This window comes from Hirundo rustica, chromosome 15 (assembly GCF_015227805.2).
Source record: "Hirundo rustica isolate bHirRus1 chromosome 15, bHirRus1.pri.v3, whole genome shotgun sequence".
Taxonomy (NCBI): Eukaryota; Metazoa; Chordata; class Aves; order Passeriformes; family Hirundinidae; genus Hirundo; species Hirundo rustica.
In genome coordinates, this window is record NC_053464.1 from 181160 (window position 1) to 451059 (window position 269900).

At 45.6% G+C, this 269900-nt stretch overlaps 8 protein-coding genes across 22 annotated transcripts; 2 read left to right on the forward strand and 6 right to left on the reverse strand.

Moving 5' to 3' along the window:
• Positions 1 to 5779: 5779 nt before the first annotated feature.
• CRAMP1 (cramped chromatin regulator homolog 1) lies at positions 5780 to 51331 on the reverse strand. 3 transcript variants are annotated; one of them, XM_058422572.1, is made up of 21 exons: positions 51273 to 51331; positions 48951 to 49300; positions 39835 to 40028; positions 38239 to 38392; positions 35041 to 35124; positions 32496 to 32544; positions 25121 to 25206; positions 24321 to 24444; positions 23297 to 23378; positions 20983 to 22236; positions 18602 to 18776; positions 16425 to 16606; positions 15682 to 15756; positions 14381 to 14462; positions 13785 to 13889; positions 12969 to 13147; positions 12358 to 12420; positions 10804 to 11038; positions 10318 to 10482; positions 9519 to 9668; positions 5780 to 7197 (listed from the first exon to the last, which is right to left on the reverse strand). In XM_058422572.1, the coding sequence occupies exons 2-21, from the start codon at positions 49297 to 49299 to the stop codon at positions 7037 to 7039; spliced, it is 3948 nt and encodes a 1315-aa protein (XP_058278555.1). In that variant the 5' UTR covers position 49300; positions 51273 to 51331; the 3' UTR covers positions 5780 to 7036. The 3 variants fall into 3 exon arrangements, with proteins under 3 accessions (XP_058278555.1, XP_058278554.1, XP_058278553.1); XM_058422571.1 differs by lacking the exon at positions 51273 to 51331 and adding an exon at positions 49789 to 49858 and having other exon boundaries at positions 39835 to 40025; XM_058422570.1 differs by lacking the exon at positions 51273 to 51331 and adding an exon at positions 49789 to 49858.
• A 4426-nt stretch (positions 51332 to 55757) lies between these two features.
• Positions 55758 to 153349, forward strand: IFT140 (intraflagellar transport 140). 5 transcript variants are annotated; one of them, XM_040079184.1, is made up of 31 exons: positions 55822 to 55869; positions 56539 to 56701; positions 61996 to 62171; positions 63292 to 63513; positions 72818 to 72939; positions 73610 to 73752; positions 83575 to 83750; positions 88308 to 88399; positions 89532 to 89638; positions 90823 to 90971; positions 96706 to 96909; positions 97299 to 97371; positions 98742 to 98833; positions 99621 to 99748; positions 101235 to 101352; positions 101779 to 101906; positions 104856 to 105003; positions 106697 to 106828; positions 109067 to 109263; positions 144486 to 144663; positions 146897 to 147087; positions 148126 to 148221; positions 148614 to 148746; positions 148836 to 148979; positions 149358 to 149486; positions 149699 to 149881; positions 150554 to 150760; positions 150901 to 151113; positions 151193 to 151359; positions 152317 to 152458; positions 153012 to 153349. In XM_040079184.1, the coding sequence occupies exons 3-31, from the start codon at positions 62025 to 62027 to the stop codon at positions 153210 to 153212; spliced, it is 4362 nt and encodes a 1453-aa protein (XP_039935118.1). In that variant the 5' UTR covers positions 55822 to 55869; positions 56539 to 56701; positions 61996 to 62024; the 3' UTR covers positions 153213 to 153349. The 5 variants fall into 5 exon arrangements, with proteins under 5 accessions (XP_039935120.1, XP_039935118.1, XP_039935121.1 ...); XM_040079186.1 differs by lacking the exon at positions 56539 to 56701 and having other exon boundaries at positions 55758 to 55869; XM_040079187.2 differs by lacking the exons at positions 55822 to 55869; positions 56539 to 56701 and adding an exon at positions 56338 to 56426.
• Positions 109295 to 137868, reverse strand: TMEM204 (transmembrane protein 204). Its single transcript, XM_040079195.2, has 4 exons — positions 137801 to 137868; positions 136504 to 137533; positions 123518 to 123673; positions 109295 to 111699 (listed from the first exon to the last, which is right to left on the reverse strand). The coding sequence occupies exons 2-4, from the start codon at positions 136781 to 136783 to the stop codon at positions 111455 to 111457; spliced, it is 681 nt and encodes a 226-aa protein (XP_039935129.1). The 5' UTR covers positions 136784 to 137533; positions 137801 to 137868; the 3' UTR covers positions 109295 to 111454.
• TELO2 (telomere maintenance 2) lies at positions 143013 to 172734 on the reverse strand. Of its 3 annotated transcripts, none has more exons than XM_040079192.2 (19): positions 172675 to 172734; positions 171393 to 171540; positions 170927 to 171029; positions 170146 to 170214; positions 169157 to 169298; positions 167767 to 167903; positions 166958 to 167046; positions 165486 to 165596; positions 164669 to 164754; positions 164325 to 164422; positions 163299 to 163415; positions 162292 to 162363; positions 161581 to 161751; positions 160798 to 160889; positions 159866 to 159965; positions 159304 to 159368; positions 158602 to 158717; positions 154789 to 154898; positions 143013 to 143081 (listed from the first exon to the last, which is right to left on the reverse strand). In XM_040079192.2, the coding sequence occupies exons 2-18, from the start codon at positions 171431 to 171433 to the stop codon at positions 154795 to 154797; spliced, it is 1713 nt and encodes a 570-aa protein (XP_039935126.1). In that variant the 5' UTR covers positions 171434 to 171540; positions 172675 to 172734; the 3' UTR covers positions 143013 to 143081; positions 154789 to 154794. The 3 variants fall into 3 exon arrangements, with proteins under 3 accessions (XP_039935126.1, XP_039935125.1, XP_058278562.1); XM_040079191.2 differs by lacking the exon at positions 143013 to 143081 and adding an exon at positions 152454 to 152617; XM_058422579.1 differs by lacking the exon at positions 143013 to 143081 and adding an exon at positions 152723 to 152755.
• Positions 172735 to 174540: 1806 nt separating this feature from the next.
• On the reverse strand, positions 174541 to 184083 carry RNPS1 (RNA binding protein with serine rich domain 1). Of its 2 annotated transcripts, none has more exons than XM_040079027.2 (7): positions 184016 to 184083; positions 179777 to 179932; positions 179382 to 179573; positions 178085 to 178187; positions 177412 to 177565; positions 176830 to 176971; positions 174541 to 175628 (listed from the first exon to the last, which is right to left on the reverse strand). In XM_040079027.2, the coding sequence occupies exons 1-7, from the start codon at positions 184051 to 184053 to the stop codon at positions 175523 to 175525; spliced, it is 891 nt and encodes a 296-aa protein (XP_039934961.1). In that variant the 5' UTR covers positions 184054 to 184083; the 3' UTR covers positions 174541 to 175522. The 2 variants fall into 2 exon arrangements, with proteins under 2 accessions (XP_039934961.1, XP_039934962.1); XM_040079028.2 differs by lacking the exon at positions 184016 to 184083 and adding an exon at positions 183847 to 183917.
• A 1941-nt stretch (positions 184084 to 186024) lies between these two features.
• Positions 186025 to 200507, forward strand: LOC120759594 (uncharacterized). 2 transcript variants are annotated; one of them, XM_040079024.2, is made up of 4 exons: positions 186025 to 186196; positions 194865 to 195889; positions 196021 to 196190; positions 198410 to 200507. In XM_040079024.2, exons 2-4 carry the CDS (start codon positions 195481 to 195483, stop codon positions 198785 to 198787), a joined length of 957 nt encoding a protein of 318 aa, XP_039934958.1. In that variant the 5' UTR covers positions 186025 to 186196; positions 194865 to 195480; the 3' UTR covers positions 198788 to 200507. The 2 variants fall into 2 exon arrangements, with proteins under 2 accessions (XP_039934958.1, XP_039934959.1); XM_040079025.2 differs by lacking the exon at positions 186025 to 186196 and adding an exon at positions 186245 to 186527.
• A 47671-nt stretch (positions 200508 to 248178) lies between these two features.
• C15H8orf33 (chromosome 15 C8orf33 homolog) lies at positions 248179 to 255843 on the reverse strand. Of its 5 annotated transcripts, XM_040078990.2 has the most exons (7): positions 255116 to 255173; positions 254353 to 254419; positions 252054 to 252188; positions 251182 to 251864; positions 249618 to 249708; positions 249359 to 249505; positions 248179 to 249232 (listed from the first exon to the last, which is right to left on the reverse strand). In XM_040078990.2, the coding sequence occupies exons 3-7, from the start codon at positions 252115 to 252117 to the stop codon at positions 249039 to 249041; spliced, it is 1179 nt and encodes a 392-aa protein (XP_039934924.1). In that variant the 5' UTR covers positions 252118 to 252188; positions 254353 to 254419; positions 255116 to 255173; the 3' UTR covers positions 248179 to 249038. The 5 variants fall into 5 exon arrangements, with proteins under 5 accessions (XP_039934924.1, XP_039934926.1, XP_039934923.1 ...); XM_040078992.1 differs by lacking the exons at positions 254353 to 254419; positions 255116 to 255173 and adding an exon at positions 255708 to 255843; XM_040078989.1 differs by lacking the exon at positions 254353 to 254419 and having other exon boundaries at positions 255116 to 255205.
• Positions 255659 to 264326, reverse strand: AMDHD2 (amidohydrolase domain containing 2). Its single transcript, XM_040078987.2, has 11 exons — positions 264165 to 264326; positions 263440 to 263576; positions 262627 to 262766; positions 262226 to 262280; positions 261596 to 261808; positions 260421 to 260509; positions 259395 to 259539; positions 259037 to 259144; positions 258261 to 258329; positions 257714 to 257815; positions 255659 to 257315 (listed from the first exon to the last, which is right to left on the reverse strand). Exons 1-11 carry the CDS (start codon positions 264245 to 264247, stop codon positions 257227 to 257229), a joined length of 1230 nt encoding a protein of 409 aa, XP_039934921.1. The 5' UTR covers positions 264248 to 264326; the 3' UTR covers positions 255659 to 257226.
• Positions 264327 to 269900: the final 5574 nt, after the last annotated feature.

Below are 269900 nucleotides of genomic sequence, written 5' to 3' on the forward strand. Positions count from 1 at the left end.
GCTGGGAGCTGACCTGCTGGGCAGCAGTGCTGCAGAGTAGGACCTGGGTGTCCTGGTGCACAGCTATCTGTCCTGACCAGCTGTGAGCCTTGGGGCCAAGAAGGGCAAGGCTGTCTGGGCTTTAGAAAGAGTATTGCCAGCAGGTCGAGGGAGATGATCCTGCTCCTCAACTCAGCCCTAGTGAAGCCATATTTGGAGCATTGTGTATACATCTGGGCCCCACAGTACAAGAGAGACATGGAGCTCCTGGAACAGTTCTATCAGAGTGCTACTAAATTGATCAAGGGTCTGGGGAATCTCTCTCTTACAAGGAAAGGCTGAGGGAGCTGGACCTGTTTCAACCTCAAGAAGAGATGGCTGAGAGGGGACCTCATTAATGTGTATAAATATCTAAGGGATGAGTATCAAGAGGACGGACCAAGCCCTTCTCTCTGGCGTCAGCCAGTAGAACAAGAGGCAAAGGCAGCAACTGATGCCCAGAAAGTTTCACCCAAACATGAGGAAGAACTTCTTCACTGTGCAGTGACTGAGCACAGAACAGGCTGCTCAGAGACGGTGGGGAGTCTCCCTCAGTGGAGATGTTCCAGAACCATCTGGATGTAGCCCCATGCCAAGTGTTCTGGGATGACCCTGCTTGAGCAGGAAAATGGGATCAGATGACCCACTGTGATCCCTTCCAATCTGATCAATTCTGTGATTGCTGTGTGTCAGGCCCCTAAGCCTCACCTGGCCTTGTCAATGTGCACAGGGGTTGGCAGCACAGTGTTGAGCAGAATGTGGCTGCTGTGATCCACCCTGCTCCCTGGCAAGTGTCCATCATTTGCTCCCAGCTCTGCGGCTGAAGCATGGGATGACTGCCACGTGAAAGCTCTGGGCTGCCTGGAGAATCTACACTGGGAGGAGATGGTATTGCTGCACCTGCCAAGCCAGCATTTGCATGGCCTTTCTAACCATTTTTCATTGACTGTAACATCACAAGCTAACATTTTCAGCTGAAGGCTTTATTTCACAGCTCTACAGCTTTCCATATGTCAAGAAGTAAACTTAGAAGCATAAATATAGCAGCATGTTGCTGCTTTTGTTTTGAAGGACTAGTAAAACCAAATCAAATAAAAACCACATTAAAAATATGTACTATCACTGCAGTATCTTGTTTTGCTAATAATTTTTCAGACTCATTCCATTTTTATAGTCTTAAATTTTGGTCATTAAGGGCAAAATTAGCTAGTTTGTGAGAGAAGATTCAGTAGGAGCTTTGACAGGTGGAAAAGATTTAAAGGTCTTTTGCTGACAGGGTCACAGCCAGTGGAAGGGAGAAGCTGCACAGAAAGAGCTCAAACTTAGTCATAGCCCAATTTTTTCAGTAAACAGGTGGGAGAGATGAGCATGCACTTTTTGGACAGGAAGGAAGTATCAAAATATTACTAATAAAACTTATGTTGAGCTTTTTAGAACATTCTTCATTTCTAACCAATTACACACTTGCTCTTTCTCAGTGCAACAATAAAGTTGCCTTTTTGTATGACATAGAGACCAAAATCCTGAAAGTTTACAAAAAGGAGTTAGTTACTGACTTAGATCACAGGAACTTCAGGTCTTGAGTCCAACTTGCCCAAAGCAGGGTGTGCTGGGTCAGCCCACCTTTCTCTCAGCTTTATTTAGTTTTTATCTTGGAAAGCTCTGAAGAAAGGCTATGCAACTGTAACTGGCCAGCAGGAGCAAGGTCATTCTTCCCCGCTACTTGGCACTGGTCAGGCCACACCTTGAGTATTGTATCCATTTCTGAGCCCCTCAGTTTAGGAAGGACGTTGAGACGCTTGAGCGTGTCCAGAGGAGAACAAGGCTGGTGAGGGGCTTGGAACACAAGCCATGTGAAGAATGACTGAGGGAGCTGGGGTTGTTCAGCCTGGAGAAAAGGAGATTCAGAGGTGACCTTATCACTCTCTACAACTTCCTGAAGGGTGACTGTAGACAGCTGGGGGCTGGTCTCTTTCTCCAGACAACAACTGACAGAATGAGAGGACACAGTCTCAGGCTGCGTCAAGGGAAATATAGGATGGATATTAGGAAAAAGTTTTTCATGGAAAAAGTGATAAGGTACTGGAATGGCTTGCCCAGGGAGGTGGTGGAGTCACCATCCCTGGATGTGTTTAAAAAAAGACTGGATGTGGCACTCGACGCCATGATCTAGTTGAGGTGTTAGGGCATGGGTTGGTCTCAATGATCTTGAAGGTCTCTTCCAACCTACACATCCTGTGATTCTGGGCTTCCTGTTCTTGAGTGTCTTGGGGTGAAATGGTATTTCTGGTAGTGGCTGTATAAAATATGATGGCCTGAATACAACCTCCACAGCCAAGTTTCTGCTTATCTGAAGCTGAGAATGGAAAAAAAAAAAACCAAACCCAAACCCTCAAGATAGACACTATCATTTTTACTGTACCTTCTTGGTGGTAGTAGCTGGGATTTTTTTTTGGTGGTTTTCTTGTTTATTATTCTCTTTCTCCCCCTTGTTACTGGTGCCCGTGGCCCCAGACAGGCCATTCATGACAGCCAGCCCTCTGGTTTGTCACATTTCTGAAACTCACCATGAGCAGACTCTACTGAGAATGGAAGCTATAAAGCAAAAACCACTCTACCAAAAATTTCTCTGATCATGGTGAGACTCATAAAAATTCTGGGATGGGAGATGCCAATGGGAGTTAGACGACTGATTTCATTGCAACCAAACACCTTGAAAGGCTTGGCCTTATGGATGAATTTTTAGCCCCAGCCCCACAAGGCCATGATCATGTAAATAAAGCTTAAATGAAAAAATCTGAGAGGACATGAACAGCAAGGAACACTTGATGCAAGTTAGACCAAGTATTAGTATGTATTTATGCACAAGAATAAAAACAGCTTTACAAGTTGAATCGGAAATTTAAACAGAAGAAGTTTAACAGCTTTTGTATATTATATTAAATAACCAAAACACCTTTTTCCAAAATTGGTAAAGAATAAATAATATAATTTACAGTATGGTACAAAAAATAATCAGTAAGGACAGGCATTTTGCTTTATACATACACTATATAGGTATATTTATAATCTATAAAACAAATTCACATCTCAAACAAGCCAGAAACCTCAGATGATATGGCTTAACTATTATTAAAAGAAACAGCATTAAATTTTGCTGCCAGAACCATAAGCTCTAAAGCAGTTATCATGTTTCAACAATTAATGATAACTTATTGCTGTAGTGCTTGCCAAGGTTTCACTTGGTTAACATTTACAAATTGCTGTGAAATTAACAGATTCAAAGGTTTGAAAAGGTTAAGAAAAAGTGCAGTACTTTCCTTATAAATGCATCTGAAGTCTGAGTGTGGAAAACAAAATGCAACTGAATTTCCACTCTGGGATCTGCTGTCAGTAAATAAGATGTCTTTATAGGTTAGATTTGAATCAAGCCATTTAATTCAATTTAGAAATATAGAGGGTGTAAAAAAAAAAAAGGCTTAACAATGCTGTATGAAAAACAATTACTATTCCTATGCTTAGTACATTTAGTGATACAGGATAAAGTGGATTGTGTGAGTGATCAGGATGCAACACTTTGTCAGTGTATGCACACCCCTGGATGGATCCAGCCTTGGGCTCTGGTACTGCTCTGGTATAGCAAAGCCAGCCCATGGTGATGAGACACTGAATCTTCTGCCATTTACCTTGTCAGCTAATCAGAACTGCCTTATGATCACTGAGAGGGAAAAGCCTAGAGCAGTTAATCCTACCCCTGGAGGCTGTTAGTGCCCCTTAGACCTCTCCAACACCTCACAGTGCCCCAGGAAGGTCCTAATGAGCTCACTTCTGCCTCAGAAATGATACTGTGCATTTCAGCGTCACTTGCTTGGATGTCTGCTTAGGCTGACATTGTTGCTCATATAGATTTTGTTACTGCTGTTGGGGAAGCTCAAATAATGAAAACTGAAGAAGTTTTTAGTATTACTACCCCCCTGCCATAATCTGCACATGCACGTGTGTGTGCAAGTGTGTATACACCACCTCCTCAGCAGTCTCAGGCACAAACTGATGACCGCTACTATTGTAAAGCACGTTCACCTAAACTCTAGAGCTGGTCCGATCAGAGATGTGTTTAAATGGCCTTTCAGATAGTAAGGGTAACAAATACTGCATCAATTCAGAATTACCACAATGATCTTAATAATTAAGTTCTTCCCTTGTACTCAAAGGGCTTTATTCTTAAAAAGCAGTTTGCAATGCATTTTTGAAATCAAATTCTGCTTCATAATACCTGCTTTTAAGGGGCTGATGCCAAACACATTCCTAACACCAACATTCTGAGTGCTGAATTTATTTCTGTAATTTATAATCTGTTATTACTGAGTGGTTCAAGCCCACTTGCAAATGTTCAGGGTATTAGAAGTTTTCTGATGTAATGCCATCATCAAAAATAGCCACTTGTGCTGCCTTCATTCTGCAGTTGTTTCGTTCCTCCTCTGGGTGAGCTGAGGCAGGGCAGCTGACAGCTCTTTGTATTGCAGGCAAAAAGCCTTCATGGATCAGGATGAAGTGCTCTGCTCTCCACTCCTGCAGCAGGTGCAGCAACACTGGCCTTTATTCTAGGCAACTTCAGAGCCAAACCCACTGTCATATCCACTGCGTTACCAGCATCGATAGGGAAGATGAAAAGTTTGTCAGATACACTGGAGACCCTCATATTACTCTTGCAATATTTAGAAGTTTAAGAATGAGAGTTCAGATTTCTTTTTAGACAGCACTTGATTAGGATGTAACACATATGCTCCTGCACGTCCTGTAATCCACAGCCATAGTAGGTACCTTCTACTTTTGTCCTGCAAATCGGAAGGATTTCTGGAGACATAGCATATAGAATAATCTGCATTAGTAATGGTGGAACCCAAAACCGAGAGGGAACAATCTGGGAAAGTCCAAACCAAAACACAGCTAAATTCTAAGTGAAACTGAAAAGTTTTAGTGGGCATGACTCTTGATATCAAGAGGTGTCTTCTCCATACCAAGGGGGAATGCTCAGAACAAAACAGGCCCCAGAATTAATTTCTGTGACAGCCTTCAGCTTTTCCTATTCCAGGTTCATGTGATTTCCTGACAATTCTGCCAGAATTCTCAAACAAGGCTCTGTGTGTATCAGAAAACTTGTTCAAATTTCTCCTAATGACAGAAAACACAAAGCCAACTCCACAGAAGCTAAAAATCGTCTGCCTAAAGCAGGGTGAAGGGAGACTGGGTGAACAGCAAAAAGTGCATTGTGAGCAAGTTACAAGAGACTCCCAGTCAAAGAAATGCCTTGTACAAGTAGCTAAAGGCAGGCAGAACTACATCCACCAGGTATAGTGCAAGTTGGGAAATGAACCCATGATAACAGCCTAAGGGATGGAGAAGGTTTATTTATTATTAATTCAAAGGTGAGGTTTATATAGGAACAGCCTCTCAGAAAAGTTCAGAGCTACTCACACCAGCCAAGGGACATCCTCTAACTGGACAAGCAGACGTGTGTTTACAAAAGGGGCACAACATGGGTATTCTGGGATGGAAGGAGAGGAGAGGAGAGGAGAGGAGAGAGGGAGAGAAGTATAGGAGAGGCGAGATATTATATGAGGGAAGTAGGGATTCACTTCGTTTCTTCTCTTCTCTTCTCTTCTCTTTCTCTTCTTCTTCTTCTTCTCCTTCGCTCTTGCTTCTCTTCCTTCTCTTCTCTTCTCTTCTCTCTCTCTTCTCTTTCTCTCTTCTGTTTAGATGAGAGGAGAGAACTCTCCTGAGTTACAAAGTTAGAACTGATGGACAACCAGCTCCCCAGAAATTAACTTGCTATACGGTTGAACCCACTGGAATCAGGATCTGGGTTTTTCCTAGGGTAAAACACATTAAATGGACAGGGATTTCAGAGGGAGTGCCAGACCCACTCATGCCTGGGAGTGACTGTAATGAAGAATGATGCTGAAGTACTACAGAGCACCTGGAGTTCACAGAAGAAAGAGGAAGTAGGGAAGGACTAAGGGATTAAACTAGGACTTGACAGTTCTCTTCATGACACAAAACTGATCTCAACTGCTTTAGCGTTAACCTAGTATTTGTTCCTACACATTACAATATTCTTTCCTATTTCCTCTCCCAGGTAAATCCTCAGTTTTTGTGAGGATGACAATATTTACATATTTCCAGCAAAGCCAAGACTAATTATGACACAGCTTTCCTAGTGTAAGCTCTTTTGCCATGTTTCCAGACCTAAAAAGCAACTGTTCTTCAGGGAGACCAAGAAAGCACTCTCCCACTCACAGGGTGAACTGTGCAATGTGCTGAAGAATCTCAAACATTAAGAATATGAGTGCAGTCAGGGTGATGATGACTGTGATATGATGGGGTCTAAGAGTAGGGGATCCAAGCAGCACGGGAAGAGGGCAGATTAGAGCTCCCCTACCAAACAAGCAAGCAGGTGTGAGCCCCGCTGGAATGGTCAAAGAGCCAAAGGAACACAGTGGTCTGTAAGAACACAGCATTGAGGAGTGGCAGTGCCCTGGACAGAGTGCAAGAACTTCAGTTTGACTGAATGGTAATAAGATACACAATGGTTCCCCTACTCACCCCTACCCTTCATCCTCCACAACTTTCATGTGGATCCAAAAGCATCGCATTCTGATCACTATGCAAACAATAATGCATATACAGGAGCTCGTGGCAATCCCATCCCTACTTGAGCTGCTTGCTTAGGCCATTTTGAAGTACAAGTCCATGACTGTCCCACAAACCTGCAATCTTACATCGCTGATGCAGGGACACACTATCTCCTGGAATGTTATTCTATGTTCTGTTGTTGCCAGCATATTGCACTTTCCAGGACTTGCAAGTACTTCTTGAGACCTTTGAAACCAATGCTTCTCTGCTACAAAGAAGCACACGGGACAGGGATAACTCAGCCTCAGCTGCTGCCCTCGTCAAGTTCCAGCTCTGCAAGCTCCAACTTAGCCGAACAGTCTGCACCAGCCTGCTGGTCATTCCCTTACTGCGAGAGATCCCCTATGGGGGGACCACCACCTCCTCCATCAAACAGGATCTCCCTGCGAGTTGGCTCAGGTATTGACAGTTCCTGGGCAAGGTCATTAAACCGAGATATGTAATCTATGCTGTTCTCATTCATCATGCAAGCCAGCTGGGAATCCACTACCTGGAAGAGACAAGGAGAGAAGAGATGAGCTACGTGTTAGTGGCAATTTTCATGGAATAACTGAGGTTGGAAGGGACATCTTGAGAGCATTTTATCCAACCACCTCACTTGAGCAAGGTCAGCCTAGAACAGGACCTGCTACCCTGGACCTTGTTGGGCAGGTGCTGAATTATCCCCGTGCACAGATGTTCCAAAACTCTCTGGGTACCCTGTTTCCATGCCTGATTACCTCAAAATAGATCTCTTGTCTTCAGGTAGAATTTAATGTGTTTCAAAATTTGCTTGCAGCCTCTGGTCCTGAGAAGAGTCTGGCTCCCTCAGCTTCATTCCCAGCCTCTCCTCATATGAAAGAGACACTTTATCTTACTTGACAAGAGTTAGAGAACAGCTCTTCTCATCCACAACTAAATGAAAGCTTCTAAAAAAACCCTAACCACTTATAGTCTCAATGGGCCTTACCTGCTCCAATTTAGCATTAAGATGCACAGGTAGATGATCTAAAGATATTACCTCTGCCACAAGAGCTGCTCTCCTGTGCATAACATGGAGGGTTAGCCCACTCCCCATTTTCTTCTAAAGAGAGTTGGTAATATTGAGGGCTGCAATGTCACTTCAATCCATGCAAATAAGTTATCACATATTTCTTTAATTAGAACACACCTTGACAGTTATTCACCACCAAGCAAACAGAATCTTTATATTTATGCCAAAAGTGGATCTGTGTTTCAGGTCTGAAGCTGCCAACGTCACATTAAATCAGCATGAGCTTGCTGCAGCTCCTGGTTACATGGTCTGTACAGAACCTCCTTATCCAAATACAAAGGGCAATAGAGAAGTGACACCTTCCTTCCATAAGGGCAAGACCCCAAGAAATTATAAGTTATGTGATGTTGTACTGAGTTAATAACTAAACTGTGGGTTAACAGACTGCAGGGGACCTGAAGAGGTCTCTAATTCAACTTCCGGCTCAAAGCAGGTTTACCTAATGAGGACAGACCAGCTCACTCAGAGCTTTATTGATGTGAGCCCTGGAAAGCTCTGAAGATAGCCACTGCATAACATCTCTAGGCATCTCTCTGTTTCCCTGTTTCCTTGCCTGCCTTTCCTCAATGTGAAGGAAGTTTTTCTATAAATGTAGCAGAACCTTTGTCAGTTCAGCTTTTGCTTGTTCCTCCCGCCTCCCATCACCATTCTGTAAAGGGCTTAGCTGTATCTTCTCAATGACCCTACTGCCGGGAGCAGGGTCCCTCCCACCCTGAAGCCTTTTCTAGGCTGAACAAGCTTAGGCATCACCCTTTCTTCACTGCCTGATCCTCCTGGTAACTTGCTCCTGTTAATCTCTCTCGCCTATATATTGAGTGCTCAAAACTGGTGACAGTATTCTAGACATGGTCTCACAGCAGGTGGACTCTACTACTCTACAGAGTAGAGCACGTTAATCATAGTTTTGTTCAATATCCTGGCCATGCTCCTGTTAAAACCAGCTCATGACATCATTGGTCACCTTTGGTTCCACACTTTTGGATCTGCCCTGGATCGCATTCAGCTCGTGTCTATTGGCATATCCAGGTACAGCAGAGCTGTTCCCAGACAACCAGTCCCCAGCTGATAGCGCTGTGGGGTTATTCCTTAATCCCTTCCTAGGGCAAGACTTCGCATTTTCCTTGCTAAGCTGCATAACGTTCCTGCAGCTCATTCTTCCTGTCTGTCCCTCTGAAAGGGAGCTCTGTCCTTAAGTGTGTCACAGCCTTTAAAACCGCTGGGCTTCATTCTACCCCTTCAAAAGAGGTCAAAACAAAGAGATAGCTCTGCCCACAGAGATAGTAATTCTGCAGCACAGAACCTTCTGCCATCCTCTCATGTGATTTGGTATTAGCTATGTTCTGCTTCTTCCTTCTGGAGCTATTTGTTTTTTCCTGTCAGGCTTCCAACTGTACGGTAGCTGCATCACTATTAATCTTTCTCTTATCTTTAGCACTTTCAATTCTTGCTCTACAAAGCAGGACACACACAACAGAACAACCAAATTGTTCTCTGTCAAAAGAAAGGTATATCCAACAGGTGAATACGACCTCCCTCAGCAAAAAGAACCTGGGTTGAGGGCACTCAGAGCAGCTTCTCCCACCAGCTCTGGTGTTGAGCAATTACCCTCAGATAATTTTACATCTTTATGTTATGACTGTAATCTTCTACTGAACTAAAGTGCAGATGTCAAAGCACCTCTGCCTTCGAAGTATCTCAGGAGGGTCTGAGGGACAGCACCCAGTAACTTCCAGCACTGCAAGAGGAAGCACAAGACAGAGTGTAATTTGCTGACCTACCTCTGCCACGTCTGCCAGGGACCGTGACACAAAGGAATCCCGCGAGTTTCCATCCAGCAGGCTGGGTCCCAGTAAGGAGGTGCCACTGGTGTTCCCAACTGGAGTTGGTAACATTTTTCGTCCCTTCTCAGGGGAGATGAAACTTGCTACAAAGAAAAGGCACATCAGTAAGTCGGTGCACGGAGTGTTTTTAACTGGGAGGATAAAGAGAAGGATCAGGAAATTCAAAATGGAGGACAGGTATCAATTTCTTCCATCTTTTAAAAATTATGTGTTACCAGCATCGATACCATCACCACACTGCTAAGAGTAAGGAGACTCATTACACTGGCCCCATGAATTATTAATTTAAAAAAACTCTCAACAACTAAACCTCAACCAAACCCAGTTGAGTGACCTCATTGTCTTTGAGACAGTACCTGTCAAGGACACAACAAAGTCTATTTTTCCACCAGCAGTGCCAAAGACATCTGTTCATTTTGGCACAACACTCCAAACGTCTCACCCTAACTGATGAGTCAGGCTCCAAACAGACTACAAGGAACTGCCCAAGGAATTACTTGTCCCAAGCTACAAACCCCAATCTAGCAACGGGATCTTTTCAGGAATAGACTTGTAAAGAGAGAAAAAATGTACTCAAAGTAACACTGTGGAAATGAAAGCAAGAAGTATTTGGAATAATTCTACTGGGTTTATAACTTTTCAAAGGATTCACTACTGATAAACAATGTTTTGGTCTCTTTTTTTAACAGGAAAGCACTTTTTGGTTGCACTTCTTTGCATCTGGATGCTTACAGAACAAACTGCTGAGGGAGGAGTCTGTGGAGTCATTGGGGTACCACTGGGGATCATGGGTGGGAGACGCAATCCAGTTCTGCTGAGGACTACTGGATGGGGACGGAAGACTTTTAGAGCTGTCACTGCCATTCAGCTTTGCAGGAGAGAGAGAAACTCCTTCACCTGTAAGGAAATGTCAGGGATCATGAATTCAGTCAATATGCTTAGGTTACAGGACGCTGCAGCAATTTTTGTTTAGAAAGGAAAAAAACCCCAAACAACAACAATAACGCCTCACCCCATATTTACTGGAAAATAAAGGCCAGGCACTGAATTTTATTTCCAACAGATATTTGGAAACAAACAAACAAAAACAAACCCACAAAAACCTCATAACCCAAGAACTGCTTCCTGGAAAAGTTCCTGCCGCTATGTAAGATGTCAGGGATATTTTTTTTTTTTTTTTTAAGTGGATAGGCAGACTTTAGCTAATCTTAGACTTACTGTATTGGCCAGAGCTGATGGCAATTTCAATGATGGAATCACTGATCTGAGTGGCAGGTTCCCCTTGGGAAAGCACATCTTCAGGTGGTCCAGGTAGGGAAATATCCAAGAGAGCAGAAACATTGGGAGGAGAGAGCCGAGTACTAGAAGCTTCTGATGAGGGGAGTGGAGGGGTTGACAGACCATTCTGGAGAGAAGTCTTGCCCAGTTCTGGCAGAGAAAGGACTGATGTACCCTATTACAAGAAACAGAATTAATTGTTTATAAATTTATTAAGAACTCAGAAAACTAAAAAGCAACGTTTTGGCTCTTGAGTATCAGATTAAAACCAGACTTTTAAGGGAAAAAACACAGTCGATAATATGCCTAAATTAGAGGAATATACTATTTATATAATAAATCTGTATTATTTTAATGAAAAGTACCTGTAAGCATAAACAAATATGCTTCAGCCCATATCCTGCCAAATCATCTGAAAAAATATGAGTCTGTAACATTCCAAAGAATATTTAAAACAGCCTACATAACAGAACAAGCATAATCTTAAAATTAACACCATTTTGATAAATCTACAAGATAGATCCAAATAGATATGTATTAATTTGCCTTTGTATAGGCAAAAACCCTTTAACTGATGGAAGAGTATACAGATATTTTAAACTGGTAACTCATATTTATTCACTTTTTACAGCCAGACTTCCCAAATTTCAACTGATCTTTATGGAGTCTCATTACCAGCACCCCGTTGTAGAATTGTAACATTATTTTTTGATGTAGTATATACACAGATGTCGTAAGAGCAACAACCAGAATCCAAGACCCCAATTACCTCAATAAATGCCTCACAGGTTCACGTCCTAACATCTGCCCCACAAAAACATCTTAATCTCCCTTATGTTCTCCAATCAAACTGATTTGACCTTTTGCACAGGTAGGCATCACAAGGGAGCATGGTAAGTGCTTCCACTGAAGAATAGAAGAGCCTGTATTATGAGGCTTAAAAATCCAGTCCCAGGTCCTGGATCCCACCGGGGAAAGAGTCTGGGGGCAGGATGATAACACCCCTACAATTTAAGTGTCATCACAGTTACTCTGAAGTAGCTCTGTCTTACTGGATCCAGTACAATGAACAGTGAATCTCTGGAAAGGATGCTGACATTACAATCATACTTTCAGTCCTAATACTCCTCCTTTAGTGACATGGAGGCAGCAGGACTGCAAACTGCTGAAATGTCTCCTTGTGATGTCTAAAACACACACATAGATATAGCAGAGTGATTATAAACTCATCCACTCTATTAGGAGATATGTAAAGTTTGTTTGTTCTTCACAGGTCAGCTTCACTTTGATTTTAGAGAATGGCACACACACATTATTTAAGCAGCTTTCCTAAATTTCTTTAAATTTCTTCACACACTAGGGATTTCATTTCCACCAGACAGTACCAGTGGTGCACAATTACCTGGGAGTACAGAGTTTTAACTAGCAATACCAGTGGTATTTTCACAGAACATTACCCATTCCAGAGCTCTGCTCCTTCAGCACACACTGTACCTGGAAGCCATCCTGCTCGGGCCGAGTCGGCAGGCTGATGTACGGCACCCGGCACCCTGCGCCCTGCAACCACAACAGAAACCGTGTGAGTGAGCAGCTGGGCAGGCAAGGCATAAGGGCCTAGCAGCATTTATCTGTGCTTTTCATACATCTCATGTCTTGCAAAATTGCCCATCAACTCCCCGAAAACATAACACGGACTGACATGGACTAACAGGTATCTGAGTCTCAGTGAAAGAAACAGCAAGGAGAAATTACAGTTTCCATTCCAAATACAATCCCAAAAAGTCCATGTTTTGCCCCAGATCCACTCCTGAATTTTTGAAATGCCATAATTTCTTTTCAAACCAGATTTCTGGATGGCCAAGTTCAATGCTCTACCAGCTGCAAACCGTTTCACAGGATGGAAATTCATTCAATGAGATGATGACTTGATCCCTCAACCCCAAATACACACTACACAACACAGATTGGGTCTGCCATGACAGCAGTGTCTAACAGCGAGCTCCAGGAGAAAGCTCACTGAGGAGTCATAATAATACAGCTTTTTTATATGATGAAAGAGCAAGACAGTTAAGCACTTGAAAAAAGCTCATTTAAGAGCCTCTGACCTCCACAGTGGTGATGGAGCCTCCGTTCTGATGTGCTACTGCTGGCTCCTGCCCTGCCACCACCGTGGGCACTGCATCTGGTGACAATGGAGACACACCTGGCAAACCATCTGCATCCAGGACAGGCATGGGACTACCAGGGATAATGCCAGCACTTTTAGCTGCCAAGTCAATAGCACCTTGGGTGAAACAAAAAAAGCAAAAAACGTATTACAAGCTTCTTCTTCACTTTGTTATGATTCTCTAAAGCATGATTCTTTAAAACTTATCCAGAGTCAAAACTCAACCCACATAAAAAAGCAGCAAGAGTAATGACCCGATGATCTGGGTCAGCGGCTTTTCTGCACCGTGGGTAACACTGCTTTTAGCTAAAATGTTCAACTTTTCTGCCCTGTTCCAACCTGTTACTAGGTATATCAAAATAGCTGAGAAACATCCCAGTTCCCCTCCCACACTTTTCTTCTATTTTTTCTTTTTCGTCCTCCAAATTGGTAAGGATTTCATTTTGCAATTTCCAGAAATTTCCTATGGGTTATGAGAGGAACTCTAGAAACAATAGAGCCTTATTTTGTTATCTTGCCTCTCTCAGCCACGTAGACTCAATGTAAAAAATCTAAGTTGTTGTAAGGGTCAACCTCACCCAGATCTTTTAAAATCCACTTCAAACATCTGAACGTCTTCTCATCTCAAAAGAATCCTCTAGTCACTGTTTTCACTTCGTTAACTGTTCTAATTGTGGAACCCACTCTCTGCTGCGAGACAGTGTCTGCCTGGAGGACCAGCATGGCTTTTATTGCAGAATTCAGAATGACTTACTAGAGAGATGGTTGGTGGCCTGTGCTGGAAGAACTTTGGGCACAATTGGACGAGAAACAGCAGCTTTAGTCAGTGAGGACTGGATTGGTCGAAATGAACCTCTTCCTGGGGAGAAGCATTAATACCTTTCAGGTAAATAAAATCTAACACCTTTAAAGCAGAACACAACACAGTTCAATGGAAGCAAATAAATTCCAAACAGCAGCAAGCTGCAGGAATCAAAGTAGTGGAGATGACGGGATAAATTGATGATGGAATTGAAGCTAAACAGTGATGTGAGCTAAGCAGTGTCTTTCCACAGACACACAACAGCAAGTGCTGCTGTGCTACTGGAGCTGCTGTCATACTGTCAGTGAAGACAACCTTCAGGTGTCATGCTGGCTTTCATGGGGAATCACCTGTACTACCACTGTACTCAAGAGTGAACCAGCAGAAAAGGACATATGGGCAGTGGATTGTTTCTGCTGTATAAAATTTAGACAGTATCCCAGGTACTAGGGAAAGTCCAATACAAAATCTAGACTTTTCTTTTTAGAAATTACTTCTTTATGCAGTTTTAATGGACACTTTCCCATTTTTAGAAGGGCTATACTCACCTGTAATGGATGAGTTGGATAAGATAGAAAAGGAACAGACATGCTGGGATGGATTTCCAGATGGCCTTGGGAGCAGTGTTCTCTATGTAAGAGAAACAGTAAACCAGAACAGATTTAAACACAGACAGAGGGTAACACTCATTGTATAAGTTGCAGGAGTTCATGAGACCTTCCAGAACAAGTAGAGCATTTCCCTGCCATTACTATCATGCACCAGACACAGCAATGGGATCAGTGTGCTCTTGAGAAGAAAGCTATAGAAAGAAATGATGTGTTTTCTCTGTAAACTACTAAAAGAAAGTATTTCCACATGGAAAATTCTCAGAGAAATGCTGATTAGAATGATAATCCTCTCTGATTATACCTGCAGTGGTTTTCAAATCTCTCTCAAAACTACAGCTGTGATCTTAAGCATGGGACCTAGTGTGTGCAAAAACTGATCTGCCCTCAAAATTCAGCAAGTACGGATGTATGAGATAGTTGTGTGTACTTGGGAGCTCTTAAAACACATGGAATTGCCCAGATCTGAAGATCTCAGGGATCCAGAGGTAATTTCTGCATCCCGTACTCTTATACAAAATAGAAGAGAAAAAAATGGACACTTGGGAACTTTGTTTTCCCCAGTAGGTTACTATTATTTAGGTTTCAGATTCCTTTTTTCTCACCTGCCTCCGGTGTCCCAGTGATACGTGCCTATTTCCAGGGTTATCAGAGCAGTCTGAAGGAGGGTAATGCCTGTCTATCACCAAAGGACCACAACAACAGGCCACTCCTTCCATACATCTCTTTCCAAGCCCCATTTTTTCCCAGGAATCATTGTTCTTATGAAGCATGTTATGGCTCATTTCACTTATTTCACAGAGGCTTATATCCACCACAGTTCAACATCCACTACCGAGCAGGAAGCAGGAAAAGGGTGTAAAGGAAGACTTTATTGTTAAGAGGGCTGCCAGCTCCAACACTGCCAGTGCAGGACAGCACAGGGTCACACTGCCTATGCCTCAGTGCCAGAAGGCCCAGGCAGCAGAATTTGCTTCCAGGTTCCAGAAGCCTCTTCCAGAGGCTTTTTTATTTTTCCAAACTACCTTAGGCACTGGACTTCCACTGTTGTTGATATTCTTCATACAGGGATGTAACATAGCTAGTTACACTAGAGACCAAAGTGCTTTTCCTTCATAATTTCAGCTTCACATTTCCAGTGGATGCATGAGGGAAATTCAGTTTTTTATTTAACATGTGCAAATCACTACAGCCTTACTGATAGCCAGTGAGTAAAAGAGGCATTTACACTTTGCTCTGACCTGTACTACCAGTGGCTTCCTCAAGTGCCTGTTCCGTAACTTCCTGGGCTTCGGCAGGAAGAAGTCCGACTGCATCTGGACAACAACAGGAAATGCATTACAAGTATTTTAAGCATCCAGACACAGAATAAATTATATCCTCCAAATTCTTATTTTCAATAAAGATGAATTAAGAGTTAACTAAAATACTGTGTTTTGTTTCAGATAGCACAATATCCTTTTGGCTAGTGCCACAATATTTTGCACCAAGAATGCATTTTTTCTTGGTTTTTTTAGGAGATAAAGCTTTGTCGCAAAAAGCCATTTCATTACCAACTACTTTAGCTTCCTACCAAATTCTTACTGAGATTGTGTACATAAAGAATTAGAATTTGACTTAAATACAGCAATGAGGCTGTGTTAAAAATAGCTACACATCAGAAGGGGATCAGTTTTTGCTAAATCTGGCACATATATTTGCTGGAGCAATTTAATTAGACAGCAAATCAGTGTCATCAGGCTGTATGATGGCATTCCGATTTGAATTACCTGAATCACCTGAACAGGTAACATCAGTTAAAACACAGTTACATAGCCAAAATATGACGTATCTCAGTTAATACAATATTAAACTCGGACATGATAAGAAGCGCTGCTTCACAAGGCAGCCCATACTTTCTGATGCATACAGAATGCCTGTGACACCTCCTGGAAGCTGGCTCATGAACAGCACGCTGCCTTTTCTGTTCACTCATGTCACTTACACTGATGGTATCCAGGTGCTGCCGGAAGGTCAGTTCTGCGTCCTTGCTGGGGAGGAACAGCTTCCCATGGCGGCTGTTGGGGGGCAGGGTTGTAGGGACTGCAAACAGTCCACTGTCGGCCTCAGTGCTCCCAGAACTTGAAGGACTAGCCACCAAGAGAGGTCTCGGGAGGTTTCTCAAACCTAGGAGATTTTAACAACAATTTAAATGAAATAAAGTGGAAAAAAAACCCCAAAACCAAAACTCTTTTAGTAACTGAAGGATCATAGAAAGCTGGGACATAAGGATTCTGGCTCTATCACCAGCTGTTTCAAAATCAGTAATCTCTCCATATTTCAGTTGTCCCACCTGCAAACTGACAGAATTTACCTGCTATGGACACCACTGATATTCACTTGCTTTGAAATTCTTGGAAGTAGGGGATTAAATGTAATTTTTTGCCACTTAAGAAACTAGAATTGAAGCCCTGTTTTCAGCCTCACACGGACCATGATAATCAGTTTATCTGTCCAGCTTGTAGGAATATCTGAGGGCCTATCCCTGTAAACAAACTATATTCACCATTTCTTATGTAGGGGAAGATAATAGAAACACAGAGCCATTTTACAGTGTTTATGATTTATTTACACTCCCCACCGCTGCTTTCCCTATAGTAATTTGAAGTGCTACAGTGTCAGCCTGTCACTCTGAGGTACCCAAGATGTGTCCTTCTCCACACAGGTGCTTTACAACACCAGTGCTCCTCGGTTCACTGCTTCTCAGAGCAGGGGTGTGAAAAGGACTGCCTAAGAATCACAACTGGTCCCAGTAACCCCAACACCATCACAAACTTTCCTGAAGTCATAAACATTTGGTGGCAAATGCAACTGGGCTGAAGCACAGAACTGAAATTCTTGGCCTGCATGGCTGGGGCTCAGGTTACAGCAATTGCACCTCCTATTAAAGAGAAGGCAATTCATAATTGTTCTCTAACTTAGAATCATAGAATCACATGACTGGTTTGGGTTGGAAGGAACCTTCAAGCTCATCTCATTCCACCTCCTGCCTTGGGCAGGGACACCTTCCACTATCCCAGGTTGCTCCAAGACCCATCCAACCTGGCCTTGAACACTGCCAGGGATCCAGGGGCAGACACAACTTCTCAGGGCACCCTGTGCCAGGGCCCGACCGCCCTCACAGAGAATTTCTTCCAAATATCTAATTTAAACCTATAGTAGCAGGATGGCACGGAACATTTTCAGTAATTATTTATCAATAGGTTTATCAACATCAGGCATTTACTTGCCTGTTTTTTAAGCTGATACTCTCTTGACATCTTTCACCCTGTGCCAGTCAGCATGTGCTGGTTCAGGCTGGGAAGGGGTTAATTTTCTTCAGTGGCAGTTTTGGATTTATGTTGCAAACTCTGTTCATAACTCAGGGATGCTTTAGTTAGTCCTGAGCAGGACTTACACCAGTCAAGGCCTTTGCTGCTCCTCACCCCACACTGCCAGTGAGAGGGCTGGGGATGCGCGAGGAGCTGGGAGGGAGCACAGCCAGGACAGCTGACCCCAGCTGACCACAGTGATAATCTCACACCATGGGGGGTCATGCTTAGTGTACAGAGCTGGGGGAAGAAGAAGGAAGGGGTGGACATTCAGGGTGAGGGCGTTTGCTTTCCCAAGTTATTGCTACATAGGATGGGGCCCTGCTGTCTTGGGGATGGTTGAACACCTGCCTGCCCAAGGGAAGCAGGGAATGAATTCCTTGTTCTGCTTTGCATACATGGCATTTGCTTTCCCCCATAAACTCTTTTTATTTCACACCATGAGTTCTCTCGCTTTTATTCTTCCAGTTGTCCCCCTTCCAACCAGAGGAGAGTGACTGAGCAGCTGCATAGGGCTGAGTTGCTGCCTGGGGTTAAAGCTCCCAAAAAACCCCAAGCATCTTCTCTAAGGGCGAGTGAGGAGAGTTCTTCTGGACTGTGAACTGCATTATTGATGTGCATTGTTATTCAAGATTCAAAGCAGCGCGACTTAGGACAATTCTAAAGCAAATTAACACCAATGTTCTCAGACAGTGAAGTTGCTAAGAGTAAGAGCACTCGTCCTTCCAGTGTTCCATCATTGGGAAGTTCTTGTCATGGTGTGAGGTATTACTAAGTTGATTTTGTCAAGTAGATTTTTAGGAATACTCACCTGAGGAGCTGGAAGCAGCACCAGGAGAAAAAGTCTTGTTGCGAAGGGCAGACTGATTCCGTGTGCAGCCTGGACTCCTGGTGTTGATGGCAATCACTTTTCCTGGGGGAGTCAGGGACTGCTCCTCCTGAGCAGGCTTGATAGGTGACGTGGCAATGGAGCTCATCTCGGGTGTCTGAAAATGCACATCAAATGAACACTGTGTGCTGGTATAACAAATGTATTGTGAAACTCACTGTACTCAGGAAGCCTTAAAATTAAAATCTGACATACTACAATGCCTTAAAGTACTCTAAGCGACACCTCCTAGTGGCAGGAGAGGCAGCTGAAATTACCTTCCTGCCCATTTAGCAGTGTTGGATGTCACCAATTCAATATATTAATTTATGTTGCAATTGGATTAACACTCAACAAGCTTCGCACGATGTGCTGGATCACCATGGAATTGAATGTAAGAGAAAAAAAAAAAGGTTCATTTTAATTCAGTGCAAAACTATTTTTCATGAACTCTACCCAGAGGGCTGCTCTGGTGAGAAATACACCTGGAAAAAAACATTTTAATTCTCTTTTAACTCTAATCAAGTTGTTCTGAATTTTTTCCCTTCCCTTCTCTTTCACACTGTAACACAACACTAACAAGAGACACATGGGCTTCAGTAATTTTCCAGGCCTATCCAGTTGTTTCATTAAGTTGTTTAAACTGTATTCTAGAAAATCCTCCCTTTTTAAGGAATCCTTGTGCAATCACAGGCTTAAAATTACACCCCTTGCTCAACTGCAATGCCACTTCACAGTTTGTTTTATGCTGATGATTTTCATTCAAGGAATGAACCACAGCACAGCTGGCTACTGTGGCTGTTACAGATTAACTGGAGAAAACAGCAGGCATGCACACAATCAATCTTCCCTCTTAAAATACCCTGTGGAAAAAATATCATGGTTCCTGTCATTATTGATGAAATGCAACTTTCAAGACATCTACAGTGCTTTCAGTGAGGCAGGAAATAACTTCCTGGCCTTCGCACATCAGTGCCACAATGCTCATGCTGCAAGGAGAGTATGGTTTTCTGAGGAACAGTGAGAATTAAGTGGTATTTGACAAATCAAAGACTGTGTTCCTTCTTTTTGCTGGAATGTACAATATGGTACATATGCTTAAAGAGCTCCTTTATTGTTCAGTAGTACTATGCTACTTTGATTAAGACAGCAAGAGTGTGAAAGTGACAGGGAAACACATGTAAATCCTAACTGCTGGTTTCTCTCCCTCTTCAATTCCTCTCCCCCCAAAGTCTCAGGGATGTCGTTCTTTATGGTTTGTGATTGTTTCATCATGTCATGCCAAGTTATCACCTGTGTCACCAGAAGCAGAAGTAGATGCCAAAGGGGAGAAAGTATCCCAGATCTGTGAGATGTCAGACCAAAAGCCTTCACAGTTTAAACAGAGTCTATATCTGGAGCTGCATCTGAACAAAGATGGGTTTAAATTTATAAAATCCTTCATTCCATATCTGTAGTATCAGAATCGAAAGGAACTTTGAGGAGGGCTAAATCACCAATAAACAAGGATCAAAGGACTCCGTGTTTGGGGACAGTGATACATTTGCATCCTGGGTGGAAGAGAATCTTTAGCTCATCTACCACAGGCATTCCAGCAGACCTGCTGAACTATGTGTCTTTTCAAAAGATATTTTACCAAGTTTCAATTGGCTGCCCAGGTATCACTGGGGCAAATCTTAAATACAGGTAACAAAACACAAGAAGGAAAGCAAGTTCATGCCCTAACATCTGCCTAATGAGAGAAGTATTTTTCTGGGCCTGTTAAACAGCTATTCTGGAGTCTGGGAACTTCTACAAAATCAGCTGTGGCCAGTGCAGTTCTATTGACTCTGCTATTCTGAAAAAACACATTCTTTTTACTCTCACACTGTGTAATTTGAACTACATAAACATTGAAGATCAATGCAATTTTCACATGGAATATTAATCTCATCCAGGCTCCATTTCCCACAAAAGACTGGATTAGATGATCTTCCAAGGCCCCTTCCAGCCTGGGCTGTTCTAAGGTTCCATGAATTTGAGAGAGAACAGAAGGCACTTCACCTCACAACTGATCTTTTGAGTAGTCACATTAAATGTTCACTGGAACACCAATGACACTCACGGCAAACCAGAAGCTAAAAGGCAGTGTAAAAAGCATATTGAAACAAAGTCCACTCTGTAGCCAGCTGTCTTGTGTTGTGGTTTTTGTATAATTTAAACACAGGAATCTCCAAAGTTCTTGACATGGCTAGTTATTGATTTATTTGAATTGCACAATTGGGCAATTATTCCCCAAATGAAACTAGAATTTAGTATCTGGAGCATGAACAAGAACTACTTACTGGTTTGGGATTGACTTCAGTAGAGATGAGTTTCAGAAGGCAATTCAAGAGTCTCTGCTTGTGAAAGGTAGGACATGCAGGGACAACACTTGACTCAGACGTTTGCTCTCTAGCATCCTGGGTTTCTGGCTCCAAGACAGCCAACCAGTCATATTCCAGCTGCAGCTTGTTGGGTTTGCCCATCATGAGGTAGACTTCAGCCAGCGTAAGGCTCTCCGAGGTTCGCAGACTCCATCCTTCTTCTCTGACTTGCTGGGACAGCCGACTTGGGTCATCCTTGAGAGACTTTGTACTGGATTGTCCCTGAGGAGGAAACAAGGAGCCCAGCTTCTCTTGAGAATCCTCCATTACTACATCTGTGATATCCTTGGTACAAGCATCAAGCTGCTGGGCCTGGCTGTGGCTGGCCTGAGTTTCACATCTGCCGCTGCCAGGGGAAGCCACACCACCTCTCAGTAGCTGGGAACAGGAGTCAGAGGTCTCTGCGCTCCTCCTGCTTGGAAAAGCCACTGGAGCAGCAGAACCAGCTGCTGAAGCAGAGTCTTTCCCATGTAGTTTGTCTGCGCAAGAACATTTCTCTGGGACAATTAGGTCCTGGCAGGACTTCATGTACCGTGGGAATGGATCGAGCAGAGAGAGCTCCTCCACATCAGGGATCTTGCTGCAAGTGCACACTGTGCTGCACGAGGGTAGCACAGCTGCCTGGTCACTAGCGAGGGCCTCCCTGCCCTCCACACAGGGGGCCACTGAGCTCAGCTTTTCCTGGTGCCCTCCTGAATCCTGAAGTCCAGAAGGTGCTTTCTGCAGGGAATTAGTGATGCCAAGATTTGAGGCTGGTCCTTCCACCAGGACAGGCTCTGGGGCACCGTTTTCAGTGCTTGCAGAAACTTCAGCTGTAGGCTGTAAGGTTCTGCTGGGCTCTGTAGTGTTCTCTGCCCTTCCAACACCCTTACCTTCCACTCCCCGCAGGTATTTCAGCTGTCCCCTTGCTGTCCCCTGACCGCTCTGTATGCCGAGGATTTGGGCGGGGGGCAGTAAGTGAGAGTCTTTTGTGTTCTGTTTGCATTTGCCCGTTTCCTGCCAATGCACGGTACAGAAGGCCTTGGAGTGGACCACTCGGGCTACCCCAGGCAGTGGAGTGAGGGTACAGTTCTCCCCTGGAAAGAGATGGAGCATCACTTTCTCCTCTGAGAAGCTGCCTCTTGTTTCTGAGTCTCTAGAGTCTTGAAGTTGGTGTTCTTCAAGTGTTTTACGCTAAAAAATGTGTGTCAAAGAATGTAACAGTTGTCTGCCCCTTCCAAAAAAGCACCGGGGAGCCTATTTCACAACTATTAAAAAAAAAAAAAAAGTATAATAAAACCTAGCTGATTGAGGACATGTTCTCTGCTAAGCACAGATTATAGTGAAGACATGATCATCAGAAATTAGGTTCTTTGTGGTGACAAAGACTGCAGTGAAGACCTGCTACAAGCCCAAAATAAATATCCATTCCAAACAAAATTACTTCTCTCTGTTTCATGCACCACTGTAATTGTAAAAAAATTCCTAATCAACAAACCCCAACAACACCAGCCAAAACCTCTAACACTGCAGAGTAAAGCAGCCTCTCATGAGTGGTAGCAAACTCCACCTTACACATTCTGACATCCTTCAGAGTTTCAAGTGCTATGCTGCTGCTTCCTGCAGCCTCACAAATTAAAGAGAAAAGCCTGAATGAAAGGCCCAAGAAGAGGATAAAACCTACAAGTCAGAAGGACCAGATTCAGAACAGAGTCACTGTTAACTTACAAATTCTTCCATTGCATGGATCAAAGTTTAGAGGCAGGGACACCACGCTGTATGGCTTAGACAGTGCAGAGATACATTGCAGGTAGCAGCAGCTACCTCAACAAGAAGCTTAAGCCTTCATTGGTGAAACTACACAAAGTGCAAAGATCTGTCCTTAATCTCTCTGCTGAAACTGGAAACAGAATTGTCAGTTATTATCCAGGCTGTATGGGGGTCACCCACTGATAATGAACCAGACTAAGACCACCGTTTGAGGAAATGAAATGAAGGCAGGAACGTAATTTTTTTTTAAACTAGCTTTCATGAGATCATAATAGAGAAGAGTTGAGGTAAAAGCAGAACACTATGGGATCTCCCACAAAAGCTTCCATTAATGATACTGAGACTTTACCTCTGTCTTTACTAAGCAGGGAACTGGTACATTTATGAAGTAATTAATTTTTTTGATGCAAAACTGAACTTGGAATAGGAAGGGAATTGCTCTCAGGACACAGCACATGGAACAGACTGAGTAGGAAAAGGATACAACCCGCACTTCATGGAGAGCCCACTTCTGCTTCAGGAATTCAAGGAGGCTGGAGACCTTCCGATGTAACTCCACGATCATCCTGTATGCAAGAGAAGCAAAGCAGGGGAACAAAGAACAACCGTCAGCAGGAGCTCCAAGTCCTAACCTTGATGCTGGAAGGGGAATTAAGGAATAAACTGGCATTCTATAATGCCAGCACAAAGAATACTCTCAAGCACTAAGAAAAAAACCCACAACAAAATTAAAAACATAAGTTATCCCACAACTTTAAAATCTAGGTTAACTCACAACTATGACAATTCACACATTCTAAAAGCCTGTCAGATAAACCTGGCTGCCGTGATTCAAGAAACTATTTTTTTCCAGATGGAAGAAGAGAGGAAAAGATGACAGGACTTAGCTGAACTGCAAAAGTGCAGGCAAGGCATGAAGCTACTACATAAAGAATAAAGAGAAAAGAGGGCACAAAAGAATCTCAAACATTTACTATTTGAAAGCATTTTACTAAATAAATCTAATGCAGAGAAGAGAATAGATATTTTTATCATGATCTTTGGTCACTACACTGAAGTGCTGCATTTGAAACAACACAACATCATAGAAGCCTCATGTTTGCTGCCCCAAGTTAAGTACCAGGCACCTCTGACCACTGTATGTGTTCCCTTCTCTCTGTCTATAGTACATTCAATACAAATTTCAGTAGAACCAAGGCTACTATCTCCATTTTACCTGCCCTCTGCTCTGGCATTAAGTGGCACAAACTATACTTATCTCCAAAGCTAGTAGCTCCTTCATGACTCAAATTAGAAGATATAAAGAACAATGGTAATCTAATTTTCCCACACGGTAACTCATGGTTACAAACCATGCACTCGGTTGGACAAAGGCTTCAGACTAGGCCAACTGCATTATCAAAGGTGAACTGCCCAACTGACAAAGAGTACCATGAAGAAAAAGGAAGGGGCTAGGATGCTGCTCATCTATTTCCCTATTCTGAGCACCAAAATCAGTTCTCCATTACCTAAGCCGTGGGTTCTGGGCAAGACTCTGCACTCGAGCCCATGCGTGGTTATTCCGTGGCTGCAGCTCCACAGGGACCTTGAGAGGAAGTCGTACTGGCTTTTGGTCTTCTTCATCGCTCACACCTGAATGGAGATGAAGCACAAAGGGCAAAAGCAAGGACAACTCAGTCACAACACTACTCTCAGTTACACAATACAAAAGATCAGACACCACCATCACCTCGGGCAGCTCAGCTTCACCAGTGGAGCCTGCGTCCTTAATTACCTTTTGTTCCAAATATGTTCTTAACCTTGGACACTGCAGTGATACTGGGGACTCCAGCTGAGCAAGCAGTGTCAAAAATCAGATGTCTAGAAACTTTCAGCAAGTACAGTATTTCAGATCTTTGAAGAGCCTGATTCTACTTATTTGAGAACGAGGAAGAAAAAAAACCAAACATCCAAAATGAAATCACGCATAGCTAAATAGGAGAAGGTAAGAAATTGGAAAATGCTAAACACTATACTGCTGCTGATTCACTGGCACCTTCACATATAGTGAAAGCACAGTGTGTAAAGCAGCAGTGAACTGGTTTGCTGTGGGTATTTCCTTTTCATCTTAGCTGGTAAGAAAACTGGGTGAATCCTGAAGTTACTTGGGTTATACAAGACAGGCCAAGACAGAATACTGTGCCCAGGACAAACATGCAACAGCTCAAATTTCCCTGCCAGTGATGGACGCACCAGAGCAAGCCTGCTCTTTTTCTGTGCTTCCAGCTATCTTCTAGAACACCCTCATGTTTCAGCATCTTCTACTCACCATCTGGATCACAGAGTTTCTTCAAAGCCCTGCACATGGGAGCTTTGATACGCAGGTTTCTGCCTTTGTAACGAACAGTTGTAGCCCTGAATATACGGAAAGAGAAGTACTTAGAGGAACCAGTAACAACAGTGTGTGAATACAGACCTGTTAGGCCCTGTGCTTTTCACCATCTTCATATATGACTTGGACACAGGACTGGAAAGGATACAAAGCAAGTTTGCAGACGACACAAAATTAGGAGCTGTGGACTCCCTTGAAGTTAGGAAGGCCCTGCAGAGAATGCCCAACAAATGAGAGGGCTGGGCAATCACCAATCATGTGAAGTTCAACAAGGGAAAGTTCTGGATTCTGGACCTGGGATGGGGCAACTTTGGATGTATGGACAGGCTGGGGAATGAGATGCTGGAGAGCAGTGCTGCATAAAGGACCTGGGGGTCCTGGTCAAGGGCCAGTTGGATCTGAGGCACCAGTGCTCTGGAGCCAGGAGGGAAATCAGTTCTGGGGCCACCAGAGCCAGCATCACCAGCCGGGCCAGGGTTGTCCCATTCTACTTTGCACTGGAGTAGCCTCACCTTGAGTACTGTGTGCAGTTTTGGTCACCACAATATAATAAAGATTTTAAACTATTAGAGTATCCAAAGGAGGGCAACAAAAATGGTGAAGAGGGAAGCTGTATGAGGACGGGCTGAGGGCACGTGGTCTGTTCAGCCTGGAGAAAAGGAAATTGAGTGGAGACCTCCTTGCAGTTACAACTTCTTCATGAGGGGGAGAGAAGGGGCAAACACCAATTGGTGACCAGTGACAGGACCCAAGGAAATGGTCTGAAGTTGTGTCAGGGCAGGTTTAGGTTGGATATTAGAAAAAGCCTCTTTCCCTGGAGTGCTTGGACACTGAACAGGCTCCCCAGAGCAGTGGGTCCAGCACCAAACCTGACAGAGATCAAGATGCACCAGGACAATGCTCAGGCACAGTATGACTCTTGGGGATCATGCTATGCAGGGCTGGGAGTTGGACTTGATGATCCTTCTCCCATCCAACTCAGTTTATTCTGTGATCAAGGACACAGAGCAAGACACCATCATGGCTACAGGAATGAATATAGAAGTGTAAGGGTCTGCAGTGCAAGTCCACAGAGCATTCAGTCTTCCATACCACCTCACTTTTCATTGTGGAAGTGCTATTCTTGTGACACTTCTCTTCTAGACTTTCATGAAACACTTGGTTGTCCACTCAGGGAGAGATTTCTGTTTCATAAGTAGACCAGGATTATGTTACTTTGGTTCAAGAGTACCCTCACAGGCAGCTGCTTCATAAAAGACAAGTAGTTGTGATTTAGTCTTCCCTTTATACTCATGAATGTTAATTATAAGAAGAAAGAGTCTGAAGTTTTTGCAGTCTTTCATTTGGAAATATGATCACCATATCTAGTGCAGACATGAGGTCTAAGAGCTTGTGCAGAAACCTGAACAAAGTAACTTTTTACAGTATGATTTCACTGGTTTCACTTCAGTACCACCTTAGCAGTTTCAAAGACCCTTAAAGTCAGAGGTAATTTTTGTTTTCACACTGTGAAACTACTTGATTTCTTCACTCCATCAGTCCTGTTCTCTTTTTAGGCACTAAAAGGCAGGCACTGAGTCCAATCAAATTACGAGTGGCAGTATTACTACCTAATACTTGAAGCATTAAGGATCAGCTGGCACAGAAGCAGCAGGATTGAACACAAGTCCTTGCAGTAAAATGAAATAAATTATAGAGAATATTCCTATGCTGTAAGTAGAACACCATCATACAGGAAGAGCAGTTGTCTACAGTGCTAAGAGGAAAATTTGCAAAAGGGAAGCAGAAGTGAAGATGGAGGTGATGCGGTGAGCAACTCAAAAGTTTCAGTTACTGAACTGTGAACTTCTATAGATTTGGACTATCCCTGGGCTGGAAGGGCAGACTTCCTTTCAGCTCAATTCTTGGAAACAAGAATTGCTTGAAGACAGCTGGTCTCCACCAAGTCCAACAGTGGAAAGTCTCTGTCAGTGTCTTCCAGTGTAAAGACTCTTAGGGAGGGACACAGAAACCCTTGTGGATATCCAATCAGTAAGTTAACATAAGGACGAAAGGTAAAACCTCCTCTTGGGCACTTCAACCTTAGCATGAGACTCCATATCCTCTTGTATTTATCCTGATATTAAAGTGTAGATATGATTTTATCATAAAATCATCATTTAGTACAATGACCCTCTTCCCTATTTGTAATCTGTTTTAATACAGCAAATTCTTTTGATTACCTGTGCAAGTGGAGACTCTCCTCCTTGACTTTAGCTAATGCAATTCTTTTTTATCAAATGTGCCCTTGAAGCATGTGAGTGAAGAGTCAGAAATAGCATCATTATCATCATTATTATCATCATCATAATTATTACCTTGACAGTATAACAGTACAAGTAAGAAGGGATTTGGGGAGAGAAGCATTTTTTCTATTAACTTATATGACTATATAAACTTGTCAAGTTTTTTGGAAATTGTTTCATCACATGAGTGGAACGTGACTGAAACAAGGGCCTGGATGCTCAGAAGGCCCAGGAAAGTTTGATCTGCCTAAAACAGCTGAGCTAATTGGTCTAAGAAAAAGAAGAAAAGTGCTGTTGTTCAGTTTTCGTATTTCCTATTTCTGTTCAAGAATCCAGCTAGTTGGTCATAAAGCATTTATTGTTGAGTCAGGCTTCCTAGTAGTTGTTAGTGCTCAATTTGTCTGCCACCTGTGCAGCTGGACCTTGGGCTGCAGGTATCCACCATCTGTTACCATAGGGCAGCTTATAAATGAACATGGATCAGCATCACAAACGCCTGACTGCATCTCTATCTGTGCTTCAAAGGGCAGAGAGATGAGAAAAAAACAACCAACCCAACCAACACCCAAGAGAAAAGCCAGAAAATAAGTGTGAAAAATATAAGTATATTATGGAAAAGATAATATTTGGGAAAACAACAACAACAAAACCAACAAACTAAACAAAACAATGAAACACTAGGAGGAAAACCACATTGGAGGAAACCAAACAACTGCAAACTTGCTTATATGTATATGGAGAAACAGGAACTACTGCCTTCCCTGAGTGTAAGGGAAAATGGCACACTTCAGAAGTCAGCAAGCAAAGCAGACCATTCAGTAAATGAAGAAACACAGAGCACATGTAAATGTGACAAAACATTAAAGACTTCCCATGCAAGTTTTCACCCTGCCACTACAGCACTCTTCCACAACTACAGCAATCAATGCTATTTTCATGGCTCCCTCACACATGCTTTAGAATATCCCAGCTCCCCATGTTCAGGTGTTCTGCTTCCCCTAATTTCCTTTCCCATTAAGTATGATTAACTTCAGGCAATCTAGGACAGAGTCTAAAGAATAACCTATTATCAAACTAATATAAAAGCAGATATATTTAGACACTATAATTTTCTAACTGAAATCCGTAGCTGGGAGGCTGGAAAAAGTCTATTTCTACAAATTAAGGGAAAAGCACAGTAAAGGAATCAGTCTGCAACAGAACTACTCTTAGTTTCAAAACACTTATTTTCTTCTGTTACCTAGATCCTGGATGTCTCCAAATGCAGAAAAGGGTAAGTCTTAAAAACAGTCACTCTACTGACTATGCATTCAGAATTAGTAGTCTGACTTGATACCAAGAGCATAACCTGCCTACTTAAAATGGTTTGGTTTATATATTATTTTTAAATATTTATTTATTTGCTTTTTTCAGTATGAACTGATATTTTATAATCAAGATTTTTACAGATTTCCCCACAGCATGCCAAAGAGCTTTCCCAGGGAGCTGGAAGACAGTGAAGAATCACTCCTATTTCACATAAAGTACGTTCAGAATCTGAACCAGACAGAGAAATTAATGCCTGTTAATGGTTTCTTTCTTTCTTACCTTATGATATAAAGAGCCTCTCAGGTTGGGGGGTAAAACCACATACACTACCAGACGCTGAAGAGTGCTCTGTTTAACTGGTGCACAATTACAGTATTTTTTTAACTCAGTGTTTCTTGTGGTTTATTTTTTTTTCAATTCACCCCAAATTCCTACATATTTACAAAGAGATCAAGAAAATACTTGTATTCATTCATATGTTTTTTTATTAAATGTAAAGAGTGTTGCAAAACCTAAGTTAAATAAAAATGTTTCCCTTCAAAAAATGAAACAAAACAACTTCAGTTTATTTATATTAGTTACTGAGCATTTGTGCTATACTACTATAAACCCTTCTTTTTGTCTGATTATACATCCTAATCAACAACATAACAACTGTGTAGTAAAATTAAAATGCTGTAATAAAAATCTTAGTACAAAGGACTGGACAGACATTGGTCCTGTCTTTCAGCAGCTGGAACAGGCCAGTGTTTACCTGAGTATGCTGAACTTCTCAGAACAGTTACAGAAGCTGATAGAGTAATTCTTAGCTCCCTCTTGCATTTATAGAGATGCAAACTCAGATCTATTTTCTGCAAGATTCCCCATTTATTCAACAACTCCACTGGCTGTTGACTAGCCTCATTTGCCTGTTACTGACATTCTGAAGACAAGTAGAGAGATGTATAACAGCAAATAGCCTTAACTCTAACAGCCAAACAGGGATATGTTACACAGAGACTTTGCTAGGACTTACTGCAGTCAGCTGATTGGAGTTGTCAGGCACTCCTTACTATCCATGAACCGGGTTATAAGCTCAACTACAAAGCTTTTAAGCATGGTTTTCTTATGAGTTCCTCACAGGGTCATTTGTTTTTCCATACTCCATGAAATTAGTACAGAAATCAGAGATGCAAAACAAGCACTGAATTAGAGCACGTAACTCCAGGGTCTGGAGTTGAGCTGCAAATAAATTACCAGGCAGCTCCTCAAAACCTTATCCTTTCTCAACTTTTCTTACCAATTAAATGAAGAGAACGTTTACCTACTTGAGGAGCAGATCATAAGAATAATGCATGTTCACATTCCCCATTTTTAATCACTATGGATTCAGTTCTTTCATGGCTTTCCTCAGTGACAAGCCTTACAAAGTGCATTGCATTCAGAAGAGGAGTGTCACACTTAAAAGAAACATGTTAGGAAACGGAGAAAGAACTGATTACAAATAGGGAAGACTGTCATAGAATTGGACCATCACTGAGCAAGATGGGAAGCTGAGGTAATATGCAACCTGTTTGCTTCTGGGAGCTTTGAGGCTGTACTGCACATGCAGGTGGTGCAGACATCCAGGTGGGAATGAAGACACCATTTTCTCTTCTTCAATTTCATGAGGTTCACCACCAAATGAGGTAAGGGATGCAGAAGAAAAAGAGAAGCAAATATGGTCTCCCATATGTAGACAAAAAGCCTACGCAAAAGCAACTGATTCTGAACTGGTTAATGTTATATACACTCTAATTTTGGCTTAGAAGATTAGCATTAATACTTTCAAATGCAAAGACTCCTGTTCCCAAAATAATTTGTTACAAGACTGGCTTTCACGAAATAAACACCTAGACTTCACAGAAATCACTAGCCCTCATTAACAACTAATTAGAAGAACTAGGGCCTGAATCATGCAAAGTGATAGACTGATACTACAGCTCACTAAATGACATCAGGCTCATTTGTTATGCTTCAGTTTGTTTGGATGTCCCAGTATAAGAAAGGCACTCTAGAATAGCACAGTGACTAAACCAACTGCTGATATTCTGAACCATAGAGATATCCAGGAAACTACACAGGAAGGCTCGTCCCAGGCTCACTTAAACTGGTAACTCCAATTTAAAGAAATAATCCGCTTTAAGAATAAGGCAGTGAAACATACTGTTCATATTTTCCTAACTGTACAAAACCCAGACCAAATGGGAATTTCTCTTCCAATTTAAAACCTTGCAGTTAACAGAATGAACAAGTGATTCAAGTATCACATTGAAGACCATCAACACAAGCACACTGTACAAAGAGCATATCCCAGGAGAGGAAAGGTTGTTCAGCTCCTAAGAAAGTTATGTGGAAACTCCATTTGAGAACACAAGAAAGGTACAATACCAAGTATCCATGTTATGCAAGGTAAAGTCAAAAGACTGCAGCTGCTGAGGGGGCAAACTCCTGTTTCTGTTTACAGTCAAGTTCACTTCATCAATAACTTAGGTCTGCTACACTGAACACCCTAAAAGCAAGAATGTAAAAGGTAAAAGCAGACCTGTAACAGACAGAAAATAATGATTTTTCAAATCACTTTTAGAGATGGGATTAAGGACACAACAATGCCTCCTAAGCAATCGCATGCCTTGTCCTTTTAAAGAGATTTCACTTTAAAATACAAATTCTGAAAGCTGAACTACTTTGGAAAAATTTATGCAAAAATACATCAAGTATGCCCTCATTTCTAACATTTGCAACTTCTAACCCATTCTGCCTTCTAGGAGGACATTGACTCATTGACTGCACCCCCAAATCCCACAATACTCTCTAGAAGTGAAAGAAAATATTCGTTCCTAATGTCAAGGAGATGCAAAAGTCACTGGAGGGCTGAAGCCTCCAGTGTGCCGAAGGGACATTTCGAGTCTGAAAGTCAGGACTTGTTAGCCCTGCTGAGGCAGAACGGTTTGGAGATGAACCCTCACTGCAAGGACATTAAGGGGCTGGAGTGTGTGCAGAGGTGGGAATGCAGCTGCAAGGGTCCAGTGTGCAGGGGAAGGCTCTGGAGCTCAGGTCTGATGAGGAGTGGCTAAGGGAGCTGTGGGTGCTCAGCCTGGAGAAAAGGAGGCTCAGGTGGGACCTTCTGGCCCTGCACAACTCCCTGACAGGAGGGGGCAGCTGGGGGGTGTCAGGTTCTGCTCCCAGGGAACAGGGACAGGACAAGAGGAAACAGCCTAAAGTTGTGCCGGGGAGGAGGTTTAGCTGGGATATTGGGAAAATTTCTGCACTGAAAGTGTGGTCAGGCAGTGGAACAGGCTGTCCAGGGCAGTGGTGGAGTGACCTTCCGGGAAGAGATTGAAAAGACCAATGGATGTGGCAGATGGGGACAGGAGTTAGCGGTGGCAGGACTGAAGTAATGGTTGGACTTGATGATCTTGGAGTCCAACCTAAACAATTCTATGATTTCTCTGAATGAATCCACATGGTTAAGTGCTGTAGCTCCTGTAAAGAATGCTCATTTAATTATTTTATTAAACTTAACCCATCATTTCTTATTATTAACAATTAATGACGTTATGGAAAAGGGGAAAAATACAATGGAAAACATCAAACTTCAGCTCTTAAAAATTAAGAAATGCCCCAAACTTTGGCTGATCAATACAACAGTCAAGTTGCTGAACAACGCATTTTTATGAGTTTCAGAAGTTCTTACTTACCCAGACTGAATAAGCTCATTGAGTTTAGCTGCGTTCTTGTCATCCATACCTTTTCAGTAAATAAGACAACACAGTGAATTAGGATTTATACTGTTAAACCCGTGGCCTTCTCTGTGTTTCGTTGGGTTTTCAAAGCTGCTTCATTTTATTCTCACATAGGATTAACATGCATAAATGTCCTGTAACACAGGTCTTCTGGAAAGTTTGTATTTTCACAACATGCAAACTTTACATAATCCTTGCCACAAAAATTACTTTTTACACATTGATTAAATGACTCTAGTTTAGGTACTACAGCCATCTTTGAACACTGGGCTTTAATCTGACACTGGGGTATTAAAAAGCAAAGCTTCCTCCTGCTCAATCTCTGATATTAAGGCAGCAAGGCAGAATGAAACAGCATCCTAGTGCTTAACACAACAAAAAAGTAAATAAAAAAAATAAAATGCACATGCAACTCTCATTTTTTTGTACGCATTGTAGAGCATGTTTTTAAATGGACATTTTTGTAAATTGATTTATATGACAGTTAGGCCCAGGTCTATTTATTGAACAATTAACCCCCCTCTGGCAATACTAAAAGTATTTCTGGAGAACTCTTGTGTCTCAATAGCTCTCAGTAAGTCTTCTCCATTTCTGTGACTGTGAATATGACAAGAGAAAAAAAAAGGGGGGGGGGAGGAAAGGAAGAAATTGCTTTCCACAGCTACCGAGTAGACCTGTCATAAATGGGTGTAGAGTCTTGCAGCTTTGAGTATATTTGGTCTTGGAGATAAGAATTATCCAAGTGACAGTGGGTAAAGTATGTAACCAAGTGACAAAGTTCTAAAAAGACAGAAGCACAGAGGCTGCAGGCATTGCCATGGTGACTGTGTGAAATCTTACTCCCAGTCATAGCAAGAAGAGTCTGCTTGTAAAACAAGATGTGGGTACAAGGAAAGAAACACTAACACTCATTTCTGCTGACAGTGCAATGTGACTTGCTTCTGCACCTGCTTTGTCATCAAACAGTTCAAAATTGCTTCTCCAAGCTGAGCACTGCTTCTCTAATTAACACACTGGAGATCTTTAAACAAACAGAATAAAGTCAGGATGAACATTCACAATGGTCTCATTGTTATGACAGGAGTCCCAGGTAAGGGAATAATATAGCAAAAAACCATTACACCTTCCCAAAATCCCACAATCTTTTCAGGAATTGTACATGTTCACGCATGAACGCTTTCGTGTCTATTTCACTTTACAACTACTACAACTTCACAAAGAAGTGAAGGTATTTCAATGGTTTTCCATGTCTCACAAATTAAACTTAGCAGGTAGAAGATGCACTATGATGTAACACTGACTACAAAAAGCCTGGCGACAAATGCATGAATACATGGATAAAAAGGTGTATGCATACAGACTGGCACATACAGGGCATTTTCCTCTACCCACTCTTCAAGCCAGTCAGGTCAGAGCTCTCTCTGGTCTGGAAGCCATGAAAACCCTAGGTACCATGTCCTGGGGTTCATCCCCTCAGTGTGGACAGTAGGGTAAGGTAGGGATCCTCTGTTCTACTCAGGTGAGATTCCACCTGCAGCTCTGGGGGTCCTAGCATATGAAGTACTTAAAGAAGGCTTAAAAGAAAGACAAGAACAGGCTTTTCAGCAGGACCTGGAGGGACAAGACAAGGGTCAAGGGTTTTAAATCACAGGAAGGGAAATTTAAACTACATAGAATGAAAACATTTTTTATTACAGCGTGGGGATGCTCTGGCACAGGTTGCCCAAAGAAGCTGTGGCTGCCCCATTCCTGGAAATGTTCAAGGCAAGGTTGGATGGGGGTTGGAGCAACCTGGTCTAGTGGAAAGTGCCCCTGCCCATGGCAAGGGGGTTATGACAAGATTGTCTTTCAGGTCCCTTCCAATCCAAATCATTTTGTAGTTCTGTGAGCCTAAGATCAGGTATGTTCCTAACGCAATTAATCAACTGCCAGCAAACAGTGGAGCACTGTTATGGCACATACTCTTCCATCTCCACTCATCAATATGGACAAAACTGGACTCTGGGACTGACAAGGTCAGAACCCATCTTGCTTAGCCAGTAAAGTTACATCCAATTATGATTTGTGCCTTTTCATCTTCAGGATACAGTGAGCAAACGTTCAGACAAAAACTTAGAAAAAGACACCATCCTAGATTTTGACTGTATAGGCACAAATAATTCTGGGTGTAAATGGTATCATTTACACACTTAATTGCTTAGATTTTAATAGTAACAGAATAGATCATCTAAGCTTTGTGTATGTTTTCCTATCACCTGTGGGGAATACATGCACTGTATTCTGTAGACAGATAAAACTAAAGAAATCTTTCAAAGTGGACTAATGCAACAGATGAAGTAGGTATGTAAAAATAAAAATACCTTTAATGAAAAAAATAACACCACAGATTACAGCAATAGTTGAGAACTCAAAAGCAGAACTGAACTAGACACTGCCAACCTCAAGGGTAGTAACTTCTGATTCTATCATGTAAAAATAACCTGAAATCATTCATACTCACATCCCCCGATCTTTTTCCTCAGTTCCCCATAGCAGATTAGGCCATACAGCTCCAGGGAAGATTTTTTCAGCCCTTGAGAAAACACTAGAAAGCAGAAAAGGTGTCAGTGAGATGCAGGTTGCAGATACACACAGCTACATTACAGATACTCATTTCAACACTAAAAACAAGAGGATTTGTATTTTCAGTGATGAGACAGATCAAAGGCAAAACTAAGTTCTGGTTGAAGAAACACTATAATGGGATTGGTTCACCAACTTCCTTTTAATGGCATTTTTTGGATTACAGAAAAACAAAGCAGCTTCCATTGAATTTAAACAAATATGCAACTGCTCAATATGCAAAATAAAGCTAATTCATAATAAAGCTAGGTCTAGTATCAACTGTTTACAAATTCTAAAGGAAATGTCCAGATGCCCCCAAGCAAATGCATACAGAACTCTTTTACATGAAAATTCAGAGGTAGCTCTGGATTTTCCAGAAGACAGAGAACATTTTTTGTGCACAGAAGCCCACCATAAGAGATTTGACACAATTTCTAGATTCTAAATTTTTACACAAGAATTCGCTGACATTTTATTAAACTTTGCAAGGGTTTTTTCTGTCCTTTCTCTTCAACACACAAGATGCGGACATTACTGCTAATAGATCTAAAGATCTATGACAGCAAGGACAGTCTTGTGGTTTACAAATCAGGAGAAAATATTTATTCTTGTCTATTCTTTGTCTAAAGCATCAAAACTTTATTTCTCATTGATCTTAAAATCCAAGCACACATATTTCTACCAATACTAAACCTAATCAAACTACTGCATTGATGGTTAAATTCCTACAGACAATGAGATTCTAGATCCCACAGATACAGACACATAACTTTTTGTCATCCAGAAAACGCATTAACTTCTTCTCTGACATCTTTTTATTTTAAAAAATCTTCCATAGTGTGTTTGCTGCAACACTGGCTTTTAAATAAAATACTAATGGCTTCATCTTAAAGTGTTGCTTTGTTTTTAAAAAAGGAACTCACAAATACATCCTGCTCCAGGTGTTTTAGATACTCAAGTCTTCCTTTAGGTAACCTTCAGGAACACCAAAGTTCATAAAGAGACTATATACTTGTAGTGGAGTATGTACTACTGTACATAGTACAAAACTAAGTGTATCGTACACTAGCTTTGCATTCCCTCAGCTTCTTTCTAGCCATATCCATTTCTGTTTAATGAGTTACTTTTAATAACTCATTATTTTTAATTTTTAATGAGGTTTAACAAGACTAAGTGCTGGGTCCTGCACTTTGATAGAAGCCCTTGCAACACTAGTGGCTGGGGACAGAGTGGCTGGACAGCAGCCAGGCAGAAAGGGACCTGGGGGTGCTGATTGACAACCGAGTGAACACGAGCCAGCAGTGTGCCCTGGTGGCCAAGAAGATCAATGGCACCTGGCCTGGATCAGGAATGCTGCGGCCAGCAGGAGCAGGGCAGTGATTCACCTCTTGTATTTGGCACTGGTTGGGCCACACCTTGAGTGCTGTGCATCAGCTCTGGGCCCCTCAACTCAGGAAGGATGCTGAGATGCTCAAATGCGTTCAGAGAAGAACAACAAGGCTGGTGAAAGGTCTGGAAAACAAGTCCTGGGAGGAGTGGCTGAGGGAGCTGGGGTTGTTTAGCCTGGAGAAAAGGAGGCTCAGGGGAAATCCCATCACTCTATGACTTCCTGAAAGGAGGGTGTAGCCAGGTGGAGGTCAATCTCTTAGGTAATCAGTCACAGAATGAGAGGACAGCCTTAAGCTGCATTAGGGGAGGTCTAGGATGGACAGTAAGAGGAAGTTCTTCACAGAAAGAGTGAAATATTGAAATGGACTGCCCAGGGAGGCGGTGGAGTCACTGCCTCTGCAGGTGTTTAAGAAAAGACTGGATGTGGCACTTGGTGCTATGGTCTACTTGACAAGGTGGTCAGAGATTGCACTTGATGATTTCAAAAGTTCTTTTACATCCTAGTTGATTCTGTGATAAAGAGATTGTATTGTACACTAGCTTTGCATTCCTTTAACTTCCTTCCATCCATATCCATTTCTCCCTGATGAGCTATTTTTAACTTGAGAGGCTCTGCCCACAAACTGTAGATGAATGTACTATCCAAACTTTTGCTGATATTTAGGAGTTGTTCAAAGACCAAAAAATTCAACCACCACAAACGGCTATCATTTATGCATCTTAGAATATGCCCTCAGAAGGACCAAAAACTCTGAAGGCTATTACTTAATCAACAAGCTAATGGGAGAGCAGACATTTTTGACACCTTAAAGTCAGAAGAACTGAATCTTAGTAAAATCTACTCACTCTGAAATACATTTCTTTAGCCTGTTATACAGTTTAGGCCACCCACAGACTAACTTGGATCCTCTCTGCCCATTCCTAAGTAGTATGGATTTGATAAAAATCCATTCTCAATTATCATGTCACTATTACTGCTATAAAACACCACCAGCAGTTTATCTGACTTTGCAATTTCATTTTTATTAAACCAGTTGCAGAAGGAGGGAAAAGAATGGGAAAGGGAATATGGCACTGAGAATCCTAAGTTATTGAAGCCATGGTGCAATTTCAAACTTCTTTAAAGTGGGAGCAAATATGTCACCATTTACACTTGTATCGGACTGTTATTTGTTTCTACCTTCCCCCAAGAATTGCAAAGTGGTGCTGGGTCAGTTTGCTTGATGAAGCCATGCCTGATTAATGTTTAGGCAGTTCTCCTTGAAGGTGTGCTCCTGAGAATAGAAAAACATTTCCTCGGACCTGGTTCTTCCCCAGTATTAACAGCAGGATCTGCATTTACTGCGGTGTAGTAAATTCACAGAATAGTAGTGATAGGAAGGTTTTGAAAAGTATTTTTCACAAAACACAAACCTTGATAGGGCCCTCCTAACAAAAATAGGAGGCGAGACACTGTGGACTCCCCATTCCTGAAGGTCTCCACGACCAGGCTGGACAGAGCACTGAACCTGGACTAGTGGAAGGTGTCCTTGCCCATAGCAGGGGATGGAATGGGATGGTCTTTGAGGTCCCCTGTAAGCCAAACCATCCTGTGGTTCTACAACTCTATGTTCAGTATTTATTTCCTCCTCAGTATTTATTTCCTCACCTCTAAAAGGCAGGACTCCAACCATTGCACCAAGCCCATTTTGGTGGGCATACTAACCATTGTCAAAGTCAATGTACTTGGAGATCTTGTGCCAGGTGCGGTAGTAGAAGTGCCGGACCTGCTCCTTGTTCTTCACCATGCTTGCTGGTTTGCCTTTCTTCTTGTATTTCAGGGCAATGTTGTTCTGGATAGCTTCAAAGTCCTTCCCATGCTGAAGAAAGAATAAATCAAATTGAAATACTCAAACCCAAACTCGGATCTTGTCATAAGTCAAGCCAAACAATGTGAGGGACTTTGGGGTTCTTTGAGGGAAATTGGATTTCAATGGCCATAAACAAAATTTTTAGGGATCAGAACTCAACAGTGAAAGAATGAAACTGGTTTCCTCTCTTTTATATAAAATGCAATATAGATGCCAAATTAATTACTTTCCAATGTATTTAACTGTTTCAAAATAAAACTAGTTGCTAGCAAATTTTGAAAATCACCCAAATTTACTTACAAATGTGTTAAGTAGTAGGATTGAAAACACTGATTTTTTTTTCCCTGAGTATTCTTTAGTTTCCTCTACATTCTCCCCACCATTTCTGACTAGAGTAAATAAAAAACATACTATATTTACCAGCTGCACTTTTATTTACAGTACATTTCATATTACTGTTACTAGAAGTAAAAAATTTGAGTTTCAAAAGATTTGATTTTATATATACTAACTCCAGCTATCACAAAAAATTTGTGTCCAGAAAAGGTTGGAACTGATTTAAATACTAAGTACGAAAACTGCTTCTGAAAGGCAATCCTACAAAATGAATGGTAGGAGGGACGGAACAAACTGAGTCTCAGATCCACCTTAAGACAAATTTTTAAAATTTTTCCTCAATATTTAAAAAAAGTCAGTGAAGTGGCTTAAAAATTACTTGATTCCCAGGAATATTACTGCAATTCAGAGGAGTTAAAAAAAAGAAAACTGTTTAAGTGTTCATTTTGTCCACAAAATATATGTATGTGATACCATGCCCAGGATGAAAAAAAATAATACAAAAAGATGCACACGTGCAAAGAAATTTCCCCATCACTGCTTTTATTTTTACCTTTGGCATGCATTTTCTAAATAGAAATGCTGTTGAAATAATCACAGGAACAGGAAAAGCAGGAATCCATCATATACATCATAAGAGATAGAAGATAAGATGATGTAACTTTTTCTTGTCTCTCAGCCCTAGGACTGAACTAACTCTAGTCTCTTCACGGCCAAAGATTAAACACAATTCTCTTTAGAACAGAGCAGCTTTTCTTTTTTGGTAGTATCATAGAGCAAGTCTGTTGCTTTTGAAAGTTCAGATGGGGACATAATTTAATTATTTTTCATTTCAAACAGAACCATAATTCAGTAACAACTGAAATTATTATAAACATTCATTAATAAAAGTCAGAAATCTTTCCTGTGTATTTAAAGAAAAAAACCCAAGAAACTTGATTCTTTTGACACCTGGCTTTGACTGATAGCTGTTTTACAGCCCCACGTATGGCTCCACAAATTCGCATCGGTAAGTGTCCTTCTGCTCCTGCCAATCTCAGCCTAACCAACCTTCTTTAGGAATATCTACACTCTAACCAAAGCCATCTAAATCTGCTATTTTCTTCTATGTGTACCTCATACAGTCCCTCAAAGAAAGTATTCTTGTCCTCCGTGCTCCATGACTCCCACTGCCGTCGGACCTTCTTTCCCTCTTCCTTCTCTCCTGACGAAGAGCCCAGGTTCCTTGTCGCTGACTTGGAATTCCCAGCAGGATTGCTGGGAGGAATTCCTGATGTGCCACCAGGTGCAGTCCCTCCATTATCTGCTGCTGTAAAAAACCATGACCAGAGTGAATATTAAACCTACAGGAGGATTCGTGGATAGAGGCAAGAGAGTAATTCAGAATCTTCTCCTTTTTCACTTGAAATACAATGGGGCAAATAATGTTTGTTTTATAGGAATAAAACCTCAATGCACAAAAAGCAAAGGGAAGGTTTCAATGGCTTAATTTTGTATTTCCAGCAGTAACACACATAAGCAGGAATGTACAGCAGCCTCTACCAGATAACCCTCTCTGATGCTTATAAGCTGGTGAGCTCGGCAGTCACTGCCTTGCATCCAGGGAGAGCTCCTAAGCAGTGCTGAACAGGGAGCTGACCAGTGGAGCAAAGTGATGCCCATGAGGAAAACAAGTGAAATGTCACATCCTTTGGTCTTGATCCTACTGCCTCCAGAATAACTGTGGAAAGGGAAGGATTGAGAGAAGGCAACTTTAGCTCATTACACGACAAGGGATCATCATTTCCACAATCTGATCCACAGTGTATGATCCTCAGAGCACCACTTCTGACATGGCCCATCCAGGAAAGCTCCAGCTATCCAAAGGATGGCAAGTCTCAACCCATTCTCCTTTCCCAAATCCCGCTGTGGCTTTCAGAAGAAGGTATAGAAGTGTAATCTTCATTGTCCTTTTATCAGTTACCAACATCCAAAGAACATGGAAAAAAAGACTGAAAATACTAAAATGAGAATAATGCTGGATAAAACTGAGAGAATTTGCTGTTTACTCAAGTAGGGACCTGGAAACAAAATGGGATACAAAGTCTACAAACAAAACATCATGCCTGGTTTGACACTGCATATCAGAGTCAAATTAATCCAGAAGCCAAGGTCAACCCTCCAAAATGCACTCATTTTTTTTCTGTAAAAAGATAACCATAGCCCATATTTTCAAAATGAATTATCTTGAATTTTATTTTAAAAATTATTTAGGACTTGACTGTCCTTATCAACGCAGACATGTACTTAATAAAACAGAAATCTTTTAACACTAAACATTCGTTGCTCATGATAAAGAATGCTCATTACAATTTCCTTTTCTGCAGTTACTGGCCTCTATGTTTTGTGTTTTACTTCATGATATACTGACTTGCCTTAGTTTATTTGCTTATACATCCAGCTTGTACAATACAGCAGTCCCAACTGGTTTCCCCAACTTTTAGATATATCAGCATAATTCTCTTTCCTATTTAGGCCTAAAAAGTTCAGTTATCTTTTCAAAAGCACCTTCATGAAGGAGGACTTTTTACCTGACAAAGCCAGCATTTTATATATATACATGTATATCTCATTCAAGAACAGAGATCCTGCTTTGATAATTCTAACAGTATTTAAAAAAAAAGTATCACAAGAATCAGCTGTTACAGGCCCACTATGCTTTAGAGATTTAAAGACTTGTATGTAAATCTTAACCAGTCAGTTGCAATTTAAAAGGAATTCCTTTGGGTGACAAAGTCATATTTCTCCAAATCCTAAAGAAGGTGGTTTGTTCACGTAATGGAGAATATTTGAAATCAAACCTGGAAGAGAGCAAAATGTGTGAAAGTACATTTTTGTTTCCTACATACAATAAATGTTTATTTGATATAAAATATGATATTGTGACCATTTTAGAGATAATGTTTCTTTTATTTCTAGGGATGACTATTTGACTCTTTTGAAGAAAATTACTGTCACCACAGGGAAGCGTGTAAGGCAAGACATGAAAAACCATTAGACATAGAAGAAAATGCACTTATGAACAGCTTCTCAAATAAACAGCTTTACTTCCTTAAGTCTTTATCAGCCATTGATGAAATAATTGAAACTTAAGCCACTTAATTCTGGCACTGTGGAGGTAAATCCTTTAAAAAAAGGAAACCACAAGAAAAACAACTGAGCACTTTAACAGATGGCTGAGAAGAAACTCAGCACAGACACAGAATTGATACCTCTTCATTCTGCAAATGTGAGATTGGAATATCACAATTTGCATAGTAAAAAAATACAGATCTTTCGTCAAGAAGGAAAAAGTCAAACATGTCCGTCCCCAAATTCGATCTCCAATCTCCTATTGCTACCAGCTCCCAACACAAAAGACATCCTTTATAAGAAGACAGGTACAGGATTTCAGTCCAGAGTCACTATTTTGATCACAGATCCCTAACTTCTGAGATATCCTTCAGAGGAACAATGAATGGAGGATGTGGGGGCTTCATTTGTGTGCTGGATGGTTGGGTTTTGTTTGGGGTTTCTGGGGGGGGGGGGTGTTCTTTTTTTTAATACTTACTCAAGTCAATAAAATCCTAAGTGAGCTGCCTGAAGAACAGATCTTATCAAGGATTTTCTGAAGATTATTCAGTACACTTGGTACACATAAAGTTTTCATTATTAAAAAGCATAAGAATCTAAAGTGTCAGTGAAGATTTTATGGTCTTATTAGAATTTAAAGTTCAGTTCATTTTCACTTACACTTTAGTTGTAGGTAAAAGAGTTCTATTGGACATGCTGAGGACTCCATGGATTCAACTTCTACACAGGACATGTAGCTCATAATTGATCTTTTGTTCCTTTATGCACATTTACTATTCCACAAAACAAACCGCAGTCCTGGGAATTTTATCAGAATCTTTTTTGTTTTAAACTTTTTTATAAACTACCATCCAGAAAAGTGTTCAGAGTATTGTATATGAAGATCTAAAAAATCTGAATATCCTGTCACCTCTACAGAGCTCTTCCAGGAGCAAAGGGGTCTGCTCTATCATTCCTTTGCATAAACTTTCTTACTACTGTGCATAGTAATATTTATCATTGGGTTATCCCAATCCAACCTAGAGTATACTGAACCTTGGTAAGGCAATGAACTGTATTCGAAAACCAAGAACTATAGACCAGATCAGGATAAAGGACAAAAACAAGAACAATTACACATTAATGAATTACCCCCCCATAAATTCATTACCTCAATCTTACTGTATGCAATTTTTGTTACATACAGAACAGCTAACAAGCTTTCATCCACTAATGATTGATGATTCTATGATTAATTCTATGATTAATAATAGATGATTTAAAACTTCATCAATGCATTAAAACAAGAAGCTCCCCTGAGGCCAGCTGCAAAATGCTGGGGAGAAAGAGGGGGCTCACTCTAATAACCTGCTCAGGTGTTTGTTCAATGTAAAATCACTTATAGAAAAGACAAGACAAAGACAAGCTGGACATTCTCCCACTGTCTACTCATCTTACATCACTCAGCCAGTGACCCAGACATCCATACCACTACAGCTATAGCAACTCCTTCCCTTCGCTCCAGCTGCACCAGAGCACCAGCACCTTGTACCTGTGTACAAGGTACAAGGCAGTCATTTGGATATGCAAGTTCCCAGCATTTTCCCTCAGCTTTCAATACACAGGTTGCAAAGACTTTGGGTTTTTGTACTCAGTATTTGAATTGTAACCCCCAAAAAATCATGAGTCAGAACACCAGTGTTCCAGAGAAGCTTATTCATTCCTTTTGTCCAGTGTTCTCTACCTACCTATATATCACATTACTAAAACTTAATTTATCTGTAACTGACATAATATCACCATGGAAAAAGCTGTCTCTGTAGTTCTAAGCAAAACGAACACGAAAAATAAATACAGAGATTTAAGGACTGAAGTTTCAAAATCCTATATGAAAATGACAGACAATGGAACGCACATGTTTAAAATAACTGAGACACGGACAGTACCAGGATCTCATTGTTGCTACGACCACATGTTCTTCCTTCTAGGCAGCATCTCAGAATTTGCCTTTCAGTCTTCCACTGACAGCTCTTCCAGGCCAGCTGATTCATCTCTTCTGTGACAGATAACACGCACACAGAAGCTGGAATCCCCAGAGTAAATTCTCACTACACCCTTGTATCCCTACACACAGGCTGGGTTACAGGCTTAGCTTACAACATCTTAACTTCTTCAGGAGTCACCAGTCCCTGTCGGTAGAACCTTCATTTGGGAATATCTTTATAAACAAGACGGTGCATTCACACCCTTACCTGCCACAGTTCAGCTGCCAAATGTTAGGACTAAGTCACTCCCTGAGGGTTGCAAATGCCAACTTGTAGCAGACATGTTCCCCGCAAGTCAACACTTTGAGTGCTAACTTTGTAACTGGAAAGGAAGTTTCTACCCTGCCTTGACAGGACACAGCATGGACTCCTGAGAACAGTGAGTCTAGAACAGCTTATGTCTTACATTGTATGGTTATGCCATATAGTGTTCTTGTGTGAATTAGCATCCAAAGTTTGAAACACAGACCCACGGAATATTCTGGGCTGAAAGGGACCCACAAGGATTATAGAGTCCTACTCTTACATGAATGGCCCATACAGGAACTGAATCTGTGACCCTGGCATTCTTAGTACCATGCTCTGACCCACTCAGCTACGCTCAACGGGTAACCGTCCTACACTGACAATGGTAGCCTATCTTCTCGTAACTGTTACTAGTTAGAAAATGAGAGGTAATTGATTGTGTTTAAAGCACACACAGTGTCAATTATCAATCAGAGCCTTGTAACAAACCTCTACTTAAGGCTTGCTTCTCTATAGATAGGATATGTTTAGCATACAATGTATCAAAGGCAGGACTACTTCCGCTAACCCAGACGAGCTATTAAAAAACCCCGATGGTTTATTATACATTTGGTCACTCCCCCATTTCCTGTAAATCACTATTCTCTTGCTCTTCCCAAAGAAAACACCCATAAAACTCAGTATGAGGTTCCACATAACCCTGCAGCCACGCAGCCTTGCAGAGATCCTGTCAGAGATCAGTTCCTACTGCACAGGAGGAGAAAATCCTCCTCTTGCAGTATGGGATGAGATACTGTGTAGTCCTGATCCTGAGCCACTTCCAAAGGCAGGAAGGGAGAACTGGGGTTAACAAGATGGCAAAGAATGAATGAAAGCATGTCAGGGTAGGATGGAAGGAGAGGTACCAAGTGTGAGATGGATAGAATTAAAGAGAACGTCAGGACAAGGGATTATGCCAGTAGTTTCTAAACTGTGGTTCATGTCCTAGAGAAATAATGCTGGAGGAGTAACATCTGGAATGACGGTTACAATATATTCTGCACCAGAAGAACTCAGGAAGTTACAATCAAACTCATTATAAGTACATACATTAGGTATTTTGGTATCTACATCCTCTCTACAGAAGACAGTAGTTTATTTAACTCACATGCTACTGAACATGAAACTTTGTCATGTTAAAACAAACTATACTCCTGCCAAAAGATGGAACACCTCAATTCAACTAACCTTTCAGCTGAAAAAGTCCTTTTTCAAAAAAGAACTGCTTATTACTGCAAAACAATCCAAATATTTGTTTGAGCCATTCTACACATTTTAGGAATAAATCCAGAATAACAGCATGAAAGACATCTTCAAATGTCAGTTTATTACCATTAGGCTAGTCCTCCTGACTTCATTCTGCATTCAGAAAATGGATAAAAACATGGAAATGGCAATACTCTAGTTCAAGCCACATCTACAGCACATAATGGCAATGTATACTATTGGCATTGCTTTTTACCAGCGTGGTCACAACATACACGCACATACACATTCCATCCACTCTGGCTTCATGGACCAAAGCCCCAAAACACACCTTAACACCTGTGCTCAGCAACCATGTGGCTGGCATACTGGTGTTTGAGAAGCACACTCTCAGAAATCTTTTTCAGCAACCTTAACTTGGTCTGCATCTCCTCCCTCAACAAACCTCCCTGCATTGGAACTCTCACAATAAATTGTTTCGATACCACTAGTCCTTCAAGTTCCTGCTACGGTTTCATGCAAGTTACTTGAAGACCTCCTTTCAAGCCTTCATGGTTCAAAAGTTACGCATCAGTTGAGGTGCAGACTACAACCTTGAAAATACAATTAAAAGATGACAAACAGTTGAAAAGAGTAGGATAATAATTCTTTAAAAATGCAGAGATTTAGATATTTTCTCAGGAAATTTGATAAACTTTCCCACAATTCCAAAAGGATTAGCTACTGAAGTGAAACAGTTTCCAAACTTTATTCTACTGTATGACTTCCTATGTAATTTTTGCCCTAAACTCAAAAGTGCACCTCAGTACACAAAAGGCAAGAGGGGGGATTCAAAGGAGCAATTAAAGAGTATATCAGGGCAATCTGACTATTAGCAGCGTGTTTATACACTTCACAAGGCGGAGCTTGGGAATTATTATGAGCAAGCTTCCCTGAACCACAGTAAGAAAAAGTTGAAAAGTCAGAAGCTGCTGAGTGGGCACACTCTTTTTAGAGTTTACAGCCAAGTTTATCAATAATTTGTCTGCTACAATTAAGGACCCTAAAAGCATGAATGCCGAAAGTAAAAAGGAATTTTCAACACACAGGAAAAAAAAGTAGGAGCTCAGCAGGCATTGGTTTGTCTTCTTTTCTGAAGACAAACCAATGCCTGCTGAGCAACTACAATTTGAAAGAAAGTGCGCTGATCACACTCCTTAAAAATTGGCAAGTCAAGAGTTTTCCCTTCAGAATACAGAGGCTATAGAAATAGAATCACTTCAATAAAATGTTAAGGGTTACACAGCATAATTGAATGCCTATGACAAAAAGAAGCTTCTGGTTTCACTTGACCAAGCATAGGCATGGTCTGGTCACTCCAGCTGGCTGCTGTCAGAGTTACTTGTGCAGCCATCACCTTGACTTTGACATAAACAATGCAAAAGCTTCCAGGTTCAGGCTGATACACTCCAGCTTTTCATCATTTTTCTACTTATGGAGGGAGGAGAAAGTTAATGGGACAGTTAATGAAAGGATTTAAGTCCAATCTTTATTAGTCATCTCCACCCTTCCATTCATGTCCTATCAGAAGCCGGCTCTGTGAGACACTTTGCTCGGAACACAGAGCACTATGAATTCTGATCACAAGGCATTCCACTAGGGAAAATTCAGACAAGCCTGGAAAACCTCTCATTATGCATCTCTGAACATAAAGAACTCAAATTAGAAAGGATCCTGCTCCATGGCTCTGTTCTACAAAATCTGACAATTATAACCTCAACTATATCAGAGAATTCAATCAATTGGACACATTCACACCAAATCTGGCCAGGCAGAGCTGTGGCTGGCCTTAAAACTGAAAAAGTGAAAGCACAGATATAATTCTACCACTGTCATTCCTGATGAATTTGAGGAGTTCTCCCAAACCTGACAACACGATACAGCGATTGCAAGCACTATCCATGACTGGTTACTGAGATAATATTTCCAGTTCTGTATGTAATTTTCTTATGTTTGTTTTGGAATCTGAATTGCAAAAGTGAACAAAATTTATTTTCTTATTGTGTTGATATTCCTAGTTAAAAATCATTCTGCTGCCCTAGAATTGGAAATAAACATTCACGTACAAACATGAATATACACTTGCACAAACACATGTATTGGTTCACACATGTATGCACTTCCAAATCAATGGAATGATTTCAAACGGACATATTCAACTTGTGAATCATAGACTAGATGTATTTCAAAGAAACACCTCCTCGCATCTAATACTATTTACAAACCTGGAATTAATTATATGTAGCTAAACACTCCTGGATATTCCATTTGGTTTCATGCATCTGGAAGAAAAATTACATAGGCCTTTCTGTTCCATTGTATACCACCACACAGAGCTTTCATTTAACATTCAAAAGATTAAAGAGGACTTACCAAGGTATTTAGAAATACTTTAGTCAATTATACCAGCTGTCAAGCAACTGAGTTCAAGAACATTTTTCTGATATAACAATAACTAAAATATTCCAATTTGAACTCCTTTATTACTGCAACACAAAACTATGGTAACTGTAATGTTTACTTTAATGCCCAGCACGTGCACACCCCTGAGATGGACAAGAGTGAGGTAACCTCCAAGACACACTTATGCTACATGGAATTATACTTCAACTTAGCAGGCAAGAGTAAATTTCATTGTTTCAAATGTTGTTTCAAATGTTGATGCAATCTTTGAGTGCTGTTTTTCTCAAAAATCAACAGAAAATAACACTTGAGTACTTTAGTACATGATATCCAAAATTAGGCTCAAGTACAGCTCAACTGCAGTGCTGTCATCTAGTCACTGCTGAGCACACACAATAGCACCAAAATATTCAAATATCCCTGCTGCCTTCCAGCTATTCAAGTTAGAAACAGCTAAAAAAAAAAAGAAAATCTAATTCTTGTTTCAAATGCTAACTGAAAAAGCAGGTGTGTGTATATCTGTACATACAGACTTTCAGATGTATACAAACCAATCTTAAGAAAATCTCAAATCACAAAGATGCCCAAACTGTTCTGAAACAGTGAAACAGGACTTCCAACACCTTAGAAACAAACATGTCAATGTGTATTTCATTGTTTCTGAAACAGTTATTTGGATAATAAAAATAATTGGGAGAAATCACCAGTGTTTTGTGGATAGTTTTTTTTTTCCCTATGCTAACTAGCATCCAGTGAATATTTTGTTACTATCCAAGAACAAAATCCAGAGTGCAGCCACCTGAATACACAGCTAGCTAGAGTCTGATTTCCTAATCAAAATACAGAAATTTACCAAAACTTGAGAGAGATGAAATAAAGACATTAAAGATTTGCTTCAATAATGTAGAATATTTCCTCCTCCACATAAACATCCAGACCATCCCCCTTTCTGGAAGTGCAGAGAGGACAGTGGGCAGCAGAGAAGCAGAAGCCTTGGGACACAAAGAAGATTTCAGCCATGAGAAACAACCCCCAAAACACCTTCCCAAAACCAAACAAAAGATGGAATCTACAGAAATAGAATGACAACCCACAGCCCCACAGGTGCCTCTCCTCTTCGCCACCCCCCATGCCTGCATGTTTTTAGGATGTCAAAACAGTACCTTTGCCTTTCCCGGCAGTGCTGCTGCCAACTGAGGAGGATGCCTGGGAATCCTTCTTCAGTCTCTTGCTCTGAGGTCTGACGCTGGATCTGAGAAAATGATGCTGGTCCTGGCTCTGGGAGGGCTGGAGAGAGGCAGGGGCCGGTGACAAGTTGGGGTTCGGTGGGGGGCTGCTGGTAGTGTTGCTGTTAATGATCTTCTCTTCTTTCTTTGTGCTGCTGCTGCCTGGAGCTGCCTCTCCTGCTCCTCCTGCCCCTTCTTCTTCCAGGGACTCCTCATCTCCTCCTGCTCTTTTGCCCAGCTTTTTCACCCCTTCCTCCCCGCTGCTCTCTCCCAGTTTCACTGTCATCCTGCGGGGGAGGAGAGGGAGAAAAGAGGGCGACACACAGTCAGGCCAGGTAGCCCCCCGGGAAGGCAGAGAAACCCCTGGGCTGAGAGGGGAGAAGTTTAGCTACAGAAATTCCTCTCAACATGGCCGCCGTTGTTTGTTACTAAATCCCCTTTCGTTTGCTGTCCCGACCCAACAACCTGTGCCGAGGACGGGAGGGGGAAAGCTCCACCACAACCTCTCCCAAACCGGCCCAAACGACTGCCAGGGTCCCCCGGTAGCCCCCCGTCTCCGTCCCGAAGGGCTCCGGACCGCCTTTGGCCGAGAAATAGCCCGGCCAAACTCGGGCGTGTGGCAGCGCTCGCCAGCGCCAGAGGAGCGGCAGCCGCTGGGCCGGCGGAGCTGAACGGAGCGGGGAAGTGCTGCTCCCCATCCCATCCCATCCCATCCCATCCCATGCCACCCCACCCCTCCGCGGCCCCCGGGCCTGGGGCTCTCCTCTCTCCTCACCGCGGAACCGCGGCCCGGCCCGCCGCGGGGGGGGGATCCATGCTCCTGGATGCGGCGGCGGCTTCTCCTCCTCTGTGTGCGTGTCTGGGGCCGGGACTGGCCGAGGCTCCCGAGGTTCCCGCTCCCCTCCGCCCCCACCCCGCACCTCCCCGCGCTCCTTCCCGCCGGGCAGCCCCGACCCCGCCGTCCCCGCCACGGCAGCACCGTGGGCCAGGTCTGTTCTGTCACCGGGAACGGGCAGCGACCGGCACTCTAGGCCGGTACCCCTGCCTACCGCCTCTGCTGGGAGAGAATAAATGCCACCACATCCCCCTCGCCCGCCTCCCCCCCCTTTTTTCCCCCCCCTTAATTTGGGGGACAATAAACTTCGGAGACACCTACAGCGGTTATGCACCCTTGCTCCGTTGCTCCAGGCCATGCAGAGACTCTGGCGAAGCAGGCAAGCCCTGAACCCTTGTGTGCCAAGGGAGCATCCCTGGGCTTTTCAAGGCATCTGTCAACTTTTGGACCTGACATTGGGACCAGTTGTTGGGATGACCACTTCCTGTGTTGACTTCACAAATCCTCTCAATTCTGAAGGCTTTTTCAATACTTGGAACAAAATGCCAGATACAGGCACAAGCTTAAGGCATTAAATCACATTATCTGTTAAAACCCAACAACTCTTAGTTTTTCTTAAAGTGTGTACAAATGTTACTGACAGCACATCTAAAAGAAGTCAACTTCTAAGAACCAGTTAGAGCACCCAGCAAGAAGCAGCACTTGTAATGCAGCTGCCTTAACATCATGGCAGAAGCCACCATCCAACTTCCATCTAGGGAAAAGATAACCAACAAGAGAAGGAAATTCACAAACATTGGAGTGACTACGGATTAGGCTGACACCAGGATAATGAGGGTCAAAATAAAGAAAATACATCAACGTGATATGGCATACAAACTCATGATGTTACTGCTTATAGGTCATATTCCTACTATTAAAATTATTTTTTTCCCTCTAATTTTCAGCTAAACCACTGAACCCACCCAGCAGTGTGTTGGGCAATGTTTCACTCCTTGAAAATGTATAATAAACTGATCTGAACTGTGGATCTAAACTCACATTGAAATTTGGTTATTCACCTGACAGGTCCCTAGTTATAGACTGGTTCTTCACACACCAAAGCCTACAGTTTCTAATTATTTTGAGATCAGAAATCTTCCAATTCTGACACGAAGCTCAAAAGCTTTGTGTAAGCGAGGCTTAAATAATTTCAAACTCGATTTTATTACTGCAAATTAAACGATGCACCCACCCACTGGCCTTCCCCAACAATTAGCGGGGGAGAAACAAAGACACACTACTTGGAGACTTGCTCTTTACAGGACCCGAGTAGCAACACGCCAGGATCTGCCCCACTTCTCAATTGCTGGCTCCTTCCAGCAATCTGCCTAAGCCCTACATGCAGTTTCCCCGTTATGGCTGTTTTTTTCTTTCGTTTTCACCTTGTTCCTCCTTTCCCTTTTTCTCCCAAAGTGAAAATTTCTTCAGCCTTGCCGCTTTGGTCGTCTACACCCTCGTGGCCGTCCCTCTGCTGCCCCCCATAAGAGCCGCAGAGACGCGTTTCCCAAGCGCGGCCGGCCCGGACGGGAGATGGGGGCCGGCCCGGTCTCCCCAGGGCCAGGTGCGTCCATTCCCCCGCCCCTGCCTCACCTGCCGCATCAATGCCGTCACGCAGACCCCGCGCTCCGGCTCCCCCGCAGGCGGCTGCCTCGGCTGCTCCGGCACTCGCAGCCCCAGGCACCCTCGGACTGTGCCCAGACCCGCCAGCTCTGGAGGCGGCCGGCGAGGAGCCCAGCGGCCCTCCCAGCTTTGCTAGCGGCGGCAGCCCCGCTCCCGACCGTGGGGCCGGCCTCTTCCCCGGGCTGCTCCGAAACCCAGCCGCAGTCCCAGCGCCGCCAGGCTGGGCCGGGCTCGGGGCGCGCTGGGCTCGGGCAGGGTCGGGGCCGCGGCGATTCCGGTTCCTCCTGGCCCTGCCCGGGCCGGGGGCGGGGCCGCGGCGCGCGGGCCCAGCTGAGAGCGCCGGCGCTCCCCGCCCCCCAAACAACGCGGCCCCATTGGCCGGCGGCGAGCGGGAGCGAGGCGGGGGCGGGGCCTCAGCCCCAGCGCGAGCCAAAGCGCGGCGCGGGGCGCGTGACGAAACCTCCGCGCGGAAGACGAAGCGGCAGCGCGTGTCCGCCAGGGGCGGGGTGAATCCCGAGCTCTGCCTGCTGATTGGCTGAAAGGAAAAGCCAATTGAGAGCCCTCTAGCCGAGCCCGTTGGACGGAGTCCAGCATTCCATTGGTCAGGGAGCGGGTGATTTGCATGCGGCGCAGCATTGGCGGCTGCCGGGCGGGGGCGCTCTGGCTCTGCGCTGGCCCGCAGGGTTTCCCCGGGGCCGGGCGCCCGCCCTCCCGCCTGGAGCAGCTGGAGCAGCTGGAGCAGGCCCGCGGAGCTGGGGATCGCTCCCTGCCGGTACCGTATCGGGCCGCCAGTACCGCTGACTCTCGCTTCCTTCGCCGGGACCTCGGGAAAGCCGTGAGGCCGCTCTCCCTGGAGCAATTGGGACATTCCTGGGCCGCATCTAGAAACAGGCGCTCTCCGTCTGGCCCTTCGCTGGACCAGGGTTTGCTGCCGGGCATCCTTCTCTTAACAGCGGGGGCTCCTTGATGTGGACTGATACTTCTATGCGGTGACTTCACGTTAACTGCTAAGGAAGTTAATTCAAATAATCTTACAACTGATACTGCGTGAAATAGTTTTCCCTTAATAACGTGTTTATGGAAAGAGTATTAGATTATCCTCTTTTGAATCTTTAACAATAAATTTCCTGTCGAAATTAAAGACTTATCCTGCAGGAAAGGATGTCTTAGTCTTCTTCTGAGAAAATCTTTATAAGCTTAGAAATAAAGTCTTGACTAATTAAACGTCATCATGGGGTGGAAATTCTGGAAAATTGGGCTCCCATGAAGCATGTTGCAAGTAATTATCTATGATAGTAGATCTGAAACATGTCTTGAGCGCTGTGTCATCACCTGTAACTATGGCTGGAAAGTGTGTTTGTGAGTAACCAAGTGGACTACTCTAAACTGAATTTGTTAAAAAAAAGTTTGTCTCCCATGCTGGGCTTTGCATTTAAATCTACAACTTAATTGTTTGGGGTTTTTTTAAGAGATGTTTTTCAGTTTTGTTATAATCTAGCACAAGATCATATGGCTTATTTTTGCTCCATGGTTTGGCCACAACCTAATTCAATAATACTGTTAGGAAATGAAGGATTCTTCATCTCCGCTACCACGTACTTCCATAGTGTTTTGCCAAGAGATGTGGAGTTATGTTCAGCTCTACAGCTGAAGGTTTCCATTCTCTCTGTATGTAAATAACTTTCCATGCTTGAATAGGCATCATTGCCTCCAGTGGACTGTTAAGGTGTGAAACTGCTCATGTGTCTGTGAGAGAAAAGCTGACTGAAAACGAGTTGGACAAGAGCTGAGGGGCAGGGGTAGGGTGAGACGTCAAAAGACACTTGAACTTACATTTGTTCGGTTTTGATCATGGCCCTTCCCCACTATTCTATTTTTACAGACCTGCACAGCTACAAAATGCAAATAATCTTCCAGTGTTTGTTGCCATGGTTTTCTAGGCCAGGCAAGAACATTAACTTGGATTTGTCCCACATCCTGTGTATTTTAAGGTATGAATAACAAATTGCATCTTTACTAGAAAATAGAGCAAGCAATGCAGAACTGTTCAGCAGAAGGACAAAGTTAATACTTTAGATTTATGTGAAATAATTTTTAATTTTGCATCTCATGTGCATGATCATTGCAAATTATAACATGGATATACTTTTCCAAAGTTCCTAGATGTAAAAGCCACCAATAGAGTGAATGTTCTGTATTCTCCTTTTAGATTATTTAGAAGCTAGCACATTTCATTCATAATTTATTTCTTCTTAAAATCCTCTGAAGTTTGTTTATTCTGGCAAACAAGAATGGATGATCTTTGTGTTGCTCAAGCAGTTCTTTCCCGTGCAGGTAAGAGGATTTAAATGGAAGGACAGACTGCTGTTATTAATCCCTTATTGCTTACAGAATAGGAAGCACGTAGTCATGCAACTTCGTTTTTCTATTGGTTTGTGAGGTCAAGCCCTTAAGAGAAGGGAGGAAATGGGCTGTGAGCAGCTGCACTACTGCAGCCAGTCCTGGGACTTTAGGGACTGGGAGCTGTTAGGCGTCTTTTATAATACCAGGGACTTAGAACTAGATGATTTTTAAGGCCCCTTTCAACCTGAACCATTCTGTGGTTATATGATTTTATGAGTAGAAGGGAAGATGTTAAAATCCCAGTATTCCACATTCACTTATCTATTTATCATAGAAGCTGGGCTTCTTTGTTGAATATTGAAGGGCAGGAAAACATCATTTCCAATTAAGCCTGCACAAGTATGGATATGTAGTTTAGTTATTGGGGGGAAAAAAAATGTGTAACATTGAACCAGCCAATTCTGAGAGCTGTAAAGTGGCCACTTGAGCAGAGACAGTCAGTGGGTTGTCTAGACTATTTTTATTCCAGCCCAGAAAGGGATGATAGACTAGATGATTTTTTGAGGCTCCAGCTGGCTGTGTGTTTTTGACTTGATTTTGTATCATGTAGTTGCAATAGTTTCCATGACAGCCTGGTTGTCTGAGAAAACAAAGCATCTCCACATGGTCTGTTCAAATCTTCATCTTCTAGTGTAATGAGCTCAGGGCTGCAGTGAGAACAATTGGCTGGACAGAGGCAAAAGATGAATTGCTGACTCTGATTTGGGAGTGGCACCTGAGTGAGCTAACAGAGCTACTGCACATCCAAGGATCCACCATGAAGAGATGCCATAAATGACTGTTAGAACTGATGTCTTGTGAGGGAGAAGATAAAAAGCTCTGGGAAACAGGACTTTGTCAGTTCTGCTGCTCTGGTCTGTGGGGGTTGCTGACTTGTAACAAGAAGGTCTAAAGCCGGTGTTTTGCCTTCTACCTGAAGCCTGCCCATAATTCTAGAAGATATACAGTGTGTTTCAATGCAACATGCCTGTCACTGGGTACTTTTTCCTACTTGCTACCAAAACAGAGTTTGGTTTGTTTTGTTGGGTTGTTTTTTGGTGGTATTTATTTTTTGTTTGTTTGTTTGCCCCAGAAGAGTCCTTGTGTATTTGGGAAAGGCCAAACACCACATAAATGATATGTTATACATGGCCAGTCAACCTCCAAATATGCAGGAGCTGCTTATCATAGCTGTACCAGGTGTGGCTGCTTTTCATCGGCTTGCATAGAGGTGTCGTGACTTCAGAGGAATTACAAAGGACTGTGGATAGGACAGTGCCGTGAGGATTTTGACTTGAATTTTTTTTCAACCTTTTTGAAGGTGTTAGGCAAACTTGGGTGTTAGGCCTGGCTGCAGGCCCAGTGGGGAAAAGAGGTGGGGACTGAGCTGGGCTGTAACCTGAGGTGGGTTGTAGGTGGCGTGATAAGGAGATGCAGGGTGGTAGGAGGGCTTTACGGGTTGTCTTCATTTAGATGCTACTAGAAAAACTTGGTCATTAAGTTCAAAACTTTCCCCCCAGAACTGTGAAAGAGCCACTGAGCTCCGGGAGGTACAATTAAACATGGTTACGATATGCATTTCTATCTCACGGAGGTTCAGCTGGGTCACGCTCCGTCACAGCAGATGCTTGATAGCTTTGGGAGCCGGGAGAGTTTTGGGAAAGGATCTCGATTCTTGGGGCGGTGGCACAGTCCATCACCTCGATGGAAAAATTTCCTCACAGGTCAAGCCACCAAATCCTGAAGGCGGCTCTGGGACCCGCGCGTAGCGCTGGGACAGCGCAGCGGCCGCCGCTCGCCGGGACGCGCTGGACCGCCGCCACAGACTCTACGCTCGGCACTTTCCGCCCCTCTCCGTTGCTGACTTCGGCCGTTCCCGGTACTCCTCGGCTCAGCTCGGGAGTTTCCGCTCGGGCTCGCCCCGTTGTCGGGGTAACGCAAAGCATCACGGAGCCAGTGCGGCCTGCGGCGAGGGCGGTGAGAGCGCGGCGGCGGGGGAGAGCGCGGCGGCGGGGGCGGTGGGGAGCGCGGCGGCGGGGGGGAGCGCGGCGGCGGGGGGGGAGCGCGGCGGCGGCGGGCGGGGGGGAGCGCGGCGGCGGCGGCGGGGGGGAGCGCGGCGGCGGCGGCGGGGGAGAGCGCGGCGGCGGGGGCGGTGAGAGCGCGGCGGCGGCGGCGGGGGGGGAGCGCGGCGGCGGGGGCGGGGAGAGCGCGGCGGCGGGGGCGGTGAGAGCGCGGCGGGGGCGGTGAGAGCGCGGCGGCGGCGGCGGTGAGAGCGCGGCGGCGGGGGGGAGCGCGGCGGCGGGGGAGAGCGCGGCGGCGGGAGGGAGCGCGGCGGCGGGGGGGAGCGCGGCGGCGGGGGCGGTGAGAGCGCGGCGGCGGGGGAGAGCGCGGCGGCGGGAGGGAGCGCGGCGGCGGGGGCGGTGAGAGCGCGGCGGCGGGCTCTGCCCGCTGCAGCCCGCGGCGTGTCGGTCGGCTCTCAGTGGTTGTATCTGGCCTCGGTCCGCGGCAGCGAGGTCGATCGCGGCCAGCCGGAGGTGAGGAGCGCTTGAGCTGCTGCCCGCGGGCGGCGGGAGCTGCTGGCGGGGGCGGCCGAATCCGCCCGCAGGCGAGAACGTGGCGGTGTGACCCGCGTGTTTGCCCTATCAGAGCCGGGGAGTTCATGAAGCCCCTTGTTCTGTGCTGGCGAGTGGCGGTGACGGCCCGGACGAGGCACCCGCGCGGGGTTCGATCCACTCCGGGAGCTGCCCACGGCAGCAGCAGCCTGGGCTCTGCCTGGCACAGGCTTCTCACCCATTCTCCCTCTGTGCAGGTGCAGGATTCAACCGCGTTTTTGCTTCCATCTGTCTTACTAGTTAGAGAAGATTGTACATAATCATTAACCATCTTTTTGTAGTACAGAGCAGTTTTGTATTATCTTTTTATTTTATTTTTTTTCCCTGGGGCTGGCTATTTTAAACAATTGCAGATTTAAAACCAGCATTTCTTATAGGTAAGGATTAAAGGAAAAACCTCTACTTTTGGTTTGGTAACTTGAGTCTTGTCAGAGAGTCTTGTTAAGGCGACTCGGATAGAGACTGCTTTCACAATGCGTGCGGTGACTGCGGGGCTGGCGAGTCCACAGCTCCACAAGTGCAGTAAACCAAGTTGCTATCAACCTCGCTTAAATGTGCTGATAACACTGTGACAGAACATAAAAGCAGCTTTTTAAGTATTGTCCTCAAAGATGCAAGAGCATTTTTTTTCCTGAACGTTGATGATTGTTTTGTGAAATATGTGCGCATATTATGGCTTGCTGCTGTCATTTGCAGTCGTTAATATCTGTAGTGTTCATCTCTGTGAACCTCATGAAGGTCAACAAGGCCATGTGCAAAGTTCTCCACCAGACTGGGGCAATCTCCATTGCCAGTATAGTCTGAAGGATGAACAGATTGGGAGCAGCCCTGAGAAGACTTGGGGTACTGGTGGATGCAAAACTGGAAATGACCTGGCAGTGCACACTGGCAGCCCAGATACTCCTCTGTCCTGGGCTCATCCTCACACCAGAGGGAATTCTGTCCCTCTGCCCTGTTCAGATGAGACCTTCTGGTGTTCCTCCAGCTCTGGGGCTCCAGCACAGGAAGGACGCGGAGCTGGTGGAGAGAGTTCAGATGAGGCCACAGAGATGCTCCAAGTTCTGCACCCCCTCTGCTGTGGAGATAGGCTGGAGAGCTGTGCATATTTAGCTTGGAGAAGAGAAGGCTTTGTGAACACTCCATTGTGGCCTTCTAGTATTTTGGGAATCCTTTCAGTGCCAGTGCTGGTAGCTCAGGGTGCAGTTAACAGGTTGAGCTGTGGGTGGCCAGAGCAAGAGGCTGTGAACTGCCAACTCTTTGCATAAGGCTGGGCACGGGGACCTGTGGCCCAGCCAGGTGATGGACAGAGGCACTCAGCAGCAGCTGATAACCCCGAGGCTTTCCTGCCCTTAGAATGAAAGGGTGTAAAAGCCCCGGGGGTTCCTTTGTTTCATGCTCCTCCTTGGAGATACCAGCTCGAGCTGTAATTTTGTTATCGCACCAAAATTAAATTATTTTAATTATCCAGACATCTGAGACTGCTGTGGGAAACCTGTGGTTGAGCTGGTAAGAAACCTGGTCTGACTGCGTGAGTGTGGAGGTGTAGCTCCGCAGGGCCTCGGTCTGAGAGTGACTTGTCAGGGTGACTCCTGGATAGTTGGACAGGGACAGGGAAGTTGTCTTAAAAAGAACTTAATGGATTCTTCTAAGAAAGATGGAGACTTCTTACCAGGGTCTGTACTGACAGGATGAAGGGCTATGTCCTAGGCTGATTTTATGATGCTTGTATCCCCAGTCATCTGTTCTGTTTGTGCTGTATATTGAGTTGTGCCTTTAAGACTGGTTCTGGGAGCAAAGGGGGAGCAAAAAGAAGCACGGAGTTTGTTTTGAGAAAACTGCCTGACTCCTCCACATTCTTCTCTGGATGGGGTGTTCGGCTGAGACTTGAAGAGACTGCAGGACAGAGATCTTTTTGCTTTTAGTTAGTTTTAACTAGCTAGGGCAGAGAAGTTCCCTGGACTGGTTTTTTTGGGGGTTTTGGTTTTTTTGTTTTTTTTTTTCTTGGGACTGTTTAAACCTGCTCTGGACTGAAAAAACCCAGGGGAGCAATGGGGGCTGCACCTGCTGCCCACCGGGGCCTGGACCTCGGCATTTTCCACCGGAGGGACTGGGACTGATGAGAGACTGAGAGAGAGCTGAGCTCCACCCACGGCAAGAACCTTCTCAATTTGCCATCTCACTCCAGAACGAGAGGTTTTATTGTTTCATATTATTCATTCTTTGTACTTGTGGGCACTTTGTTTGTTAAATAAAATAGTTTTTTCCACTTTTCTCCAAGGAAGTTCTTTCCTGGACCAGTTGGGGGGAGAGGCCGTTTGGGTTTGCTTCCCGGAGGGATCCCATTCAGGGGTTTTCTCCCAAATCTGCCGTAAACCAGGACAGGCCAACGGTTTAAACTGACACATGTTAGGTTTAGTTTAGGCATAATGAAGAAAAGTTTTGTTGTGAGGGTGGGGAGGCCCTGGCACAGGTTGCTCAGAGAACCTGTGGCTGCCCCATCTCTGGAAGTGTCTTAAGTACAGGTTGGACAGGATTTGGAGCAGCAGCAGCCTGGGATAGGAGGAGTCTCTGCCCATGGCTGGTGGTGGAGTGGGATGAGCTTAACGTCCCTTCCAACCCAAACCATGCTGTGATTTCATGAGGTCTAACCATTTTTAAGAATTGCCTTTGGGCTGTTTCAAAAGTGTCTGTCAGATGTATCTAATTTGATTGCTGAGATCAGGTACAGGGGCTTGGTCATGTTCTATTCCAAAACACAAAATGGTTAAATTTTTCAGAAATTTTATTTTTTTTAAACTGTGGAAAAATAGAACATGCAGTGCCAGAATAGTTTGTAGAGGCAGTGTTACTTGGTTTTCTTTTTCTTTCTTTGAAGACTTTTTTGAAGAGGCAGCTGTCAAAGCTACAGTGTAAATACATGAGCTAGCAGTTGCTAATGAATTCCCAAGATCACAGCAAGAAAGTGAATGTTGGTTTAATTATTTTTACACACTTAGTAATCCACTTATGAAAGCCATTTATTTATTTGTGTGTAGCAGCCTGCTCCACAATTCTGTGTAGTTACTGTGATGGTGAAGAGTATTTTATATTTGGGGTTGTCTATAGCTTACCTGACACTATCACTGAATCTTGTTTTCGTAAGTGCCAGTCTGCCTTGTTAAATATACACAGCATTGGTTGAAAAAAAGTTATTGCTGTCTATTAATTCCAAAAGTTAAATAAGTGAGCTGAACAAGAGATACAATTTGGAAGTCTGATAAACTTATTTCTGTCATTGAAGGGGACTGAAATATCTGAATAATTATAAGTAATATTTATGACTACAGATGCAAGGAACACTGAAAAGTAGAAAATGGTGCGTACAGAGAAGACATTACGACTGTATGGCTTGTGTGATTAAACTTATTTCATATGAAATGTAGTTTTGTTTTCATTTAGGCATCTTACATTTTTAATTTTAATCTGAAGTAAAATTCTTTATTATTTCAAATTTTGAGCCCATATAAAGCTTATAGTGAAATATGGACTAAATCCTTCCTCTCTTAGAGGAAAATGAAACGAATAAAATAAGGAGTATAGTAGTAGTAAAGGCACAGAACTCTGGAAAGTAGTGGGGATGTAAGAAAACTTTTAAAATACATGGAATCAAGGTGGAAAACCCTCAATTTTATTTGAATGGTTTGTTGAGGGTCTTTTTGAGTGGCGGTAAAAGTAGACCCACTCAATGCCACTTTGGGAATGGTGAGGATTTTGAAGGATTGTGCAGATAAAGATGAGTGGATATTGTTGAAAGATGAAATGATCTGTCTGTAGGCTGGCTGCTCTTGTCTGCTCTCATTTCCAGTGCTTGATGTTGTTTCTTGTATGTGTCAGAGGCAAGATACAGAACACCCAATTTACTGAACAGGGTTGCCCACCTTTCTAAATTAAGTGCCCACCAAATTAGTTATTTTAGGCACCGACAGAAGATTTAAAGAAAAGAGACCTTGAGAGTCTGTTCATGCCCATTTTACATGCTGGTGGCTTAGGCAGGTCTCACTGCTGTGTGTGTGTGTGCTTGCGGGTTCTGAACTCATGGTTTAGCTGTGCAGAGGGAAACATCTCTTCCCCTTAAATGTCACAGGAGAATTTTAAATGCTTCATGCTTAGGGACTTTTTTTGTGTGTATGTTTGTTTGTGTTATTTTGGGGGAGGTTTTGTTTTGTTTTTCACCCGGTCTTGGCAGGGTTCTGTGCCTGGGGAGGAGTAACCCCATGCCCCAGTCCAGGTTGGGGGCTTCCCTGCTAGACAGCAGCCCTGTGGAGAAGGACCAGCTGTGTGCCCTGGGGCCAGGATGGTGGATCCTGGGCTGTGTGAAGAAAGGCATTGTCAGTGGGTCAGGGAGGGGATCCTGCCCCTCTGTTCAGCCCTGGTGAGGCACATCTGGAGCACTGTGTCCAGTTCTGAGAGCTGGGCCTGCTGAGCCTTGAGAAGAGATGGCTGAGAGGGGACCTTCATCCCTGTCTGTCGGTGTCTGCAGGAAAAGCTCAGCAGAATGGACCAGGCTGTGCTGCGGGGGGCTCAGCAATGGCACGAGAGGCAATGGGTAGAAAATGGAACACAGGAAGTTTCATCTAAAACTCAGGAAGTTTCATCCAGAGAGGATGTAAAGTCTCCCTCATTGGAGATACCCAGAATTGTCTGGACACAATCCTGTGCCATGTGCTCTTGGTAACACCCTGCTTGATCGGGGAGGTTGGACCAGTTGACCCACTGAACTCTATGACTCTGTGATTATTTGCTAGGAATTTGCGGTGTTTTGCTCCAGCTGTTTGTCTTTTGAAACTGAGCCGACTGGATCTCATGACACAAATCCCAAAGGCCATTTCTGTGTATAAAATATTGTGGATTATTAGTGATGTCTTCTATTTCTGACCCACAGCTCTGAAAAGGGTTTTGTTCTCATGTTCTTTTCTGTACAACATCAGCACTTACTTTTTTCATTCGAATATTGGTAACAGTACCAGTGTAAATAGCAGTGCGATTTCAACGGTACAAGCTCCAAAGTGGTGACAACTGTTGAAACATACTTTGAAAGGCCAGACATAAGACTTTACAACATAAAAGAGTTCCGTCTGTACATTAATTAACATCTTTGGATATGAAGTAGTGGAAGTAACTTTCTGGTAAATTCTGAGTTATTTCAGAGTCCTTTGAAGTAGGCCAGCACAAACCACTGGTGAGAGACTGGTACAGGCCTATGCATGCTGTGAATCTAGAGTATGAGGCTCAGTGTTTCACCTTTTTTTTTTTTTTTTTTAATGCTGCTCTGACTTTTCTCATATCTGTGTAGTATGTGCAGCAAGATGATGCTTTAGTTTTATTTTCCCCCTATGCCTTAACCCTGCATGTCATTATATATAGTACCTAAATTAAAATATAGCATATGTGTAGTATATATGTATTATCTACATAAGCGTACCTGATAGAGATGTTTGTTTTCCTTGTACAGGAGTGCAGTCTGTGACAGCTCCTGTTGTTATGGCTGTGTACGTGGATCATCGAACAGATGTTCCTGATTCCGTTGCCTCCCCTTCCCATATAGCCTGGCACCCACTTCATCCGCTCCTGGCAGTTGCTTCCATCAGCACAGCAGCTGGGGGGTGTGTGGATATCTACCTGGAACAGGTGAAGAATCAGCAACTTTGCTTTTGATCTCGATATAGAGTGTCAGAATCACAGGATGGTGTGGATTGGAAGGGACCTTTAAGGATCATCTTGTCCCAACCACCAGTCATGAGCAGGGACACCTTCCATAGACCTGGTGGCTCCAAGCCCCATCCAAACTGGCCTTAAACACTCCAGAGAAGTGAGAGTTGTGTGCTTCTCTCAGCAACCATTATCATTGTCATAATTTAAAATGTCACTTTTTAAATCTCTATTTTTGCAGGCTTGCTCATTGTCCTGAAATCTTTCCAGGTTTTAATTACTGTCTACGTCCTGTGCTATCTAGAGCACAACAGATTCATCAGCCACTCATTATATGTATTTTTAAAAAGATCTTTATAAATTGAATTGATCTTTCCTTTGAAATTTAATATGTTTACAGCCTATAAGTCTTGTTTGTGATGGTTACTGATTTGCTTTTTGCTTCTCATAATGTGAGAATTTCAGGCTTATAGGTAAATGAACACATGCTGCTGCTGCTTTATAACTCTTAAGTGAACAGAACATATTAAGAAATGGAAATTGAACAAGTCATTCTACCACTTCAAGGCTGAACTGGTTTCCTGCCTGTAGACAGATATTTCTTTTGGATACTCTAACTTTTACATGAGAGCTTTGTGTAAGACTTCGGTTTGCATAATTTTTAGGGAAATAGCACTAAATACATTTAGCACTAAATGTATCTAGCAGCCGACTTACTGAAACATGTAAGTCTGTTAATATGATAGCCTAAAACTGTGTACTTTTCAAAGTGTATGCTGAAAAATTGTCATCCAGGTTTAACAAATGAAAAAATAAATACTTGAGAGAGGTTAAATGATTTGCATGAAATATTTTTGTGAACCGTGCCCAAAGGAGGATCTGCCTTTAAAAGCTGTTGAAACATTAGATTATTTTATGTCCTTAGTGATGTTCTTTATTCTTTTTCAATAGCTGGAATTTCTTTTTACCTTGAAATGTGTTCAAAACCTTCTTATATCCTTTATATGGGAGAGAAAGCTTGCTTTTGGCTGGGCTGTGAATCTGAAGGTTTGCTGCAGAGTTTCCATTGGACTGAGCTCACACTGATTTCTGTTTGCAGGGAGAACATGTGCCTGATTCCCATGTCGATAGAAGCTTTCAGGTCACAGTACTTGCCTGGCACCCTTCCAGACCCATTCTGGCATCAGGATGGGAGACAGGAGAAGTTCTGATACTGAACAAACAAGACAAGGAGCAGCACACTGTACCTCCAAATCACAGTGCCAAAATCACAGTCCTGAGCTGGAGTACAAGTGGTACCTGCCTTGTGTCTGGAGATGGGGTGAGTAGCTGAAATGCCACATGGGTTTGATATGGACCATAGTCTTGGAAGCTCTGTAATGAGAAAGGATCATGGAATGGAGATCCACTGGGAGGGGAGCATTGTGTGGGAGAGAAATTTCCTTTCCTTAGGTACAAATCAAAACTGTTAGGGAATAAAGTCAAATGTTAACATTCTAACTTTTTCTACAATACTATTCTATAATTAAAGAATTGCTGTTCTGTAATTTTTCTTCAAACAAAAATGCGTTGGATCTCAGTGAATGCTGAGTGCTGATGAAGGTTTAAGGCTATTTCATGGACAGAATAATTGAGATATAGACAATTTGAATTCTTTTGCTCCTGTCCATGCACAAATTTTATGGCAGACTCAGGAATAAAGCCTAGATGTTGAGAAACAAATTCCAGCTACAACATGTTCATCCTTAATGGGTGCAGAGCAGTGCTCACAGGAAACCCATGCTAATCTATCTTTTTCTGGTTTTTTTGAATGCCTTAAAATTGTGTCAAATTGATTGTACTGGGAAATGTGACACTCTTATTTCTTGATGAGCTGGTTGCCCTTTTATATAATGAAGTGAGAAAGTAACTATTGAATATTCAGGATTAAATGTTCATAGAAGATTCTGATTTTGCCAGTTCCCAAGTCAGCCAGTGAAGAAAAAGAAGGGTTTTTTCCCTGTATTTTCCCTGATACAAACTTAAGCTTGCTCAAGATTTTCAGTTCTGGTCTTACCTATATGTCAGAATTCTTATTCTGAGGAAAAAATATTTTAATTCATTATTTGTAAAGCTCTTCTGTTGCATTTGACAGAAATGCAGAAATTCAGAGTTGAATAAAAAGAGAATTTATCATCTTTATTAGAAAACAGAAAGTTCTACCCAGGCAGAAGATGGACACATCTCCATCTGAGCTGAGACCTTAATCATAATGAGACAATACATTGATGTAGGCAGAGCTTACATTTATGAACAAAATTCTTTTCAAATTGATTTTAAATCAGTGTCACTATGGTATGCTCTGAGATAGCTTAATTTCCTACATATTTTCCAATAGTTTATAAGTTTATTTTTAATATTTTTCCCATGAGGGTTTATATTTAGGAAACTTCCATTAGGTGAGTGCTGTCAGGAGTGCTGCTCTGCTCATACTAGAGGAAAACCTATAGAAAGAAGATAAATATTGGGATCCTGATTTGGTTTCTGTTTCACCCAGAGGGTGGTTGGACACTGGAAAGGCTCTCTGGGGAATGGTCAGAGCTGCAAAGCTGCCAGCGCTCCAGGAGCCTTTGGTCAGTGCTCTCAGGCACAGGGTGGGATTGTTGGGGTGTCTGTGCAGGACCAGGAGTTGGACTTGAGGATCAGTGTGAGTGCCTACGTTAGAAGGACAGGTGTTTGCTAGGGAAGGCAGGAGCCTCCCTTGGAATGGAGAATGTAAAAGCCCCCTCCCTCTGAATTATTATAATTTTGAAATTAAGGGGCTCTCAGGCAAAAAGATATGAGAATAGGAATAACGGTTCTTTACTCGTATGTATAACAAGGCAAACAAACAACAACTACAGCGTTATCAATGAACAGAACCAGGAACTTAGTGACAGCCTTCTTGGCTGCAGGCACTTTCCCTTTTGGTGCAGTTCCGGTCACAGCCGGCAGGGGCGCTGGTGGCTCCCAGTGGGCAGGGCAGGTGCGATGATCCCCCCGCGGCCGCAGGGGGCGCTGTGGCGCGGGCTCGGGGAGTGCGCAGTAATGGCGGCTTTGTCCGAGATGGGGAGGAATGGAAGAGAGGCCTCGCTTCACAAACCCCTGGGGCTGTCGATCTTGGTGCCCGAGCAGGACTCTCGGAAGCAGCAGGCTGGAACGGCAGGGATGAGCAGGAATCCCAGGGTGGTGGATGAGATGTATCAGAAACTCTGCAGTGATAAGCTGGAACTATGGGACATCCCAGAAGGGCAGTGGGTGTGCAGGGCCCAGCAGCAGAAGAAAGGCAGCTCTTGGCTGGGTTGTAGCAGTGGTAGTGAAATCCCTTTCCCCAGGCAGCAGCTCGACTGTCTTCTTCTGAAAGTCGAGAGCAAGGTGGAAATCCTAACTGCCCCAGCCCACATCCTTTACCTGCCTCTCTTCTTGGGATATCTCTGTGCCTCTGATAGAAAGTCTCAAAAACCAGAGGAATGCCATCAGACACCTTTCTTCCCTGAGGCCTGGCCACCTTTCCCCCCCCCCCACCCCAAGCGCCCAGCCATCAGTGCATCTCAGCAACTCAATGGGAGAAAATTCCACAAGTAAAAGGGAAAGAAACCCAACCCCCAATATTATCCACCCCATTTTTTTCCCATAACAATGTTACATCAAATTTAGACCTTTAAATTATATACATACATGTACTACCTTAATTATATACATGTATATATGCAGATACAGATACAAGTGTCATGGGTAGTTCACCCTAAAACAAGGTCCCCTTGAGGTATTGTCCTGGGGTGACTTTGTGATGCTTGTATCCCCAGTTGTCTTTTCTGTTTATGCTGGATATTGAGTTCTACACCTTTAAGACTAGTTCCGAGAGCGAAGAGGGGGAAAGAAGAAGCGCGCATTTCATTTGCAGAAACTGCATTCACTCTTCCACATTCTGTTCCTGGACTGTATTGTCTACAGATGGACAGTGGGACAGAGCTCTTATTTGCTTTTTAGTTAGTTTTTAGCTGGTTGAGGCAGAGAGCTTCCCTGGAATTTTTTTTTTCTTTTTCCTGGAACTGTTTAAGCCTGTTTTGGACTGAAAACTCAGAAAAATACCAGGAGCTCATGCCTGGGGCCCAGGACAGCATTTCTAGCGCCAGAGGGACTGATAAGAGACTGGACAAGTCAAGACTGAGCTACAACCCACAGCCAGGACTTTCTCAATTTTGCCATCTCTCTTCAGAAGGTCAAGAGGTTTTATTGGTTTTAATATTCATATTTCTTTATGCTTTTGAACACCTTTCTTGGTGAATAAACAGCTTTTTCCATTTTTCTCTAAGGAATTTTTTTCCCGAACCAGTTGGGGGAGGGGCTGCTTGAATTTGCTTTCTAGAGGAAACCCCTTTCGAAATTTCCTCCCAAAATTTGCCTTAAACCAGGACAGGTATGCATCAGGTCTCTCCATCCTTTTGCATCACCCACCAGGTGGAGCCTGGTCCCTGAGCAAAACCAGCCTCATGAATGGGGTTGTCTTTGCTGGAGGCAGAATTAACCTAAAGAGTTTTTCCCAGGATACCTCTCATATGTACTACTGGAACCTTATCTCCATCTGTTGTTCTCAGGGGCTCAGATTGGGCGGGACCTGCTCGGTTGGTGGAACCTCGAGTGTTCGCTAACCAGGTGGCCTTTGCTAAATGACTCTCCCAGTTCTTAAAAGTCCCCCCCACCCATTGCCTTCAAGGTGGTTTTAAGCAGGCCATTGCACTGTTTGACTTTCCCAGCCACTGGTGCCTGACAAGGAATATCATACATCCACTCAATGCCATGTTCTCTTGGCCGGGTATTTATAAGGCTGTTCTTGAAATGAGTCCTGTTGTCAGACTCAATCCTCTCAGGGGTACTGTGGCTCCACAGGATTTGCTTTTCAAGGCCCAGGATGGTGTTCCGGGCAGTAGCGTGGGGCACAGGGTAGGTCTCCAACCATCCAGTGGTGGCTCCCACCATGGTCAGCACACAGCGCTTGCCTTGGCGGGTTTGGGGAAGGGTGATGTAGTCAATCTGCCAGGCTTCCCCATACTTATACTTGGACCATCGCCCGCCATACCATAGGGGCTTCACCCGCTTGGCCTGCTTGATGGCAGCACATGTCTCACAGTCATGGATAACCTGAGAAATACTGTCTGTGGTTAAATCTACCCCTCAGTCTCGTGCCCACTTATAGGTGGCATCTCTGCTCCCTCTGAGGCACCATGAGCCCACTGAGCTAGGAACAACTCTCCCTTGTGTTGCCAATCTAAGTCTGTCTTTGACACCTCTCTCTTTGCAGCTTGATCTAGCTGCTCGTTGTTTTGGTGCTCTTCATTAGCCCGACTCTTGGGGACATGGGCATCTACATGATAGACTTTTACAGGTAGCTTTTCTACCTGAGTGACAATGTTTTTCTACTCATCAGCAGCCTAGATTGGTTTTCCCCTATGCTGCTAGTTAGCTTTTTTCCTACCTTTCTGGCCAACTCTACGGAGCATTGGCTACCATTTATGAATTGGGATAATGGTTGAGCTTTGGCTACTTCTCTTTCAGCAATGTCCAGGGCTAATTGTACGGCTTTGAGTTCAGCAAATTGTCCTGACCCACCTTCTCTTTCAGTGGCTTGTGCAACCTGTCCTGTGAAGCTCCATACAGCTGCTTCCCCCTTCCGGTTCATCCCTATGATGTGGCAGGAACTGTCAGTGAAAAGAGCGTAGCGTGTTTCTTCTGCTGGCAGTTGGTTGTATGGTGGAGCTTTTTCAGCATGTGTTACTAGTTCCTGCTTGTCTTTGTCTGTGAGACCAAAGTTTTCACCTTCCGGCCAGTTTGTAATTATCTCCAAAATCCCAGGGCCATTTGTGTTTCCAATGCGGGCGCGCTGAGTGATGAGGGCAATCCATTTGCTCCACGTGGCGTCGGTGGCATGATGGGTGGAGGGAACCTTTCCTTTAAACATCCACCCCAGCACTGGTAGTCGGGGTGCCAGCAGGAGTTGTGCTTCTGTGCCAATCACCTCTGAGGCAGATTGAACTCCTTTATAGGCGGCCAAGATTTCCTTTTCTGTGGGAGTGTAGTTGGCTTCGGACCCTCCGTAGCTTCGGCTCCAGAATCCCAGTGGTTGGCCCTAAGTCTCCCCAGGCACCTTCTGCCAAAGGCTCCAGGACAAACCATTGTTCCTGGCTGCAGAGTAGAGCACGTTCTTCACCTCTGGTCCTGTCCTGACTGGGCCAAGGGCTACCACATGAGCGATCTCCTGCTTGATCTGGGCAAAGGCTTGTTGCTGTTCAGGGCCCCAGTGGAAATCGTTCTTCTTGGAGGTAACCAGGTAGAGAGGGCTCACAATCTGGCTGTACTCAGGAATGTGCATCCTCCAGAAACCTGTGATGCCTAGGAAAGCTTGTGTTTCCTTCTTGCTGGTTGGTGGGGACATTGGGGTGATCTTATTGATGACCTCAGTGGGAATCTTACCGTATCTGTCTTGCCACTTAACCCCCAGGAACTGGATCTCTCGAGCAGGTCCCTTGACTTTGCTCTTCTTGATGGCAAAACCAGCTTTCAGGAGACTCTGGATGATCTTTTCTCCTTTCTCAAAAACTTCTGTTGCCGTGTTCACAATGATGTCATTGATGTACTGTAGATGTTCTGGAGCCTCACCCTTTTCCAGTGCAGCCTGGATCAGTATATGGTAGATGGTGGGGCTGTGTTTCCACCCCTGGGGCAGTCAGTTCCAGGTGTACTGCACACCCCTCCATGTGAAAGCAAACTGAGGCCTGCATTCTGCTGCCAGAGGAAAGGAGAAAAACACATTAGCAATGTCAATTAGTGGCATAGCACTTTGCTGCCTTGGACTCCAGCTCGTACTGAAGTTCCAGCATGTCTGGTACAGCAGTGCTCAGTGGTGGAGTCACTTCATTCAAGTGACATTCTTGATAGTCTACAGTCAATCTGTTCTCTGTCAGAATTGTGCACAGGCTATATGGGGCTGTTGAAAGGTGACTGGGTTTTGCTGACCAACCCTTGGCTCTCCAGCTCACGGATCATCTTGTGGATGGGGATCACAGCATCTCGATTTGTCCGATACTGTTGGTGGTGCACAGTCGAGGAGGCAGTGGGTACTAGTTGCTCTTCTACCTTCAGGTGTCCTACTGCAGATGGGTTTTCGGATACTCCAGGCAAAGTGTTCACTTGCTTAATACCTCTACATCAGCTATTTTAAAAGCCCACCTGAGTCCCTTAGAGTCTTTGTAGTAGCTGTTCTGGCAGAAGTCTATGCCCAGAACACATGGGGCTTCTGGGCCAGTCACAACTGGATGTTTCTGCCACTCCTTCCTGGTCAGGCTCACCTTGGCTTCCAACAGAATCAATTGCTGTGATGCCCCCATCACCCTAGCAATGGAAATAGGTTCTGTCCCCATGTGTTCCGATGGTATCGGTACACTGCGCACCAGTATCAACCAAAACTTCATATTTCTGTGGCTCTGATGTACCAGGCCATCAGATATAGACGGTCTAAAAGAACTGGTTTTCCCGTGCCTCTTCCTGGCTAGAGGCAGGGCCCCTCTAGCCCTGGTTATCATTTTCTTCTTGGGCATGAATACTAGAGGATTCCTTCAAGGGGATCCGACAGAGCATCCTCACGTTTGTAATACCTGACAAGTTGGTCATGCAAGGCTGAGGCTACCTTCATCTTAGTGGAACGTTCTTGCTTAGTGTTTCCAACCTTGAGGGAGGATGCACTGAGTTGCAACTGCTGAACTGCTGCTCCTCTGCTGCCCAGACAGAAGTAGGTTTCCCATCCCACCTTCCCATGTCTTCCCTATGGTCATGCAGGAAGAACCATAGGTCAGCTCGTGGGGCGTACCCTTTCTCTCTAGCTGAGGGTGTTGGACTCTGAGTTTGGGGCCTGTGGCTTGCACTGGTGTTATATGGAAACTGTTCCTCCTCAGCTCTTCCATCATCTCCTTCCTCTCCTCTTGGAGGCGCTTAATTACAGCAGAGACATGAGCCTGCATTGGGCCATTGCTCATGCTCTTGTAATTTTTAAGCTTGTTGGTGACAGAACCCACTGTCTCAGCTGTTATCAGCATTAATTGTTGCAATGAAGGTGGAGTATTGAGATGGCCCTAGATTTGCCAGATTCCACAGCATTTGCCCTGTGCACCTGACTTTGTCGGGGTCATTATCATGCTGTCCACCCCTCCCAAAGAATACCTCCAATACTGCCACTTCTCTCAGCTGTTGGATCCCTTCCTCAAGGGTCTTCCAGCACATTCTATGATGGTGCTCTTGCATTCTGTCTCTGTGGACAAACCTCTCCCTTACACTCATTAAAAGCCGCTCTCAGAGAGAAAGGGGCCCTGGCTCTCTTACGAATACATGATTCACACCTGAGTCCTGGGTCAAGGGTCCCAAAATCCTTGCTTTAGCACTATCCAGTTGCATGCCTGTGCTCATGAAGTCCTAGACCTGAAGTAACCAGGCTGTATAAGCATTACGCCCCTGATGTACAATATCTTTTTGCAAATTACAGAGACTTTCATATGTCATGGGCTTGGTGATGATCTCAACCTCTGGCTTCCCTGCAGGTTGTGAGGGCCCTCTTTTCTTATTCTTATTAACTGGGTGCTCTGATTTCATCTTAGACTTCTTCATTTCCACGGGGGCAACTGCTGCTGGCTGTGACTGCCCTTGTGGTTCAGCTGGAACCTGGACAGTTGTAATACTTGTGGGTTCCACTGCTGCACCACCAGACTCTCCCTCTTTAAGGCAGATTTATTTTAAGTAAAAATAACATGCATTGTTTCCACATTTTGATCACAGAGAGGATCTAGGTGCTTTCTATAATGAAAGCCTATTTGTAAGGCAAATAGTTTTCATAACAAGGAACTAAAGCTTTTGGTTTTTAAAATGATTGGGAAGTTACAGAATAGAATCAAAGAATATCTCCATTTGGAAAGGTCATCTAGATAGCTAGATAGATAAGATCAATGTCCTGTGTCCTTTAAAAATATAATTTGAAAACAGATGAGTTCTGCATCCTTTCCAGTGACACTTAGGAGAGGTAGTGTGCCTTTTTTGTTACCAATCTCACATGTTCCAAACTAAGAATTGAGACTGCAAATAGGTTATCTGGATAATAGATAATAGGCTGGAATGTCGAGAAGGAGATGGAGGGAAAGTCAGCAGCTTTAGAAAGCTGCAGGCTTTTTCTCCCGCTTATAAATGGTGCAGGTGGTCTTAGTTGGGATACTTGGAAATTGGTGACATATAAAGCTGATGGAAGAGTGAGAGGAAGAACCACCAAGTTCATAGGATCCTGTGATTTTCAGAGGTAATTAGCAAACATTTTATGAACTGCAAGTGTCCTCTTGGGACAGGAGTACAGCAGTGTCACAGTTGCACAGCTGAGTGGCATTCTTTAAGCTGCAAGACACATTGCACTTAATTAACAGTTTTGGATGGTATAACTATTGCAATCTTACTATTGAAAAGAAGTTAGAACTTTGAATCTTGGGGAAAAAAGAGGGAAATGTTACCTTGGAAGGCCTTGGTTGCATCTTGTGTGACTTCTAGTTAGAATTGTGAAGAATAAGTGATCACTGCTACCAGTCTTTCATATCTAGGAGAAGGATGATACTTCATTGAAATCATTGTATAAAAATAGAGCAAATTTTATTGCCACTTTATTGTTGTCTATCTTAATGAAATAAAATGAGATTGAACTTGATATTGAAAATTGTTGCTGGTTTTTTTCATGTAGTGCTTACATGGAGGGTTCCCTAATGCAATTTGCTTTCATAAGCACTATATACAAAAATAAATAATCATCTTAACATTCCAGCTACATGGATGTGCATAAGTCAGTTTGTTGGAATTTGTCTCCATTCTTTCCAGTCACCAGGGGTTTGTTGCTTCTGAGCTGGCACTGCAGGGTGTGAGTTATGTCAGCACCTGTGCCAGGCTCGAGGGCTGGCCTGTGTTGACCACTGTTGAGTTAATTAGCTAACCAGATTTAATTTCTTTAGCATCTATGATTATTCTAGTTGCTAGATTATTTTTCTAAAAGTAAGTTCTTGAATGTCTGCTCTGAAAGAGGAGGAAAGCTTTGGAAATTCTGCCCTTAGTCTTTCTGTGCCTAATCATATACTCATGCCCATCTACATCAGTTTTACATGCACTTACTGAGGGATGCATATACTCTGCTATCCTTTATTTCAATTGCTGAAAGATAAGCTGTCAGACTGCTTGCAAGAAAAAAATGTGGAAAGGACGTTATCAAGACAAATATTTACATCTGCTACTTGCAGAAGAAAACCAAGACTGTTCCATTTATTTGCTCTGCGAGTGTGGTTTAACTAAAAATGGATAGGACCAATCAGCTTTTTTTAGGTAATTTGATTTTAAGTAACCAAATAATGTAATGTTAAAGATAACTTTGATTCCCTTTGGCTTTGTTTTAAGTGGGAGTAATTGTATGTGTCAACTAAACAAAAGGAAGGGTGTTGATCTGTCACTAAAACATTTATTTTTATGTGCAGTGAGTAGCTGGAGTCTGGATTCTAATCTGTGTGCAAAGGATAATGAATTAACTTGTCTTTTTCTAGCACGGTGCCTTGTTTCTGTGGAAAATGGACCATCGAGGCAGAGTCCAGGGTCCTGCCCTGGTTAAACAGGAGTATGGGAAATGCTTGTGTCACTGTGTGTTTCGGCCACCCCCTCCTGGCGAGTGAGTATTGGCCTCCTCAGAGCTCTGCTGGTCTTTGTCTCGTTCCACAGAAAGAAAGTCCTACCCACAAATGAACTATTTTAAAGTATATAAAAAAATGTTCTTCTCCTAAGTGCCCTATATTTCCAAGCTCTTCTCCCACTCTGGTAGCCAGCTCTGTGTCCTGTGTGCAGCAACTGATCTTCTTTCTCTTCTCCACATCTTCTGTCCGTTGCTGTTGACTCTTCTGTCTTAGTTCTTCTAATTAGCAATATTGCTGATGGTGGAAAGCCATAAACACACTGGAAACACAATTATCATTATATTATTGTCAAAAATAATTCAATTAAAAGTCAGTTCTTAAACATTATTTCTTTCTTGTCCAAGCAAGAAATAGGAAGCAGCTGTAGTAAAAAAGAGGAGTTTTCCTTGTCTGGGCTTTTCTGTTTCACATCTCTGTAAAAATAGTGATGTGTTTTGAAAAAAAAAAAGGGGAAACAGTGCAAATGAAAACTAATTTTGAAATTTGGTTTGTATCTTTTTGAATTTGCCCTTTTTTCAATTGTTGTATGAAACATCTTTATTCTCTTTATAAATAAATATTGATGCTTTATTAACTACTCATCCATTCTTTGAGACTGAAACTACTTTCTTATGAAAAGAATTGGGAATGAAGTATCTCTCTTTGCAGGGACTTTGTACAGCTGGCAAAAGCAGCTGTGAGTGGTGATGAAAAGGCTTTGGATATGTTTAACTGGAAGAAAGCTGGAATAGGACCACCTCTGAAAATGGCAGTCCAGGAAGGACTCTCCTTCTTTATCACTTTGACAGATGGTAAGAGCAAAACCACTTTTCCATTTGGCTGCAAAGTTGTTTCCTTAGAGCTTCAAAATAGCACAGTGCATGATAGTCTTGTTTTCATATACCTGACACTTGGGGTATATTCATATATCTCTCATATTCACATATTCAAAGGGCTGGAATTTTCATAGGGGTTGTAGAATGCTTGGTAAGAAATGAAAAAAATTACTGAAATCTTATCATCTTCAGGGTGGTCTTGTTCACAAGGACACCAGAGGTACTGGGTTAGTCAGATTCCTGAAGAAGTGAGTATGAGGAAAACAATCTCTAACATAGAAGTGTCGATAAAATTAGCTTTTGTGCAAAGCTCCAAAATGATGCATGTGTTGTGTGTTCTTCTTTCTATAAATAGGCAAATTCTGCTAAAACTTACCTCTTAAATTCTGAATTTGCTTTTCACTTTTTTGTCATGCCTTGAAATGATGCTTCAGTCTTACGGAACAAAAAGAGTCTGAGAATCTGTTTTGTTAATTTTCTCCCTAATATAGTTTATTCTCTGCATTTTCCTCCTTGGCTTTTACTCTTCCCTGTCTTTTCCTATCCCTTTTAATTTTCTGCATACTAGTTTGCTCTAAGCTAATTTTCTTCCCACTCCAATTCTTTTTGTGATGGCATCTCTCTGTAACTTGCTCTCTCTGAACTGGAGCCACAATGTGTGTGATAAGTTGCATAATGGGTGTTTCTGGTAGTAATCCTCCTGATTCAAGTGTTAACTGCTCTGAAAACGTTTCAGTTATGCTGGTTCTGCAGTTTCGTTACAATTTGATTCAGTGTTTTACCAAAACTGACACCCCTTGTTTACACCAGTACAGCACCAGTACAGCTTGCAGGAGTGGCATGGGGCAGCTGCGTGGTTGATTTGCAGAGCAGTTAGACTGTACCTTCTTTTAATGTGTGAATACAAGCCTCTTCACTAGAAAGGTACCATTTAAATGGAAAATGGACACAAGGTGCTTCAAAACGGTACAAGGAGTGAAGCTGTGCCCATTCTGTCCTCACTTTCAAAGCCACTGTTGTGGTGGTGCAGAGCCTCATCTAGGGACAGGTTCTGTGTCCTGTGGGTGCTTGTCCTTGGATTGGGCCTCTGTCTCGGTTTGAGACGAGTTAGGAGGAAATGTCCTGAAAGGGGCATCTCGGAAAAAAAAGGCTGGTTTGCAGCACACCCTCCCTCCATCAAATAAAAGGAATTTCTTGGATGAAAGTGAAAAAAATTGTTTATTTAACACACAGAGTGCACGCAGGCATGGGAAGAAGAATGAATAATGTTAGATATTAAAACCTTGTTACTGCAGAGAAAGCTGGTGGATTTTAAAGTCCTGCTTGGTTTCTCCAGAGGTCTGGAACTGGGATGCAGTGTCTCTGCAGCCTCCCCCATCTTGGCTGCGGTGTGTGACTCCCAGTGATGGTCTGGTTTTTCAGACTGGAACAAAGCTGAACAGTTCTAGAAGAGGAAGCCACAGTCTTCTTGCCTCAGCTAACAAAAAGAAGCTAGCTAAAAGCAAAAGAATTTAACTCTCCTTCTCTCTCCTGGGAGAGACTGGGGGGAGTATATGTGTTTGAAAACAAACTGCTGAAAGAATTCCCCCGGCTTTTCTTCCTCTCTCAGACCTAGCTTAAAGTTACAGGATTGGTGTCTGGGCATAAAGCAGATGATAGGGGATACAGTGTCATAAAGTCACCCCAAGACAGCCTCCTTGTCATAGTTCTCAAATTTCAATCAAATGATACTGACTGTTCTTTGTGCGCAGCCTCATTGTTTGGGTTGGTTTGAACATACGTATTTTGGACTCAGTTCTTAATCCAGGCAGTAGTCTGCCATAACTCCCAAATGTCTTGAGAAGGGCTTGGGGGTGCTGGTGAGTGAGAGCTGGACATGCCCCAGCTGTGTGCACTGGCACCCAGAAACTCCCTGCATGCTGGGCTGATCCCATAGTATGGGTATAGTGGTGTGTAATGGTTTTAATTTAATAAAACCAGGTGGAAACACCAATTAATGTAGGGGTTTTAGTATTAATTTTTTGTGGGAGGGAGAGATTAGGAGAAAAATAAACAAAGCAGGCTTAAGCTTAAAAATGAACAAAAATAGTTTTATTAACATATATTAAAAGAATGAGGAGGAAAGAAAAAAATGAGAAAAAGAAAACTTAAACTAAAACAGAATGATACTTTAAAACACGTTTCTTTCCTCTTACAAACTATTAACTTTCTTATTGAACAACATAGAAAGACACAACTTAAGATTTTCAGCCAGTTTCACTATTTAGACATAACCACTCATTATTTTAGGAGAAGAGTCCTTCTAAGATCTTTTATGAAGATGTTTGCCACAAGACAAAATGTTCCAGTGCTCTTAATGTCACACATCTGCTGCTGCCCGGAGTTTTTGCAGACTGTGATGTTCTATCAGCAAAGCTTCTCAGCGTATCTGGGGTACTGTTTACGAATGCTTCTTCTGATCTAAAATCATCTTTGTCTCAAAGGTTGAGACATCCCTTTGACCCATGAGTGGGGGTTTCAAAGTTCCCAAATAAATCTCCATTACATCAGTCCTTAATTTTGATTAGACTAGCATTCTAACCAAATAATACTAAGATGCTGCAAAGAACAGTTCATTTCTTCATAATTTACCTTAGAAAAGTCTGGTCAAAACTGTCCACTTCTTCAATCCTATTCCAATATTATTAGTTCTTTCACTTCTAATCAAACTGACTTCATGTAGTGTCTATTTCTATGTACCTTCTAGTTTTCTTTCTTATTTCTCTCAAGGAAAAATTTTGCTTTAAAAGTTCCATGTTGCTAGAAAAAGGGTTAAATTTGTTAGGGCTTGCAAAAACTATGCGAGGCTGCAGGAGCTGAAGAAAATACAAAGTTGTGCTGATGGAGGAAGCTGGTAAATGTCCTTTTTTCCACCCCTCGGTCTCATCTAAGGTGGCTCAGCTCGGAGTTGTTATGGAGCTGCAGGCTTGCTTTCTCTGCTGCCAGCGGCGATTAAGCTGGGCCACATTTTGGCCCCTTCTGCTGCGGTCTGAGCACATGGCCCCGCAGGGCCGAGCTGCAGCCGATTTCTTCCCTGCCGGCAAGCAGGGGAACGGGCTCATCTGGCCCAGGCCTTCCCTGTGCAGGCAGCAGCCCTCAGAAGCCCGGCTGAGCCCGGCCCAGCTGCCCAGAGAGGCAGCAGGGCCCAACCCGGGCCTGGCCTGGCCCGACCACGATGTTACCTCATGGCAGATCATTGAAGAGAGAGAGCCTGATTGCCCGCAGTTAGTTTTTAAATGTCTCCTCCAAAGTCGCATTGACATTTCCTATTGGTCAACTTAGCTGCCAATATCCTGGCTAGCTTTTTGATACATTGTGCTTTTCTCTATATCTAGAACACAAAATTGTGCCAACCCATGATATGGTTTCACGTTCGCTAGTATCTGTTTCCCAAAATTAATGTAGTGGTTTGAGTGTCTCTTAAGATCATTTAATCTTTTTCTGCTGTGTGTTAGGATTAAGAGAAAAGCAAAGCAGGCTCAAAACTTAAAAGGTATAAAGACAGCTGTTGTTGTGTGTTATTTGTTTTCATATTGTGTTTCATTTTATATAGGGTTTTATGTTATAATGGTTTGTTCTGTACTCCCGTTCTCCTGGAAAGTGTTATATCCCAAGGTTTGTCCCTGCCCTTTTCCCTGTCCATGCTCCCACACTCCTCCCAGTCCCCTCCTGCGGGCCCTGTCTATCATTCAGCTGTTCCACCCAGCTTCTGGAGAGTTCGGGTAAAGGACATCGAGTGATAGGGCAAGAGCCAAGGAGGTTCCTCCCTTTATGTTCCCCATTGGTTTTCTTGAATGTCCCTCCAGCCCTGTTCCACTCCCGCCTTATACCTCATTGGGTATTGGCTTGTCCCCTCCTTTAGCCCCTCCCCTGCATATAAGCCCAAGACGCAAGGTCAGCCGCGTGACTTAATTTGGGCTGCGGTCTAGGGCAGAAGCCCAAACGGGACAGGACAAAGATTGAAATAAAACCCTTGGATTTGCCCCTGGATCAAGTCTGACTCCTTTCCTCTGCCGCTGATGGGGTTTCTCTCTTGTGATAAGAGGAAAAACCCTCCGCCGCCTCCTGGGTTTTTAGGACCCAGGAGTTTTTCTGTCTTGTTGCCATCTCAAGCTAGCCTGGATGAAATGGAGCCAGTGGCTCCAATAGAGACGAGCGACAGGCATGGCGCGCCCAAGCATGGAGCCCGAAGGACCTGGTGCATGCAACGTAAGGCCGAGGACTTCACATATCCACGTGAGGCCAAAAACGTGGCCCATCCACGCAGAGAGATCTGTCAGGCTTGGCGTTCACTGTGGAGCCCCTGAGACACCGGACTCCATGGAGTGAGGCTGCAGTGTTCCTGTGGACTTAAAAAACCCATCAAACTCCTGCAAAAGTCTCCCAACTGGCAGTCTGCTCCCAGAGGAAGCAGACCACGTGTAGTGGCCAGCACTCCTGGGAACCAAAAGTGAGAAGTTCTTTGCACCGAAAGAGTCACTTTCAGGTGGAGGACAGTGACTGCGAAGCTTTTTCGTCTCTACGCTGGAATTTGGTGAGTATTCCTGCTAGCGAATCTCAGGAGAAAATCTTTCAGAAGCCGTAAGGCTCGGGGAAGGGTTTTCTCGCTTTGGGGAAGGTTCTAGCCCTCAGAGTTTGGCTATGGAGCCCCTGGGGTGGGAGAGAAAGGTTTCTCTTCCCGAGTTTTATCTCTGGAGTGTTTTTTTTGTTTTTCTTCTCAGTTTTTCCCAGTTGCAGGCAGTGGGTGACACGGAATCTTAAGATCTGAGCCAAAAATGGGTGCAAGGCTTTCTGTGTCCAAAAAAAGAGTCTTTTTTTCCAGGTTTTTGGAACCTTAAATGGTGGTGGGACCCATTGTTCAAAGAAGCACTTAAAAAGATTCATTCGGTGGGCGTTCTTTCACTTCCCCCACATGTCCTTAGAACAGGTCTGCAGCACACAATTTTGGGACGCTGTCGGAACCAAATTAGCTGAATCAGGAACTCTAAGGACACGGAAACTGCAAATTTTGCTCTTTGGAGCTTGCAAATTCGGTTTGCCTTGTAGAAGCAAAATGAAGTGAAGAAACAGCCAGCCCCTGATGAATCTGCCCGAGTTTCTGCCTCTCCTGACCTCAAGATCCCTTCCCCAAGCTCAGCTATTCTGAGGAGAGCAAATGACGAGCAGGCGCAGGGAAGCTGCAGTTCCCCTGGCTTTCCCCGACTTCCCGATTCCCCCTGCCCGAGTGATCCTGGCCAGACTGCTCGGGAAACCCCCAAACTGACCCCAAACCTACTGACTTCTCCAGTTTTTAAATCCCGTGTTCGATTTACCTTAGTGGACAGTTTGGGTGCCCAAAATCCCCAACTCACTGATCCCCAAGTTAGTTACAGTTGCGTAGGGAGTTTTTCTGTCTTGTCGCTGTCTCAGGCTAGCCTGGGCAAAATGGAGCTGGTGGGTCCGATAGAGACGAGCAACAGACAGGTTTATTAACAAAACTATAAGAGAGAAAAAAATTAATAAAAATCAGAATGAAACCATCAAGACACTTCCTTCTCCCCCAGCAGCTTCTTTTCTTTCTCACAGACAACATATAAAGACAAAACTTGGAACTCTAGGTCAGTTTACCACTCATAAAATAGTCTTTCATCAGTTCATTTAGAGAGAGAAGTCTCTTTTGGTCTGTTATGGTAACTTTCCACAAGAAAGAACAGTCTGCCTGTGGCTCTTAACTCTCACAAAAACAGCCACCCAGTAAAATTTGCAGTTGTGGAATCCCTCCCATATTGTGCAGCCTTTCCTGTGGCTGCATATGGGCCATGAAGTTCATTGGGGTATAATTTTAAAGATGGACTGTTCCAAAAGCAAAGGGTATTCTTCACTATCTCTAAGATCATCTCCATCTCAAGAAACAGAGGTCTTCTTTTTCCCTGGGGGACGAGGAAAAATATGGTATCTTGCTCTCTATCTTCCTCTGTTCAAAATTCTCCATTAGATCACAGCTATTTCAATATTTACTTAGTCCATCACAAATACCTTTCCTCAAGTCTGCAGTCTGCATACTCTCATCATCTCCCCAATGCATATTTTTCCACAGTTTAAAGGCATGTTCTAGCATATTACAGTCTGTTACCATGGCTTACAAAAGACTTCCAGCCCAAAAACCGAGGCATCTTCTCCATCTCCTCATCTAAGATGCCACTCTTCCTTAACTGACCCTGATATCTTCATAGTGTCTCTTTACGTGTCTCCCGTTCTGGCTGTTCTCTCACTCAGAGAAAGGTTTGTGCATCGCAAGTTTCATCTGTGCAGTGGAAGAGTGCCCGTGTCTCTCCCTCTTAGGCTGCGGCTCACTGTGTTAGTTTTCAAAGCCGAGCTGATGGGGAGAGGGCTCAGGATCTCAGTAGCTAGGCTGATGGATGCCTCCCCCCACCCCTCAGTGACATCGGGGTGGGCCCAGCTCAGCCCAGCGGGGGCCCAGGGGACACCTCCCTCGGCCTGGCCATTGGCGGGGCGGGCTTTAAGGTTGGCTGGATGTTAATAGCTGCGACCTCCCCTTCCCCCGTTGGCAGCTGCTGGAGCCCACGGGCCAGACCAGGCCCGGCCCCGCCAGCACAGCGGAGAGGCAGGGGCTTGGCCCGGCCCTGCCCTCTGCTCAGAGCGGGCCAGGCTGGTTGTTACCTGCGTTATAAATGAGGAGATATACTCCTTTACTCCATTTTCAAGTTAAGTAATTTATTAATTTTGTGTTTGGCAAAAAGTGGGCAAGCCAGTGCTGGGGTACGTGGGGAGTCTGTGTTCTACCAACACGTACGCCAAAGGTTAATTTTGCAGGTATTTATACAGGTTCATGTTAGTAATCTCCTCCCAGTTTCTATTCTCGATTATGAGGTTTAGATGCTATCATTTGTTGTGATGTTTAGTTTCCATTCTTTGTTGTGACATCTGATTTTTATTTTTCATTGTTTCTGGTGGTCGCTGGGGGGGTTGGAGTCTTTATCCTTCACCCTTCGCTGACCTCTGGTTCGTTTTTATGGCAGTTTTGCCTTGCTTGCAGTTTTATACAGTTACATCTTTGCTTAACCATTCTGCGTAGTCACCACAACATTTTGTTCAGTTATCCTTCTTTTAGTTTCACTTAACAGTTTCTCAAGATTTATTTTTGTATTGATCCCATGTCACAGTCCCATCATTATACATATTTTTATTTAACACAAATCATAGCTTAATTTTTCACACCTGCTAATAGGCTGGAAAGCAGCGAGGGAAATGCCCAAGATTCTCTGATTTTTACCTGTGTAGTCCAGGGGCTACAATTAGAGAGTTTCTAACTCTCTAATTGGTCAATCAAGCTGTCAACATTTTGCTAGAACTTCCTTAGGAAAAAAATCACTTCTATGCTAAACAGCCACACTGGGCAGCAGGGGATGGGGGGATTTGGTGCCTCTGCTCCACTCAGGTGAGACTGCACCTGCAGAACTGCCTCCAGCTCTTGGATTCTCAACACAGGAATGACATGGAGCTGTTGGAATGAGTCCAGAGGAGGCCATGGAGATGCCCCAAGGGCTGGAGCCCCTCTGCTCTGTAGCCAGGCTGGGAGAGCTGGGGGGGTTCACCTGGAGAAGGGAGGGCTCCAGGGAGGGCTCAGAGCCCCTTCCAGTCCCTAAAGGGGCTCCAGGAGAGCTGGAGAGAGACTTTGGACAGGGCCTTAGAGGGACAGGACAAGGGGAAATGGCTTCTCACTGCCAGAGGGCAGGGTTAGATGAGATATTGGGAAGGAATTGTTGGCTGTGAGGGTGGGCAGGCCCTGGCACAGGGTGCCCAGAGAAGCTGTGGCAGCCCCATCTCTGGAAGTGCCCAAGGCCAGGTTGGATGAGACTTGGAGCAACCTGGGATAGTGGAAGGTGTCCCTGCCCATGGCAAGAGGGTTAGAAAGAGGTTAGTTTTATAAGTCCCTTCAAACCCAAACTGTCCTGTAACGTAACAAGATGAAGATATCTGTGCAGGGTTTTATTTCAGAGAAAAAATAAAGGACTTGGATTTTTTTGTTTGTTTGTTTGTTTTGTTTTTTTGTTTTTTGTTTTTTGTTTTTGTTATATAGCTGGAATGTAGGAGATGGTAATATATTTGCAAATGTTTTGGAAATTTAAACATTCTTTTTAATCAGATCATATCTCTTGGGTACAGTATTTTAGTGCAAATCCTTACTGTTCATTCTTAGACGCTTGTGTTTTCAGCTTAAGCTTTTGGGGGAAGATACTATTTAATTTAATAGGTGTTTTTGATTTTGGTGGTGTAAAATATCAGCCTTTATATAATACTGTGATTCGCTAAGAAATTATGTGGGTATGCTTTGAGATCTGACAGATTTTGATGACGTTGATGTGGGTGATTTTTGCAGTTCCACTTGCAACCAACTGTACTGCTAGTAGGGGGTTTCACTGCCTAAACACATGCATGCAATGGGCCAAGGCCAACTGTATGAGATTCAATAAGGCAAAATGTCATGTGCTGAACTTAGGTGACAACCCTACGGAGTGCTCCAGGCCTGCGGGAGAGTGGCTGGAAAATGCCCAGCTGAAAAGGCCCTGGGGGTACTGGTGACAGTAGCTGAACCTGAGCCACAGGTGTGCCCAGGCGGGCAAGAGGGTCAATGGCCCCTGGCCTGGATCAGCCACAGTGTGGCCACAGACCCAGCACAGAGACCATCTCCTGTGCTGGATGCTGCTGAGGCACCTTGATTCTGGGCCCCTCATGACAAGAAAGACCTTAAGGGAGTGTATCCGGAGAAGGGAAGAGAGCTGGGGTAGGGTCTGGAGCACAAGTCTGATAAGAAGCAGCTGGGCGGTTCAGCCTGGAGAAAAGGCACCTCAGGGAGGACCTTCCGGCTCCTCACAACTCCCTGACAGGAGGGTGCAGCCAGGCAGGGGTCGGGCTCTGCTCCCAGGGAACAAGGAACAGGACGACAGGAAACAGCCTCAAGTTGTGCCAGGGGAGGGCAGATGGACATCAGGAGGAATTTCTTCACAGAAGGTGTTGTTAAACAGTGGAATGGACTGCCTGGGGCAGTGGTGGAGCCTTCATCCCAGAAAGTGTTCAAAAATGACAGTATGTCGCACTTCATGATATGATTTAGTGGGTGTGGTGGTACCTGATGAAAGGTTGGACTTGAAGATTTTGGAGGTGTTTCCAACCTTAATGATTCTGTGATTCTATGATTTATAGAGTAGTAGAACTTGATGACATTATGATGGCTTTTAAAATGTTGATAGGTGCATTAGTTGCTGTTGTCAGTGTTTTTAGAAAAACACTGCTCCATTTGCCAGTCAAATTATGGATTAAAGCTGAATTTAGTGTGTGGTGCAGTGTTTCTGAAACAATGAAGAACTTCAGGTCCACAGTTTTCTGTCGTCTAAGCTCTGCTGTAAATTGAACAAATTCTTAGCTGCCATTCTTTTTTCTCTGAATTTTTATATGACTGAAGATTTCTGTTTTATAAATGAATGAAGCTGTCATTCATATGGAAAGTTTACTTGCAGTTTAAAATTATTTAAAGTATTCCCCTTTGGATTTTCTAAATGGGGAAAAATATGCTTTGGTTTATTGTTCTGGTCAGCTATTGTAGTCTACCCTAAGACAAACTAGAAAATGAAAGCATTTTTGTTATTTTTACCTTTTCAGCACTTGAGGAATGTTTTATTAAGGTAGAAAGCATCAACTTTGGCTTTTGTAGCTAAAAGCTGTTGACTAAAATTTCCACCTTGTATATTTCTGCTACAGGTTCTGTGCACTGTGTGAATGAGAAAGGGAAGACAAGGCAGATATTGTCCACAGACAGTCTGATCCGAAAGCTTCTATTGCTAGAGGAAAGAGATGTTTTGCTTGTAATAACGGAGAATCTGCAGTTGTCCTTACATGCAGTTTCTCCTGAGGGAGAGGCAGAAGAGCTCCTGAAGGTAAGTCATGCTACAGGGTAAAGTTGCAATATTTATTCTTTATAAGTTTTTTTGTTTTGTTTTTGGGTTATCACTATTTTTCTTTTAAATTAATCAACAATCATATTTGTTTCTCAGATAATATGTTGATGAAGAAGCAAAAATAGCTCATCTAAAAGTGGAATAGAGTGATGTGTTACTGAACTTGGAAGGATGGTTTTCAGCTTGTCTTCCTGATTTTCTTATTTTTTTTTCATTGTGACCCTTTCTGAATTCTTTTACACTTACTTTCAGTTTCTTAGTGAATTAGAGAAAAATTGGAAATTCCGGTTGTCCTGGTTGCAGAGGTGGGCAGTGCTTAGCACCATGTAGGTGCAGCTAGGTTTTTCTATACCACCTATATCATCACTGGTTTCGGGGAGAAAATGCACACACCCCAGAAGTGGGCACCATTCTGCCTTGCTCTCTTTCATGGGAAGTTTGTCGGCGTCAGCCCTGCAGACTCTGCCTTCTGCCCCTGCCATTCACCCTCTCCCATTTTCTCTGAGACGCACCTATGGGACATGGTGCTGAAAGGAAAGCGGCGGAACACAGAACTGACATGTGCTGAATGGCAGCACCAGCAGGGAGGCTGTGGGCAGGGGACAGGGGAGGCCACCAGTCCAGCCAAGCCTATTCCAGCTAAGCCAGGCCAAAAGGAGTGCAGCAGAATCGCAGGGAAGTGGCAGCAACCTGTAGGATCAACCCCCAGTATGGTGGAGTGGTAGAAGCAGCGATGAAGGCATTTGTGTGGAACTGAGCCCAGCGGGGCTGTAGTGCGACCTGTCTTGAATTACCCAGCTTTTGGGGGGTCTGTTTGCCATTGTTTTTCGTTGTCTTGGCCTGGGGGGCAGGACGCCTCTTGCCATACTACCTTTCTTTGCGACAGCGTGCAGGAGCCTGGGGAAGTCACTTGCATGCAACCTATGGGGAGGATCTACCATTTTGGTTTTGGTCTCAGCAGCCACATAAAACTAATTTTTTGTGGCTAAAACACCTTCTGGTTTTGGATAATTTTTTAAATTAATATTGCTGTTGTTACTTTGTGTTTCTTATCTCATTGTATTTTGCTTTCAGTAAATTATCTCAATCCATAGTCTCTACATGTGTCCCTCCCTTACTGGAAGGGGCAGGAGAAGAGCCGTGGCTTGTTTGGCATTTAATTTTTTGCTGGTATTAAATCACCACATTTAATTGGTGCCCAAGGTAAGGCTCAAGAGGATTGAGATAACTTTGATCTAAGCATTTGTGGTTTAGGTAGAGAGCTCCCTGGTTCCAGTGTTGCTTGGTCAGTTCATGTGAGTGTGATACCTAACCTTTTATATACTACCATAAATGTGCTATGTATCCACCACCAGTGATCTGTTTCAAATCAGGGAGAAGGATCAAGATTGCTGTACTCTGTGATAACAATTTATGGCATGATAACATCAAAGGCAGTGGGGGTCATTTCTGATGTGTATTCGTTGTTGTTCTCCTGTCCTGGCCTTGGCCCCTACCTCTGAGGTTTCATTAATGATCATACCCAGCCTGTGGGGGGAAGAGGAAAGGATGATTTTTCCCAGCCTTTTATCCTCTTGTCCTCTTTCAGGTCTGCTACAATAACTTTTGAGAATTTTGAATTCTCTTTGGGTGTTTAGGGAAGCATGCCCTCATTCATATGTCTACTATGTCTCCTCTGTCCAGTGTACACCATATTAAGATTTAGGACAGAAATTTCTAGGGAAGTTGTCCAGAGACGTGCCCTGGGATGGATTGTCTTTAGTGGTGTGACATGTGGGAGAACATGGGCCAGCTTTTGAAAGAGTGCTCTCCTGGAAGTTCACCCCTGAACAACTACAGGGCCTTGATAAGGTGTTTGAAAGAAAATTGCTGTGGCAGTTCCAGAGAGGTGCAAAGTTATGGAATGTGCTGGACCCTGGCTGCTGTTTATTGGACACTGCTTGTTTCTATACAGCACCCTCAGAGGGAGGAGGAGGAGGAAAGCAAAGCAACAGGCACCATGGCCATTCAAACTGCAGCTTACCCACAAGAACAACCTGTGCCACGAGCAGTTGCTTGTATTCAGAAGAAGAAATCGAAGACCAAATCAGTTCATGCAGTTAGTGCTGAAGAGGAAGCAGGGCCCTCACAAAGGGAGGAAGAAGCAGGGCCAGAGATAATCACCCAAACCCTATCCCTGAGTGAGCTGCGAACATGAGAAAAGATTGCAGCCTCTGGTCAGGTGAGGCCCTGGTGATCTTGGTGCCTTGATGCTGGGCTATCATGGCTCACTGTATGAAATTAGATGGTTATGACACTTTGTGACTGGAATCCATGTCTTGGGATGCAAGTATTGACCAGGGGATCAGGAAAAGACCAGAAACTCTCAACCTCTGGATACGACTCCTGTCAAATGTGAGGGAAAGGTTTCCAAGGAAAGATGACCTTTTAGTGCATTGAGACAAGTGGAACACCATGGAGCAAGGTATCTTGTACCTGAGAAAATTAGCTGTACTGGAGATAATATTTTCAAATAATGAGCTAATGACCTGCTAGTCCAGACAACATCCAGTGAATGCAAAACATATGGTGGAAATTCCTAGAGAGCGTGCTGGTGTCATATGCCAAATCATTGGGAGTGATGTCATGGAAGGAAGGAGAACAAAATGTGGACTATTTGGTTACCAAACCCCACATGTATGAAGAAACTATCTCCACCCCGTTATGGGCCTGTGTCTCTGTAGAAGAAGGGAATACCTTCACCTCACCCCTGATAAGTAACAGCTGTGTTAATTACCTGTTGGGGGTTAGGTTTGTTCCTTTTTTTTTTTGTCGTAGAGAATTTTTCCCCATAAGTTGCTAAGAGACTAAGTATGGGTGCTTAGATGGTGCTTGACCAACACAAAAGATGACGCCAGAAGTTGGGAAGGGGGAAGATCACATGAGTCTTGGGGGAAGGAAAAGGACAGGGCTGAGGGAGCTGGGGGTTTCTTGCTCTCAGCATCGGAGAGGATGCCAGGCTGCTGCTTGCTGCAGGAGGAGTCCACTGTCAACAGGAAGTCCGGTCCTGTGAAATCTACCATTATCTGCTCGTGTGCCCAGGAATTCTGAGCCCCTTTGCCTGCCCTGCTGGAGCTGGGCCAGCCCTGTCCGGCCATCGCGGCTTCTTCAGCACTGCTCACTTTGCTGGGACATTCCTCCTGCCTGCCGGGGACATCCTGCCATTCCAGCCACCAGCCCGGGATTTTCCACCCTTCCAGCTTGGTGCTGTCAGGGTCCCAAGAGATCAGACTGCCGCACAAAGCCCCTCGAGGTTCCTGGTTCTGTTTATTTTTAATGCTGTTGTTGTTTGTTTGCCTTGTTATACTTACTAGTAAAGAACTGTTATTCATTTCCCCATAGCTCTCACTGAAAAGCCTCTTTAATCTTCTACATTATAATAACTTGGAGGGAAGGGATTGGAATTCCCCATTCCTAGAGAGGCCTGTCCCTCCCTAGCATATGCCTGTCTTTCAAACCAAGACATTATCTGTGAAAAACGCCAATACAGCCTTGCTCCTGATGAGTCACAGCTATATCCAGTAACGATAAGTGTGATAAAAGGGAGCGGGTTGGCTGGTGAGGGCAGTGTTGTCATGGAGAATTATGAATGTGTGGATCATGAAGAAGAAGGATCCTGGGGAGAGAGATTCACTGCTGTGAGTTCAGTCTGGTTCTGCAGTTAGAGCCTGTTGTTGGAACATGCAGCCACAGTCTAGCAGGGTAAAAGCCTGCATTCAGTCTGCAAATTAATAACCTGCAGTTAGAGTTTAGCAGGAAACAACCATCAGTCAGAGGCTGCAAGGGAAACCTGCAGTAGGAACCTGCTGCAAGCCAGAGTCAGTGAACAGTTGGAGTCAGGATGGCTAAGCTGTAAAGAGGAACAAAGCAAGACCCTTCTTATGCTGTGATAAACAAGAAGTCTGTGGCTTGGCTCATTTCTACCCTCTAACAAGAGGGCTGCTGCAATGTCTCCTCAGTGGAAAGACTAACAGAGGATCTCTGGAAATTAAAGAGGAAATGTCTTATGACCCTGCCTTATGCTATTACAAGATGCTGCTTGTGGGTAGGCCCCAAATCTTCACTTTCCTAAGATTTTTTTTTTTATTTCTAAGATAGAAAAATACTGGACACTTGTGTATTACAGGAGTGTCTACTTCTTATTGATCATTACTTATGTTTGACTAGAAGTAAGATCTGAAATTTCACATTTTGAAGGAATATTTATTTAATTCTAGGAAAAGACGTAGTGCAAGGGTAAAATACTGCTCCTTATCTACTTAATTAACCCACTACAAGGTTTCTTTTTTTAAATTTATGCATGCAGTCTTGATACATGTTAAGGTGATCATTGTCTGAATCATCTGAATTCACTGTCTGAATGTGTCTGTCAATTGACCGGTCTAGTTATTTTCATACTTTTACTTTTTAGCCAAACTGTGCCATTCAGATGCTTAATGTCCTTCAGTGTGATCCTCACACCTTCTGTAAACGTTTTTATTTGCTTGTGGTTAACAGGTGAAGTTGAGTGGGAAGACTGGTCATTCTGCGGACATGATTTTAATAGACCACAGCCTGGTTGTTACAGCACTAGGTGAGACAGTCATCAGGTAAGAATAAAAGCTGTTCTGGCTGCCCCGAGAAGGGTCAGCTAAAAGCTACAGTCTGCAATGAACTGACTATTTTGCTGAAATGTTGGTTGGGTGTTTTTTACTGATAATGAAAAAATTCCCAACATTTCCTAATTCTGTTTGTCAAAACAAGTAGAGAAATGAATTTTTGTTTTTCTCAAGTGCAGAAACTAATTTGGTATAGTTTGCTTTCTCTTTAGGTATTTTATTTTGTCAGGCGGTGCTACCTACTCTTTTCCTTCCTTGAGTGCTATTACTGATTTCTTCTGAAAATAAATCCGTTTGGGGGTTTTGCATGAAAATGCAACCCCTTTGCTGTTCTTGCCATTGTTACTGTCTGATCCTTAGGATACTCTTAGCATCAGCAACCAGAAAAAAGGGCTTACTTTTCAGGATGTTTCTTTTACTGTAATATAAGACAGGTACTTAAATTATTTCTGTCCCTAATCCTTTAAAGTATATTGCTTTGCCATACTGTTATGTTACCTTTTTTACAATCTTTTCTTCCTTGTCTTTACTATAACCTGCTCTACCTGTTCCTCTAACCTTTTGGTTATAGTGGCCCAAAGTGGACCACAGCAGGGTGGAGTGTTTCATTAATATCAATATTTACTTTCATTGAGCCTCTGTCTGCTACTATCAGACAGAATCTTTAGTTAATTTTGTGAGAATGCAATCAAGACCAAGTATCAAGAAGGAATAGTTTCATGGCAATATTTAGTTCTAGAAAATAAATCTGGAGTCCGAAGGACTACTGGCTAACCCAGGAATATTCTTAAGATAGAGGAGGAAGCATAATTAGGAAATAAGAAAATTGCAGCTAGCCCTCACTTTTTTCTTTTTTTTAAAGCTGCGCTTGCTTCTGACTTCTTTCTTCATTAGGATAATATCCCTAAACATGTTACAGATTAAAAAGTCAAAGGAAAAAGGAGAAGATTGTTAAGAAATTCACATTCTAGAGGCAGCTGCTGAAAATATAATTTTAAAAACTAAATTATCTAGGTATTGTACAAATAGTAAATTAATGTCATGTACAGCATCCTGTTGACTGTGTTTGGCAAGACACCTGGAAAGATAAGTATTGTTAACACTCTTGTTTTGTGTGCCTTAGGTTTTGGGATTTGGATCGAGATGAGAACTATGTGCTCTCCCTAGATGTGCAATTCGGCTTTGAGGGGGAAGAATGTATTAACTGTGTGTCTTACTGCAATGCTAAAGGTGAGAAATAACATAGCAGCTGTGATGTCTGGTCCTAAACCTTGTCAACCCTCAGCCTTCTGTGCCCTGTAATAATTTCAGCGTGTTTGTCTTGTGACTGAGGATCTCAGTGGTAGTGTGTGATGTTGAAGATTTAGTTTGGATTGGAAACTGCCTTGAAAGGTGCAGGGAAATCATTCAATACCCAACTACACTTGGACTTACTGTGCACATGTCTAATGGTACATGGGCTGGATTCTCTTTGACAAAAGTACTCCTGGAGTGCACCAAATGCACTCCAGCATGTGTTGGGCATTCAGTCTACAAGCCTGCACTACAGCTAATGCAAAATAGAGCTTAGTGGCTTGTATTGTATGCATGCCAGGTCCTTACAACTGAGCCTTTCTACAGAGCTGTTCCTGGCCTCCACCTTGTTTGCTAGCATAGGTACAGCTGGTGTCTGCTGCGATGGTTTTCAGTGGCTGGTTGCCCAAAGTAACTACAAAACTAGCTATTTAAAAATAAACACAAGCCGTAGGAGGAATGGCTGAGGTCACTTGGTTTGTTCATCCTGGAGCAGACTGAGGGGAGCATCCATGGGGCAGCTTTATCACAAGGGGGCGGATCTGAACTCTGCTTTTTGTGAGCTGTGACAGGACCCAAGGGAAAAGGCGCAGCTGTGTCCAGCCAGGGGAGGGTTAGACTGGGTATCAGGAAAAGTTTCTTCCCCCAGAACGTGGTTGGCCACTGAACAGGCTCCCCAGGGAAGTGGGGGCGACCCCAAGGCTGCCAGAGGTAAAGAAGTGTTTGGACAACACTCTCAGGCACACGTTGGGATTCCTGGAACTGTCTTGGGCAGGGCCAGGAGCTGGACAGGAGGACCCTTGGTCTCTTCCAGCTAAGGATGTTCAATAGTTCTATATTCTAAGAAAAGGGTGGAATGGAGTAATTGTCTGATGCATTTAAAAAATCAGTTCATCTGGTAGCTTAGAAGATGCACCTTGCCACAAGGAACTTCTATTGTTTCTCTAGATAAGTTGTCCAGTATAGGACTAGGATGTTGGTTTGTAGTGAGGAGAGAAATGCTGCTGCTGAAAGTGGCTTCTCAGTAGCTGAGAACCAGAGTTTGCTGCCTGTTACATTGTGGGGTGGGTTTGTTTTTCTAAAGGCCAAGATGAAATGCCTGAAATGTTTGGGAATGGCAGGTATCTTGGCAGCTGGAACTAGCAAGGGGAGAGTAGCAATGTGGAAGAAAGCAGCAGGATATGATCAGAGAACACACGCCTCGGAGGACAAGGAGAAGTGGAAGTTCCAGGCATCTACAGAACTTGAAGGGAATATCACTCAGATAAAGGTAAGAAAGAGCCTCACTGAATGTTAGTGGGAATTCACCAACCTTAGACGAATAGCCCATCTTTGTGAAACAGATGAACATGATCTCTGTCATATGGATATGTGTTCCAGCAGAGGCTGGTCCTCCTTCAGAAGTAGGAGGAAAACCCCTGAGAATCAAGTAACTTTTAAAATTCAAATGGGCAGAAAAGCTCCCTGTGTGTAGCTAGTCTCTCCATCATATGGCTTACTGGCAAAACCTTTGGATTCAGCTGCCTGAAATTATTTTCTGGAAAAAAAAAGATTATCAGGAATTTTACATAAATTTATTAAAAAGGCAAGAAAATCTGACTAAATGTGTGATTTTATTAATTTTTTTTTTGTCACTTTCTCAAGTAAAAGTTTAATCACACTGGTAGTGGTAAAAATAAAAAGATATATTTACAACCAAATATTCTTTGTTGAGATGTGTCATCTAGAAAGGAATGCTATATATTTTAACATAATTGTCTGTTAGGTGTCAGGATGCAGCATTTTTGCTTATTTTGAATATTTTCATTTGTCACAATGAGGTTAAACACTGTCATTCTATGCCTAATAGCATTTTGATATATACAGAAGAGAAATGGTGCATGTAACAATCATAAATTTAAATTTTAGAAGTTTTATATTAATGAACTGCTTTTTTTTGCCACCAGCATTCTGCTAAAAGGCAAAGCTTGTGCTTCAGGTTCTCCAACATCTTTGGTTGTTGGGTTTCATACCATATTATTAAGTTTTTTCAATTTTTGTGTGTTTCTGTTATACTCTATATCATTCTGTTGCTGCGCTTCATATATGAGAACAATCGGTATTATTTTTTAAATGGAAAGAAAATCAAATACATCTGGTGACTTTCAAGAGAAAATAATTTTATATTTGCTATTATTCTGTTTTCTCATGTGAGTGGGAAGTATTTAAAAACCAATGGCATTTGCTTGCTCTGTATTGGTGTAGAGTGAGGGTCTGTAACACCACCTTACACAGATAAAACTGAAATGCTTTGAAAACGGAGAATCCAAGTGTTTTATTAACAAACTTCAGTAACAAAAGGTCCAGGATGTAGGAAATAATGTGTGCTGTAAGTATCTCATACATCTGCTAATAGATACAGCTGATTGTGTCAGCTTTCCCATTCAAATCTTTTTCAGATAACAGGATATGCAGCACTGTACAGAAATAGCACATCCCCTGCAGCCCTTCTGCCTCGCCCAACAGCCCTCCCTGCTGCTTGTGGCTGTAACTACACCAAAGGGGAAATCAGTCATTTTTGTTGTTGTTGGTTTGGTTTTTGTTTGTTCTATTTTATATATATATTTTCTAGTAAAGAACTGTTATTCCTTCCCTTTTTTTTTTTTTTTTTTTCCCCTGGGAGCCCTGTATTTTTGAAGTGATAATAATTTGGAGGGAGAGAGCCATCTTTCTATTCCTGGAAGGTTCCCCCCTTCTTTGGCAGACACATGTCTTTTAAACCAGAACATTAATTGGTGACTAATGTTGGGCCCAAGGGCATTGAGAGGAAATAAAAACTCAGGGAGAGATGTTCACCAGGTGTGACACCCATGCAAACCAGAGCCCTTGAGGTCAGATGCCCCCCAGACAGTGAGAGTCGGTATGCTTCACAAAGTGACTCGTGATATTTCCTATTCAACCATGGAGAAGACTTGAGATGGTGGGACAGGAAACCTACTTGTGTCCTGGCAGCCTGAATACAAGAACTGAATTGGAAAGGAAAAGGGAAGTCAGTGAGAGTGAGTGCAGTGCCAGTTTCCCATGGGCAAGGATCTTACCCACTGGAAGGCACCTCCCATATGTAGTCACAAGAACCGGTATCAGAGGGGTCCTGCCTCTAGCCAGGTAGGGGCACCGAGGGACAACCATGTCTGCTGGACTGTGTGGATCCGATGGCCTGGCATAACAAACCCACAAGAACACAAGGCTTTAGTTGACACTGATGCTCAATGTATGTTAATGCCACCAGGATGTGTGGGGTCACTGTTTCTGGGGTGACAGGGTGTTCTCAAGAGCTGAGGGTGTTGGAAGCTGAAGTGAGCTTGACTGGGAAGGACTGGCAGAAGCACTCCATTGTGACTGGCCCAGATGCCCCATGTATTCTGGGTATTGACTACCTTAAGAATGGATACTTCGAAGACCCAAGAGGACATTGATGGGCTTTTGGAATTGCTGCTGCGGAGACAGAAAGAATTAAGCAGCTAAATACCTTGCCTGGACTCTCTGAAAATCCTTCCATGGTTAGGACTTTAGAAGGTAAGAGAACGTCAAGTACCAATTACCACCTTAATGGTGCGTCACCAGCAATACCAAACAAATCAAGATGCTATGATCCCCATTTACAAGATGATCCATGAGCTGGAGAGCCAAGGAGTGTTTAGCAAGGCCCACTTGCCCTTTGGCCCTATTTGGCCTGCACAAGTCTGATGGGGGATGGAGATTGACAGTGGACTATTGTGGCTTGAATGAAGCTACACCATCACTGAGCGTTCCTGTGCCAGACATGCTGAAACTCCAGTACAAGCTGCAGTCCGAGACAGCAAAGTGGTGTGCTACTATCAACATTGCTAATGCATTTTTCTCCATTTCTCTGGCCTCTGCTGCCACTGGAGATTCCTGAACAGTCTCAGGAGTTCAGAGACTCCTGAACAACTGCAGTGTATTGATGACATAATCATGTGGAGGAGCAAGGCAGCAGAAGCCTTTGAGAAAAGAGAAAAGATCATCCAGATTCTCCTGAAAGCTGGTTTTGTCATCTAAAAGAGTAAGGTCAAAGGACCTGCCCGAGAGATCCAGTTCCTGGAAGTAAAGTGGCAAGATGGATGGCATCAGATTCCCACTGAGGTCATCAATGAGATCACTGCGATGTCTCCACCGACCAGCAAGAAGGAAACACAAGCTTTCCTAGGCGCCATAGGTTTCTGGAGGATGCACGTTCCTGAGTACAGCCAGATGGTGAGCCCTCTCTACCTGGTTACCTGCAAGAGGAACAATTTCCACTGGGGCCCTGAACAGCAACAAGCCTTTGTCTGGATCAAGCAGGGGACTGCTAATGCAGTAGCATTTGGCTCAGTCAGGACAGGACCAGAGGTGAAGAACGTGCTCTGCTCTGCAGCCAGGAACAATGGTTTGTCCTGGAGCCTTTGGCAGAAGGTGCCTGGGGAGACTCGAGGCTGACCACTGGGTTTCTGGAGTCGCAGTTACAGAGGTTCCGAATCCAACTACACCCCAAGAGAAGAGATCCTGGCAACCTGTGACAGAGTTCAGGTGGCCTCAGATGTGATTGGCACAGAAGCACAACTTCTCCTGGCACTCTGACTGCCAGTGCTGAGGTGGATGTTTAAAGGAAAGGTTCCCTCTACTCATCATGCCACTGATGCTACATGGAATAAGTGGATTGCCTTGATTACACAGCATGCCTGTGTTGGGAACCCAAATTGCACTGGGATCTTGGAAATAATTTTGAATTGGCCTGAAGGTGCGGAGTTTGTTCTGACAGACGAAGAGCAGGAACAGGTGATGTGAGCTGTGGAAACTCCACCATACAATCAGCTGCCAACTAAAAAACATGCCATGCACTTTTCACTAAGGATTCTTGTCACGTTGTAGGAATGAACTGAAAATGGAAAGCAGCCACATGGAGCGCCACACAACAAGTTACAGAAGCTGCCAAAGGAGAATGTAGGTCAAGCCAGTTTGCACAATTTGAAGCTGTTCAATTGGCCCTGGATATTGCTGAGCAAGAGAAGTGGCCGAAGATTTACTTCTACACTGACTCGTGGATGGTGGCAAACGGTCCGTGAGGGTGGCTGGAAAGGTGGAAGAAGGCCAACTGGCAGTGTAGGGGAAAACTGGTCTGGACTGCTGAAGAATGGCAAGACATTGCCACTTAGTAGAGAAGCTGCCTGTGAAAGTCTGCCATGTGGATGCCCATGTCCCTGAGAGTCAGGCTAATGAGCACCGAAAACTAGCAGGTGGATCAAGCTGCAAAGATAGAGATGACACAGATAGATTTGGACTTGGAACTCAAGGGAGAGTTGTTCCTAGCTTGATGGGCCCATGGTACCTCAGGCTGTCAGGGCAGAGATGCCACCTAGTAACATAGGGGAGACTGAGGGGTGGATTTACCCATGGGCAGCATCTCCCAGGTTATCCATGCTTGTAAAATGTGTGCTGCAATCAAACAGGCCAAGCAGGTGTAGCCCCTATGGTTTGGTGGGCGGTGGTCCAATGTAAGTATGGGGAGGCCTGGCAGGTTGACTACATCACACTGCCTCAAACCTGCCAAGGCAAGTGCCACATGTTCACAATGGTAGAAGCCACAACTGGATGGTTGGCAATCTACCCTGTGACTCACACTGCTGCCTGGACCCCCATCCTGGGCCTTGAGAGCAGGTCCTGTGGAAGGATGGCACCCCTGAAAGAATTGAATCTGATAACAGGACTCATTTCAAGAACAGCCTTATAAACACCTGGGCAAGAGAACATGGTATTTATTACATGGTATTTAGTAAAAATGTGGTATTTAATGTATACCACATTCCTTACCATGCACTAGTTGCTGGGGAAGTTGAGCGGTGCAATGGACTATTAAAAACAACATTGGAGGCAGTGGGAGTGGGATCTGCATTTAGCAAAGGCTACAGCATTAGTTAATGCAGAGGTTCCACTAAGCACGCTGGCCCTGCCCAGTCTGAACCCCTGTGTACCACCGATGGCGATAAGATTCTGGTAGTGCATATGAGAGGTATGTTAGGAAAGGTACTTGGATGAATTCTGCTTTGAGCAAAGACCCATTTGTTGGTTGTCTTTGCTCGGGGACGTGGTTGCACTTGGTAGGTGATGCAGAATGATAGAGAAACATAACTTATACCTCAATGGGACCTTACTTTGGGGTGAACAGTCTATGACGTTGTGCCTGTATCCATATCTGCATGTATATTTGTATATAATTAGGATAATGCATGTATGTCTATAGTTAAGTGTAACTTACACGTAACATGTTTTATGGGGTAGAAAATTGGGGTGGATAATGTTGAGAGTTAGGTTTTCTCAAAGGAATTGCTTCCCATTTGTTGTCTTCTTGCAGCCACTATTAACCCCTGAGAAGCTCAGGGCTCATATTGCAACATCCCCGGGAGCCACGGGGGAGCCACTGCTGCCCCTCTGCCTTGCCCAGAGGCACATCCCCCCTGGTTGTGGCCATAGCTACACCAAAGGGGAAATCGTTTGACGGCGGGAAAAATTATGGTTTTTTCTTTGCTCGTTTTTTGTTTGTTCTGTTGTGTTGTTGTTTGTTTGTTTGTTTGTTTTTGTTGTTTTGTTTTTGTTTTTTTGTTTTTTGTGTTTTTTTTCTTCTAGTAAAGAACTGTTATTCCTTTTCCCATTTTTTTTCCTGGAAGCCCTGCATTTTTCAAGTTACAGTAATTTGGAGGGAGGGGGCCGTCTTTCTGTTCCAGGAAGGTTCCTGCCTTCCTTAGCAGACACCTATCTTTTAAACCAGGACACTTGGTAACAAGCATAATAATTTGAATCAGTAATATTTCCCAGTCTTTCCCTATAGTTTGTATTTAGATAGAAGGACTTCGCGTATGTATAAAAATATTTATTCTGCCTTTCCCCATGTTATTCCTCTTGGGGCATTGCTATGACAGTTTGAGACCAGAGATGAAATTGTGTGGTTTTGCTTTTTCCATTGTGTATAGTGGGGGTCCCGAAAAAACCTGCTGGCGGTGAACAACATCAGCTCTGTGGTGATCCTCAGTGAGCAGGCCATGTTGGCACATTTCCATCAGCAGGTGGCTGTGGTACAGGTGTCTCCCAACCTCTTCAATGTGACAATCTTCAGTGCAAGAACCACTCACAGCCTTCGTGTTGATATGAATGCTAATGGAGTCTTCGCTACTAAGGTTAATCCGTTTGGTTTTTATTTTCCACTTATTTACCTAATCAGTTAGGTTTATAGAGACCAAACTTCCTAAGTCCTTAAGATAAGCTTTTTTTTTAATATTCAGTGTTGTGTTTTATGAAGGTATTGTTGTGACAGTAGCAATGGTGCTGTGGTGGAGCTGTTTTGTTTTGTTTTTTTAAGATAGAGCAGGGACTCAGGAATTCTCTAGGGTGCTCACCAGAGCCCAGAAAATCTCTGGGCTGCTAAAAGCCTTCAAATCCAATGTCCAGAGGAACTAGTAACTGGTGGATATTGTAGGGGAGTTCTTGCTGTGTTATTGCATGAATTCCTGCATGTTTCCAAAAGGAACTAAATGTATATATTTATTTGATGTTTTGTTTGTTTTAGGATGCTGTTGTATTCTGGAATGGGAAGCAAGTGGCTGTTTTTGAGTGCTCAGGAGATACCTTTAGAAGTGCAGGTAGGACTTAAAATGATCAGAGTCGGAATGCTTCTTTTCTTCCAAAGTTATATATTCATTCATGATAGCTGATGCACTGTAATCACAGAATCACAGAACTGTTCGGGTTGGAAAGGATTTTGAAGTGCATCTTATTCCAACCCCCTGCCATGGGCAGAGACACCTTCTATACTGGAAAAAACCCTCAGGGCTTGAGAAAGCTGATGTAGCTAAATGATGTTTTATAGGGCCTTGCACAAACCATCATGTGCAGCTAGAACTACTTTTTATATTATTTTTAAGTACACATTGATGTTGATCAAGAAGAGCAAATTGTTCCTGCTTTTGTAGCTGTGCTTCCTTTTGCCTTTACGGATGAGACATGGCAATGGCTATTGAACGCTTTGAGAATGTGTAATCAAGGTTACATAGCACTCACATAGGAGCTGGGAAGGAGACTTTTTGTCCCAGCTCTCAGGAGAAGTTGTCCCATAAATTGCTGTATGTCGTGCCAAGTAGAGTAAATTAGCTTTTTAAATTATTAATTCTCCTAAATATTTCGGTCTTGAGAAATAAGTGATGTAGAATTCCATCCTAAATCTTGGGATTTGTCTTTTAAGAATCATTAAGTGTTTTCTGCTTGTCTATATTTACTGATATATTTTATAACTTTTCCATGCTGATTCATTGCTTTATTACCACCAAGGTCCTAACAATCTACACCACTTCTGAAGTTATTGCAGAGCCACTGTTCTGACAGAGATTCTGTTATCCATTTTCAGTAGTAGATCACTGAAGGGAAAAGTGAATTCTCTTACCAGAACCTCACACTGCACTTTCTTTTTTTTTCCTTTCTTTCACTCCTGTGTCGCTAGTGGACACGAGTAAATAGTCACAGGTTTGACTCTACAAAATGAAGGCTGAAGAAGGGAAGACTTTATTGTTTACAAAGACCTCGCTTTATAGATTTTGAAGAATGACCAGGGATTGGAGAACAAGGCTACCACCTCTCCATCCCACTGGCCAGGCTAGAAGTCCATCAGTTGACTATCATCAGAAAGGAATGTGGAAAAACAAGATGCTATAAACATCTCACAGAAGCTCACATAATATAGCAACACACTCTCCATATCAACTCTTTGCTCTTCCTCTCTCACTTGTTTTCATGGACAGAATGTACCAACATCTGTTTACAATGAGAGTTCCAGCTATTACGTGTAGTGACATTATGGAGGAAGGCTAAAACACCAAGGAGTTGGAATGCAATAGTGACTGACCGATTGAAAGAGGGATTTGGTGCAAGATAGTGGAAATTGTGTTCTATAAGTTACTTCTTTTTCTTTTTACAGAATATATTTTTTGTGATGATGACTTTGTTGTGATTGTTCCAGGCTCTTTCCTTTGTGACTCTCCAGTTCTGTGTGTTCATGGAGAAAATCTGTACACAGTGGAGCCCTATCGGATCCAGGTCCGCACCTGGCAGGTAAGGACTGAGAAAACCATGAAGGGCCAAACAGGCCTTGTTGTTTTCAAAGATTGGTGTTAGAGCTTAAAGTAAAGTGCGTGATCTTTCTAAATCTATGAACTCTACCTTGTCATAATATAATACTCAAAAATATTTTTGAGTATTTCAGCAGAAAGATCTTTGCTATTTTGTGTTCTTTAAAAAGTCTGCCACTCTGAACACTACGGTGGTGTAACTAATAAGGATTTCCAGACTTGAAGATGATATCTAAATTGCATGCAGGTTGATATACATATTTCAGGAAGATGATCACACTGAATATTCTTAAAAGATACAGAAAAATACTATGTGCACATTTTGTGTGAACCTTTGCAGCCTCTGCTAGTTTGTGAAAACAAAAAAGAGAAATCTAATTATCAGAGTTCTATGATACATAATTTTATTTAGGAAGTAAATGTTATATTTTAGAATGAGTGTGATTCATCACATAAATGTAATGCATTTGTTTTTACAGCTGTATATTTCAGGACCCTCAGGGACTTGATATTTCTGTATGTCTTTCACATGGTAAAGGCTGTGTTACTAAAAAGGAAATCATTGCAGAAGGATGCCTTTAAATTTAGATTTTTTTTGATGTTATATACATACCTGAAACCCAGATTGCATTTCTGTGTGTATGTTTCCCCAATTTGCTTGGAGTGATTCATCAAATACAGAAGTTCAGCAGTTCCTGACTCAACTTGGTGACAAAATAAGTCCATTCTAGTGAGGCCACACAAACCTGATGTTACACATTTCTTCCCAGGGCACAGTTAAACAGCTGCTGGTATTCTCTGAAGCAGAGGGGAGTCCATGCCTCCTGGATGTCTGTGGGAATTTCCTGGCTGTGGCAACTGATCTGGCTCACTTGAAAATCTTCGATCTCTCACGCAGGTATTAAGGCTTTTAAAATAATCTGTTTGTAGTTAAGCATGTATTTTGTGGGGAATCTTTAGCTGTTTTTAATGAAAAGCAACAGTCCCTTTGAATCTTGTGACAATACATGCAGCTGTGTGAACCGATGGCCTATTTCCAAAGCAAGGGAGGAACCATGGAATAATTAGGCAAGTCATGGATTGATGATGATTATTATTATAAAAAGAGGATATCATGAGGGGTATTTGAGTGCATTTAAAACTGTGTGGAGAATTTATTGAAGATCACCCTAAGGATGTCCCATGTTTCTTTTGATGACTTGAACGAGACTTGAATCTCAAAAGAGCTGAAATAAAACCAGGTCTTGTATCTTCTCATAAGTCAGCAAACTTGTTTCAATGAATTTATGGAGAAAGTGAACCTAGAACTGTGGAGGCTCTGTTCTTCCTCCTGTTTAGGTTAGGAAGTTTACCTGGCTTCGTTCAAACGTTGCTGTACTGACGAACATGAAAAGGATACTGACGTGATGTTCATTTTGAAAATTTAGCTGACAAATGTAATTTTGAAAAGCCGAAAAACCTGAACAGCGAAACAGATTCTGTTTTTCTTTGCATGCTGTCACCAGAGGAATGCTAATGTCTAGTTAGTTGCCCTGTGGAAATGACTTGGGTTGGGATCACACACATTCCTCCTTGGACAGTTTGAAGGTTATTAGATTGGGGCAGGCTGTAACTAGCATAGGTATTGGATTATGATGTTTGATAGTGAGAAAAAATAGCTTCACTCATGCATACTATGATAATATTTTGTGTTTGGTACTGAAAATACCCTTTCTCAAATTATGACACTTTTAATTTCGGGGCACCATAGTTGGCTTAGAATAAATGTTGTTTTTATCGAATTAATGATTTGCGTTTTCATGAGATTATATTATAGCTCTAAATTGCTATCTCTTCAAATTAGTGTCACTTCTTTTTGCTGCATTCTTTAGTTTCATGATTTGTCCTCTTTATTGCTGACTGATTACTGGGTTTATATCTATACCAGCAATAAGATCTTTTGAGATAACAAAATACATTTATATGCCCTGTTAATGACATTTCTTTACTCCTGCTCCACAGTGTGCTTTCCATATACAGAACTTTTATGTGATGGGCTCTATTCAACATTCATGGTACTGTTTCGCTTATTCTGTAGGAAAAAGCAGGCCTCTGAAATCAGAATTCTGGCCAGATGTTCTTGCTGTATAGCCATGTTTTAGGAATCCTGTAGAAGCACTGATGTTTATTCTTGCTGGTTCATTGAGGAAAGAGTGTTAACTTATTCCTGAAAGAAAAGCAGTGGCAGCAATCCTCTGAGAGGAAGTGGGAGTCTGGGGCTGTGGTGTCATACAGTCAAAATAGTTTGCTTTTAAATGTCTTAGCCATAATTTGCTAAATGTTTTGGCTGATGCATATTGACAGTTGCTTGCCACTGTATAATTGAAGTTTGTTCCATTCCACAGAGAGGCAAAAGTGCACTGCAACAGCAGGAGTTTATCCAAGCTGCTCCCTGGCTGCAGAGACATTGTGTCTGTGAAGTGCAATGCTAATGGCAGCAAAGTCAGCATCCTTGTCAACAGGGTGAGGCACAGCTCTTCACTCACCATCTGGAACTTGTCCATTGGTTCATAGACTGCTGTGGGTCAAGATTACTGAGGACTCAAGAATCACTTCTCAGAAATAAACCTACCTGGTCCAGGCAGTGTATTGAGTCATGTAATGAAGTGTCATGTCCCAGCATTAATTAAGGTCTCTTAAGGCTTTGTACTGTACAATCCAGAAAAGGAACATTTTAGTTACAAAAGCTGCTTTGTAGCATTTGAAAGAAATCCAAGGCTGACTTGTTGGAATAGAAAAACAGCCAGGAATTTTCTCATATTTCATAGTGAGAATGACCTTATGTGATGACCAGTGAAGAAAGCTGATAGCATGAAACAGATGGGATAAACATAGCAATTCTTCTTTTTGCCTGCATGCTCCAGCAGCCTTTGTTTTCCTTTCTTGTAGGCAGATGGGAACATTGATTCCAAGATCCATTTCTATGATGTTGAAATGGACGAAGTTACACTCTTTGATTTCAAGACTGAACAGGGAGATGGTAGAGGGAACCTTTCTGCTGGACAAGGCATTGGCAAGTAAGGAGCTTTTATTTCGAGAAGCATTAATGGTGGATTTAAGATGGAAATCTGCCCTGGGGAGACAGGCACACCTTGATTCTGCTATTCCTCTGTCTTGGGAAGGAGCTTGTATGAATTTAATTATTTATTTCTAAAGAACTAATTAACACTGGTGAATTGTAAGTCCATCAAGTTGCATCCCTGTCTATTCCCAAATGCGAGTTGGAGAGTGTCAAATGAAGGTCCCAGTGTTGTGGTTTGACATTCGCCAAACACTGGGCACTCAAAAGAGTTGTTTGCTTACCCTCATCTTTATAGTTGGGCAGAGAGGAGGGAAGAAATAAACTGGAATTAACAAAGGGCTCGTGAGTTGAGATAAGGACTGGGAGAAAAATACTCTTAAGGGCAAATGGGGTTTAAATTTAAAGGTGTAAAGTATATTTATTATTAACAGAGTCAGAGGAGGATAGTGAGAAGTAAAATAGGCCCTTAAAACACCTCTTTTCCTGCCAGCCCTTCCCTCCTTCTCACTGACAGTGCAGGGAGATAGGGCATGGGAATTTTGGTCAGTTTGTCACTCAAGATCTCTTCTGTTCGCTCAGGGAGAGGAGTCTTTCCTCTGCTATGCCACGGGGTCCCTGCAAACGTTCTTCCCAAAACTGTTGTGGTGTGGGTCACTCGTCCATGGGGTGCAGTCTGTGAAGGACAGGCTGCTCCCGTTTGGAAGCAAGGGCTCTGTCTCTCAGGTCTTCTACTAGACCACAACTTTCTCTAGCATCCACCCACTGTGGGTGCCAGTGGATTTCTGGATCCACTGTGGACTTCATGCATTACGAGGCGACAGTTTATTTCACCACAGTCTTCACCATGGCCTGCAGAGGAATCTCAGCTCGGGTGCTTTGGAGCACTTCCTCCCCCTCTTTGTTTTCCACCGACCTTGGTGTTGCCATGTTGTTCTCCCTCACATGTCTTCACTTCATCCTCTTCTCTGACTAGAAAAAACCTGCTGCTTGTAGATACCATTGTCAATAAGTTCCACTAATTCAAAGATTCTTGCAGGATCCTACAGCACCGAGAAGTTGATGCCATCCACACCGCGTGTCAGGGAATTGCTCGTCGTGCTTTCACTGCTGGCCGGGCAGCCCTGCCCCCATGGCTCTCGTGCTGTTTATCAGCTCTCTTAGCGTGGGGGGAAGCCAGCCCTGCCCTCCTGCCTGCAGCACAGCTGGCTGGGGGCAGCCAGGCAGGCAAGGCTCGGCACCTCCCCACCCCTGGGGGAATACTGCGCTCTTCTAATGTTTTTCTTAAATATATCATCACAGAGGCATTAGCAACCTCTCTAATTGGGCCAGCAGCGTATCTGTCTTCAGAGCCATCAGAGGTTGGCTCTGTTGGACATGGCGGAAGCTTCCAGCAGCTTCTCACAGAAGCCACCTCTGTGGCAACCCCCTCCCTGCCCCGCCATGGCCAAACACCAGGTTAGGCCAAATCAACACTCAGAAACAAGCTCAAAATAAGCAGGAGGTAGTTCTTCAGCCAACATGCAGCTGAGCCAAGGAACTCCTTGCAAAAGAAGTAGAGAAGATGAAGGAAGGGCTCATGGAGATATTGGACAAATTCGTAGAAGAGAAATTCAGGGAGAGTTAGACTAAAATAGAATTCTGTTAAGAATTGATGCCTTTCAGTTCATGCAGACTGTGCTGTAGGAAGTGCATTAGAAATCCTAGCAGCACAATGCAGTGAAGTAGTAATGCTTGTGTAAGTATGGGACAATATTAGAGTACAATTCCCATTTGATTTTACAATAATTTTTCTGACTGTATTTTTCTTAAGAAAAACCAGCATGGGAACAGGTGGATTGCTTTTTTTATCTACTATGGGTATTACAAGCCAAAAAAAAAGGAATTGCTCTCCTTACCAGTGAGAGCCAGAAGAAAGTACCCAGCTCATCAAAAACAAAGGCTAATGCAAATCTTGGGGTTGCATCCTGTTTGGTTATGCAGTAGTGTAGTCAAGAGGAAGTTGTTTCCTAGTGCAGTATGTTGTGTAGCCCAACAGAGGCCAACCCAAGCCAGGATTGCTGTTTCACTGCTTAGATAGTCTGTGTGAATAATCCATTTATCGGTTCTTCCTTTTAAAAGATATTCAAATTAGAGTGGTTAAACTCAGCAGAAAGTGATAATAGTCTATACCTCTTCTGCTTCTCTTTCCCTCGTCCTGGGGCAAAATATAAACATCCCAGGTGTTTTACACGAATTCTGTTTTGTAGTTTGCAATTTACTGATTTCAAATTCCATGGCAGGAAGAGGACTTAGGGCTGTTCCTGCACCTCTTTGAATGTCTCTTTCAATTTGCCCTCTAGCCCTACTCCAATCCTCCCCTCAAATTCCACCCTTCAGTGGTGGCAGCAAGTGAAAAAATACTTTAATGATGTCTTTGGCTTCTCTTTTAAATAATTTGACTTTTTTTTTCAGAAGAATGAACACTAAGCCATTGCTAAAGTAACGTGATTCTGTATGACTGGAGTCTTGATGTGGCTGGCACTGAAATAGTATTGAAATGCCCAAAGGAGGCAGTAAGATGTTATTATTTATACTGCTGTCGGGGACTGGCTTTCCCAAGGCTGCAGGGGCTGACGTCGATAGTTTGAAGGATGTTCAAGTGTTTCTGTAGGACCTGCAATCTCAGGGGATCTTAAAATCTAGATTTTAAGTATCTATTTCTATGGGCAGTGCCAACTTTTTTTCTATCAAAATGTTTTATGTCCTGTCACCACTGTCAGTGTAACAGACCAAATGAGAAGTGTTGTTGCCATGTGTAAAATGTTAGGAGTCCCGAAAATGTATCTGGTTAATGTTCTAATATAGATTATAAATAACTGCAGATGATCCCTTGGCTAAAGCTGTATGTACACTCATGCACAGACATTTGTCTCCCTTTCTACATTTTTTTCTTGTTTCTTGGTAGGTTTGTAGTGGAGTACCCAGAGTTGCACAGTCACATCCCTGCTTGCCATTTCTGGGACCAGAGTGAACCAAGACTTTTTGTATGTGAAGCAATTCCTGAAACCAGCCTCCAATCTCCAGACCCAAAAAAAAACCAGACTGAGGGCACAGTATGGTCTTTTTTTATTTTTTTTATCTTATTTTACATGGAGTTCTCCCTGTCTAAGTAATAAATCTTTTGTGCTTCATTAAGGATGTAGGAGTGGGTGGTACACTTTACTCTATGCAAAAATGAGTTGTCAACCCTGTGTTTGGTGTCTGTGCTTCAGGCAGTCCCTCTGTGGCAGCTCTCTGGTTTGGGCTGAGCTTGCAGACGATGAAAAAGAGGGGATTTCTTTATCTGTGATAGAATTTTGGGAATGACTGTAATGCAAGCTTGTATCTGGACTACAGTTTTTCAGGTGGCATTATTGGGTGGATTGATAATCTGGAAGTTCGTAACTTAAAAATTGCTGATTTTATATCTTGAGTCCGCTTTCAGCAGCAAGAATTAACTTGACATAATAACAGGGACGCTACTGTTAAGGTGAACAGAGAAATATGCTCTTCCACCCAGTCCCTCCCATCTTCTGCTTTTCTGGAGAGATATTGTACATTTTTATGGGACTTCCCAAATTATCTGTTGTGGTCTTTTTTACATTAGAAAAATGAATTCATTTTTATTTATCAGAAATGATCTAATCAAAGATTTCTTTCATTGCACAAACAATTCTTCCCCTCTTCCCCTACTGTTGTGCTTGTAGTGCTCCTTCCCACTTTGTCTGTACAGAACTGCCTATCCTGCATAAACATTCCGATGATTTGAAACATCCATTGTAATCTCAAGTTTTCATATTTGTGCCTTATTTTAACTAAATCTCATAAAATTAGAGATAGAAGGCTCTTTGTGTCTTTTGCTGGTTAAAATGACCTTAGAAGAACTATGAGAAGATCAGAGTGAAAAGGAGAAATGGGATAGGGTGTCTTGAAAAGCCTGGCTAGGGTCTTCTAGCAAAGAGAACAATTCAGCCTAATATTCCTCAAATACAAAACTTTAAAATGCTTGGCTTCTAAATAAAGTTGAAAAAAAAGATATAAAAAGAATGCAACTTACTTTTTGCCCCTTGTTCAACAAAACTTTTTGCTCTGTTTATTCTTTAGTAAATGAGAAGTCTGATTAACTTCTGCTGGAAATAATAATTATTTTGAGTTGGGTCAATACTTAAACTGCTAGAGGAACTATTTTTGAATATCTTTTTGGATGATGTATTTCCTGGCAACTCAAAGCAGTCAGTGAGCTGATGAACTTACAATGGGAATAATATAATGTTTTCCAAAAAAAGTTGAAAATAGTTGTGGCTGCCCCATCTCTGGAAGTGTTCAAGGCCAAGTTGGACAGGGCTTGGAGCAATCTGGTCTAGTGGAAGGTGTCCCTGCCCTGGCAGGGGTTTGGAACTAGATTGTTGGAAGGGGCCTGAAAAACTCAAATCATTCAATGATTCTCTTATTCTGTTTCTTTGCCCTCAGCCAGCTCTCTCAGAGATGCCTGAAGCAGCTAGCAGTGCCCAGGGCTTTCTCTGTTTGTGGTGGGTGAAGCTGGTTGCTGAGCCAGAGGTGGCAGTCCCTGTGCAGGAGGAATGCAGAGCGAGGTGCTGGCTGCTGCTGCAGGGAGGAAGTGTGTGGCTTTGCCCTCCCAGCAGCTGTGTCTGGATGTATAGGTCATGCTATTGTCAAGAGAAGCTTCTGCCAAGTGAAGATGGAAAATAAAAAGAAAGAAGGATATTGCAGCATAGAAACAAAACAGTGCTTTGCTTCCTTTTCCAGATGGATGTTTGGATTATATCATTCTTCAGCACTGAAGAGCATGGCCTTTTGCTGCAGGACAGCTTTCCATTGCCCTCATCCTACCAGGTTCTTCTGGGCATGGAGGTGCCACATTATTACTTTGCAAAAAAGGTGAGGTAATGGCTAAGAATTCCTTCCCTTCCCAGAAACTCAAACTTTCCGCTGTATAGGGATCAAATTTAACCAAATTGAGCTTGAGGTAGGTAGAGCAACTCCAGTGGCAGGGGATGCATCACATGTAGAAATGACATAAAGATAATTTTAATGCAGATGAATTTGGCAGAATTGTGGAATTTGTAATGAAATGGCTTTTTACGGATAGTGTAAACTGAATGTGACATAGAAGTGTAGGAGAAAGAGGAATTACCAGGTAATGCATTTGAAAAAGGGATGTGAAAAAACCTCTGCTTTATCTAGTCACTGTGCTTATTGCAAGTACAAGAGGGGCGTGTGTGTGAGATTTATGTAGGCTGTAAGACAGGACATTTCATACTGGCTTTGGCAGAAGCATCCCACTTCCTTACTGGAATGAAGTTAATCTCCAAAAATACTTAAGAGAGCAAGAATAGTCATCTTGCACCATCAGCAAGTACCTGGGTTCTGCAAATGCCAAGAATGCAGGCTTTAACTTCTAAAATTTGAATTGTTTGCATCTCAGGTAAGTAATACCCTACATAATTCTATGCATACTGGGAGAGCTTCAGCCTTTCACCTACAGGCTGGTTTCTGGTGAAGTTCTGACCTGAGTTTCCTGGTGCTTCTTAAGATGATGATTTGCTCTGTTCCTGTCTTGTAGGGGGAGTGTAACAGAGTCCATTTACTATACTAATGTATTTAGTTTTGTAAAATCTACAGGAAATAAATATTAATGAGACTTCTAGTCCTCATGTAATTTGGGAGCACTATTAGACAGGGAGAATGTATCTATTTATTTTGTTCAGATTCAGAGCAGGCCTTTGCAATTCATCCCCTTCAAAGCACTGCCTGTTGTCAGTCTTCCGTGCAGCCTGAGCTTTTAGAGTTGTACCGTGTTCACTTTTCTTTTTTCCTTAAACTGAAAGGTCAAGTGTGATATCCTGCATTTTCCAATGTTTCTTTTTGACACTTCTCCATCATCTCATGCTATTTTACTTTGATATTGTTTCCTTTTTTTTTCTTTTTTTTCCCCTTTTTTTTTTTTATTTTTTTTTTTTATTTTTTTTATTTTGACTCTGTATGGATTATTGCTGCCATTAGTTGCGTTTTCGGAGGGGATGTGTCTATAAACCTGTAAGTATCTGCATTGCTTTGGTCTTCTTTCTTCATCCTCTGCTCCTCTCTTGTTTCCCTTTTCTTGGTAGGTGGTTGTCTCTTTACGACAAAGTCACTTTTTGTGTCACCTGTATTCATTTGTGAAACCTAGTTTAGTATGAGAGCAGAGTCTGCTTTGAATACAGCAAATCAAGTTGATCAATGAGCCTTGTTGACCAAGCTTCATTCCAGGGTTTCTCCTTATTCACTATGTCTTTACTGTCCTGGTTCCAGAAATTCCTCAAGTTCTAGTCAAGAGATTTGTGCTTTTGATTTGTCTTGAACTGTACCCAGGACTTCCATTTTCTTATAATATAACACATTTTTTATTGGCGTCTGTATGCCATAAAACTTAGTTTTCTTACGTAACTATACAATTGGCATCCTTCATGATTCAGATGGTCTTCCTCTATGCCTGGCTTGGGAATATTTCCTTGTTACACTCCACACAGATCATTTGATATTGAGGATTGAGACTTTATTGTTTTTCTGCATAATGATTGAATTGCTTTGGGTGGAGAAAGTGCCCCTGAAGCTTTAGAACTGCCAGTTGTAAGGGGAAGGGTTTGAACCTGAGCTTCAGTATTTGTAAGATTAACGTAAAGGCAAGGACAAAACAATTTTGGCTGTATAGTTAACTTTCAGAACAGCAGACTAATATTTGAGAAGAGAGTAAACTTGGAGAGATGCTTTTATGAAATCTTCAGAAATCTGGGAACTTAACCGTTGCTATTATAATAGTAGTACTATTAATGTACATATGTATAAAAAATAAAAATGACTGTAATAAAAGGAGGTTACATTTCTGGGGTATATTGTCATCTCCAGTGATCACAGACATGCTGATTGTTCACTGCAATATGCTAATCTCTTCTGTCATATTCCATATTTTGTGGCATTTTCTTGGAAGTTCTGAAACTTCCCGACTATTTTCGCTATTGATTATGGTCCTACAGATATAAAAACTTGGACTGTGGTGGGAATAATGTAATTAATTATGTGTACAAAGGACTAAGTTTCAACCTGCCTTATACCTATATGACAATCATCTCCTTTTAGCTGGGAGAAGCTGAGAAGGAAGCATCAGAGTCTGGCTCAGGAACAGTCTCTCAGATGGTAGCAAGAAGACCCATGAGAGATTTCATTGGACTGGGAGACTGTGATAAGACCACCCAGGATGCCATGCTGAACTTCAGCTACTATCTGACTGCTGGAGACATGGATGAGGCCTTCAAATCGATCAAGCTGATAAAAAGGTATCAGAACTACCTGTATGTATTTCTTCATGGATGCAGTTTATTTTTGTTAAAAGGTTGTATGAAATGTAGATCTTTCTAGATTCTCCTTTCCCCCCCTCTGATTTCATTCTTCCTTTCATTTTTAACCAGATGAAACATTTCTCACAGACATTTTAATGCATTCTCTCCTCATTCTTTGTCTATAGTACATTGTGGATTCTTTTTTACTAAAAGAGAAAGAGTTACTGATAACCTTCAACCTAATCCTGTGTCTGAATGGCAAAACTGTCATCACTAGAAAAAAATGAACATTCACAATTTTATTTATACATCTAAAATAATCACAGCAATACCGAGTGTTACAGATTTACCGACCACATAGCTGATTTTTAATTTCACATGTACATTATTATAATATGGATATTGCAATATTAGAGGAAATAATATAATGTCTCTTAAATACTCTAATATTTTATTTTAAAAACTGCTGCATTTAATCATAACATATTGTTTCTGGATATTTTTTTTTCCCCAGAAAATCAATGCAGGCAGATGAATACTAATCTTAGTTGGTTTTTACAAACCTACTGCTAGAAGAAACTCTTTGTCAGTTTTGTGGTATTTCCCCTGACAGTCTAGAGCAGTGCAGTTGTTCTAGAGCATCAGTCTCTGTGGAGTGTTGCTCATTTGGAACATGGTGCAAAGCAGCAGTCGGGGTTGAGTTTCTTATCACATCCAAACTGAGTGCAGAACAGAACTCAAGAGCCAGCTTGATGATTACATTTTAACAAAGTGTGGAAATAGTGATAAAGAAGCAAAGCAGTGTACTCAGCTGGGAGCAACACAACAGTCCGAAGGAATTTGTAACATTCACAGCTCATGGTCCCTCAAACCTATCACTAACTGTGCTCAGAGCAGCATTCTGAGTGCACTTATGCACCTGTCATTGCCTCAGGTTCCTGTGTCCCATGTATTCCTGCATAATAGTTTTTGATGTGTTGTTTTTCTTTCTGAAACTTTTACGCATATGACTTTCGTAAGGCCATGTGCTTCTCAGGGTAAGGCTTATAAATATTATACTTAATTCTAAAGGCATTATTTTTTCATTTCATTATCATAGTAAGTTATCAGGCAGGTTGTTTTTAAATCTCAGAATCCTGAAGTCCTGTATATTTGTCTTATTTTCCAATCTGGGTGCTTGAGTGATGGCTCTATTCTCCAATATTCCCTGTGTTATGTGGCTTTGGGCAGAGCTGGTGGCCTGCCATAGCATTCTAAAGTCGCAGCAAATGTTATAACTAGCTGGAGAGAAAATAAACCAATTTGGGCTGGAAAATTTCTTTCTTATAGCAGTTCCCAACAGTGTAATTTAATCATATATCTGATTATTAGGGAGTTCAGGTAGCCTCGGGGAGACATTTGCCCTCAATGTAACATTGGAACATTTTTTCAGCAGCATGTGTCACCTGTTCTAGCTGCGTACCCTTCTCATTTTTAATGTCTGTTTACCCATAGGGCAGTAGCAGACCTGTGTCTCAGGATACAAAAAAAAAAAAAAAAAAGTCTGAAAAAAAATGCACTTTAATTCTTCTGCAATCCCTTTCTTTACATAAGAACAGTTGGAGTTGCTTTTGGTTTTTACTCTCTGGTCTGTCCTGGGGCTGGGAGCAGATGTTGGAGCTAGTGAGAATGCATTCCTTGTAGAGAGGTAAATAGAAGCATTAGAAAGTAATGAAATTTAGACTTTTAAACCCATCACTTAATCTATAGTGATTGTACTGCTTTCTCAGATTGCCTGTGAACTACCAAGCTATTGTTACTGGTCTCCTATAGCTTTTTGTTTTATTTTTAGGGAGCAGGAGAAGTTGATGGAGACAGAGAAAAATGTGTTTGGTTCCCTCTTTCTTGTATTCTCATTGCATACATTTGGTATCTTTTCCAGCTGACCCTGCTACCATGCAGGCAACCCAAGAATCCTGTGCTGTACAGCAGAAGGAGAGGGCAATATAATATTATTTATATATATATATAAAATTGTGTTTTATACATATGTATATAGATGGAGCCCATCCGAATAATAATTGAGGGCCTCTGCCCACACAAGTGAACATTGTGATGTCTTTCAACCCTTAAATTATAGCATATCTTTATAGAAAATAACTGCAGTGCAGGTCTCCCTGGAGATCTTCACCCTTTCAAGTGTGCTCTTTCAGCATGGTGACTCAACGTAGTCATTTTCCAGGCCCTGGCGGAAGCGAGCGCTCAGGGTGCGGCTGATGACGATGACGCGGGGCGCCATGCAGTCCTCACGCCTGTGGAGGATGTTCCAGATTAGGATGGCAGCTGCCAGTGTGGCCAAAAGACAGGCTCCAATGTTCAGGTAGCAGGACCACGAGAGGTTGGTGTAGGGTCCGATGCGGTAGAACGTCACCAGTCCGATAACCAGAACAAAACCTGCAAACAGAATGGCAGTGTTACTTTTAATGAGTTCTTCTCTTGAAATTCCGTAGTGGCAAAATGCCATAGGCATCTCAGTGTTTACAGACTCACTGTTCATATGTCTGTAGAGCCTTCCCATCCCTATTATGATATGCTGGATATGTTTTTGAAGGCATATTTGGCCCTCATGATACATGCAAAGAGAGTGTCTTAAACAGAAGCTCAGAATTAAGTTTAGATCTGTTCACTCTGATTTAAATTTCTTACACCCACTAAGCTGTATTTGACGTTTGGTTTTTTCCCCCCATGCATCTGAATCACTTACACAGATGCCCTTTTTCTTATTCCCCTTGCCAAAAGAGAAGACAGCTGTATTGATGATGATAAAAAGAATTAAAAATATATTTTATTCACAGTATGTGCACTTATGCTGAAATTTTAAAATGTATATTAAGGCTGGCCACTATGTGCATCTGCAAAGATGATGACTAGCTAAATATCTTACAGAAATAGTAAAAAGCAATCTACAGAAACTTAAAATAAAAAAGGGAAGGTGAAATAAATGGAACTTTGTGATTCTATTTTTTCTTGCTGGAAAAAAGTGTTATGAGGCAGAAGTAATGTCATGCTTCCAGAAGCTACTGAAAGCAAGGTTTCTATTGTCCTCGTAACCTTAAGCACAGTACTGAGTTCCCTAAAAGGTAGGGAATATTAGAATAATGACACTGAACTCATCTGGCATTTCCATTCAGGTGTCACCACGTGATTTGTAAAAAAATTGAAAAAAAGAAGAAATTTTCTCGTTCTCTTTGCTAGTTACATTACTGATTAATAATAGTAATGTTATTTCAGAAGTGAGGTGGGGTGACTGTTCTAGTCGTGTAGGGGACCCATGTTAGATTAAGGGGCAATCTCTATCCTTTTCCCTTCCTTTTTTATGTTTCCAGCACCTGCCCATTCCCTGAAGAATGCATTGATAACCGCACGATTACTTTTCTGCCCTCTGTTTATTATATTATCAGAGAACCACACAATCCCAGTATGGTTTGGGTTGGAAGGAACCTTAAAGCTCTCTGCATTCCACCCCCTGCCATAGGCAGGGACACCTCCCACTGTCCCAGGTTGCTCCAAGCCACATCCAATCTGGCCTTGGGCACTTCCAGAGCTGGGGCTGCCACAGCTTCTCTGGGCACACTGTGCTGGAGCCTCCCCACCCACACCGGGAACAATTCCTTCCCAATCTCCCATCGATCCCTGCCCTCTGGCAGTGGGAAGCCATTCCCCCTTTTCCTGCCCCTCCAGGACTTTGTCCCCAGCCCCTCTGCAGCTCTCCTGGAGCCCCTTTAGGTCCTGGCAGGGGCTCTGAGCTCTTCCTGGAGCCTCCTCTTCTCCAGGTGAACACCCCCAGCTCTCCCAGCCTGGCTCCAGAGCACAGGGGCTCCAGCCTAGTCTCTCTTCCTGTACCTATTGTCAAACGAAACTACTTTTCTGCTTTTTAAAAGAAATTCATGGATGTAATTAGATTGCTTCAATCACAAAGAGGCAAATATGCCTCATTAACCAGAAAAAGATTTTCTCTTTCTTATCGTACACTTCCTTAACTACCACTATAACAAAGGAATGTCACTGCCGAAATAATCCCTTCGTAAAGGAAGACTGGAATAAATAAATACATATCAATGAACTGCCAGAACATATCTAGATACCATCTTCCTAAGTTCCTGAGCAGGGAGAAGTCAAGAGCAAGTCCCAGTTACTGCATGCTGTTTTCTGAGCTAGCCACAGTGCCTGTGCCTGCAAACACTGTCCCCATGGCTACAGGGCAATGGTGTGAGCCCTGGTCCTTGATTTTCCATGAAAGAGCACATCCTGAGTGTGCATTTGTATCGAGTCTTTTTCTTAAACAACTACTAGTAATGCAGGGAAGATGGAAAAGACACAACTACATACAGATAAAAAACACAGAACAGGGACATGACATACAAGTAGGAGGAAAAAAATGAATCATTACTTAAAGGTGTGACACTTGTACTTATTCTGTGAGTCAGTAAAATGGAGGCTGAATCCACCTCCTCATAATACAAACACTGAATGAATACTCCTTCAGGAGATGTCTGGCATCCTTGGCTCTCCTGAGGCTACCTAGAAGGTGCTTTGTAACAGTTGCTTGCTGCACCTTCTCCTCCTGAGGTGGCACTGTCCCACAGCTGGCATGTCCAGAGAGGGTTTTGAGTCAGGCATTTCTCTGTCTGAGGATAAATAAGGAGAAAATAGGTTCTTCTAGGAGGAGTAGCTCTTTACTGCTCTTTCCCCACTCTGATGTTCACAAAAGCCTAATATTTAGGTTTTAGGTTGTTGACACAATTGTAAGGACACAGTAACTCCTTGGTTTTGTCAGTAAATATGGTAGTTATTTCATGGTTCAGCTTCGTTATAAACAAGTTCCATTTGGAGAGAATGTGGCCGTGTGGAGCACACTGAGTTTGTAGAAATCACTGATCCATACATTAATGGTTTGCTGCCACAAATGAAATATTTTCCCTTCATTTCCAGTGTGAGTCTCCAAGTTCAGCTTGTCCTGAGGCAAATTGTAGAGAAGAGAGGGGGAGATTAGCTTCTGTTTTGTGAAAGACATCAGGTTTTTTAATCTTTCATCTGAGATGGCTTGGTTGCCCATCTGTGGAACCAGGATGATACAACTTCCTGTGTTTATTTTGTATTTCAGAGCATTGGGAGCAGAGCATGCTAGTTGTGATATGCTTATAAAGAATTTGGATGTCTGCATCTTCATTTAGGTCTTATAAGGGTTATATAAACCTGATACTGCTTTGCAGTCCACTGTTCAAAGGATGACAGCCATTTTCTTATGAAGGTAGGAAATCAAGAGGAAAGGAGATGCTTGCACCTCTTGCAGCTAAGTTGACCTGCTTCATCTCATTGTGGATTGAAATTGGCAGGAAAGAGGGTATTGATATAAATCAAGAGACCTGTCTTAGTCTGGCACACGAGCAGGCTTTTTGTAATTAGTTTGCTTTTTCAGTTTTCCTTTCAGAACTCATTTTCAATTAATGCACACTTACACAGGGAATCCATAAAGTGTTAAATATTTTTTTTTTAAGAGTGAAGAAAATTGTAAAACCTTAAGCAGGAGGAATTTTGAGCAGGAGCTGTTGGGACCAGTGGCCACTCACAGGTACCTCTAAGGGACAGTTATAAATATTATCACCAGTCTACTTCCCACTATCTTGCAGAATTTTTTTGAGGCGCTCTTGACAGAGGGACATGGGTTCAGGAATACCAGTTACACAGAGTAACCCTGATGCTGTGTTGTGTCTTGCAGCTTAATTCCCACTGTAGGAATATTTTCAATACTTAGAAGTTTTTCTAAATACCTAGCTTTTAATGAAATTACTTAGCTTTGTCTTTCTTGCGTTTGTATTACTTATGACCAATTACTGTCCTAAATGGCATAATGTCTCTATGTTCTATCTGATGGAGCAATTATCCACCAGGGAAAAGCACTAAGGCTTCCTTTCAGGATGCCAAGTAAAGCTATTTTTGCTAGAAGGACTTTTTTCTTCCCAAGCCCTTTGCTCAAACACTGCTCAGATGAGCACCCAGGCATGCAAGAGGCTTTATCTCCTTTCCCAGTGCTGTGCCAAGGGCTGAGTGGGGTAGAGGGACTGGGTTTGAGAGCTCTCTGAACTGATAGATTGCAGGAGCCAGTTGCCAGAGCTCTTGAGTGAAAGCATGCATTCTGTTTGGGATCCTTTGCTGCAGTTTAGACAGGAACTGACATTAAGAACAAACACATGACAGAGGCAGCAGAGGTGGAAGCACATTACCGTAGAGTTTATGCAATTAGTTTTACAGTTCTGCAAGAGTCAGAGAACTCCAGAATAGAAATGTCACTGAGAAAGTTATTTTCCAGCATTCTTATTTCATATTAGCATGACTTGATATGGGAATTATAAATGTAGGAACTCCATAGTGAAAGGTGAAGAAATCATAATGATCAAAAAAGACTGAGTTTGCATAGGATGGTGAGATGTAAATTTTGATGAATGCTACTTTTGTGAAGATGATGATGTGTGAAAATGCCAAAGTTTGCTTGGATAGATTTTGTCTGTAACAGCTTAATCAAACTTGGACTTCTTGAAGCAAAGTGTTCCAATGTGCTACATATGTTTTCCTTGCCCTTAGAGGAGTCTTGTAATCTAGCCAAGAATTGGGGTGGAACATTTAATCTGTTCTCTAAATGACTGAGCAAAAACATGCAGTTGACATATTTGTGCCATATAATAGTATTCCTATAAAAATTAACCTTCTTGTAAGAATAGTCTCCAGAGCTAACTGTGGTGACTTTTCTCTTTTTAGATAGATATTTGTAAAAATGACTAAATTCAGATTCAGTATTCCAGTAAAATACCTAGAGGAAGATATTTGGCTTCCCAGACTATTTCCCATAAACAACTCTACTAAAAATAACCAGAAAATGGCTCTCTTTGCTATCAGGATTCTTGATCTCATGGTGTACAATACAGGTTGACAAGGCCTGTAGAAGGGACATATTTCTTTAAATTTATTTATGAAAATATTGAACATTTTCATCTGATCTAGTTTCTTTTCTGTTTTGTAGTGATGATAAAACTTTGAAATGCATGGCTTAATTTCCCTGAATTCATTTAATTAAGTACATAAATCAATTTCAGATCATTTTATTATATATTGTCTCAAGACTGCACAGAGGCCTCAACTTCACTAAAAATCCTGATGAGATTACTTGAAATGCTTTTTTTTCCCATAGAACTGCTGTTTATCTCTGGTTGTTTCCCATCTGCAGCAAAACAAGCCGGGAGGGGGGTGGCTTTTCCGCTGGGGAAGGAAACAGATAACGAAGTCACTTAGAAGACTTTTGGTTGGAACACTATTGACTGTGGTAGTGGGGGTGGGTTGGGAGAATGTTACTTTTTGAACTTACATTTCAGACCTGTACGCTGGATTTCCTGTTTGACTGAGGCTGGCTGCAAGCCAAGTACAGAATTTTAGTATTTTAAAAGAACTCTAAGAGTCACTTTTTTATTTCTGTGGTAGTTTGTTGTTCTTTTTCAGACACCCACCATAATTCTCTTTCTTCCTTTCTATTAGTGTACTGATAGTGCATTTGAAGAAATCCACATTGTTTTTTCTAGTTTACCAGAAAGTCTATATCGGGATTTATAATCCTCCTCTTTACAGCTTGTCCTGGAGGATGGCTTTTGCTGTCAAGAAAAGGGAGAAGAAGGAAAATAGAGCAGCCATAGTGTTGAGAATACACCACCCACGCTTGTGCAGAAGTGCAAAGAGGGAAGGGAAATATTTCATCCTCTTCTGTGTACCCCACCAAGTTTCACAGGGAAGGATTTGGCTGTGATGAGTCACACGCCTGAATGAGCTGTTTGTAGGAGCTCAGCTGTATTTATCAGCATGAGATAGATTCACAAAGTGATTCCTATAGGGCGTATGCAAATTATTTCTTAATAAATACCTTTTCTTGTATCAGCCTGGCACAAAAGAAGTTGTTACAGTTGAAGGCAGATATGGCACCTCTGTTATAGTTGCGTGATCTTCATCGTAGCACCGGGTTGGATGATGCTTTGGTTTCTAATGCCACAGGGAATTAGTGTGACCATTAGATTCAAGTCATCTTCGAGATTTCAGTTGTGCATAGTTAAGTAAAATAATTTGTTTGGGGTTGGGTTTGTTTTGTTTTTGTTTGTTTGTTTGTTTGCTTTGTGTAGTTCTAATTTAAAATTTTCTTTCAAGGATTTTGATAACATGTAACATCTTAGAATTAAACATGTGAGTAGCGCAGCTTCTCGGGGAAAATAAGACCCTTTTGTTGCTCACTTTTCTGAATTACAGGGGCTTTCCACTTGTGTTCTTTAAGTTTGTCAGTCCTTGTCTTTAACCTGAGATGAGAGATTTAGTCAGTGTAAGGCAGTGAATCTTACCTTATGTTGGAAATCTTTAACCAGTTTAGACCTATTGACAGTGAATCACTTTTGTTGGTTATCTTTTGGAGATTTCCTTAGAAATTATGCCAGTCTTGGAATGGAATGTTGAAAAGCATTCCCAGTGAACTAGTCAGAATTCCTCTTGGGCAGCTGTCTAAATACGGAGAAATGTGCAGATACTCACACTTGATGTCGCCTGTTAGTATTGAGGCAGCTGGAGCCAATTAAAGCTCCGCTTTAATTGTAGTAGGCCTCATATCAGGCAGCACAGTGGGCTCCTATCTGGAATCAGAACTATGGAATGTTTTGGGTGGAAAGTAGTCTTTTAAAACCATCTCTTTCCAACCCTCTTGCCGTGGGCAGGGGCACCTTCCACTATCCCAGGTAGCTCCAAGCCCCACTCAGCCTGGCTTTGGACTCTTCCAGGGATCCTGGGACAGCCACAGCTTCTCTGGGCACCCTGTGCCAGGGCCTGCCCATCCTCACAGGAAGATTTTTTTCCCTAGCGTTTAATCTAAGTCTTCCCTTTTCCAGCTTAAATCCATTACCCTTGTCTTGTCGCTGTCTGTTCGTATAAAATGTCACTCTCTGTCTTTTGTTAAGTATCTTTTAAGTACTGAAAAGCCACAACAAATTTTCCCCAGAATCTTCTCTCCTCCAGGTTGAACACCCCGCAGCTCTCCCGGGCTGGCTCCATAGCAGAGGTGCTCCAACCCTTGGAGCATCTGTATGGCATCCTCTGGATCCACTCTAAAGGTCCTTGTCTGTCTTGTGCTGAGGAGCCCAGACCTGCCTGGTTTTACATGAGAAAAATACCCTGTGCAGAGAAAAGCAGTCATTGACAGGTGATCTTCCTGGACATTTCAGTGTCATCTGTCATCTTCTGCTTTTATTGTTCAAGTGCTCTGTTCATCTCTGGATACATCAGAGGGTAAGAGCTGCATAATTGTATCCAGCAAGGCAACTGGGTTAGAAATAATTTTAGGAGACACCTCCATGTATATAAAATGTGCATGTTCATAAGCAATAAAGTGAGTATTTGAGTTGAGATACTTTCCATCTCACACACTTTTCTCTGCATTACATGCTCCTTATGCTTGCATATGCAAATTACATTTATCTGTTAACAGACTTTTTACCATATTTCTGGTAAGAATATATGCCCTTGACATTGAGATGCTACAACTACCTGTCTGCTGCTTTTATCAGAGTTTAGCTTTAAAGAATATAGGCAGATCTTCTCCCTGATGCAGCTGCGCAGGATGAGGAGTGTTCACCACACTTCTTGTTAGCTACCATCCTTCCCAATTTGCTGGTTCAGCTGCTCCCGGGAACCATTTCCAACAAAATAAATGAGATAGACATGCAGATTTTAGGATCTTTGCAAATATGCTTCCTTTTGCAAATGTGTGAAAACAAAATCACTTTACTGTGACATTTGTGGTCCACATAAAGAATGAGGAAGTTTGGCACTGAGGGTGAAATAAAATTGACAGATAATGAAAACATTTAGCACAAATCAAGCAGTCAAATTCTCCATTTTTGCTATGATTTTTAGGTTACTTAGAGCATCTCATTTACTTGCTTCCTTTTCAGGAATTTTTAGGTTTACAGTTCCATAGACTTCATCTTAGGACAGATCTGGCTTGAGGATGTTATGAAGCAAAGAGGTGGAAGAAATTAGTACAGAACTCAGGATCACACTGCTATCAGGAATATCTTCAACCATGTTTTCTGATAGCTGGTGTGCTGTTCTTTTATACACTGAGATTTTCTGGATATCAGCTGATCTAAAGTGGTTGGAGAAGATGATTCAAAATTTGTCTGATTTAGTTTGAAGAGCAGAGAAATTAGAGTATGCATGAGCTCAGCATTCCTGTAATGCAGTAGGGGTCTGGAGTGAAAGACTTTCATCAGAAAAACATGTTGGGCAAAGCTGGAATGCAATGCTTGAAATTTAAGAAAGGTGAGACTAATTTACTTGGCTGTAAATGACAGACTCAGTAGGAACATGAAACATTTTGATCTTCAGGATGTTATGTATTAAAGTTATTTAATGCTGAAAGCGGACTGGCAAAATATTAATCATGATTCAGGTGTATTGCAGTCTTGGACATTCAGAAACCAGGATGAGATCTAATGTAAAGTATTTTCTATCCCAGATTTTCCCAGTTAGCTTCCTAGTATTTCTCTCTAAAGTCTGTGCTAATCATCACTGGACAAGATCAAGGTTTAGCTGGAGCCCCTCAAGGCCTGATCCTGTCTGGCAGGTTAATGTTTGTAGTAGTTCAATATCCTCTGAAGTGCTCTTCCTTCCCTGTGCTGTTAGTATGGATTTCCCTTTCCAACAGCTCTTCAGTCAGCTGTTATCCATCCTATATTCAGCACATAGAGTTTGTCCTTGGAAAAAAACAGAATCCCCAAAACCCTCTAGAGGGAAATTTCTGAGCATTGACACAAAATTCCATGTACAACACTAATTCCATTTTCACTAGGAGCCTTTTCCAAAGCAAACAGCTCCCTTTCCTGTTAATGGGGAGGTGTGAGGCTGGGAAGCTTTGGAGCTGTGTGAATCCCATTGCTGTCCCAAACAACATTGCTGTTTCCTCTCTTCTTTGCTTCCTCTTCACTTCCTGGAGCTTGATTTTCTGTCAGAGGTCCATCCTCTTTGAATGGCTATCAAATGCTTGTGCAGGTGGCAGGAGTGAGGAAGTGGTGGAGTCTGGAGCCACTGCAAGCTCCAGATCATTGATTTGAGCTTGTAATAGACATTGGAGATACTACTTAGCACACTTAGTTTTCTAAGCCAAAAAGGACTTTTGTTCAGGCCGTGGGAAAATATAATGAAATCCACATAGTTTCAGTTGAGTAAAAAGAAGAGAATTGTGGGTTGAGCCTTTCCCCATAATACAAGATTTCAGTCTACCAGTGACCACTGTGCTTCTCTTCAGCACTTGTTGGTATATTCTAGGATGAAAGGTAGAGATCAAGGAGAAGCTGGAATTAGAGGGAATATGATTCAAGATAATTTCTGAAATTACTGAAAGGATGAAGAATTGCAGAACAATTCTTCAGATCATTTGGATTTTGAAAAGGAAAAAACAGAAGGTTGGTGCTGGTTCTTTCATTTGAAAGTGTAATAAACAGAAATTACCCAGCTAGTACTTCGGAAATGTTTAATAAGATCTACGTTTGTTCATTCTTAAACATTACCTGCCCTTGTCAAAGAAATGATCTGTCTGACCTTAAATACCTTGGCTTTAACTCTTCAAATTAAGCAGGAGAGAACCTTGCAGGGGTTTCTCTTGGATTGTTTGCATGGGACAAATGCTTTTAAATATAAGTATCATGTTCACTGTTCTGATGTATTTGTTCCATATTGCTCCTTTTCTTTGAAAGTGACTGAGAGGTTGCTGTCTCAGAGTGGAGACTCAGAGGTTGAATATCACCCATGGCTCATAGGATGGGTGGTGGCCACTGTTTTCCCCTTCAGTATAGAACTCCCAGTCTCCGGGTGCAGCAGCAGCCCTTCAGCAGAGCAGAGGAAATGCTGGGCTTTCTCCCTGCACAGGGGTTTTGTCTGATATCAAAGACCCTTCTATAGTGTCTAAATGCTGTCACCTGAGGCCAGTCCAGGGAGTTTAGTGCGTGCAGAGCCCTGATGTCCCAAGGAATCAGCAGCTGATGTACCATTTTTCTGGAAAACTAATGAGGTCCCAAGAAGCCGTATTTTATATTGGGTTAATATAGATAAAATTACTTCTTCCCACTTTTTTCAAAAGTATGCATTCTAGAAGACTTCAGGTGACCTGGATATCAGGAAGAAACCCGTTTAAACATAAAGTTACGTTAAGATGATGAGATGTAAAGTGATTATCATGACTTCAGGGCAGAAAACCATCTGATGATGGTAAAGGAGAGTGTAGCATAACTGCAATGGGGGATGGGGAATGGGGCAGGAATAGTCACTGTGTTATTTCTGCAGATTCACACATCACATTGTCTGTCTTCATATTGTCACAGGCTGCCAGATCCTTCCCTTCACACCTTTTGAACATAGGCAGGCAGATGGACATAGGCTCCTTGATCCAAAAGCTTCTTGAGCCATTCTCATTAGTGTTTTGTTAATCATTCTGACTGTGGCTTTTCTCCCATGTTCCCTCCCAGCACTGGGGATTTCAAGGTTCAGCTTGCATAACAGGTAATAGCAGGCATTTCCTCCTCCTGCATCGGGATATCCTGGCGCCCTTCAGTCTCTCTCTGACTGTGTTTAAAACAGACTCCAGCACAGGAAAAAGAAAACAAAACAAAACAAAAAAAACCCCACACCAAACCAAAAAAAAAAAAAAAAAAAAAAAAAACACCAAAAAAACCACCAACCAAAAAACCCACAAAAACCCAAACCCAAAAAAAAACCAACCCACACAAAACCCCCCCACCTAGTCTAAAATTAGCAGACATGGTAGAAGAAAGGCCCATGGCTGTCCCCAGCTGCTTGTCAATGCTGTTTGTCAATGAAACAACACATCCAAACAGGGCCAGAATGCATTTCCACTCTGGAAAAACAGGTTGAGTTTGGAGAGGATGGGAGAGTACAGCAGGCATCACGCTGATAGTTAAGAACTATCCAGAAAGTATCCACAGTAACTCAGACATGAGGGGGCTGTAGGGAGGGCTTTTGTGGCAAGGCTGCGTATCTGTCTTTTGGAAGCACTGTCAGATGCTTGAGGCTCTTGCTGCACCTGCAAGATGTATCAGGTGCTTTGATGGTTGCAGAACCTCTGCAGTCTCCTCCTCTCATCTGGATTTCAGGTTCCTCATCCTTAGTGGACCTAAAAAACCTTGGCCATTTTATTGCTGTGAGACTGTGAGACCATACTTAAATGATCTAGGCCAGATTCTGATCTTGCATTGGTATAAACCTGAGGACTCGGTAGTTTTATGCCATCCTTAATATTCTGAGTTGTTAAGTCGAAATTAAAACTTAAAATAAAATGCTGTTGCTTTATTATAACCTGTTCTTTAGATTAATAATATAATATATGTGTGTATATATATATATAAATGCATTTTTAATCTGATCTTGTAAGTAGCTTGAATGTTACTCCATTAATTATGTTTTCCTGCATGGATATTGTGTAGGATTGGACTCTTTACTGTAATGAATACTGAAGTTACTTACTTTAGGTAGTAATGAAAGGTTTTATTGCAGAATGTTTACACTTTGTTGCCACTGCTGTCAAAATGGAATTATGATAAACCCATTTCCTCTTTTCCTCATGCAGCTCTGTATACAGTGCATGAGAATTGCTGTGGGAATTTTATTTATAGCAGTCAGTGGTGTGAATTGACTTCATCTTTCTTTACTGGATTGCAGATGTATCTGTTTGTCAAAATCCAGCTGGTGGTCATTGAGTAAAATTCAGTTAGCTAAAATAAAATAATCATGTTTCAAGAAGGCTTCAAAAATTTGCCCAGCACATCTCTGCTTTTTCACAGTTCCTTTAGTGTATTCTGCCCTGCTAAATTGTGGATCACGATGTATCCAGTTGGTTTCTCTTATGTTTGCCTTCCTGGTTTCATAGGAAATAATAAAGGCTTGGGGTTTTTTTTTGGTTGGCAGAAGCCTCATTGTGATATATCCCAGATAAAAGCTTCTATTCATGTACTGCAGAATCTCATGGGGAGAGCTTCCCAGAGGCAGTGACCTTGCTTTCAGATATAAGCCTTTTTGCTATTTCTTGTCACTTGAAAGATTTATAAAGTCAGAAACACTTTTCCACCTCTGTTTAATAGAGGCTGAGCACTTTTACATCAGTAGAAAGAAGCGGACTTACTGGCAAGTTGGAACACAGCAGCCATGGCCTCCTCCCACCACTGGGTATCCTGGGAGATGATGGGGAGCTCCATCAGCCCCAGGACAAAGAGGAGCTGGCCAACAGTCAGAGCCACTGTGGCGATGAGGTTGCAGGCACGCATCATGTCGAACTGCACTACGGAAACAGAGGCAGCGCAAAGTTACAATAATGGAACATCGTGAAAAAGAAAATCCTGACTGAGCAGGAATATCAAGTTTGTCAGTCCACAGAAAATAATGCTCAGACAGCAGTCCTTTCTCCCAGCAGTCCCTTGTTCTAACTGCCTTCCCTGCAGTCTGATTAAGAAAGGATTTTTTTCAGGATATGTATTGATTCTTTCCTTTAGTTGCACAGCAGCCCATAAATATTGCTTCAGTGCATGAAACAAGCAATTAATTTCCCAGACTGGCCTACTGGAGATGCTGGAATTCTCTTCACTGAAGATTTTACCTGCAATCCATAGCCAGAAATGTTTGAGGCAGGATCGATGTTTGCTTTCTATTTGTGTGGCACAGAGTAAAATGGAACCATAAATAGTTTTTCAAGGCCCTACAATAATATTCATCGCAAAGACAAACCAATAACACCCTGAATTTCTTTTTCCCCCAGTCCATCTGTATTGTCCTAAAAAACATTCTGTGGATGTTAATGTTCAGGTCTTGCTGGTTTACAGAAGCTTTGTACAGAAAATTCTTAAATTTTTCTTCTTTTGGGGATAGACTGCAAAGACTTATTTTGCCATCTGTGTAGTAAAGGAGATGGTTGTAATGAAGATGTCAAGGCTTGGCAATTCTGAATGAGTTTGCATGTACAGGTAAAAAGCTACGTTTTTAAAAATAGTGTGTGTGAATGTGTGTGTGTGTGTATAAATATATATATGTAAGTTCATATATATATAACAGTGTAGTTGTGGGAGTATGTTGTGGGGGTCTACTATTGACCACCTGGCCAGGACAATGATACTGATGAATTATAGTACAAGGAATTAAGGGATGTCTCTAGATAGCTCCCCTGGACCTTAAGGGTGATTTTAAGTTTCCAGACATCAACTGAAAATATACAACAGACCCAAACAGATCCAGGAAATTTCTGAAGCATGTTGAAGGTAACTTCTGGTGCAGGGACTGAAGGGCGCTAGAAAAGGTGCCCTCTGACATGTGTGATTTGTAAAGAGAGACTTGTGGGCAAAGTGGTGACCTCTTAATAGTGAAGGAGCCAGCAATTCTAAAGCATAGGGAATCATGCAAGCAGGGAAGAAGGAGGGCCTGGCTGAGCAGGGATCTTCTTGAACTGAAAAGGAAAGTGCACGGGCTTGGAACACCATGACAGGGAGGATGACAAACTCAAAAACTACATTGAATGGTGGCAGGATGCCCAGGTAACCAGGATGATGAAAGGCCTCAAGGGTAAGACACACAAGTTGTGGCTGAGATCACTTGGCCAGTTCAGCCAGAGGAAGAGAAGGCTGAAGTGTGGGTGACCTGTCACATTCTGCACCTTCCTCACAGTGGGGAGGTGCTGATCTCTGCTGTCTGATGCCAAGACCTGAGGGAATGGCTGGAGCTCTGTCAGGGGAGGGTTATGTTCATTACTAGGAAAAGGTTCTTCCCCCAGAGGGTGGTTGGGCACTGGAGTAAGCTCCCCAGGGCAGTGGTCGTGGCACCAAGGCTGCCAGAGTTGTGGTTTGTTTATGATGCTCTTAGTGATATGTTTTTGTTTAAGGTAGTCCTGCAAGGAACAAGGAGCTGAACACAATGGATGATCCTTGTGGGTCCCTTCCAACCCGAGATAATCTATTAAAGAGCAAATGCAGCAATGATTACAGACATGAACATCTGCAGTCTTGGCTAGAAACCTGATTAAAATGTGTCTCCCAGCTGGCTACTGAATGGCATTAACTGCAGAGTTGGGTACTTTTAGTCAGACTTTTTTCCTGCTTTTCCTGTTAACCTGATGGATGTCCTGTTTTTATCCTTTTCCTTCTTCTCTAGAAAAAGGTGGGAGTTAAAAATATCATTGTTTCACATCGCATGCTAATGTGTCACTGCTATTCTGAAACAGAACTAGCACCATGTGTAAGTTGATATATACTAGAGAAAGACAGACTCTGGAGCAGATTTTTTAGGAGTGTTCTAACAGGCTTTAAGTTTGGTCATGCACTGACTGCCATACTTTGGTTCCTGATCTTGCAGGGAGACTGCTAGGAAGTGCAGAAAACAAAACTTGATATAAACAAGAGTAAATTTAATTGTTAATCATGAAGTCTGACCTACTTTTGTGTTTACCCTTTATTTTCCCCTCACAGACTGTCTTAACCCACCTGTGTTCTAAGTATCAACTCATGATTTAATTAAAATTTAATAAAATATAGTATTGTATGTGAAGAGTTAGTTAAGAACGATAGTCCATTAAACATTTTCCACTGAATAAAATGTTAAGAAGGTAGCATACTATGTATTTTTGGCTTCTCCTAGTGAGTTAATTTCTGACCAGTTACTCAAAAAAAATTGTTCAAAGATTTTGTGTTTAACTTCCAAAGTTGCCTTTTTAGCACTGGCAGCATTTCCATCTCTTGCCATGTTGGATGCTCACAGGTCGTGAAGCACATTGGATAATAGAATCACAGTTGGATGTCTGAGCTTTGTAAACACCAGTAAACTTTCAACATTCAGAGTGTTCTGTTTTTCCACTCAGATGGACTTCTGTAATACTTTGAGTACCAGTGCTTGCTGAAGAGATAGTAATGACTTTCAAAGAAGAAATGCCTGAAGTAACAGCAGGCATATAGCATGCATGAGCTCAAAAAAACCCAACCCAACCAAACCAAACCAAAACAAAAAGCCTCTATATATAAATAATCTTTAAAACTCGGAAGTTTATGCCAGAAATACATATTGGCCCCTGACATGGAAATTAACACCCAATTTTTGCTTTTGCCGCTATTAGTAACTTTTTTAAACTTTATTACAGACTTTAAGCTTTGCTACAGATTGTGTTATATCATGCATACTAAAAATAATAAGTTTCTGACTGTGACTCAGTTGAACTTCAGGCAGATTTGTAACAATTTAATCTTTACAAAATGGTACTTTGATTGTTGCCCTCTACTGCAGCTGGAAGTGCATTGAATGGGTAACACGATCTTTGCTGCTGTTTGTAAGAACTCCACACTTAGGGATGTTTATTGGCCTAATACACTGCACTGTTCAGAAAGGTGTGGAAATGCAATGGGTATTTTGCATAGCTGCTCCTGTTAACCAGAAAGAAGGTTGCATATGGTCCATGGAGCTGCAGCAGGCTGATGATTGGTAAAATAAGAAGGAAGTAGCTGGTATGATTTCATTATATGTGAAGACAATTATTTTTATGGAATAAAGTATTACAACTTGAGTACCTTCCCATCTCTCATATGAGAGATGTTGGTTTATTCTAACAGGTTTAATGTATGATCTATCATCTTTTGATTTTGTTCTAGAATTGTAATGATTCCTCTTGGGGAAAAAAGCAAACTTAGAATCACAGACTTGTTCAGCGTGAAAATGAGCCCTAAGCTCAAGTCAAACTGAAAATGAGCCCTAAGATCATTAAGTCAAGCTGTTCCCTCGCACCGCCAAGGCCCCCACTAACCATGTTCCCAGGTGCCACATCCACACGTGTTAAATCCCTCCAGAGATTGAAGTCCCTTCAGAGGACTCCACCCCTACCCTGGGCAGCCCATCAATAATGGATAACTCTCATAATAATGCATAAAGCCCATTCTTCTTGCAGTAGAGCTCGTTAATTGTATTCAGCCTGAAAGTGTGAGGTAACTGTGCTTCCTTACTCACAGCCATTGTGACTTTGCATGCTGTCAGCTCAGCACGTTATAATTTTATTTTGTACATACACAACCCTCCACTGAGCTTCTGCACCAGCATCTCTGGCCTCTTTTTAGTGACAACAACCAATGGACAGTATGGATCAAGAAAGGGAATTGCGTGTGCAATGTCAAAGTATTTCTTCAGAGCTCAGCCCAAAGCCAGTGAAGAGGGAAATCTTGTTGAAGAAGGCCAGGACACAAAGCTCTTCTCCTGCTTGAATGGCTGCTCAGTCCAGGAATAAATATTTCTAATCTCTTATAAAACTGGTTGCAATATAGTTTTTGTCAAAGCTGTGAAATGTAGTATTTACGTTTGTGCTCTTTTACTCTATTTTAAATTATATGTACAGCAAAAATGCCTCAATAGCCAGCTTCGGTCTATTCTGATGAGTTTTCTATAGATTTGATAATTAGTATAAATTTAGGATCAGCTGTTCAACCATTTCAGCTTCGTTTATAGTAGCCATGATTCCAGTGTCACTTTTTGTGGCCACTGCAGACTTCATCAACTTTTGCATTTTGTTTGTTAATGACAATTAGTAAAACCAGATGGTCACAGTGGGTTTAGTGTCTGCACGGTTACTGGTGGCATTTGTGTTAGCCCCTCACTTCCAGAATCTATTGCTTAAGACTGTCATGGCATAGGTATTTTGTATTTTGGCTATCCTACTTTGTTTTGACCTCATTATTGTTAATGTCATTCGTCTCTTGAAATTTAACTGTGATGGAATTCCCTGTGGCCGGAGGTGGATGTTGTCTGTAGCTTGAGGTCAGTACTTGCAGCAGAACAGACCGAGACACTGCAGAAGGTGTTCATTCCTTTGTGTGCATGTGACAGGTGAAAGAGGGAGGACAAGCCCTCCATCCATACCTTTATTCAGCTCCCTTAAGATGCAGTTTGGCTGTTGAAAGCTGGAAAGGGTTGGCTCCAAAACCTCTACTCTAAGTATCTGCTGTTCATCAGCATACAGTGCTAGTCTCTGCTTTTTTCCTTCTGGAAGCCCATTGTGGACCCCCTTTTCTCAGAGAAGCAGTTAATTCCTGGACAGGGCATCCATCTGGGACTCTTGTTACAGACTGAGGTACTGGCTTAATGAATTCTGCTTTGTTTGAAACAGGGATCAATCAAGAGTCAAACCCAAATTCTACGGATGAGACCAAGTCAGTTTCTTTGTTTTGCTCACTTCCTAAATCATCTGTATCCATCTGGATTGTTAATTGGATTTTCTTATTTACAAGTAGCAATTTTGTTGTTTTGATCCATGATAGCTCCAGAACTGTTGGTGTTATGTTCCAGGATGGCCCCAGGACTGTTTGCAGAAGTAGGCTAGTCATACTGGAGAGTAATTTGTAGTGTTTTGGGATAATGAGGAAGGACAATCTCCCTGGAAAATCACATTGTGTTTATTGCTTAAAATGTGAGCATTTTTTTTCCTTTTCTGTCCGCATAGAGGGGGGAAAAAAACAGTTAAATGGGAATTCAGGTTTTTTAATGATTAAGCAAAATGGCTCAAGATATTTTCATAGCAATCTAAAACTCCCCCTGAGAAAGATGCCTCTCGATAAACAAAAATTTTAGTGCAAACTTTAATCCAGCTTCTGTGAGTAAGTTATTAAGTATCCAGCCCTGGGAAGAATGTAGTGACCACGGGTTTATTCAGTGCATGGGACACTGCTGACTCCCAGCATCTCTGTCTTCACAATCTTCTGCTGACATCTGAGCTGTACGAGCTGACTGGGAGTGTGCTGTTATCCCTGTCCACTGTGGCACACTAAGTCTGGTGCATCCCAAAAATGGTATTTAAATTCATAATTAGCTCTTAAACTCTTAATATTGTAGGATGGGTTATGCTTAGGTGAAGGATGGTGCCACCTTAGCTCGCTGTGAAGCTGATTGCATCTATTATTACATCCATTCTTTACATCTCCTGAGGTATGTTGCTTCTTGGTTTTGTAATGAAAGGAATTTAAAACAAAATATTCTGTTGATGCTGTTTTTTATGGTTCTTGGGTTTATTTATTAATCATTCAGTGAATTATTGAGGACACCTTCTGACGTGCACCTAATTGTCCTTTTAAGTGCTTCATGTCCATACGTGACTTTATTCTGGAAAGGACAATAAATGGTTTGTTTCTGAAAAGAGTTTTCTAATTGATTATAGATGAAACTGGTAATGCTCCTTACACTTAAGTTGCTTCACTTACTTTTGTTAGAACTCATTTGCAATTTCTTTTAACTGTGCTAGACTTCATCTTCTTGTGCTGAATGTCTGCAGGCTGAGATCATAATCCTCTGATAAAAATCTAACTAGATAAGTAATTAGGTTTTCTCTAATATAATCAGACATTGTAACTGAACATGCCATTTTCCTCTAGAACCTGATGTTTTGCTGATATTTTTCAGCCTTTTGTAGTAATTTTTAAAAGCCACATTATAGGGACTTCAGAAATGTAAACCAAGTACCAAAATTAGGAAAAGCCAGAATAATATGCTTGAACCTAAATGGATGAAAGGCAAGAGCCAGAAGAAGTAAGGCATCTGTCTTGTTGACTCTTACTTATGGTCCTGCTGTTCATAAACCTGAGTTCCAACCTGGGGAGCTGGGTTCAGTATTAATAAATAATTTTAAAATAAACCCTTCCTTAGAAATTAAAAAAAAAAAAAAAATCACTTCAGTCAAACTTTTGGCAATGAATCGTGTTTCCTTTGTTTTGGATGTCAGCATTGTCAGCAAAGGTGAGATGTGCTGAGAGGTCTCTGCAGCTGCCATAGAAATCAGCTGAAGCTGTGCCTTTGGATACCAAGCACACTATGAGAGTGTAAAGTACAAGTGTGCTTCATTTTACAACATGGGCATAGGAGGTCAGCAGTTACTGTTTAAACACTTCTGAGATCATAGGCAAAATAAATAGAATCATTGTAATTATCAGCATCATGCTATGCCTCAAACCTGTGCTCTGTTTATAAAGTCTTTTCATTTCTTCTGTCAGTTTAAACTTCTGGTATTAAATTGCTAGCCTCTTTGAGTATGAATTAGTAAATATATAGAAACACTTTAAAGTACTTGTGAAACAAACTAAGCCAAGTGCTGGCAGTATCTCAGTGCACCTTTCCGTGACTGTGTCGCTGAGACCATCAGAAGCTTTAAAGAGGTGCTTATGTGACGCAAATGTATTTTGATGGTCTGAATAGTCACTATTTTTTTTAAAGTGAAACAGATCTGAATTTCTTTTTTGGCTCGTACCCATTCCACATGATTATGTTGTTTGCAGGTCCTACTGACTTTGTCTTGAAAAGGGAAGTCTCTTCTGGTCCTTTTAAAAAATATTTGTAAGTAGCCATAGAGCTTGCAGCAACAAGTCTCTTCAGTACATTCTGTTGCTGGATGAATATCTTAAAAATTATGAATGCATGGATATCTCAAAAATTATTTTGCTTTTTTCACCTCCTGGGAGGCTTTCTTAAGTATACAATTTATGCTTGCTTTTTTTTTTTTTTTTTTTTTTTTTTTTTTTTTTTTTTTTTCCTTAAAAATAGTAATTCAAGGAAGAGGAAGGGAGGAGGGAAAACCCCAATCTGTTTTGGCACAATTACAGTAATGTTCTGATTTGACAAACTAGTGGAATCTTACAACCCTTTGCATATTTTGGAACTTAACCATTTAGCTCATTTAAGTGTGAAACTTCACATTTGAATACTTATTTTGAAAGGCAGATAGATCTTGTTGGGGAGAGGAGATGTAGTTGGTGGGTGTTTTTTATAACAGCTTTAGTCGTTACTTTTGGAGTGAAGACATGGCTCCATTAACTATTTTCAACGTAAGCAAGTCCTTATGGTTAAGTGAATGGGCCCTTGCAAACTCAAAATTGAGATCCTTCAATACAGTGATTCATTTTAATAGACACAGCTACTTCTGATGAGGTATGAGTTGTCTAGATATCATGATTTGCCTCTTTATAAAACTCAGCAGGGTATTCTGTATTGGTGGCTTGGATAAATGCATTAATCTGAAATTTTCAAAAGCTCCAGCACCATTTTCACTCATAATGCTTTAATTGATTTCAAAGTTTTGATGGCAAGAGTAACCAAGCTCTGATTGCTCTGACAATATTTCTGTGCAATACTTGTGTATGTACTGCATTGAAACATGTATTAGGTTCATTTTCCTCTCCCAAATCCTAAGGAGTTTTGCACTTTTCCAAAATGAGTACATGGAATTGCACCCCAACATTAAAATGACCATTCACTCTAAGTTGAAAAGCCATGTCTCTCATAATTCATATCTACTGGCCTCTGTCATTAAATTAGTAGTGTCACTTATTTAAATGTTGCTCATATTTCAGATATTAGGATGGGAAATCACAAACCCTGAGCTGCCAGCTGCCCGTGCTGCCTTTTCTCTTTGGAACAGCCTGAGCAGTCTATCAGGCAATATATATCATGTGTATAATAAGGTTTGGGGCTTTTTTTAATCTGATGGTAGTTACTGTGTTTTCCAGATGCACTTGGCCTCCTTTCTGGGTCTCCCTATATGGAAATATATATATATATGTAGACAAGTAATACATCTACAGCACATTCAGCTGCTTGACTCAGCCTGGCTTCTAGCCAGCCAAATTTCAGAGAAATTGGAAATTTTGGAGACATTGGAACTTTGCGTAAATGCAGTGGACATGGGCATTAAGGTGAATGGCTGCCTCGGTAGCAAATGTCAGCTCCTGTTCCCACCCTGAGCAGCATCCTGCCTCAGCCACCAAATGTCCCTGTGTCCATGTGTGTGCAACAATCATCCATCCAGGCTGGACAGGTGTTTACCTGGGGTCTCTGTGGCAGTCATGTAGCTGCTCCTGATGCTGTGCCTCTCCCTGGCATAAATTACATTCCTTGTTAGAACTGCAGTTCCCACAAGCAGTCCAGCTCTGAGCATCAGAAGTTGAAACATGCATCCTGCTGTTGCAATTTTCCTTGTGTCTCCTGCAGCCCTGAAGAATCCAGTGAGGTTTTGTATCTTTTAAACCCCTCCCTATTCCTGCCTTTCCACATTGTTCCTAATGTTCTTTAGACAAAGAGGGACAAACTGTGACCTCGGCTGATGAATAAATCATCTCCCTGTGCCCATCCAGAGATAGCCTCAGAGCATGGCAGGACTTAAGGACATATTTGTACCCTGCAGTGTGCTTAAAAATATCTAAGTTAACTCCTAGTAATCTGGTGTGTTTGTGCAGCGTTCCTGGCATGGTACTGGGCCAAGACCTAAGTGGCTTTGAGAAGGGTTGGCTCTGGAAGGCATCACTGGTGGTGTAGCTGCATGTTCTCGCCACTCAAGGTAGCTCACGTGTCCCTTTGCGGGGCCAGTTGCTGGGTGTGCTGCCCTTGCTCACATGTGACATGGGCACAAAGCTCAGTGCTGACTACTCATGACATGCTGTCTTACCCCAGCTCTTACTGAGGCTGTGAGGCTGCTGCCTCTGGGCTTTTTCTGAACCATTAAGAGATGCAGGCAAGAGCATAATATTCCGTAATGTTTCAACAGCTCTGAAACTGCAGCTCCATAATCTTTGTCAAATGTCTTTGCCTACACTCAGGTGACAGGAGAGTTAGACTACCTGGCCAGGTTTCCTTAAAGTGTTTGAAGAGGGGGTAGACAATCTGAATTCTCAGTTAAGCATTTATGCTTGTATCATTCCATGGTTTGTCCAAGTTATAAAAGCTTGGATTGATGTCATCACAGCTGGGCTGATTCTTAACATAGGGGAAAGTTTCAGATCTGAGAGTTTATTACCATTAAAAAAGGAGCCATCTCACTCCTCCTTTACACCCTTCTCACTTAGTGTTAGCAGCAGCACTTTTTGGACTCTGATGCCACTGCTTAATCCAGTGGAAAAATATCCACCAAAAACTCCATCCCACCTCATGTCCAAAACTTCCACCCTAACCTGGGGATTCTTCTGCTGTTAGTCATCTGAACCATCACAGAAGCTTTTCAGCATCATAGGGGGTTGAAAGAGAGGTGCAGGGCTGCACAGCAAAAGGGTGAGAAAGAGAAAGGTAGATAAAGACAAGTGAAAGGCCGTGGTATCTCCACTTCCAGGAGCAGTGAGGTTTGAAGGACAGAGTTGAAGTGCTTTCCCATGGAATCAGTTGCCCGTGCTTCTGATGCTGTGCCTTGTAGAAGTAGTTCACATTGCAACGCATCATTTCACTGTATTTTTAATATAATTTACTCTTGTCCCTGGATTTTTTGGGGGTTTTTTGGACACTTTTAGGAAGAAATTCCTCTGTGTGAGGTTGGTGAGACCCTGGCACAGGGTGCCCAGAGAAACTGTGGCAGCCCTATCCCTGGCAGTGTCCAAGACCAGGCTGGATGGAGCTTGGAGCAGCCTGGGATAGTGTAAGGTGTCTCACCCATGGCAGGGATTGGGCTGTGATGGGCTTGAAGCCATACCATGATTCTGGGATTTCAAGGAAACAGCAGGCAGAGGAAGGTAGTGAAAAGCAAGTTCTAAGAACATACTTCTCTCTGCCAGGGAGGAAGCCAGCTTATGGTAGTGCCTATAGCTGGCTGTTACATACTGCCAGTACAGGAGTCCTTAGTACATGGACAAGCCAATTCCCAAAGAGTTTACAGTTTTTCTGTTGAAATGAGAGATAAATAGCTTGCCTATGAAATATGTATGTTTACGTGTATAAATACATTGTTTTATATGAGCCAGATTGTGGCCTCTTTTGCATTGCCATTGGCAGAACAGCTTTTCTATATTGTTCTGCAAACAGTGTCCAAAACACTTTGTGGTAGCTCGGTATTGAGGAAGGCATTTTTTTCTTTTATAAAGTTATTTTTAGATGTATGTATGCATATGCATACAGACACACACCCCTGCATGTCTGTGATTTATACACAACTGAGAGATGAGGATTGCCACAGGTATTACTAAAATAATGCGGGATTTCTTATTAGAGAAATTCTTTAGGATGACAAATCCATGGATGCAAAATAAAGTTCATACTGACCATGTGTACATCCATGGAAACAAAATTGTCTTAAAAATAAATGCCACAGTTGTTTCCTATTGAGTTTGTCATGACACAACAGCAGAGGGAGGATTTTCCTTTAAATGCTTTATCAAGATTCAGAATTGGCCTTTTCCTGCTATTTGCTTCCACATTAAATAGGGAATGGATGCTTTATTCCTATACAGATCAAGTCCCTGGCCTTGAAAAGCCTCCTTTAAATTAGAATTTTTAACAGTGATTGTCAGATAATTCTTCTGAGGACTTGATAATGCTATAATTATTCCTTGGAAATTTTCTGTCACATTATCCTTCTATTTGACATCAGAAACTGCTGCCCAGACAGTTCTGCCATGAAACTAATACCTCTCATCTTTAGGTACCACACACCTGCTAGCCTGCACACAGCAAGAAGTGCAAGCTTGTTTGTTAAAAATACTGTAGGAGCCAAATTCTCTGTGCAGAAGCTTGTTCCAGTGTTCAGAACATAACATGTACTTCTACTATTTGTGAATGGTGCACATGTTCTTCAAGTTAGAATATGGCTTATCAGTATTAACTGGGGAAGTGATTCCAGAGATGAAGCTGCAAAAACACATCAAGGAACTTCTCCCACAGCCTAATCCTTTTTATAACCATTTATTATAGAAGTTCTCTCAGTTAAAAAAGTATTCAAAGGGTAAGGACTTTAAAACATTTGAGAAATTTTCTGTTTGTGATTTATGCAGGCTTAGTATTAGCAAATGTGCAAAAAAATGTTTCTGCATAATTTTGTTGGAAGATATGATCTGGAATGGGTCCACATTAAAGCATTTTTAAAAGAAATGCCTCTGATATTTCTTTGATTTCTCTCCAGAGGGATCTGAGAAACTCTTAAGGGCCAATTCCTCTTTCTCCATATTTCAAACCATGAAAAAAATTTGGTTTGAAATCATGTGTGTTACAGATGCTGTCAACTCAGACGTGCCAGAGCTGTATGAGCCTCCTTGAAATCTTGGGAGATTCTATGGTCTCTTGAGGCATGGACTTTATAGCCATTTGTTCTGTTAAATTTCATGCCTTGAAGGATGCAGCAGAAGCACTGATTTTCCTTTGAATGGCTGCTCACAGCCTGGCTGCTGGGAGTGGAGGGGGTTTAGAGGAGAAACCTCTTGGCACCAGGGTAGTTGTTGTCCCAGCCACAGTGACTGCAAATATTTTGGACAGTCTTTAAGATCCCTTCCAACCCAAGCCTTTCTGTGATCCTGTTACAGCACAATTCTGATCTGGAAGACCGGGGTTGCACCATTAATGCTATGAATGTGATATGTAAGGTTTATTATTTATTAATCAGTTCTGTAATTCTCATGTTATCCAATAATTTTCCCTAGCTCGGTGTAAGCTATTTGCATGCTTCAGATCCCACGATCTGTGAAAGTGCAAAACAAAAAACACACCATGGGTAATGATTTTTGTAGTCACTAAGTTGTATATTAATTGTATTTTTTCACCAAGAAGAGTAGTTACACATTTTAAGGCCTTTCTCAATTTTACCTGGTTTTATCACAACTATTTCTGGCATTTCCAACAAAAGCAAACAGAAGCAAAAAATAACTCAACATGTCATTCATTGCAATACCTTTTGGGGTTTGGGTTGGTTTTTTGGGGGGTGGTGGTTTTTTTGGTTTTTTTTTTGGTTGTTTTTTTGTTTTTTTTTTTAGTTTTAGGGTATTCAGAGCAACTGTGGTTGCTGATGTACTGAGGAGGAAGGGATATCTTAGAGCAGGAGCTCAGGAGGGAGAAGTGAGCCCAAGATGTCTCCAAACATTAGGCTTACACTCCTCAGATCATTTTTTCAAAGCAGATTTATTCCTGGGCTGTTAACCAGGCAGCACCATGCAGATCACTGGTTTGGAGGGGGGGAGGAGGAGTTTAGTTCATCACTGGTGGACTTCATGCTTCTTATTTTCTGAAATTAATTTATTTGGGAATGAATGTGAAGAGATGTTTAGACTAAGACAGATAACACGATTTCAGGGTTAGGCCATCGAACTTCTGGGGACCAGGTGCACCCTATCAATCATGTCTGCAGAGAAGATAAGAGGCTGCACTTACGTTTGACAGTGCTGCGTGACTCCTGGAACCCAGCCGACTCTGCACCCCAGCCCAGGACTTCACACTCCTGCTCCTCCCCTTGCCCGTGCCTGGCACTGGTGCTTGCACTCGCTCTGCTCCGCTCTGCCAGCCAGCACATCTTCCAGAGCCCCACGCTGCGCTTGCGCCCGTCCTCCAGCGTTTGGTACACCCAGTTCGGGGTAAAGGCAGCCGCGTTGTTAAGGATGAGTGAGACCAGGGCTACCAACACAGCTGTGGCTACCAGTTTCTGGACAGTCATATCTGACTGTCAGCTCGCTGCCAGTCTCTAAGCGCAGACGACACGAGGTCCCAGTCAGCTGCAGCACATTGAAATTGGGCTGGGAACAGGCAGCTGTGCTGGGATGTTACAGGGTGCTAGAGGACATCACCGTTCATTCTTGAAGTTGACTCCAGAGGGATTTCTGACCAAGGAAATGAGAATTTTGTGAGGTAGATAGGAGAATTCCATAAAATAAGATCCCAAAGAAGCTTTGTTAGGTCCTTCTTAGCGTTGACTTATCCACCTTCTTGCACTTTGATAAGTAATGCCAGTCCCGTGGTGAACTGGATGACGGGGAGGTCCATTCTGTGTTGGACAGGGTGAATCCAGACAGAATCCAGTCTTGGGGCAGGAAAGCCGGAGCCGAGATGGGCAGAGGTGGGATGGGATGCTCGCTGTAGCCTGCCAAGCGCCGGGTCCTCCAAGCCAACCACTGCTGCTCCAAAAGCCTGGGTTTGGGCGCAGACTTCAGAATATCCTGCAAACGGTGACAGATGTCATCCTCTCAAAGCCAAGCCGAGCCAGAGGGGAGTGCGGTCATCCCAAAGGTGATCTGCAAGCCTGGAGTATCTCGAGGAGGTTGCTCTGCCCTGTCCCTCTCCAAAGAGCCGAGCCGTGAGTGCCGGGATGAGAACAGCCACTGCCGTGAGGAAAAGGCCCCCCCAGCTCCCCACCAAGAGGAAATGGCTGTTTTTGTGGCTCGTTTTGGTGAGCCTCGGGCGTAGTCGACTGCAAAAAAAAAAAAAAAAAAGCCACTGCTACGGCAGTCAAACATTAACAGGATGTGTTTCCTGAAAGGAAAAGACTATGGAGACTTCTAAAGTTGTCCCTCCTCCCCTCTGAGAGCCCCCTCCCTGCCTCAGGCCTCCTCCCCTCGCCGCTGCCCCCAGCAGGGCCGCCGGGACACGCACGGAAAGCCAGAGAAGGAAATCCCAGCTTCAGCCCTCGGGGTGTCAGCTCTGTGGAAGAGGAGGGAGGAGAGGGATTTTTAAATACCTTTTCCTAGAAGCAAACCAATATTGGGGTTCGCTGCTGGACAGTGCGACGAAAGCGCTGCGGGGGTGTCCTGATGTCCGCGTCCTCTCTGCGCCATAGGAGGGAGCGCAGCGGACAAATAGGAAGTATAAAATCTCGAGATTCTCAAGCCAACAGCAACCCAGTTTGGGGGTGTCTGCAAAGGCAAGGGCAAGTGTTGGGATGTGAGTGAGGCTGGGAGTCACGCACGGTGCCGGTGCGGGGCTGGCACAGCCCGAGTCCCCAGAGATCTCCGAGGGCCGCTGCCCGCTCCGCTGGGTGCCCGGGCTGTGGGAACTGCTGCCACGTGCTTGGTGGCATTGTCCCTGCTGAGAGCCTGGCACGGACAGACCGCCACGGGGCGAGGCACGGGCTTTCCTCATCAACCGCTTGAAGAGTTGTTGAGGGCGTTCCAAACTGTCCTTGAAGCTGGATGTTCCGGAGTGGTCTTGCCCAGACTGGCACTCCAAACGGCTCTTTGCTGAACGAGGACAGGGATTCTGCTGGGCACCGCCCGGCCCTGAGGTTATGCCCCTCCTGAGCTGAGTGTGGCACAGTTCTGCAGGCATTGTGTAGCACTGCCTTGTACACACTGACCTGAAAGCACATGTGTCAGCACCGAGGACACCTGGCACAGACCTGCCTTGCCAGGCACTGCCACACCTGAGGGGCTGGCACAGGAGTTCACATTCCTGTAATCAATAAGTTAGATTAAAAACTGATTTAATTTTATAGCAATTCTGTCTTACCAGGCAAGAGGCTTTGCCTCTAACCAACTGACCTGCCCTGACCCGAGCCAATACGCAGAAAGAAACTGGTCTGAATTTTTTTGCAAGGCAACATTTTATTTTCAAGTCTGGTTGGTGAGAGAAGGGGGGGAAATTCTGCTAAAGCTGGTATACTCCCATAATGAGTTTTCAGCTACTGAAGTGGAATGTACTAACCTGGCTATGAATTCAACCCTCCTCCATGTACTCTGATAATTTTTAATCTTTAAACAAATTAAGCTTTAAGTACTTTGAGCATCTTCATCCCTTGACAGCACTATAGGGTCTTTGGTTTCTTTTTTTCCCTGTGATTGATCATGTTTCTGGACATCGCTGGTTTTATAACTTTCAGTATAAAAACACCAGTGTCTGCCATTCTTCAAAGAAATTTCCTACCAGCAGTGACCATCTTTGCATATTTTAATCCCCTTGGATTATTTGTTATTATGATTCTGTGTTTATTATAAGCCAGGGATTCAGCAGCAAGGTAGATGATGTTTTTATGTAGATAACACCAGGAGAGATTTACCTTTAGGAAAAAGTCACAGACCTGCTTCTGCCTCCCCACATTTGATTTTTGTGATTTGATGAAGTCTGAGTATATATTTTCAGCAGGACACAAGCTTCCTTCTCATGTAACATTAAAAACAACAGCAATTTTATTTTACAAAGGCTGAACACATCAGTCTAGTCATAGAATCATAAAGGTTGGAAAATATCAAGTCCAACCATTGCCCCAGCCACTGACCCATGTCCCCAGTTGCTGCATGCACACAGCTTTTAAATCCTCCCAGGGATGGTGACTCCACCACTGCCCTGGGCAGCTGTGCCAGTGCCTGACCACCCTTTCCAGGAAGAAATTTTCCCTAATATCCAATTTAAACAGTATGGGAATCCTGATCCTTAATAAAAAACTACCTTAGTGAACGCTTCTTTGCTGACAAACCGGCAGCAGGATGTGCATTTTGCAGCACTCACCGCATTCTGTGGGGCACAGGGGTTTGTGTCACACAACCCACGTGAAGAAATCTCTTGGTGCTGGTTTTACGAGGGTAAGTTTGGAACAAAGCTATGTATTCAGTGAGATATTTTAGATATATTCTGTGGAACTGCTTTATCAAGTGGTCTTTTTCTGCCAGGTAAGAGTTCTTAGGAGTAGCCTCATCAGCTTTCAGTGTTTGGATCATACATGAAAAATACCTGACCTTTCTTAGAGTAGCTCACAGAATACCATTAGCACTACCAAGAGTCTCACTGAACTGTTACAACTTTTCATCTGTCACTTGGTTACTTGTTGTCCTTTGGTCCCACGGAAAGATACAACCAGAATGCCATCAACGCCTTTTTAAAAGCATCAAACTTAATTTAGCTACATCAGATAAAACCTCATTTTCTCAAGTCCTTAAAGTTTTCCAGTCTAGTGAAAGGTGTCTCTGCCCTTGCCAGGGATTTGGAACAAGATGGTTTTTAATGTCCCTTGCTACCCAAACTGTTCTGTGGTTCTGTGATTATCTATTTATATGTATAATATTATAGGGTGCAATATTAATTTAGTATAGGTAATGTGCATATTATAGGGTTCAGTTCAACAAAGTGGGGCCCAAATTGAAAAGAGATACTTTTTTTTTTTTCACCCTGATTCTGATCAATGTTCATTTTCCAAATACAGCCCATTAAATACAGGGAGAAAAGGTTTTTCAGTGAGATGCTTCAGACATAAATCTCCAGCACTTCTAAATAATATTCCACGTTTTTTCGTTAAACTTTTGTGCTAAATAGGCAATGAAAAATATATGGGAACAGAAGGGTTTGTGAGATCAGACTGTGGATGCTGTAAACACACTTCCACAGAAAAACAGATGAGAAAGGTCATATACAAAGCAAGGAAACTTTCATCAAATATGTGGTAAAATTTGTGTCCACTCTTCAGAGGCGTCAGCATTTGCTTCCCAAATCGCTGGCACTGTGGATGTGGCCTGGAGCCTGGGAGTACAGGGTGCAGCAGTGGAGGGTGCGTCCCTGTGCTGCTTGGGAATGCCTTCCTACGGCTCTGCTCCCACTGCCGCTGCGCCCGGGCTCCTGTAAGTTCCAGCTTCAGCTGATGAAGTACAGATGTGAGAGGCTTTCCAGGGGGGATGGAAGGAGGAGGAGGAGGGGAAGAACAGGAAATTCCCAGAGTCAGAGTTGAGAGCGGGGAAAATATTCCTTGGCATTTTATATGGACAGCAGGGCCTGCCTTTTAGGGGTGCATGGACAGATTCAGCTTTCTTACTACACTGGCAGCTGTTGGGAGATAAACTGTGGTTTTCCCTGGGATTTAAGTGAGCCTGTTCTGCGCCTCCTGTTTCTCATTCCTTCACCAGACCCACATTTCTGAGGGGCAGCAAAACTTGCCCTGGTGCTGGAGGTGTGTGCCTGCAGGGAGATTGTCCATCTTGTGGCTGAGATTGTTCTTCGTGAAACAGAGAGAGAAATGGAAGTGGACTGTGGGTACTCTCAGGATCCCCTCCCCTTCCCTACCCTTTCCTCTCCATGTATCTTATCAGAACACTGTCCCTCTTGCGAAGGATGTGTCTACTGGAAGGAACTCTGCTGCATGAGGACTGTGGCTGCTGCTCTGCCCTGTGCAGCTGCTAACCAAACCCAGTGGGGGATGGGAACTGCTCTGGGCAGAGCAAGGTTCCTTAGGTGAAACACTCCTTCAGGTGTTTCTGCAGAGGAGAAGCAGGACTTCAGAGAAAGCAGAAGCAGATGCAGGATGGTCAGAGGGAGTCAGTGGTCTCACCTGCCATGGGTACTTGTGCTGCTGAGTTGATCATGTCTCTCAGAATCTTAGAATCATCGAATGGTTTGGGCTGGAAAGGACTTTAAGGAGCATTTAGCACCAACTAAAGGGACACCTTTCTTTGGTGTCCTTCTTACCTCTTGCTGTGGTCTCTGTGCTGGGAGAGTCCATGCAAGCTGTGCTCTCTGTGAACACTCCCACATTCAGTGTCTTTGGTGCAGTTTGAGCCTGGTGTTCTCACCCCCTGCCCAGACAGGATGGCAGAAGGCAGTGACTGCCAGAATAAAACCAGCTGCAGAGTACACTGACTGCAGATGTTTCTCCCTCTGTGTTTGTTGCTGCCCTGGCATACCCATGGCTCAAGCCTCTCAGGTTCATTTTGCAAATGGTTTGGCGTGGAGGAGAAAGAGGTGGGATGGCAGAACTCCAGCTCCTCAGGGGAGAGGGTGCCCACGTAGCCCACAGACAGGTTGGGGGGGCGGGGGCAAGAGCTCACAAAGAGGAGTCCTAGGGGCAGCAGCTCCTGCTGAATTTTGACATTGGCAGGAGTCATTACCATCCAGGAAAGCATAACACAGCTGAGAGATGATGAGCAACATCATCCTAAATCCTGCTGTGACTCTCTGCACGCTCTTATCTTTTAACTTTGTACTTTAAAATATACAGTGTAGTCAGTTTCCTCTCAAAAGTTTCCACTCCCTGTAGTCTAAATAAGAATCCCATCCGCTCCTCTGTTTGAGCCCATGAACTCTCATCTTCCTGCATGAAGGGAGCCGAGAGCTGTCAGAGCTCTGAAAAATAAAGACTGATTTCCTTTCAGAAACTCACTGTTAGTCAGCTTGACAGAGCCCAGTACAGACGTGCATTCCTTCACCCAGAGCCAGCTGGCTGTTGGTAGCTTCTTCTGGCACAATGCAGAGCTTGGAAAATGTACTTCTCCTCAAGTGCTGTGAAGCACTGCTGTGCCCAGGCACAGCCTTGAGCAGCTCTTCCTAAGGACAGAACTCAACCGGCTGTTGGTCAAAGCCAGGCGAACATAACTAACAGCATGTTGATAATGTCAGTGTTCTTCAAAGGTGTTTTTCACACTTTTCCCAATTCCAGATACAGATAGTGTCTGGAATAAAAGAGAAAACTTTTCAAGCTTTTCAGAAATTAGGAAGGTCACATCTGCTGACACAAGGCAGCGTTTCTGTATTGAGGGATGATGTGCAGAAGGATCTAGCACTGGTTTCTGTCAGGCCCTTCCAGGTCTGAAATTACCTTTATTTCATGCTTTATTTCAATGTTCCTTTTGGCTCCTCAGCTAGGGAGCTTGGACATGTAGGTAAAGAGCTGTGTTTGAATACCACTGAGTTGTAAGAAAGGTGGCACTCAGACATGCATTTTTGCTTTTCTAAACCAGAAGCACTTCTGATCTTTCTGAAATTTGTCCCTGATTTATCACTTCTGTTCCTTTTTTTTTTTTTTTTTTTGACTCTATACTGTTTGTTCTCAGTGAAGTCTGTATCACTTTTGTTCTTTACTACCAGAAACCTTTATATGAGTTGCACTGCAAGTAAAAGATGCTCTAATTCTAAAGTAAATTATGCAAAGAATTTTCCCATGCCTTTTCTTAATGTATATGTTGAAGAGCACATCATGTTTCACCTGTTCCACTGTTTCCCAGTTAGTCACTTTCTCCTGTTTGTGCAGGGCTTACCCACAGCCACTGGAAACAGAAAATCATTTTAATCATAGGAAAACTGGAAGGGAATGTGGTGGCAGGTCATAAAGTGTCATTCTGTTCTATTATTTTCTTCTTTTTTCCCTGCTTTTAAAATTTAGATCTGTACTTTGTGCTGTGTTGGTGCCTGAGAACTGCACAGACCGTAACTCTGCTGAGGGTGACATTGAAGAAAACCTTATTCTGAATGCTCATGGTTTTTATTAGTCAAACATATTGCATGAAATTCTGAAGAGCCTCAGATGTGAACAGAATCTGTGAAAATCTTCGCTTGTCCCACTCTGTGATGGTCAGTTCTGTCGTGGTGCTTCTGCTGAGTAATTCTGCCAGCCATTCCAGCCGTGAGCATGGTCCTCAGCCCATCCTGCCTTGCCTGGGCAGGGGACTTTGCAGTGTTAACTGTGAATTCATAACCCTGAGGAGTTCTTGTTCTGAGCATCACAAAGCTTTTCTTTTTGCCTGTTTTATGCAAGTTTTAAATTAGAACATGGTTGTTTGACAATTTTTGTACACAATGTTCCCTATTACTGAGTACAACAATTGGGCTCCCAACAGTCCTTCAGTATTTAAACCACTTCAGACTGCAGCAGGAGATTTCCAGTGTGAGGTTAAGACTTTTCTCATAATTTTAATTCTGATTTCTGAACATCAGTGTGGGAGTTGTGGCTGTCTATAGGTTGCAGCTACAGCAGGATGGGCACATGATAAATGCTTATATACGTGCAAACATAGAATCACATCCTAGTTTGGGTTGGAAGGGACCTTAAAGACCATGTAGTTCTAGCCACCCCTGCTTTGGGCAGGAACACCTTCCACTGTTCCCAGGTAGCTCCAAGCCCCCTCCAACCTGGCCTTGAAAACTTCCAGGGTTGGGGCAGCCACAGCTTCTCTGGGCACCCTGTGCCCGGGCCTCGTCAACCTCACAGGGAAGAATTTCTTCCAATCTGAAATCTCCCCTTTTTCAATTTAAAGTCATTCCCCCTTGTCCTGCCCCTCCATCACTTGTCCCAACTCCCTCTCCAGCTCTCGTGGAGCTCCTTTAGGCACAGGAAGGTGCTCTTAAGTTCTCCTCAGAGACTCTTCTCCAGGCTGAACATCCCCAGCTCTCTCAGCCTGTCTCCAGGGTAGAGGTGTAACTGCTGTTGTTTAGACATTGGTGTAAATCAAATCCCACAATATTTCCTTAAGGATGGGGTAATTTAGCCCAAGAACTGCTCTTTGTGTGAGCCTGCTTCTGTTCCTCTTCAGTCTTCACACAGCTGCTGGAGTCTCTGTTACAGTCACCCCATTCCCAATGTACTGATGGTTTCCCCTTTCACACTCCTCACATCTCACCTGCCTTCCAAGTGACACAATAACAGCTCTCCTTTTCTTTCCCCTTTCCTGCAGTGAGGCTGTCTGGGAGAACATGGCTCGTATGTGTGTGAAGACTCAGAGGCTTGATGTTGCCAGAATTTGCCTGGGGCACATGGGTCATGCAAGAGGAGCCAAGGCACTGCGAGAGGCTGAGCAAGAGCCAGAGCAGGAGGCCAGGGTGGCTGTGCTGGCCATCCAGCTGGGCATGCTGGTAAATCTCACAGCCAAGTGGTGAAGACTTTGTATCAGACTCCGAAAAATTACTCGGTGAAAGAAACTGCTGACTGAAGGAAACATCTTTTAAAGATTGTTTAATGTGTGAAACATTTAACAAAAGCCTGCCTTCCTGGGGCATATGCCTCTTCCAAGCTTAATCATTCTAGGTTTCACTGGATTTAAAAAAGGCTATATTTTATTATAGTTAAAATGTTTCAACAAACATGTTTTAAGCTCTGATATGGAACACAAGATCCATTTTGAAATCATTTGTTTCTAGAGTGAAAGGCCAGAGCTGTATGCTCACAGAGGGCTGACCTGAAGTTGTTGAAGGAGTTTAGGCAAAATAGACTTTTCCTAGAGTGCTGGAGAGCTCTGGTCAGTCCCATTCATTGCCTGTGCTGTCCCAGGGATGCCTAGTCACACAGATTTCTATCCTGACTTCTTCCACTGTGTGAGTAGGAACTTGACTGGATCCAGCTCAGCCAGAGGACAAGATCTGGCTGTTCCCCAGAGTTGGTGTGTGGAACAATTGTCTCTTGTTCCTCCATCTGCAGGATGCCCAACATCCTGGCAGCAAATACACCCCAAAGTGGACCTTGTGTCTGGAGTCTGACTTCATTCCCCTTGATTGCCAATAGAACTGAGATCTAAGCTGCGTTTGAGACCAGCATTGTCATACGGATTGAAAATTGACTGGTGCTAGTTAAAGTGGATTTAGTATTGCACTAATTTAATATCTTCAGCAATGACGATAAGAAAGCCAGAAATTTTTAGTTTGGGAACTGTAGGCATATGATCCATCAGAGGGAAAACTAGGAAAGAATTTGTGAAATAACCCACATATAAACTGAATATATATTAAATACTGAATTAGATAAAAAATAGCAAGGTGCTATGACAGCAAAAATCAGTTTAAGGAAACACCGCATCCTGGACCTGGATTTGGTAACTCCTGTCTGTGTATTCAAGGCAGCTACAGCTGGAATGATGACTCCCAGCATTTAAGTCTCTCATCACAGAAAAAAAAAAAAAAAAAAAAAAAAAAAAAAAAAAAAAAAAAAAAAAAAAGGCTGATGAACTGGAAAAGGTTCAGAGAAAATCAGTGCAAAATTCTCAGCTCTTGAAAAGATTTCACAGAAAAGAAGTCTTGAAAATAGCCAAGTAATTAGGATTTGGCTTGAAAAGGTATTTAGCAATCTATAGTTATTTGATGAGTATGAGAGAAAAAGAGAAAGACCGAGAGTAACTATTTTGAGTTAAAGGAAATTCAAGGAAAAAAGGAAAATTCAAATGAAATGTTTGTAAAGCCTTCCTGGCAGAGAAAGCTATGAGGGTGAAAAGTGTCAGTGCTTCTTCTCTTGGATATTTAGATCTGTTTGGAGAGGTGTAAGGGAACTACAGCAAAACAATTGCAGCTCTACTACTTTTTTCCATCTCGTACAGAATCCTAGGGCAGGCATCTTCCTTTTCCACTTTCTGGGCTTTTTAAAATTTGAAACAATAAGAGACAGAAAGCATTTTTCTGTCTTGGACAGATAGTATCAATTTACTAAATATAGTGTTCAGCTGGACAGCAGTTGGGTGGAGCAGGAAAATGTTCCTTCCACGGGAGTTAGTACCTCTCAGAGAATAAAAATAATAGTTCCAAATTTGCTCACCCTTGCGTCAGCATCGGCAAAACTCTCCTGTTCTAATTCCGTAATAAATTATTAACATTTATTCCCAGGAATGGGGCTCAGTTATCCACAAACAGCATTGCTGCCTCTGAGACCTGCTGGGAGGTCACAGGGGTTCCCTGGCTCGCAGCACCTTAATTCTCAAACCCTGAGTGCCAGGATCTTCTCCTAAGCCTCACCCATGCCTGGGCAGCATGGTCAGCAGCTGTACCCCCACCTAAGCATGTCTTCATTTTTGGTGGTTCACACTCCTGATGACAGCATTTGATCATTGATGACTTGTGTCATTCCCCTCCCTCCTGGTCAATCCTGTACAGTAAGTGTCGGGATCTGAGTGCTTTCCTTATTTTTACCTACCATCCTGTTCCCCAATAATATGCTATCCCAGGCCACATATATTTAGTTTGTTAAACCCCATACCTGAATGACTGTTGCTTTAATTGCATTGCAATGCCCTGCACTTATAAACTGCTCCAAGGTGCAGTGCCTGGTGTGACTGACACGCAGCATGGTCAGGGCTGACGGGGATTTTGGGTGTTCCTCTCCCAGGAGGATGCAGAGTGGCTGTACAAGGCTTGCAAACGGTATGACCTCTTGAACAAGTTCTACCAGGCCTCCAACCAGTGGCAGAAAGCCATCGAAACGGCCGAGGCTCATGACCGGGTTCACCTGCGCACCACCCACTACAACTACGCAAAGCACCTGGAGGCAACCGGGCAGCAGAGCCTGGCACTCACCCAGTAAGCACCAGCTGGGTGTACCTGGGGGACTGGGAGCTTCTTTCTCCTTTGGAGATGGGTGAAGGAGGATGTTTGATGATGACCAGTAAAAATTAAGTAATTTCCTGTTTCTGGTGCCTTCTATCTCACAGTGTGAAAAGTATTCCCAGTGAAACCTCCCAGCACCCTCTCATGCAAATGATGTGTAGTGTCTTAGAAGGTCAAGGGTCTGTCAGGGCCAGTAGTTAAACCTCACTTATATCCAGTCCTGTGTTTGTCTCTGGAAGACCACTGCCATCTTTTCCTTCCTTTTTCATGATGAAACCAATTATTAGCTTTTCCCGAGAGTCCCAGACACAACTGCTGGAGCAGAATTTAGTTTGACTTGGTTGCTTCTGGTGCCTGATCCTCTCCTGTTACTGACAAGTGCCATGAGAAGTCAGGGGAGGGTATTTTTGATGTCTTGTATTTCTTGTTTGAGATCCTGTTTCTATATGAGTTTCCCAATATGAAAGTTCCCATCATCATAACTGTCATTGTCATCATGATGAAATAAGGTCAGTTCTGTTCAGAATCAAAGGAGAGCTCTGTTGTGCTCAGGCGGACCCACTGGTGGCCATGGTGGGCAGTGGGGTTAGGAGAGGTGGTGCTGGGGTAAGGGCAGTGACCTCCCAGCAGTGGCAGAGGCTGATGTTGCAGGGGGTGGTACGATGTGGAGCCTGGGGCATCTGTGACCTGTCCAGCCAGGTGTGCTTGACGCTTGGGGAACTTTCTGGAATACTTCTCTGGGCCATCACTGGCACTTTTAAAGTATTTCCTGTGCTGTGAAGATCACACCTCCCTCATTCCAAGTGCTTGGCAGTACCACTGAACTTTTAATTTTTGATGGTTCTGGTGGACTGCAGCTGGTCTTACAGTGAACTTAGTTATACAGCTAAAGCAGTTGTTGCCAGTGTTGTCAGTTGATGGCTGGCAAACAAGATTAAATGGATGTTTAATACATAGAGAGCTAATAAGGAGGCTGTCATTTCACATCTAATATGTTCTTCTTCTCTGCAGCTTTGAAAAGTCAGACACACACAGGTTCGAAATACCTCGAATGCTCTCTGAAGACTTACAAGCCCTGGAGAACTACATCAACAAGATGAAAGACAAGTCAGTGCTATGCTTGTTCCTTCTACATGGGGTTGTCAGGTCTGACATACAATTCGTGACGAGAGCTAGGATGACAGAGTGTGAATTCTCTCAGTCTCATTCAACCCCTGCCTTACCCACCATGTCCCTCCTAACAGCTTTTCAGGTTTATGCTGCACTTGCTCAAGAACTGCCACATTGGTTATCCAGGCTGACTTCCTGTATAGTGCAGATCTTGAGACTGTCACGCTTGGGTTGGGTCGAAGCATGTGTTCTAAAAAATGTGGTTTTAGAACACATTTTAGTTCTTTTAGAACACATTTTAGAACACAGTTTTTAGTTCAAGCTCTCTAGGAATGTAAACCAGCATCTGGCAGTTCTCATTGCTGAAGTTAATACTGTTGCTTTTCCAGGAGCCTGTGGAAGTGGTGGGCACAGTACTTGGAGAGCCAGTCAGACATGGAATCTGCATTAAAATACTATGAACTGGCTCAGGATTATTTTTCCCTAGTCCGTGTCCACTGCTTTCAAGGCAACATTCAGAAGGTAAGGCAGCCTGCTTCTACCTGCTTCCAGAATGCTCATTCCTGGGAGGAGCATGGCCATGAAGTAAAGCTGCACAATTCCCTCCGCAGGCTGCTGAAATAGCAAATGAAACGGGGAATGGGGCAGCTTCCTATCACCTGGCACGCCAGTACGAGAGTCAGGAGGACATCAGGCAGGCCGTGCACTTCTACAGCCGGGCCCAGGCGTTCAACAATGCCATCCGCTTGTGCAAGGTATGCAGAACGGTGCAGTGTGCCCACACCAGCACAGGGTTCTCCCTTTGGTGGTACAAGGTGTTTGTGCCCGTTCTCTCCCGTAAGACACTGCCTGCTCTTGGACAGCCCGTGATAGAGCTGCTGACCTCTTCTACCAAAGGTGGATCAACAAAGCCTTGGTGGTTTGGAAATGTATTTTCTTGAACAGTTCATCAGAAATTCCCTGAAAGAAAAAATCGTAATCGAAGCTGAAAACCACATGGGTTGTAGAGGTTTTACACAAAAGGGTATGAGAGTTTAATACCATGTGGCAGTATAAAGCTACAGGCTTGCCAGAAGTTGGAATTATGAAATTTGTGTGTACACACCCAGAGCCAAACCTTTGCTTTTGAACAGGCGAATAATTTAGATGATCAGCTGATGAACCTGGCTCTCCTGAGCTCACCAGAAGACATGATAGAGGCAGCCTGCTACTATGAGGAAAAGGGGGATCAAATGGACAGAGCTGTTATGTTATACCACAAGGTAAATCTCTTTTAGTAAAAACTCCCAAACTTTACACTGAAGCAGTTCCTACAGCAGATGTATGTTAAATCAGCTGTAGCGCTTACTATGTCCTGTTTATTAGTCACTTTTTTCATGGTGAATAATGCTTTATTAAGCCACTCTAGGGCATCCTTTGAACTGGCTCTGTAGTGCTCATTCTAGTCTTTGAAGACTCATTCCTAATTTTGCAGGCAGGACACCTCTCCAAAGCCCTGGAGCTGGCCTTTGCCACGCAGCAGTTTGGGACCCTGCAGCTCATTGCCGAGGACCTGGATGAGAAGTCCGACCCAGCCCTACTTGCCCGCTGTTCTGGGTTCTTCATTGAACACGCTCAGTATGAGAAGGCAATGGAGCTGCTGCTCACGGCCAAAAAGGTGAGCTGAGCCCTCTGCTCCCCTGAGCACACAACAGGTGTGCACCTGCACACAGCCATTCATTTGTACAGGTAACCAGATAAAAGAGACACTTATAAAGTTTCAAGATTCCTCTTCAGCCAGTGATTCAGGGGCACTGGCAGCTCAGCCTTGCCAAAATGCTGGGTACCAGATCACTCCTCACTCCTCCTTAACAAGCTCCTATGGCTGGCTTTCTTCCACATTTTGCAAGGTAACATAGCCCTTTTCTGGACTACAAGCTTTTATATAGCCTACTCAGAATTTGTTCCCATATGGGAAGTACCAAAATATTTAACAAAATCTTTCCATTTATTTGTATTTCCTGAAAACGTTATTACGGATCATTCCTAACAAACCTGATTTGTGTGTCTTCGAAAAATCTCATGTTCAGAGTCAAAATGGCTGAATCTCTAGTGGCATACTTGTGTGAGAGCAGTGCTGTCGTGGAAGAACAAACATGCTCTTCTCAGCAAACAAAATGGGACAGTGTGTGCCTGAACACAGCCTGATGTTGAGACGTGTAACTACAGCCCTGTGTTCCAGACAGAGCATCCTCAGCTGCTTTGTAGCTGATTTCTGTAGGTTACACCACAAGCAAATGTGAGATATCACAATAGTTTGCAACATCTCATTCCTCTCTTACTCCTTCAGTACCACGAAGCTCTGCAGCTCTGCCTGGAGCAGAACCTGACCATCACTGAGGAGCTGGCCGAGAAGATGACAGTACCCAAGGAGTCCCAGGATCTCTCTGAGGAGTCCCGGAGGGAGCTGCTGGAGCAAATTGCTGATTGCTGCATGAGACAAGGCAACTACCACGTGGCCACCAAGAAATACACACAAGCAGGAAACAAACTGAAGGTCAGCCTGGATAGCCTCAAAACAAGGGCGTTTTGAAAAGTAAACCTTGAAGCACACTTCTACAGTAACTACCCAGAAACTTCTGAGCCATTTTGATGGTGTTTTTGCACTCACAATATTTTCCCTCTCTCCCTTGCCAGGCCATGAGGGCATTGCTGAAATCTGGAGACACTGAGAAAATTATTTTCTTTGCGGGAGTTTCCAGACAGAGAGAGATTTATATCATGGCAGCCAACTACCTGCAGTCACTGGATTGGCGTAAGGACGCAAAGATTATTGCGAATATTATCAGCTTCTACACCAAAGGAGGGGCCCTTGACCTCCTGGCAGGTTTCTATGATGCATGTGCTCAGGTACTGCCCTTTCTGTGACTGCTGAATGCGTTTGGTTTATTGGTTCTGGAGCAAGAGCACCTCCTTTCTCCTCTTGCAGGTGGAAATTGAGGAGTATCAGAACTATGAAAAAGCACACAGAGCACTGACAGAAGCATACAAGTGCCTTTCCAAAGCAAAGGCCAGAAGCCCTGTGGAACAGGAAAGCAAACTTGGCCACCTGCAGAGCAGGATAAGTCTGATAAAGCGGTTTATCCATGCTCAGAGGTGAGCTGCAGCATGGAGAGCACTAAGTGACAGAAATATCATACCAGAACAGAAGTTTTAACAGAACCTAAAGTTTAATGAATAATGTGCAGCTTGCTGCAAAAAAAAAGCTGGTGGTACATTTTTCTAGCAGGGAAACCATAATGTGATTTTTAAAAGTGCATTTAAAACATTGCATTAAAGATGGAAAAGTAACCTGAAAGAGAAGGATATAGACCAAGGGAGATGTAGCCAGAAACATGATTATCATAAAAATCACAGAATCACAGACTGGTTTGGGTGGGAAGTCTTCCAAAAGCCTGCCATAGGCAGGGACACCTTCCACTTCCCCTCGTTGTTCCAAGCCTCATCCAACCTGGCCTTGGACACTGCCAGGGATCCAGGGGCAGCCACAGCTTCTCTGGGCACCCTGTGCCAGGGCCTCCCCACCCACACCGGGAACAATTCCTTCCCAATATCCCATCTATCCCTGCCCTCTGGCAGTGGGAAGCCATTTCCCCTTGTCCTGTTCCTCAGGGCCTTTGTCCCAAGTCCCTCTCCAGCTCTCCTGGAGCTCCTTTAGGTACTGGAAGGGGCTCTAAGGTCTCGCTGGAGCCTTCTCCAAGTGAACACCCCTAGCTCTCCCAGCCTGGGTCCAGAGGGGCTCCAGCCCTTGGAACACCTTCATGGCCTCCTCTGGACTCACTCCAGCAGCTCCATGTCTTGCCTGTGCTGGGACCCCAGGGCTAGAGAGAGCTCTGCAGGTGGGGGTCTCATCTGAGAAGGGGTAGAGGGACAGAATCTCCCCCTCCCTTGCTGCCCCCACTGGCCAGTCAGCCCCAGGACAAGTTGGGGTTTCTGGGTTTTGTTTGGGCTTCTGTCATGAAACCTAATGCAGTAAAAACTCTTCCCTGTCCTTGGCTGGATAAGCTGAATGCTCTCCCTGGGCTGTGAAACCTCCCTTTTGCCCTTTCCTAGAGTTTACCCCGAAGACACTGAAGAAGCAGTCAGGCAATGTGAACTGCTCCTGGCTGAACAGAACTTTGATGATGCCATCCGGCATGGTGATGTCCTGGGATTTTTGGTTCAGCATTATGCACAAGTGGAGGAATTCCATACAGTAAGTGAAATTTTAATTCTTCTAACCTACAGAACCCATATTGTCCACCTGTGCAGCTTGGTGAAGTCTGGCTCTCACGCAGGAAGATGTTCCATGGTAGGAGCCTAAATGCACAGCAGGGTGAGGCACAGCTCAGGAACTTAATGAAAAATACACATTCTATGGGAGGAGTGAAAAGGAAAGCTCACAGGACACAGCATAAATGGTGGTAGATTCTTAAGCATTCCCAGTGATTCAACGAGAAGAGGGTCTGGCTGGATGTATGCCACAGTAATGCCACCACACTGTGTTTGCCACCTGGCCAGAGAAGAAAACTGTAAAATGGCAGTTATTTGAGGAAACAGTGACTCACTCCTTCAGGGTAGATGTGCCACACACTCCCTGAACAGGCCCAGTGCCTGCTGCTCCAATGCTCCAATGAAACATGAGGGTGCCAAATGCAGGTTCCTCCAGCTGTGCTGAACTTCACTTTTAATGTGGAAAGTGCAAGAAATAATTTACTGGGGCCCCTGTGACAGTGTACCCTCTGACAGTGATCTCTGCATTCCTTTAGGCTTATCGATACCTGGAAGAGATGCAGAAAAGAATTCCAGCCTCGAACCTGAGCTACTATGTGTCCCCACAGATCATGGAGGCTGTGCACCGAGGAGCTGGCATTCCCATGAGCCGAGCCCTGGCCCGAGCACACACTGGCCATGGCAGCACGGATAACAGGGAGGAGGAGGAAGTGGCTGATGAAGTGCAGGACCCCTGACAATGAGCACTTACCAAATGCAAAGCTGACTATTTTCAACTCATTTATTCCATCCTCATTAAGGGGCCCAGATCAGTCACATGCTGTTGCCACACAGCTTTTTGGTTATTACCAAGAAATCTGTTTTTCCTGCTTGACTGTACAAGCAACAGTATTAGAGTTAATACATTCTCTCAAGCACAGCATACTGCGATTCACATGTACATCCTGTTAGAAAGCTGGTTTTAGTATTTTAATAAATCTGAGGCAGAAAAAAACCAGTAAGAACTGTATATTGTAACTTCACTTTTTTCTTAGTACAAGGAGCTGAATAACTGAGGTGGAAATTGTGAGTTGCCTTTCAAGTACAACTCTGATCGGCTAAGGTGCAGATCTGTGATTCCCTAGAAATGAGACCTTAAGCTTGGTTAAAAGTCAAACTACACACTCCTGCAGGCTGAAGGCAGAGTCTCCCCAACAGAAGCTTCTGTGTTTAAATACATTGGAGGGTCATGTGGGGTAGAGCAACAACTTACAGACATCTGAGGTAAACCTCAGAGTCACAGAATGCCTGGGTTGGAAGGGATCCTGGATGCCCTTTGGTCCAACCTCTGCTCAGGCTGCATCACTCTGAGCAATTGAAGCTTCTTACTGTGAAGCTCCTTCTCCAAAGACCAGTTACATCAAGCCCCTCTGTACTAGTGAGATTTTTGGAGGCCAGTTTCTTCCCTGGCACAAGCAGGACTGAGAGAAGTGATTTAACAACCTAGGTTCTGCGCACCTCTCTGCCTGTCCCCCTGCCCCGCCAAGGGGCACTTATCAGGTCACTCACGTTTCTTTCCAGCCAGCCCTTACACTTAGAATGGTTTTTCTTTTTCGTGTTTTGTGACTTGCTTCAAAACTTGGGGTGAACATAAAGTTTCTAAATTGCTTTCAGGGAAGAAGGGTTGGGAGATTTTAAGGTCAAAATCTGAGCATTATTTATTCTTAAGTAGAAATTTAATTCTGTACTAAGATTACTCAAAAAGAATTCTCTGTCACATTCCTTCCTAACCACAGCCCAGCTCTAGCTCAGGCCTTTAAAGTCCGGCACACCTTCAGCACTTCAGTATAGCTATCCAGTGCTTGCATCCCATCAGCGGTGCCATTCCTTCCACCATGCCACCCCTCCCAGCAGCACACCAAACTCCAGCTGCTCGGAGATGTGGGAGCCTTCCTAGGGGGCAGTTGATAGCGGCAAGTGGCCCTCTGCAGCCCTTCTGTTTTTCTGAGGCGGCTGTGTGAGATCTTCCCTGTATTTTTAGCCGAGTGCTCAGACCTGCCAAGGTTATAAATAGCTGGGGTGGGGGCTGGGGGCGCGGGAGGATGGCAGTGCTCGCCTACCTTCCTGCATCTGTACACGCTGTACCGGATACTCAGAGCTCACTCAATTGGCCTCCACTACAAAGTCCAGATGTCAAGTCAGGCTCGTTGGCTTACAGCTCAGCACCCTTCCCCCTTCTTCCTCTCCTCCAGCCAGGTGACTGCTGAAGAGGCCCCAGCAGTGCCCAAATACATCCAGCTGGCCAGAGCACAAGGTAAAGGTCATTTCTGTTACCTTCAGCTAGGAAGGAACAGCTGCAAGTTTCTTTTTCAGGTTCTCCATTAGCAGCAAGTTCTGCAGGGCCAGCCTTCTGCAGTCTCCATCAGGGTCTTTCTCCATCACATCTGCAAAAGAAGCAGCCACTGTTAACTGAAGAATGGGAAAAAGTGCCCATTGTCTCAGTTTGACTGACAATCACAGAACTAAACAACAGCGTTTGCGCCTACGGCTGGGCTGGACATCAGCACTTGCAGGACCTGCATTAGGCTAGAAGGCAGAGCTCTTCAGACACAAACTTCATCATGTAAAGCAGAATGAGTTTAGCCAAGCCCTGACTGCCACGTGGGGTAGTACTCCAGTCTTGTAGGAGAAACGAATAGTCAGTTGGTCTGAAACACTACAGAAACTGTCTGACCTTGGATCCCATGGGATAATTGCTGTGCCAGAATTTGTACTTGTCACCTTGAGCTACACAAAAGCTTTTCACAGCTGAGCTACAAGTCTGAATGAAGTCTGCAGTTGGAAATCAGCTTTCTCCAAAGTCTGAAGTCTCCACTCCACCATTCTTGCAATCTAAAATGGTCACTGCTCCTTCCTGAATTTGGGATCACGATGCCATTCCAATGGGGAAAGAATGAGACAGGCCCCAAGGTTCAGCATATTCTCCACTCTGAGAGACCAATCTTCTGACAAACAGCACATAAGGGCAGTATGAGGCTGTTCCCAGCAGCTGTTATTCCAGGGGCCCTTAACAGGCCTGCAGAGTAACAACCAGGATGCATGCAGGATGTCTGAGCAGGGGAGCCTGGAAGAGCAGAGAGCCTGTGTGAGGATATCCTGTACGCACAAGCAGTGTGCTGGGAGCCTGGCACTGTCAGCCCAAACACATGACTCATGTCAGTGGAGCAGGACTATTTATAATGCAGGGAGAGCTGCACCCTAGTGCTTCCATACTCCCTCTGCAGAAGGCAAAAAGGGAGGTTACAAGGCAGACTGGAACAAGCTCAAAAGCTCAGAGTGCTGTTGGTACTGTTTCTGTTCCATGAGCATGGATCTAGCACTGCATGGGAGGCGCAAGGCACCAGTGTCCTGTTGGTCCTGACATAAACCACACTTACCCATGACACAGTTGCACAGCACTTGCAAGGGGTGGAGAATTCCCTCAAAGGCAGCTGCTGAGGAATCAAAGGGATCATTTCCTAGAAGCTTTTAGAAGCATATTCCCTCTCTCCCCTGGGAAGGATCAGGCTGCTCAACAGCAAGTGCAGCATGACAACTAAGGGCAATGACAGACAAGTCCAAAGTGGATTCTCATCCCTCTCCATACTAATATGTCCCAAAGCATCCAGTAAGCATCCAGTAAGCATCCAGTGCCAGGGCTGCAGCCAACAGGCTGAAGGGCCAATAGGTAGTCATAGGACACACTACAGCAGTTTGCAGAGGTCCTGATGTAACAACAAACTGAAAGAGGTCTGTGGATTTCTACTAAGCACTGCATGTATAACATTTCCTATCCCACTGTTCACCACTGTGCGTCGGCCACGGCAGGAGAAACACAGATGCTTTAAGCTGAAACCCAGAGTGGCTAAAAGGCATAGTAGTCAAGGCTCCCATGCAGGACAGCTTGTCATTCCCAGCTACAGCAGAGCTAATAAAGGAAATCTCTTGCAAATCTCGTCTGGAAGAGTCATAAAGCAACATCCAAGTCCATGAGCTCAGACCTGTGATTCAGTCACAGAACCAGGTCTCTAGTACCAGACTTGACCTGTCAGAGCAGCAGGGAGGGCCCAGTACCTCCCTGTGCAACTGTTTCCCCAACAGCCTTACAATAAATAGCTAAGGCACAGCCTAATAAGCTGGTGTGTTTCACAAAGCAGCTCTAAAAGCCCTTTAAATTGCACTTAAATTGCACCAGACCATATGTGAAGCTGAATTCTTTAAGACTTCTGAACGACTCCTACAGCAGTTTTCCTTTCTCTGGTATACCCACAACAGTTATCTTACCCTGCTCTCATTCCCACCAGGAATAATCATGCAGCTTTCATGCAAAAGCACTAAACGAAAAGACAGGGCTATTACACTACCTACAAGCCTGAGAAGATGCTACTATCTTGGTCATCCTCCTCCTACTCCCCAAAATAACTCACTGAAAACAGATTATGCAAACCCTCATGCTGGGAATACATTCCTGAAAGCCTTCACTTGGTAACAAAAGTGTTAAATGCAGAGACAAGCAGATTCCTGAGAGCACATCATGTGTCATGGGAAAAGTGAAGTCTTCGGCCCCACATGGCAGCTCCCTTCCTTTCAAAGGGCACAGAGCACCCCAACCCGCCAGGATCAGAGGCCAGCTGGGTCAGCGTTGCTTCCTGCTTGCTCCCTGTGGGAAGCAGCTCACTGAGAGTGAGAATGGTGTTGGAAACCAGACCAGGGAATCACAAGAATCACCCTCAGAACACAGTGAAGGCTTCAGCATTAGTTCTTCTTTTCCCTCCCGCTCGCTGCAGTACATGAGCACTGATCTGTGCAGCTCCAGCCTGCCAGAACCCACAGACACAGCTTGTGTTGTCGAAAGGCGTGCTGGGTACAGCATTCAAAGTAATTCGGTGTCTTTTGTAGCTTTTTCTTTCCATTGACAAAGGGAAACTAGAGACTAGGCCACGCTCCTCTTCCTGCTTTTAGTTCTAACAACAGGTTCCTCATGAGTGCATGGTGTAAACAGGCTGTACAAACTTTGTGTATTACTGCTGGCCAAAGTCACTGCCTGGGTGTAACAGTGTCTTGGATTATGTAACCTAAAAATGTGTATTCTATTTCATCTGTTGAAAGCTGTTTTTTCTCTCACCCTTCCGGGGGAGGGGGGGGCAGATGCCTCCTGATAATGGCCCAGCCATTCAAACCAGGTGGGGCAGTGTTTCTTACCTCTTTCACCACCCCTCCATCCTCCAAGGGGACATCTTCTGATAATGGGCCATTAGGGCCCACCAATGACATGACACATTCCATCATCCCATTGGGAGATGCTCCACACAGTGTGGGAGGAGCCAACTGTTCCTAGCTAGATAAAAACTGGGAATGAAGGACACAAGGTATCCTGTTTTTTCACTGGATTCCTGGAGGAAGACTGAACCCATCTCACCACCACGGGACTTTCTACAGGACCATCTCTACTCCACAGAACCACATCTGTTACTCCAGGAGGACTTACCTGGACTGCTTTCAACACCCTGACCAACAGGGTGCCAGGTCATATCCCTGACTCTGTCAGGGTTTTTTCCAGGATTTTTGTTTGCTTCCTTGCTTGTTTTTTTGTACTACATTTGTATTTTTTCTTTTTTTTTTTAAATATTCCTAGTAAAGAACTGTTATTCCTATTGCCATATCTTTGCCTGAAAGCCCCTAATTGCAAAATTATAATAATTTGGAGGGAAGGGGGTTTACATTCTCCATTCCAAGGGAGGCTCTAACCTTCCTTGGCAGACAACTGTCTTTCAAAACCAAGACAAACAGGCAACGTGACAACACTTCCTGCAGCTTCATGAGGTGGGTGCCTGGCTGCTCAGACAAAGGGGGCACTATCTTTGGGGATTTTTCTGGGTGGCTTGTGAGGACAGTCACAGTTTGTAAGGCCATACCCAGCTCTTGGCTTATGCTTCAGGTACCCCAGTGCTGTATTCCTACAGCACACGTGGTGCTCTACTTTGCTGATCATGTAGATCTCTGGTACACAATGCCACAACATCACTGCTGCCATCACAATTAAAGAGATGCTGCACAAAGACTGCACCACTAACCAGAAATGCACTGATGCGCTCCACCATGTCTTACCTCCCAGCCAACACTGAGTTTCCAACAGCTCCTCTGTCATGTCTGCCAGAATCTGTTCCGTTGGGACACTGAGGAGCAGGGAGGAGATACAGGACAAAAGGCCCTGGCGCACATACCTGTGGAAAAGGATGCACTGGTTAAGAGCCTGCAGCTTTATGCTCTGCATTGATTTCCTCACCTCAGGGGCTCTCCAGTTTCAAATGGAATAATGACTTTTGTCATACTCCTGCTGCTTAGGGGTGTAATCTTGCAGTGTGCCCCACACACAGAGCCCCTGCCAAGCTGTGCACAGGAGTCTAGCACAATTCAGAGTCCTGGACACATCTGAGAGGAAACCAGAAATTAGATGTTTACAGACTTTTGGCTATATGTCTTAATTCCTTTCCAAGACGGAATGCTGGAATTTAATCTAAAGTCTTCTGAGCTCCCTGAGTAAACACAGATGAAACTATCACATGGACAGGTGGTCAGGAAATTTGGCAACCTTTCTATAGATAATGGCTGTACTGCCACACTAGAACACACCAGCCAACTTCATATGTTGGGCTGGCATTAAACTCAGTCATAAGAACACACAGCTGGAGGAGAGCACAAAGTAAATGCATGAAGTCACTGACTCTCTGAGCCAGATGCTCATCTTGGACTGCAGGCTGGTTCACAGCTAATCTTTAAAAATGAGAGCATGCAATTAGAGTAACTCACGAGTCCGTGTGGAAACGCAGTGCCCAAACAAACTCCAGCAGTGCCTTTCCCATTGCTGTCACTGCCTGCAAAAGAGGATTGTGACAGCACCACTGAACACTGTCATGTAGAGCTGGGCCTCGAGACATAATGCTCATCAAATCACAGTACGTCCTGAGCTGGAAAAGTACCCACAAGGGTCACAAAGCCAACTCTTGCCCTACACAGGACACCCCAACAATCCCACCACATGCCCGGGAGTGTTGTCCAAATGCTTGAACAAAGGTTTTGTTAAGATCAATGCTACAACGGAATTTATTTTACAGATAGGGAAACTGTGGCAGTGAAGTGAAATAATGTGCCCAACCCCCCAAGAAATTGACAAGAAGCAAAAGACAGGGTGGCTTGAATCCTGTATCTTTTTTCTGACCAGTTCTTCCCACCCCATTTCACAACTCCTCAGCCTACTCAACTCCAACCTGCTGCCAGCCTCAGTGCAGCAGGCCTTGAAGTATACAGGTGTTCCAGAAGGTACCTCAAGTTCCCAGGCTGGAAGTCACCCCTACTCTCTGCCCTTCCTTACCACAGTGTTGACAGCCAAGTACATCAGGATTGCTAAAGTGTGGACCAGTCTTCCAAGGACTAAGTGATCTTCCCCCAGAAGATCAAACGTTGTTAAAGGCCTGCAAGTGCAAGACACAGAGTTGTGTAGCAGTGAGACGGCTGATCAGTACCTCTTTGCAACAGTCAGGAGGTTATGCAGGGGGAATTGTCCCCAAAAGCCTGAATCCCTACCCCAGTCACTATACGGGCACCAGCAGGTAGAGATCAGAGCTGCTTGCTCTCATCTTTTCTCCCAGACCAGTATCCTCCACTCATACAGCAGGTATCACACATTCTACCAACAGTCTTTACTTGGAAAGAACTATAGGCAAAACCTATAGACCTATAGCTACCCCCACCGCCATACCATTACAACTGGTATTGCAATAATCTTTGTTATCATGGAACTGATTACTCAGCCTTCCTTAGGTTCACAAAGACTTAAGGGACTGACAATAAACTGTGTCCTGTGTCCTACACTGTGGCCTCAGATATCAATGCAGGTGATAGGCCCAACTTGAGACAGTTAACTTTGGTTCAAGATTGCAGCCTGAGCTCTGTGGCTTGTGTGATCCTCCCACAGTAAAGGCTCACCCAAGACAACTGGTGTGTTGTGTGTACTAATTCTGGTACTGCCAGAATTACTTGCCTGTGTACCTGCTGATGGATCTTCACTTCTGCAGGGTCCTACATATTCCTGCTGCACAAGACTTCAAAGGGTAAATCCAAGAGACCACAACCCTCTCCCCCTGAAGCTTTGTGAAGGGCCCAAGTGCCAGTGTGGTATCACTGGGCTCCTGCACAGCTCCTGGGCTGTGTAGCCTGCTGCTTGGAGGCAAGGAGGAGAAGCAGAAAGGTTCGTTCTGGCAGTTGCCATGCCCGCAACTCATATCGTAAGGTGTTCACACTCACCTGTCAAAGTGCTGAATCAATGGGAAAAAGAAATACCCAGCAACAGAATTGAACTTGTTTGGGCAGGAAGCCAGTTCCACGTGAGACTGACCCTGTCCAAAAGAAAAACGAAGTCTAGGCACAAGATATAGCACCCACCTCTTCCACTTCACTGGACACTATCAAGACTACAGATTCCTTGCAGCCAGCCCATTGTCAAACACTGCTTGTACACCTATGGCTACCAGTTTCACGACTGGATTGCTCACTTCCCACTTTGGATCTTCACCACATTTAAACATTTCAATACAATACGCCTCAGTACTGCTCAGTTAGCTATAAGGAACAAGAACATGCAAGGGATAGAGGAGTTCTGGAAGAAAAACTCTCCAGGCTGAACCACAGGGGAATTCTGGAAACTAGGAAACTGGCACCAATTTATCTCCCTGGAAAACAGGAAGGCTGAGACAGTGTAGTCCAGAGGCAGCTAGTCTGATGGAGGCCCTGGGATCTGTGAGGTGCAGTCACAGCTCCCTGCAGTGGCCACACAGGCTCAGAACAAGCACAGAACAACAATTATCCCTCAAAGCCAGGGAAGGAATTTCAGGTTTATCTTCCTCTCCCTGTGGGGAGAACTGGTACTTTGCAACAAAAGACTCCATAACTTCAAATATATATTTATCTGACTTTCCCTTGGATTGGGTCCACTTTCACAGGTACTTTTCTCTTTCCAGACAGAGCTTACAGCAACTACAAGTGTCCCTATTTTTGGTGGATTTAACATTAGTATGCTTCTGGTCTCACCGTATCAAATCTCCGAGTCTTGCTTTTGATCCTCTCATCAACAATTCTTCTCCAGTCTTTAGAGCTGTCACTTTCCAGAAGGAGCTGGATACGAGGCTTTTGGGCACCAGAATGCTTGATCTTCCCAGAGAATTTGGGACAGGACAGTTCCTGAGCTGCCAAAACCAATACCTAGATAAAACAAAGAGGTTCAGTTAAAAATGGGTAATACCTAGGGAACAACAACAGTGTCACCTGCATCCAAACTGAGAGGAGCAACAAGACAGAAAGGCACGACAGTTTTAGAGTGAAGAACAGAAGGAAACTGACCTCCAACAGCCACCTGCCTCTGAGGTACTGACCAAGCACTTGGTCACTTAGCCCTGAAACAGAGCAGTGGTTCCTCCTTCAGACACAAATGTGGAAGGAGTCACAGACAGATTGCTGTCCTTCCGAAAGGGAAGATGAAACAGATTGATGATGTGAAAGTAAACAGTGGCTTCTCCCAGGCAAATGCTCAACACATGCTCTGCATTCTGTGGGGAGGGATCCCTGTGTGATGGCGTGTAGCAGGGTTAGGAGTAAGAGGGGAATGCCAGAAACAAATAGTAATGTAAGAGATTCCCATGTCTGCCTTCTCTCATGAGGAATAAAAGGTAATTCCATTACAACTTGGCATTGGTGCAACAGACACAAGGAAAGTGGGAAGTGATGGGAAGTGAGAGCACTCACATCAAGGATGTCCATGCGCTGACGGAGACTGTAGTTCAGAGAGTAGAACTGGGAGGTCAAGTACTTTGCAACCTGTACAGAAAAATCAGGGTACAATGAACACAGACCCAGACTAGAAACAGCCCTCCCATTAACTCTAAAAGCATTTAATTTCACAGGTTCTGCTTCCTGTTAGGTAACAGCAAGCCTCCAAGAGAAGAGAAGAAACACACAGCGTAAATGGGAAATTCAGACACTTCCACTTTTAGATTCTCTCAAAAGACTTAAATGACAAATGAAACTGCACCATTCTTCTCTCCCTCCTATGCAGAGGTACCCAAACAACTACCACAGCAGCTAGGAGACCTCACTGTGGCCTTACAGAACTTTAAGAGGAAAGATGAAGGGAGGCTTTTTACTTGGGCCTGGCTAGCATGAAGGAGAAAGGTGTTAAACTGGCAGAGGATAGATCTAGATTGGCTACTAGGAAAAAAGTATTCCCTGGGAGGGTGGGCAGGCCCTGGCACAGAGTGCCCAGAGAAGCTGTGGCTGCCCCTGGATCCCTGGCAGTGTCCAGGGCCAGGATGGACATTGGGGCTTGGAGCCCCCTGGGATAGTGGAAGGTGTCCCTGCCCATGGCAGGGGGCTGGAATGAGATGGGCTTTAAAGATCCTTTCCCACCCAAACCAGTCTGTGATTCCCTGATTACAGTCACCAGTCAGGTCTTTCTCTGTAGGAGCCCTTTGTGCCTCAGCTTCCCTCTATTTGAAACCCTTCAGTACAACAAGTCCTTATCTGATCTGATCTGCCTTGTCACTCAAACCAACAGCCTCCAAACAGTTCCTCCAGTCTAACAGGGCTTTCTTTTTCCTATTGGTTCAGTCATTCCTTGCAGATTCTTCAGGAGCATAAATGCTGTTAGACCTGAACTACCTGTTCTACCACACTGACAGCTCCCTCTATCAAATGAGAGACTTCAGCTGCTTCAATTTTTGCCTGTGCTTCAACTGGAGAAAAGAAAAACTCACAGGTATTGGGTCCGTGGTTAAAACAGCTACTTGAGCTTTTTGACGGAGCTCCACAAAGCCTTCAATGCAGGTCTTCTCCTCCAGATGCAATAGTATTTTTGCCAGCTCCACACTAACCTGATCAAAATATGAAAAAAATAATCAAAACCCTGATGATGTTTGGGTTTTTAACTCATAGGAATTATGGACCACTTCTAACATTTAAACAAAGACCAGGAGATAGTCTGTTAAGAATAAGGAGGCAATAAGTCCATTCCTTAGGAGGGAGAGAAAAAACATTAAGCCAAATGCCATCAAACTTATTTCTTAAACCCCTGAACAGATCCTCTGAATCTGCCAATTCTCTGTCCACATTTCACTTGGGCTTTCTGGAGAAGTGCCAGCATCATGACACAGAATGAATTGTCACTGTAATGGATAGCTTAAAGGGTACAGTAACACAGCCCTTCTCCTTCTCAGCTGGCATCTCTGACACTTTCAAGTGTTCACTAGGAGGTAGTGGCGAGCACTCTTTGCACAGCGACCTTCTCCCAGGTTCCTCACCCCTGAGTTTTTCATCTTGACCAGTACAATCCAGCTACTCCTTCCACAAGACATTATGCTTGTACAAGCAAATAGGGAAAGTTCATTTGATTTTGCCCCTGTTTTCATTGGGTAATAACAATTAAATTGAATTTCAATTCAAAATCCAAAATGGCTGCTCTGTAATCTTCATTTCTAGTGTTTTCCAGCACAGAGCTTCCTCACACTGGCAAGCACTACTTGGAGGATGCTTCATTTGGAGCACTGGAGCTGTGACACAGCAGGGTGCTGCCAGCACTTTTGCTGCTTCTGTTTCCACTGTGCTCTATAGCCTCACCTTCAAGGCAACTATCTCCTCCTACTTCCAAGTGTGAATGCATACCTTTAACCCAGGTACACATTAGCCTGGCCTTCTGCTCTGGCATATTTAGTCTCCTCAGGACAGCAAAGTGATAGGCCCTCTAACACTACAGCCCTCTTGTAACCTAGATCATAATACTTCACTTCTCTTGTTGCTGCCGGATTCTTCCGAATCAAGCTCTCAAGGGCCTTGACTGTAGCTTCCCATTTGTCCACATCTTCAGATCTTGATCCAGTCAGAACTGAAATCAAAGGACAAACAAAAGTCATTAACAGAATGGCTGTGTTTGGCTATATACCCAAAATTCTTCTGCCAATCATCTGTCTGAGTGTATAGACACTCAGCATGACCAACATTAGGAACTAAACTGAAATTACTCAAAAATTCTATAGCTTCTTCAAATTAGATCAGAAAAAACAAACCTACACAAGAGTTCACTCTCCCAAGCTCAATAAGAAACAGATAGACTCAGCCCAAAATCTCCTACCTTCAATGCAGTCTCGGATATATACAGGAGCCTTCATTTTTAGCTCTTTATCCTCAGACATGTCATAAGGGATGAGGTCATCATCACTAAAAGAAATAAAAGCAGGAGTTAGTTTATGGGGTGCAGATGTTCTTGCTTTCCCCAGACAGCCGCACAAAGAGAAAGAACCAGGGTATGCACTGGCATTACCAGGTCACTCCCATAGCACTCAGCAGCACTGCTGAAGCCTGGCCTGAGAAGGATCCTTGGGAGACCTAGGGAAAGAGCAGGTCTGTGACCAGATCTGCAACTGGATCTCCTGGTCAAGTACAGGAAGGAGTTAACTGACCAAGAGACTAGAAACTGACTCTGGAGATTTCATTATAAATTTATATATATATATATATAAATTTATAATGAAATTTATAATAATATATTATATATTATAAATTAATTAGCTATTTTAAATTTCTAATAATGTATTATATATACTATATATATATAAAATACATACATTCTAACACACATATATATATATAGATATATTTCTTTATATAGTGACAGAATAAAGCAGGTCCACTATTAAAATGGGCAAATACATTCACAATTTCCAGGAAATAGATATCTAAGTCAAACAAATTCAGTGGTAGCACACAATGCAGGCCTTGCCTAATTTACTGACTAGTGCAATTTCCTATGCAAAGCCCTGCTCTGCTGCAAACCACTCAGCCGAACAAGGTCAGAAATCACAATAGCCAAGAAATTCAGGTATTGACAGATCCTTTTCTGCTGCATCTGCCACTTGTTTTCCATTTCCTCCCTGTTCACTGCCCCATACCTGTCAAGCTCAACATCCGACTCCTCATCTGGCACCACAGGGGCTGCTGTATGGGATTTCTCATCACTCTCTGGTACCAATGGCAGTGCAGCATCCGCTTTCTCACTCCAGCTGTGAGGAACAAGAAGTTTTCAATAGGATGCAGTAATAGTTCTTACAGGGAAGAAACTACCCACCCTATCAACCCTTGCTGCCTAAATAGAACAGCAGGTAATTATTCCTGCTGCAGTTTTACACCCACCTGGCTGACACAAAAAACAAAGTACTGGGAAGGAGAATGGAGCGAGGGGAGAAAAGAAGCAGAATCTTCTAACAGAAGAGCAATGGATAAAAAAATTTAAACTGGCTAATTCTCTGTGTTCCTCTGCACAATACCCAAGACTCCTAAGGAAAGACTCCAATAACCAAATCACATTGACTTGCACCAGATTTGAAACTGTGAATGAAACTGAACTGAGAGTAGGTTTAGATTGGGTATTAGAAAGAAATTCTTCCCTGTGATGGTGGTGAGGCTCTGGCATAGGTTGCCCAGAGAAGCTGTGGCTGCCCCATCCCTGGAAGTTCAAGGCCAGGTTGGACAGGGCGTGGAGCAACCTTGTCTTAATAGAATGTGTCCCTGCCCATGGCAGGGTATGGAATGGAATGAGCTATAATGTCCCTTCCAATCCAAACCATTCCATGACTCTTCAAAATGGGGGAAAAAAAATAAAAAACTAACCATTGCTAGGTCCTGCATAGGATGAATACAACAACGGAGAATATTTTTCTGTCTCTACGTATTTCTGTGGACTTTAGCATTGTCCTTTCATCTTTCTGATTCTCAAAAGTTGTCTCTAACAGCTGTCTGTGCTGATCATGCCTCTAAAATGGGAGCAATAAATCTTTTGTACCTCCCTGGAGTGCTGGACAGCTTCATCCACTAGTAACATAACGGGCTTCACTCCTCTGCTGATCAAACAGTGCTTTAAAGAGCCTCAGCAGATGCTCTGGAAGTTAAGAGCACTGAAGAGCCAGCCTTCAGAGTGACAGATGCAGCAGATTTTTGTCACGGGTAAATGGATTAGGGGCTTACAGCAGAAATACCAGATTTCCAAGAAGCAAACAGAAATGCCCATTTGAGTCCACCCAAGGGCACATAAGAATCCTACATCACAGTTTCACCACAAGCAGCTGTGTCTCGGTTTGAAACAGGTATCTGCTAGGGAGAGGCGGTGCCTCACTAGGAATGGGGAATTCCAATCCCTTCCCTCCAAGTTATTATAATCTAGAAAATTAAAGGGGCTTTTCAGGCAATTTTAATACACGCTACTAATTGAATTATGAATGTAATTAAATCACATTGTAAGAAGGTGGTGCATTATGATGTTTAAGAATACATAAAACATCTTGAATACCGTACATAGTTCTTGTGTGTAATGGAAAAAGGCATGGAGAAGGGCAAAAAGATGGCATGAATAGTAGCAATAACTTACTCATCATCTGGACGGCTGGGGACAACACAGAATGATGGAGTCTGTACCAGAAGGGACTTCAATTCTCTTGTTTCATCATCTTCTTCATACTAGACATTCAGAATAAGTGTTGCTGCAGTCTATTACTTACTGCAAACATGCCCAGCATTCAACATTTCACCCTTGTACTGCCCATGGACAAAATCATGAGCAGATGAACCCTTACCATTCCTGTTCCAACTCCTGTGCTGACAGCAGCAGACAGCTGCAATCTTTGTCCTTATGTTTATGAGTACTACCTGATGGCACCCTGTCTGAATGTTATTTCCATCTTTCAAACATTAAATAAATGGCAATGTGACAGAGGGACTGTGGCAGGCTTTCAAAAATCAATGTGATTTAATCAGATAAGTCACATCAATTCCACTGGAAAGAGTAGAGCAAATATCTTCATGTCAGTCTTTAAAATCCCAGCTAAGAACAGGTCTTCCCACCATGTCAGGGACTAAATGCTCAACACTGCTTTAGATCTGAAGCTCCCTCTCAACTCCCACAAATCAGATTCTGATTCCCTCATACAATACAACAAACTTTAATTACCAAGTTTATCCCAACCTCTGCCAGCAGACTGCACTCCTGAGGTAACTCTCAGTCACCTGACTGTTACATGCAATTGTTTTTATGTAAAGAGATTCTTCCTTTTTGAAGGTGTGACTGCCTCTCCTTATTTCCAGATGAAAATGTGCTATAATGGTCTGGATCATCTGGTTTAAAGCTTTTACTTCCTCTAAGCCCAGCACACCAGTCATAAATTTCACTGAAACCTTCACCTCAAACTTCAGGACAGGCCCCTCAGTGTTTATTTTCGAACTGATGCTCTCCGCCACCACCATGCCCAGTCGCCGTAGCTGTGGCAGACTGCTGTCCAAGTGGCATTTCATGCCCTCCATCATGCTCGTCAGAAGCTCTGAAACAACCAACCAGCAAACAGTGCACGTCTGAAATTCTGAAACAGTGGCAGAAACAAACACCCTTCTTGATGTGCTTCCCTGAGGGCAGCTTTACCCACTCACCGCCCAATAATGGACAGAAAGGGTCCCTGCACTGTGGCTTTCCTCCCTGCAGTGTCAGTGCTGCCCTTCAGCACCAGCACAGCAAACCCACATCCTTCCATGGGGTACAAAGTCCACAAAACATCACAATATATTCTAAATTCGCAATATTTTGGTTTTCAGTGAAACAAAAAAGGATAATAAGTCAAGCGAATCTTTAATTTGGTTTTAGAATGCTTCAGAGTCACTTAAATAAATGTTTTGAGGCCATTACAAGTTCTGACCAGTACAAACATCACATAGAGACAGATATTTGCCTAACTTTGGATAAGTGCAAACAGGCACATAACACAAGTATTTCTCAGCCCTCAAGGTTGCCAGCTTCACCAGGCAGACTTACTGCTGTTTGACTGACTTCCTTCATCTCAGAAAGCTTATCTTTTCAACAGCTGTCAGACAAAAAACTGACTATAAAACTACAGAACTGGTAATGTGTATTAGATCATTTACTCACTTAAAGAACAATTAATTCTATAATAAACAGATGAGCAAGTCTTGAAGTAAACCTTCACATCCCCCATAAGTCACACACACACATACATACACACAGAGAAGTAATTCCGGACATTGTACAGATTTATTTTTTTATATGCAACAGAAATAGAGATGTTAGGCCAGGACCCCAGTGCGAGCACAGAACTGGAGGTCCATGCCAGTGACTAACCTGCTCCCTCCACACTGAGGAATGCCCATGGACTGCCAGACACCAAGCTAACAGGTTTTTACCCCCAGATACCTCCCCTGCCTCTCTGGAGCTGCACCCATGCTCCAAGGGTAAGCCTATAAATTACAAATCACACCATTCCTCTCACTAGTCCCAGAGTTAGTCCTCGTTTTCCTGTGACAAAACTTCAGGGTTTTTAAACCACTGCTCAGGTAAGAACCTTAAAGCAAAGGCAGGCCTTCTTCAACGCTGTAACTTAAAGTTATGCACTTGGAATTCTATCATATCAATGACAGAATAAAGAGGATTCCAGCAGGTTACCCCATTTGCCAAGGTGAAAACGGGACAATTCTGCTTATCCACAGATCAAAACAAGGTATTTTTCTACTCACAGTAAGACTCTCTGCTAAACAAATCTAAGCCCTGCTTCTCACATAGCCTCACCTTGTCTGCAGCTCTCAATTTCAGACTCCTTCAGGTGGGAGAGGCAGATGAGGATGGCCTTGCTAATGTACAGCTGCTGCTCAATTGGGGCGTGTTTCACAGCACTGCTGCTGCTCCAGGTCTCCAACAGCTCCTGCAGCACCTAAATCAGAGAACTCAGGTTGGCCTGAAATGGATCTTTTCTATACAGAAGTATTTTCTGAAGCACATTTTTACTCTCTCCACAAAGTGAGTAAAAAAAGACAAATTTTGTATTTCAGGGCCCCAAACAGTGTGTTTGACCACCAAGAACTGCACTCTCATTTAAGATATTGTTAAATATAATGGGTTTCTAAATTTAAAAGTGATGTTTATTCCTCCTTAATAAACACTATATGCAAAGCAATATGTATTATTATCAAAAAACAGTATGATAAGGTTTTATCTGCATTTAGTCCAATTTTAGATAACTGTCAGTACTTCCAGATCATTTCAGAACATGTAAACAGTGGCAAAATAATAATTTGACAAAACGGTAGGGATTTCCAGATATACAGATTTCATAGAAGTTTCATTACACTGGTGACTTAGAGAGGAAAAATATCTGCCACCCCCACTGAGGAAAATGTGCATGAGGGAGATTCTGAAACATTAACCATTTGGTAAACCAGTAACTGTCCACCAACTTGGTTTCTTGTTGCCATGTGCCCAGCCACATAAACAGGGTGACTGAGGTGACAGAGGACATGGGACATTTGTCAGAACCCAAGCATCACTGGTTTTGGTACTTGGAAGACAACTTACCAATTAAATATGAAAAATTAATGCCAGCAGTGCAGAAAGCTTTAATTCATTTATCACAGTTCACTTGTGATATGGCTGGGCTCCCCTCACTCTCACGAACAGCAACCAGAAAGTCTGAGAGAAGCACCAAAACTATGCACCCCCAGACACACACAGAGCAGAGTGTTCCCCATCAGACACCTCATTAGTGACTCAGTGAACCTTACTCTGAGCAACAAGGCACGCCGGAGACCGTCCAGGGCCAGATAGCCAAGGAGATTCTGCAGCACTGCCGTCTGCAAGGAAAACCACAACTCCTGCTTCAATAAGGCCGTCACCCAGCAATGACAAGTGTCTGTTTTCATTTACTACATTAAACTTAATTCTGAGGGACTAGTTGACAACATTCAGAGACAGAAAAGTAAACAAATTTTAAAAAACAAGCAAGCCCACATATGCAGCTGCTGATGAACTAAATGGAAAACCATGACAGAACTAGAGTACAGTATTTTACCAACAAAATCAGCACAGTCTCAGGCAAACAAAGGACATCTCTCACAACAGCATTATAAGCCACAGTACAGTCCCTAACACCCTGTGACAAACTTAGGTGCACAGGCTGATTTAATTCTTAACCCCAAGGGTGGATCCTGGCTGTTTCAATCTCCTCTTTCAGATTCTAAAATAACTAAACACCTTCAGCTCCCCAGAATTCTGAAACCCTGTCTGAATAATCAGTTGGCTCCAGAGGAGTACAGTAATTTCACTAATCACCATTAACCCTGAGAGAGCATATGAATCCCATGATTTCAAAGCTACTGCTCATCACTCCCACTCTGTTACATTCTGCTGTCAGCGAACAGCTGCACAAATGTGGGGAGAACTGAAGGCTCATTTTGTAATGAAGGGTTAAACCTTACTCAGGAAGAGTAAGAGCTCAGCTAAAAACCACATTGGCACCTGGGAAAACCTGGCACTACCACACTGCTGTTCCCCACAGGTTCTCACCGTGTGGCCATACTGCAAGAGCAACATCTTCTGCGTCACCACAAACTGAGCCTTCTTGTTCTTCACAACTAGGTTCCCCAGCAATCTGGACAAGACATCTGCCCTGACAACAACAAAACATCAGGAATTCATGTTATTGCTGTCATGCTGCTCCTAACCATAGGAAAATCTGAGAGCAGCTATTAGCAACCAAGTCTCTAGAGTACCTCTGAACTCAGATAGTGAGCCAGTAATGGCAAAGAATGCTTTCACTTGTTTTTTCCACCGAATGTCATGATGTAGATACTTAAGAAATGGTGCAGGTTCTCCCTAAGGGGCAACAATGAACTACTTTATCCCTTGAGTCTTTTAGGAAATGGTTGTAAAAAACCACCTACACAAACAGCACCTTTCAGAGATGGATTCTGCAAGTATTTGTGACAATTCCTGCCTTTGCTGTGGATCAGGGAAAAAGGAGAGTTCTTACCTGGGCGCTCTCTGCACAAAACCAAGGACCACTGCTTCCATCCAGCGGTCTGGCACACATTCCACCAACCGCCAGCATATCCTCTGCCAGATGCAGTCTGACTTGGTGAGGTCTGTCAGGCGGGGCACCAAAACTCCCAGAATTTCCTCTGAAGCACAGTAGAAAACAATAAATACCTCAGATGGGCAGGACTGGCACAACTGCACTTGGCCCTGACCTGAGAATTTCAAGATCTTCACAACGTGAAAAAAATATAACGTACAGTTTGCAGTTCTAAATTGCTCCTGCAGTAGAAATACTACTAGAATCATGGAATCACTTAGATTGGAAGGCTCTCTAAGACCATTGAGTCCAACTGTAACACAGCAATGCCAAGGCCAACACTAAACCCCGCCCCAAATGCCACATCCACATGGCTTTTAAATCCCTCCACGGATTTAGTGACTCCATCACTACCCTGGGCAGCCTGTTCTAATGCCTCACCACCCTTTCCACTAAGAAGTTTTCCTTAATATCTAATCTAAATGTCCCCGGCACAATTTGAGGCCATTTCCTCTTGTCCTGCTCCTTGCTCCCTGGTAGCAGAGCCTGACTCCCACCTGGCTGCACCCTCCTGCCAGGGAGTTGTGGAGTGAGAGGTTCCCCCTTGAGACTTCTGTTTTCCAGGCTGAGCCCCCCTAGCTGCTCCTCATCAGACCTGTGCTTCAGACCCTTCCCCAGCTCTGCTGCTCTTCTTTGTTCATGCTCAAACAAGAACTGGAGAACTGACCAGTAAGAACTACCCTTAAGCAGCCTAAGGAACTGGCCACAATTCCTCATCACAAAAAAGAGCCAGAAAATCTTCCTTCTTCTTCCTCAGCCCTGTTAACTACTGCATTCAGTGGCTTCGAAGCTCTAAGCAATGCCAGACCAATGGCTGCTCTCACAAGAGGGATAATGCATGTGGGCAGGGGCCAACACTGGTATTCACACTTTCAGACATGAAAAGCAGTAAAAGACATTTAATAGTCATACCCGAAATGGCCAAATGAGAATCTGCCCATCCCTATTCTCATCCTGATGAGATGTTCTCTCTGTCAGTTTTTAGAGAACAGGTCCCGTTCATATAAACTGGCAGAAAAGCACCAACCAGACACAGCTGAGCAGCCTCAGCCTGTGCAGCCCAACTCAGAACAGCTCCAAATTAACTTGCTAGTCCACTGATCATCACCACAGTCATCCTCCCATGCTAATACACTAAAACACTTTCCCCCTTCCGAAAAGAGCATAGTAAAACACTCACTTTGTCTTCCATGAAAGCACACCTTCCCCAGGACATGAGAAACAAAGGAGATGGAGCAGTCTAAGCCACCTGGGATAAAACAGACATGAGCTTGAACAAGCATGGCAGCAGCATCCTCCAACCAACCTTCAGGAAGAGGCGCAGAGAATTCCACAAATGCTGAATTCTGAAAACACATTAACTTCTTCTCTTCAAGCATCATCTCTTCCCTCCCCTCCACTAGCTGCCTTCAGGCACAAAGCAGCATTCAGTATTATTTACAGTGATAAGCAGAATGCTAAAGCAGTTCAGTCCCACTTTAATGTGATTGCCACTGGTAGCAATGCCACTGGTTGATTCAGTACCACTCATATCTCCCAAACAATTCCTTCAGCACACAACAAATGACCATAACTAAACTTTAGCAACAGACAGTGATGTTTAATTGCTTGGACTGCTGCTTCCAGTGGATTCTAAAAGTGGATTCCTCATTCCTGAGATTTTATGCTTTTAGGATAGCCTGAAGGAGGAACGTGAGGCTCTGCAACACTAATCATCTGTATTTCAAGCAGCAGCCGTGGGCTCCATGGACAAAACACTTCTTCAGAAAACACAACCTTACAGTACAGTCATCCTTACAGCCTTACCCCGGAGAGAGTCAGAGATCTTCTCTAGCACCTGGAGAACTGCATCACCCAGGAGAAGGAAATAGTTCTGTGGGAAGAACACCGGTGGGTTTTTCCCCTGGAGTTTATTGCTCACATGCTCGGGCAAACACACGATCTTGTTGAGCAGGGTGTCCTGCAGCTCCGGGCAGCCCGCTTGTGCTTGGTGCTGACAGACCTCCCACAGTAATGCTGACACCCGGCCCTCCTGCAGGAACTGCTCCAGGACCCCAACTATGTCCTTCGAGTCAAGGCCAGAGCTGGAAGAAAATAACTGTAAGTTCCTGCCTCTTGCAAATGGTAAACATAAGATTTGCATGCTACTGCTTTTCTGTTGTGGTAGCACCACTGAAACGCCTCTGCTCTGCTACACTGGATTAAAAAAAAAAAAAAAAAAAAATCAAATTAAAGCAGTTTTAATATATTTTTATCTGCAGCTTCCTCGGCTCCAAACATTCAGGACGTTCAACAACCACGACTGAAAGAGTTCCGTGACTCTGCGGGACGCACAGTATCGTGTGGCACTCAGGGCAGGACAAGGGCTGCCCGCGCTCACCCACATCTCCGTCCTGGGAGCACTTCAGCCCAGCTGAAATGCATCCCCCAGACATCTCTGCCGCGCGCCGAGACCAGCCCTGGGAAACCCAACCCGTCAGCGCTGCGACTCCCCGCCTGCCCCAAGGAGCAGTACTGACCCCGCGGAGCCGAGGGCCTCCAGCAAGACGCAGAGGACGAGGCCGGGCGGGCCCTCCAGGAAGCAGCGCTCCCACACGCCCTCGAGCCGCGCCGCGCGAGGCGCCTGGGCCAGGCTGCGCAGGAAGGCGCCGAACAGCGCCCGCTCCCGCTCCCCGAGTGCGGCTGGGCCGCCCACCGCCGCCAGAGCGGCGCGCACCGCGGCCAGCGCCGCGGCCAGCTCCTCCCCGGCCCCGGCCCCGGTCCGGCCCAGAGCCGCCACGGCCTCCCGCAGGACGGGCTCCAGCCCCGCGTCCAGAGCGAGTCCCTGCCCCGCCACTGCCGCCGCCATCGCGCTGAGGAGCGCCAGCCGCTCCGCAATCGCCCACCCCACACGGCAGCCAATGAGCGGCGCCAGCCCCGCACGGCAGCCAATGAGCGGAGCCAGCCCACGGAAGTGGACAAGCACCACCCTCTGAAAGAGGCCGCGGCCCCACCCCGCGCGGGTTTTCCCCACAGCCCCACCCTGCGCACGGAGGCATCACAGCCGTTCTCATCCCTACTGCTTTATTCAGTAACTGCTTGTCCTACACAAGTACAAACACAACATGGCCCAAAAGGATACAAAGTTATACAAAACAACAAAAAAAATCTGTATAGTATTGACTGTTCAACAGGTTGTAAATTCTTTGCCTTTCCCTGTGTGAATCCTAATTAATCCAGCCAGCATCGTGGCTTCAAGCCTCCCTCTCTGCTTTGCAGTTTCCAAGGGGTTGGTGCTCAGTCGCTCATTTGGGATTTGGAAAAGCACTCACACTGTTCCACTGTAGGTTGAGTAGGAAGTTTTTACCAACACTCTCAATGAAAAGGTGAAAGAAATCACTTAAGGGGGCAGCTACAGAACATTTCTTAGGATTTCCAGCTTCTCTACCGTGTCATGTTCACTGGGCTGGACCATTGTTTCTGTGGTGATTGCCTGGTGTAAGCATTACAGAAGAGCTTACTATGCAGAAACTAACCATCCAGGGAAACTGGAATAAAGCAACAATTCTGTACTGAATTAAGACTCAGGCAGGTCTGGGCTCCAGCTCCTCTGAAAAATCCTGTGCCGGCACCAGGTATGGTGGTATCAAGGCATGCGGCTCACTGTCTTACTCACTGGGGTTCTGAAATAGCTCAAGATTTACATGCTGCTCTGTACAGCGTGCTAAGCATTTATAATCACCAAGCAGCAGGTGCTAACTGGAGAAAGAGAGGCTGAAACATCTTTCCCTCCCTCTATCTGGAAAAGATGTTTTTGCAGCCTTTAAAATCAAAGCTATTTTTAAATAATTTCAATTCAATGCCAGGAATCCAGAAGCCTCACAGTAAAGGTTACTGGCCAGGAACTGGTGCTCTCTCCTCTTACATTGCCTTCACTGCCAGGACAATCTCTCACTCCTCCTCACCCAGATTCATTATAAAAAAAAGGTACAATATTCCATCTGATGGGATTTAAGTTAAAAAGTAAAAAGCTGTCCAGTCCTTTTGCTTTATCTTGAGGAGTTTGAGCTGGAGCGGCTGCGATGGCGCCTTCGTCCAGGAGACCTGGATCGGGATCGCCGGCGAACAGGGGACCTGCGCCGAGGAGACCGGGACCTGGCAGGGAAGGAGAAAGCTTCCATTAGGAGACAAACAACAGGTTCAAGTAATTGGTCAGCTCAGCTACCAACTTTTTAAAAACACTTCCCTGCCACCTGCCAAAATCCCTCATACATCATGGGAAAAGAGCCTGAGCAAAACACAGACAGCTCCAGAGAGGACATAGCAGGAATATTCTGGCTATCCTCCCTCTGCTTAAGGAACTGGAAAAAATTATTAATACCTGAACAACAGACAAGAAACCTATCTTTTTCCTCAAGGAAAATGAGCTCAGATCCTACATCAGATCCTCTTTCACCTGAAGTCATCTTTGACTCCTGAAAGAGTGATATTCAGAAGGATTTATCCAAATCCTTTCAAATTACAAGGAAGCTCCTTAGAAGAAGCTTACTCGAGAAGTAGTTTAGCTTTAAGCTCCTCAGTGCTATAACCAACAGGCATAGCAGTACAGCTGCTGGTATGACACAGAGGCTCCAGGCACAGAATACAGAGAGCTTTAACAGGACAGTAAAAGTTGGAATAGGAAAGATAACAAAGGAGGAGGGAATGGCAAACCTGCATTTGTGAGATTTCAGAAAAAGATGTGTTTAAAGGAGCACCAAGAAGCCTCCTGAAACTTGTGCCACAGTAACTACTGCTCATTTTTAAACCTGTGGCTCAAAGCTGTTCAGCAATCAAGTTACAACTGACAAGTAAGACATTTTAAAGACATGCAAACATCAAAGACTCAGAACAACTTATCTGAGCACGATCAGGCAGTTCCAAGTTGCACAACCATCAGATCTCACCTTGGGGCCAGTGTACTCCACTCACCTGACACAGAACTGCTTTTTGGTCATGTGCCCATTCAGAAATCAGGGAGGGAGGCAACAAGGGCTTCTAGAAAACAAGAAGCTGCCACAGCCTGCCACAAGGGTTCTGTCAGCCAGAGTCTGTTCCCAGTTCACCTTGAAACCTTTATGCAGAAGGGGCTCCAGGGAACAGGCTGGGAAGGACGAGGCCTTACCCAGAGACTGTGTCCAGGGTGCAGACCAGAGCACACACCCAGGAGCGAAGGAACCGCAACCCAGGTTCAACTGATGTCCAAAATGTGTCACTTGGCAGGGGAAAGTCAAGTCCAACAGCATTGTTGCCATGCCAAGTCTTTCAGCAATAACAAGTTGTTACTGAGAAAGAAAAGCGTTGTCCCAGCTCTCACCTCCTCCTCATGCGAGGTGGTGACCTGCGCCACATCGGCGGCGGCGGCAGCATCCTCCTGGGGGGGCTGAAGCGTCTGGGAGGTGGTCGAGGCCGTGGTGCCAGCACAGCTGTGGCTGTGATCTCCTGACCATCAATCTGGCCTTAATAGGGAATCACAGGAACGGGGAGAAGTAAATATTTTTCAACACTAACATACATCATATTAGTGCAATTCACAGCTTTGTCACAAGCAACTGAAATGAGATCAGCCCACAGTGTTCCCACACCCTGCTCAGGGGCTATTCTGACAAAGTCCACACACCCATTAGACTTCTTTATCTAATCCCACCAAACTGCAGTTCAGATGGAAACCTGAAAAAGTTTTCATGTAAGCCTAAAATAATTTTTTTCACTGTTTTGAAAAAATAATTAGTTTTAATAGTTCTGTGATTTCTTGGATCTGTCCTGAAGCTGAAAAATAACTGTACTTTACATTGTTCACCAAAGCCATCCATACCCACCTCTAACTCATTTTCTGATCAAATTCATCTACTCTGAAGATATTTAAAAGCCCCCAGGCTCCTTGCAGGTCAGTACCTACCTCCATCCATGTGTTTCAGGGCTTTCTCAGCATCATCTGGGTTCTCAAACTCCACATAAGCATAACCTTTAGAGAGGTGTGGGTTTAGCCTGTCAACTGGCATGTCAATCATTTTAATCTTTCCATAAGTGGAAAAAATTTCCATGATGTGATCCTGCAGAGAGAGTGAGCAAGCCTTATGAATACAGAGCACATTCACCAGCCAAGTCTGGCTGGCACAGAGCAGTAAACCAACATCACATAATTTTTTCAGTGACCTAGACCTTTTACCCCTGAAGACCTTTAAATTACATTCTAGCAAAGACAACTCAAGCCAGCCCAGCTCTCTGCAGATCCTTTATCAAGAACTGCCCAATTTCCTTCATGCCTCCAAGGTAATTTCAGCTGTTGTCCCAAATTCTAGTTTCCTTCCCAGGAAAGCAGGATATAAGGTCTGGAATACTGACAAAACAGGCAGACTTCTTAAGCGCTACAGTGCCTTCTTATTTGACTCCATAAAATCCTACCAAAATTTTCCTCACTGATCAACAGGAACACAAAGAAACAATATCCAACAGCAACATCTTGGCAACTCTTTAGTAACCAAGAAGCCCCAAGAGCTTTGAAAGAGCAACTCACACATTCTCACAGAAGAATATGAATGCTGGATTACAGGGGAACATGCCATTATTACCTTGGTGACATTCCTAGTGAGCCTTCCAACATGCACTTTTGTGGGTCTGGGTGATGGGCTCCGCCTCTTCCGCTCCTTTTCATCTCTCTTGGGTGGTTTGGACCTGATTTGGACACCAGAAAACATTTACAGTTTTCAGGGAACATGCAGGACAAAACTAAAGCCAGTCATTATCACATGATTAAAAATACCATTTCTATTGAAGGGCATCTTTGTCCTGAAGAAGGTAACAATGTTGGGATGGTGGTGAGGGTGTTCCACTCAGAAACACCTCAGGACTTGCATTTGTCTTGTCTGCTTTTGCTTTAGAACCTTTTGAAATTTGAGAACTTTTTTTTGCAACTTTTCAACTTCACTGCAACTAGGGCAACAAACACAAAATCCAGCAAGCACTTCTATGAAGTTGCGGTCATAGTTAAAGCATTTCCCAGTTGTTAACACAAAACCATTCTTTGCCTCAACAACTGAAGAGGCAAAATAAAGGCCATAAACATCACAGCATACCACAACCAGGCAAATGCATGGATTCAATTATTTGTTTCTATATCTTCCATTCACTATGGAGATCCAAAAATGTTAAAAAATATATTTAAAATAAGCTGCATAGTATTAGCTGCAGCCACATACAATGCCTTTGCAGTTAAAAAAATATCTGGAATGAAACTTTAATCTGTAAAAAAATCAGTATGTAGAAAATTTATATTTATATTTCTTCCATAAATTCCATAAATAAAGTCCATAAATTGAGTGATACACTAAAAACCCCACACTGCTTTATGCAGATTTTTATCGCCTTATGCAAAGGAAAAACTGTACAGACATTAGGATAGTTTGATTCACACATCACCCTTACAGAGGCTTCATCTTCCCTCCTTCCTACTTCATTTTTTTATAAATAAGAATATAAATATACATATATACACATATATCCTGGTTTTAGCCATGACTTTGCTGTTAGCTGTGGCTGTAGGAACTGAACAGTTTTACTCTGATCTAGGCCCACACTAGTAAGGAAAGACTGATTAAAACTGCCTCTAAAAAGATATATTTAAAATCTTTAAACTCTTAAAAATTAGGTTTTTAATCTCTGATCCTACAAGGATTTACACTCTGTTCTTACAGGGCATATGTATGGATTCTAAGGAAATGGAGCACACTCATTCTAACAAAATTCACATCTCTAAGTTGGGGAGAAAGCAAATGGTCTTCTGAGAACAATCTGTTCTAATCACAATCTTGTATTCTACATGGAATTAACCTGACATCTGGCAATTCCTAGAAGACAAATAAAACTCACTTGGAGCGGGACCGTCTCCTGTTGTCATGTCTCCGTCGGGAGGGACTGGGAGATCCAGAAGAGCTGCTGGAACTGGAACTGCGTGAGGTGCTGGAGCTCCCAGAGCGGCTCGAGGCAGAAGAGGAACTTGAGCCACTGCTAGAACCAGTGCTGGAGCTGGACCCTGAGCTGGAAGTTGAGCTGGAACGGGATCTGTTTCAAGGGGGAGAAGAATAAAAATTAGTGGAATTGTGGGACATGGATTCGTAGAGAATTCTCAAAGCGTGACAGAAGACTCACATAGTATCGCACAGTAACTAATATAACACAAGCTTTTAACAGGCCCAAGACTACCACAAATAAAGCTCCTGATTTCTGAAAATGCCGTCATTTGTTACTCCCATAAAAGTACCTACCTGGTACTGCTGCTCCCACTGGAAGCACTGCGTCTTTTACGTGTCTTGTCCCGACCACGATCCTTTTCACCCGATTCCTTAGTGGCTGCTTTATCCTTGGACCGGTCCTTTGATTTCTCCTCAGACCTGTCCTTGCGTTTGGTTGGTGAGGGAGCCCTTCAACAACAAATTGCAGAAAGCATTGCATAATTCAAAAAAACACAGACAAAAGCCCCACACCCAAATAAAGAACAGGACAGCAACACAAAACACTGAACTTTGAATGTAACTCAGGATCACTGAAACTGCAGAGTTAAAGCACTAGGCAATTCCAGACACTTAAGAAAAAATTCTAGCAAACTCTTCTTTTTCAATCCTTCTAACTCCTTTTCCCCTTCAGAAATATCCAAAGCGGCACTGAATGGGCTCCAGGCCTCAAATCTCACTTCTAACTCCTCGATTCAGATAACCAGCTCTCTCTTTGCTCCAGAGCCAAAGAGACAGATTTAACCCCTCTATTTAGAATTGAAATGTTGAGCATTATTTGACTTCCATATATTTGCCATGTGAGGGCTGCATCCATCACAAAATCTGCAACATCTATAAACATGTTGTATTTTGATTATTCCACGGGGATTGTTTAAAACCTTCATTACAAACCTGCCTCCAACATTTTAATAACCTCTAAAGGAGTCTGACACCCTCAACTACCAAAGAATGAAACATTCAGGGAATGTGCTGGAGCTGCCAGCCTTATCTGCAGCAGAACTGAATATCAGAGAATCACAGAATGTCTAGGTTGGAAGAGACCTTCAAGACCATCGAGTGAACCCATGCCCTAACACCTCAACTAGATCATGGCATCGAGTGCCACATCCAGGGATGGTGACTCCACCACCCCCTCAGGCAGACTATTCCAGTACCTTATCACTATTTCTGTGAAAAACTTTTTCCTAATGTTCAACCTATATTTCCCTTGACGCAGCCTGAGACTGTGTCCTCTTGTTCTGTCAGTTGTTGTCTGGAGAAAGAGACCAACCCCCAGCTGTCTACAGCCACCCTTCAAGGGAGTTGTAGAGAGTGATAAGGTCACCTCTGAATCTCCTTTTCTCCACGCTACACAATCCCAGCTCCCTCAGTTGTCCTTTATATGGCTTGTGTTCCAAGCCCCTTGCCAGCCTCGTTGCCCTCCTCTGGACACGCTGAAGCATCTCAACGTCCTTCCTAAACTGAGGGGCCCAGAACTGGACACAATACTCAAGGTGTGGCCTGACCAGCGCCGAGTACAGAGGAAGAATGATCTCCCTGCTCCTGCTGGCCACACCACTCCTGATCCAGGCCAGGTGCCACTGGCCCTCTTGGCCACCAGGGCACACTCTGGCTGATGTTCAGCTGCTGACCAGTACCACACCCCCAGGTCCCTTTCCTCCTGGGCACTGTCCAGCCACACCATCCCCAACCTATAACGCTGCAGGGGGTTATTGTGGCCAAAATGCAGAACTCGGCACTTGGACTTGTTAAACTTCATCTTGTTAGACTCTGCCCATCCATCCAACTGGTCCAGATCTCTCTGCAGAGCCATCCTGAATATACACAGTAATGCAGGATGTTGGAAACATCTCCATTCTCATGTGCATCAGAGGCAAACTCAATGAACAAGAAAAAACTTCTATAGCTGACAACATACAACAAAGTTGTTGCTTCTGTGCTTCTGGTAAACAATTGCTTTATTCTCCGAATTGCAATTAAATGTACGGTTAGGAAGGATTACTTATGAGCAGCCAAACTTGCTTTCCTGATTTTCAGCTTCACAGTTTTCCCTAATACACCAACTGCAAGAAACAACATAAAGGAACATTCATAAACCCAGCTCCCTGCAGAAACTAAGAAACACCCATAGCCTTTCTACATGGAGGACAGGAAACTCACACCACAGATCTGCCACTGGCAGAGCTTGCTGGGAAAGAAAATGTCTCCTCTAGCACCAGTGGCAGCAAGAAAGCAGTCTACAGACTGTCCCATGGGTATTGCAAAGGGATTCAAGACAAGCAAACCTGTGTTTGTCACTCAGCCTTAGGACATTTCTATCCAGCTCTGTGCCATGCCTCTCCAGTGCAGGGTGTGAGGGGGCTGCAGTTCAGAAAGCCACAGCACAAGCCCAGCTGGGTGGTACAGAACAGACAGGTTCCTGGGTTCACAAAACCAGAAAACTTAAGACTTTCCTTTCATAAAATCACAGAGTCACTGACTGGTTTGGGATGGTGTGAACCTTAAAGCTCGTCACTTTTGAACCCCCCCAGCCATGGGCAGCGACACCTTCCACTACACCAGGTTGCTCCAACCTGGCCTTGAACACTTCAAGGGATGGGGCTTCTCTGGGCAACCTGGGCCAGGACCTCACAAGGAAGAATTTTTTTCTAATCTCTAATGTAAATCTACCCTCTATCAGTGGGAAGCCCTTCCCCATCATCCTTGCACTACATGCCCTTGTAAAACACCTCTTTCCATCTTTCTTATAGGTTCATTTCAGGTACTGGAATGCTGCAATTAGGTCACCCCAGAACCCATTTTTCTTCTAAATATCCCAGAGCCAGGTTTGGGTTATCTCTGCCTACAAATCAGCTCCTCCTGCACCTGTGGACCATCAAAGTCATGATGTTATCAGCATACAAAACTATCTGCTAGTGCCGAAGAGTCAGATCTGGTTTTTTCCCCTTCTGGGAGAAGAGGAAAGGGGGATAAAGACCAGCATGTTTGCTGTTACCCAGCCTGCTGCTGAGGCAGGAAACAGAAGCACAGAATCAATTACATTGGAACAGACCTCTGAGACAATCAAGTCCAACCTCTGACCCAACACCACCATGTCAACTAGACCAGAGCACTCAGTGCCACATCCAGTCTTTCCATAAACACCTCCAGAGACAGTGACTCCACAACCTCCCTGGGCATCCCCTTCCAAAGCCCAATCACCCTTTCTGTGAAGACATTCTTCCTAATGTCCAATCTAAACCTCCCCAGTGCATCTTAAGACTGTGTCCCCTTGTCTGGGAGAAAAGCCTGACCCCCACCTGGCTACAATCTTCTTTCAGCTTTCACTGTTTACTGCTTCTGGGGACAGGCATTTACCAGGCAGATCAGACACATGGCTTTGGAACATTCACCAAATGATGCTGCATTTAAGCAATCTCCAAACTAACCAGTGGTTTTACTCCTTTCTCAGGAATACCACTGGCCAAACTCACTTTAGTTGGAAACCTCACCCTACCCTGTGGGCATTACCATCTGCACAAGTTCAGGCATTCACTGGAAAATGTGGAAAGAATAAATCAGTCCTCACACAAGGCTGTACAACATTGCACGTTCTAGGCGACATGCTTCTTCCCCACAATCAAAAACCTCTCACTCTCTAACAAATAGCTGGTTTAGGGGCATACACCCCAAACCAGAAAGTCTAAGAGCAATCTGCACAAACCAAACGTCCATCTCACACACACTTCTGCTTTAGAGACGGAATCTGCACACTCAAAGCAGCAGTTCTGTGGCAAAGAAAGCAAACTCGCCCGCGCCCAGGCTTCCCGTATGGCTACAGGCGAGTCCTTTACTGGCAGTTTGCTTCAGGTCTTCAGTTGTAAACTAGCAGAATTCCTGGTGGGAGGAAGCTTCGGCGCACGGCACTTCTCCGCCCACTACGGCCGCTCGGCCCACCTCTAGGACCGGCGAGTCGCGCAGCAGCCAGATCCGCAGGCCGTGGATCCGGTACAGCGCCCGTGGGGCAGGGGGCCGCAAGATCAGCACAGCAACGTCCCCCTCGGGCCCGCACAACGCTCCTCCGTTCCTCCCTCGGGCCGCGGCAGCGCCGACATCCGAGCCCGGCTCCCTGGCCGGCCCCTCCCCGACCCTCCCTCCCCTGCCCTCCCCGCCTCCGGCGGCGGGAGGCCGCGGCTCCGAGGCCCCATCCCTGACCCTCGCGCCGCCATAGCCTTTCGGCGGCCCTAGCGCGCTCCCCCCGGCGCTCCGCGCGGCGGAGGGGTCGGTCGGGCCGCGGCCTGGCGGGATGGACGCGGATGGCGCAGCCCCCGCCTCGCACTCACATCCTCAGCGCCGCCGCCGCCGCTCCCCACCCGGCGCGCGAGATTCACGCCAGCGGGCGGGAAGGAGCAGCGCCGGCGCGGTATGATGACGTCACAACGGGGGCCGGGACGGGCGGAAAGGGTTAATGCGAACGGGACGGAAGCGGGGAAAGGGTGCAGCTACACTAACCTGTGAGATAAAGAGTTCCTGTAAACTCTGTCCTGCATAATAGTAATAGCAATAATAATAACAACAATAATTATTATTATTGTTATTATTTATTATTATTGAGTAGCTGGGGCTTCAGCTCTGGGTTTTAAGAGCTTGAAACCCAGCAGGCTGCAGCCTCCACAGGTGAATCCTGGGCCCACCCTGCCTCAGCTGCAGGTTGCAGATCCATAGCACACTGATTTGAGGTGGTGGTGGGTGTAGAGACGGCACTACTCTGAGCGGATTTTCCCTCTCAACTGCAATAAAATTGGAAAGAGAAGGATTAAAGACTTAAGATGGAGCACCATACAGTGGCATTTCATGTCATGTAGGAAGGATATCCTCTCTCTCTCTCCCTGCCAAATGTCTTTGCTGTGAACTTTAAAGAAAATTTACCACTGCAGGCATTGACCTTTTGAACTTCTGACCACACTGGCTGCCTGACTTTTGACTTCAGAGGAACAAAGTCAGAAATGTATTTTGACCCCATCCTTAATGCAGGGCCTTAAAAGTGACAGACCTTTCTGAGAAGCAGGTGTGCTGATCAGCTGAAGTGTATGGCCACAGGCATATCTGACTGAAGCTTCACCTCTTGAATGCAGTACAAGGACATGTCCCATCTACCTCCATCACAAGACATGGGCAATACCAGGGCAGGTGTCTGTAAATTCATGTGTGGCAAGAAAAAAAAGGGCTTATTTTTTGTTTTGTTGCAAAACCAAGGACTATTACCTAAAACCTGCCATGGAACAGGTTCAGAAAACAAACAAACAAAACCCCAAATAAAGCAAAAATGAAGTTGTTCTTCACACAGCACCTTGTTAAAGGGCACATTTCCCTCACAGGCAATTTTGTAGTCTACTAAAAGTTCACATTGGTTCAATGAGAAACTGCATTATGTCAAATGAGGACTATTAGTAGACTGTCATGATGAGCTTGGAATCATGGCATCATTTAGGCTGGGAAAGCCCTCTAAGATCATTGAGTCTAATTCCAATGCCATTCCCACAGTACTGCCAAGGCCACCACTAAACCATGTCACCAGGTGCTACATCTACTTTTTGTTGTTGTTGTTGTTGTTAAACACTTCCAGAGATGGTAATTCTACCACTGTCCTGGGCAGCCTCTTCCAATGTCTGACCACCCATTCTGCAAGGAGTAGTTCCCTAATATCCAAATGAAACCACTCCTGGTGCAACTTAAGGCCATTTCCCCTTATCCTGTCCCTTGTTCCCTGGGAGCAGAGCCCAATGTGTCTGTCTGCACCCACAGCATTTAACTTTTTTTCTCTCTCAGTTATGGCAAGCCATAAAGGCTAACTGATCCCAAAGTCCTGCACACCCTTATTCTGATAACAGCTCTCATCTCTCCAGGGGTGGGCAGGTAAGGTCGTTGAACCAGCAGGAAAATAATAATACTGTGAAAAGGTTTCCTGCCAGCTGTTAGCTGAAGCAGGTTCCTGCAGAGTTTCGAGCGGCAGGACGGTGGTGGCAGAGTGTGTCTGGGGGTCTGATCCCCTTCCAGGGGCTGCCAGCAGCTGCCAGGACTGAGCCTTCAAGCCAAGCCCGAACGAGGAGAGACGTTTGAACGTCTCATTTGAGGGCACTAGCAGAGATCAGAACAGCACGTGTCTGTTCGGTTTCAGAGCGAATGGCCCCGCTGTGCCCTCTGCCCCATGCCAGCAGCCCGGCTGGCACAGCTCAGCCGCCACCCCCCCGCAGGGATGGAGCTGGTGCTTCCAAGGCTGGAGGGGACCTCTAGGGACAGCAGCGCTGCCTCCTGTGAGGATTCTCCTCCATCCTCTGGCACGGGTGTGACCAGCCACGCCTGGGCTGTGCTCCGGAACGGGACAGACGGCCCTGCGCCCGAAGGGACGTAGATCCTAGCGGCCCTGGAGCGCGGCTGCCCCGAAAGGGTTACGAGAAGGGCTCCGCCCTCGCTGTACATCGGTGTCCTCCTGGGTGACCTTCCCGGCAGCCCTTGCTGGCTCTGCCCCAACCAAACAAAGATGGCAGGGGGGGTTCAAGCAGCTGCCTCTGTGAAAGTAGGCTGCAGGAGAGTCGGGCTGTGCTGGCAGCTGGCTGGTCCCGGCCACCGGAGTACGCGGCAGCGAGTTGACCCCGTCGCCTGAGAGGACCCCGGCAGCCGTCGGGAGTCCCTGTACGTGGGTGCTCTGCCCGTTTGCTTCTGTGCATTGAGCTGGTTTGGGTGCTGGGAGTGGCGTGGGAAGGGATGGGAAGAACTCCTGGCAGTGGTGCGAGCACAGAGAGGGTGCAGTAGCACAGGGCTCCGGGGCCCGGGCCGTGCCGAGGCTGGTGCGGTGCTGGTGCTCGGTGTCGGAGCTCGGAGTGCTGTGCCCGATCTGAAGAGCTGTCCTCCAGCCGCTTCTTGAACTCAGAAGCCTGCCCAGCAATTTTCCAGGGAAATGCGGATTCCTTTAGATACTTCCCATGTGTTGGTGGACGAGCAGGAGATGGAATAACAGAGCTTTGTGAGTGCTCCTTTTGGCTCTTACTTCAGTGCTTTTCTGTCCCTTTCCTCCTTCACTGCCAGGCTGCTTACGGCCACCTCCGCAGGTGAACCGCTCTGCCCCGGTGCCATGCGCTTGGGGCTGATTGTCTCTAAACGCTGCCCGAGGCTGAGGGCGCTTGTCCCGGGTGTTGCATCGACTTGCAACTGGCGCCTCATTTGTCCTTCCTATTCATTGACTTTGGGTTGTGGTGGCGGCTACAGAGAGCTCTCCTTGAGCCCCCGGAGGTGATCAGTGGGTCATTCTGCCCACAGCAATACTGGCATTCCTTTATCACGGTGAGGTGTGAGCACCCTGGACCAGGCATTGCTTAGCATTTTTGGGGATTGCACAGCGACACTGGCTCAGCCCACAGCCTCTGGATGCCGGTGTTTTCTCTGTTCTGGAGGACCTATGGTCTGCCTCCCTGTTCAGTCTGTCACTCCTTCAGAACCTCTCTGAAGGTAGGGTGGATGTGTGTCTGGTTCCAGAGGGTACAGTCTGTGTGGCTTCCTTAGAGAAACTGCAGGGTGGGGCATTTGTCTTCTGAGGACTTGGAAAGTTTTCATTCAAATGTGTTTAAACAGCCATAGTTGTCATTGCAGGGAGTTGAGAGAGTTTCCAATGGCTGCATTGATGAGTAGCTATATAGATTTGGAACCACAAAAATAGGAGATTTTGGGAGTTCCTCTCTAATCTGCAGAAGGGTGTGAATTTAGCAATTTAGCTGAAATACTTATAGGTCTATTAAGTTATCTGCCATAGTTTCTGAGCATCTCTCAGAAACTCTTTTGAGATCTAAGGCTATTTTTGCAGTGCATACTGGTAGCTAGACCATGAACAGGTTCAGGACTTCATGACTGTTTGCTCCTGGATGTGCCAGTGCATACATTTGTGTATTTCAGGGCTTTTAGCTTAAAAACCATGCCTTGATGCTCATTTTCCTGCAACACTCTCATACCCTGATGCTGTAGGAATATACCTGTTCAATGCTAAACTTAGTCAAACATCCTGGTTTCACCACAAGGAGTAAGTACCATGTCACACTTTGCAGTGATTTGTTTGCTCTGCAGGCATGGGAAAGACTAGAAATTCAAGGTGTGCTTGTGATGTAGCCAGTGCAGCTGTCTCTGTTGGAAGGGCTGTATCTGTGGAGAGCAGTGACTCAAAGTGCATAATGCTTTACAGAGAGGCACAGGTAAAGGCAGGGCTGTGAGATGCCTGGCCTTTATTGTGCTTGTCTGAATACTGAAGTTCACCATGATGAATTTGTTCAGCGTGAGGGCAGAGATCAATTTTGCAGCCAGCATGTGAAATCTAGCCTGCTCCTCTCCCACAGCCTTCCCAGGTGCTCTGTGAAAGCATCTTGTTCCTTCAAGCTGCAGTTCCACAGTTCTTAATATAATATTTGGATGTTCCAAATAACTTCTTAATACGTACATGGCCTTTACCAGACACAGCATCACAACTATGAGTTTGTCAGACCAAGTAATAAAATGTCGAGGATAACTTCTGGGTTTTGGGCGGTGGGGGAGTTAATCCAGTGCAAAGCTTTTTTATTCAAGGCTATCAAAGTGTGATTTTATACTGTGTCTCTGTTCTGTGGTGTGTGGCACTTTCACAATTAGGAGGGAGGATTTTCCTGATACTGTTCCCTTGCTCCCCTCAAGCATGAAGTAACAGTACAGACAACACTAACACAGTGTTGTTACTCTGTGCCCCTAAACATCTCCTCTTTATCTTCCTTAACACGCTCCTCTTTATCTTCCCACCATATCTCTGTACCATATTCCCCAGTGAGTTCCAGGCTGTAGTGGCATTGTCTGAGGCAAGAGCAAACTATGTGTATCATTGTACTCACAATTTGTTTTGCAACCCCCAAAACTGTTAAAGAAACCTTTTCCAACTTTCTTCAGTGTTTCACAGTGTTCTGCAAATCTTAAAATAGAAGATAAATTTTTGTTTTTTCCTTGTGAGTATCTGATTTTTAAAATGTGGCCAGGCAGGGGTAGCTCCTCAACTGCTCAGCCTAAATGAATGAAGCAGTTGTCAGAGCAAGTGAGAGAGCAAACAGAGCTATGGGCTCTAAACAACACATTTCAAATCCAGGGCCAGACACCCAACCTTTTCTCTTTGCCGTTCTTATGTCTGAAGTATAAATTGATGAAAATTTTCTTCTGAGGTTATCCCTTCAGAGGGGAGCCAGCATGGCTCAGGTAGCAGCAGCACCATCTAAATTCATCTGACCCATCACCTATGATAAAACCTATAACAAAGCTGCTCCTTCACCAATTTTACAAAGAAAGGGCTGTGTAAGGTGGGATGCAGCCTCACTACATTCAGTGTTGTTAGATAATGTTATTGCTTGGCAAATCCCACAGAACAGTGGCACTGAGTAAAATTGCAGCCTAGGAGAAATGACTGTTTTTCCCTAGCACAGATCTTCCTGCTTTGGCAATATTTCAGCATTTGACAGCTAATACTGTTCATCTTCTTCCAAGCTAAGTTCCATTGAACCACCTTGGCCAGCTCATTGCCGTTCCTGGGGCTGTCCCCTGCAGGGCCAGGAGTTGGACTCAATGATCCTTGTGGGTCCCTTTTGGCTTGGGATATTCTGTGATTCTGTGAGCCTTTTCTGATTACTTGTCTCCACAGAGCTAAGACTTCCCAGTCTGTCCCTACAGCAGTGAAACTGTTTTCTGCATGAATAGCCGAGAACTATCCATGTCCCTTCCAAGCTGTGCCAGGCAGGCTCTGAAGCAGGACCTGGAGGGCAGGAAGCCCAGTGGAGGATTGTCTTGCCCATGGACACATGGCTGTGTTTAGAGCACAGTTCTCTGCAGGATGAGGAGCTGGGCATTCCTAGCAGACTCACTCCTTCCACAATTCCTTTGCTCTACTTGATATACTTCTTGCTGTTTGAATCCATATCTGAATCCCATGTGAACCAGCACTGTAAACCCTGTGCTTCTAGGAGATGTTTTTAGTATTTTTTCCCCTCCAAGATGATGCAGAGTGAAAAAGGACTTGTCTTGCCAGGTTTTGCAGCAGCTATTCAGAACACTGTGGGAAAGCAACAGAACTAAACAAGATGGATGAGTGTCCCTCGCCAGCTGCTTGCAGCTGCTTCAGCTGTAGTAGTGTGTAGTGGGGGTCTGAGAAGGAGATCTGGAAATTGGACACAAAGGAAAGTGTGGGTAAGAGAACCTTGTCGAGCTGTTACTAATCACAAGGCTCAGATCTGACAGATTTGGCTTGTGTCTCCTTACAAGGTTCATGAGGATCAATCTCCTTTTGGCAACACCGAATCCATTGTGAATGGGGTAAAGTGTTTCCCATGCCCTGGTACACTGGCCTTGCACTCTACAAAGAAGATTGAAAGGAAAGAGACATAGCCTCATCCAGCTTTGTTCTTCATGATCTTACATGGACCTTGTTAGGGCAGGAGTATTTGCACTCTGTGCAGTACAGCAAACCCTTGAGCTGAACATGCTTTGGAATGTTAACAACATAAAGTGTCTGTTTTCAATTGCTGAGACTAGACAAAATGAGCTGTGTCTTTTTGCTCTGCGTCTTTGTGCTCCCTGTGGCTCACAGCTTTTGCTTCTCTCCTTCCTCTCCTTCAATCACATCTGTACTCAGTGTCAGCAGTTCTTGTGTCTCTGATGAAACCTTTTCCACCTCTGTACCTGCTGCCCCATGACTGTGGTGCTCCTGAAATGGTGGATGGGAACTTGTTGCTCTGATTAAGACCATCTGTACATAGATGCCTCAGTCTCTCCAAGGCTGTTACATCAGTAACATCTGCTGTGGTGCAGCTAAAACAGCCATTGAGAAAACATGGTCTTGGGGTAGCACAACTACCTGTACCATGTCTGTTGAAGGATTAACTCTTCCTTGCTTCACCTCAGCGTGAATTCTGGAAGCAGCTTTGCTTGTATTCCCAAGAATAAAAAGTGCCTGTGTCCAAGACCAGCTGTGAGATGAAAGGGAGAAGTCAATCTTCCCAGACACGAGCCAGCTCTGTGGTCACACAACTAATGTTTCACTTGGGGAATTTTGCATTCAAAGTCAGGTTATCTGGTAATCAGGTAATTCAAAGCCAGGGCTTCAGAAGAACTGTGGGAGAGACAGGTGGCAGTGGCTGGGGTGGATGTGTGTGCTGGCAGGTGAGGGAGCTGTACCCCAAGGACTTGCAAGATGGACACTGAGGAGGTCCTCTCTCTCAGGTTCACCTCCTGGAGTGGGGGCTTGCACAAGCATAGGAAAAAGTTCTGCAAATGAAGAGCCTGCTTGCTTAAGGCTAGTGGTTACGTGACTTGAGTTATAGGAAACCTGAATTCGTGCTCTTCCTCTCTTTTAGATCTTAAATCCTCTATGCTCTGAAAGGAAATCTGGGGCACGCTGCCTTCTTTCTCCTTCTCTCTTGAGGCTGTTTCATTTTGTATGTAATATTATCTGGGCCAGAGAGTATGGGAACTAAGGAAACAATCCTGGTGATGGGAAGGCAGCTCCAGGCTCTGGGCTGTGTTTTTGTGGATATAGCTGCATGTAGAGTTAGTTAATAGAGCATTATCAGCAGTAATACTGGAGTAAAGGAGCTTTCCCAGCTACAACTGAGTACATAAAGACTTCAGGCATTGCAAGCATTCAGCAGCAGCTGAAGAAAGGATGGTTAATCTGAAATTTGGACAGACACCTAAATTGGCAGACTGGAGTAAAATTCCTGTTGCAGGCATGCTGCATACAAATGTGTATGTCCAGCTGGCTGTGTAAGGTCTCAGAAGTCAACCCACCAAAGGGAAAAAACTTGTAGCTTGTGGTGCTGCATGACAGCCCTCTCTGATTGGAACTAAGTAAACTAAGTGTTCCAGTCACTGCATCTTCCCCCTGGGATCCCCATCCAACTGCAAAACAGAAGGGGTGTGTGGAGGGGGGAAGATGCTTTCAGATCACAAGGAGCCATTGCAGCTTGCAAGGGAATAATGTGTGGCTGCAGAATCTGGGTTTGCCAAAGGACTTGTGGCTGTGGCTGGAACACAGTGTGACAGCTGGGGAGGTGGAGGCAAGCAGGATTTCGGGACAGGGGACTTTTATTGCCCACACTCAGCTCATGGCACCTGGTCTTTGTATGGAAATGCCAAGCCAAGCCAACTTTATGGTGCTGCTCTGATTTAGAAATAGCAAAGGTTGAGTCAGTCCAGATGAGACTGTTTCAGGATTTTCTGGAGGAGATGAACCCTTTCTGGGTTCCAGATATCCACAGGAAGGGAAAACGTTAGAGGCAAAGGTAAGCTCACACAATTACTGTGAATTTTCTTGGACAGATGTGCTCCCTTTTCCTGCCCTCCTGCAAAACTACTGGAGTCAGCTTTTCCTGAGCAGTTTAGAGGAACCATGTCACTCCCAGCCTGGCCCTGGAAAGTGAAGGAAACTCCATCAGTCACAGGTCTAGGAAAATCCTTGAATATTTCCCTCTCATTGAATTGATTTTTGTCTTTTCTTGTACAAAAATTATTGGAGAGTAACAAACACCTTGAAGGCCAGGTGAGTGTAAAGGTCTCATCTCTGTTACTGAATGTGTAAGTTGATAAGGTGTGTGCATAGCACAGGCTGCAGCTCCCTGGGGAAAATACCCTCTGGAGAGGGAGAAAGAGGAGAAGGTGATGGACTCAGTGTGGAAGTGGGGAGCGCATTAGTACAGGAAAACTGTGAGCTTGCAACAAGACCTGGATAAATAAAGTTATAAGTTGAGATGGAGCCAGGCCAGGCTGTTGCAAAGGCTGACTGTGGGATCTTATGACTTGGCCTCCCAGTACTTGAAGGGCGCTTACAAGGGACATGAAGAGATACTTTTTACAAGAGCGTCTAGAGATAGGGCAAGAGGGAATGGCTTCAAACTGTCAGAGATTAGGTTTAGATGAGATATTAGGAAGAAAGTCTTCCCTGTGAGGCCCTGGCACAGGTTGCCCGGAGAAACTGTGGCTGCCCCTGGAAATGTTCAAGGCCAGGTTGGATGGGGCTTGGGTGAAACTGGGATAGTGGAGGGTGTCCCTGCCCATGGCAGGGGAGTGGAATGAGCTTTAAGGTCCCTTCCAACCCAAAGCATTCTGGATTCTTAAAATCAGAAGAGACAATGAGATGCTGAAGTGAGTCCAGAGAACAGCAATGAAGCTGGGGAAGGCTCTAGAGGGTAAATCTTATGAGGAATGCCTGAGGGAGCTGGGGTTGTTTGGCCTGGAGAAAAGGGGTCTCAGGGGTAACCTTTTCACTTTCTACAGCTACCTGAAAGGCTTCTTCTCCCAGTGAACTAGTGACAGGACAAGGACATAGCCTCAGGCTGAGCCAGGGGAGTCTGTTTGGACATCAGGAAAAATTTCTTCACAGGAAGGGTTGTCAGGCACTGGAATGGGATGCTCAGGGATGTGATGGAGTCACCATCCCTGAAGGTGTTTAAGAAAAGATTGTATGTGGCACTTAGTGCCATGGTCTAATTGACAAGGTGTTGATCAGTCAAAGGTTGCACTCAGAGGTCTTTTTCAACCTAGCATGTCTGTAATTCTGTGATCTTGAAGGAAATAAATTGCTGGAATACCGTATTTTATGGAATAGACTCACGTTGCTTTCACTTACTCCATTTTATAGAAAAGACTCATGTTGCTTTCACACCTTTTCTCCGACTGGACAGGGGTAGAGTAGCTGTTGTGCACTTTGTCTACCCTCAAGGTGTAAGTGAGCAGGACTGGAGCTGGATTTTGACCTGCACTTCTGCCTGCACTTGCCTCCTGCATCTCCTGCTCACCTGCTGGATTCTGACCCCCAGCCTGCTTTGCAGTGTCTTCTCAGAAATGGCTTTCCAGGTCTTGGTCTACCTGTGATCAGTAAATAGATATTTTTTTAAGCCCTGCTGCAGAGGCAAGTGCTGTTCTAGAAGGAAAAAGAGCCTAGGTGAGGCCTTGAGCATTGCTGGTTTCTCCATGGAGCTGCTGTCCACAGCCATGCCCTGCTACCCTGAAGCCATTCTTTCCAAACTCCTCATCCTGCTGCCCCTCCAACAAATGGGGGCTTCTGAGGGAACACTGAATTGGGAATGCTGAGCTTATGTGGGGTTAGCGGGGTAGGGATGGTCTGTGCCTCCCATGAGCTTTCCCCAGGCCCAGGAAAGCAGGGCAGCATGGTGGAACCTCAGTCAAGGGCTGGGGAAGAGCTGAAGGGGATGAGTATGTGACAAAGGAGGGTTTTGGGACATGGGGATGGTACACAGAGGGCAACATTTTCAGTGGAGAGGGAGCTGGAGGAGATGCAGTGTGGAGTTCATGCTTCTCTAAGGTGGTCTCCTCATCTTCCCTGTGGAGGCTGGGTGAAGGCTGGCATCCATGGCTGCTGGCTTTCCTGGCATTGATGTAAATTATGTTTCTGTCACCTGCTGCTCAGATACTCCAGTGTCCTCTGGCTGTGTCTAGACACACTCTAGGAGGGGGTCAAAGTGTATTGCCAGGGCTCAAGCTCCTCACACCTGTAGCTTCAAGGTGGTGTTCTCCTTGGAGCATCTTCCCTTGACGTGGGGAAGGTGGAGAATTTCTGACCTTTTGCTCGTTCTGCAACTGTAGTGTCTGCATCCAAGGATGTCTGCTTTCCAATATCCACTGCCCCAGCTCGTACCTACAAGGCCCCTAGTGCACACAGCAGGGCATGGGATGGCCTTTAGACATAAACAGAGCTGGATCAATGTATAGCCTACATCTCTGGAGCTAACGTGTCTTTTTTTTTGCCGTGGAACAAGTAAGATGCAGAGGGGCAAAAACTCCTCTGTCAAATTGACTGCATTTCTCCCTGAGGCTGATGTCCAATAGTCTCTGTGCTTCCTTCACCAACATAACATATTATTGTCTTTTTTAAGATTCACAAGTGCCATGGGAGGTGTGGTTTGGAAGGGGCTCCTATATCACATTTGCTTGGCAGCAGTCACTTGACATAGTCTCTAATCAGAAAAGTGTTTTGCTGCCTTCTGGCAATTCTTGGAAGGTATTTATTTTAGTGAAGTGAAACCCAAAAGTATGTCCTTTAGGGTGCAGCTGCAGCACTGAGGGTCCAAGAAATGCCTGCAGATTAAGGAATTCGGTAGAAAGTGGAAAAAACTCTCCACCGTAGTTATGTAGATGCATGCATGTGCATATATAGACATATATAGGTATACCCCTGTGTGGTACAGCCGGTACCTGGTGTGGGAGGGGAAGTACAGGAAGTGCAGCCATTATATTTATAGTTGTGCCTTCTTTACAATGGGTGTATCAGTGGTTGCATTTGCTTCTCCCAAAGGTACAGGACGGTGTTGTCTTCAGACCCAAGGGCAGGCTCTGCAGCACCAGCAGTTCCCACGTGGAGTTTCTACAGTTCTGCTTGCCATGACCTTCTGGACCACCAGGCAAACACAATGGGGTCTTGCCAGCCTTGTGCAATGAACTGTCACTTGCCAGCACTCTCACCAGCCTTCCCGGTACACAGAGTTGCTGCTTGGGACCCTGACCACTTCTGATTCCTTGCTGTGCTGCTGGCAGGGTGGGATCGATGTCCAGTTTGGGACGCTGAGCAGAGCCAAGCCTGTCACCATTCTCTGTGCCCTTGGCAGACTGTGGAATCAAGCTGGACCCCTCCCTCTAAAGGGGCTCCATGTGAGCAAGGAACAGGCTTGGGGCTGTCCATATTCATTCCTGTTGGAAGAGCCATCTCCTTCACCCTTTCCATCTGGGACCCATGTCACTACGGGGGATGGCACCACATGGATGCAAGGCAAGGGCCGGCAGCCTGGCAGCGAGGGACTAGCTGAGCCTGGGCACCGTCTCGGGGCATAGAGCTGCCTGGGGAGGTGCCAGCATCCCCAGCACAGCTGCGCTTCAGGGATGTAGGTGCTGGGCACAGGACGGGTCTGGCAGCAATGGGCCGGCTAGATGACCATGCCAAGAGGAGGATCGTGGAGCTGCGCAGGGCCGGGCTGAGCTTCCGCAAGATCAAGAAGGTGCTGGAGCTGGATGACATCCGGGTGACGCCGCAGGCCGTGTACCTCTTCCTCAAGAGGAAGAGTGTGGAGCCAGGGTCAGTGGCAGGTGGCTGGGATGGGGACCAGCCCTGGCCCCCGCTGCAGGGGCATGAGGCTGAGCCCTCCAGGCTGCTGCGCACCCGGCACCCTGCAGTGCCCTCTGGGGATCCTACGGGCGGCCAGGCGCCCTGCTCTGCTGGCAGCAAGGAGACCAAGGAGGGCATCCAGATTGTCGGTGTGGCCTCGCTCTGCAAGGATGGTGGGCAGCTTGGGGACACTCTGCCTATGGGGCTGGCCCCTGGGAATGGTAAGGCCTGGCCCCACAGGGTTCACCTGGCACTGGCCGCTTCCTGGCACTGCTGGGCTCATGAAAGGGCCCCGTTCCCCACTGGAGACCCCCCAAGAGCTTCCTTTTGAGGTGTTTCTCTATTGTTGCAGGTGATGACAGCTCCACAGGCGCAGCCCTGGCTCCAGGGACTGCTCTGGGGTGCCTGGCCCCCCCAGCCCAGCCTCTTCCCTGCCAGGGGCAGCTGGTCACACCTGTCACCCAGAACTCAGCCCTGATGGTGAAAAAGAAGACTGTGGACAGGGCTGTTCTGCAGAAAAAGGTAGAATGGCAGGATGGGAGAGTCCATGTGCTCTGGCCAGGAGCTGCTGCCATCTGGCCAGCCGTGCAGAACACCCTGCTGCATCTATACCATGTGGTGGGGGCAGGCTTCTGGGAGTGAAAGACTCCCAAAATATTCCCAACCTCTGCTAGCTGCACTCCCCAGCAATGCTAACCCTGTGTAGTGGTTTCATGTTCACTAATTTCTGTTTCTCGAAATTAGTGTAGTGGTTTAAGTGCTTACTAGAATTATTCATTCTTTTTGTTCTGTGAGATAGGATTAGGAGAAAAGCAAAGCAGGCTCAAAACTTAAAAGGTATAAAGACAGGTTTATTAACAAAACTACAAGAAAGAAAAATTAGTAAGAATCAGAATGAAACCTTTAAAACACTTCTCCTCCCCCTACAACTGTTCACTTTCCCAATGACAACATAAAGGGACAAAAGTTGGGATTTTCAGTTAGTTTCACTACTTTCAAATAGTCTTTCATCAGTTCTTAGGGAGTGGAGCCTCTCTTAGAAATCCCATAGAGACATCGCCAAAAGAAACAGTTCTCTGGTGGTTCCCATGTCATGAATCTGCAGCCACCCAGGGAATTCTGCAAACTGTGAAGTCCCTTCCATTTAACAGCCTTCCCACAGCTGCGCTCATGGGCATAATCAGCTTATTAGGGTACAGTTTAAGGAAGACTGTTCTAGTATAAAACAAAGGTTCTCTTTATCTATCTCTAAAGTTACCGTCATCTCCAGAAACAGAACTCTTCTTTTTCCCTGGAGGTAGAGGGCTTCATATCTCTTTCTCTCTATCTTCTCTGTTCAAAATTCTCCATTAAATCACAGCTACATCAGTTCACAGCTATGACTAGAACTTTGCATCCCCCCCAGAAACATTCTGTAAGTGACAGGGATATTTTAGTCCATTCTCCATAGCCTCACAAGAGAAGTCCAGCTTAAACTAGGCAACTTCTCAATCTTCCTTCCACCTAGGACTTTGACTCTCTTTCTCTCTCTTCACTGACTTCAGTCACATGCTGTGTCTCTCCACATCCCACTCTATCCTTTTCCTCTCACTTGGGAGGAGGGTTAATGTCCTCAGGTCTCATTTGTACAGTGTAAGAGTAACTTCCTCTCTCTTGGGCTGTGGCTCACTGTGTTGGATTTCAAAGCTGCGCTGGTAGAGGGGGGCCTCAGTAACATCACACCGAGATCAGAGTGGCCGGAGAACTCAGGCTGGCTGACAGACGCATCCCTCACCCCTCAGCGGCACCGTGGTGGGCTCGGCCCAACCCAGGCCTGGAGCTTCTCCTGGGAGCCTGGCGGACACCTCCCTCGGCCCAGGCCAGCGATGGGGCAGGCCTAAAGTCAGCTAGATGTTAGTAGCCACGGTCTCCTCTCCTGCTGGCATCTACTGGATCCTGGGGGCCCGGCCAGGCCCGGCCCCGCCAGCGCAGCAGAGCGGTGGGGCCCGGCCCAGCCCGCTGCACGGAGCGGGACAGGCCGCTTGTCACCTGCTCCCCAGGCCAGAAGGAAAAAGGGCTTTTCCCGAGATTCTCTGATTTTTAACCTGTGTAATCCAGAAACGCTTCTAACTCTAATTAATTCCGCAGGTTGTCAATATTCAAAGCTAGTCACTAATGGGTTTTTTGCCACAGCTTTCTTCAGTCAGTGCAAAACCAGCACACCCTGGCACTTGGCGAATGTATCTGGGAAGCCCCTCTGGGTGGGGGTGAGGCCATGGGCCCACTTGCCTCCAGCCAGCATTCACTGCTGGCCATGGAGATACCAGTCGCTGCCAGGTTTGGCCTCCAACTGGTAGCTCACAAACCTTTCTTTAAAGCTTAGTGTCAGTACCATCTCAGGAGGTTCTTCTAGCCACCCAAGGCTGGAAAGCAAAATCCAGGAGATGTTTCTGTCCTTGCAGAGAGCAAACGCCTGGCATCAGCATGGGCAGCCCCCCTGCCGTTCAGCAGCACTCATCCAGGATGGATCTGCATGTGCTAACAACATGGTGCACTAGGGGCTCCAATGGAGCAGCAGCTTAGGGGCTGGCTGGGGCTGAAGCACAGTGCATTGTGAGGTCTAGAGGTCTGCAACAAGGTGATGACTTTCTCTGAGAGCTCTTCTCTGAGACTTTTAGCTAAGTGCAGAATAAATCTTGTTAAACAAACGGGCAGCTGATAATATTTCACATTCCCTTCTCTCCTGCCTCCCACTATTCCAGGTCAAAGATGCCAGCACTCAGACTGCCTTGCCAAACCCTGTGGGTCCAGGAAATCACAGCCATGCTTGGGGTGGACCAGTGCCCCCCACTGCTCCCAGCTGCCCCGCCATTGCTGAGAAGCTGGACGCTGTACAGATGGAGGTGCAGAAGCTGAGCCAGGCCCTGCACGCGGTGCTGGAGCGACAGTGCCGCCTGGAACGCCAGCAGGAGCACCAGCAGCGGCTGCAGCAGGAGGTGCTGATGACACTGCAGCAGCTCAGCTCCACTGTAAGCCACAGCACTGTGCCAGCCACCCAGCCCTGTGGCCCCTTCAGCAGCATGGCTGAGCCCTCACCCACCATGCCAAACTTCAGCCAGTTCAAGATGGAGCTGATCTGAGCTCCTGCAAGGCCTTTGTGTGCCAGCAGTTTTGTGCTGGACAGTGGAAGGCTGAGGCCTTGCTCCTTCTGTGCTGCTCATTATGGCTGGCTCTGGAGCTGGCTGGACCTCAGCAGAAGGCAGTTGCCTCCAAGGAGGAGATGCAGCTAAGATGGACACAGCAGGGAGCTGGGATGCCAAGGATAAAGGAGGCTTCCTTCTCATGAGGGTCAATGCTATGATGATCAATCTTGCCCTCCCCTCCACAGAACCTTGTTCAGTAAAAATCTGTCTACGCCATGGTTCAGAACCAGTGTGGGATCAGTATATGCGTTTTCTCTGCCCCTCACCCAGCCAGTGAGCAGGCTGGATCTGTCTGGGTCACTATCAGCATGCTTGGAACTGCACAGGGTGCAGAAATACATGAGGTGTGACCAGCGCTCCACACATGATGTTGTTGGAGCCTGGTATCAGCTGCTGCACCATTAGTGATAGATCAGACTGTGCAGGAAACAGTCTTTTACTGGGCAGATTCCATCTTCCTTACTCCACAAACTCAGCAGACTGGAGTCTGGTACAGCTGCTTTCCACTGCCTGGCAAGATATGGGCAGGACCATACCAATAGAAGTTGCACCTGGTCAGGAACTGATTGAGTGTTGAGCTCTCTAACCCATTTTCCTGGGCAGCACACCCTCTGGGTTGTGATCCCCAATTGCAAGGGCTGTCCCTAGAGAAGGCTGCTGGTGGTGCTGAGCTGCTCTAGTAGAGCAGGTGATGCTGAGGACCCCCTTGCCTGGACCAGAAGGGCACAGGGAAGGCTGACGGGCCCTCACTGAGCAATGGACTCCAGAAGGACTAGAGACTGGCCTTGTCTGCCAGGAAGAAAGGTCTGATGGAGGTGGCCTTGGCTCAGCATCCGGCAGTGAATCCCGAGTGGAGGCAGAGCATGTGTCCTTCCTCAGCCAAGCAGGCTTCTGTCTGTGCGGGCACCAAGCTTGGCACAACCTGTGCCTGTGAGAAGTCCCCAGCCTGTTTCTGAGATCTCCTTGAGTCTAATGTCGAAATTAAGAAGGGTAAAAATTCAGGTGTTTGTACGCAGACACACACACAGAGCTGTACACTCATGCACAGGTGTAGATGCATGTGGCAGGTCTCTGCAGCAGCCCTGGTGCATGGAGGAGCTGGACACCCCCTCTGCTCCCCTAAGGACATCGCTGGCCCCAGGGCTGTCAGACCCAGCTGTACTCTGGAGCACTAGAAGTCTGCTGCCATCTGCCTGCCATCATTCATTTTGATGTTGGTGTCATTTGAGGGACGTCTGAAAAGCAACAGATGAAGAAAAACACATGGTCAGTTGCTCTGCTCTTTTGCATAAGGCAGCTAATCTGCACCTCAGGTATGAAAAGAAGAGGCTGGATGACCAGCACTCAGCAGGCATGGTTTCCTAATGTCTCTGTCAACGTTTTGGAGAAAAACAGGAGAACAGCTGCTGTTCCCTGGCATGTGTACTTAAAACCACCGTGGTTTCTGAAAGAGCTTCCCTAAATCTGACTTAGGCTCTTTCTTAAGTTATTTAAAAAATATATATATTTATACTGGGTTTTTTATTCCCCAAATTTATTCTAAGAACTTTCCTAATTTCTAACTCTTGTACATCAGCCCCTTATCCAGGGCTAAAAATCCCCCAGTAAAAATTAATAAAAATGAATCACCTGAGGTGGTTAAATAACCCATCCACTGTAACATTTATTTCAGACAGTCGTACAGCCTGAGTGTTCAGCTGTTGTTTCCCTCCTGACCATATTAGGGAACAACAAGTTATTATTTAAAATGGTGTCATGTTATAATGTGGAAGGTGTTTCCCACCAAGGCAATCCTAAGGTCCGTGTCATTTTCACCCTGCTCCAAGGAAGAGTTCTTCCCTGTGGCCACAGCATCTGTTGTGTGCCACATGCTTTCAGCTTTCTGCTCTCCTACCACAGCACGTTGTCAGTACCCCTGATGGCCCTTACACTGCAGCTGCTAATATGCTCAGCATCATCCAGGATTTACTGGTGTTATCTCAACCTCATAATGAACCTGCTGTCTGCTCTGTCAGAAACAAAGGGGCTTTGCAAAAAAGAAGGGACTTTGCTGCAAACTGAGGAGCAACATATTGAACGTTTGAAGGTAGTGTAGGTATTCACCTGAGTGAAGGAGCAGGTCTCCGTGCAGCAATTAGAGAGGAGGCCCTGGGGAAGGAGAGGGTGAGGGATGCACAGCAGATACGAGGGTGGTTTCTCACCTTTTGATGAAATAAAAAGCCAGGCCAACAAACAGTAACAGGAGCAGGAGAGATCCCATGACAAACAGGGCAATTTCCCAGCCCTGGAAGGAAGCTGAGGGAACAAAGGCAGAGAAGAGCCATTGCAGCCATGACCTTTCCCAGCCGAGGAGGTCACACAGAGTCTCAGAATGGGTTGGATTGGGACAGGTTGGGTTGGGTTGAGTTGAAAGGAACCTTTAAAGGCCATCTAGTCCAACCCCCTGCCATGGACAGGGACACCTTCCACTATCCAAGGTTGCTCCAAGCCCCACCCAACTTGGCCTGGAACACTTTCGGGGATGCCACAGCTTCTCTGGGCAACAACAGGTTGAGCTGTCCCAGGCTGTCCCTTTTTTCCCCTGTGACATCCCAGCTCTGGACAGTTCCAGCCCTGGGTGCCAGTACCTGCTCCCAGCAATTGGAGCTTCCTGGCTGTGTGAGCAACAGGTCTGAAAGCAAGGGGCTCCCCACTGAAGGCCAGCAGCTTGCCCACATGTGGAGACACGGCCTGACCCTGGTTCCAGCCCTGCTCACTGTGTTGGAAGCAGAGTCCCTCCTCCTTAGCACCACTGTGTGACGGGAGTGGCATATTTTTGGGGGTGACACACTCGGGACTGGTTTTCAGAATTCTCCCATCCATAGAGAAGGGATGGGGGCTGGCCAGGGATCCCTAGAGACAGGTTTTGATGGACTGCTTCTGCTCTGGCTGCTGAGCCCACGCCTGGCCCCAGACCTTCACTAGTGATCCCACACATGGCAGGTTAAGCTCTGCCAAGAAACAACAGTGATTTTGGGTGGTCAGAAACCCTCTGGTGTCAGGGATGACATTGCTCCCATGACTTTGTGCCCTCCTGCTCCCATGGTCTTCACCTTTCTCTCCCCACTGCTCTGAAATCATGCTGCCCTGCCGCATCACAGGTAACTTGAGCACATGCTCAACCTTTCTTTTGGTGACAAGGGATTTGAGATTGTCATCCCACCCAACAGAATACTTTCTACTACACTTTATACCTCTACCCACTGGTCAGAATTGACTGAAATTGTTCAACTGGTCAAAAAAGGCCTTTGGGTGAGGGAGATAGAGCATGGAAGCATGCTCTTCTCTTTCTTAAAAAAACAGCCAAAACCCAGGAAACATTTTTCCCATCCCCCAAAAGCTGTGGTCCCTAAGGCTTCCAGAAGTGACTATTTGGTCTGGGTACTTTGAATAAATATAGGAGTTGGGAACCAGAGTCCAATGGACTATGAAGGGCTGTTTGCTTTGTGGGTTTAGGTTTGTCTGGGGAACACCACAAAATGATCAGCAGAGACTGTCATTCCTCAGGGGCCCTCCAGTTTGGCCTCATGAGCAGCCCAGGTCAGGGTGTCTCCTGCTCCCCTCACTGAAATCCCAGTGCTCACCACTGTTCCTCAAGGTTCCCTCACTCCAGTGCCAGCCTGCAGGGTTGGCTGGAGCAGGGATTGTCCTGATAAGGCAGCTGTGGGTGAGCAATTACAAGGGAGGAGGGCACTTGAACTAGGCACAAGGAGCTGGATATCAACTTTGCAGGTAGAGGTCAGAGACACTGCAGGAGCGTTCCCTTTTCAGGGAGTTCACCAAGACCCTTCCCAAACTTTCCAGCATCCCCCTGTGGTGCAGGATCCACATGGAACAGTCTAAGGGAAGAGGACATGGCTTTTCTGGGTGCAGTTCAGGACTGCTAGTAAGCTCCTAGCTATTTGCCCCTTCCAAAACAGCTTCGTCCCACCCTCCTCCGCCTCCCACTCTCCTCTGCCCTCTCCTGCTGGATGACTCTTTACTTCTACCACTATACACCAGCTTGGCTCCTCTGGCAGCCTCCCAGAAAAGTGCAGAAGGGTCATGTCCCACATCTCACCAGAAGGGCCTGTACAGAGCAGTCTCTCATGCTGGGACAAGAGGGAGAGGCCCCTCTCAGGAGGATGGAAGAGGAATCTCCATTTTGCCAGATACTGACTACGTCATTCTGAACCAAGTGTGATCTTTGCAGAGGCTGGAGACCCCCGCCGTACATTTTTTTGCTGACTCTAGGTCAGGATTTAGACACAGGAATTGGTTTCCACAGATGGGCTGAGATGGGAGGGTTTGCTGGTAGTTTCCCTGACTGTGCCCCCATCACCATGAGAGACCTGGAGCAGGGGATTCCTTCCACTGCTGCAAATCTAACCCTGCAGAAAGAAATCCTGATCATGGCTCAGCCCAGCCTGAGCAGGGACAACTCAAATGAAATATATGGCCACCTTCATATCATAGAATCATCATATAATGGTTTGGTTTGGAAGGGACTTTGAAGCTCATCTTGTCCCAACCACTGCCCTGTCCCACCCACTGCCCTGGAAGGCAGGGACGCCTTCCACTAGACCAGGTTCATCCAAGCCCCGTCCAAGCTGGCCTTGGACACTTCCAGGGATCCAGAGGCAGCCACATCTTTTCTGGGCAGCCTGTTCCAAGCCCATACAAGCCCACGCTGAAGCTGTAGGCGCAGGTGTTCTCTTGGGCTGGCAGTACAACACCCACACATGTGTGTACCAGTTCTATCCCTGTGCATCCCCTTTCGCAGCAGCAGCCATCCAACAGCCCCTCTCCCATGCCACGGAAAGCTGAGGTCAGCCCCTGTCTCAGCCCTCCCATCCCAGCCTGGTGGGATTCCCCGCTCCACTCACTGCCTGTGAGGAAGCAGAGGTGGAGATCCATGGCAAAGGCGTGCTGGGGACAGCTGTTCTGCAGGCCGGGAGAGGGCTCTGAGAGGGCAAACTGCAGTCCTGTGCTGGCATTGCCACAGTGGCTCAGGGACATGGACCTGTCCCCAGAAGAGTCAGAACTCACTGACATGTCACACACCTTTCCTCCCACCTCGAAGTCCCACGCTGGGCCCCAGTTCCTGGCACTGGATGATGGAGAGTTGGCTGGAGCTGGAGTTGGAGCCAGCTTTCACAGAGCCTGTAGAGATGGGTCCAGCCCTACCCCTCCAGCTGGAGAATATGTGAGCTTGGCCAGAGCAAATTTATTTGGTCTTACTGGCTTCTGCAGGAATAAGATTGCTGCCTCATTACAGTCAGACTCCCAGACCTAAGAGTTTGTCCTCCAGGACAGAGTTTTCTAAGCTACACAATACCTGCCCCTGCCTTTCATTAACCAATTGCTCCCTCTTCACACCAGGAACTTCCCTAGAGAAGTAACCTCACCTGTCACCCTTGCAGGGAATAGTGTAAGATGGCCCAAGGAAGCCCAAGTGTCCTCCAGCTGTGCCAGGCTCACACGTGTAAACCAAGGCATCCACCAAGTTCTCTGGCGTTGCCTTCCCACTAGCAGGAATCCCATTGGTGTTGTACAGCAATAGTGCTGCAGCCTTCACTAGCAGCAGAGACGTTCTTGAAGGTCAGGTTTGTCCCATCTGGAAATGCCAGGGAAATAGATGAGATGAACATCTAGATAGTGTTAGGCTGAACTTTGAGCCTGACAGGACAAGCTGGCAATGAGGAGAACTCCAAGAACAGAAATGAGAAACACAGTAATGGTTGTGACTGAGGCCAAGTAAAGCTTCAAGGAAGCTGCTTGCTGTGAATGTGTTTCCAAAAAGATCAAAGTTCCTCTGAGATACAGTTGTCTTCATGCAGCCCAGACAGAAATGAAGGTGAACATGAGTAAGAATGTGAATGTGTTAGGGTGAACAAGATAAAGGAATGTGCTGACAAATCACCAGCTGAGGACCAGGAGGAAGCAGCACCACTGCAGGGTTCAGTGAGCATCAGTGAGCACAACATGGGGGAACAACCCACAGCCCTGCTTCTCCTGAAATCCCCCTGTCTTGGTACCAGCAGGAGGACCTTTCTGTCCTCCCACTCTCCTGCATGGAGAGCTTGGCAGAGGCGTGGGGGAGGATTTATCACCTTCTCAGCTGGAGTATGACAGAACAGCCCAGGCAGAACAAACAGAGGAAAAAGCATGAATAAAGAACAGTAAAGGCAGGGCAGAATTGTTCCCCATGTTGTGCACCCTCCTCCATCTGTTTCCTCTAAGCTGCTCAAGCCCCTGCCCATGTGTTTGAAGACAGACCCCACACCAGGCCCATTTTGTCAGAATCACCATGCCCATGTTCTCCATCCAGCACGAACACCAACAGCCCTGTGGCTCCAAAAGTGCAAAGGGACACTGGCATACACCTTCCCCTCCTTCCCTGAGAAGAAGACCAAGCTGAGCCCTCTGAGGCTGGTGCCAGGCTCCCCCTCCAGTTCCACGCAGCGGATGTGGGCAGACCCGCTGGCCAGGCACAATTCACTGATGGGAACGGCAGGAGGACTCAGCACCGTGGAGCTGCTGCAGTTCTCCCCCAGTGGTGTCACCACGGTCACCTGTGGGGAGACACAAAAGCTGTTGCCACCAGTGACACTCCCATTTTATACAGGTGGAGTGACAGCTGCTCACAACATGACCTCTTGTTCACCTGAACACCTCCTGAGGCTCCCTGGCGAGGCAAGAGGATATAATCAAAATCACAAAATGGTTTGGGCTGGAAGGGATCTTAAAGCCCATCCTATCCCACATGGGCAAGGACACCTTTCATTATCCCAGATTGCTCCAAGCCCCATCCAACCTGGCCTTAGGCACTTCCAGGGATGGGGCAGAAACAGCTGCTCTGGGCAACTTGTGCCAGGGCCTTACCACTCTCACAAGGAAGAATTTCTTCCTAATACCCAACCTAAATCTGCCCTCCTTCATTTTGATACCATCCTCCCTTGTCCTGTCCCTCCAAGCTTCTGTCCAAAGGCCCTCTCCAGCTTTCTTGGAGCCCCTTTAGACACTGGAAGGAACCCTAAGGTCTCACCAGAACCTTCCCTTCTCCAGGCTGAACAAACTCTTTCTGAGCCTGTCTTCATAGGAGAGGGGCTCTAGTCCTAAGAGGACCTCTGTGGAGATCTCATCTGGACTTGTTCCAACAGCTCTATGTCTTTCTTGTGTTGGTGGCAGTACAGGACATGGTGATTCTTTGTCACACCAACTACTCTTTACTCTGACCATCCTCTCAAGGGTTATCCTGGCTGTAGGGTCCCATACCACACATCACCCTCCCCTTTGTCTCACCCTCAGGACTAGGAACACCTCTCTTTCTCTACCGTTGGAGGCACTTCCACACTTGTGTCTACAGTCCATGACATCACTTCCTTGGGGTCCACCCCCACTACCAATGCATCTCACTCCTCCTCTACATCTGGAACAGTTTTATTGCCTTAGTTTTGGACATCCCTCTGGCATCAGCAGCAGAGCAGCAAAGCCCTCCCTTTATACAGCTTGTGTAGAACAAGCAGGCACACACTGCTGTACTACTTCAGGACACTGTCTAAAACTATGTATTTTGAAATAAAAAGAAGCAGCTCTGACAAATTAATGCAAATAAATCACACCAGTGCTCGGGGCACATCCTTCACACATCAGCCTCGCAGCAAGCTAGGTTTCAGGGACCTGATATGCTGTGCCACACACCCTGACAGTGGCACCAAAGAGAAGGTGGCTCCACATCTAGCTTAGGGTAACCTGAGTACAGGATGCTGCCCAAAAGAGAGATGTTACCTGACCAACAAGCATGTGAATGGGGCAGAGAGGTGAGGGTGGGCTGGTGAGAGCATCAGCAAATGGCAGGAGGTGGATGTGGCACACCAGAAAACACTGTTCTCCCAAATAAGGGACATACTAAAACATGACCACTGCTCTTCCAGGGACTGTGAAGGGAAAACAGAAATCTGCCTTCCTGGTGTCTGGAGGGAGAATGGACATCTTCCCGCCTGGAAGCTGCTCTGGAGTTTTGAGCTCAGGCTGTGACAGCGGCTCAGAGACTCATCCTGGGTGCTGTGAGAGTCATTCTCACACAGAATGCTCTGCCCTGGCAGCAGGGATGAGTACACCACGGCATCCAGCAGCCTCTGCACCATCACAGCAGTGTCTTCTGCGTACAGCAGGGTGCTGTTGTGGTAGAGAGCCACAGCATCTACCCCATCCTGAATGGTGTTGGGGGCAGTCTCATCATGGGTGCTTGGGCTCATGCTGCTGCTCCCCACCAAGAAGTAACCCAGATTATCTGTGTGGTGTCCAGACAGATCCAGTACCCGGTAGGCTCGGCTGCTATTCTTGTAGAGAACCAGCCAGTGTCCCTGGAGGTCGAAGCATGTCTGTCCAGTATAGAAGAGTTCAATGTACTCTGCATCCTCTCCTCCCCCAGGGTTGTCTGCATTCACCTCATTGATGAGTAGCTTGGCCAGTTGCACAGAAGGCCCTGGAGTACCTTCTGGTATCTCTAATTGGACACCTGGAAAGTAAAAATGTCCCAAATATGGGCACAAACACTGAGCTCCAAGGAAACAACACAATGTTGCACAGTATTTTGCTGGGATGAGATAAAATTTAGCAGGGGACAGAGGATGTTGGCTCACAGTTTTATCATCCATGTCCTTTATAGTCCTTAGGAGTCCAGGCAGCACACTGATTAACACCAGCTGTAACAACAGGGCTTGCTGTTAGCCCAGACAATGAGCAATATGGGCTCTAGTAGCAGGATGCGATGGAATTGAAAGAGATTTTTGCCAGGTTGGGGAAAAGGGAGGGAAGGATATTTCCCTGTTCTAGGAGAGCCAGATCCACATGTCCACCCTCAAACACACAGTGATCCCCCATCCTGCAAAAATGGCCACCAGTACCTGATGGCAAGTTCAGCACATTCATATCCCTGAGGCAGGATCTTTCTGCTGTGATGTTCCTTCCGTCAAGGTTCACAACTCTGGGTGTCTCCAGAAAGGTACTGAAGGCCAGCAGAATGCTGCTCAGCTGCTCCTCTGACCTGGAAGTCAGCAGAGTGGTGAACACAAACCCCAGGTCCTGGCAGGCTGCTTTTGACTCTGCAGAGGCAAGCAGAGAACTGCCTCAGTTTCCCCAAGTTTCCCCAAGTCACCAAAGACCCACTTTCTTCTGGGACAGATCCAGGGCTCACCAGCTCATCTCTACCAGAACTGTCCTCATGGTCAGACTGACTCGGGGCAGCTCATCCCATCAACACAGCATTGGGAGTTCTGCCTGTGCCAAGAGGCACCCTAGGGCCCAGCCTGTGTCCAGCTCTGGGATCACCAGCACAGGAAGGACATGGACCTGCTGGAGCAAGCTCAGCAGAGGCTGTGGAGATGACTTTGTGACTTAGAATAACTGAACCATGGAATGGTTTGGGTTAGAAGGGACCTTAAAGACCATATAGTTCCAATCCTCCTGCCATGGGCAGGATCCAGAAGGTCAAGTAGACAACAAATGCCCAGTGGAGATGTCAGTGCTGCTGCCACCTCTGTGGCTGCCAATGCCCTAGGCCAGAGGGGCTGGTGGTCTGTGCGCTGAGGGAGCTGGGGATGAAATGCTCTACAGAATGTGGAGGAAAAGCACCATGCTCTGCCCAACCCTGAACATCTTTATCATCAGCACCAAGATCAAATTAGCTGGATCCAAGCCAGGAGGACACAATGTGAGAGGCTGAAGATCAGGAGCAGGTGGGCATTATCCATGGGAGGTCCCTCGACTGCACTGCTCCTTGCCCGGCTCCCCTCTGAAGTAGGCAGCAGAGACTCCAAGACTGCTGAATGCATCGAGGGCCTGGACCAGAGTCAGAAGAATCTCCTCCTGCTCCTCTCCTTCTGGCAATCTAGGAAACAAAGAGCCCACTGTTACCCAGGCAGTGCTACCTTGGTCATGGGATACAGCTCATCTAGTATGGGTGCATCTCCACTCCTGCTTATCATCCAGAGGACCCCAAAAGCTTCTCCTCACCTAGTCAGTTGGAGGGGGGAGGGATGACTGGGAAAGCTCTGCTTGGCATGGGCTGCCATGAAATTTTTGCAGGCAACCATCAGGCGTCCTGGTTTTGTTTCCTTTGGGGTTAGTTCACACAACCTAGCAGGACTCTGGGTGATCACCCTGGCTTTGTGCACATGCTCTGGCCCTCAGGAGGTCCTGCAGAAGCAACCTATGCCCACCTGATACATGGAAGCAGAAGAAGAGGGCCTGGCTGAAATGTTTGTTGGGGCAGTCATTGAACATTCCAGGGGTGGGCCTGCTGAAGATGAAGGATGTGGAGTCCCAGGTCACAGAGCAGCAGTTGCACTGGCTCATAGACACATCTCCTGGCTGATGTCTGCAAGAGATAAACAGGTAGATGACACAAAACATGACCTGCCAGCTGGAGACCTGAGTGCTCTTCACCCACCAGTCACACACAGAAGGCTGTTGCAGCCTTCTCCTTTCACAGGGTTTGGAGATATACCCCATCCTCACCAGAGCCTCCTTGTCTCACAAAAAACCCCTTAACAGCTCAATAAAAACCTGAGAGAGAGGAGCATAAGCTTCATACAGCTGTTTCTCTTCTAGCATGGGCTGCAATTTTACTGATCTGTAGACAGGTAAGATGGTGCAGACACACTTGTGCTCAGCCTGGCACCTCTGAGAAGAGCAGTGGGTGCAGCTGGAAAAGCTGAAAAGGCAGCACCTGAGGATGAAAGAAATGATTGAGTAAGAGCCCTCAACTCAAAGGCTAAGACAATGATCACGGGTTGGACTAGGTGACCTTTAAAAGTCCCTCCCAACCCAAACTGTTCTGTGATTCTGTTAAACCCCACTGTGAGGAGCTGCACAGAGCAGAGCTGCTCAGAGCTCCAGGGGGAAGGAGACCACCTCCCTGTGGGACCAGGGACAATTGAGTCTCAGATGTGGGAGCAAGAGGAACGAAGGAAGGAATAGGAGTGTGCTGTGAATGCATGGTGACCCTGATGTGGCCATGGACTACACCCTATCCTGATGTGGTTGACCACGCTGTAGTTTCAAATCATGTTTCAGGCCCATCCAGAAAGGGTGAATCTCCTTCAGCCATTGAGCCAGGACCTGGCTATTGACAGTTACACCCAGATGTGTCAGGTCTGGTACTTGGCCATGCAAACAACAGGCAAGAGTGTGCCCAGATGTGATGCCGAGAGGGTTGGGCGTCTTCATTGAAGACGAGAAGCCGGGCAGTTATAAAAGCAAAGTCCTTTATTGCATGGCTAAATCAGTCCCATGAAGGCAAGGTTATTAGAGCCTGCAGCAGTATGCAGAAGCCTCTAACATAAAGTTTCTATGTCCCAAGCAGAAGCAGCAGCAGCAGCAACAGAAGCCCTAATCTGTGTCCTGTGAGCTCTTATCAGTAGCAGTTGCAGTAGTAGCAACAGCGGCATTTGTGATGTTTCATGAGCCCTCCTTGCATTCTCAAGGTAGTGCATTTTTATTCTATTTTTAGCCAATCAGGTACCTATACAAAATTTCTACAGTCTTGCTGGACCAATCCTAACTTAAGACTGAAGTGCAGCAATATTCATCAATTCTTACACAAATTTTATGCCTATAGCTCTATCTGTTCTATCTAGGAATTTTTAGCAAAGCTAAATTATTTTTGCTATGACTAAAATTTAACTAACTTTGCAAAAGGCAATGTTACTGAACTTTAAACTAGGTATTAGGTCTTTTTCTTACTGACTGACACAGGTTCTTACTTGTTTAAGGCACTTAAAAATCATCTATTTATTTAAAGCTAAACTTGCATTTCTACCTCACATCTGTGTGGATTTATGTATCTTAGTTTCTCTGAAGGTTCTAATTCAATCCTCACATTTCTGGGCACTCCTTGGGCTGTGATTCTCCAAATCCTCCTGGATTTGGCCCAGGGGGATTCATACTCCAACATAGATGGTTTTTGCTTATTGCCTGTCTCTAACACTCCCCATCCCTCTTCAGGCACTTGGCCCCTCACTGCCTCTGCTCCTTCACCGCTCCACTGTCCTCTACCCGCTGTGTCCTCTTTCTCCCAGTACTAGAACATGCCTAAAATGAGAAGGAAACTGTTCTCACATCTCACAAAAGTCTGAGGATTCTAGCATTTCCCTTATCCCACAAAGACAAAAAGGAACCCAAAAATAAAGAAGAAAGTGAACCAAACCCAAAATGAGCAGTAATCCTGGTTCAAGTCCCTGGTCTGGATGAAACAGGGATTTCCTCTTGGGTCAGGCAAGCGATGCTGAGGTCCCTTCCTCACCCTCATTTTGACCTAAATTTCATCCTGAAGCTAAGAAAAACCTTTAAAATTGAAAGCAGTACTGGAGAATGTATTAAATTGACCATTACATTTTCATAAACAATATTAATGTTACAACCAGCGATCAACTGATCAGGAAATCACTGAAGTACTTCATTCTGCTGCTGCACCAGGACCCATGTGGAGAGGGGAGTATCTATGGCCTTAGACAAGGCTGGGACTCAATACTGCTACGAGGGGTCCCAGATCTGGAGGTGGCACTTGTCTCCCAGTGTTTGGGGCACAAGGCTGCAGTGAGCCCATTTGGCAGGAGCAACTCTAGTGCCAACTGTCCCGCAGCCCTGCCCAGCGAGAGCCTCTCACGGCTTTTCCAGGAAGACAGGTTTGCCAGGGGTCAGGGTCTGCAGCAGCTCATGTTCACAAGGGCATCCAGCAGACTGGTCACCAGCAGCATTTTCCCTGGCACAAAACTGCTGCTGTGGCCTCTGCAGAGGGCAATGGCAGTGGGGCCACCTCTGAGGACAGGATGGGTGGTGTTCTCTGGGAACGGTAGGTCCACTGCACACCAAGGGAAGGAACAATGAGGGTATATAAGCAACACCTGGGCAATACTCACCAACATCTCTTTGGTCCTGGAGAGCAGCACACAAGGACTCAGAAGGTGGCTGGGGTTGTCTGGCTAGTACAAATGTGCCATCTGCTGCCCCCTCTTTCTGCTCACAAACACTTCTCATGTCCGCTCAGCCTGCATTTCCCCATTCACGGCCAGATCCACAACGTGGAGGAAGCTGGAGGGGGAAATCTGAGCAGAGTTCATCCTGCTGTTCTGGTTCTGCAAGCAGAGAGCTGATCCATGTGTGAGCAGGCGAACTGGAAAGCCAACACTGATGTGACCTTGTCTACAGTAACATTAATTTTTAATTCTAAAAGAGATCTACGAACTCAACTAACCTTTCAGGTAGCAGTTAGTACACAACAGTATTTAAGAGTTTGCATTTTACTCTAGCATTTAACAACCATTTTACGAACATGAACTACATACATACACACACACATACAGCCAAGGCCCAGGACACCAGCACACAGAATTAAGGTGGAGGTTTGGTGGAGTTTTGCAATTTCGTGACCTTCCTAATTCCTTTCCTTCTACTTGCTGTTCCCTTCACAACCAGTTTCTCCAGGAGGAATTGCTGAGGGCATTCAGAAACAGGCTTCTAGTACTTCAATATTTCTGTCTCTATAAATGGCTCCAGGGAACAAACATTAAGGAAGGAATCGCGTGAAAGGCAGAAGGATAAAGAGAAGTGGTTACCCCTTGAGAAATGCCTGCAGCACACTTGCATACCACGGGACAGCCCTGTGCCACAGTCCTGATGTATCCCTGCCCAGGGAACTATTTTTCACCCACCTGACTAATCTGGTGGCCTTCTCCTGTCCTGAAGAACAAGGGAAAAACAACTGATGTCATCTATCTTGACTTCTGCAAGGCCTTGGACACATCCCACACAACATCCTTGTCTCTTAATTGAAGAGGTAGGGTTTGATGGATGGACTATTCAATGGATAAGGAATTGGCTTAATGGCTGCATCCAAAGTGTTCCAGTCAACATGCCTATGCCCAGATGGAGAGCAACAGCAAGTCTTTTCCCTCAGGTGTCTGTGCTGGGACTGATGTGGTTCAGTACCTTAATTTAATGACACAAGTGGTGGGACTGAGGGCAGCTTCAGCAGGTTTGTGGATGACAGCAGGCGGAGCGGTACTGGAGGGAAGAGATGGCTTGTGGGGGATGAAGGAGTGCACTCATGGGAACCTTGTGAAGTTCAACAAGGCCAAGTACAAGGTTCTAGACCTGAGTCAGGGCAATAAAAAGTACCAGTACAGGCTGGGGGTGAATGGATTGATAGCAGCCCTGTGGGGAAGGAGCTTGTGACACTGGTGTAATAAAAACCAGACACAACCCAGCAATGTGCCCTGGCAGGCCCAAAACCCGCTGTGTGCTGGGCTGATCCTCCAGCATAGGCAGCAGGGGAGGGAGGAACTCTTTCCCTCTGTGCTGTTCAGGTGGGACCTGCAGAGCTGCCTCCAGCCCTGGGGTCCAACGGCAGAAGGATGTGGAGCTGCTGGAGAGAGTCTAGAGGAGTCCACAGAGATACTCCAGGGGCTGGAGCCCCTCTGCTCTGGAGCCAGGCTGGGAGAGCTGGGGGTGTTTGCCTGGAGAAAGCTCCAGGGAGACCTTACTGTAGTCTTTCAGTATGTAGAAGGGAACAGAATTTTTAGCCCTACTGACAGGATGAGGGGGATTGGTTTTAAAGTGGTAGGGGCTAGATCTGGATTACATGAATAAGGAATAAAAGTTTTATGAAGAAGGTGGTGAGGCCCTGTGTAATAGTTTTAATTTCAAAACCGGGTGGAAACACCAATAAATGTAGTGGTTTCACGTTCACTAAATTCTGGTCTTAGTACTCACTCTTTTTCTGTGGGAGAGAGACTAGGAGAAAAACAAAGCAGGCTCAACCTTAAAATTAACAAATAGTTTTATTAACACACACTAAAAGAATAGAAAAAGAAAGTTGGAAAGAAAGCCTAAAACAGAGTGAAACTTCAAAAACACTCTTCCCTCCCCTTGCAAACTGTTCACTTTCTTACAAAACAACATAAAGAGACAAAACTTGTCATTTTCCGTCAGTTTCACTACCTGACAATAGTCTTTCATCAATTCTTTAGGGGAAGAGAGTCTCTCTTAGAGTCATGGATCCCACTGACAACTTAGAACAGTTCTCTTGTGGGTTTTAAACTGTCACAAAAACAACCACCCAGAGAAACCTGCCTTTGTGACTCCTCCCAGGAGCAGTTTCCCAAGCTGCTCATGGGTCATGGGTCTTAGACTTTTGCATACTGGGGTGTCACCTTTTAAAGATGAATAACTCTAAAGCAAAGGATTCTTCACCTCAAGGTACAGAGATATATTCTCACTTCTTCACTGGCTCAGGGGGCTTCTCATCTTTATCTCTGTTCAAGCATCTTATAGGATTAATATTACTTAGTCTATTACAAACAACTTTGCTCAATCCACACACAAATCAAAACAATCATCTCCCCAAATGCATGTCTTTCCCATGATTTAAAGGAATTATCTAAATATAGAGTTCATTTCCATGGCTCAAGTAAGAATGGAACAACCAACTCTTCAACCCTTGTCTTAATAGCCTTTTCACTCTCGCTCTACTGACTCCATGCTGTTTCTTCTTTATGTTTACTCTGTCCTTTCTTTTCTCTCTCAGAGAAGGGCCAAGGTCTGGAAGCTTCATGTTACCAGGAAGGGGTTAAATCTGCTCAGTGTCTTTGTGTCTCTCTCTGTAGCTTGTGCTATTAGATGTTTCAAGGCCGCACGGGTGAGGGAGGAAGAAGTCACACAAAAACAGCAATCAGAGCACCCGGGCAGTCCGGAATCACAAAAAACCAGGCAGGATCATAAATGCCTTCTCAGCCCACCCCTTGGTGTAAATCAGGGTGGCCTCAGCCTAAATGGTGCCCATAGCTCTTATCAGGGGCCCAGCAGAGATTTCTCCCTGCTCCAGGGAAGTTTGGAGAAAGCAGTTGTTGTAAAGCAGCGACCTCTCCTTCCCCCCTACCCAGGAGCCGATAGAATCCGGCCAGGCCTCAGGCCAGCTCCCCCCCAAAAAGGGGGAGCAGCAGGCCCAGCTCGATGCCACCTGCCTCTCTCTGCCCAAAGGAAAGAAGGAAAAAGACCCACTTACAGGAAATCAAGGGGTTTTATATGGTACTTCCCAAAATCGTAGCAAACAATTTTCAGTGGTTAGAACAGATGCCAATATTCCAACTAACTCTCTGATAGGTCCCTGTCCTTTCTAAAGCAATTCCCAGGTCCTGACCTGGAGGATTATTCTACATTCTTCTATAACTAAAAAACCAAACGGTCCTAACCCATGACACCCTGGCACAGGTTGCCCAGAGAAGCTGTGGCTGCTCCATCCCTGGAAGTGTCCAAGGCCAGGCTGGAGCAACCTGGTCTAGAGGAAGGTGTCCCTAGGGCAGAGGGATGGGACAAGATGATCTTTAAGGTCCCTCCCAATCAAAATAATTCAGGGATTCAGTGGAACATTTCCACATTGGACTCTCTCAAGGGATGCCAGTGCTCTCACAGCTTTAAGTTCTCTCAGTATGAGGCAGACGAGCTGTACAGAGACAGGACTAGAAGCTGGGGTGTTTTCATGAGCTTCTGTCCCAAATCCTCATCAATCCTTTACAAAGCCTCATCAGAAAATAATGTCAAATCCTATCTCCAGTCACCTCCTTGACTAGTATCAGTCTTGAGGAAGAGTTAAACATAATCCTTAAAAATTTCCTGCTTAGTGTGAAAACTGGTTGTGTTTTCACATTGCTTTCCTGGACCTCCTTGGTTTTTACTGCAGACAGCCCAACTCATTCAGAGGGGAAATTAGAGCACCTTTCCTGGGGAAAAAGCAGAGTTGAAGTGGACAATCAGCTCTTTTACATGTGGTGGGAGAATATTTGGTGCAGTTTGAATTGTAAGGAGTTCAACTGTTTTTAAAAAAAGTTTTAGTTGTCAAAGTACTTTTAAGAGAACCAGCTTTGTACAGGAGGACTGTACTCCCGGAAGTCACGAATCAGTGAGTTACACAAGACATCTGCAGAGTCAGCATCCCCAGAATCTTCTTTTGAGGTGCCCAATATAACAAAATATTTCTTCCTTCTCTGGTGGCCTGGAAGAAACTGAGATCATAGGGAGGAAGTTAAGATGGCAGCTACATACAGCTGGCACACATGTGACCTGTGCTTGCAGTGCTTGCAGCTGGTGCCATGGAAGTAAAACCCTTGTGGTTTTTCTAGGAGAGTGTGTGTATTTGCTGTGGGTGACCACCATATTCCACACAGAGAAGGGGAACCCTTCCAGGAAATGTGACACAACCAGGTGTGATGGCAGGGTAGCTGCAGTGCTGAGAGCAGAACTGTGTCTTCCCAAAAAACAAAGAAAACATGAGCTTGGGACTGCCATCAGGTCCCTAACCTGGGGCTCTGCAGGTCTACCAGTGCCACACCACCTCCTCTTGTTTTCCCTGAAACTGCCTCCTTCTGCCTCTTTTGCTGCCCCTTAGCACTTGTGCCAGGCAGAAGGGTAAGCAGTCAAACTGTTCACTTTCTTTGGGCTGCTCACATCTCTGAAACCTCTGCCAGGGCCCTCCTCAGTTTTCCCTTTTCTAGGTGTTCTAAGTTGTTTCTTCTGTGGAAGCATTACCACAGCACTACCCATCCTAGCTAACCTGTCTGAATGCCATCAATCCTAGTACATCCTTTTTGAGATTGATATATTGAACCATACAAAGCACAGTTAGACATCCAAGCAAACCATGAATTCATACAGAGGTATACAGCTGTCCTCCATCCTTTCATTTCTCTTAATAATTTCTGTTATTGACTTTGCTTTATATAATTACTTTTTCAATAATTTCTAAGCCACTGAGTTCTGAGTCACATTTCCACTGTGCTCTCAGAATGCCAAGAAACTATAAACACAACAGCATCCCCCAGCCTCAAGCCTGGCTGATCTCTCCTCCAGCCCTGAGGCTGTCATCCACATACAGAACTTACCTGGGGCTTTGCTGTGTGCTGGGCTAATCAGGAGGAGTCCATCTAGGGAGGTTTGGCCATAGATAGCCATAGTGAAATAGATGTCTTTGGTCTGACCATCAACCAGCACCAGGACAATGTCCCTCAGCACAGTGGAGTGGGGTCCCTGGAGTTCTATGAACTCAAACTCGCCAGAAGGAGCAGAGGGAAGGACCTCACTGATCAGGACAGCAGATGAGTGCAGCTCAGGAGTCAGGATACAGTGGTTGTCCCTGCCTGGCGTGGGCGCGGCCACTTGGAAGATCCACTGAGAATCTGCCCCACGGCACCTCTCTATTGACTCATCCACAGCCCTGAAGGTGGGCTCCTCCAGGAAAGCCTCTCTGCCAGGGGTCAGCACCCTGACAAGAGCATCTGCTCTGTCTTCTTAGTCTTATGGACCAGGGCATCTACCAGTCCATAGCTTGTGACGTTCCTGGCCTTTATGTAGTTCTCTTTTCCATAGTAGAGAGCAATGGCATCAGGCCCATCCTAGATGGTGTTCTTAGGGATAACCAGGGCAGGGTTCAGGGAGGAGGAGACAATGAGCAAGAACCCTTGGCTGTTGGTGACTTTGCCCTGGAAATTCAGCACCTCGTATGCTCGGTTCCTGTTGCCATTGTACAAGACCAGGCAGTAGCCATCCAGGTGGGCTGTTTGCCCACTGGTGTGATAGAGCTCCACAAATTCAGCACTGTCCACTCCCGGGCTGTCAGCATTGACTTCGTTGATTAGGAGGGTGTGCTCGGATTCCTGGCCCCTAGTGGGTTTTATGAGATTTTGAGCAGCACTCTTGGAACAAAAGAGCATGAATCCAATGTGCCAGGTATCTCTCATGGTGAAGGGCTGGGATTTTTGTTACAGTTCAAGTCTAGAGAGAGAGCCTGTTCTTCTCACAGCCACTAACAGGGCACAGCAGGAAGCTACCACAGGCTGTACAGGACAAGAAAATGCAGCCTCTGACCTGGGTGTTCACTGGCAGAGGCACTGGCAGAGGCAGGCAGCCTTCTTCATGCAGTTTATGTTTGCCAAACAAAACATCAATCCCACACAAACCTGAAGGGCGTGGCTTAAACAAGAGATTTCCCAGCTCAGGTCCTTTAACAGCTGGGGGGAGGGTATGGGAAGAAAGAAGAATTGTGTTAGGAAACATAGAAACATACCAGTGACATTTAACAGCCTTAAAGCCCCATAATTTCCCCTCCATGTTTCTTCAGAGGTTTATCAAAGTGCTATGGTCATACCCAGAAGCCTGCAGTGTTCAACACCCTGAGACTTGGGTGAACAATGGAAATGTTAGGTGTCAGTGTTAATAGTTATTTCCCTGAGTCAAATTTATTCCATGAAAATTAACACAAAATAGCACAAAGATGCCAATAACCATCTTCTTCATCAAGGTGAAGGTGGGGAAGGAGAGTACAGGTGGATTCTTGTCACACACATGGCACAGCAGGTCCACTGACTCCCACACCAAACAACCCAGCTGCAGCTGCTGCAGATGTCAAGGCTGCAGAACACACAGTGGGAATTAACCAGGAATTTAGGATGTTTGGGAAAATAGTGAGATTTTTCTTCCCATTTCCAGAGCTTTTCCCCCAAACATCTGTATCAACAGCTGCTGAGTTTTGGTGACCTCCCTGCATCCCTTGGCCAGTAGGCATCAAACCCAGGGAGGGTTCCAGCCCATGCAACGGTACAGCACAGTAAGAACCTGCTGCCTTCCTGTGCTGTGGAGCCACTTCCATGTGAGGGGGACAGGTCAAGAACCTCAACCCTTCAGCTGCTTAAAATCAGGGCTGCTGACCACAGCAACCCTAAGGTGTGGGCACCTGTGATCTTTTCTAGGTGAGTGCCAGCTGCAGAGGGACACACCACATCCTTCAGCTATGGCTGAAAATGCCCAGGCTGGTGAGTGAGGCTGTGGCCCGCTTCATGGCCAGCTGAGCTGATGCCAGGGCTGGTGTTTCCTCACCAGTGTGAGGACTCGGCAGAACTCCAGAGAATGAAGCTGACAGCAATTCCACAACAGAGCAGGACCTGATGGAGAGGTGCCCCTGAGCCACCGTGCCTTGTCATGCTCTGCCCCACAGACCTTTGCGTGGCCGCTCTCAGAGTGCAGATGTTGGGGCAGCCCCTCCACCACACACCTGAGTCCCCAAAGACCCAGCCCAGCGCTGTTCTCCCTTCCAGGCGCAGTTCATGCCCAAAATCACCATCAACACCCCGCCCTGGCAGGCTCTTGCTCCTCCCAGTCTTCAAAGGAGAAGGAACTGGATGGGATTCTCTCCCCAAATACACACCCACATGGTACCAAATTTCCACCACCTCTCGCTATTTCAGTTAAAGGTAGGAAGAAAAGAGGAGGAACACACAGGTTGCCCTCCTCTCCAGGGGCGGGCGTGGGACGGAAGAAAACCCACGAGGAATGGGAGAAAGAGCAGGATAAAAAATACACAAATTCCCCTGAGCTGGGCAGGCTGGAAGGGCAGGGGCGGGACTCCCGAGAGGAGGATGAGAAGGAATGGGACAGGGATGGGACGGAATAAGGCTCCGGGGACCGCTGAGCCCCAGCACCCCGCACTGACCGCCGCTCGCTGCCGCCGATGGGGCCGGGCTACGGAGGGCAGAGCGGGGGGAGGAAGGGGAGGAGGAGGAGGCAGTGAACCGGGAGCCGTTCATGGGCTCCATTCTCGAAGTAAGTTCACTCGTCCCCGTGTCCCAGGAGATCCCGCCTTGGCTTTTTCCAGCTCTTTTCCCGAGGCGGGGTGGATGGACGGACGGAAGAATGGATGCGCTCCCAAGAAAGCCAACTGCATCCCGGCTGCGTGGGCAGTAGGGCAAGAGCACCTTCTGCTCCACTCTGCTGGATTCCCACCTGCAGAGCTGCTTCTGGCTCTGGAGTGCTAACAGCAGAAGGATATGGAGCTTCTGGAGCAAGTCAGGAGGTGGCCATGGAGGTGCTCCGAGGGCTGGAGCCAGGCCGGGAGAGCTGGGGGTGTTCAGCCCAGAGAACTTAGGAGAACTTAGAGCCCCTTCCAGTGACTAAAGAGGCTCCAGGAGAGCTGGAGAGGGAGTTGGGACAAGTGATGGAGGGCCAGGACAAGGGGGAATGGCTTTAAATTGAAAAGGGGGAGATTCAGATTGGAAGAAATTCTTCCCTGGGAGGGTGGGCAGGCCCTGGCACAGGGTGCCCAGAGAAGCTGTGGCTGCCTCTGGATCCCTGGCAGTGTCCAAGGCCAGGTTGAATGGGGCTTGGAGCAACCTGGGACAGTGAAAGGTGTCTGCCTATGGCAGGCTTTTGGAACAAGATGGTCTTTAAGATCCCTTCCTACCCAACCCCAGTCTGTGATGCTGTGATTTTATGGATGGACGGATAAAGGAATGTTCACTGGTTTCATATCCGTTCCCGCACTCCACTGGACTCCCCAGTCAGACCTAGCACAATTTCCTGGATGACATTTTGTCTGTTCTTGCACCAGCCTCAGAGGCTGAGCCAGGAGCTGAAGGGCTGTATAGCTGTGCCCAGCCTGCCCCAGTGACTGTGGCAGAGCTTCCCCATGGGAGTGTCCCTGCAGCCTCCAGGAGCCACTGTGCTGTTCCTGCAGTGGGGATCCAGTGCCCAGCCTGTTTGGGTGCAGAGGAAAGAGCAAACACCATTGCACAGATCCCAGCAGGTCTGGTCAGGTCTGGCTGGGGGGAGCTTGAAGCCCTTCTGAGTTGCACTGGGAGATGTGGAAGGGGCCAGCCTAGTCTTCCTCTCCCCATCAACTCTCAGGTGCTGCTCACCCGGATCTGTTCCTGGGGCTGCCCCCTCCCTGGATCACCATATGGGAGATGTATGTGGCAACTGCTTCACTCAGCCAGACACAGGGACTGGAGAGGTGAGTTTGTGTGGATCCTGCTTGGGGCTAGACTAGGTGTCAAACGCTCATTTGATGCAGCAGCTGCTCCTGCTGCTATCCCAGATCCAGCTCCTACTCATGACTCAGCAGTCTGGTGCCTTCCTCTTCTATTTGCTTCAGAGCAAGTGAGAAACTCTTCCAGAGAGGTTGTGTTTGTCCCTAGTCTTGCCAGCTGGGCTGAGTGAGCCTCTACCCCCACAGCCTGAGTGTCTTAATGGGATCCATTCCCCAGTTATTTCCCTACAGTGCTCCTTGGAGTATAAAACACTGCAATGGCACCTGTCCCTAGGAAGGGAGAGGCAGGATGAGCTTTCCCCGTGACCTAGGTAGAGGTCTGATGCAGTGTGGAGTCTGCTGAGTGGTGCTGGGGCAGTTCCCACCCAGAACTTGAGCAAAACTCCCTGAGCACCTGGAAACAAATGCTATCCCTGAGTGCTCTGGGGTCTTCTCCATGACAGGGTAGTGAAGTCAATAATCCCTCTAAGAGAGTTTATTTATTTGAATTATCACCTTTTTTGAGCTACTGTATTTATGCAATCTCAAGGCTTTGGAATTACAAAGGGTGGAGGAAACACCCTTACCCAGAAGGTAACACCTGACTCATCCCTTGCTGGATCCACATGGTGTAGTCAGGACTCAGTGACTCTCTGTTATGCCTGTGGTGGGTCCCAGACCTGCTCTGGTCCCTGTGTGCTCAACTTGCTTCACCCACTGTTGCTCTGTGCCAACAGACTCACATCCTGCTGGGGAGCTCCTGGATCCCCAGAAAGCTGTTTCCTCTCATCTCTGCCTTCTCCACCCACACCGTGGCCCAGCAGCCTGTGCAGAAGCAGAGCCAGGTGTGTTTTGGGGAGAGACCAAACATCCTGCAAGGAGGTGAAGGAAGCCTCTGCGGAGCTGCCACCAAGTGGGGCTGCTGCTTACACGATGAGCAGGGACTGGTGGGGGAGAGCTGGGCCCCCAGAGAGAAGAGCAGAGGTAATGGGCAGCACCTCCTGTCCATGGCCACTGTGCTCAGGCACGTGGGTTTATACCAAAATTCCTCTAGTGTCCAGTCTGCCTGGGAGGTGGGTCTGCAGTGCAGGACAGCTCTGGACCCTGCGGGTACCAGGAGGAAAGCTGCAGGTCTCACTGCTTTGTGGGGTCCGTGTCTGCTGGGTGGGCTGGGCACAGTCATGGCTGTGCTCCCCAACCTCCAGGGCAAGCAGGACTTAAGAGGATAGAGCATGTACAGCCCTTCACTAGGACAATACATGTCACTGCTGGAATGTATACCCTGCCTGTGTTCTGAACAAGCTCTGCCAGTCAGGCTGCTAAAAACAGGAAATCCAGGAAAATGCTGTATGAGGTTAGATTTTTCTCATGACAGAAATACCTCCTCAGCAGAGGAAGCTGCTTTGTTCAGGTGCTGGGGTGGAGGGTGTTATTGTGAGGAGATCAGAGATGGCTGATTCTGAGTGCACAGGGGAGCAGCAGGAGCATCTGTTGGTGCTGCTGAGGCTGGGGGGCACTTGTGCGACCTGTGCAGGACCAGCTGCAGCAGAACCATCACGAGCAAAGTCCCTGGGGGTATTTGGCCATGTCTGCATCCAGCACTCTGCCCTCTCCACACTCTTACCCCTGGCCCAGACTGAGCATGTGAGATGGCACTGCTGGGCTCAGGAGGTGGCAGGGATGCGCTCAGATGCAGGAAAAGGCTCGACAATGCCTGCGGTGACAGCAACCACCATGAGCCTTCCTGGGGTGGGTGCTCAGCCATGGGTACTCCTCCCTGCCCAGCAGCACCGAGGGGTGTGGAGGGCTCCCTGTGCCATGTTGCATCCAGATGATCAGCTGTGACCATGGGTGCCCCATCCTGCTGGTGGGGTGGCCGTGGCAGAGCTGCCAGTGGCACACAGTGCAGGACAGGGTGTGGGGAGCTCAGCTCAGTGAGGGGCGCAGGCACAGAGCTCAGTGTTTATTTGGTTTGCTCCAAACATTTTGTAGGAGGAATAAGCCAACTCCGCAGATGCAGGGGACACACATTCCTGCCACCGTGGCAGTGGGACTCAGCCTTGCAGAGTGGGGCTGCACCAAAGCCCCTCAGCCATTGCTGCCATCGCTGCCATGGTGCCTGTGTGCTCTCAGGCTGTGCCCCAGCAAATGTCTGCGTGGTCACCAGCGGCAGGGACAGCACTGCAGGGACAGACTCCGCTCTGCTGTCACGACAGAGCCACCTCTGAGCTCCCACCCTGCAGTGACGGGACGATTTCATCCTATGGCTACTCTACACTGCACGACACCTCTCAATCAGTGAGCGCTGCCACTACGGCCGCTCCGCAGGGTGAGTCCGACACGTGCTGCCCTCCCATGCCTGAAGACGCTCTTGCTGCCTACAACAAAGCGCTTGGGCGGTTGCTGACCCGTCCCCTGCAGGCTGGAAAAGCCTGGTGTTGAGGGTTAAGTTTCCTGTAGAATTCCTGCCCCCGCCCCCAACCCTGCCACAAGTTGCTAAGAGACTAAATAATGATAGTTAGAGAGTGCTTAACCTGGACAAAGGAAGCTAATCACTTAGTTTTGGGGGAGGGAGAAAGCTCCCGGAGAGCTGAGGGTGGTGGGCTCATGGCTCTCAGTCTTCCGAGGAGCACGGATCGGGCGACTGCTGGCTGCCTGGAGTCCACGGTTAATGGAGGAGTCTGGTCCTGGGAATTCTACCATCTGTTGGAACACCCAGGAATTCGGAGTTTCTTCGCTGTCCTGCTGGATTTTGGGTCAGCCCGGGTCCCGCCGCTGCGGCTTCTCCGGCACTGCCACCTCTGCCTGCTGAGGACACCCCGTGCCTGCGGAGGACAGTCCACCGCGCCCGGCTTCCAGCCATCAGCGCCGGAGCTTCCACCGTGTGCCCTCGGGGTTCTTGGTTCTGTTCTACTATTGTTATAATTGCTGTTGGTTTTTGTCTGTCCTGTTATATTTACTAGTAAAGGACTGTTATTCCTTTTCCCCATAGCTCTGACTGAAAAGTTTTATTTTTAATCTTCCAAATTATAATAACACGGAGGGAAGGATTCAAATTCCTCATTTCCTAGAGAGGCCTGCCTCTCCATAGCAGACACCTGTCTTTTCAAACCAAGACACCTGGGCTCTTACAGCTGGGGAAGGAGGATACAGCAGTGAGGGAGCTGAGGTGTGAGGTTCCAGGTGGGGTTTTACAGTACCCCCAGGAGATGCTCCCACCCCTGGGATCAGCTGTCAGGGCCCGGAGAGCCCACAGAGGCAGAGGTGGATGAGCTGCAGCCTTCCCATATCCCCTTCTGTGAGGGACTGCCAGGTGCTGCGAGCAGCACGGTACCCTGCCTGGAGCAACAGCATCCACCAAGGGATGACTCTGCCACTGGCTCTGGGATAAGAGAAGGTAACGAATGAAAACATGAGACTGATCATGTCCCATGGAACACAGGTAATGCTCCCAAGCTGATCAGCCCAGTTCTGGTGGATATTGTCCCTCCAGCAGGTTCTGCTGCCCCAGGTAGAAGTGTGGCCCATAAGTTTCCTTCCTGTTGAACCCACCCCTCCTGCTCCAAGAGCTCTTGAGGGTGAGCTCGTACTGTCTGCCTGAAGGCTATTTTCAGCATTTTTATGCTGCTCATCTGCATCTATTCTAGATGAAATACTGAGGAAATCCTTATTATTTATCCACTTCAATCTCTTCCTTCCCCAGCCATGAATTGAGAGCTCTGCTGGGAGCTGTTTTCTTCTCTCAGCAGACAACACTTATTGTTGCTGTGCTTCCCACAGGCTCTTCCTGGCATCTGTCCCGTGGAAAGGACAGTGGACGCTACTTTGTGCACTTCTCTGCCAGCCCAGCAGCAGGGACTTTTAACGGGCTGTCTCAGCCCAGTTGTGGGGAGCTCTCACCTCCCACCCATCTGTGCCAAGGATAGGACTCCCACAGAACTCACACCTCAGCCCAGAGAACCAAGGACATTCAGGAGACAAAGCAGAGACTAAAACCTCCACATTTGTTTTGGAGGAGCATCACTGTACCAGCTTTCAGGAAGGCTTTGCTCCCACATCTGCCAGGTCATGGCACAGAGGCAGAAAGGCCAATGAAATCAAATAGATGAATGCCTCATGATGTGAAAGACCTTGAGTGGCTGGAGCGTGTCCAGAGAAGAGAATGGGGAAGAGTCTGGAGCACAAGTCTAATAGGAATAGGAATATAGGAATTGTTGAGGGAGCTGGGGGTTCAGCCTGGAGAAAAGGAGGTTGAGGACCTTCTCAACTCTCCACAGCTCCCTGACAGGAGGCTGCAGCCAGGGGGAGGTCAGGCTCTGCTCTAGGGAACAAGGGACAGGACAAGAAGAAACAGCCTCAAGTTGCATCAGGGGAGGTTTAGATTGGATAGTGGGAAAAATTCTGCACAGGAGGGGTTGTAAAGCACTGACACAGGTTACTCAGGGCAGTGGTAGAGTCCCCATCCCTGGAGAGATTAAGAAAACAAGTAGATGTGGCAGTTGGGGTTCAGCAGGGCAATGGAGTGGATCAGCAGCCCAGAACACTTCTGCCATCTGCATTGGCTCTTCTCTCCCACTGTCCTAGGGTGACGGTGTATCCCTCAATCGTCTATTGGGTGCAAAGGGGAGGGGAAGCACGGTTTGGTTTTTTTTCCCCAGGAAAACTCTGCTCCTCGGAGTGACCTTGAAGTGGGGGAGTTGGAACACTGCGAGACGAAAGAAGCTCTGTTGTTTTTTCCCCGGCAGTTAGTTAGTTTAGTGCTAGCGTAGTTAGGTGCTGTAGGATAGCTGAAGCTTTTTGCCTTTTTTTTTTCTTTTTTTTTTTTTTCCCTTTTTTTTCCTTCCTTTTTTTTTTTTTTTTTTTTCCTTTTTTTTCCTTCATTTTTCTTTTTTGGCCTCTCCTCAGAACTGTTCCAACCTCTCTGGACTAAGGACCTGGGGAAGCACCAGGGGCCTCCACAGGGGACCCACCCACCAAGACCAGCCCTGCACATCTCCTTTTCTCCCAGCGCCAGCAGAGACGGAGCGGTGGAGCACAGTGACTCTCTTCAAGAGGAGACTTTCTTTAAGTTTGTTATCCCTCTGAAAGCGGCACGAAGCTCTTGTCATCGGGTATTGTGCTGGGAGTGCTTTGCCTGTTTAATAAACAGGTTTTTTCCAGTTCTCTCTGAGGAAGTCTTTTTCTGAACCGGTTGGGGGAGGGGAGGGGGCCCCGTGGGAGGGTTTCTCCCAAAATCTGCCTGAAACCAGCACACCCACTCAGCCTCTGCCACTGCCTCCCAGTGTTGCAATCAACCACTCTGACTTCTGATCGCTGCCACGTAGGAGGGGTCTTTGGAGAGCCACTGAACAGGGATAAAAGCTCTAAAGAAGGTCGTGTGGCACTGCTCAGCCCCAGCACAGTCTGGCTTTGCTTTCTGTTCACAGACATGAATGGAGCCAAAGGTGAAGGATTTGGGATGGACCCTGAGGGTGAGAACCATGTCCAGCCCCTTGATTCCACGAGTGTTCACACAAACCCTTTCTCCTCTTAGCCAGAAAGGCCAAGCCAGGCAGCCCCAGCTAAATCAGTCCCAGGCTGTGGGATAGCTTTGGATGGCCTGGGGCGGGCAACCACTGCCCCAAATGGGCCAAAGAGGCTGGCCAGGCCAGAGCTTTGGTGTTTCTGAGATGCTGCCTCCTCTTTTTTGGCATCACCTCTTCTGTTAGTGCCATGGGGTGCTGCCAGGGCCATGGGCTGGGTGGAAAGTTGCTGAGAAAAGCAGGGAAGGGCTTGCTGTGGAGCCATGTAGCTCCAGTCAGTGACTGCCTGGTTGGATGGAGTCTGCAGTTGTCCTAAAAACCTGAGATATTTATCCTCAAGAAACAACAAATGTACCTGGCGTGGCCTTGGCACAAGCAAAGATTTTTGCCGTGGCTGCAACAGAATTGCAACACCAAGTGGTTCCCTCACCCAGGTGGATGGGAGCCTTTAAAGATACCTCAATCCCATTCCCACCCTACCCCACCAAACCCCTTGGTTCGCTCCAGGACTCCTCCAGGAGGGTTGCAGGGCACTACTGCTGCAAGCTGCTGCCACACAGTGTGGAAGATGGAGCTATCAGGAAAGAGAAAGGGAAAGGGAAGGAGACCCAAGGAAAAAGGAATGAGACCTGTCTGAAGACCAAAGAGTGGGATGTAGGTAGTGACTCTGGGAGGAGGAGGAGCAGGAGCAAACCCTGACAGGCCTTCCTGGTAGGAAGGAAAGTATCTACTCAGTGCCAATGTCACTTGAAGGCAGAGGGCAACAATGATGACACAGAGCACTTCTGGAATGCTGGTTCCGAGTGGCTCCAGAAAGCCCTGGGCCAAACACATCCTCTGCCAGCTCTGCAGCTCTCATGGAGATTGTGCTTGACAGCACCAAGGGAGTCTGTAGCTGGTGAACAGATAATACCCATGGAACTACCCAAACCTGGGGCTGAGATGGGAACCTGTCACTGCTCAGCTGGCCTGTAACTGGACAAATAAATCTGGCCATAAGAGAAAATCCCATTAGGCTAGTTCATCTTAGAACAAGTCCCTGGGTGAGCAATGATAGGATAGATCTGGGCCCAAGCAGGGACCTCAGCCAATCCTGTTCAATCCGGAATGCAGAGAGATCACTGGCTAAGGAGTTGGGCGGTGCCAATCAGCTATCCAGGCCCGGGAAATTCAACCCCCCCATAAAAAGGGCAACCAAATAAACTCAGGGCTGTGTGCTGATGACCCTCGGTGAGCTGTATCACGTGTGTGTCACCATCCAATGACCTCATGTAACAGGAGCCCTGTGGGGTGGGCAATGCGTGCAGGTGGGTTCAGCCTGTCCTCTGGCAGCTTCAGGCAGGAGCAAGCTGGCCAGGAAGATGCACACGTTGTAACTCCAACTCATCAGGAGATAGGATGCGAGGCAAAACACAGCTGGAGGTTCAGGACTGAATCGGGGGAGACAGAGAGATGACACAACATTGGGGTTTCATGCAGCAGAGAGAGTTTTAATGACGTGCATACCTCTTATATAGGCTGTTCAAAAGACTCCACGTTCGAACCGGATTGGCTATGACTGGTTACCACCCAGCTCACTGGCCTGCTTATGTTTAGCTGTGGATTGGCTGGCATCTGCTCCCTGTAGGCAAACCCCACCTTCTCTTATGAAGCATACAGTCCAGCTGTATGTTGTCTGTAAGGGTTGGTCTGAAGTTCCCCTCATTTGCCTCACGATCATTGCGAGGACCCCGAGGACCCCACTGCAGTTCTGGCCTGCTCGAGGTGGATGCTTGCCAATCGTCTGCAGGTGCATTTTCCTGTGTCACCATGCCACAGTACACTGGCTTTGAACAGTGTAATGGTAGTTCTGTACCTGAAGTTTGCACTTGCTTCACGAATTTCCCCACCTTTTGGCCAAGTGGACTTTCTGGGGTAACTTTGGTGGTCCCCCACGGAAAATCCCTCATCTCCTTCACAACCACTGTGACAGACAACGGAGATCAAAGCCCCCTCCCAAGGACTGAGATTGAGAATATGAAGCCCCTTTCAAGGACTGAGACATGAGAGACCCCTACAACCCTGATATGGGGGGGGTGGGGGGTGGGGCTGACTTAACCAAAGCGAGATGTTTGCCTGCAGGCGTGGTCGTTGGACCAAGAAGACAATGGCTCTCGCTTACTGCTAAGAACATGGACTACCTGTTCCCCCTCGGTGGCTTCAGTAGATTTACCTGTTCCCCCTGTGATTGAGGATGTAATAAAAACCCCTGAGTTAACCAGAGATTTAGAGACTCTCCCCGACGTGACAGGCGAACCCATCGACCAGACCACAAGGACTTTGTCTCCACCTTTGGTAGCTACACCCCCTCTTTCCTCTCTCTCTCTTTCTCTCACTCTGAATCCCTCTATTGCATTTGCTGTGGTCAATCAATAAAAGGTGCATTTGTTTTGATTAATGCTGTAATCCTCTCTGTGTTGTGTTTTGCACTCTGAGATCAGTAAATGAACCATCATGACCCCCACTTGTACGAGCAGATCGTGACAGTTGTCATACAGGACGTCAGGCCAGCCCTCATGCTCTGCAGTTCTTTGATCCATGGACATGATGGATGGACAGAACTGTCAGCAGACAGGTGTCACAGGCTGTGGCCACCTCACCCCTTCAGGCAATGCGGTGATATAAAACAGTAAAACAGGCAGTGTCTTCTGGGGGGACACTTACCAGCCACAGCTCTTACCAGTGTCAGTCTCAGGCTGAACAGCTGCTTCAGGCCTGCAAGAAAAGGACCAAAACCAAACCAGTCAGTCAGTGGGGGATAAGAGCTGCAAACTGGAGAAAGAAGAAACTACAGTGGTGTCACCCTTGGAGAGAAGTACACTGGCACCAGTGGTCTCACCTTGGTGCTCATGGGCTGAGCATGCAGCAGTTCAGCCTGGGGAGTGCAGAACAGCTTTGGAACAAACTAGTCACAGAGCTCTTTGCACACTTATGGTTCTGGCCCAAATGCTCATCTTGTCACTGGTGCAAAGTCCACAAAAGCCTTGAGTCCCCCAGGCTGAACCTTGCAGCCATGAGCTGTGACAGCACAGTGAGCTGTGTTCATGCTGTGAATAAGCAGCAGCCACAGCGGAACAGTTGTCAATGGCCTTTCCAGCATGAAGGGCTCAGTGCCCACTCCTCAGTGCCCAATCCTAGCTATGAAAGGCTGAGCCTGTCCAGTGAGTGCTTGAACAGACTCCAAAGGGGGCTGACACATGCACAGAACCCATGGCACCAAGAAGCATGAAGAGTTTGTGCTTACTGCTGTATGTAGCCCTGACAGAAAAGGACACCTTCCTCTCTGCTCAGCAGCTCCTGGGAGACAGACTCTAAATCTGCTTCCCTACTCTACTCTGGGCTCAAGGAAGACAGGAGGGTGCCTGAGCATCTGCCTGGCTGTGGACACCAGCTGAGAATGGAGTGGCAGGGCAGGGCCCTGGCTCCCTGTTGAGACTCAGGACTTGGCTTTGCCAGCAGCGGCACTCTGGGGAAGCAGGTTCTGCCTTCTTCCTCTTGTGGTGGACAGGAGCTGACGTGATTCACCAGGGTCCCATGCAGGAGTATCCCTCCTCCCTGCTCCCTATTTTCCTCTGATCTTCAGCTGCCGAAGAGAGGGCTCCAGTTATAGTCTAATGGTATGTTTTGGATGCCTGTGGGAGGTTATTTCAGCTGCCAATACAACCTGATGCTTGGAGACTGGGTCAGGTCTAAATTGTCATGACAGAGCATTGGTGTGACCTCCCTGGCAGAACCAAAGCAAGGTCAAACCAGGTCAGTACATGAAGGTAACAGTATATAATAATATACACAGATACAATATCCTGAGGTACAGTATGCTGCTGATGTACACACAGATATTTGTGATATATAGGGGATACCTAACTATAAGCGTGCTTCTTCAACTGTGCTTACTTCCTTGAAATCAGCAGAAGTGTTAAACCTGTGCTGGAGAAGGTGGGAGAGGATTCTCTAGATAAACACACACACAGATCTATATGTACACATACATTCCTCTATGCACTCTGCACCATGCCGGGCACACAGCACTACTTGAAGGTGTGAAACAATCTCCCCCAAGCTGTGGATTACAGGACCATTCTCAGACTGTATGAGCATTCACCACTGAAACAAAAAAGAAATAAAATTCCAAGCAAATGCTTTTTAAGAAGAAGATAAAGAGCATAAAAAGCATTTCTTCTTTTTCTCTAAACTCTATATCCCCCTTACTCTTCTCCTTTTTCTCCTCCTTGTTTGGCAGTAGGAACCCACCCTGGGTTTCCGTAAGTGCCATTTCTTCCTTTCCTGTCACTTAGATCACAGTAAACTTGGGAGCTGGGTGAACTCTCTGTGACAGGCTGTTCAGCTCTGGTCCATCAACCTGGGTCACTCTGGGTCCCTGAGCCTGCTGTGAAGCTGCTCAGCAACATAAAAAACCCTTTCCCTCTGCCCTCAGGTGTAGCCCTCAGCACACTGTCTGGAGACAGCTCATATAACCAAGAACAAGCTGCAGTGCCTGCAGGCCAAAGGACGCTGGACAGGCTCCAGGCTTCACCACGGGCTCTGCTGCCACACACTGGGAACAGGTTCTCCATTTCCATGGAGATTCCCAGACAAGCCACTGTCCCATCCCTCAGACACACGGACTGTGGGAGATTAGGGACAGGCGGTCAGAGGATATCGCGCTGTACGGGCAGACAGAACCCCTCTCTCAACACTTAGTTGTTTAGTGTCCTTGATTAGCTAAGCAACACGTAACTTGTAACGTAAGCAGACAGAAGTGATGTAGCAAACAGAGGTTTTATAACTCCATGTAACCAGTTAATAAACGCCATTAGCCGTCCACCACACTGGTGTCTGTGAGCTGGTGGCCCGAGCAGCCTGGCTGTGGCTGCCGTGTCGTTCCTGAACCAGGTCGCTACGCCTCAGCAGAGGCAGCAACAGACACACCAGGTGTGGGTCAGGATGAGGACTGCCACCCCTTCTCTTTTCGCATGTGGCCCCACATGCAGCCAGGGACCACTCTTGGACACACAGATGCTGTGCCAAGCATGCCAGCCACAGAGCCACATGTCTCCAGGATTATCTGCCAGGCCACTGGGACCATCCTACTGACCCCGTTTCAGGGTTCTGCAGACACAGTGTTCAGGAGAATCATCCCTGGGCATTAAGCCTCATGAAACCAATGCCCAAAGACAGCTCTTTGGTTTGCTGTAGGTTTGCTTCCTTCAAACCAACGCCCACTTGCCTGATGGATAATGCAAGCACTTAGAGCTGGACTCTAGGTGCTAAGAAGGACCCTGAATACTTGGTTGGGTATGCAGATATTCATGCATGAGATGGCAAAGCCAGGAGCAGTCCTCATCACTCTTGGCCGAAGTGGCAGAAGCAAATGCCTGCATAGGAGAAGGAGATCTCAGCAGCCACAATCTTGTTTGGCTCGACTCACCAATCTCTTCCAAAATATTCTCAGTGTTTCCAGAAGGAGTGGGGTTTTTCCTGTTCAGAAACAGAACAAGAGAGGAATGACCCATCAAGTGCCTCTTGACCTGCCCCATGGGTCTGAGAGAGGAAGAAGGAAAAAAAGACATTGAGGTGCTCAAACATGTTCAGAGAAGGGAGGGAACAGAGCTGGAGAAGGCTCTGGAGCACAAATCTGATGAGGAGTGGCTGAGGGAGCTTGGGGATTTTTGATTATACAGAATGGGCTGAGTTCAGACTGCAGGTTAGAGGAGGGGATTCTCTCCCCTCTGCTCTGCCCTCATGAGATCCCACCTGCAGAGCTGCCTTCAGCTCTGGGGTCCTCAGCACAAGAAGGATTGCCCCAGTTCAAACAGGTCCAGAGAAGAACATGGAGATGCTTCAAGGGCTGGAACCCCTCTGCTCTGGAGCCAGGCTGGGAGAGCTGGGGCTGTTCAGCCTGGGGAAGGGAAAGGTCCAGGAGGACATTAGAGCCCCTTCCAGTGCCTAAAGGGGGAATATAAAAGAGAGGCAGAGCGACTTTTTACATGGGCAAACAGTGATAGGACAAAGGGAATGTTTTTAAACTAAGCCAGGAAAGATTTAGTTTGGGTATTAGGAGGAAAATCCTCCCTGTGAGGGTGGTGAGGCCCCAGCACAGGTTACCCAGAGAAGCTGTAGTTGCCTCATCTCTGGAAGTGGTCTGATTGGATGGGTCTTGGAGCAACCACATCCCATGTGGCAGGACCCTACTGGGTCATGGAACAAGATGAGTTTTAAGGTCCTTTCCAACCCAGACTCTTCTGTGCTCAGTGATTCTACGCCCTGGCACTGGTGCTGCAAACAGCTGGTAGCATTTTGGGTCACAGACCAAAGGATTTCCTGTACCCTTAGGGATCACTCCTTGTATGCCTGTGAAATGACCCTTTCTGAATGCAAATGAGTTCCTGGAGCTCACCAGGTTCCCTTGTATGTGAGCTGGTGCAAGGATTTGTGTTTCTTACTGGAATGGTCAGTCTGAGCAGCTATACAGGACCTGACCCTTGAGCTGCAAGAACTCCTGTTCAGCATGCAGACCTCCCTGAAGGCAACACTTGCTGGAGACCTGCTATGTGGGCTCTTTGCTGAGCACTGCCTTCCCTCCAGAAGGGTATTTGAACTTCATCACCCATCCAAGGGCTTTAAATGAACCAGACAGACCATCCGAGCCACCCAGGGAAAGGCTGGCTCATCTGGACTTCACTCTCACCCTCCAGCATCCAAACCCTGATGTTCCTCCAGCAGATTAGACCCAACTGGTGAGAGGGAACAAACAAAGGAATGGAAAAATACAGAACAGATGGGAAAATCATATCCATTTAGCTCCTAGGTTGCACATTCAGGTACCTTCCTTCTGGCAAAGGTGTGCTATGACATTAACTTGACCTCTCTGCTTAAAAGACTGCCGAGGGCTCCTGCTTTCAGCTGGGGTATCTGAACTGGTCATACTGGCACAGTCCTGCATTCCTGCAGGAGCCTGACTGTAACTCGACACTGCCCATACCCTGCAGCAGCCTGCCTTTGGGAGCAGGATCAAAGTCATGGCTCCTGCTCAGAGTCAGGTGCCCCACGAATGGCCCCTTGGAGAGGGCAGGCAGCAGCAGCAGCACGAGGGCATTGCTTGGACAGAGACAGGTTGTAAACAACAGACAGGTCTTCCAAGATTTTTCCAAACAAGAGCTGTGGGTTTCCTGGGAACACCATTCAGTGGAGACACCCACAGCTTGAGGCCAGAAGCTGAACAGGAGCAGAGCGGAAGGGAGCCAGGGAGATGTTCCAAGGGCTGGAGCCCCTCTGCTCTGGAGACAGGGTGGTAGAGCTGGGGGTGCTCAGCCTGGGGAAAAGAAGGCTCCTGGGAGACTTCAGAGCCTCTTCCAATATGTTATAGGAGCTCCAAGAGAGCTGGAGAGGGATTTTGGACAAGGGCATGGAGTGACAGGACAAGGGGAAATGGCTTTAACCTGAAAAAGGGTGAATAGAGATTGGGTATTAGGAAGAAGTTCTTGGTTGTGAGGGTGGGCAGGCCCTGGCACAGGTTGCTCAGAGAAGCTGTGGCTGCCCCTGGATCCCTGGAAGTGTCCAAGGCCAGGCTGGATGGGGATTGGAGCAAACAAGTGTAAGTGGTGATTTGCTCCATCGTTCCTCAGACTTACTCCAAGAGATCAACACGCTGCACCTGAATGCTCCACCAGCAGCTGAGCCAAGACAGAACTGTCCTGGGGGGGAACCAGGCCCAGCACTGCTGGTGGGCCAGGGAGGGGTTTGTCCTGCTCTGCTCTGCATTGGGATGGCCTCACCTTAAGTCCTGTGTGCAATATAAAAAAGACTTTAAGCCATTGGAGAGCATCCAAAGGAGGCCATGAGGATGGGGAAGGGTCTGGAGAGGCCATATATGAGGAGCAGCTGCGGCCACTTGGTGTGTTGAATGTGGAGGAGACGGAGGGGTGACCTCCTTGAGCTCTTCAACATCCTCCCAAGGGGAGCACAGGGGCAGCTCAGGGTTTGGATGTCTAACTTCTAGGTGCCTAAGTTTGCACACAGGATTTCTCCTCCCATGTATGTCTTGCATTAGACAAATTAAAAGTTTAGACTTATGTTGGGGAGGATGAAGCCAGAAAGCCCTATAAATATGATTGCTTAGATTCTGAGAATGTGAAGTCTGTAAGTGAGATAGAATTGAAAGTAAGTTTTGATGTTTGAGATGTCCTAGCCACTGGATGTCTGGGAAAACAGCGATGTGACCAGCTGAAGGTCACCTGCAGCCAGACCCAGAGGTCAAATGGAATGTTCTGTCTCACCCCAATGTATGGTTCATCCCACACCTGTACCCCTCCCCTGAAGTATCAGGTATCTGTAACCCCATTGGCCCAAGCCCTGTTCCAGCCCACCCTGAAGACCCCTGATAAGGGGTCCCAAGGGGGCTGGAAGCTCTCTCTTTGCTTGCACCCTTTCCCGAGGACTTTTCTCTCTTGGAATTTCCTCTCCCTACCTCTCCCTTCCCCCACTTTCCTAGGCCTTGCCACGAGCTGCAGCCTGGCAGCTCAGAGCAAGGCCCCCACATCCCTTACAATAAACCTCATCTTCTAAAACCCAGCTTCAGAGATCTCTTGTCTACATTCATCCACGCCATCCTGGAGTCCACAGAAGAGAAGTTATTTCTACAGGCTTATCTCTTAAAAGCACTGCAGGCTGTTCACTGTTGAGGACTGTCACCCCTGAGCTGCACATCTGCACTCACAACCCTCCAAGTGACAATGCCATGGCTTGTTGGAGCAGCGCAGGCTAGGGGCCAGCTAAAGGAAGGCAGTTGGTCTATGGTTAATTAATTGAGGTAATTTTAGGCATTTTAGCTTTGCTCCTACCTTCAGTGCTTCAAACCACACCTCTCTTCCAGGGCATCTACATTAAATGTTTGCAGTTAGGTAGTGAATATGCTTGAGGCCACTTCTGCTCATCGTAAGAGATTGGCAGGGATACAGCCCCAGATCTTGTAATACTTGGAGCAGAGCACAGAGAACACAGTGATCAAAAATTCCTCACAGTTAAAGAGATTCCTATTTGCCAAGGGCTGAAATACTGTCACTGTGGAGCAGAGCTTGGAGGACAAACTGCCGACATGAGAACTAGCTGGGCACACTGGTGGGCATGACCAGGTGTGAGGATGAAACCAGGCTGATTTTGCTTATAATAAGGGGTCACTTGCTTGTTTATGGTCATTTTCTCCTGATGCTCTTAACCTGACTAGCCTTCTGGAGGTCTCTAAAGAACACTACAAACAAAGTGCTATTTAACAACCAGAGTCAAGGACAGGAGCACTGAAATGACTCCCAGATTCGACATGGCAGATATGACACAGATGCTGTGACCTTCCTAAGCCCATGTGGGAAAGAGTAAGCAGGTAGTGCCATGACTGGTGGCACCATAAGCAGGTGGCAAAACTTTAGATGACAGCTCAGCACTAGCTCAGTTGCAGGGGATGTGCACCAACACTGCCTGATTCAGAGGCAGGAAAGGAAACAAAAGCTGGCAAGAATATTCCAATGAACTCTTGTTTATTATTTCCCCTAAAATAACATCAGCTCTTTCCACTCCTATCCCTAAAGAACCAACCATCTTCTTGAGTAGATCTGTTCTCTTCCTCTTCCTTCACTTTTACTCACCCAGCTCTATGAGCATGTGCCACATGATTAAAAATGTCTCATCACAAAGCCCCACAGTGATACCAAATGGGCAACATATGCAATACAGTCAGCTTATTAATAACTTGGAGCTGGAAATTTATTTGCACAATGTCCTTGAACAAATAAAATCCAGGGGCCAAGCTCTTGGAGCCTTTTCAGAGCAAAGGTCCACAGAAGGCTGTAAATATACATCCTTTACCATTTTAATATTTCTATTAATCTGTGACTTTATACACTTCCTTTTATCTCCTGTAATCTAAATCTTATATTCACTCTGAAATGGGAAATCAATTCAACAAGCCTAAAAATATAACTGTGTATAGGATGACTGTTGTAATGCATTAATTTGGTTTATATTGTGTTTCATCAGATTTGTAATCACGTGGTTTGTCCTTGCTCAGCTGTAACCCAACCCTGTTGCCCTCCCACTTTATCCCTTATTAGGTAGTGTCTCGTCCCTGCCTCTGGGCCCTGCCGCCTGGGGAAAAAGCCCCAGTACAGGAGGGGCCTCGCTCTCTCTGGTACCAGCGAGCCATCGGGAAGGGCTCCAGCCAGGCAGGGCAGGACTTGAGAATAAAAGCTGTAATATCCCACCCGGTGACAGAGAGCAGACTCTTTCCTTTTGCCATCGGCGGTCGTCAAGCCTCATAAAAAAATACCACAGATGACAATATTGACTCTCTTATTCTCTGAATATTCTTTTATCAACTCCTGAAAGCAAGTCCACAAAAACCTCCCACCTGCTGCCTAACAAAGCACGAATTATCAAGTGCTCCTCTCCAATCTATATCAGTCTTTCTCTCTGAATGCATGAGGTGGATCCACGCACACATCATTGAGTGCTGGCTCACATTACAGACTGCTGGGACAAGCTGGGTCCTTACAGAGCTTGTGGATCACATGAAGATTGTGAGACAATTAACTGTTCAGCCAACTGGAAGCTAAATCTTGCAAGTAAAAGAAACCCTAATCTTCTAGACTACAAGTATAGTGTCACCAGCTGCTGAGGTAGGAACGAGATTCAAGGAGAAAGAAATTCTGTACCTGTAAATAAATGCTTGTTACTGATGATGGCCTCCAAACCTATTGAGCCTCTGATCATTTTGCTGGAATGCTCTAGGTTTTCTCACCAGCACGAAAAAGAGGGCAGAAATGTCTCCTCATGTTAAAAGAGACAATTAGAAGCTCATTCTGCTTGGAATATATGTGATTAAAAGTCAGGGTTGAGGCACAAACAGGAAACTTTGTTTTCCAGCTACACCTCCTGTTATCTGCCTAACTTACTTCTCTGAGGTCAGTGTGTGCTAGACAGTTAAAGAGAGTGGGAAACATCTAGGTGCAATACAGAGATGGAGGACCTGAAGAGAAGCAGAGACTTCAGAAGAAATAATGTTTTGTTTTTTCTGCACAAATGCTCAATTTTTCATATGTTAGAGGATATCCAGTATCCAGATAGAGATACTAAAAGTCTCATGTAGCCCTGGGCAAAAATGCTTTAGCTGACTGTGCATTGACCTAAGGGGATCGGGCTAGCTGATCTCATCCTTGCCCCCTCATTCCACTTACTGACTTTACAAGAGACAACATGGGCTGAAGTTGTGTCAGGAGAGGGTTAGGCTGGATATCAGGAAAAGGTTTTTCCCCTCAGAGGGTGGTGGGCACGGCCCAGGCTCCCCAGGGAATGGTCACAGCCCCAAGGCTGCCAGAGCTTGGGTAATGCTCTCAGAGATGCATAGGGTGGGATTGTTGGGATGTCTGTGCAGGGCCAGGAGCTGCACTTGATGATCCCTGTGGGTCCCTTCCAGCTCAGGATATTCCATTCTATACATAGATCAGAGGCACCCTGAAACACTCATGTGGCAGATAGATGATCTTTCCAGAGAGCAAATGATCCATACCTTTCAGGCAGAGAAGCTGCACAGGCATAATGACAGATATCCTCTCTCTACAAACCTCTCTGCTTTGCAGTACAACAGCTGCAACACAGACCTCCCAGAGCAGTTTGATGGCAGGGCTTGAGAGGATTACAGAAGCATCCTAACAGTATTACCTCAGGCAATGTCATTTAAGGTGTCTTTCACTGCACCATGAGATCCACAGAGATTTAATCACATGACTGTCTTAGTCATCCAGGTGGTTTTCAGGGCCTGTGATGGGCTGAAGAAGCAGACTGAACCAGGTGATGGACTGAAGGTGTAGAGGCTCTTGCAGCTTAAAGAAAACTACAGAAAATCCACCAGGAATGCACTGCAGAAAGTTTGCTACTCTTGTCAGACCTGGAAAAGTGAGAGTACTACAAAACAGAAGTCAATCTTGTGCAGGTAAATAATCTTTTTTTTCCTCACAGCTGTCCATTCTGCTGTAGTCACATTAATCTGTGCTGACACTGACACATCACCATGAAGATTTCCATGGGTACAACTCAAAGAAGCTATGGCTGCCCCATTCCTGGAAGAGTTTATCTTGGGTTGGCACAGTTTTGTTTCTAGTGACAGAGGAATGTCCTGCCAGGACCTTAGAGTTGCTTTGGCCGGGGGTGGGGGGGGGGGAGGGTGAGGACAGGAAGCTATCAGGAAGCTAGCCAAGATATTGGCAGCTAATTTAACCAATGGAGGTACCAGTTTGACTTTGGGAAGGACACATTTAAAATTCTCATCCCCAGGAAGTCTCTCTCTTTCTTTTAAGATAGCCATGAGGTAACATCGTGGGCAGCCGGGGGCCCGGGTCAGGCCCAGCCAGGCCTCCAGGAGCTGCTGCCTGCATGGAGAGAGAAAGGCTCGGGCTGAGCCTTTTTCTCCTGGCTGCCAGCAGGAAGAAGAAAAAAAGAACAGCTCAGCAATGCCACGTGCTTACAGCTTTGTGGCAGCTCCGAGCTGGCCGCCCTGGACGAGACCCAGGGGTGGAAGAGAGGACCTCCACCGGCTTCCCCTGTTGGCGCAGCTTTGCATCTCTACAGCCCTGCAGCCTGGGCAGGGAGCACATGGCCACTGCAGGCCTGGGCAGATTCAAGCCTTTCCTGGAAACATGGAGCTTCCGAAGCACAACCCTTCCTTGAGAGAAAGGAAACAGAGGGTACGTAGACCAGACACTGCATTAAATCAGTGGATTAGAAATGAAAGAACTGATAATATTATTGGAATAGGATTGAAGAAGTGGGCATTTTTTACCGGACTTCTCTGGGGTAAACTATGGAGAAATGGACTGTTCTTTGTAGCATCTTGGTGTTGTTGGGGAGAATGCTAATTCTAATCAAAATTGAGGACTGATGTGATTGAGATTTGAGAACTTTAAAGCCCCCGCTCCTGGGTTAAGAGGAGGTCTCGGCCTTTGAGATGAAGATGATTTTGGACTAGAAGAAGCATTCATAAACAGTACCCCAGATACACTGAGAAGTTTTACTGATAGAACATCACAGTCTGCGAAAACTCCGGGCAGTTGCAGATGTGTGACACTGGGAGCTGCTGGACTATTTTGTCTTGTGGCAAATGTCTCTGTGAGTCTCTAGAGAGACTCTTCTCCTAAAGTAATGAATGATGATGTTTAAATAGTGAAACTGACTAAAAATCACAAGTTATGTCTTTCTATGTTGTTTTATAAGAAAGGTAATGTCGGGGGCTCCTTTGCAGGAGTTTAAATTCCCCGGCATTCAGGTGGTTTTAGAGTCTTTTTTGCCCTCTGCAAAGCTCTGAGCCAAACGGAAGAAAGAGACGGAGTCTTCAAGGTTGCATGCTTCGTGTTTGTTGTTTCTTATCTTACAATTTTCTCAGTGTCCAGCAAGATGTTTGCCACGGCTCGGACATCTGACGACTCCCCCCGTCCCAGGGCTGTCCTTATCTTTTATACTAATTGCTACGTATTCTTTATTTACTATTTCTTACCAATGTCTATCACTATTACTAAAAAGGTCATCTTTAGTCCGACCCAATCCTCACTAACTACTTTGTGCCAACGTCACTGCAGAAATGGAGTGAGGGAACAAGAAGGAAGAAGAAGGAGACAATGCCCCAAATTCTCCATCTTCCCCCATTCACTTCAATGCCAAAAATCCCAAACCCACTGTTTTTTCACCCTGTGATATACTAAACTACTATTTTTCACACTCTTGTGGCCTGTAAACCCTCTTGCAGTGCAAGAAGCCTTTCCCATGGACTGAGATCAAAGCCAGTGTCTCTCTGAGCTCTGGGCTGGGGTCCCAGACCCCCCTGCCCAGGTCTCTGACCCTCCAGGGCAGCCAAAGGAATGCCCTGGACTCCAACAAGGTAATGGTTTGTAGAGGGAGGGAAGAGTGTTTTGAAGTTTCATTCTGTTTTGGTTTGGATTTTCTTTTTCTCAACTTTCTTTTTTTTCATTCTTTTAGAGTGTGTTAATAAAATTATTTTGTTAATTTTCAAGCTTAAGCCTGCTTTATTTTTTTCTCCTAATCTCTGTCCTGCAGAAAAAAGAATAAACACTAAATTTAGCAACCAGAATTTGGCAAACATAAACCCACTACATTAATTTCTGCCCGGTTTCATTAAATTAAAACCATTACAGTGTTCAAGGCCAGGTTGGATGGGGTTGAGAGCAATCTGGTTTAGTGGAAGGTGTTCCTGTTCATGGCAGGGGTTTGGAACAAGATGGGCTTTAAGGTCCCTTTCAACCCCAACTATTCTGTGATTCTATATTTGGGTTAAGGACAGCACTGGAGATTGTTGACTATGAAGCACTTCTAGCAGAGGCGGACCCGTGTCAAACTCTGCATACACAATTACAGGCCCATCAGAGTCTGGCAAGCCACCATCAACTTACCCAGCCCCTGATGACAGACACCCCAGGCATGCTTCTTCCAATTCTTGCTGTGACAGAACACAGACCCTTTGGAAATGACTCCTTACTCCCCTCAGCTGGGGCATTGCACAGACCTCCCACTCCTGTGGGGCTCAAAGCTGTGAGTTTTCGAAATCCATGGCTACATAAAAAACTTCTACCTTTTGCCTTGTCGCAGCAGGCACATGTGCTCTGCCACCCATAGCATGTCCTGCAGACTGTCTGGTAATCTATTTTTCCAGCATGTGGGAGGCCCACGCCTCTCTGCCATCTGCCACCATTCATTTCTTGTTGCTTCTGAAGTAACCTGAAAAATATCTCTGATTAAATTTAATGAAGCAGGAAACCCTCTGAGTACATTTATTTCCCAAATAATCTGCTTACTGCTCTATCGCACTTGCTGCATGTGACAGACACCCATCATATCCCTTCTGCATTTCTGAATCCATTCATTTGCTCCTGTTTTGGCTCCAATGAGTGGACTGCCCAGTTTGCATAAAAACAGGGAGGAAGTGAGAAATGGAGGGAAATCTAGAAAGGATTTTTGGATCATAAAGTAAAGCAACAAATAGGAATTCTTAAGAAAATATGGATTCTACCCTACTAGTCAAAAGCTTAGATGAGTGCAATGAATGACAAAAAAATCCCTCACTCCTTCTAGACACATTTTTAAGACAGAACGGTTTCTTCCAGGATGATTGAAGGCGTCTAAATTATAGCTGATCAACTGTGTCCAAAGTGCACTGAGTAATTCCAATGTTCCCTAAGAAATCTGCCACTAGTACTGCCTCTTGCCAACACTAATTACAGTACTCTGCCTTTTCACTGATATTGCTCCTGAATATTCTTGCTCCAGCATGGTGGTGTCTCTCTCCATGGAGTCTCTCTCTCCATCCATTACTGCATTGCTCCTTCCTGCACAGCAGTGCCAGCAGAGGTGCAAGCTGCTGCAGAACTGGGCAGGAACAGGAAGCAGAGATCCTGGTGTGGCTGGATGAGAAGACTGGCTTTTGCTGCAACCCATCCTGCCTCTGCTGGACAATGATTTCACCTTCCAGAGTTCCTAACATGGCCCATCCCAACAACCTACATCACTCTCAAACAGAAATCAAATTCTCAGAAGGAAGAGAATACTCTCCGTTCCCTGAACAAAAGCATCAAATGTCCTTGACCTGGGAGAGATCCAAAAGCCTTTGGACATACTGACATGTTCTGACATACCCAGACTGCACATTCTGACTTGGCTGTATCTCCCTCATGCCTTTCACCCAACTAACAACACTCAAACACAGCTCACAAATCTATTTGAACACTCGGCCTTTGCCTGAGCAATCAACACCTACCCTCCCAACAGTTTTGGCACTAATGCTATTCCAAGAAAAGCTGAAGTTGCCCATTTCATCTGCTGGAGCTCCTGGGGCAGGTCCACCATAGGCTGCGGAGAGAAGGAAGGGACTGGAGCATCTCCGTGCTGAGGAAAGGCTCAGGGAGGTGGGGCTGTTCAGCCTCGAGAGGAGACACACCTGAGAGGGGCCCTCATCCCTGTCTGTCCCTGTCTGCAGGGAGGGCTCCCAACAGGGACCAGGCTCTGCTCTGGCGGCCCAGCAATGGCACAAGAGGCAAAGGTAGAAACTGATGTACAGAAAGTTTCACCTGAACTTGTGGAAGAACTTCCCTGTGCACTGGAACAGGTTTCCCAGAGAGGGGGTGAAGTCTCCTGCACTGGAGATATTCCAGAACCATCTGGACACAATCCTGTGTCATGTGCTCTGGGATGACCCTGCTTGAGCGGGGAGGTGGGACCAGATGAGCCAGTGTGGTCCCTTCCGACGTGAACTGTACTGTGATTTGTGTGTGAAAACAGTGTACTTCCTTTTTCCAAGCAATTGAATGTTCCCTGAAGCTTGCTAGCACTAGATTAAACTGTGAAAAGTGATCACAGCACCTTTTCTCCCTAGTCTGTATTTTGGCAACATCTTTAACCATAGCTGAAAAATAAGCTAACACTGTTACTTTGCAACATGATCCATTTCCATAATGAAGAATCATTACTATTTTTTGATCTGTAGCAGATGTAATAAAATAGCATCTCCTTCAGTAAATTAAATTGGCTGCTAAAAAAATCTGAATTACTAAGTAAACTTGAATTACTCTTCCTGCCTGTGTGCTCTGAAAAACAGACACACATTTTGTATAGCCGTCCCTCTTCCTTCAACTGGCTAAACGAATTCCCTCAGATAGCTCAGGCAGCTCTGGAAGACTTAGGAAGTTACAATGTCCTGGCTCACTGGCTGTTCACATCTCTCTTGATTATTAAGCAGGGCACCATTATTGGCAGCAAGGTCTCCTCTGTGCTGAGGTCCTCGTGCTGGAGCTTTCACCTGCACCCAGGATGTGCTTCATGACACAGTCGGGCACTGGCACTAAAGGACCCATGTCTCAGGAATGAAGAATAGAAACAGCTGCCGGATGGGGGGAAAGTGGGAGAAACAGCTGCTGGCATAAAGTCACACAGCCTCGTGGAACTGCCATGAAAACTGTCATCTCAAGGGCAAAATCTAAAGTATTTCAATGAGGCTAATGATAAAGACCTGCATTGTTTCAGCCCCTAAAGAAAGGACTTGGTCAAGGCAAAGAGAATTTTGCAGATTCCCAATAGTGCCTTTCATGTTTACAGAGTACAATGTGCATTATCATTGTGTACAGAAGAAAACTACCAGAAGTATTTCCCATGGCTCAGTACCATGCAATGGCCTCTAGATAAATGTCTGCAGAGCTCCTATACCCTGCTGGGCCAGACACTTAGCTGGGAAAAGTGGCAAAACACTGCTGTATGAGGGGAAAGTGGGAGATTTGTAACAGCTGAAGAACTGCACAATAATTTCTTGAAGTAAGAAAGGATGCCTGTTTCTATGGGAAGCAGTAATTTACATAATAGATACACACACATGCATAGATGCTAATGCAAACATTTACATCTTTCATGTGTAACATATACACCATACTGTCTTGGTTTTGAAAGACAGTTGTCTGCCAAGGAAAACTAGAGCCTCCCTTGGAATGGAGAATGTAAACCCTCTTCCCTCCAAATTATTATAATTTTTCAATTAGGGGCTTTCAGGCAAAGATATGGGAATAGGAGTAACAGTTCTTTCGTAGGAATAATTAAAAAAAAGGAAAATACAAATGTAGTAGTACAGAAAAACAAGCAAGGAAGCTAACAAAAATCCTGGAAAAAACACTGACAGGGATACAACTTGGCACCCTGTTAGTCAGGGTGTTGGAAGCAGTCCAAATAAATCCTCCTGGAGTAACAGATGTGGTTCTGTGGAGTAGAGATGGTCCTGTAGAAAGTCCAGTGGCGACGAGATGGGTCCGGTCTTCCTCTGGGAATCCAGTGAAAAAACAGGATACCTTGTGTCCTTCAGTCCCAGTTTTTATCTAGCTAGGAACAGTTGGCTCCTCCCACACTGTGTGGAGCATCTCCCAATGGGATGATGTCATGTCATTGGTGGGCCCTAATGGCCCATTATCAGAAGATGTCCCCCTGGAGGATGGAGGGGTGGTGAAAGAGGTAAGAAACACTGCCCCACCTGGTTTTAATGGCTGGGCCATTATCAGAAGGCAGCTGCCCCCTTCCCCCCTGGAGTTACAAGAGAAGGATAAAACATCTCCCAAAAAACAGTTTTCAACAGATGAAACAGAATACACATTTTTAGGTTACATAATCCAATACACATACAAGTCATAGAGCTCTCTCTGAAAGAGTGTATAATGTTGAAACAAATAGTGCAAAGATAAGAATGCATTACTTCAAATAACAAGACTTTCTCCCACCTCAACTTCATGGACTATGCATTTCATCAGGATTCATTATATCAGCCAGGATTCACTACCTTAGCCAGGAGCTCTACACTGGGTTGAGTCTGACAGTCATTCTAAGTCTCCTGCCTGAACTTTTGTGTAGCTTGACAGATGCTGTGGGTGTCCTATTTCCTTTCCTGAGTGTTCCTTAGTTTCTGATCTGACATCAGCATTTCTGTGATGGGGACACTTCTGATCACAGTGGTCATCCCTTTTTCTGGCTTCTATGTCAAAGATGACATGGTTTAGCTTCTCTAGATACTTATCCAGCTCCAGTTGTTTGCCACCATTACTGGGGGGAAAAGAAGAGGATGGCAGGAAGAGTTTGCTTTCCTTCTCCTTCCTCGCTTCTTCCATATGTGGGTTTTGTTTCATTAGAACAAACATGACGATAATCAAGATGAGTCAGAGATACACAACCCAGACTTCTTCCATTTTGGAGGTGAGATAGAAGGAGCTGGTCATGCCTGTTGATGTACTCACAGGGAAGAAGCCAAATGGACCAAACATTTCCGGTGGTCAGAACTCCCCAGCTGCCAGCACGCACAGGAGGACTGGTGCCAGAAATCAAACCACTGGGGATGTCACAGCTGGATTTTCTGAAGCAGCATGTCTTACAAACTTTCCACAGTTCTAAAGATGAAAGCAGCAGAAACAGTGAAGAGCAGAAAAATTTTAGGCAGCAGAAAGATACAAGATCATCTGTCACAGCTCTGCATGGTCTTAAAATAGCAGCATCTCTCTTTTTGTTATGGAGCTGGAGGTTAAATGATCCTTACTCTTTAACCTTCCTTTTGTCAGAATGTTCCAGTTGATGTCCTTCCTGAAGTGGTAAGTTCTTCCTCTTTCTATTTCAAAGAAAAGTTAGGATTTCCCTCCTCAAATGAAGATAATGTGTTATCCTTTAGGAGTGATTGGATTGCATTTAGAAAATCAAAGTGAGACAAGGTATTATTAGTCATCTGAAACATGGGATAAGTAGGACCAATTTGTTGGCTTCTTTCCGGTCTTGGGAGAAGAAGTCCCCAAGAAGTGGCTAGAAGTGGCTGCTGGGACTCTGGAAGTAATTCCAGATGAACTCTGTAGGAATCCCTTGGAGATTCTTTGTGGGCTGTTCCTCAGTGACTCTGCCCCCTGATTACTCAGAGATGGGCAGCCCAAGTATGAACATGTGCATTTCTATTGACCAAGCTCAGGAGACGGGGTTGGAGACAAATGTCTGATAAGTGCCCAGGGTTAACAGCCAAAATGCCAACAGGGCTGAGGCCCAGCCTGTGAGGGGGCAAGTGGGCCATCCCCTGAAGGCAGAGTCTCCATCTGAAGGCTGGGTCTGTCTTGAATGGGATTGCATTTCCTAACCTTTGCTTGGGGGATCTGCTTGCAGAGGAGGGTGCCAAGCCTAAAAGGAGCAGAGATCATACCCAGATTTCTGCTGCCTCTGTGTGCAAACATTCTTGGCCTCACCCTGCCACAGCAATAACCCTAAATTCGCTTTGTTCCCAAAAGTGAGACCTTTTCCCTGCTTTGCTACAGTGAATGATCTGAGACAAGTTACAGTGTCCCTGTAACCCTTATTCTCTTTAGAAGCTGATCCTCAGCTTTTAGTTTTCCAAGACTGATGCTGTGAAGCAAGTTTTGCTCTAGAAGCACTGCGGTACTTCCCATCCCCTTCTGCCTTGCCTTTAATTCATTCCTGAGCTCACAGCTGTGCTGGACACTCCTGCAAGCAGTTTGCTGCCTACAAGCCTGAGCCTGGCACTGCTCCTCTACATTTAGGTGGGCAGTCAGCAAAGAGATACAGTACCCCCAGTCCAGTCACCCTGGTGGCATCAAACTCAAATGCCAAAGCTGAGGAGAAGATGCAGAAACAGGCAAGTCAGAATTGAGCTCAACTTTTTATCAAAACTGAGATAAATTTCCTTAAAACAAGAACAATGGATCAGAGATGTTCAAGTAGAGCAGAGTATCTCCCTTCTCCCTCACTGCTGTACATCATTAATGCCTTGGGGCATAGACCAAATCTCCAGCCACAGGTATTACAGTCACTAGTAGAGCAAAGCCCTGATCCAAACCTGACACTACTGTAATAAGAGACATCACTGAAACCCTAAACAGCGCTGAAATCCTAAAGAAAGAAATACTAAAAAAGGAAAAAGACAGCGTTTGAAAAACATTATTAAGACTGCACTGTGGCCCCTCTAAAGGGGAAAGGACGGATGGAGCAGCCATGGCATTTCCTAACTTCTAATACCATAGCTTGTTTCCTTTCAAATATAATATAGCAAAGCTTAAAAGTGAAGTACAGACTGCTGTAGTTTCAGACCTCTCTTCAAGATACAATCACTAATGAAATAACTTGGGCACATCTGTCAAAAACTCAGGAGTTATCACCTTAACTATAAAAACAGGGCCTAGAAAGAAAAAGGCAAAATGCTTTGTCCAAGATCCCATGGCTGACTCATGGAACCAGGGATGAAGTTTCACAGTAACGAACATCCGCCTTCCCCCCCACACACATATATAAATCTTCCAGTAATGAAGTACAGAAAAAGGAACTGGCTTTGCAGGTCAGCATTATTCAGACCTCTGGAAAACCACAGCAATTGTTCTCATATTAGAATGGATTTTTCTCTGACCCCTTTGAAGAGAACTGCTGGATTGGGTTACACCAAACATCCACCTCACTGGTATCTTTAGTCTAATTGTGAATGCCTAATGACCAGCATGAACATGAGGTAATTATGTAAGAATGCTTTCCAGAATACTTCTGCAGCAAGGATTTTATAATATTTTAGCAGATCTAGCTTTACCTGAGACATGACAAGGAAAGAAAATAATTATTTCCCAGACATCTCCTGTATAATCAGCCAGGGAAGCAAACAGCTGTAGCTCCAAGGTAATGTAGATGATGCTCTTGAATCTCATGAATGGCATGAAAACATGAGAAGTGTGACAAGGACACAGCTTTTGTATGTTTAATATAAAATCCTGGAAATAAAAAAAAAATACTGTCTAAGATTGTTCTATACATTCAAAGTAAGTGCTTCTTGGCAAATAAAATGTGCTGACCTTGATTTCCAGTTTTCACCTATTGACTTCCAAAAGATGAATTAAATTTCTCCACATTTCTCCTCATCATATATGTTACCCAGGTTCAGTTTCTCCTATGCCCAGGCAGGAATTCTTTAAAATATTTATTTAAAATATTTAAAATTTTAAAGAAAAAAAAAAGTCTCACAGATGCAACTGCCTGCATCAGAGCTTAGTAATAAAATTAATTTTTAGAGCCATGATCAGGTTTTCAGTCTTTCACAGCCAATGTTTTTCACCATCTCTCAGCACTCCCTGGAATTGCCCACACTCCCATTTCTCACTTTTCACACAGGCTGACTGGACTATAAAAGGGATGAAAGAACTACTCCCTAGGGACACCTGACTGATACCATGTAGCTTTTCACAGCACTTCTCTTCTTTCAGCATTCTTTAGGCTTGGTGGGAAGATTTTCTGCATGAACTTAAAGAGATGGGTTCAGTGACTCAAGCAGTAGTGACTGGAGACACACATTCAAAAAGCCAAAATTTAATACAAATCAAATGGAAGAGAGTCTTTAGGCCGTGACAGTTGATTTTACCACCACCCAAGGCTGGCATGCAGCTAATTTTCCCTCTGAGGCACTGGTGGTTGTAACTGAGCTGGTTATAAAGTAAACTTTATTTAAGAGCTGATTGTACATCCTTCCTAGCTGCCCAGAACCTGGCTTCAGCAACAAAAATTTTCTGTTTTCCTGGAAACAACTGTCCTTACATCCCTAGGCTAGATTAAATCATGATGTGCAGTCTTCTTCTAGGTCTGTACCTGTCTGCAAGAGATGAATGAGCAAAAATGGTTCTCACTCACTTTCCCCCAAAGACCCTGAGCTCATGCTCCTCCATGTCAGGGATGACACACTGCTGGTGTTTAATGGATGCCAGAAACTGCATTCACACAGACTCAGGGAGTGGAAGCACCCAGCTATCCACTGCTGGATCTTGATTCCAGACCATTCCCTGGTGTATGCACTGCCACCTCAGCTGCTAGAAAGGCTCTGCTCTATTTAAAAGCAATGGGAGAAAGGGAAAATCTCATGGCATAAAAGACAGATTCTATAGCTAATGTCAATTCTACAGGAAAAGAAGGCAGATCCTTCCAAACTGCTGACCCAAGGTGCAAAGGTGCCTCTCTCCAGTGTGAGCACAGAGGAGTACTTATGTAGGCTGAGTTTTGGGGTCATATGCATAGTAGGCAGATTTAGTTTTAACTTCTACATAAGGCACCCTGGAAGAGGATCCAGAGATTCATGCATTACATTTCCTACTGCACAGCATCTTTCCACCATTCTTCATTTTACAGGAGACCTGGAACAGTTTTAGTCAAAGTGACTTTTCTAGAAGAAATTAAAGCGAAATTCTTGGGGAGCTGTGAAATTGAATAAGCCTGTGTAAAGTGTCCTGTGTGACTCTGAAGGGGATTCTGCTGAACCTTGGCTTTTCCTGCAAGCTCCCAAGCACTTCCGGATGAACTGGCCATTCTTCTTGAGGATACTTCCCTTCAACTCCACGATCCTGGCAGATTTTGCAGCTGAGAGAAGAGGGGAGAAAAAATAAGAGGTGTTCAATCATCTCATATAGCGAGGCCCCAGTCTGCAAAGCATGGGGCAGGACTGAACCCCTTTCTTCTCCTCCTCACCATGCCAAGTTCTCCTACCTGTTTCCATAAGCTTCAGCTCTCTGCACAGCTCCTCCTGCATCTTCTTCCTGTAGTCTCCAAACATGGCTCTCATGAGCTGACGCTTCTTCACCAGCGGAGCCTTGTCACTGCGCAGTGTCCTGATTGCCCGGAGAGCCTCCTCAGCTGCAGCAAAGGAGAAACAACACGCAGGTTAAGGCTTCCTGCTGGCTCTGCCCCTGCATTCCTGCCAGTGCTCCCTGCTCAGGAGAAAGCTCTTCTTCATTTCAGTGCTTACCCTGCTTTGGAGTGGGTTTCTGTGTCTTCAAGCCGAGTTCCAGCTGGTTGACACACCAGTCCACCTCTTTCCACAGCTGCTCATCTGACTGCTATCAACATGAGGCACAGTGAGCAAGAGGAAATATGTCACCCAAAAATTACAGCAGCAGTTGCTACACAGGATGAAAGTGAACTCCATAAAGTCAGGACTATTCCAAATATCATGTTCTGATGATCACTTTATAGACTTCATGACATTTTTCCTCTAGTGTTTTTCATCAGATAAACTAAAAGCACTGTGCAAATGTTTAGTTGCAACTCACTGTCTCTATTAGATGGACTTAATATGTGGCTGCCATTCAGAAGGTGCTGTTTTATGGAAAGTTGTTCAGCATTCAAATAAACTTACAGATGGGAAAATGAAACATTAACAATAAAAAACCCTATCCTCAAACCTGCACAAAATCAAAACCAGCAAACAACAGACAAAATCAGAAGCCGAGTCTTTCTTCTCAGCTCCTCTGTGCTTGCTCAACAAGAAATGCATGAGGAGAAGCAAGATGAAGCACATGGAGATGGAAGTAGCCAAGCCCCACTGAGCAAAGCCAGCTGGCTAACTCAGCAGTGGGACAGGGAAACAAGGCTGCACCCTGGGACTGAAGCAATTCTTAACTGTTATGTACATGTAAATACAAATGCCCTCACTCTGTCTCCTTTTACCTACAACAGTGTCCTTCCAAAGGACTGGGAAGGGCTTTATCTGACCTTCAACTCTTCCTATGTCTCTGGTGCTCAGCAGTGTTTATTGGTAGGACTGCAGGTGAAGCAGACCTTTGGATGGAATGTTCCATAGGTAGGTGAACACTCAGTGCAATTTCCTTGTTAAATATTATGAAAAGGAAGGTTTTGTGCAATCTTGTATTACAGTATAGATCAGGTGGCACAATTTGTTAATAACACCTACACCAGTGCTGGAAAGTAAAATAAAATGAAGACCTGGACCTTAGCAGAACAGAAAACCTTAGGGTGTGCCTTAATGTTGTGTTTACCCATAACTTGCAACTTCAGTTGATTTCTGTGCCATGCCCTACAGAGGACCTTCTCAGAACCACCCTTGAGCTTTACCACCGGCCCTTGACTACACCAGGTGGCAGTTCTGTGCCTTGGCTTTGCTCCTTGCACTACAAAAGCAACTCATCCTGTAAAATGCACAGCAGAGCTACAGGGCCTGGCTCAGCACCCACACACACCAGCTTGGCAACAACTGAAGACAGTTACCTCCATTTCCTATTTTTATTTTCTTAAGAAGACATGGCATCCAGCTCCCCAGGATTAGCTGTCACAAGTCTAAACATGAAATCTTTCAGCTCAAATCTGAAGGACCATTAACATTCTTTGCACTAGTCAGGTTCCTCAGCTGTGTAGCAGAGAAAGCAAACAGCTGCTGGAACATGTAAACAGTAAGCATGGTCTTTCAGCTTCCATCTCAAGGCAGCATGCTAATTATTCATCTGTGCAAAGAGATAAATGTCTTTTTAGCTCAAGGGTTTAAAAATTATGGGATCCCATCAATATTTAACTACCTGAGAGGTCTTCTCATCCTGATGGGAAGTATCTGTATTTTGACAGCTGTTAGGTTCTGCCTTTGCCTTCCTGCTGGTCTCGGTTTCTTCTCGTTTGTTTTTACTGACAGGTGGTTTTTGTTTCTTCTTTTTCTTCTTCTGGGCAGCTCCATCTCTTGTTGATTTCTCTGTCACTGTCTCATCTGCAGGGGTTGTCTCTGTTTGGGGGATCTTTGATGTGACATGGTTTCTATCCTCTTTGGGTGCATTCCCTGTCACTTGAGTCACCTCAGGCTTCTGCAAGGCTGCAGCCTGTGGCAGAGCTGCTGATTCAGCAGGCAGTGACAGATCTGCTGTGTGGCCTGTATGTTGGCTTGCTGGAAGTAACTGAAGATGAGGACAGTCTTCATCTGGGATGGCAAAGGTGAAAGCAAACTTGGGTTCTTGTCCAGAGGCAGCAAACCTCAAGGCTCCATTCCAGTTCTCCTGCTTGGTGGCTCTGACATTGTTTTGTACCTGCTCAGCACCACTGTCACCAGGGTCAGCTTCTGGGTCAGTCTTGGAAAGTGTAAAATCAAATCGGAAGCTGCTGCCAGATGATGTAAACAACTCTTGTTTTGCCTCAGGGGTTGGGTGAGACTGTTTCACACCATCTGCAGCCTGCCCCTTGCTTGGCTGTACTTCTACAACATCAGGGTTCATGCCTAAAAAAGACAAAGAATATTGTCTCAATAGTGGTGTTCTCAGTGCACCAGTTTCCTACCATGGGGACGCCACTGCAGCCTCCACTCTAAGGCACTGCCCAGAGAGGTGACTCAATTAATGCTGCAACCTAAGAGATCTACAGAAAAGAACCAAATCTCACCATTCCCCAAGGGACAGCTCAAGCTCACCTTTCGCCATGCTCTTCTGACCCTCATCCATCTTGAGATGACAATCCCCACACACATTGCTCATCTCTTGTTGCTTCTATGCAGGACAAGTCTCAGGGGAGCACAGGACCTTGAAAATGTGTTGTATCTCTTCTGCTGCACTCAGAAAACACCAAGAGAGACAAGAAACAGTTTATGGTGGACCTTAAAATCCACACTGTGGGATGCTGATGACTGACTCTTCTCTGAATGTGCTCTGTGCTCATACCCCTTCTGACTAATCCATAACTAGCATTCAATTGAAAGGGAACTCCAAGTGCTTCTAGAAGCTCAAATACTGTGAGATGTTCCTACAGAGGGGAAAAATCCACATCTAACTGCTTATTACATACAGTTGGACTCTTACACTGCAGAAAGTGCATTGCTACTGGCACAGAAGCTACAGAGGGCTTAGCAATCTTTCTCTCAAGGTGAAGACAAATCCCAGAACCTAACTCAGTGTCTCTTTGGAAAACTGAAAAAAAGTCTGATTAGAGAGCTGACCCTGAAAAGCAGGACTCTTCACTGACTCTCTTACAAACCAGCCTGACCACAAGAGGAATCCAAAGCTTTTGTGTTAGAACAAATTCTCTAAAAAACAGAGTTGTTCTGCGACAGTGGTCCCCAAGACCTCCATTTGGAATCCCTAAATATAGTCTTGTAGTGTTTGTTTCACTTATTTTAAGCCACTTGAGAGTAGTACTGTGGAATGGGAACATCCCACCTCTCCCGGCTGCAGCGCCCAACCACCCTCTGGGGGAAAGAACCTTTCCCTAATATCCAGCCTAATAATCACTCCCTAACACAGCTCCAGCCATTCCCTCAGGTCCTGTCCCTGGTAACAGAGAGCAGAGATCAGAGCTGTCCCTCCTCTGCCCCTTAGGATGAAGCTGCAGCCCTGGTGAGCTCTGTGCTCCCTCTCCTCTTCCCCAGCTGAACAAACCAAGTGCCCTCAGCCTCTCCTTCTATGGCTTCCCCTTGAGACCATTCCCCATACTCATGTCACTGCCCTTGGACACTCTCTAACAATTTTAGATCCTTCTGATATTGTGGTGCCCCAAGTACCCCCAGCACTCCCCAGGGCACAGCAGAGCAGGACAATCCCCTCCCTATCTTGGTCAGTGATGCACCCTCGACTGTAGTGGGAAAGAAGTGGGATGTACCTCCACAGCATTTGGGTTAGGGTCCTGAGCACATGTACCCTTATTTCAAGGGGTTTGGCTAGCTGCAATCCAGGCCAGTTACAAAACAAGAGGTAGAGAAAGTTCCAGGGAGCTGCTCCCCTCCCTCACCTGGGAGTTACTCTAAGCTGAGGACCTCATGCATACAGTGCTACAGCCAAATAACTCATTGATCCAGATCCTGAATTCCTGGCTAGAGCTTGGATCTGCCTCCTCACCAGACTTCTCCAGCAACTGGGACTCCAGGCAGAGCCTTGGTACCGTCAGCAGCACAGCTCAGCTCTCCCGGCTCACATACTGTGCAAAAGAGCCCCTTTCTGGTCAGGGCACTGCTTCTGCTGCCCGGTTCCTGTGCTCAGCTCCTGCCTCCCCTCCCGTCACTCCAGGCCCTTGCCCCAAGACCCTCTCCAGCTCTTCTGGAGCCCCTTTAAGCACTAGAAGGGGCTCTGTAGTCTCCCCAGAGCCTTCTCTTCTCCAGGCTGAAAAATCACAACCCCTCAGCCTTACTTCTTCTTGGAGCCTGATGCTCAAGCACAGGGTGTGGGCACCTATCAGGCACAGCTCCATCCTCAGGTGCACCAGCAAACACACACCTGAGCCTCTTACACAAGATTCACAGCCCTCTCCCAAGATTAGGTACTGACCAGCAGCAAACGTTTCTGCAGCTCTACAAATTGGATCGATGAGATCAAACTATGACTTTATAGAATTTTATCTTCCATGTAATTTTTCCCTGGACCAAGCTTCACAAAAATAAACCTACTGGTGTTTAAGGGCCAGATACACTGGCACAGTATTTCCTTAAGATGGAAAATAAAGGCAGAGCTGTAGCAGAACTAAACAAGCCATTACATGGGAAAAAGAGAACATGACAAAGAATACAGAAAACAGGGAGAACAAACACTAAATGAATGAAAGATAAAACAGCTTACAAAAACACAGTCCTTAAAGCACAAAGCTTTATGTGATTCTGTGTTCAGAACAAATCCCAAATAACACAAGAACAAGGAACATAAAGGAGAGAATAATCAGAAAAAACACCCCGATCTGCTAAATCACACTCAAGGGCAGAATATGCGGGGTGGGAAAGAGGAACATACCTAGTTTGGGGTGTGGAGTGAGGTTAAGATATGCCTCCAGTTGTGAAATGCACCACTCCAGCTCCTCCTGGAACACACCTTGGGGAGCCTTGGACATCGTGTGGGTGAGGCAGAATGTTTAGAAGTACAAATCTCTCACCTCCAAAACTGAGTTTTCTGAGGCCTTCTCCCCTCTCACAGATCAGACCTGGCTTCACACTGGAGGTGTGCTGTGTAACAGCTCATTTAGACCACAAATCAACACAGCACAGGGACGTGTCCTGTGTGAAGAGCACCAAAGGAGCTCTCTGCGTTACCAAAATCACAGCTCTTACTAGCAGGAAACCCCACCACTCCCGGCAAGCCAGGACTTCCCACAGATTTTTTTTTTAATTTTTTTTCATCTTTTTCTCCACCTGCCCCTTTTTAAAGGCCCCTAACGGAAGATTTCTCATCTTCCCTGAAGTTCAGGCAATTGCATAATGCCTCCACAGCAGGAAATTTCCTTTTAGCACAGCTTTGGCAACACACGGAACTTATCTTTAGGCTAAACACAAGTCCTTGAGACCCCATGTGCTGTACTTCTACGCCGGCTGCCTCCTGCTAAGAAGGTGGAAATTAAGGTTTGCAGCCCGGCTGAGGACAAGGCACACTAAAACTCTGGGAACGAAAAGCATCAGGATAAGGAGATGAGCAAGGATCGGGAAAGGCACCAGAAGTGGGAAGGCCTTTGAGGAGAACGTGCGGGAGCCGGGCCCGGTAGGGCCGAGCTCCCGAGCCTTACCCGCTCCATGCCGGGCTCCCCGCGCCGCCGCCGGAAGCAGAGGCGCCGCCGCACCGCCCACCTCCGCTGACGAGCCTCGAGTGCGCTGCGGGAGCATCGCCGCCCCGGGCCGGGCCAGCACCGCCTAATGGAGCTTGGGGCCTCCCCGGACCCTCCGCGGTGCTTCTCCCCCGCCACCGGCCGCGGGCTCAGGGTGGGTGGCCCGGCCGCTGTGCTCCCCCTCAGTGCTCCGGCCGCGCCCCGCGCTGCTGCTCCCACCGACACCGCCCGGGCCCGACGCGGCGGAGTCCTCAGCGCCCACCGTGGCCGCGCATTTATTTGTGACCCTTGCGCCTCCCTCCTGGTCTCCTGAGCCCCGCAGGGACCTGCCGGACACGTGTGCCTATGTGCCGCCTTCCCTGGGCCAAATCCCCGCAGGAGCGCCCACACCAGCCCTGGCCTCTCACATGCCAGCCTGACACAGGCAATGCCAGCACGCACCACCATGGGCAGGCAAAAAAGGTTAATACACACCTAACAGGTACTGTCTAATCCCATTTCTATTTTAGATTTCCTTTTGGTTATTTAATTCTGTAAATATAAAGTTAGACACCTTGTTTCATAGGCATTTTTTCCCCCTTGGATCGTTTCCAACGACAGCCAGAACATTCCCGTGAGGTCAGTACTGCAGCAGCACAGCGTGTCACACCACAGGGTTTGGTGTCTCTCAAATGCTTCAAACCACGGAGTTTATAATTTCTCTTGACATTGGCAGCTGATGTTAGAAATTCTCCAAGGCTGACAGAAGGACTCTAAAGTGCTGGGAAAGCACTTCCAAATGTTGCTGCTAAAGATTATAAAATGGTACTGGAAAAATCGGTACACTTCTGCCAATCCCAGCCAGACTTCTGTCTGCCTTACAATCTCCACCTTGCTGAGATTTAGCCGTTGTCTGAGCTCTCCCCTCATTACAAAAACCACCTCAGTGGTTTGAGCCTTATCTAAGGTTGTCTTCAGACTTTATCTCGAGGCTTCTTCTGAGTGGTTGAGTAGGGTCAAAATCAGCATCAGTCCTCATATACAAGTGTCCAAGAAGTCAGGAAAAAATCTGACAATCAAGTATTGGAGAAGATAAGGAGCACAAAATAATGAGCTATCATCTCTGTCTCGAAAGGCCAGAATCCCACTACAGTTTTCCTCTCCTCAGTGCCTGAGCTGGACTGAGGGCTCGTGAGCCTGCCACCACCAGTCTGGATGCATCCCCTAAAGCAAAAGCTCCCCATCCATGACCTGAGGAATGCACAAACCCATCAGGTGGTGCCAAGACTCTTCTTGGTATGGCTGGCACAGAACCTGCAGAACCCATCCAGACAAAGCAAGAAGTGAAAGGAACATTGTTTTCTGTGGCAGGACGCTGTTCATATCTTCAGGTCTGTGGACCCAATGCTCATGGCAGGGAAAAGGCACAAAGGACCAGCAATGCCTTGGTATTCCTGGATTTGATCTCTGCCCTGAGGATTCAGCCCCACGAGGGCACCAAGTCAGTGAGCTGTGGCAGCCTTGCTCTGAGGACACATGACAGAAGGGCTGTCGGGAGATCCAAATGCGATCCTCAGCTTCTGCTAACACAAGAAACCTTGTCACAGGAAGAGCTGCGAGCTGAGCTGGTGGGAGCTGATGTCTGACAAGTCATGGCTGCCTGGGAGCGAAGCAAACAGCAGGCAGAGGAACGGGAATGGCTTGAGTCTGCTTCAGGTGCAGAGCATGTTAGTGTGTGCTGTATAAACCATGCAAAGGCTGGGGCGGTTCCTCTCTGCTGTCACATGGTGACAGGAGCACCTGTCTAGGGGCAGGACAACTGTGCAGTCCTGTAGGTCACTCCAGGACTGGCATTCCTTGCCAGCACAGAGCTGCCTTCTTTACCCATGCCACCAACTGAGCACCAACAAATTTGTGGCAGGCATGGCTGTAACTGGAAGCTAGAAAATGCAGCTCTTTGGTATGAGGCTCCTTTGAGGGAGTTGCAGGAAGAAATTGGGAAAAAGAAAAACCAAAAGAGAGAAGTGGGGTGGTTGCCAGAGCTGCTAACCAGAGTGCCAGGGAGCCTTGGAGGGCACTGGGACAGCCCAGTGTCACATGCCCGACACATCCTGTCGCCAGACTTCCTCACCGGCGATGTACGTGGCTTGCACATACAGGCTGTCATTCAGCATTAGGAAATCTGTTGGACAAGAGAGAAAGAAAGCAGCTGTCAGAGTGGAGCTGCTGGAGCTGGCTGGGGAGAGCTGAGCTCAGTGGGGAAGGGCTTCTCCCCACCCCAGGATGGCACTGCAGTGCAATCCTCGCAATGGCAGCTCTGCTTTCTGCTTGGCTGAGATATGGGTGGCACTCCAAAGGGTTTCCCAAACACCACCAGCATCCAAGGGAAAAACCACTGGAGCAAAAGCCCAGAGCATATCCCAGGTGGAACAAGTCTCCCTGTAGCTCCCACTGAAACGGGATGAGCATGTGCTTCCAGCAGCCCCTGCTTTGCTCCAGCACTTGTGAGCCCTGACACCGTTGTCTCCATACCAGTACGTGCTATGCCCACACCAGTATGTGCTGTGCCCACACCAGTACCTGCATCGGAGTCATAATTCAGTGTCCCCTTTTTATGTTCAATCCCCAGGAGCTGAGCGGGATGCAGAGACGCCGCCTCCAACGCGGTCTCTAGCGAGCATCCTTGGACAGAGAATTGGGGAGATGTTAGGGCAGCCAGAGCCCCATTGCCAGAGCAGCCCAAATCCCCCTGGACAAGGCAACTGTCAACCAGGCAGTTGACAGACCCAAGCTGGAACACCCTCAGCACAGCCAGCTGGAGCTGTGAAGGGAAATATTCCTGCAGGAGAGAGCAGGCATAGAAAAACTGGATACCTAGAGTATGGAGAAGCGAAAACCATTCACTTTTGTGAGGAAGAAGCAGGAGAGTTCACCTCTCATTAGTTCTATGGGTTAAAATGAAACTTCCCCTCAAAAAGAGGCTCATCTGAGGGCACTGATCCCAGCCCTTGCCGTGTCTCAGGTGAGAGGGAATGTTCCTGGTGGAATGTACACATCTGGCAAAAGCAAGACCTCCTCCCTGTGTGTCAACACAGGGAACAGCAGCTTGTGGACAAGGCTCTCTTACCTGTGGCTTCTTGGAAGTGTCGCACACACGTGTCCATGGTCGCCACGCTGCCACTCAGGGTCTTTGTGCCTGGGAGGGAAACAGGATGGCACTGAGCAGTGCCCATAGCTCACAGTAAGAAGCAGGGCACTAGGGAAGCGTAATGGGAACAGAAGTGCAGAAGTCCTGGGTGGCAGGAGTAGCAAGCTGAAATGCCTGTAGCCACTTCCTGCTGGAGCACAGGAAGAGGTACATGGGTGTTACCCCTAGCTCCACTATCAGACCAGCTGGACTGGGTGAAACCAGCTCACAATGCAGGCATCTGTTGGCAGAGGAAGGTAATGGAGAAAGGAATGCTATTTCTTTGAAGTACCTTCCCAGTCTCCATCTACTTGGGAATTTGAAACTTAGGGAATTTAGCTTGCAAGAAGTGGTAGTGTTATAATAAAGAAAAGGGACAATAAATGTCTCTAAGATTTCTCTGTCCTTGCTGATGCCCTGAACCTCTGGCGCCCTTGACACTGGGCAATGAGGCTTTCAAAGGTGTTGCAGACAGCTACAACTGGACAGATTCCTCCATGATGGTGGCACACTTCTCCTCTTTACCAGGAGTTTCATTATCACCAAGGCCAAGTCACTGCAGGTCCACCAGGCATCAAAACACAAGAGGGTGGCACAAATGCTGCCAAACACCGTCAGGGACAAAAAGGTGTGCTCAGCTTCTCAGGAATGGTGCCAGTGGCAGGATTGTCCCCAGGTCTTCAGCAAGAGGGACAGTGTAACAGGACAGCACTTACCTGCGATGTAGGTGTTCAGCCCATCAATCTCCACCACCTGCTGACCCAGCGTGTGCCGACCCGGTGCCAGCCCCATGCCAGCGATTGCATCTGTCACTAGCACCAGCCCTGCAGAACACAAGGAAAAGAGCCCTGTCAACACTGCAGCTGATTTTATTGCAGCTCCAAGCACTGTGCCCTGATGACCCTCCCAGAGAGGGACCATGTGTCTCCAGCCACATCCCACCAAAGCAAGAGGACTGAGGGATTAGCATGTGTGGCTGTGACCTTCCAGACAGCAATGGCAGCACAGATGTCTTCTGGGAGATGGTGCAGTGCTCGGAGTGGCTGGTGACACTGTGGGACTGCCATGGCTCACCTTTGGGGTGGGCTCGGTGGGCGATCCGTAGGGCAGCGGGGTTGGTGTGAATGCCATCAGAAATCATGCCATAGAAGACCCTCCGCCCAGCAGGAATCTTGTCACTTGTCAGCAGCCCCACAATGCCGGGGTCACGGTGGTGGAACTGCTCGAGGGGAGAGAGGGGACAAGCTGTCGAGGATCACCAGGATGCACTGGCTGAGACCTCTCTTCGAGGGATGCAGCTGCCATCTCTATCACACAGTGCCTGGCAGCTTTACCAGGCAAACCTGGGCATTGCCTTGAATCACAGAATGGTTTGAGTTGGAAGGGACCATAAAGCTTATTTTGTTCCAACCCTTGCCATGGACAGCGACACCTTCCACTATCTCAAGGTGCTCCAAGCCCCATCCAAACTGACCTTAAATGCTTCCAGGGATGGGACAGCCACAGCTTCTCTGGGCAACTCAGTACCCTCAAAGCCAGTAATTTCTTTCCAATATTCCATCTAACCCTGCCCTCTGGAAGTGGGAAGACATTCTTCCTTGTCCAAAGCCTTTACCCAGTGCTCCTGGAGCCTCTTTAGGCACTGGAAGGGGCTCTAAGGTCTCTCTGGAGCATTCTCTTCTCCAGGCAAATACTCCCAGCTCTGCTAGCTTGGCTCCAGAGTAGAGGGGCTTCAGCTCTTGGGGCATCTCTGTGGCCTCCTCTGGACTCTCTCCAGCAGCTCTGCAGGTGGGGTCTCACCTGAGTGGGACAGAATCCCCCCCTTCCCTGCTGCACACACACAGGAGGGGGTCTGGGTGCACACAGTGAGGACATGTCTAGCTTTCATCCACCGACACTTCTAGTCCTTCTCGGTGATGATCTTCAAGAGTCTGCTACAGCCTTGAATCTTTCAGATTCAGCAGCAGGAATGTGAAGCCAGAATGTGAACCATTGCAAAACATGGTACAAAACCAGCTGGGGAGAACAAAGACCCATGGGGAGCGGGAGAGAAAGCCCAAAAGCAGCCCTGGAGCAGGGCAGGTGCCTCTGGGGACTCACCGGCAGCATGGCATTGAAGAGATGAGTGATGAAGGTTGCTCCGTGCTGCACAGCCTCCTCAGCCTGGGACAGATTAGCCACTGAGTGACCTGGGAACACAAACCAATGCCTGATTCCTCTGCCCATCTCTCCACTGATTTCCCTACAGGAGCAAAGACACCCAATCACTGGACTATGCTCTAATGTCCACCCTGGCCTGAGGTCTCAGGTGCATCCTCAACACAGATGTGTCTGGCCATGACCTGAGAGGACTCTGGGGTTGGGTGTTTCACCTGAACTCCTTCAGTGTTCACATAACAGCTGTCACAAATGCTGCCTTGCTCACAGCATGTTGTGTTTAGGCTGGTCCAACGACATGCCTTTCTGCTGGCCTCAGATACATAAATGTTTTGTAGAGAGGTATCAGAGGATACCCTCACAACAGTGGGGATTTTGCCAGGAAAGCATATGGGAATTAAACTATCCAGAAAGAAACTTCTGTTTCCCCAACAGGACATCAGCTCTGTGGGCTAACCTTGCCTTTCTGGAGTTCTTTATGTGGCTTTGGGAGGAGGGATAGTCTGCTATATGAATGCCCTTCTCACCTGAGGTTTAATTTCACCCTGAATAACTCCCCCCCTTAAAAACAAAACAAAACAAAACAAAACCAAACCAAACCAAACCAAACCAAACCAAAACAAAACAAGCTTCTTCAATTATCTAAGGCATTTGTGAAGCAAAGGAAAAGAAAAATGCAGCCAGTTTCAAGTCAGAGGCCAGCCAGGAGGGAGAGGTTCCTACAGCACTTCTGGCTGAAAAACAGAGTTATCAAACCAACAGTAACCTTTGGAAAATGATTTCACCTGTCACATAAGGCCTAAGGCAGTGAAACTTCAGAGTTTGAACCCTTCCACATCATCAAACCTCCAACAAAGACTGCTATTCTTCCCTGTGTTAGAACAGCACCTTGTGTTTACTGCAGGGGCTCCTCAGTTGACACAAACTTTGGCCCTTGCCATGACAGATTGACAGCATCAAGTGAGGTCCCCATTTGTGACAGGTCTGTCATCTCCATACAGGCTAGGCAAAAGAGAATCCCACCCCATCCAGTTGCACTGAGACACCGTTAGAGATGCCATAGCCCCAAGGGAGAGGCAGCCAGAGCCCCCTGTAGCCCTTGGTGCCTCAGCCCTTACCCAGGGAGACGCAGATGCCCCGCTTGGTGAGCTCCCGGATCACCTCACTGCTCCTCCGCATTTCAGGGGCCAGGGTCACTATCTGGACACAGTTCAGAGAGCCGTAAGTGGCAAGCAGGTCCTGGAAGGCACCTGCCTCAAAGGTGCGGAGGCAGTGCTCCGGGTGGGCACCCTTCTTCTCCTTGCTGATAAACGGCCCTTCCAGGTGGGCTCCTGTCCGAACAGGAACAAAGAACAATGACCCTTCCTCCTGTGCCAAGGACCAAGAAACCTGCTATGTCTACTCTGGTCTAGTCACACTCTTGCCACTTTTCTGCAGCAAAACACATAGCTCAGGCAACTGTGAGCTCGGCACAGTGAGGATGCAGTGCTGGCCACCGGCTAAGCCAAGCCACCCCAAGTGCCATTGCTCCAGAGGCCCCAAAGGGGCTGGAGCAGTGTGTGTATGATAACAGAGAACACAGCAGAGGCCAGGCACAGCCTGAGGGACAAGGTGGGTCTGTGCCCACCTGTGCATCCCTCCCACTGAGAGTTCCAGCTCCTGTTTGTGCTCTGTAATTCTTTCGCCTCAACCGTGAACAAGATAATTGCCCACCTAGTGTAGAACCACAGAGGGATGAATCCACTTACCCAGGATTCCTGCTCCATGGGCTCCACCGTTTCTTACACTGATCTGAGGGAGAACCTAGAGAAAGGAGTTTGTCAGGCATGGCAACCCAGACACAGCCCCCCAGCCTGCCAAATCAGACCCAAACATCAGGTCCTCAGGGAGATTTGTAGGTGGACCACTTGGGACCAACACAGCCCACAAAGAAAAAGCTATCTCCAAGCCTTGGTGTGCAGAGCTCGCTTGGGAGACATGGCTGTCTCAGCATTCTAAAGGCTGAGGGCAAGAAACCCAGCGTAGAGTCCAGCTCCTCATGCCCATGGCTTTTCTGCCCTGGCAGCTATCCCAGTCTTGGCCCACCCACCTCCTGACACCAAGCTCAGTCCCTGATCACCTTGCAGATAGGAGAGGAGAAGGCCCTTACCTGGTGATACACAGATGGAGGAGAAGTCACCAGGGTGGGACAGAAAGAGGTCACTCCATGGGAGAGGATTTTCTGACTGACCAGGTCAATACCTGATTTGAAGTCATCCGTCGCCAGAGAGAAGTCCACCCCGAAGCCTCCTGCACCACAAACAAAATGGGTGAAATTGTAGCTTTCCCAGTGGGTGTGTTCCATCCAGAAACACCGAAGAAAGACTTTGTGTGATGGGAGGGAGATGTTCCATTTGTAGGGCACTGCCACAGAGGGCTCCACCAGCACTTCTGTCCTACATTCCAAGGTTCCACAAGTACAAATCTCACCATGGCTGCCCCTGTGAAGTGCTCTTCCCCACAGCATCCCAGTGTTTTGCAAGCACAACCTTTTTATTTTGATGCAGGGCAATGTGTGACAATTCCTAGCTGAAAAGGGATCTGACTTCCAACTTTAGCTACCACAGAACAAGCCCCTCTTTCCTTCTGAACAGAGCTATTGCAGTTAATTGTTACTGTCCCCTTGGGAGTCTTGCCCTCTCCTCCCACATCCTGGAAGGGGTGGGGCAGGCATCCTGCCAGTGCAAAGGCAGGATAAAATATAGATAAAAATGAGTTTAGAGGAAACCCTCACCTGGGCAAAGGGGACCACTTACAGGACAGCAGCAACCACAGGCAAAATTGCTATTCATCATTGGTTTGGTGACTCATACCTCCCTTGAGCAGCTGAAACATAGTCATGGGCACCCACAGTGGGGCTAGGGGTCAGGGATGGACAAACCCGGGACGGCCCAGTCCGTGAGTGCATGTAGCTTCACTGTACCATTGATCTGGACATCGATGAAACCTGGGGCGATGATGCTGTCCTTGCAGTCCAGCTGGACATCAGCAGAGCCCTTCTCATCAAAGAAGAGTTTCTCTGGGTTGAGGATCTTCCCCTCTCGCACCCACAGGTCCTCCCTGGAGGGACAGTCACACACAGCAAGCTCTGGTGCCATCTGCAGCACCTCGAGCAGGTGGCCATGCCCCAGTGCCAGTGACCCCGGGCAGAGTGGATCCCACCTGCACTTCCTGCCACGGGTTCTGTGATATCTGCCAGAGCACAGCTGGGACACTCTTCCAGCCCGCACACAGCAAGCAGCCCTCTCTGCCTGTCTCTGGCTCTACAAAACTCACGGGAATGGGATTTTCACCTCAAAGGTGGTGTTGATGATGGCCAAAGCGCCAGGGGGCTGGCAAAAGAGACAAAACGACAGGGACCGTACACCACACCCTCCCCATATCCCTCCAAAACTCGGCAGAGGAGACATGGGATGGTGGGAGCGCGGCGGGGTGAGGGCCGACAGCCGGTGTACAGGGGGAACTGGCCACCGTCTCTCGGCACTGCAGGTGTCAGGTCAGGTCGGAGCCCGTCCGGGAGCCCCCACACCCCTGGTACCCACGGACACCACGATACCCCCGGACAGCCCTGGTACCGCCGGACACCACGGTACCCCAAACAGCCCCAGCACCCCCAGCCACTCGGGTACCACCGGTACCCCGCCTCACCTCTGGAGCTGGTGGTCCCTCAGGATGCGGCAGTTGGTGAACTGGACGATGGGCGCGTCCGAGACGGATTTGTTGGACGGCATCGCGGGGCAGCGGGAGCGGGCGGGAACCGCGAACCCCCCGGTGGCCGGCGCAGGGGGCGGGAACCGGGCGTGGCGAAGCAAGGCCAGGCCGCGACTACGGTGCGAGAAGCTGCCGCGGGACTGGGCAGCCGGTGGGGGGCGGAGGCACCGGAGCACCGCCCCGGGGGCAGGCGGAGGGTGAGCTCCCTCCCTGCCCGGCGCTCTGAGCCGACGCCGTGAGGAACAAGCCCCGCGGGGCCGCGCTGCCGGGCCCCACCGCGGTGCCCGCCGAGCGCCGGGCCCGCGGCGCTGTCCGCGCTCCGGGGGCACCGGGACTCGGGGGTGTGGGCTGGGCGCGGCCCCGCCCGCAGCACCGCCTGCTCCTGCTCACGTGAGCGCGCTCGGCACATGCCGGGATTTCCCTCCCGCCCTTCGGCACCTGACGGGCCCCGAGAGCCGCCATCACGGGAAGGGCGCCGCCATCTTGAGGAGGTCGGGGGCGGAAACTCTCCTCATGCGACCCCATCGTGAGACCCCATCGTGAGACCCCATCGTGAGACCCCACTGTGAAACCATGCTGAGACCCCACCCATCGTGAGAGTTCATCCTGAGATCCCCATCCTGGCACCTCCCTCCCAATACCCCCATCGTGACACCCTGCGCCCACTGGCCCCCGTGTACCCGAGGGAAGCTGATGAGACGTGATTCCACCCAGCTGATGTGGGCTCCGGCACTGCTGATGAATCACTTCCAGGAAAAAAAAGTAATGGGGAATGTAACTGTACATGAATGTAATATCCCTGTCTGGCCTGGAATTGGATTTTAATTAGGTTTTGTGCCATGCTTATCATTCCATGATGTCAGTGCTTGTCCACGCTACAAGCTGCTCCTAATTGCCAGCAGGATGCTAGGAAAGGGGCCTGACAGGGAGAGATGGGAATGATGCCAGCTGAGCCTGGGAAAACTATGTGCAGCATTGTTTTGGGAATTTGAGGCTAAGAATGGTTTTGGACCACAGAGATGCTCCAGGAGTCGGAGCCCCTCTGCTCTGGAGCCAGGCTGGGAGAGCTGGGGGTGCTCACCTGGACTGGAGAAGGCTCCAGGGAGAGCTCAGAGCCCCTGCCAGGGCCTAAAGGGGCTCCAGGAGAGCTGCAGAGGGACTGGGGACAAGGGATGGAGGGACAGGACACAGGGAATGGCTTCCACTGCCAGAGGGCAGGGATCGATGGGATACTGGGCAGGAATTGTTCCCTGGGAGGGTGGGCAGGCCCTGGCACAGGGTGCCCAGAGCAGCTGTGGCTGCCCCTGGATCCCTGGCAGTGCCCAAGGCCAGGTAGGATGGGGCTTAGAGCAACCTGGGATAGTGGAAGGTGTCTCTGGCCATGGCAGGAGTGGATGAACTGGATGAGCTTTAAGGTTTTCCTCATGAAATGATGCACTTCTGGGACACCCAGCACTGTGTTGCTGGGAATTATTTTTAGCTCTGTACAGGTGGACCTGAGGAAACCCCAAAATTAGAAGTTGAGAAGATGAATCCTAAAAACAGCTCTTAGCCCTGCTTATACTTCTGTGAAGGAGAAAGGACCCATCCAAGCCGCTAAATCGAATTTAGATGTCAGAAGGCATGTACGGCACTCAAACTGCCTGTGGCCAAAACAGGTCTCTTCCCCAGGAACACACAAGCTGACAGGGCTGTGACAGTAACTTTAGCTGGCAGTGAAAGAGATGCTGAGGTAAAGGCAAATACTGACTGCACAGGTAGGAACACCCACGATAAATATCTCACCTTGGGCTCACCCAGACCAATGACAGAATTTCACCTGAGGACCCTCCAGCCACACAGATCCAAGGCTGCCAGTCCCAAGCCTGGATCAGAGGGCTGAGACCTCCTGTCTGCATTGCTGGGAGAACTGAACAGCCTGTGCCAGGCGATGGGAATCTGCTCCTTGAGGCTGCAGGTATGTCATCCAGCTTAGCTTATAGCACGTACTGCTAAAGTCTTACTCCTTTGGATGTTCTCCTTTTATTTCTCAGCATTAAATTAACCCCATCTTGCATCACCAGTACTGCACACTCCTCTAATAATTCTATATTCTTTCTCTTCACTGCCCCAGTAACAGGCAGAAGGAATCACAGGCTGTAGTTTTGCTTGCATTTTCTTTACCAATGTGTTTTGTTTTTGTTTTATTTTTCTTCAGGTTGAGTTATTAACTTGGCTCAATTCCCAAATTAGGTTCACTGCCTGGCAGCAAGACCAGTTGTACCTGTGCACTTGGGAAGAGCTGGGGAGTACATGGCGCAGCTGCAGGAGTGGGGCTGGGGCCAGCACTGCTGCTGCATTAGGGGCTGTTGAAATACAGCCTTGTCTTCTTATTTTCACAGACATTCACAAAGATGTGTAAGAAATTGTCCCAAGGCACACAGGAGCCATGGAGGCTGCTTAGAACAAACTGCCAGTCTTGGGAATATATACAATTTCCCAAGATTTGTCTTCAGCCTACCTCATGCAGACTGCCATTAGGAGAGGGTGGCTGAATTCACTCTCTGCCACTTTTGTCACCCTTTTCCCCTCTGCCAAAGGCAAAGGAAGAAAGCACAGGTGTAACGGCATTGACAGCGCAGTTCAAACTGCCAGAAATGGCTCCGGAACTTACACAGTCCCTGGTATCCCCTTGATGAATCCCAAAGAGCCAGATCTGATCCTGTGGTGGTGAGGGCAGCTTGTCCCTCAGCAAAAGGAAGATGGCAAAGACAAGCAACCAGTCTCCAAAAGCTGTGTCCTGCCCGGTTTGTGCTTTCTCAGAGAGAGCTGTCAGGGGTCTGTAGGTACCTTGTGGGTACAGTGTGGGCCCTAAAAGCCTCAGCCCCTAAACACTGTAAGGTCAGGGAAGGATTTTTCCCTGTGTGCTTTTGTGTTGTGACACAAGAACCAGCTTGGCTGAAAACCACTTATATGAGTTGCAAAGCTGTGGCTCTCAGGAGCTCACTGAAGTGTGTCTCGCAGAAAAAATAAGAGCATTTATTAGCTTTAACAGGAACAAAAATGGAGAAGCATTTTGGGACACAATCCTTTGACCCTGAAACAGAAAATTCCCACTCCCTTACAAGTGGCATTGCAAAGATTTGTTCTGGGTTTAATTTAATCATGTCAAGAGAAAAAAGATGGTTAATAGCTGTAAAACTAAGTCCAGAAGTTCCAAGTCCTGTGCATCAGAGACAAGTAACTCTCACCTGACACAGTGGTGATTTGGACAGTACAGCCAGCTGGAGACAGCAGAATGCCCTACAATCAGTATCCCCGTGGCCAGCCTGGGAAGGAAACAAGGTTTACTGAGAGCTGTATTCATTAGCTCTGCTGTTACTCTGTAATTGAAAACAGTGACTTGTTTTATGGGATCACTTTCTCATAACAAGATTTTTATTTTCCCCGAAACTTACTTACTTTTCCAGGTTACTATGCTTCTCTGTAAGCCAGATCTCCTCAGGAAAGCCAGTCTCTGAGCAATCACAGATAAAATCCTGATACTTAAAAAGGCTTCTCCAACAAGCAGTGAAAAAAAAATTGCAGCCTTTGGAAAAAGAAAACAAAAAAAAACTCCAGTGTGAATGGGTTAACAAAGAACAAGGTCAGCAGGCTCTGTGGAGGTATTATCTGTGCTAGCAGCTCTGGCAGTGGGTCCTGAACCTCCCCAAGCCTGCACTGACTGCAGATGGCCCTGTCCCTGTGCTGCTGCAGAGGCCCCGCTCCTCTCTTCTCCGCAGGGCTGACTCACTGCTGCGCTCCCAGCCACACACGGAGCACCAAAGCACCATGGCTGTGCCAGCACAGCCCCTCCCTTCCCCTCTTCCAAACCGACCACCGAGTCAATCCCTGCCAGCTGGGGCTGCCCTCTGAACTGCCATGCTGCTGGCAGTAAAGGAATTTCAAAAATCCCAAAGGTCCCTCATCATATTCTTAATGCCCCGAATCACTTGAGAAATGTATGTGCTGCTGCAATAGTAACAGTGAAGGACCTGAAATGTGAGTTTTCAGCTGGGAGTCATCACAGAGGATTCAGAACATCACTGAGGGCTGAGGCAGCTGTGCAGACTTAATTTGACTCTGGGTATAGTTGTAGGTATTTGGCACAAAGTGATCCTCCCTCAGTCCATGCTCACCCCAGCTCTGTTCTTCTTGCATTATATATTAATGACAAAGGCTTCATGTTTTAAGACATGAAGCAAAATGCTATAGAAGGGATCTTCCCTGCATTTGTTCTGCAAGTACCTGTCCCTGCACAATACACCATCCTACAAGGGACCTTAGGGTTAATTGGAACAGGGGGCCTTTCAATTGCTAATTGCCCTTGGAGATGAGAGCATTTGGCTAACCTCTTAAATGCAAGTTCTTATCAATTGCCAGAAAGACTGGCAGTAGGGTCCCCCTATAGAATGTAAAACCGGGTGTTAAGCGCATTTACAGCCCCAGCCAGGACCCTCTCCCATCCTCCCACATAATTTAACTTGCTTAGATTCAATTCCTCTCACCAGAACTGCAAGCTGGATGCAGCATCCTTTTCAGAGCCTGGGTTTGGGATTCACCCCCCAGCAGCAAGCCGTCAGACTGCACCAGGAAGGCCCTCTTTGCAATCAAGTGTGAGACACAACCTGCAGATTCCATAAACCTTTATGACCCCTAGGGAAAGCCTAATTCAGAAGTTTAGTCTACTATTTTTGCTGATGAAAGGAATGACCAAAACCATTCAGATCAGGAATTTTTCCTTTCCCCCCACTACTGCTTCAAACAGCCATGCATGATTTTACTTCAGTCAGCTTATGCCTCTGTACAGCCCCACCAACCATCTCCGCTCACACTGCCAGGACACAAAGCCCTTCCCAAGCAAAACCAGCCCAGGCCCACTAAGAGTTGACCGCAGAGAGATCAGTGTTTCAGCAAACAGCAAAAAAATAAGCCCACTCCTTTGTTAATAATTATTGTTGACCCTGACAGGATGACTGGCTCATAGCACTAGTCTCCTGAACACCCAGAAGGGCACGCTAGAGCACCAGGCCTGGGCTAGGCAACATCCTTGCCAGGTTAGAAGCTCCAAACAGCTTCAGTGAATTCCTTATGTTCTGGCCACAGGTCTTCATGGTACTTGCACCACTCACTGGACAGGTACCGCAGTGAAACACACATACACCTTTTCATTCCCAACCAGGTGACACATCCCTCCACACGCATCAGCTTGGTTTGATGCCAAAGGCACTGCTAGCACCAGGTGTCTGAGCAGTAATGTTTTGGCTTGAACATTTGGCTCTGCTTTCCAAGCCTTAACTGGGACCACGCTTTACCACTGAAATGGTCCAACACATATTTCCCATATAAGCTTGGCAGTACTCAAATCCTCAGGTTAGAGGAGGCTGCTCCAGCACTCAGTAGCTGCAGCAGCAGAATCTCCCAGCTTGAATGGTCCTGTGATTTAAAAGATAAAAATACAAGTTCTTGACTGAAGCCATTTTGTTGATGAGACTATTGTTGAGGTACTTCAGCGGCAATTACTGTTCACAGTACAGCTTCCAAGCAGCTCAGCTTCTGCAGGGCCAGCACAAGGACAGGCTGCTTGTTTCCTGACAAGGTAGCTCCTTCTCCTGGTCACAGGCTGCAGCCTGCACCCTTTCTCCCCAGCCCTTG

What these genes read in the sequence shown, in the direction of transcription:
- TELO2 (XM_040079192.2), bottom strand. Translation starts at nt 171,433, where the DNA reads ATGGAAGCAGTGGTCCTTGGTTTTGTGCAGAGAGCGCCCAG. An exon ending in GGCGTGCCTTGTTGCTCAGA is followed by an intron (nt 169,299 to 170,145) that starts GTAAGGTTCACT and finishes TCTCTGATTTAG; the next exon opens with GTGCTGCAGGAGCTGTTGGA. An exon ending in TAACCACGGACCCAATACCT is followed by an intron (nt 162,364 to 163,298) that starts GTGAGTTTTTCT and finishes TTTTCTGTACAG; the next exon opens with GTTGCAAAGTACTTGACCTC.
- IFT140 (XM_040079186.1), top strand. Translation starts at nt 62,025, where the DNA reads ATGGCTGTGTACGTGGATCATCGAACAGATGTTCCTGATTCCGTTGCC. An exon ending in AAAACCAGACTGAGGGCACA is followed by an intron (nt 105,004 to 106,696) that starts GTATGGTCTTTT and finishes TTCCTTTTCCAG; the next exon opens with ATGGATGTTTGGATTATATC. An exon ending in CGGTTTATCCATGCTCAGAG is followed by an intron (nt 151,360 to 152,316) that starts GTGAGCTGCAGC and finishes GCCCTTTCCTAG; the next exon opens with AGTTTACCCCGAAGACACTG.
- RNPS1 (XM_040079027.2), bottom strand. Translation starts at nt 184,053, where the DNA reads ATGCAGGACAGAGTTTACAGGAACTCTTTATCTCACAG. An exon ending in AGGAACTCTTTATCTCACAG is followed by an intron (nt 179,933 to 184,015) that starts GTTAGTGTAGCT and finishes TTGTTGTTGAAG; the next exon opens with GGCTCCCTCACCAACCAAAC. An exon ending in AGGAGACGGTCCCGCTCCAA is followed by an intron (nt 178,188 to 179,381) that starts GTGAGTTTTATT and finishes TGTCCAAATCAG; the next exon opens with GTCCAAACCACCCAAGAGAG.
- LOC120759594 (XM_040079024.2), top strand. Translation starts at nt 195,481, where the DNA reads ATGGGCCGGCTAGATGACCATGCCAAGAGGAGGATCGTGGAGCTGCGC. An exon ending in GGGGCTGGCCCCTGGGAATG is followed by an intron (nt 195,890 to 196,020) that starts GTAAGGCCTGGC and finishes CTATTGTTGCAG; the next exon opens with GTGATGACAGCTCCACAGGC. An exon ending in GGGCTGTTCTGCAGAAAAAG is followed by an intron (nt 196,191 to 198,409) that starts GTAGAATGGCAG and finishes CCACTATTCCAG; the next exon opens with GTCAAAGATGCCAGCACTCA.
- C15H8orf33 (XM_040078992.1), bottom strand. Translation starts at nt 252,117, where the DNA reads ATGAGCAATGTGTGTGGGGATTGTCATCTCAAGATGGATGAGGGTCAG. An exon ending in AGGATGAGAAGACCTCTCAG is followed by an intron (nt 249,709 to 251,181) that starts GTAGTTAAATAT and finishes TCATGTTGATAG; the next exon opens with CAGTCAGATGAGCAGCTGTG. An exon ending in GAAACCCACTCCAAAGCAGG is followed by an intron (nt 249,506 to 249,617) that starts GTAAGCACTGAA and finishes CCTTTGCTGCAG; the next exon opens with CTGAGGAGGCTCTCCGGGCA.
- CRAMP1 (XM_058422570.1), bottom strand. Translation starts at nt 49,829, where the DNA reads ATGGATCCCCCCCCCGCGGCGGGCCGGGCCGCGGTTCCGCG. An exon ending in GGCCACCAACCATCTCTCTA is followed by an intron (nt 13,148 to 13,784) that starts GTAAGTCATTCT and finishes GTTTCACCCAAG; the next exon opens with GTGCTATTGACTTGGCAGCT. An exon ending in CATCAGCTCTGGCCAATACA is followed by an intron (nt 10,483 to 10,803) that starts GTAAGTCTAAGA and finishes ATTTCCTTACAG; the next exon opens with GTGAAGGAGTTTCTCTCTCT.
- TMEM204 (XM_040079195.2), bottom strand. Translation starts at nt 136,783, where the DNA reads ATGACTGTCCAGAAACTGGTAGCCACAGCTGTGTTGGTAGCCCTGGTC. An exon ending in GTCACGCAGCACTGTCAAAC is followed by an intron (nt 123,674 to 136,503) that starts GTAAGTGCAGCC and finishes CTGTTTCCGTAG; the next exon opens with TGCAGTTCGACATGATGCGT. An exon ending in TGCTGTGTTCCAACTTGCCA is followed by an intron (nt 111,700 to 123,517) that starts GTAAGTCCGCTT and finishes TTCTGTTTGCAG; the next exon opens with GTTTTGTTCTGGTTATCGGA.
- AMDHD2 (XM_040078987.2), bottom strand. Translation starts at nt 264,247, where the DNA reads ATGCCGTCCAACAAATCCGTCTCGGACGCGCCCATCGTCCAGTTCACC. An exon ending in AGGGACCACCAGCTCCAGAG is followed by an intron (nt 263,577 to 264,164) that starts GTGAGGCGGGGT and finishes CTGTCCCTCCAG; the next exon opens with GGAGGACCTGTGGGTGCGAG. An exon ending in CCACCGAGCCCACCCCAAAG is followed by an intron (nt 259,145 to 259,394) that starts GTGAGCCATGGC and finishes TGTGTTCTGCAG; the next exon opens with GGCTGGTGCTAGTGACAGAT.